The sequence below is a fragment of the Schistocerca gregaria genome, chromosome 5, assembly GCF_023897955.1.
Source record: "Schistocerca gregaria isolate iqSchGreg1 chromosome 5, iqSchGreg1.2, whole genome shotgun sequence".
NCBI lineage: Eukaryota > Metazoa > Arthropoda > Insecta > Orthoptera > Acrididae > Schistocerca > Schistocerca gregaria.
Window position 1 is genome coordinate 558,471,193 of NC_064924.1, and position 288,358 is coordinate 558,759,550.

Consider the following 288,358-nt stretch of genomic DNA (forward strand, 5'->3'; position numbering starts at 1 on the left):
AATTCATCAATCGACCACGGCATAACAGCCCGGATAATTATAATGGACATGACATTTCCGGCCGTGAAAGTCTACATTTTAGTAACAATAACAGTAACTACCGTTTGTCCATAGGGGACATCGTCAAGCTAAAACTACAAATCCATAAATTATCGTCAGACTGTAAAAACTTCCCTGAAACTGCCTCGGCCCCACTTCGCGACCGCGATGCGGCAGCCACGAGTGCTGTACTGGAACTGACCTTATTATCATGAGGCCCGCTTAGGCGGACACAATACCTTCCGCTTGCGCATGAACTGTGTGATGCATACCTGTTGGAACAAGACGCGAACCTAACTCCTGACCTTGAATTTACTAGTATAGTGCAATAAAAGAAAGGTACAGCTGAGGAAAAGGGCGTATATGTTATCCTGTGCAGAACGTACTTAGAACGACTGTCTTAACATTTATGAAGTATTCGTTGGTTATGATATGAGGAAAACATCACGAGTTTACAATGTGTGGCCTGTCTAGGATAATTTTGTGCTGAAGCACGAAGTTTAATCATCTTAAAGAACTTATGATTGGGAAGCATAATATAAAGCCAACATCGTCATTATTATGAGTAAGTCTAAAAAAAAATTTCAGACGTAAATGTTAAGTATTTACTTAGCTATGGTTTATATTATCCTCCCCCAGGATGTGTCCGATCAATTGACTCCTTCCTTCAGTCAAGTTGAACCATAAATCTCCTGTCTACCGGTTCGTCTCAGTACGTTGTCAATGGCTACTCGATCCGTCACCTAATGTTCAGCATTGTTTCGTAGCACCACATTTCAGAGGCTTCTATTCTTTTCTTGTCTGTCCATGTTTCATTCGCGTACAATGCTACACTTCATACGAATACTTTCACAAAAGACTTCCTTACACTTAAATTTACATTCAGTTCTAACAAATTCCTCTTTTTCAGAAATGCTTTTGTTTCCTACAGCCACTATATACCAGATGCACCGGTATGAAATGAGCGTTAAGATACAAATGTGTCGATAGGGAACATTTGTTGTGAACGAGCCTTAATTTTTCTTTGTTTGGTTGGCATGACATCTGTCTAAGCCGGCCAGGGTGGCCGAGCGGTTCTAGGCGCTACAGTCTGGAACCGCGCGACCGCTACGGTCGCAGGTTCGAATCCTGCCTCGGGCATCGATGTGTGTGATGTCCTTAGGTTAGTTAGGTTTAAGTAGTTCTAGGTTCTAGGGGACTGATGGCCTTAGAAGTTAAGTCCCATAGTGCTCAGAGCCATTTGAACCATTTTTCGAACATCTGTCAAAGTTATTTAGTATACATCAACTCATGGAACAAACAACATCAATGTTTTCATCGTGTTAACAATGCCGAATTTTGTACCAGAAAGTGATGATTTGTGGAAAGCATTAATTTTTTGTTTTCATTTGAAAAAAAGTGCTGCAGAGTCGCATCGAATGCTTGTCAAGGCATATGGTGATCATGCTCTATCAGAAACGACATGCAAAAGATGGTTTCAACAGTTCATAAATAATTATTTTGATGTAAGAAATGAAGAACGTGAAAGATCACCAAAGAAGTTCGAAGACGCTGAATTGCGAGCACTATTGGATGAAGATGATACTTTGAGTCAGAATCAAATGGCAGCAATCTTAAATGTTGCACAACAAACAATTTCTGGCCGTTTGAAAGCTATGGGAAAGATCAAAAAGTGTGAAAAATGGATGTCATATGAATTGAATGAAAGACAGATGGAAAACCGAAAAACCATTCGTCAAATTTTGCTTCAAAGACATGAAACAAAATCAGTTTTGCATCGAATTGTTACTGGCGATGAAAAATGGATTTATTTTAAGAATCCTAAACGAGAACAATCATGAGTTAATTCGGGACAACCATCAACATCGACTGCAAAACCAGATCGATTCGGCAAGAAGACAATGCTCTGTGTTTGGTGGGATCAGAAAGGTGTGGTGTATCATGAGCTTCTAAAACCCGGTAAAACCTTGAATATTAATATCTATAGACAGCAAATGATCAGTTTGAACTGTGCATTGATCGAAGAAAGACCAGAATGGGCCAGAAGACATGGCAAACTACTTTTTTTATACGACAATGCACCTGAAAAGCAAAACAGGTTCAGGATACAGTCAAAACACTTGGCTGGGAGCTGCTACCCCACCCACTGTATTCACCAGACTTAGTCCCTTCCATTTGTTTTCGTCAATGGGACACGCATTGGCTGAGGAACACTTCGGTTCCTACGAAGAAGTCGAAAATTGGGTGTCTGATTGGTTTGCTTCAAAAGATGAACATTTCTATTGGCGTGGTGTCCACAAATTGCCAGAAAGGTGGCCAAAATGTATAGAAAGCAATGATCAGTACTTTGAATAAAATGTTTTTACTTTTCAATTCAAAATTAGTGTTTCAATTTCACAAAAAAAAACGCTCATTTCATACCGGTACACCTGGTAGTATACATCTTCTCAAATCCCGCCAGCGTCACTCACTTTGTTGGGTAAACAGCAAAATAGTCAACTACGTTCAGTTCATTTTCTAATCTAATTTGTTCAGCATCGCCTGGTTTTATTCGCTTACATCCCATTTCCCTTGTTTTACTTTTGTTTCTGCTCATCTTATAAATCTCTTGTGAAGACATTATCCATTCCATCCAAGTGCTCTTCCCCCCTTCCACTGTCTCTGACAGAATTACGGTGTCATTTTTATTACATTCTTCTTGAAGTCTGAAGGTACTTCGCCATCTTACATGTCTTGCACACTAGGTGAAACAGTCCTAAAATGTTGAAAAGAATTAGGGGAAACACGTCTATCAGCGGTCGGTGTATTAAACCTATTTTGATACAGGCGGTACCTGTGAACTTACTGTGCGACTTGAGATCTTCGCTTTCAGTGCAGTCAGTATTTAAAATCATTCGCCATCTAATGGTGTGTTATGCATTACAGTGCCAGGTGGTCCTTCAGAAGAATGTGAGTACCGATGTCGCAGTGTTTTCTAGCGAAAATGCAACTCTAATTTTTGGCCGTTGTAGTCAACCAAGCACATGAAATGCGATGTAGTAATGCAGTGCAAGTTACAGGGCCGTTCAGTTTGATCAAAAAATGAGGAATTCTCCGTCTTGTAGCTGCAGATGCCAATGCCTCTCCATGTCTCGTTCAAAGGTTGTGGACACGCTACAGGGAGACAGATCAGTACACAAGGCTAGTTAGACAACGTGGCCGATGCATTACAGCACCATCGGAACACCGATGTCTGCGTTGCAGTTTCGTACGGATAGCACCAAAACACTGCAAGATGATCTCAGAAGGGTCACTGAAGTCACTGTGTCCGATAAGACTGTAATGGACATGTTCCGAGAAAGGACCTACGTCCCAGACGACCTGTTCGTGTACACCACGTGACCCGACAACATCTCAACATCTTGCAACTGGCCTTCAGTTCTGCTGTTCGCATGTCAACAGGCAACTTCGTCACTGGCGAAACGTGTTATTAGCTGACGAGTAAAAAAATGGCTCTGGGACTTAACATCTGAGGTCATCAGTCCCCTAGAACTTAGAACTACTTAAACCTAACTAACCTAAGGACATCACACACATCCATGGCCGAGGCAGGATTCGAACCTGCGACCGTAGCGGTCGAGCGGTTCCAGACTGAAGCGCCTAGAACCACGCGGCCAAGCCGGCCGGCCTCACAGACGAGTACAGATAACATTTGACGCAAGGTGACGGCAGTGTTCGTATGTGGAGATCGTTGGTGCGCGGCAAATGTTGTCCAGGAAATCGACATATTTCCAAGATTCCGAGACGTTGTGGAGAGACCTCCGTGTTGACAGCCATATGGATCTTGTCGTTGTCCAAGGTCACCTTACCGCCAGACAGTACACCGAACAGATCCTGCAGGACCATATGGTGGCTGCTGCATACGGTAGTAACTCTGAATTCCTTCTAATGACGGGAACTATGTGGCGGTCATCAGCAGGGATGTTTTGCGAAGCCCGGACGTTGAAGTAATGGAACGGCTGGCGGTGAGTCCCGACTTAAGCCCTCTCCTGCATATGTGGGACATGCTTGGCGGACGTGTTCATGGTCCTCCTGTTCCACCACAGACTCACCAAGAACTTTCAAGGGCTCTCATTGAGGAATGGGAAAGAATACCACAGGGCGATATCTCTGTAGACGTATACGGAGCATGCCACGTAGGTGTCAGGCCGTGATATTCGTTAATGAAGTTCTCAAAGTCCAATGAAAATCACCCAGTATGACTAGATGAATGATTATTTCCACTTTGTTTTTGACGCCTGTGGGGCATTTCAGTTCCTTCTGTGTAAACGATTGAAGATGTAATGGTGTTTTGTTGTATACTTAATTTTTGGAAGACAAAGGTATAATTTGGCAGCATATCTAGCCCTCAATTTTTGCTCAGTGGAGTGCAGGAGACGCCCAAGGTTATGCTACCCTAATGGCTTTATACACTGTATCATGGCTGGCTCTCCGAATGATCTCAGTAAGTCTGAGGGAATGTTGTCAATTCGGGAGAAAACCTAGGTCTTACAGTTCTATGTCAAATTCTGACATAGTTGCTGTCTCATCTTCCTCGAAAAACGGAACGGAGTGGTTAGGAATCGCAACACGTAACACGATGGGTTAAAAGCGGAATCGCAGCGGACTTGACGGGCGAACGCACGGAAGCCGCCAGTGGAGGTCGTTACCCTTGGGGCGGTCGTCTGCCTGTCGTCGCCGCCGGCCGCAGGTCTCGACCTCACGCCCAGATGGAGCCAGACGGGCGTCCTGCGCCATTATTCTGGCGCGAGGGTAGGTCAGTGCCGGGGGGTTCACGGGTTTCTGGGTGTCCGGCTGTGGCCGGCTGTCCTTGGGGCAGGTCGGCACCCGCGGCAGGGCCACCTGCCAAACTTTCTCCCCTCCCCCCCTTCTTCACCCAAGTGTTTGAGGCATTTCGCCCTGTCTGCTAATGGCCGGGGAGATTAATGGCGACTGCCAGGCGGCGCTTTATCCGGTGTTTTATCGCCCTCCCAGAACAAAGCGCCCACCGCCGAAATAGCGACCCGACGCCTCTCTCTCTGTGTGTTTCTCTGTTTTTGCTGCGGTGTAACACCAGTTGTAGCCACCCTCCCGAGAGTGGACGCCACAGCCAATGTCCGTTCGCAACGCCACCTGGCGTCCACACTTGAGGAATGAGATGGCCCCTAGCGCTCTTAATCTGTCCTTGGCACGGGACTCTGAAGGCTAAAAAAGTACAACGGCTAGATGGCCCTAAAATTGTGTTGATATCTTTGTTATTCTGATGCATGGTACACAATAGAGTTAATAAGTTGTCCATTTGGCCCACTGTCACTTTCGTTCCACCACCAGTACCTCCATTATCATAATCAGTCATTTCTATGACAACATGATGAGACCTCTTCAGGTAATTCATCGAGGCGTTTAAGGCATTTGCGTGCAGTTAGTGTGACCTGGAACTGTTCTGCAGATAGGTGATTCCAGCGACTTTCTAAGAAGGAGTCTGTCTTCCCCTAGATCTTCTCGGACTCCACTGCAGCACCTGATTTGTCAGTCTTTCATCGTTGTTCCTGATTCCGAGGTCTTCAGCTAATTCAGTGAACCTACCAGATCCAGGATGTCATTGAGATAGTGACGCTTCACAAGCTGTCGACTTCCTTTCTTTTTGTGAAGCTTTACATGGATCTTTCCACTGCTCACTAATTCGCTCTGAATTTTGTTCAAATTTTCAAATGTGTGTGAAATCTTTTGGAACTTAACTGCTAAGGTCATCAGTCCCTTAGCTTACACACTACTTAACCTAACTTATCCTAAGAACAAACACACACCCATGCCCGAGGAGGACTCGAACCTCCGCCAGGACCAGCCGCACAGTCCATGACTGAAGCGCTTGAGACCGCTCGGCTAGTCCCGCGCTGCTTTTGAACTTTCATGGCTGAATTATTTCAATGTCCGTGGTTCATAGCTATGGTTCAGCACTGTTGGGATGTAGACGCTGACCACAATGTCAATTTCTCCAAGTCATTTCGTTATTATTATTACAAACTGATCATGCACTGTAGAAATTGTAATGAATACTATATTTGTTATAGCTTGAACCTTCCGCACTGCATGCAAATGACGAAGGATGGTGATATTATCACAGTTCATCACGTTTGCCATTTCTCGAGTACAGTGACGTGGTTAATTGCGGATTAATGCGTTTAAACGATCTTTATTAAACCCCGAAGGTCTTACTGAACGTGGAGAGACTGATGTAAAAAAAAAAGCCTTCTTAAAACGAGAAAAACATTATGTGCAAGTGGTTGGTTGGTTGGTTTGGGTGAGGGAACTAAACAAGAGGTCATCGGTCCCATCGGATTAGGGTAGGATGGGAAAGGAAGTCGGCTGTGCGCTTTCAAAGTAACCAGTCCGGCATTTGCCTGAAGCGATTAAGGAAATCACGGAAATCCTAAATTAGGATGGCCGAACGCAGATTTTAACCGTCGTCCTCCCCAATGCGCCATTATCTGACCCCAGCACGGCGCAAATGTCTCTGGCTGCCTCTGCTACTGTCACCGCTCTACCGAACTCATACAGAAGAACATGTCGGAAATGTTCCGATTTCTCCGCTTCGCACTCCACTTCTAGCGTCCACAGCTCCACTCACTATCTCGAAGCAACAAAACGACAATATGTAAACTCAAGTAACAATAGTGAACTACAAATGGTCGTCTTAGGCGGCTTGTCCCTGTTCGCGGAGGAAAATTGGTTGTAAAGTTTCTTGCAAACTATTTCCGTACTCATATTATACTCTCTGATGTAGGAAATGTTACTATGAATTAAAGATACCGTCGTTTATACGGGAAGAGTAAATCCGCAAGTGACAACTGCTAGCCGAACACAAAACCAACTCTGAAGACAAGTGCTTCAGAGACCATTGGTAAGTTGGGGGTTGGGTTGTTTGGGGGAAGAGACCAAAAGCGTGGTCATTGGTCTCATCGGATTAGGGAAGGACGGGGAAGGAAGTCGGCCGTGCCCTTTCAAAGGAATCATCCCCGGCATTTGCCTGGAGCGATTTAGGGAAATCACGGAAAATCTAAATCAGGATGGCCGGACGCGGGATTGAACCGTCGTCCTCCCGAATGCGAGTCCAGTGTGCTAACCATTGGTAAGTACTGAAACAATTACGCACTTGTCCGCTCAAGCCCAACGACTTAGAAACCCAAAAATGGTATCGATACTTATCGAGAGAAACTATTGTGAATATTTTAATGCCAATACAAACGATTGTTTGTAGTAAATAAAATAATAAACATCATTTAAGGCTGGTATTACTTACGAGTATAGGGCTAACCATCTGCTAGGAAAGTTCTCCCGTCTCGCGGAAACCGGAGAACTGTACTCACCATTCGAAATAGAGGCCGGCGCTACCCGGCAGACAGGTGTGGGTGTGATACGTCACAAGTTGAAGAACGTGAAAGGGGAGCAGTGGTTGGGAGAGGAGTGAGACAGGGTTGTCGCCTATCCCTGATATTACTCAGTCTGTACGTTGAGTAAGCTGTGAAGAAAACCAAGAAGACATTTGAAAAGGGAACTAAAGTTCCGGGAGAAGAAATAGAAAATTAGACCTATGCCGCTTATATTGTCATTGTCTCAGAGACGGCAAAGGGCTTGGAAGAGGAGTTAACTGGAATGGATAGCGAAGTTAACTGGAATGGATAGCGTATTGAAAAGAGGTTATAAGATGAAAATCAACAAAAGCAAAACTAGGGGACGGAATGAAATTGAATTAAATCATATCATTCTGAAGGAAATATATTGGGAAATGAGACACTAAAACTAATAGTTAAGATTTACTATTGGGCAGCGAAATGGTCTAAAGTGCAGAACTACTAATAGTTAGAAAATCATTCCTGAAGAATAGGAATATATTTGTATCAAATAAAAATTTAGGCTTTTTAGGAAGTCTTTTCTGAAAGTATTTGACTACAGTGTAGCCTTACACGAAGTGAATGACAAACAGTTCACAGAAGATGGGAATAAAAGTATTTGAAATGTGCTACCAACTGAGGAGAGAAGGGTATGGCTCAGTTTCACTCAAATAGGGGGTCGGTTAATCGGACATATGCTGGGGACATGAAGAAATCGTCAGTTTGCAAAGACGGGGGCCAAAGAATGAATACAGTAAGCAGGTTCAAATGGATGTAGGCTACAGTAGCTAGCAAGATATGAAGAAGCTTACACAAAAAATGAGTTACGGGCACAGAAGAAAGTGAAACTATCGTGTCCAAATAGGCTACCTTCTTCAGAACGAGGATAAAACATTACTCCACAGCAATTGGCACAGATGACGCTATTGTGAAGTTGAGAATGTCTGATACAGAAAAAGAAAGATGAATGAGGTCAGTATAAAACGGACGAAAAGCTTAAGAAAGTTCCTACCATGCTTAGAAAAATGATAGTATGCAGAGGAATACGAACAGAAATGATTTGTACAGATGGACGGAGCACATTAGACAATATGTAAGTTAGAAATTTCTATAGACACGTCGTAAGGAAGACAGAGATTTGTTAGGGAAATAAAAGATTTGTAGCAGCGTAAGGAATAGACACATGGTCGATGAATGATTTCAAAAAATACTACAAAAGCATTGGGAAACTTAAAATAAATTTAAAAGCAATATCACATAAATATGTTTTTCGAACTGAGACTGCCCTGAAAGGAAAAGGCGGAATCATAAAAGCAACTGACTAGAAGAAAGGACAAGGAATGAGTAAGGAAATTTTTTATCTAGCTAACTATCTAATCTGCACTATTTATTTGCATGAACATATTCTTTATATTTAACCAGCAGTATTATCTATATGTTGTGTTTGCGATGACGACGTAAAGATTAATATAATAAAGAAAAAAAATTCAATTCGTTACTGAGTATGCGCTTAGCAGAATAATCTGTATACACTGACCATTAATTTTACCTGTTTGATATGCACTGGAATGTGCTGCACCTGTCTTGCAAAAAATTTAAGGAATAAAAAAAAAAACAAACAGCGTGGCGCAGGGAAATGGGAAATTTCGAAATAACGTCATTTCTATGAAAAAATTCATAAAACTAGTAATTTATTAACGAAAGTGGATGTATTCAGTATGCCATTATTCAGTATGTCTTTACAATCAAAATGTCCAAAAGTGTCTCTTTACTTTTTAAAGATGACATCAGAAAGATGTGCTCCCATTCGGCGTTCACACTCTAACAGCCTGTTATGACAACTGTGGAATGCGCGGTGTAGCAAATCTTGTGGAATGTCAGTGGTTTCGTTTTCAATGTTCTCCTTCAGTTCATGGATTGTTGCAGGACGTGTTCGGTACACCTTGCCTTTAAGATATCCCAACAGGAAGAAGTCGCACACACTAAGATCAGGGGATCTCGCAGGCCATGCAATGTCACCGTTACGTGAAATAATGCGTCTTCCAAACAATTGACGAACTGCTGCCATCGATTGTCGAGTAGTGCATGACGTGCCTCCGTCCTGGTGAAACCACATGTTTTCGACGTTAATATTAAGCTCGTACAGTCTCGGTGTAAAGAATGTTTGAAGCATTTCAACATATCGAGCGGATGTTACTGTCACTGCACTACCATCCTCACGTTCAAAAAAATAAGGGCCGATAACACCATGACATGATACAGCACACCATATTGTGGCCTTGGCGCTATGTAGTGGTCGCTGGTGAAACTCACAAGGATTGTCCTGTGCCCAATAACGAAAATTCTGTTTGTTAACGAATCCGTTCAGGTGGAAATGGGCTTCGTCTGATATCCATAAGTTACCAAGGAAATTCGTGTCCTCGTTGATTTTAGCCAATATCAGGCTACTAAACTCCATACGTGACGCTGGGTCTCGTTCATGTAAGTGTTGCACAATCTGCAACTTATAGGGATGGAAGTCTAATTCGTGCAGTATTCTTTGTAAGCTTCGTCGCTTAATCCCTAGCGAAGATGCATGCTGTCGAACAGAGCGGCGAGGACTTCTCTCGATTGCAGCACTAGCAGCTGCAATTTTCTCTGGGGTACGTGCCGTTGGAATGACACCTGGAGGTCTCTTTTTCAAGGCAGATCCTGTTTCTTCAAAATTACGCACCCACGTTGTAATCGCATGCGCAGATGGGACACGTCCATGTAGTCCAAGCTGGCAATGCTGTCGAAGTGTTCTCTGCACGGCAGTCGCACTATCACCATTTTTGTAAAACGCTCTCACAGCTACTGCACGTTCCGCATCAGTCCAATTCTGCATGATTACTAAATGCCAATGCGTTCACATCAATTGTGCAATGTTTCGAACATCTGCCGGCGCTACAGTGCCGCCAACTGTAACGTTCAAAATATCCCGTTCCCCTGGCCACCCTTTAGTTCCTATTCATTAAAAGAAAATAGCTCTGTGCAGCTGTTCATAGTGTGCAGCAATCATCCCTCCACATTTTAGCTACGGAACACGTAAGGAGTGAGAAGTGCTACTACGTACTAGCTGTCACTAGGAGTAGCAGTTTATTATTTGCCCGATGATCTTGCTATAAAAAGTGTCAGACGAGAGGGAAGCTGCATTCTGTGGAATTTCTTGGATACCAGATGGTCTGTCTAGGTCGTACGCCTCTGGAAGGCGAACAGTCCTCGAGTTAGAGATACAGGCGCGCTTTGGGCTTTCCCCTGCGCATCGACTGCCGAGTCTACTTGCCGTGTCGTAGTATACGGCGATTATTTCTGTGTCGCGCAACATAAACTAAGCAGCCCCGCGTTAATTCCTGAGCAAGTGCTCGTTCATCTGGAACCCGGGGACACGGGCCGTGTGCCGTTTACCACAGACTCCGGGGCTGCACTCACCCGTCACCAGGGTTATTCACGCCGCTGCGGGCCCGCAGCCCCCTACAGTGGCGGTGGCGGTAATGGCCGCTGCTGATGGCTCACTCAACTGCGGCAGGAGGCCGTCTGTTCACCGAGAGGAAACGCTGCCCGACGAACACTTCAGTCCTGCCGTTTACAAAATTTCTGCGACACCCCTTCCCCACCTTCCCCCTCCGTTTCCCTCCTCCCCTTCACCCCCCTCCCTCCACCACCCCCCTCTCTCTCTCTCTTTCCTTGTCACCCTCAAATACAAACCCACGTTGTTTCACTTTCAGCGTACCGTTCATATGGAATTACTACACACAATGACGTGACAGAAGTCACAGGATATCTCCTAATATTGTCTCGAACCTACTTTTTCTCGGCGTCGTGCAGAAACTCGACGTGACATGGATTCAACGAATCGTTGGTAGTCCCCTGCAGAAATGTTGAGCCATGCTGCCTCTATAACTGTCCATATTTGCGAAAGTGTTGCTGCTGCAGTATTTTGTGCACCACCTGACTTCTTAATTAAGTCCCATAATGTTTGATGGAATTCGTCTCGGGTGATGAGTGTCGCCATATTATTCGTTCGAAATGTCCAGAATCTTCTTCGAAGCAATCGCGAATAATTGTGGCCCCGTGTCATGGCACAATGTCATCCGTAAGAGTTCCATCTTTATCTGGGAACAAGAAATCCATGAATGGCTGAAAATGGCCTCCATGTAGCCGAACATAAATATTTCCAATCAACAGTCGGTTCACCTGGACCAGAGGACACAGTCCTTTCCTTGTCTACATTGTCCACACCATTATGGAGCCACCACCAGCTTTCACAGTGCCTTGTTGACAACCGTCGTCGATGGCTTCGTGGACTCTGCGTCACAGTCGAGTCGAGCCCTACCATCAGGTTTTACCAACTGAAATCGGGAGACTCATCTGACCAGGCCACGTTTTTAGAGTGGTCTAGAGTGCAACCGATATAGTCATTAGCCCAAAAGAGTTGCTGCAGGCAACGTAGTGCTGTTAGCTAAGGCGCTCAGCTGCTATAGCCTATTAACACCAAATTTCGCCGCAATCTTCTAACGGGTACGTTCGTCGTACTTCTCACATTGATTTCTGCTGTTATTTCGCGCAGCGTTGCTTATCTGTTAGCACTGGCATCTCTACGCAAATGCCGCTGACTTCGGTCGTTGAGTGAAGGCTGTGGGCCACTGTGTTGCCTGTGGTGAGAGGTAATGCCTGAAATTTGATATTCTCTGCATCCTCTTGACACTCTCTAACTCTTTCCGAAATGGAAAGTCCACTGCGTCTTTCTCCAACTACTATTACGCGTTGAAACTCTGTTCATTCAAGTCGTGCGGCCATAATCACGTCGGAAACATTCCAACACGAATCAGCTGAGTACAAACGACAGCTCTGCCAAGGCACTGCCCTTTTATACCTTGTGTACCAGATACTACCACTATCTGTACATGTGGTACATGTGCATATCACTATCCCATGACTTTTGTTACGTCAGTGTAACTGAATCACTACCTAGAAACTGTGGCAGCAGAATAGGTTTCTGCATAACAGTAAACAATAATATGTAGACACATGAAACACCTTATTGTGTGCACATGTCCTGACCTCTCTGGAGACTAACCTGTTTCTCTGATCGTAGACCCCAGGAATGCCACTGTCCACTGACTCTGAGGCTTGCATCTCGTTTATTTACGCCGGCGATTTAGCCATGTCCACCCAGTATAAGAAATTCGAAGCTGTTGAAAGACAACTTTTGTCTGCAATTGACTACATAGGAAAGTATTACTAGGTTAACAGCGTGAAGCCAACTCCAGGCAAAACAGCAGTCGGCGCTTCCCATCTCAGTAAGAAATATGCCAACTGTCTTATGGCTGGGAACTCCTCCCACTCGCAGATGTACACCTAAATACCTGATAGTTATTCTTAATAGGAGTCTGACATTCACGGAACATTGTGACCGTGTCGGAATGAAGGTCACTGAACGAAATAATATTTTTAAAAAAGCTCAAAGCGAAAGACTTGTGCTAATCGACAGGATAATATGCTTCCCCTGTGTGGTACCACTTCTGCCACTCGAAAAGAAGACCCAGGTTCTGGCCGGAATAATTCCACTCGAAATGAGGCGGATAGTAACAGTGGAACTTGAAAGGAGCAAAGTCAACACTGATGAGACACTCCCGGCTCAGGGGCATGAAACCTCTGCTGGATGTCTTCCCAGCAGAAAAAGCGTCATCTTAAGTTCCTCCCCCTTAGTGAAGCTAAAAGTCGAAAAGTGGAAGAGAGCTAAAAGTGATTGGATAGCACCAAAAGAGGGTTTACCCCCAAGAAACAGCCTGTCATGGCCAATGTGGAGATCACTTAATCGTCTTCGCGTTGGCATTGACCAACGTAAAACTGCCATGTTAAAATGGGGACTCTGCGAAAACCGAGATGTGTCCTGAGCGTGTGGTGTTGGGCAGACGATGATCCACTTCCTTCACTGTCGTGTCTGAACCATCTCCGTGGGCATCATTGTATAAGAAGATCTAGCTTCAGGAAGCCCAAAAGCAGTGCATCTTGCTGAGGCGCTAGACTTCATTTGGAAGGCTGTCGTCGACGCGCTAAAAAGAAGAAGAAGAATGTGATTGTTTCAATTAATGTCCTTAAACAAAAATTTTACCATCAGATATGGACCCTCCGTCTCTTAATATAATTTAAAAACTGCCCTGGCGACCACGCGATGTCGACCGGCCGCAGTGTAATCTTCTGCCATGTGACGTCATGTGGATGTGCTGTGGAGTAGGAAGGGGGTGGCACACCGCTCTCCCGGCCGTTGTAGACTTTGCCAGGACTTGTATTTGGTACTTCTCATTCGAGTAGCTTCACAAGTGGCACCACGAGGCTGAGTGCACACCGTTCCATACCTCCCACCAGGGAAAAATCCCTGGCCGTATCGGGAATTGAAACCCAGTCTTCCACATGGGAGTCAGCCGTGCTGGCCTCTCGTCTATGGAGGAGGCGGATCCTTAATACAATTAGTTACTTATAAAGAACACAATTATGACAGCTAAACTTGGTAAAAACAATCAGATAATAAATTAAAGAGTCCAGTTTACTTTTAGTGGTGGACTACATTTTCAGCAGTGCGATACATTTGTGCTCACAGCACAAATTATATGAACGAAGAAATGAATGCAAAGTGTTCTATTAAATGTGTAAAGAGGGTAAAATTCTACGAAGAACGCATTTTATGGTTCACCATGAAATGACACTCTACCACTGATCATAGGTTGATAGTATCTCTAAAGTGTTATCTACTAAATAATTCTGCAGCTACATCAATAGTTCTGAAAGACACCTAACCGAAGTCGATTGGAGAGGAATGAACAATTGTTTGTAAGAATCTATATGATCTCTAGTGTTCCTGCTGTCGTCATCACACGATGTTTACATGGGGGGCAGGGGACTCTTCGTATGCTCTGAAAATTTTAATAATAAACAGCAGTGTTTTAAGCTGGTCTACCTCAACGTCTCAAAGTCGCCCACTCTCCCTGCCTGTGTCTCTCAAGGTCTAAATCTACATCTACATGATTACTGTGAAATTCACACTTAAGTGCCTGGCAGAGGGTTCTTCAAACCTCCTTCACAGTATTTCTTTACCGTTCCACTCAAACAGCACGTGGGAAAAACGAACACTTAAATCTTTCTGTAAAAGCTCTTATTTCCTCTATTTTACAACGATGATCATTTCTCCCTATGTAGTTTGTAAAAGATAAAATATTTTCGCGGTCAGGGGAGAATGATTGAAATTTCGCAAAAAGATCTCGGCGCGACAAAAACTGCTTTTGTTTTAATAGCTGCGGCCCCAACTCACTCACGATATCTGTGACACTCTTTCCCATATTTCGTGATGATACAAAACGAGCTGCCCTTCTTCGGGCTTTTTCGATGTCCTCCGTGAAACCTACCTACTAAGGATCCCCTGGCACACGGCAGTACTCTAGTAGAGCAGAAGTATAGCTGCAAGGAGCCACTGGGGTCGGTTATATGCCTCTGAAAAGCAACGAATATCCCTTCTCGAAACGCAAATCACCCCAATGTGGTTCAGATGTATGGCAGTTCGTTGTACAGCAAAAGCGCGTAAATACATGGATACTGCTTATCTTATTGTAGAGCGATGTAGTAATATGTATAAAGATTCTTCAGCGAAACTTCAGAATAATATTTGTACCATTTTCTTAATTAATATTACTTCAAATCTTATTTCTTCCATAAATCATTAATACACAACACTGAGTTTATTACAGTGAATATTTAATAGCAAGCGACTGCCCACTCTGGAACATCGCAGCAGACACTGCCAGCCACTGGAGCGCTACTCCTGCCACTCCTGAGCAACCAGTGCCTACTACCGCGTGACCTAACATAAGCTCTTTTTTATTTATTGTTCCGTAGGACCACATTAAGGAAAAGTCTCCATGGTCGTGGAACGAGTCAATACATGAAATTATAACACGATTGTAGAAACAGATGAAATGAAATATAAGAAACATATTCAGTTGTAAATTGTAGAAACAGATAAAATGAAATATAAGAAACATATTCAGGCGACAAGTCGTTAGTTTAAATAAAGAAAATCAAGACTGTAACACTGGAATTTGCTTAATTTTTTAGCTCTTGCAGGAGCTCCTCGACAGAATAGATGGAGTGAGCCATGAGGAAACTCTTCAGTTTAGACTTAAGAGTTTTTTGGGATACTGCTAAGATTTTTGAGTTTTTGTGGCAGCTTATTGAAAATGGATGCAGCAGTATACTGCGCACTCCTTTCTGCACAAGAGTCAAGGAAGTGCATTCCACATGAAGACTTGATTTCTGCCTAGTATTAACTGAGTTAAAGCTGCTAACTCTTGGGAATAAGCTAATAATGCTAACAACAAACGACATTAAAGAAAATATATACTGTGAGGGCAATGTCAAAATTCCCAGACTATTGAATAGGTTTTCGAACTTACACCACGCATAGCTCGAACAGCCCGTTTTTGAGCCAAAAATACCCTTTTTGAATCAGAAGAATTACCCCAAAAAATAATACCATATGACATAAGCGTATGAAAATATGCGAAGTAGACTACTTTTCGTGTTGAAATGTCACTTATTTCAGATACTGTTCTAATAGTAAATAAAGCGGCATTTAGTTTCTGAACAAGATCCTGAACATGGGCTTTCCACAACAGCTTACTATCTATCCGAACGCCTAGGAACGTGAACTGTTCCGTCTCGCTTATAATATGCCCATTCTGTCTGATTAAAATATCAGTTCCTGTTGAATTGTGAGTTAGAAACTGTAAAAACTAAGTCTTACTGTGATTTAGCATCAAATTATTTTCCACAAGCCACGAACGTATCATTTGATAATGTTACAATATTACACACAAGATTCTTCACTACCAAGCTGGTGTCATCAGCAAACAGAAATATTTTTGAATCACCTGTAATACTAGAAGGCATATCATTTATATAAATAAGAAACAGCAGTGGCCCTAGCACCGACCCTTGGGGGACGCCCCGTTTAACAATGCCCCATTGGGACTGAACATCACTACCACTCTCAATATTGCGGAGGATTACCTTCTGCTTTCTGTTCTTAAAGTAAGAGGCGAACCAATTGTAAGCTACTCCCCTTATTCCATAATGGTCCAACTTCTGCAGTAATATTTTGTGGTCAACACAGTCAAAAGCTTATTTAACCCGTCCAAAACCTCACAGAGAAAAGAGAGTATAGCATTTTTAATTGTTAAGCCATTTCTAAAACCCAACTGTACATTTGACAGCAAATTATGTGAATTTAAATGCTCCAGTAACCTTGTATATACAACCGTCTCGATAACTTCAGCAAACACCGATGGCATAGAAATAGGTCTATAATTGTCAACATTATCCCTGTCTCCCTTTTTATAAAGTGGCTTCACTACCGAGTACTTTAATCGGTCAGGAAACCGACCACTCCTAAAGGAAAAGTTACAGATATGGCTAAGTACTGGGCTAACATACATGGAACAATACTTCAGTATTCTGCTAGATACCCCGTCATATCCATGAGAGTTCTTGGTCTTTAGTGATTTAATTATTAACTCAATCTCCCTCTTGTCAGTATCATGGAGGAGCATTTCAGGTAACAGTCTCGGAACACTTTTTTCTACGAGCGCTTTATGACTCCCTGTTAGGACTAGGTCTTTATTTAGTTCACCTGCTATATTCAGAAAGTGATTATTAAATACTGTACATATATGCGACTTATCAGTAACACAGACATTCCCACTACACACTGATTCTATATCCTCGACCTGTCTCTGCAGATCAGCCACTTCCTTTACGACTGACCATATGGTTTTAATTTTATACCGAGACTTACCTATTCTATCTGCATACCACATACTTTTTGTCTTCCTAATAACTTTTTTAAGCACCTTACTTTTGTAATGGGCTGCTGCATTTAGATTGTGACTGTTTCTAACGTTTTGATATAATTGCCACTTTGTTCTACAAGATATTCTTATCCCTTTAGTCAGCCACCCAGGCTGCCTGTTTGTGCTAGTGCCCTGTTTTGAAAGTTCTAACGGAAAGCAACTTTCAAAGAGCACGAGAAAAGTCTTGAGGAAAGCATTATATTTATCGTCTACTGTATCAGCACTATAAACATCTTGCCACTCTTCTTTCCTTGATAAGGTTTACAAAAGTCTCAACAGCAACTGGATCAGCTTTCCTAAAAAGTTAGTAATTATATTTAACATGTGTTGCAGCACAAAAATCTTTGTTGCACATATTCGTCCTCTGCCTCAGGAATATATGCCTCGCAGCTCGCTTCCACACGTACATCTTTGTAATCAATATATCGCTCTTGGAAAATACGTTACAATTTATAATGTTCAAAATTACTGAGATTACTCAAAAATTGAACGTTGGGTGTGCCCAAATAACCACACAAAACTGATCCGTTATTACTAGCAAAAGCCTATTTTATGAGATGTCAGTCATAGAAGGCGGCGACCGAAATTATTGAGATTACTCAGAAAATGAGCTTTCAACGTCCCCATATAAACACGCAAAACTCTTAAATTATTAAAAGCAAAGGCCAAGTTTATGGCGTCTACTGAACCTCCACAAAATTTATATGAAGATACAGCATCGTACAGAATATTACACTTTTACATATGACAAACATAACTAGAGACTGAATAGACATATAATTCAAAAAATGGTTCAAATGGCTCTGTGCACTATGGGGCTTAACATCTGAGGTCATCAGTCCCCTACAACTTAGAGCTACTTAAACCTAACTAACCTAAGGACATCACACACATCAATGCCCGAGGCAGGATTCGAACCTGCGACCGTAGCGGTCGCGCGGTTCCAGACTGATGTCCCTAGAACCGCTCGGCACACCGGCCGGCCACATAAATCATTTTCGTACAAAAAACACTTGAGAATCTATGCATATGACCTAGCACAAATCCTATGGCGTCACTCCTCGTTACACAGCACTGAGACACGACACTGTTTCACGATGAGCTGCGGGGTATGGACATTTCGTTTGGTCAAAAGGGTCGGAGCTGTCGATGACTGCATCCGAGGTCTATCGATGTGAGCGTCGTAGCATCCACTTACGTGCAGGTATGCTTGTCAGTTGCCAGTTGCCAGGGTGACGGGATGGAGCGCTGTGGGTCACTACTCTGCAGCGACAAGGCAGTACCAGGGGTCTCACCATAGCACGAGATAGAAAGGTTCCAGCTCGTTGTATCTAGATTCATTCAAGAGATAACGCGGGGGAGGGTCTTGCTTGCCGGCTCTACCAATTGACAGTAGACCAGATAGCACTGTGGAATTCCACGGCATTAGTTTCTGTGACGACAGTGGTTCATAATTTACTACACGCAAGCGAACTGTACTGTCATATGGAATTGGAGACAACTTATGTGATGATCCGTCCATGAGGGATTAGAAGTAGTCTTCGCTCGAACTAAGACGCCTTGGTAGAGGAAGTTTACAGCTTCTCACTCAGAGAAGAATCGTATGTTTGAGCATTAGGCTCAGTTAAGGCGAGTGCCAGTGGCTCGAGTGAGTAATTTGCATAAGAGATGTATCCCTGTAGTGGCCGACGTCTGAGGCAACTCGTTACCATACGAAGATGCAAATCGTAACGTTCCTTATGTGCTGGATTATCCTGCAAGAATTGTTGTCGGAGCTAGAAGTCGCTCCTGTACCGGACCAGCTGGCCGGTGTGTTGACAGCCGGTGGACCGGCTTACAGGACTCACGTGGGCCGCGCCTCGAGCGCCACCCCTGACCCACACTGTCTCCTGGCCTTTGGTAGTTCAGTGGCCTCCACCCGCTCCCTTCAAGCGGCCCCTACAGCAGACTGAGTGGACAGACTCGTGCGCGTGGCTGGAGCGGTTCCCGCATGCTCCATCGTGTCAGAAGTTGCACACTGTGCGACCTTTTGCCGTTGATCTCCACGGTGACCGACTGACTATATTACACTCCTGGAAATGGAAAAAAGAACACATTGACACCGGTGTGTCAGACCCACCATACTTGCTCCGGACACTGCGAGAGGGCTCTACAAGCAATGATCACACGCACGGCACAGCGGACACACCAGGAACCGCGGTGTTGGCCGTCGAATGGCGCTAGCTGCGCAGCATTTGTGCACCGCCGCCGTCAGTGTCAGCCAGTTTGCCGTGGCATACGGAGCTCCATCGCAGTCTTTAACACTGGTAGCATGCCGCGACAGCGTGGACGTGAACCGTATCTGCAGTTGACGGACTTTGAGCGAGGGCGTATAGTGGGCATGCGGGAGGCCGGGTGGACGCAGCGCCGAATTGCTCAACACGTGGGGCGTGAGGTCTCCACAGTACATCGATGTTGTCGCTAGTGGTCGGCGGAAGGTGCACGTGCCCGTCGACCTGGGACCGGACCGCAGCGACGCACGGATGCACCCCAAGACCGTAGGATCCCACGCAGTGCCGTAGGGGACCGCACCGCCACTTCCCAGCAAATTAGGGACACTGTTGCTCCTGGGGTATCGGCGAGGACCATTCGCAACCGTCTCCATGAAGCTGGGCTACGGTCCCGCACACCGTTAGGCCGTCTTCCGCTCACGCCCCAACATCGTGCAGCCCGCCTCCAGTGGTGTCGCGACAGGCGTGAATGGAGGGACGAATGTGTGTGTGTGTGTGTGTGTGTTTGAGGTTTACGGGCGCTAAACAGCGTGGTCATCAGCGCCCAAGCGCATAGAAACAGGAACACAGGCGGTGAAGGGACGAAGACGGACGCCGAACAAGGAGAACGGCTAAAAGACACAGGCCTGACGCAGTTCCAAATGCGCACATACAGAGGCAAAACAAGAGGAGAAGAAACACACTAAAAAAGGAAAGGAAACACAAGGAAAAGAGAACAGATACCGAAGTGAAACAAGGAGGTAATCGTGACTGGCGGACCTCTTACCTAAAAACTGGGTGAGCCAGTCACCCAGCAGCACATTAAAACCTTCTCCCTAAAATCCGAGGCAACAGATTGGACAGGACACAAAACCGTAAAACCTTAACCACAGTCGCTGCGTCGTCTTGCAAAATAGAGGGCAAATCCGGTGGCAAGGAAACCACCGCCCTCTGGTCAGAGAATAAAAGACAGTCAAGTAAAATGTGGCGGACAGTAATCTGGACGCCACAAGCACTGCAGATTGGGGGGTCCTCCCGCCGGAGTAAAAAACCATGCGTGAAGGGACTGTGTCCAATGCGGAGGCGAGTGAGGAGAACCTCATCCCGCCTGTATGACTGGTAGGACGTACGCCATGGTCGCGTAGTGGCCTTTACCAGACGCAGCTTATTGTCAGGAGACGTGTCGTCTTCAGCGATGAGAGTCGCTTCTGCCTTGGTGCCATTGACGGTCGTATGCGTGTTTGGCGCCGTGCAGGTGAGCGCCACAATCAGGACTGCATACGACCGAGGCACACAGGGCCAACACCCGGCATCATGGTGTGGGGAGCGATCTTCTACACTGGCCGTACACCTCTGGTGATCGTCGAGGGGACACTGAATAGTGCACGGTACATCCAAACCGTCATCGAACCCATCGTTCTACCATTCCTAGACCGGCAATGGAACTTGCTGTTCCAACAGGACAATGCACGTCCGCATGTATCCCGTGCCACCCAACGTGCTCTTGAAGGTGTAAGTCAACTACCCTGGCCTGCAAGACCTCCGGATCTGTCCCCCATTGAGCATGTTTGGGACTGGATGAAGCGTCGTCTCACGCTGTCTGCACGTCCAGCACGAACGCTGGTCCAACTGAGGCGCCAGGTGGAAATGGCATGGCAAGCCGTTCCACAGGAGTACATCCAGCATCTGTACGATCGTCTCCATGGGAGAATAGCAGCCTGCATTGCTGCGAAAGATGGATATACACTGTACTAGTGCCGACATTGTGCATGCTCTGTTGCCTGTGTCTATGTGCCTGTGGTTCTGTCAGTGTGATCATGTGATGTATCTGACCCCAGGAATGTGTCAATAAAGTTTCCCCTTCCTGGGACAATGAATTCACGGTGTTCTTATTTCAATTTCCAGGAGTGTATCTGCACAGACCTTACACATTTATATCAATACAAAATTCATACATGTTTACATCACAAGAGTTCATTTTACGTATTTACAGAACAAAAAATGAAAATCAGTCTCTACACAAACGTAGATGATGTAATTTCCTGACCAGCCGTAATTCAACATATCTTTTGGTAAATAATCCTCATAATTGTATATTACCACCGCCCTTGAGGGATTCCACTCATAAGAAGTGGCACAACCACATTTGTCCTTAAGGTACTCACAACATGAGTAGTATAAATTAATGAAACAATTTTACATGACGACCACCATCAGGTGCCCCTGTTCATAACAAATAAAATATCCACATGCTCAAAACGACTAATCTAGTATATTACTGAAAGGCAAGCCACTCAAATGATATCTGTAAGGTGGAAAGAACATGATTAATAACATTATTACTAGAGTTAGTGTGTTAATTTATAATAAACTTACAACACAGTCCACCTCTTTCCTTTAATATTATAACTTGCGCAAAGGCGGCGGTCAATACCATCTACATTATTTACACATATATCCATCTCTTGTCCCCAACTGTGATACATGACATTCCGCAACTCTCTTAAGATGTCCAGGACACCTTTTGTCTCCTGGACTACCACACCTTGATTTCCTTTTCACCTACAGCATACTAATAAAACACATGCATCCCCAAAAATTTAGTGCGACTCTTCATCTATTTAACTTGTTATAGGCATAAGCTTAATTGGAATGACAAGCTAATCCTCATCCTCTCTCTACATCAAACTATGTTACCGTACTTTGCAGAATTACCTGATGGATTTATAACAACTTTTTACCCCTCTCTTTTGGCGTGATGCCATAGTTATCATTTGCATAAAACTTCCCATACACAACTTAAAGTGAACGTCTGATGCTGCTTCTCACACACAATTTTTTGTTCTTCATCGTGTCCTTCATTTGTGTCTTCACTTGCCTCCTTCTTCTTTGTGATATAGCTCTGCAGGTGTGGGGGTGGGGGGGTGGGGGGAGGGAACACGGGCATCCTGCACTTTTGCCAAATTTATTCAAGATGGCGGATCCAAGATGGTGTCGATAGATGTAGCAACGCCACAATGGTGTCATGGCAGGAAGTTCAGATTTTGGCGGGAAAAATAGGACAGTTGGGCTACCTCCACTAACCTAACCTCCTCCCCCGCCCCCCCCCCCCAAAGAAAATGGCGAGTTAAAATTTTGTGGGAAAAAGGCCACTCAGGCTTCCTCCACTAAGCTAAGTCATCCAACCAGCACCTCTTCCTTGCAATTGGCGGAAAAGGACTCAGGTGCAGATATAAGGTAGTCAGTTTTATACTGACGTCATATACTCGTATTGTGTAAATAAGAGCCAAGTCTACCTCTCGGAAATCGTAAAGTGTTGCACAAACAGTTAATGGTCGCATTTGTTGTTATAGGAACTGTCGTGATGTCGCAACTTGTCTGCATGGAAATTCTTGCCCTAACAGGACCAGTTTACGAATATAGTCCAGAATAGCACCGAATGCATTCTTCCTGATGGTCCTAACGAGGCATCTTGTGGCACCCTTCCTGGAAATCGTGACATCCTACCTTCAACACATTTCTCAGAAAAGGTAAACGTTCTTACCACTAAAAGCCTTCATCATGTACGTGCACGCTTGCGAAAACACCGTTACTCATAAAAGCATTCTTGTTGTTTGGAAAGAGAGCACTGTCTAAGCACAGACGGGAAAACCAGAACAATTACACAAACAGAATTCGTAGAACTGTCCTGCAGACATGAATCATTCCCATCACAGGCCACCGCCGCCACGTACTCCTCGCACGCGAGACAGAATCGACTAGGAAACAGGCTACATACATATTTGATTGCTATACGTACAATTAAATGTTACAATTTTGGTCCCAATTGGATGACATTTGGCAATGAGCGGAGTATTGGAAATACCCCTGCTGACGGCTACGAGTCTGGAAATAAAAATACCTGTACCATTGTTATGTCTTGACATACTTTTCCACGTAGAAAAAAAATCTTCCATTTTGTTTGCTGCCGCAGTGTTCCACGTCAAATCCATTCCTTCCTTGCTAATGGATGTAATCATTTTCTTTGCACATGTGGGAACATACAGACACACACACACACACACACACACACACACACACACACACATTTCATGTCTCCACCTAACGGCAGGAGCCGTCTGAATGGAAAGACCGTTTGGGGTACAGGAATGTAGCTGACTCAGCCATGTCGTCCTTGAGACTGCTGAATAGTGAACCAATACTCGGTATGGTTGGACAGCTTTCATAATCATGTGTGTGTCCCATGGAAATTTCAGAAGATCTAATATGGGCAAGTGTTTGGGCTGGACCATCCACCTTTATTTGGTTGAGAAAACATCGACAGTGGTGTGTGCATCCAACAGTTGAAAGACAGGTGGGAGACACGTTTTCTGGTTCTGTAGACATGAGAAGAACCTTAGTTGACTTTGTAAATTATAGGGATGATTTGAGATCTGTTATATCACCAACATCGAGTGTAAATATCAGTTTCCTCTTTTTTTCGAGTTTTCACTTAAACATCTTCGCAAATGGGATAAGTTTCTAGTTACTCATTGGTTTAGAGCACGCTGTACCTTGCTGAAGTTTTGGGCTTCTAGAGAAGTAATTTCCAGTGTGTATCTGTGCTTGATATCGAGAAGTATCGCGTAAATGGTATAATATTCTGGCAAACCATGTGAAAATACTTGCGTTCTTATAATCCCAGAGTCTGGAGATGGATGTAGAAACCAAGCAAGTAAGCAAGCAAGTCGGGGACAGAAGCAGTGGTGCCTCTGTGCCAAGGGTGATGAACCCAGCCTTTGTACAACAGTCTTTGCGGAATACGTACGAGTATCTGGTGCAGGAAGCAGAAATGTTGATTTTGTTTGGCGCAAGATACGAATTGCGTGTTTACTACATCGATACAGTATGTAGTGATATAGAGAGGGATTGGAGATCGGTTTTACGCTGAAATACTCACTTTCTGTCGTTAGTGGCAGCGCAGTGTAATTTGAGGAAGTGTCGTCCCATATTTGATGATCGTAGACCGCTTTTGAAGTGTTAAAATATCAGTGCAATATGGCGATCTGTACAAAACAGTATTGCTGCAGATAAAAAAGGCAGACAGTGCCCCCACATCAGCAGCATCAGTAGCCTGGCTGGTAAATTTAGTAAGAGCCAATCAGAATCCTCCATTAATTCACAAGACATCCCTCATGCTGACACATAGGAGTCTCTATGGACTCGTTCTAACAATATGGGGCAAGGTATCTACAGTTGAATGCTCTTCCTCATCCGTCACTGTGGTGTTAGAACATCTCCTGCCGCTGTAGGATACCGAAAATTGCAGCCGTTTTTCTCTTCTGCAGGACGGTTCTTCGAATTCTGTTTCTTTCCCAAAAAATGGTTCAAATGGCTCTGAGCACTATGGGACTCAACTGCTGTGGTCATCAGTCCCCTAGAACGTAGAACTACTTAAACCTAACTAACCTAAGGATATCACACACATCCATGCCCGAGGCAGGATTCGAACCTGCGACCGTAGCAGTCGCACGGTTCCGGACTGCGCGCCTGGAACCGCGAGACCGCCGCTGCCGGCGTTTCTTTCCCGTCTGTGCTTAGACAGTGCTCTTTTTCCAAACAACAAGAATGTTCTTTTGATTAACCGTGCTTTCACAAGCTTGCACATACACGATGAAGGCTTTTAGCGGTGAGAATATTTACCATTTCTGAGATGCGTGTTGAAAGCAGGATGTCATGATTTCCAGGAAGGGTAGCATAGGAGGCCTCACTTGGACCACTAGGAAGAATGCATTTGGTGTTATTTTGGGCTATGTTATTGTGGACTACTTTCATAAACAGGTCCTGTTAGGGCAAGAATTTCCATGCACAGTAGCTGAGACATGACAAAACCTCCTACAACAGTAAAAGTGACCGTTTACAATTTCTGTGAAACTTTACTGTTTCAGGGGGTAAACTTGGCTCATATTTACACAGATATGTGATGTCAATATAACACTGACAAACCTTTAGCTGGGCGTGGGACAGTGAGCCACTATGCAAACATTTCTCGCTCAGCGCTGGACCTGCTACTCTAAAAGCTATGTGTCAACCACAGTAAACAAGTGTGCGGCCAGACACATCTCGGATGTGGCATGGGCTGTCCTATTAGGATCGCAAGGAAGAATGCATCCAGTCATCATTTCACCTTGGAATTCTGGAGGGAACAGTTCGCTCATACTTTGTGGTCGAATTTGTGAGCGACAGCTCGAAAGCTGTTTTACATGCAGTGAGTGATGTGCAAGGCATTATTTCAGTTGTTTAATATTTATGAGCGTGTTTATATAGTGTAATATATGTATTATTTTTGATAATTTTATGCTTAGTGAACGTGTTGGTGCATCAGTGTACTGGGTTGTTTCAGTAATTTACTAGAAGCTTGCAGGTCTCTGGGCTGTGCAACGCATTGTTTCGACAGTTTACAATTAGTGGGCCTGTTTGCAGAGCCGTTTTACACACATTGTTCCGACAATTTATGAGTTGTTTTCGTGTCTGTACATCATTGTACTACATTATTTTGGTGAATTACGAGTAGTTGGCAGGTCTGTAGGCTATTTACTGCGACTCCAAGCATGCCAGGGCGAGAGTTTTTTAGCAGCATAATAAATAAACTACAAGAAATCCATCCCTAAAGAGCTTGTTCCAACTTCCCACTGAAAGTAAATGAAGTACACTCTTTCCTCTCTCCAGCAGCTAGACACAGACTGCGTCTTTTTCACATCATTCTTTCCCCCACCATGGGATGACAGCCCCCTCTGGTGGTGGTACTACATACTAGGTCAGTTGGCCTCTGGAGACCATGGTGAACACACTAGGTGGAGATACTGGCTATGACAACTCAAATTGTTTAAATAAATACTGCATGGAAATATGTCCAGCCTATCCTACAGTCCAGCACAAGCTTAGTCCTTTTCCCACCAATTCCAAGGAAGAGGTACTGGTTGGATGACTTAGGTTAGTGGAGGTAACCGAAGTGACCTTTTTTCCCAATAAATTTTCCCACCATTTTCTTAGGCTAGTTGAGGTAGGCCAAGTGACCTTTTTCCCACAAAATTGAACTTTTCACCATTTTCTTTGGGAGGGCGGGTAGGGAGCGGCAGGAGGGGATTACGTTAGGTTAGTGGAGGTAGCCCAATTGTCCTATTTTTCCTGCTAAAATTTGAACTTCCTGCCATGACGTCATTGTAACGTTGCCCCACTACCACCGCCATCTTGAATAAATTTGGCAACAATGCAATGTGGGGTGGTGCCCCTGTTGCCCCACTACTGACCTCCATCTTCTACTACCAATAGACAAAACAGAATATTATTTTGTTATAGTTATTATGCATTTACATCTGTGATTGGCAGCTTGGTGGCTCAGAAACCACATGGACCATCTCACTCATCTGTATTTTCGATTACCTCATTACCTTGCATGTCGTTGTCTGACTGGCTCTGTGAGACCTCTGTGTAAAACCACTAAAACTTCTATGCTGTTCACAAATCCCTTGGAGATGACCAAAAATCAGCATAAACTCTCATTTAACCACAACCCATTTTGTAATGGTTCAACAGCTTCACTCACCACACCGATATACCAAACCATCAACAACTTCTGGAAATTACAGGATTAGATTTGACATCCACACCGATCATGTTACAATGACTCCTTCGAACGACAGGTTCCACTAATGTTATGTATCCTGCTTAAATTCTGCATTGCGTTTGTACCACACCTAGTGCTCCATAAAAATTAACCAGATTTCATCGTATTCATACAACATCAGATACATCAGCATTGTGTTATACCTTTTCTGAAGGCTAAACCTCTGCATCCTCTATCTAAATAACTCCTGAAAGCAACAGGCTCTAAAATTAGCTTTAGCTACTCATGACAATACATCATTTCATGCCTCATGAAAAATGTTCTTCTACACATCATCGCGAAATTCAGAATCTACCTAACTCTATACATATAGCAAAATCACTGGTTCCTCAACAAGTGAACTTGTAACCTTGAAAAGCTTGGTTGATAAAATAAGAGATCCTTGGAGGGGACGCCAAATGAAAAGCTTATACTTATGTATCTAATCTAGAACGTAATAAAAAAAATTGGAAGGTACTATTAATCAGAACTCAAGGAGAAGTTGTGATCTAAATCACAATAGAGTTATTCATTACGAACATTACAAGACAGCAAAAATGATGAAATAAACATTACACAAACATTTTTATTTAACAAACGCTTTCACTAACATGGGGTCTATGGTGTACAATGTGATCACCTGGGGATCGACACATGACACTAACCAGAACACAAATCGCTTTATCTGACTCCATACACGTGAATCCGGGTTATGGCACAGAACTACGCCAACACCAAGCATCTATACTCTACTGTTCAAAAAAGAAAAATATGGTTCGACAGACCAGGGTGCTGAGTAACATATATTAGAGCCCTACGCCACAGCAGTGACTACTTTACCGTCCTGCTGGTCAGGGCGACACACCACGATGCCTACGGCGGCTGAAGTCGTGGACGGCGCCAATCTGTTATTAATGGCGCGCGCCCGAATGCGGTCTCGCATTTAGTTAATTCGGAATGCAGGTACTTTCCTATGAGCCTCTGAAACCCTGGTGCATTCCAATGTGCAGGTGGACCCGTTTGCTGGTCTGCCAAACCAGTTTGAGTCTGTGCCACGACTGTGCTTGACAGAATTTGTCAAATGTTTAGATGAGCGACTCAAGACAAATAAGTACACCCACGCTTCACTCATTGTGAGTGTGATGATATAAGCAGTACCTCTGATGATTCAGAAGGTAACTGGCACAGGCTCTAAGTGGCACACTAGCAAAGGACGCAGGTATCACTGTTCAGGTAAGAGATCTGCAGTTCTTTACTAGCGAAGTGCCAGTGTAGGAGTGTCTTCCTCCTTTCTGCTCGGTTCCTCCTCAGCTCGCTAGCAAAAGCACAGTTACATTTTAGACTCCCCTCACTTTCGCACAAGCCAATCACGAGCTGGAGTCCAGCATTCTTAGCCGGGAGAGCGGCCTTTGCTCTGCAAACACCGATTCGACCAATCAGAGACTTTAAAGTTAACTGCGAGAAAAAGGAAAAAAAGATTCAGCTTTGGCAGCCGCTTTCCCACGCATTTGTCGTATCTTTTGCTAACAAAATGCTCAGGGCGGAAGCACAGCCCTCCATAAACAGCTTGCTATCTCCCCTGTTGCGTCCATTTCAAAGGTTCCAAAGAATGCCTATAAACTCGCTAAAAGCCTCGTGGTTTCACAAATATGTTTTGAAACAGAGTCTGGACGTCTGGGCACCAGTCGCCCTGTCCCACGGAAATTCGCAGAACGCTCACAGTTCTTTTGTCGTCTTCCTACCTCTGCTTTATTGCCGGTCTACAATGCACTGGCCAGTGCAGCGGCGACTTCTCGGCGCTAGTCTGTATACCTGGACGCGCCTGCCTCCCGTCCGGCGCCAACTAAACGTGTTTTCACAAAGAGACGGCGGAACTCGGCTTTCCGGAAATGTCTCCACACGTTCCGCAGAAAAAAAGCGCTTTGATGCGTCCACCATCGCCGCAGCTTTTACTGCAGTAGTTTAAATCGGCACCCTATTCCTTTGAATGCAGGTAAAGCTTACCGCGATTCCTTCCCTAGAGCACGCAAACAAGACCATTAACTACTGCCCACCATTTCATCATAATGTATGAAGTCAAATCGCAGTAAATATCATATTTCGTAAAAACATGAAGCGGCATAACACTGAATCACAAGCGAGAGTGCCCTGCAAACTCTCAACCTAACTCCATATACTCAATCTGAAATAGTTGTTGCTGATGCCTAAGATTTTATTCTAGTAAGAGTGTTACATTACTCAAGTGGTGTGAATGACGAAATCAGTGTGACTTTAGTGATGTGACTTCAGTGATATTAGTGTATGCAATGTACCTCATGTTCATACACCTTATGGCTCGTAAGAAATGGTGGAATATGTTCTTGTGAACAGAAAGAAAGAACAAGGGAAGGCTACTTTATAGTCATAACAGGAATAGTATACTTGTACTCTAAACACACACAGATTTATTAAACATTAAAAATCTTTGTACTCCAAGACATTCACATCTATCATTCTATGACCAGCCATGGATATTTGTTCAGTCAGATCTGAGGAAGCCCTCTAATCGATGTTCTGATGATGGTCCTGCAACTGGACTCGGTCATAATTCGAGGTGCTGTATCAGCACGATCTCCACGCCCTGTCTCACTGGCTTTATATTATTTTCATCTGCACCGATCCTATTATAGCTTTTATTGTGCCATGGGAAACTATTCCAACTGTTACAATGTGGGTGGGGATGTCTGAGATAGCCATCACTATGTGTTTATACCTGATCATTCTGCCTGTCATCAGGTGGATGTTGCTTGCCAGCTGAAATCACGAGCTCAAGTTCCTGCAGTAGGCTCTTGAAGTCGCCAGATCTTCTCTTGTTCTACCTGAAAGATTGTGTTGGAAATGCGGTTGCGTCTGCTGGTAGCAGAAGCAGATAACTTCAACAGAGCTGTACTGTGAATCCAGAAATTGATTCTTCTTCAACAGAGTTTCCAGGAACTTTATCACATTTTGTGAACCAGAACCCTCGAAATATCTCCCTTAATGATTTTCACCTCCACCATTTCTTCGACTAACTTAGACCAGTATTTACTTAAGAAAGTATCACGGAGCTGTTTGTACACCGTACGCTGTTGTGGAATTGGACGCTTTCCAACAGACCACAAATAAATTCAAAGTGTTATGTTAAAGAAAATTATGATGGAAAATATGATTAAATTGTTCAATCCAAGCTTTAGGATGGAGCGAGTTACCGTTGTTCCTAAACATTTGAAATCTATGTACTGTCAAGTAATGTTTATAGTCAAAGTGGGCCACAACCACTAACATTTCTTGACCACCGACATCCGACCATTGCCCAACGATAACCGTACTAGCATCTGTCAAGGCTGGACTCAGTTCTACTGATCCCTGCACATTGTACACTAATTTACATCCACGTAAATGGCTAATTGGTGCACAGTTATCGGGATTTTTGGGACTATTGCGACCTCGCTCACCCCTCTCCCCCTCCTCCAATACCTCACTTACTGCCGGTCTGTGTGGCCGAGCGGTTCTAGGCGCTTCAGTCTGGAACCGCGCGACCGCTACTGTAGCAGGTTCGAGTCCTGCCTCGGGCATGGATGTGTGTGATGTCCTTCGGTTAGTTAGGTTTAAGTAGTCTAAGTTCTAGGGGACTGATGACCTCAGCTCGTAAGTCCCATAGTTCTCAGAACCATTTTTGAACCTACTGCTACAGCTGACCCTAATTGCGCAGTCTCGTCCTTCTGTTGGCTGTTAAAGCTCTCTTGCCATGCCTTAAATGCCAGAAGTTGACGAGCTTTCAGAATTTCGCCTGTCAGCACTGCACAAGTTTCTGCAGTATCATGATGTATGGTCTGGATTTCGTCTCTCACTAGAGTATTGTTACTAATCTTTAATTGCTCAGTGACTGCATGCAGATGGTGTTCAATTTGTTCTGAAGTTTTTTATACTTTGCCTTCCAATTCGTTATCCATTTCCCTGTCTCTTTCGCTTGACTTGTGTCAGCCTGGCATCAGTCCACGCTATTTATTCCTGTGCACGGGCACTTGTCCCACTGTTTTACTAACGTCATTAGCCCTTTGCTATGAATTTGACAATTCACTCATGTTCGTCTTTAATTCCTGCTGCATGGCCTGAATGACAGATTTACTGGCCTCTATTTGGCATTTGACTTTTTAATCTGTTCCAGCGCAGAGGAATTCGCAGCCTCAATTTTTTTCAAATTTTGTACCCATCCTTTTTATCGCCTCCTGACTTGCGGAGCTACCGGCCAGTATCAGCCTGTATCATTGCAAAATTACTGGCTTCAGTTAGCTTTATCGAATTCTGAGTCGCTTTAAACATCTTGGGAATGTCTATAGTCTTTGATGGCATCTTCAGGTGTTAAAACATCTTTTTGTTACTAAACATGTTGGACCTCTGCCAAGTTGTCATGTGGATGCGCTGTTTTTTACGCAGATGACAACTTTAAATGAACACGTTCCATAGCAAAAATACCTAACGACTAAAGTCTATCGAAACCCGTTGTTTTAAATATAAAAAATATTTATGCGCTCTTAGTTTTAGAATGTTTTATACGTTTATTATTTAACAACTAATACTGCTACTTTAGTAGTGCAGGAAGTCTATCCGAGTAACCCAAAATTAGGTCTCCAGCATCGGCCGCTGTATAATTACTTTACGATCCGGAATCGATAGTCGCGCATTGCCTGAGCCGTGTGGAAGACGGCTGCGAGCGCAATCTTGTAACAATACGAGAAGACGAGAACGGACGTAGTCTAACGAGTCTTAAATCTGTCGCAGAATATATGCTTCAGTGCACAATATCAAGTAATGCAAGAGTTAACAGCAGCTTACTGTAGCACCAAGGAGCTCGTGACTTCACAGAGTGCCCAGCTGCTTATGCACGAGAATGAACGGCGACTAGTAAGAAATGTTTGCACCACTGTGTGTGTGCCTGTGTAGCGAGAGTGGAGAGCCAGTGTGTAATTCGGGGCTGCGGAACTTAATCACCGGCTGCTGTGGTGGCCCGCACCTGTCTCGTGGCCACCCACGCCGCCCAGAATTTATAAACTGGACCTCGCCCCTGTAATGCCGGGTTAGCAAGCACAATGCCGTCAGTAAGGACATTCTAGCTGGGCCCTAAGGCGTGATACGAAGGAGGCGTGTTCCTGGGCGTGCGATCCAGTGCTGCATTACTTGTGTCCCTGTATGACTTACGAGGCTGGACAGCGCGTATGCTCTGTGCTGGGCCCACGCACGGCTGCCCCTCTCCCAAACACGTCCTTCCAGCGTCCACAGTGCGCGTGACTCCGAGGATACGCTCAGATTCTTTACTTGACATTTTATTTGTTGCCCTAGTGGACGAGATATGTGTGCTACGATCTGTTCCTAACTACATTTCACGTTGTAAGTCAACGGTTCGAAATCGTCATATTTTACTACTTGTTCTATTACTGCAAAAGGAATCTAAATCACAAAAGAAACTGATTAGGTGAACATAGATAGATTACAATAATCAGAAAAAAGAAGATATGAGGTTATAGTGAAAAGTATTCTGTAACACATATATTGTTACACTTTGACATAGTCATCATTTAAGTCATTTTTTTTTTCAGTGATTAGATTCCCTACCCGAAGTATGACTCCTGAATGTGTCGATGTCCGGTGAACCGGCCAGTCTGTGGATGGTTTTTAGGCGGTTTTCCATCTGCGAATGCGGGCTGGTTCCCCTCATTCCGCCTCATTTACACTATGTCGGCGATTGCTGTGCAAACAAGTTCTCCACGTACGCGTACACCACCATTTCTCTACTACGCAAACATAGGGGTTACACTCGTCTGCTGTGAGACGTTTCCTGGGGGTCCACTTGGGGCCGAAACGCACAATAACCCTGGGTTCGGTGTGGGACGGCGGAGGGGTGAAGTGGACTGCGGTAGTCGTCATGGGGTTGTGGACTACTGCGGCTGCGGCGGGGACGGAGCCTCTCCGTCGTTTCTAGGTCCCCGGTTAACATACAATACAATGACTCCTGAAGATCTCCATAATACCCACCGGCGACCTCCATAACCTTTTTTGAACTCAAAACGTTTTCCAGGCACAAAATAGTTTGTATTCTTCTTAAAATAATCCAAAGCATTATTGATGAAACTCGCCAGTCGATATGTAGCAAGCGCAGTCAAACCGCGTTCGGAATAAAGGCTCTTCGACTGTCGTAATTTTATCAGTAAACTGTTGTAATATTCGTAATAAAGTTCCCTGCCGCCGTTGGATAAGCAGCTGCTGCAGCAAGTCGTATAACCCTAGCTTACTTATTTGTTAGATAGTTTAATTAATTTCTTTGCGTGTTTTTGGGTACTTGCATTGTTTAATTCATATATTTCGGGCGTATTATAGTATTTGACAGTTGTAGCATCGCGCTTTAGTGTTTACTTCGTAGATTCTTATTTAAATTGCGTGTGAGTTTCGTATAGGAGGTGCAATTTCGAGTTTTAGTTACTGTAATCGTAAATTCAGCAGATTGTAGCGCAGTCGTTAGGCATTTGTACAGGTTAGTTGATACATTCTTTGTGTGTTCCGCTTGCGTTATCTAGGCACGGACTCGTGTTTCAGTAACTGTTGTTAAACATCAATTAGAATGGACAGGGACTGCGATTGCTGTGTTCGGATGAGGGCTGACTTGGCATCCCTTCGCTCACAGCTGCAATCGGCGCTGACTTCGGTCGCGCAGCTTGAGGCTATTGCCAATGGGCACCACTGTGGGGAGCCGGACTCGGGTATCACGGGGATGTCAACCTCGTCCCGTCTGTCCCCAGATCGGTCTGCCGCTGTGGTTGCCCCGGTTGCTGCCCGCAGTGGGGCTGAGCCCTCGCCTGTGGTTGATTGGGAGGTCGTTCCAAGGCGTGGCAGGCAGCGAAAGGCGTCCCCGGAGGCTGATCAGAAAGCCTCCCCGGTGCGTCTGACAAACCGGTTTCAGGCACTGTCTCTGGCTGAGCCAGATGCAGCTGCCTGCCCTGTTTCAGAGGATCATTCTCAGCCTTCAAGGTCCGGGCTATCGCAGGGGGTGGGCTTATTGGTAGTTGGGAGCTCCAATGTTAGGCGCGTAATGGGGCCCCTTAGGGATATGGCGGCTAAGGAGGGGAAGAAATCCAGTGTGCACTCCGTGTGCATTCCGGGAGGAGTCATTCCTGATGTGGAAAGGGTCCTTCCGGATGCCATGAAGAGCACAGGGTGCAGCCAGCTGCAGGTGGTGGCACATGTCGGCACTAATGACGTGTGTCGCTTTGGATCTGAGGAAATTCTCTCTGGATTCCAGCGGCTATCTGATTTGGTGAAGGCTGCCGGTCTTGCTTACGAGATGAAGGCAGAGCTCACCATCTGCAGCATCGTTGACAGAACCGACTGCGGACCTTTGGTGCAGAGCCGGGTGGAGGGTCTGAATCAGAGGCTCAGACGGTTTTGCGACCGTATTGGCTGCAGATTCCTTGACTTACGCCATAGGGTGGTGGGGTTTCGGGTTCCGCTGAATAGGTCAGGAGTTCACTACACTCAGCTGGCGGCTACACGGGTAGCGGAGGCTGTGTGGCATGGACTGGGCGGTTTTTTAGGTTAGAAGGCCTCGGGAAAGTGCGGGATGGGCTGCAATGTCAAAGGGTGCTTGGCAATTACAGGACGTGCTTGGATCAAGGAACAGTCGGAATTATAGTTGTAAACTGTTGTAGTTGCGCTGGAAAAGTCCCTGAGCTTCAAGCGCTAATAGAAAGCACAGAAGCTGATATCGTTATAGGTACAGAAAGCTGGCTAAAGCCTGAAATAAGTTCTGCAGAAATTTTTACGAAGTCTCAGACGGTGTTCAGGAAAGATAGATTAGGCAGAATTGGTGGTGGAGTGTTGGTGTCTGTCAGTAGTGGTTTATCTTGTAGTGAAGTCGAAGTAGATACTCCGTGCGAATTGGTGTAGGTGGAGGTTATACTTAACAGCCGAATTAAGTTAATAATTGGCTCCTTCTACCGTCCCCCAGACTCCGATGATACAGTTGCGGAACAGTTCAGAGAAAGTTTGAGTCTTGTAACAAATAAATACCCCACTCATACGGTTATAGTTGGTGGGGACTTCAACCTACCCTCGGTATGTTGGCAAAAATAATTGTTCAAAACCGGTGGTAGGCAGTAAACGTCTTCCGAGATAGTGCTAAATGCATTCTCCGAAAATTATTTAGAGCAGTTAGTCCACGAACCCACGCGAATTGTAAATGGTTGCGAAAACACACTTGACCTCTTGGCCACAAACAATCCAGAGCTGATAGAGAGCATCATGACTGATACAGGGATTAGTGATCACAAGGTCATTGTAGCTAGGCTCAATACCATTTCTTCCAAACCCATCAGAAACAAACGCAAAATAATTTTATTTAAAAAAGCGGATAAAGTGCCACTAGAAGCCTTCCTAAAAGACAATTTCCATTCCTTCCGAACTGACTATGCGAATGTAGACGAGATGTGGCTCAAATTCAAAGATATAGTAGCAGCAGCAATTGAGATATTCATACCTCATAAATTGGTAAGAGATGGAACGGATCCCCCGTGGTACACAAAAAAGGTCCGAACGCTGTTGCAGAGGCAACGGAAAAAGCATGCGAAGTTCAGAAGAACGCGAAATCCTGAAGATGGGCTAAAATTTACAGACGCGCGAAATTTGGCACGTACTTCGATGCGAGATGCCTTTAATAGGTTCCACAACGAAACATTGTCTCGAAATTTGGTAGAAAATCCGAAGAAATTCTGGTCGTATGTAAAGTACACAAGCGGCAAGACGCAGTCAATACCTTCGCTGCGCAGTGCCGATGGTACTGTTATCGATGACTGTGCCGCTAAAGCGGAGTTATTGAACGCAGTTTTCCGAAATTCCTTCACCAGGGAAGACGAATGGAATATTCCAGAATTTGAAACACGAACATCTGCTAGCATGAGTTTCTTAGAAGTAGATACCTTAGGGGTTGCGAAGCAACTCAAATCGCTTGATACGGGCAAGTCTTCAGGTCCAGATTGTATACCGATTAGGTTCCTTTCAGATTACGCTGATACTATAGCTCCCTACTTAGCACTCATATACAACCGCTCGCTCACCGATAGATCTGTACCTACAGATTGGAAAATTGCGCAGGTCGCACCAGTGTTCAAGAAGGGTAGTAGGAGTAATCCATTTAACTACAGACCTATATCATTGACGTCGGTTTGCAGTAGGGTTTTGGAGCATATACTGTATTCAAACATTATGAATCACCTCGAAGGGAACGATCTATTGACACGTAATCAGCTTGGCTTCATAAAACATCGCTCTTGTGCAACGCAGCTAGCTCTTTATTCGCACGAAGTAATGGCCGCTATCGACAGGGGATCTCAAGTTGATTCCGTATTTCTAGATTTCCGGAAAGCTTTTGACACCGTTCCTCACAAGCGACTTCTAATCAAGCTGCGGAGCTATGGGGTATCGTCTCAGTTGTGCGACTGGATTCGTGATTTCCTGTCAGGAAGGTCGCAGCTCGTAGTAATAGACGGCAAATCATCGAGTAAAACTGAAGTGATATCAGGTGTTCCCCAGGGAAGCGTCCTGGGACCTCTACTGTTCCTGATCTATATAAATGACCTGGGTGACAATCTGAGCAGTTCTCTTAGGTTGTTCGCAGATTATGCTGTAATTTACCGTCTAGTAAGGTCATCCGAAGACCAGTATCAGCTGCAAAGCGATTTAGAAAAGATTGCTGTATGGAGTGTCAGGTGGCAGTTGACGCTAAATAACGAAAAGTGTGAGATGATCCACATGAGGTCGAAAAGAAATCCGTTGGAATTCGATTACTCGATAAATAGTACAATTCTCAAGGCTGTCAATTCAACTAAGTACCTGGGTGTTAAAATTACGAACAACTTCAGTTGGAAGGACCACATAGATAATATTGTCGGGAAGGCGAGCCAAAGGTTGCGTTTCATTGGCAGGACACTTAGAAGATGCAACAAGTCCACTAAAGAGACAGCTTACACTACACTCGTTCGTCCTCTGTTAGAATATTGCTGCGCGGTGTGGGATCCTTACCAGGTGGGATTGACGGAGGACATTGAGAGGGTGCAAAGAAGGGCAGCTCGTTTTGTATTATCGCGTTATAGGGGAGAGAGTGTGGCAGATATGATACACGAGTTGGGATGGAAGTCATTACAGCATAGACGTTTTTCGTCGCGGCGAGAGCTTTTTACGAAATTTCAGTCACCAACTTTCTCTTCCGAATGCGAAAATATTTTGTTGAGCCCAACCTACATAGGTAGGAATGATCATCAAAATAAAATAAGAGGAATCAGAGCTCGAACAGAAAGGTTTAGGTGTTCGTTTTTCCCGCTCGCTGTTCGGGAGTGGAATAGTAGAGAGATAGTATGATTGTGGTTCGATGAACCCTCTGCCAAGCACTTAAATGTGAATTGCAGAGTAGTCATGTAGATGTAGATGTAGATGTAGATGTACTGCTCTACAGGAAAGTTCTCGCTCGCAAATTATTCTTGGGACCGAAAGCTGGCTGAAACCCGAAGTGGAAATCTCTGAGAAATTTAGCAAGATGTGAAACGCTTATCTAAAGGATGGATTACATGTCATAGGAGGGGGAGTGTTCATTGCAGTTGAAAAAAATATACTGTTTTCTGAGGTAGATGTTGAGTTTGACAGTGAAGTTATCGCGTCGCGTAAAACAGGTGTAGGTGAAACCAAGATAATTGTTGGATGTTTTTACCGGCCACCCGATTCAGCTGCGACCGTTCCAGAGCCATTCAAAGGACGTCTACGGCCAATAGCGCATAAATACCCAGATCAGGCAATAACAGTTGGAGAAGACTTCAATCTAGCGAGTACAGACTGGGATGTTTATTGACTCATTGCGGGGAGTACAGACAGACAGTCACGCAAAATACTTCTAAACTCGTTTTCTGAAAACTGTCTTGAGAGCTAGCTCGGCAGCCCATACGCAGTGCAAATATTTTACACCTTCTAGAAGCAAATAGGCCGGACCTTATCGACAATTTCAGTGCAGAAACGGGGATTAGCGGCCGTGATGTCATTATAGTAACTATTATTACGGAAGTTAATAAATCAGTCACGAAAGCTAGGAAAGTGTTTCTGCTAAAAAGAGCAGTTAAGCAGTTATTAGCATCACACTTAGATCGTGAACTGACATCACTTTGTTCCAGTAAGATGTAGAGGAATTATGAACAAAGTTTAAGTAGACGCAAATGGTGGTCTGGAGAGTAATATGCTTAGTAAGTGGATAAAGTATGGAAAAGACCCACAATGATTTTGTAACGAAATTCATAAGATTCTGAGGAAGCAGAAGCTGTTGTACTCTCTGTTCAGAAAGGAACACACAAATGACGACAAGCGAAGATTAGTAGAGATCTGCGTCTGGGAAAAGATCTATGCGCTAAGCATACAGCACCCACCACCGTCATACCTTAGGAAAAGATCTGGCAAAGAACCCGAAAAAAATGTGGTCTAATGTAAAACAAGTATCGTTGAATCATTACCCCTACACAGTGTTACCTTGGTGATAATGCAGATTTTCAAGGATGATGGAGGTCAAGTGCGTCACTTTAAGGCTGGGGGGAGGGGAGGGGGAGCATCTTGGTTCAGAAACGACTGATTTTAATGAAACAAGCCGAGAATATTATGGACTACCTCAGTCAGTGGAATATCTGTGACCTACGAATTGTTGTTTTTACGACGTAGTAAACTCCAAATTGAGTACACACTTGCTGTCATTATAAGGTAGTCAAATCTGACATAATGAAGGGTAACAGAAAAACTGCTAACCCGTTGCAGATGGTGTGCTGTTAAGCTATCATAGTCAGTCGTGACGTAAAGAACTGTAATACTACCGTCCCTGTGCCAGGAAGGGCTGTCAACAAGGGAAGTGTCCAGTCGTCTCAGAGTGAACCAAAGCGATGTTGTTCGGACATGGAGGAGATACAGAGACAGGAAATGTCTTAGTTTTACTTTAGTTTTAGTTATGTCATGTTCCGTAGATCATTTTCCCGTTTATTTGATCGATATGATGTGGAACAAGTCAGATTACAATATAGTGCTAGTTTTAATATCGCTGAAATTTTTAGTTCTACACATACAGTGGTACAATTTTTGTTTTACCATTTCTGAAACAAACTCTTGTCCATGGAGTAGAAGGAGTTGTCCAGAAGAAATGATTTTAAGTTAGATTTAAAACTTGATCTGCTACCTGCCAAAAACCTTAAGTTGTTGAGCAAATGATCAAAGATTTTTGTTGCCTCTCTCAGGCCGCCCAAGGGCTGCTACTGCAGTGGATGACCGCAACCTACCAATTATGGCTCGTAGCAATCCCGACAGCAACATCACTGCTTTTCGTGCAGCCACTGGACTTCCTGTTTCGTCTCAAACTGTGGGCAGTAGGCTGCATGATGCACAACTTCCCTCCCGACGCCCAGGGCCAGGTCCATCTTTGCAACCATGACACCATGCAGCGTGGTACAGATGGGCCCAACAACATGTCGAATTGACCGCTCAGGATTGGCACCACGTTCTCTTCACCCGAAGAGTGTCGCATATGCCTTCAACCAGACTATCGTCGGAGACGTGTTTGGAGGCAACCCGGTCAGGCTGACGCTTTAGACACACTGTCCAGCTAGTGCGGCAAGGTGGAGGTTCCCTGCTGTTTTGGGGTAGCTTTATGTGGGGCCGACGTACGCCGCTGGTGGTCATGGAAGGCGCGGTAACGGCTGTACGAGACGTGAATGCCATCCTCCGACCGATAGTGTAACCATATCGGCAGCGTATTGGGGAGGCATTCGTCTCCATGGACGACAATTCGCGTCCCCATCGTGCACATCTTGTGAATGACTCCCTTCAGGATAACGACATTGGGCGACCATAGTGGCCAGCATGTTCTCCATACATGGACCCTATCTAACATGCCTGGGATATATTGAAAAGGGCTTTTTATGGACGATGTGACGCACCAACCACTGTGAGTGATCAACGCCGAAATGCCGTTGAGGAGTGGGACAATCTGGACCAACAGTGCCTCGATGAACTTGTGGATAGTATGCCACGACGGATACAGGCATGCAACAGTGCAAGAGGACGTGCTACTGGGTGTTAGAGGTAACGGTGTGTACAGCAATCTTGACCACCACCTCTGAAGGTCTCGCTGTATGGTGGTACAACATGCAATGTGTGGTTTCCATGAGCAATAAAAAGGTCAGAAATGATGTTTATGTTGATCTATATTCCAATTTTCTGTACAGGTTCCTGAACTCTCGGAAATGAGGTGATGCAAAACTTTTTTTTGATTTGTGTATTTGTGTATGAGTAGCATCAAACGGAAACTGTAGCGAAGCTGCTAGGTTGTATCGAGACAATATCTACATATGAGTCACCCGACATAGACCGTGTTTCCAAGACGGTCCCAACGATTAAGGGATAAAGGGGTAATGGCGCTACACTAATACCGAGCAGGTTAGTAGACTGTGCGGACCTGTGACTTGGAAGAAGTAGGTAGTACTTGGTATCATGGACGATGATCCTCGATCAGTTGCACATGAAATGCATTCCGCGCACAGTACTGAGTGTAAATTAATAAGGGGGCAACAGGTACGACCCTACCATAGAGAGAGAGAGAGAGAGAGAGTGAGGCGTTATAAGGTCTGTCGTGTCCTTTCCTGTATACTTTTCTACTCTTTCGCCGGAGATCAAGTCATCAGTACTCACGATTGTCTTGTAAGGCCCATGAAGAATGCACACGCTACGGATGTGAAGAGCCATCGCTGCAGAATTGCAGTGAACTTGCTGGTGGACATAGACAATGATTACTTAATAAGCACATGTCTGACTCTTCCCCAACCACCAGCTTCAGTATGGACACTGTTTCTGAGAGACATAGTTCCCACGTTGTTGGAAGGTACCGCAGATGTACGTCTTCGGTTTCAAGTTAGTGAAGTCTCACCTCATTTTTCACGTGTCATTCATCAACACCTTTGTTAGAAACTCCCCCATAAGGAGCCACATATTAGGAATTAAAGAAAATTTTTTTTGGTGCATATCGTTTTATTGTTTCCCAGAATACCCTCTTGTAAAATTTCTATACTTCTGCAAGCGTTCGAACCATTTCTGAAAACATCTGTTTGTACTCTGATATTGGTACTTCAAATGTGGTTTGAGAAGGACTGGGCGGTTCCTTTAAGAGAGGAAAATGATTGTCCAGGCATATTTTTTAAGAGATGTAGGAACAAAAAGAAGCTGCTCGCCAATGAATCACGTGGCTACAGACAATGATACATTCAATGTTTTTTACTAAACTGCTCTCCCGGTTCACAGTGCCCTATCACAGTCACAAGTTCCTTATATAATGGCTTCCAGGAGTAACACGAAAAACAATCATTTTCACAGCATCGAGCCATCATACAGATGCTGCATTTTTACATTTGCTGCTATACCATTACAATATGAACCCAACAGAACTGATCTGGAGCCAAGCTGCGGGATTTGGTGCGAGAAGTAGCAAGACTGTCAAGCTGACAGACGTGCTGTAACTAACGCACGCAGCTTTTCCACACGTCTCGTGACTGCCGAGCGCTGGCGGGGTATAGAACGGCTCGTCATAAAAGAAGAGCAGAAAATGCTGCGCCTGCTTGGCTGCGTCGATTCTGTTCTTGATAGGCTCGTTATCAAGTAGCAGGTGACACTTCCAGAACTGAAATGTATTTCTCGGATTAGGATAAGAAAGGAGCTAAGTGGTTTCAATACTTACCTATACGGTGAAATCCTTCAGTACCCTCATACGTTACACACAACTTATGCAGAAAAATGAGCCTGTGGTTAAGTCAGGATTTTTCATGATTCTTGTTCTTAATTACAACAGTAGGCTGGCTAAAAACGATAACGTGTTGCTGTTTTCATCTGGTTGTCTAAGGAGCGTATTGCGGGAGATTTTCAGTGTATTACTTTATTCTCCTTAAGAATTAAATGACATTCGAAGCTGTGTTGCCCCTCGGCTCGTCTCTGTGCCAGCTGACCGGCCAGTGCTGTCCAAGTTAAATAGCCGGTAAAGCTGTTGTCCAGTGTTATCACAAAGTCGAAGTGCGTGTAACGCACAACACGAAACGCACCCTTATTATCGTACTTGACAGTACTCGAGACAGCTTGGCACCAGTCCCACGTGAAACGGGAATCCAATGAGGTCCCAGCAAACGCGAGAGAGTGCGTAGTGGAATGTTTACATCAAAAAAAAGTTCAAATGTGTGTGAGATCTTATTGGACTTAACTGCTACGGTCATCAGTCCCTGATCTTACACACTACTTAACCTGAACTATCCTAAGGAGAAACACACACACCCATGCCCGAGGGAGGACTCGAATCTCCGCCGGGACCAATGTTTACATCAGGTTGATTCTTATGATGAACGGATTATAGCGCTCTCTTTAAATCTAATCTCTGTAAAATCTAAATGAGTAAAAGTGTAACCAGCATCGTCAATTCAGCAGAACTTTTGGAATCCGAATAATGGTTTATTGTGTATATTGTTATTACCGAGGTAGGGGACTGTGTTTGAGTGCTTTTCTTTCTCCTAAATTTTACAAAATTAATTCAATAGCGAAACAGGTTAGTAATGATTGACATACTATCATCTTATAGTGAGTGTTGTTGTCTGCTGCTGCCGTCACTTCTGGGTGACTGACCAGCACTAGTTGTTATTGTAACGCTTATTCCTTAAAGCGTTTATTGATAGTTCTGTCAACAGTTGGCCGGCCGGAGCGGCCGTGCGGTTCTAGGCGCTACAGTCTGGAACCGAGCGACCGCTATGGTCGCAGGTTCGAATTCTGCCTCGGGCATGGATGTGTGTGATGTCCTTAGGTTAGTTAGGTTTAATTAGTTCTAAGTTCTGGGCTACTGATGACCTCAGAAGTTAAGTCGTATAGTGCTCAGAGCCATTTTTTGTCAACAGTTGTAGTTGTTTAATAGGCGACTAATTTCGAACCCTTATAGTTTCATTTTCAAGCCCCGCCCCCTGAGGTTCCACTGACAGTGCCTGATCTTAAAAATACACACAGAGCGACAATACATGCTCTATCAATGTTAGCCGGAGGAATGCCACAATCCACGCTTCTACCAAGCCAAAATGAAACTGAGAGAACCATTGATAAAAGTTTTAAGAAATTCAAATAAAATTGGTGTTCCCTGTCAACGAAATGTTGAAACTGAAGAAAAGTATCGCTTATTGTCTTACTGACTCTCCTAATTTCTCTTATTCTACGCTGAATGGTCGTAAGTCTGGGGGACGCACTTGGTACAATGTCGGTCGTTGGCTATTGACGCCTTCGCTGTGTATTCCGTCTCCATACAGTCCTCCTAGAAATGGGCTCCTGGCTCCACACAAATCTGCGGGGCTCGCAGCAGAATGTCGATCGTCCCTTGTGTTTCTGCGGAGGCAGCGTGACGTCCGTTCGTCAGGTATCTGTAGACGTCCTTGGCGGCGGTTTATGTGTGTGGAAACATTGTCTCTTCGATATGGAGGATGTGCCGTGGACATTTTGGATCTGTGAAACCTGAAATCTTAGTAATCACCGATGTGCTATGATCCATGCGTCAAGCACAGATTATCTTGCCCCGTTTGAAGTCGGTTAAGTTGTGAATTGCTACCATGTTCAGTACATGGCCGTCTGTAACAGTGTGCTCAGATATTCGCAACGTACTCTTGATCCAGCAGCAATCCTTCATGTGACTTTGGCCACTCCATTTCTTATTCTACTTCAGCTGCTACATTTTCGAAATGCCACAGCTTCTTTTCCGAAACTTCATCTCCAGTGCCAATAGTCTCTTTCTGACTTCCTCCCGCTCAGTTACCACGAGGCACCATATGCAACAATAGTCTCAAAAATAGATTAAAACGCTATTTGCTTCGTGCTATTTTTACACTCCTGGAAACTGAAATAAGAACACCGTGAATTCATTGTCCCAGGAAAGGGAAACTTTATTGAAACATTCCTGGGGTCAGATACATCACATGATCACACTGACAGAATCACAGGCACATAGACACAGGCAACAGAGCATGCACAATGTCGGCACTAGTACAGTGTATATCCACCTTTCGCAGCAATGCAGGCTACTATTCTCCCATGGAGACGATCGTAGAGATGCTGGATGTAGTCCTGTGGAACGGCTTGCCATGCCATTTCCACCTGGCGCCTCACTTGGACCAGCGTTCGTGCTGGACGTGCAGACCACGTGAGACGACGCTTCATCCAGTCCCAAACATGCTCAATGGCGGACAGATCCGGAGATCTTGCTGGCCAGGGTAGTTGACTTACACCTTCTAGAGCACGTTGGGTGGCACGGGATACATGCGGACGTGCATTGTCCTGTTGGAACAGCGAGTTCCCTTGCCGGTCTAGGAATGGTAGAACGATGGGTTCGATGACGGTTTGGATGTACCGTGCACTATTCAGTGTCCCCTCGACGATCACCAGAGGTGTACGGCCAGTGTAGGAGATCGCTCCCCACACCATGATGCCGGGTGTTGGCCCTGTGTGCCTCGGTCGTATGCAGTCCTGATTGTGGCGCTCACCTGCACGGCGCCAAACACGCATACGACCATCATTGGCACTAAGGCAGAAGCGACTCTCATCACTGAAGACGACACGTCTCCATTCGTCCCTCCATTCACGCCTGTCGCGACACCACTGGAGGCGGGCTGCACGATGTTGGGGCGTGAGCGGAAGACGGCCTAACGGTGTGCGGGACCGTAGCCCAGCTTCATGGAGACGGTTGCGAATGGTCCTCGCCGATAACCCAGGAGCAACAGTGTCCCTAATTTGCTGGGAAGTGGCGGTGCGGTCCCCTACGGCACTGCGTAGGATCCTACGGTCTTGGCGTGCATCCGTGCGTCGCTGCGGTCCGGTCCCAGGTCGACGGGCACGTGCACCTTCCGCCGACCACTGGCGACAACATCAATGTACTGTGGAGACCTCACGCCCCACGTGTTGAGCAATTCGGCGGTTCGTCCACCCGGCCTCCCGCATGCCCACTATACGCCCTCGCTCAAAGTCCATCAACTGCAGATACGGTTCACGTCCACGCTGTCGCGGCATGCTACCAGTGTTAAAGACTGCGATGGAGCTCCGTATGCCACGGCAAACTGGCTGACACTGACGGCGGCGGTGCACAAATGCTGCGCAGCTAGCGCCATTCGACGGCCAACACGGCGGTTCCTGGTGTATCTGCTGTGCCGTGCGTGTGATCATTGCTTGTACAGCCCTCTCGCAGTGTCCAGAGCAAGTATGGTGGGTCTGACACACCGGTGTCAATGTGTTCTTTTTTCCATTTCCAGGAGTGTATAGTGCTGTTCCAGACAAAGGAGTAGAGTTGCCATATTGCTCTTTTTCTTTGCTTTACTTTTTATCTCTATTAACTGTTCGTTTGCTATTGGATGACAGCGGCAATTATTGTGACTATTAGGAAGGGCTAACCGTTTCATTTTTGCTGGCTCAGTATCTAGATGCTGGCACATTTTTAATATTGCTAGCCTCAGTTGCTGGAAGAGACCAGATCTATGGTCTGTTCATCGTAAAAACAACCCTGATGTGAGAACCGAACGCAAAACGCTTTGTCGGCTCATTCAAAAGGGAGGCCGTTGCATCAAGCCCGCATTGATGCGAACAACGACCGATAATCGTATGGAAGCTTACTTGTTTCTGTTCGACATTACACAACTGAATTTTAATAATATTTCGTTTAATCTACTTCCAATTGTTTTATTTTAACACTTCTCACAGATAGGCATTTGAAAATGCTCAAACATTGAAATCATTCAGATCAAAAGTACTAAAATAAAACATTCGAAAGCAGATGACGCCAGTCATTCATGACACCTGCAGATAATTAATAATCTCGACAAATAGTAATAAATAATAAAACTTAAAATGCCATTTAAATTTTTAAAAGTGATAAATTAATATACAATAATACTCAGATAATAATACGCTGCTTAAGGGACCAGGCGAAGACCATATTTTAGCTTAGAAACTACTAAACACGGATGAAAGTTACTTTACTGGTAGTGACGGATGTATTCTTAAAAACACAGAGAACCATCAGTTTTTCACGAGCGTATATAACTGAACGCTCCTGTACAAGGTCACAAAGCAGTATCCACTATCCGACCACTAATGTCTATATGCAGCGGTATATTTATACCGATATTATACCATGTTTTTCAACTTTACGAAAAATAACCTTTCGGCATTTCATGCTCAAAGGAGAAATTGAGAGAGTATTTACAAACCAAGCCGGCATGTACCGATCAGAACTATCGTAACGTCGTGCCAGAATAGTTCAGAGAAATGCTATTGAACACAAAATAAGAAATACAGGGTGTATTAGAAAGTATCATTTGATGTAAATAAAATCATAACTATTACTTTACTTGAGATTTGTGCGTGAACAACGTACTGTTGGAAAGAGCAAACTCTCAAGTTTTACATGGTTCCTACTAGGTAGCAGCAGTGTGTGCCCACTTGAGCTCTAGTAAAAATGGTGTCGGGCCAACGGAAAGCATTTAGTGTTCTACATTTTGCAGTGCGGGTCAGTAATATCTGTTCAGTATGACTTTCGTACTAGGTATGTTGTGGATCCTCCTACAGCACTGAGCATTAGACGATGGCACGAACAATTTCTAGAAACAGGTTGTTCGTGTAAAAGAAAATCGCCAGGCCGTCTCCGAGTGTCTGACACAACGTCGAACGCATCAACCATAGTTTCCACAAGGAGTTCGCGGAAATCCATTCGCTGTGCAGCTCGACAGCTCAACATGCCTACGACGTCCGTCTGGCTCTTGTTATGTCGACGTTTACACAGGAAACCATACAAAATTCAGCTACAGCAAGCTCTTCGTGAAGGTGACAAACAAAAAGTCTGGAGTTCTGTTATTTCGTTCTTGGCAAGATGGAGGAGGACAGTTTTCTTCTACGCTTAGTGTTTGGTGACAAGGCAACATTGTATTTAAATGTAAAGGCGAACCGTCATATTGTGAGAATATGGGGCACGAGACAACGACATGAGCCGGTCACTGTGGCCGAGCGTCTCTAGGCGCTTCAGTCGAGAACCGCGCTGCTGCTACGGTCGCAAGTTCGAATCCTGCACCGGGCATGGATGTGTGTGATGTCCTTAGGTTAGTTAGGTTTAAGTAATTCTAAGTCTAGGGGAGTGACGACCTCAGATGTTAAGTCCCATAGAGGTCACAGCCATTTGAATTTCAACCACTTGTAGTTGTACGACGTGAGAGGGAGTTTCGAGCAGTTTCACAGGAAAAGGTGTATGGTCCATTTTTCTTTGCTGAGAACACTGTTACAGGAAGCACATATCTTGATATGCTTTCTTTTCCCGCAGTTGGAGACTGATTCGAACGACTTCATTTACCGGCAGGATAGGGCATCGCCACGCTAGCATCTGGAAGTGCTGGAATTTTTAAATCGAAGGTTTATGGAACGATGGATAGGTGGCACTGGACCAAATGGTTCAGAGTTGCATTACTGTCCTGCAAGGTCAGCGGACCTGACTATACGTGAACATTTGTTGTGTGTGTGTGTGTGTGGGGGGGGGGGGGGTTATAAAAAAACTCTTATGTTTTCCTCCGTTACCGACAACAATGAATGAACTGAGACATGGCGTAGCAGCAGCTGTGTGTGAAAGCTGTAACTCAAGACATGATCGGTGCAGCGTGGGAACAATCTGAATATCGTGTTGACGTATGCCGTAAATCTCAAGGGGGGCGTATTGAACACCTATGAAAAGTATGAAAAAAATCTTTTCGAGTTTCCTTTTCATCAAGAAACAAAATCCATTGCATATACTTATTAGTTTCAGAAATATAGACGGGTCAAATCGGATGATTCTTTTTGATACACCACGTACATGATTAAGCATTTATTTGTATTAGTGAGCAAAACCATCGCTGGCCGTTTATGCTTGAGAACGTGTTAAAGTTTCATTAGCGGTCGAATAACATAAAATATCTGATGCATAATTAGGGTCTACTTGCAGTGGCGTAACAACACACGAAAACGTGTGCGCTGGCCGTTCGCCGTCCAGGTGCTTGCTCACGTCGTGATCATTCTTCAGATGAATGTAATGCGGTGAGCGTGGGGCGCGAACGCTGCACGGAGCAGCGTCTGCCCCCACGCAAAGTGACGAGACAAAGCAGCGTGGTGTCGGGATGGCTCTGTCTGTCTGGACACACTCTGCCGCCGCGTTGCGCAACCCGGCGCGGCTCTTGGTATTCCAGCTTCTGAGGGACCGCCCCTGACACGTGGGCTGCTTCTACCAGCCGCCAGTGGCCGTCCACGCCGAATGTTAACGTCTCTGCCGCAGCGTGGGAAAACACACGTGGCGCGTGCTGCTAACGCCGCCCACGTGAGCAGCAGCCAGGAACGACTTGTGAGCCGCCTGCTGGGAAAACGGCGGCGCTTCCGAGGCACAATAACGAGAAAACACCGACGACCGTGCTGTGGCTTCTGGCTTTTCTTCCTCTCGGCGTAATTAAATGAATCTATGGTTACTAACTTTACGTACCAGGTACTTCAGACGATAGCACTGTACATTTTGTTCTACAGGGTGTCCGAAAAGTCTTTCCCTGGTTACATAAATTGATAACTCAGGCTAGAAGTAAGATACAAAAATGAAACTGGTGTCTAATTGCTTACAAACTATCAAAGTTTTTTTTCACACATCAGTAAACTTCCACATGAGCACCCTTGGTAGCACGTAGCACATCTAGGCGATATTCAGTTTCCGTCCACACATTAGCCAACATCACTGGAGGGATCGATTCAATGACTGTCTTTATCCGTTGCCGCAGGGTTTCAAGATCTGGTACACGTGTTCGATAGACCTCGTCCTTGACGTAACCCCATAAAAAGAAGTCTAATGGGGTTATGTCAGGAGAGTGTGGAGGCCAAATCGTTGGCCCATCACGACCAATCCATCGCCCAGGAAAGGTCATATCGAGACAGGCACAGACGTCCAAATCCCAATGAGGCAGTGCACCGTCTTGCTGAAACAAGACATCGGGGTGATACTGAAGCAGCTGAGGAACAGCATACAGTTGCAACATGTCCAGATACACTGCGGATGTGATTGTAACCTCAGCGAAGAAGAATGGCTCGATAATTCGATCGTGGAATAGCGCGCACCAAACATTCACCTTTGGACTCCCTCTGGTGCACTCCATGACCTCGCCAGGCGGTTGTGAACCCCAAATGCGCACATTATGGCGATTCACTACTCCACTGACAAAAGAGGTCGCTTCGTCGGAAAAGGCAATTCGTCTGACATAACCATCATCGTCCTCAATACGTGATAGCATTTTGACCGCAAAGTCACATCGACGTGTACTGTCATTGGGCAACAAGGCCTGAACGATTTGCATTTTGTATGCGCGAAACAATAAACGTTTGTGTAAAATGTCATGGAGAGAGCTTTTTGGCATCTGTAATTCACGTGAGGCCCTGCGTACCGATTTCTTCGGACATCACAGAAAAGACTGCCTTACAGCTTCCACCCTGTCCGCTGAGATTCTTGGTCGACCAGACCTCGGAAGGTCAGCAACCTAAACTGTGTTCTTAAAACTCTCATACCAGGCTTTAATGCTCTTGACATCAGGTGGATTACTTCCAAATGTTGTCTGGAAGCGTCTCTGCACTGTGGTTGGTGATCGTGTCTCATGGTACCACAGGACACACTGTGCCTTCTCCTGATTGGTTAACATGGCTTCTTGGGCACTGCACGTCATCCACTACTTCGTACTGCGAACCTAAAACAGAAAAAAACTTTGATAGTTGTAAACAATTCGACACAACTTTCATATTTGTATCTTACTTTTAGCATGAGTTATCAATTTATGTAATCAGGGAAAGACATTTCGGACACCCTGTATATTTGTCATTCGCTACTCCAAGGAATTCCGGCCCGTTATAGAGTCGCCGATAAGGTAAGCCAGTACCAGGCGAGCTGGTGGTCAAGGGGTTTCCCAATCGGCAATAATTGGAAGTGACTTACAAGTTCCTGCATTTGACTTAAAAAACCAGGGCAAACTCACGAAAACTTTGTTCGGGACCACAAGCGTGGAAATGTTTTAAATTCATTTCTGGAACAACATTGCCTACTGTCTGAGACAAGCAAGCTTAGCTGCGCACTCTGGGCCTGACTTGCCTATCGTGACCGACCGACCGCCGTGCCCTCTTTTGCCAATGGCTCCATTGAATGCGCTATGGAGGGGCGTGGATTCAGCACACTGCCCTCGAGGCCGTTGTTGGCTTTCTCGGTCTTGGAGCCGCCTCTTCGCAGTCAAGTAGCTTCTCAGCTGGAAATAGGAAGATGACTGCAGCCGTTCCAGTCTTCCCAGCAAAGAAAAATCCGTGGCAGTACCCGGAATGGAACCACGATCCTCTGCTTAGCAGGCAGACACGCTAACCACTGCTCAAGAAATTTCTGTGTGTGTGTGTGTGTGTGTGTGTGTGTGTGTGTGTGTGTGTGTAACTGAGTGAGTGAGTGAGAGAGAGAGAGAGAGTAATGTGTCTGCTCTTGTTGTGGTCTTCAGTACTGAGAGTGGTTTGATGCAGTTCTCCATGCTACTCTATCCTGTGCAAGCTTCTTCATCTCCCAGTAACAATTGCAACCTACATCCTTCTGAATCTGCTTAGTGTATTCATCTCTTGGTCTCCCTCTACGATTTTTACCCTCCACGCTGCACTCCAATACTTAATTCGTGATCCCTTGTTGCCTCAGAACATGTACTACCAACCGATCCCTTCTTCTACTCAAGTTGTGCCACAAACTTCTCTTCTCCCCAATCCTATTCAATACCCCCTCATTAGTTATGTGATCTACCCATCTAATCTTCAGCATTCTTCTGTAGCACCACATCTCAAAAGCTTCTATTCTCTTCTTGTCCAAACTATTTATCGTCCATGTTTCACTTCCATACATGACTACACTCCATACAAATACTTTCAGACTAAAACTGAAACTAACAACATTAACAAATATATCTAATTAATGACGACTCCAAGCATTCGCAGATGCTCAGATGCTTCACTACAAAGTGCAACATTCCTTCTTTCTCTTTGTGTGTGTTGGTTGATTGGATGAACAGCTGTAGCTATGGCGGCTGTCTCTGTGATCCCTCCTCTTAAAAGTCTGAATTAATTATATCGCGTGTCTTTGTTCCCTAGCAGGTCACCTGATGATCTTCTATACCAAGGACTTCGTTTCTAACAGCAGGTCTTTCGTTGCCTAGTAAAGAATTGATTAAAGGTACAGCAGGTCTCTACAGAGCAATGAAAGTCAGTATCGTCTGTCAGTGCATGAACTCAGAAATGGACACATGAGAGGTGGTCCTTTCACAAGTTTCCTGACGTATCACTCACAATAAAGCAGTCGATAGACGAGCAATGGACTTGCTGTAGGACAAATCAAAATAACAAAAGCTCGGACGAATAATAATGTCTTCAGTATAAAGACCGGTACCTACAGGGATCGCAAAGTAAAATAATACGAATCGCTGTAACAAAGAGGCTAGGCATGGATCAAGGATTCCGTCACTGTAACAGCAGTCAGACAATAGAACTTACTGCGCTACATTCCGATTTGCTGCGCTGGTCTCTTGCGCTGAAACGTAACTACAGCATAGATGCAATCAGAGTAGTTTCAGCGTGCTTCGTAATTGTAAACATCTGAGTAACTGGAGAATGGTTAACAAAAGGCTGCTCCCAAGGAATGGAACACAACACTAGTCACAAACTAGAGGTAACTGTGCAGAATGGCGTGTATGTGTGAGGTTGACTATCTGGTCCAGAAATTGACATTAAATCCTCCCATATCCTTTCAATAAAAGTCCTGTAATTAACATACGGAGAACAATTCAGTAACGCTATCTGAAGCCCCCTAAAGCTATCACTCTCACAAGCAATACGTCATAAAATCCACTCTAATGTGAGGTGCTAAATATAAACATCGAGTAACTGAACGTTAATCTATTCATATGAAAACTCGATATTCATATAATACATAAATCAATTTGTAGCATACCCCCCCCCCCTTCCACAGCATTACTATAATATTCGATACCCGGCATTTGTAACCGGGTGTCGGTACTTTATGTTACGCAAAGAATAAAAACCATGACACTAAGGCACCTTTTCCTGTTATGTAATTGCACTATATAATACTATGAATGATATTTAAGCTAAATTTACGAGTAATTAAATAATATGTAAATATGTAACATAATAATCACTATTAACCATCACCATTTACTCAGAACTATAACAATCAGTATGTAATTCATTTGATTAGAAGTAGTTATAAATGTTAGCATCGTTATTACTTTCGTTAATTAACTGCATTTAGATCTCGAAAGTTCAGTTTCGAAAACGTTATTGTAAATCGATCAAAAAGCAAGAACCCAATTTAATTTCACGTAATTTCAGGTGATATGTAATTTCAAACCCAAATTTGTAAACCGGAATTAATACCATTACTAAAATAATTAATTGATCATTGTTAGCACATGTAATTAACTCCATTACTTACATTTGGATGCATATTTCAAAGTTATGAGCCATTAAAGAGGTTAAACAACTTGTGTATACATTACATATATAGCATATATTACTAATACTGCAATATTTTCCGATCGATAACTGATTTGTATTTATTAAATTAATGAAACGCATTATTGAAAAAAAATCATATTTAATTTTCAATCTTAAATTGTATAATATCTACCCTAAAAGTCACATGTAATGAACTAATATTTTATGCTGTAAGTAATCTGATGGTCAACCTTTTGTATATTTGCAACTTTTAATTGTAACTATTGATTTCACGATGGTGTAATAATTGAAGTAATGAACACTCATTGTTTGGGATATACATGAGCAAACGCGGCAGTGCAGCGTCAGTTCGCCTAGGGCTTCACTTTTGTAGTCAAATCTTTTCGGTCAGTAAGTCAGTCTGTCAGCTGTTGGATTGCCAAAGAGACTATATGTGAAATTTGATGTATTCTGCGATGACTTTGGAAAAATGTTGTCATCAACAAATAAACCTCCGTAAATTGTATGACTTCGAGTTTATTTAGAAGGAATCACCAGCTACCCGACTCAGGCAAATTACAAAATAAGTACAACAAAAATACTTTGTTATGCATCGCCCTTACTTACGTCCACTCCAGCACAGGTGCAAATATATAAGTAATTTTATTAACGCACCGGTAAATACATCATATGCATTCATAAAGTAAGGGAGATGTCATAAAGTCTGTAGTGAGTTAACAATGGTCAAATACAAAGCGACTGTGTGTTCACTGCTCACTCAGTTATCCCTCTCTTGAATAACTAGGCCCTTGTAACAGAATCCTGACTCACTCCATACTCTGTGAACTATAGATAAATTACACTAAATATAATGATTAATTACATCACTGGATATCTAACGAATAACAGGTAAACCACGTGCATCCAACAGAGCTACTGTGGATTTCAGACAGAAACTCGTCTGTGCCATGAAACTTAATGGACGACTCAGAGTTTCTCTACGCGCCAGTGCAGCGAATTGCGCCCATCGTGAGCTGAAATGGCGCCGCTGATGTGCTACTGGCTCTGCCGGAGCCAATTCCGGACATCGTCTCAAACCGACGTTCGAAACGTGGAATGAGTCCGACAAGACACAGCGGTACACTCAATCTCAGATGTCCAACTCAAGCCCACAGGGCCAAGCTCAGTCTCTCTCCGTGGAGCCTGGAGGTCGAATCGTCCTCCTCCTCCACGTACATTTGCAGGCTCTTACAGCTTCCCGCCAACGTACACCAACCGTACAAAGTTCTGAGACCGCAGCTCCAACCGCGAGCAGGCCCGTGTCTCCGAAAATCTTGCCGGACAACGAGTCTCTGAACAAATCTAATGGAGATCCGGAATCCATCCCTGAACCGTGTTTCATTTTCAAAAAATATTCTTAAGAATTTATTTTATTTACTAGCGATTCATCAAGAACATTAACACATTTAATCACACTATGTAAGAATGGAAGTAGTTGCCAAGTAACTGATGAAATCATAAGCAAATTCTTTTTTAACAAATCGTAATTTATTCACTTTAATGGTGCCTAAAGCCTCTTTTATAAAGAAACATTTAAAATTATAATCAGTAAGCACCCTCTAAATATCAAGTTGCAATTTGTTCAGAGGCAGAAAGAAACACATTTTTGACTGCATGAACTTTGAGAACCTTGCCGCTCTCTTTTGGCACGGCCGTACTTACGACCGCTCACAACAACCTTTGAAAGACTACACTGGTGCAAATCTGCCACACAGATTACTTTAAAGTTTTAACAATTCACACAAGCACACAAAGTATGCACCCCGTAGGAGGGATAGAAATGGTACAAAACACTAACATTAAAATATTAACTTTGCCACCGAAGGTGCAACTTGATTTTACTTTTAAGAAAAGTCTTACGGTGAAAGGGTGGCAACTTTATTTACTAAAATGACCATTTAAATAAAAGCCCATGAAATGCAATCTTATATAAAATTATACAATGTTGTCCAAACAAGTAAACATGCTCTACAGTACACAGATACCGCCTCTCAAGATGATAGGCAAGATCAAAAAATATTTCAGGAATTAGGCCGTTACATTCCAAGCAATAAATTCGTTAACACCAAATCCGACAAATATGACAGAGGCAGCTACTAACATACGGTATATTAATAGGGAATAACCGAACAATCCGAACCGCAGGTTGCTCTAACCAGCCCCTACTCCACAAAGGAAAAACGGACCACCCAATTCATAAACAACCACCTTCCCGCGGGTGGGCAAACGGAGAAGACTGGTGGGACGACCCCAAAACAAAACGGCTGGTGACCTCACCAAGAAAACAAGTAGAATTTAACGAGTTAATGAAACAACATATCATCCATCACTTAACTTCTAATAAACTGCGATTTCTGGAGAAGATCTGGCGCAGCACCCCCAAATCGCTCTCCCGAACCGTCCGTTCCCAGCCGCTTCAACGGACGCAGGAAGGCGCGCCGATCTCCCATCTCACGGCGTCGCAGCTCACACAGGCCAGACCGATGTCGTGGGTTGATCCCTCGCTATACGCCGCGGTCCACTGGACTCAAGTGGCGACCTCACATGCGCCGATGCTCAAGCCGGACAAGTCATCTTCTGTCCCAGTGCGCGACCGATCGACCGATCGATCCAACCGCCTTGACCACTGCCTGAACAAACTCGAGCAGACTGGCGGCCTATCGCGCAGGGTCAGATGCAGGAAGTAAGCCCCGACCGAGCGACCACTCGCTGAGTTCTCTTACTGGCGGAATGGAAGGACTGTCATTTTGCCGGCTTTAAAGGTTGATCCGAACGAAAGACATACTAGCACTCCGGACGATAGACAGACACTAGCTGCCTCACAACTGCGGACGAAAGACAGACTAGCATGCTCGGGACGAGAGACTGACCCCAGACTGACCGAATGGCGGGCTCGTAGCGCCCCTTAAATGCACGTGAACAGGCAACCTTTCCCCTTTCCCAACAGAGGGAGACACCAAAGCTTCGATTTCCACAGCCAGAAACGGAGGGCTGCGGCGCGCTCTTCAAAACAGCAATTTTTACCACGGCTCAATCCTCACTTCTAAAAAACAGGAGTTTCAGTACCATCACTTTGAACTTACAGACTCCTCTACCAGTAGCCCTTCTTGCGTTACCTCCCAACTTTATTACAGAGTTGCTGAGAATTTACACCGACAGAATTACGAGGCTAGGGCCGTTATTTCAGCTCACCATGCTCTTTGAGAAAACGGCTAATGGCAACTTGCAAAGGCGCTTTCAAAAACATCTGAATGTGGTTCTCTCTAGGGGTTAGAAAGCTGAGCAAGTCAGAATTTTGCCCTTTGGCCAGTCCCTTGCTATAAAAGTGCACAACACACCACGTAGCTCCTCACCACCTCGGCGCCAGACCGACGTTACAGAGAATTGCTCGCAGGCCGGACCGAGTTCTCCACAAAGAGCTACCTTTTTCCGTAGCTGCATACTCCTGCCTCTCCGACCCACCTCGCAAATCCACCCAGCTCTGCTTTTCCCACACACCAGAGTCTTAGGAAGACAAGCGAGCCGTCAGCAGGTAAGACAGAAAAAGGAATCACGCTTTCCAAAGTAGTACGCCCAGTCTCTGTAATTACGAGTCTTCACACAGTGAATTCCTTTGCTAGAGACCTCCTTTAATACTCTAATTAAACATGTAAATGGGAAAAACAAAACGGCTTGCGACCAGTCCTACTGTCTTACCTCTGCTGCACGATGAAACTCGCCATACCGGTCCATTTAAATAAATGTAATGCAATGGGCTGGAGAGCTGCGCTCTCAACTACGAGGGCTATTCGGAGAGTGAGGAATGATCGGTTGCGAAATGGAAACCATTGTGAAAATACGAAAAGGCTTTTCACAGACATTTAGGGCAGTGTTTCTATTATGCCCGTCGATCGCATCAAGACGACTATTCGATTGTGAGACCACTGTGAGCGAGTAAAGGTGCCTAGAAAAACAATATCTCCAGCCAAGTAGGAGGGCACGCTGAGAGGCTTCGCCTTAATGAATGCATCCCACCTAACACAACTCCCACGCATTTCCTTCTTCATGGCAATTTTCAGCCGCACTCTGCAGGGGCAGTGAAGACGCTCCTGCAGCCTTTTCGATGGGAAGAGTTCGATCACCCATAACACAGCCCTAATTGGCTCCTCCTGAGTATCGTCTCTGTTCACGTGAAACGCTGGATACTAAGACAACACTTGGGCGCAGGCTACGCGCTATAGACCAGCGTAGATAAATATCGGAAAGCACAGGCGGCTGCCTTCTATGACGATGGTGTTGGAAATTTAATATAACACCACGACAAATGTCTCAGTCGGAGCGGCGACTATGTAGAGAAGTACCTGGAAGGCGTAGATAAATGTGCTAAGAAAACAGTTTTGATTTCCACTGTGGTTTCCATTTCGCGCTCGATCGTTCCTTAATTTTCGAACAACCATCGTATTTAAAGACTCGTCGACGAACTACAGTGCACCACCGTGGTATGACAAAAGTTTCTTGTAACCAACCTAACAACAGATCCCGCTGTTCTGGACCCCTGGAGACGCCGAATTCTCGCCTTAAAGTTGCGTGGCCTGAACTGGCACAAATTCCCAGAATACTGGAGACCTTGTATGCCTCAACGAGATTCGAAATAACGGCCAAGGAACCAGATATACCTCGGCATCTTGAGCATTTTAGGCATTGAATAAACGGGAAATGCTGAAATTATACTGCTCCCTCCAATCGATGAACCTCGGTATTGTCTGTGGACTTGAGAAAATTAATTTCGTAGCGTTAATTGTGTAATTAAGATTGTTTGTTGTTGTTGTGGTCTTCAGTCCTGAGACTGGTTTGATGCAGCTCTCCATGCTACTCTATCCTGTGCAAGCTTCTTCATCTCCCAGTACCTACTGCAACCTACATCCCTCTGAATCTGCTTAGTGTATTCACTTCTTGGTCTCCCTCTACGATTTTTACCCTCCACGCTGCCCTCCAATACCAAATTGGTGATCTCTTGATGCCTCAGAACATGTCCTACCAACCGATCCCTTCTTCTTATCAAGTTGTGCCACAAACTACTCTTCTACCCAATTCTATTCAATACCTCCTCATTAGTTATGTCAACTACCCATCTAATCTTCAGCATTCTTCTGTGGCACCACATTTCGAAAGCTTCTATTCTCTTCTTGTCCAAACTATTTATCGTCTATCTTTCACTTCCATACATGGCTACGCTACATACAAATACTTTCAGAAACGGCTTCCTGACTCTTAAATATATACTTGATGTTAACAAATTTTTCTTCTTTAGAAACGCTTTCCTTGCCATTGCCAGTCTACATTTTATATCCTCTCTACTTCGATCGTCATCAGTTATTTTGCTCCCCAAATAACAAAACTCCTTTACTACTTTAAGTGTCTCATTTCCTAATCTAATTCCCTCAGCGTCATCCGACTTAATTCGACTACATTCCATTATCATCGTTTTGCTTTTGTTGATGTTCATCTTATATCCTCCTTTCAAGACACTATCCGTTCCGTTCAACTGCTCTTCCAAGTCCTTTGCTGTCTCTGACAGAATTACAAAGTTATCGGAGTACCTCAAAGTTTTTATTTCTTCTCCATGGATTTTAATACCTACTTCGAATTTTTCTTTTGTTTCCTTCACTGCTTGCTCAATATACAGATTGAATAACATCGGGGATAAGCTACAACCCTGTCTCACTCCCTTCCCAACCACTGCTTCCCTTTCATGCCCCTCGACTCTTAAAACTGCCATCTGGTTTCTGTGCGAATTGTAAATAGCCTTTCGCTCCCTGTATTTTACCCCTGCCATCTTCAGAATTTGAAAGAGAGTATTCCAGTCAACATTCTCAAAAGCTTTCTCTAAGTCTGCGAATGCTAGAAACGTAGGTTTACCTTTCCTTAATCTAGCTTCTAAGATAAGTCGTAGGGTCAGTATTGCCTCACGTGTTCCAGTATTTCTACGGAATCCAAACTGATCTTCCCCGAAGTCGACTTCTACCAGTTTTTCCATTCGTCTGTAAAGAATTCGCATTAGTATTTTGCAGCCGTGACTTATTAAACTGATAGTTCGGTAATTTTCACATCTGTCAACACCTGCTTTCTTTGGGATTGGAATTATTATATTGTTCTTGAAGTCTGAGGGTATTTTGCCTGTCTCATACACCTTGCTCACCAGATGGTAGAGGTTTGTCAGGACTGGCTCTCCCAAGGCTGTCAGTACTTCTAATGGAATGTTGTCTACTGCCGGGGCCTTGTTTCGACTTAAGTCTTTCAGTGCTCTGTCGAACTCTTCACGCAGTATCATATCTCCCATTTCATCTTCATCTACATCCTCTTCCATTTCCATAATATTGTCCTCAAGTACATGGCCCTTGTATAGACCCTCTATATACTCCTTCCACCTTTCTGCTTTCCCTTCTTTGCTTAGTACTGGGTTGCCATCTGAGCTCTTGATATTCATACACGTGGTTCTCTTTTCTACGAAGGTCTCTTTAATTTTCCTGTAGGTAGTATCTATCCTACAGCTAGTGAGATAAGCCTCTACATCGTTACATTTGTCCTCTAGCCATCCCTGCTTAGCCATTTTGCACTTCCTGTCGATCTCATTTTTGAGACGTTTGTATTCCTTTTTGACTGCTACATTTGCTGTATTTTTATATTTTCTCGTTTCATCAATTAAATGCAATATTTCTTTTGTTACCCAAGGATTTCTACTAGCCCTCGTCTTTTTACCTACTTGATACTCTGCTGCCTTCACTTCTTCATCCCTCAAAGCTACCCATTCTTCTTCAACAGTATTTCTTTCCCCCATTCCTGTCAGTTGTTCCCTTATACTCTCCCTGAAACTAAGATTGATGGCTTTTTAAGTAATTGACTTATCTGTTTGGTACAAATTTACTTGGAATTTGATGGGGAGCTCGAATCTGTGAACAGAATTAAAGGATTACTCTCTCTTCCTTTGGGGTACGGAATAGTCAGGGCAGATGCCGTGGCCTAGCCACGTGCGTTATGTGCTTGACAAAGTCACTGCGTTAGATCTTAGGTTGATTGAATTGGGGAAGGGTACCAAACAACGAAGTCATCGGTCACATCAGATTAGGGATGGATGGGGAAGAATGTCGGCCGTACCCTTTGAAAGGAACCATACCGGTATTTGGCTGAAGCGGTTTAGGGAAATCAGGGAAAACCTAAATGAGGACGGTCGGACGCGGGTTTGACCCGTCGTCCTCCCAAATGAGAGTCCAATGTTCTAACCACTACGCCACCTCGCTCGACTCGTATCTTACTCGTAGCTCCGGGGCACAGCGTGGAAGCCCTCTTACTGCAGCAGTCACAATCCGCACACTCTTCCACGACGTGCTGCGCACTGGCAAAATTGTGCGACGTCTTGCTCCGCAAATTTATTCGGAAACGTTTATTGGCGGATTTAGATTAATTATCTGCTTTTATGTTCAATAAACAGAGGCTGAATTGATCCACGAGCCAGGGCTAAATTTGTCACAACTCGATAATCAAGAATTAATGCCGTGCTCAAATCTAACTATTTTCCGAAACATTCCGAACCCCACAAAACCATGCAATAGCTCCAGCTGGTTCGTAGCAATTTCCACTAATAATCTCCACGAAGACCCAACAGGATCGTAGTTCGATGTCACGATGTGAAATTTACAGAAACTAGTTTCTAGAGGAACAAATGGAATTTATTTCCTCCTATTGCACCTCACCAAGTCCGTCTCGTTCATTAAACAACCACATCCACATCCATAAAGACTCCATGCTCTGCTACACTGTCTCTCCCTACCGAGTACAAAGGCTGACTAAACTGCAACACTCGCCTAGAAAACCGGAAAATCAAAGTGTATTCTACGCTCGCATGTGGCATACAATCGACACTTAAAATATCATCTCAAGCGCCAAGGGTCTACAATTCGCTTCCTAGACCAGAGAGGCCAGTCAGTCGATTCAAAATACTCCATTTAACTGTTTTTGATATCAATGCGCTTCACGCCACTAAACTTACAAGCAGAAGGCAGGTATGAAACTTCCTGGCAGATTAAAACTGTGTGCCGCACCGAGACTCGAGCACTTGCCCGCGAAAGGCAAAGGTCCCGAGTTCGAGTCTCGGTCCGGCACACAGTTTTATTCTGCAAGGAAGTTTCATATCAGTGCACACTCCTATGTAGAGTGAAAATTTCATTCTAGAAGGCAGGTAATTCTATTGGCTATTTCCTGTTCCCACTATTAGCGTCTCTCAGCAAAGAGAGTTTCGTGACCAACCATTTCAAAAGTTCATTTCCAACAAATGCTGAAAAACACTGGCCGTGATAGGAAGGTCACCGTCACTTAACCTATCGCAGCGGGCACCAACTTCAACTCATTCAGACAGATGATGGGAAGAGTGGCCGACCACTCAAGACATCACTGAGCCCAATTACTCCACGTTCTCGAAATCAGATTTGTCGCCCACGAGAGACAAGCCGATGAGGTCCCAAACAAAGCTAGTAATGATAAGTTATACAGGCAGCTGAAGACACAACACGGGGGGGAGTCAGGTTCCAGGATAAGTCTGACCATCGCACTACCAGAGTTGCCTATGTGTTTTATGTCATCGTTTAATTTCTTCTTAAAGTTTCGAATTACTGCAATTCCGTGTGTCACTCTATTTATGGTTCTGTAACTTTCAAATAATGGGGTAGTATGTCCTATGTCTGTATGGATGACAAGCAAATAACGAAAAATGGTTTAAGTGGCCCTAAGCACTATGGGACTTAACATCTGAGGTCATCAGTCCCCTAGACTTACAACTACTTAAACCTAACTAACCTAAGGACATGACACACATCCATGCCCGAGGCAGGATTCGAACCTGCGACCGTAGCAGCAGTGCGGTTCCGGACAGAAGCACTTAGAACCGCTCGGCCACAACTAGCAAATAACAACCAGATGTACAGAAGTTGGTGTCATAGACCCCATTTAATAAATCAGGAAGTGGGTTTAAAGGTGTAGCTGCAGGGTGCCTAAACAAATACTTTTCCTTCATTATTTTGTTCTATTCGTTTTATTTGGTGGTATATGTCAACAAATTCTTATAATGCAATTCTCTGTTCATAAAGGTTTCAGAGTATCGGTATATATTTTTGCTACAAGGGGCATGTGAAGTGGCTGGTGTATTGTTTTCCGTGATCATTACTTAATGAACTGGGAAAATTCACTCTGAGTTTTATGTTTATGTGCAACGGACGCAAATCAGTGGGTGGCTGGTAAAACAATGCGTGTGCACAGTGTCAAGTTTTCATACACTCCTGGAAATTGAAAAAGGAAAACACCGTGAATTCATTGTCCCAGGAAGGGGAAACTTTATTGACACGTTGCTGGGGTCAGATACATCACATGATCATACTGACAGAACCACAGGCACATAGACACAGGCAACAGAGCATGCACAATGTCGGCACTAGTACAGTGTATATCCACCTTTCGCAGCAATGCAGGCTGCTATTCTCCCATGGAGACGATCGTAGAGATGCTGGATGTAGTCCTGTGGAACGGCTTGCCATGCCATTTCCACCTGGCGCCTCAGTTGGACCAGCGTTCGTGCTGGACGTGCAGACCGCGTGAGACGACGCTTCATCCAGTCCCAAACATGCTCAATGGGGGACAGATCTGGAGATCTTGCTGGCCAGGGTAGTTGACTTACACCTTCTAGAGCACGTTGGGTGGCATGGGATACATGCGGACGTGCATTGTCCTGTTGGAACCCTTGCCGGTCTAGGAATGATAGAACGATGGGTTCGATGACGGTTTGGATGTACCGTGCACTATTCAGTGTCCCCTCGACGATCACCAGAGGTGTACGGCCAGTGTAGGAGATCGCTCCCCACACCATGATGCCGGGTGTTGGCCCTGTGTGCCTCGGTCGTATGCAGTCCTGATTGTGGCGCTCACCTGCACGGCGCCAGACACGCATACGACCATCATTGGTACCAAGGCAGAAGCGACTCTCATCACTGAAGACGATACGTCTCCATTCGTCCCTCCATTGACGCCTGTCGCGACACCACTGGAGGCGGGCTGCACGATGTTGGGGCGTGAGCGGAAGACGGCCTAACGGTGTGCGGGACCGTAGCCCAGCTTCATGGAGACGGTTGCGAATGGTCCTCGCCAATACCCCAGGAGCAACAGTGTCCCTAATTTGCTGGGAAGTGGCGGTGCGGTCCCCTACGGCCCTGCGTAGGATCCTACGGTCTTGGCGTGCATCCGTGCGTCGCTGCGGTCCGGTCCCAGGTCGACCGGCACGTGCACCTTCCGCCGACCACTGGCGACAACATCGATGTACTGTGGAGACCTCACGCCCCACGTGTTGAGCAATTCGGCGGTACGTCCACCCGGCCTCCCGCATGCCCACTATACGCCCTCGCTCAAAGTCCGTCAACTGCACATACGGTTCACGTCCACGCTGTCGCGGCATGCTACCAGTGTTAAAGACTGCGGTGGAGCTCCGTATGCCACGGCAAACTGGCTGACACTGACGGCGGCGGTGCACAAATGCTGCTTAGCTAGCGCCATTCGACGGCCCACACCGTGGTTCCTGGTGTGTCCGCTGTGCCGTGCGTGTGATCATTGCTTGTACAGCCCTCTCGCAGTGTCCGGAGCAAGTATGGTGGGTCTGACACACCGGTGTCAATGTGTTCTTTTTTACATTTCCAGGAGTGTATTTCAAAGACATGAACTGCTTTGTATCAACCATTGAGGAGAAACTCTTACCCTAGAGCCACGGAGTGGGGCACTGTCTGGAAGGAATGTAGACCGGCTTTGTACACACTTTAGTGCCGCGTATTTCAAATCTTGCCCTCCATGGCACTTGAGTCCTCGACATGAGGCTGACGACGACAGCTGCGACAGCACAGGAGTCCTATCACTACCTTCAACTGATACATAACAGACCTGGAGGAGACATTTTGTAAAAAGAGAAGTCTTCAAATACCAGCACTGCGCGGCGTCATCCCCCGCTGTCCTGGAACCCTGAAACAATGTGAGGCGCAAGCAGAGCTGACATTTTTGAAGATAGGTCTCTCATTCGCAAAATTAATATAATATACGTTTTTCTTTAAAATATAATATTGTTCCAGCTGAAATATTGTAATATGTTAATTTACAACAACGAAGTCATTTCAGCAATAACGACATGTAAATACAGTGTTTGCTCCACATGCTTCGCTACAGTGCTTCTGTTATTTAGTAAAATGATAGCTATACTCCCATTGATTCAGAGCATTTGTCACGCTTCGCATGTTCTGATTTTGAACCGTGGACCTTGCCGTTGGTTGGGAGGCTAGCGTGCTCAGCAGTATAGGTAGTCTTACCGTGGGTGCAACGACAACGGAAAGGTATTTGTTGAGAGGCCAGACAAACCTGTGGTTCCTGCAGCAGCCTTTTCGTTATTTGTAGTCTGGACGATTGACTGATCTGGCCTTGTAACATCAACAAAAACAGCATTGCTCGTGCTGGTACTGCGAACGGTTGAAAGCAAAGGGAAACTACATCCGTAATTTTTCCCGAGGGTATGCAGCTTTACTGTACAGTTGATGATGATGGCGTCCCCTTGGGTAGAATATTCAGGATGTAAAATAGTCCCCCATTCGTATCTACTCAGGAGGACGTCGTTATCAGGAGAAACAAAACTGGCGCTCTACGATTGGAACGTGGAATGTCAGATCCCTTAATCGCGCAGGTAGGTTAGAAAATTTAAAAAGAGAAATGGATAGGTTAAAGTTAGATATAGTGGGAATTAGCAAAGTTCGATGGCAGGAGGAACAAGACTTCTGGTCAGGTGAATACAGGGTTATAAATACAAATTCAAATAGGGTTAATGCAGGAGTAGGTTAATAATGACTAACAAAATAGGAACGTGGATAAGCTACTATGAACAGAATAGTGAACGCATTATTGTAACCAAGATAGACATGAAGCCCAAACGCCGGCCGAGGTGGCCGAGCGGTTCTAGGCCCTTCAGTCTGGAACCGCGCGACCGCTACGGTCGCAGGTTCTAATCCTACTTCGGGCATGGATGTGTGTGATGTCCTTAGGTTAGTTAGGTTTAAGTAGTTTAAGTCTAGGGGGCTGATGACCTCAGATGTTAAGTCCCATAGTGCTCACAGCCACTTGAACCATTCGAAGCCCAAACACATCACAGCAGTACAGGTTTATATGTCAACTAGTTTCGCAGATGAGGAGGAGATTGAGGAAATGTATGATGAGATAAAAAAAATTACTCAGATACTTACGGGACACCAAAATTTGATAATCATGGGGAACTGGAATTCGATAGTAGGAAAAGAAAGACAAGGAAAATTAGTAGGTGACTATGGACTGGGAGAAAGGAATGAAAGACGAAGCCGTCTGGTAGAACTTTGCACAGAGCATGATTTAATGAAATCTAACACTTGGTTTAAGAACCATAAAAGAAAGTTGTATACGTGGAAGGGGCCTGGAGGCACAGGAAGGTTTCATATTGGTTATGTAATGGTAAGACAGAGATTTCGGAACAAGGTTTTAAATTTTAAGACACTTCCAACGGCATATGTGGAGTATGACCACAATTTATTGGTGATGAACTGCAGACTATAACTGAAGAAACTGCCAAAAGGCTGGAATTTAAAAATATAGGACCTGGGGAAACAGAAAGGATCAGAGGCTGTAGAGTGTTTCAGAGGGAGCATTAGGGAACGATTGATAAGAACAGGGGAAAGGAATACAGTAGCTTTGAGAGATGAAATAGTGAAGGCAGCAGGGGATCAAGTAGGAAACAAGACGAGCGCTAGCAGAAATCCTTGGATAAACAAGAAATACTGAATTTAATAGCTGAAAGGAGAAAAAATAAAAATGCAATAAATGAGGCAGACGAAAGGGAATACAAACGACTATAAATGAGAACGACAGGAAGCGCAAAATGACTAATCAGCAATGGCTAGAGGTCAAATGTAAGGATGTAGAAGAATATACCACCAGGGGTAAGTTAGGTGCTGCACACAAGAAACATAAAGACACCCTTGGAGAAAAGACAACCACCTGTACGAACATCAAGAACTCAGATGAAAAATCAGTCGTAAGGTAAGAAGAGAAAGCACAAAGGTGGAAGGAATATGTAGAGGATCTATACAAATGAGATGTACGTGAGCACAATATTATGAAAATGGAAGAGGACTTAGATGAAGATTAGAAAGGAGGTACTGCGTGAAGAATTTGACAGATCACTGAAAGACTTCATTCGAAACAAGACACCGGGAGTAGAGAAAATTCCCTTACAACTACAGATAGTCTTGGCAGAGCCAGCCATGTCAGAACTATTCCATCCCTTGATCAAGATACATGAGACAGGTGAAGTACCCTCTGACCACAAGAAGAATATAATAATTCCAATTCTAAAAAAGCAGGTGCTTACAGGTGTGAAAATTACAGAACTATCTATTTAATAAGCCACGGTCGCTAAATACTAACACAACTCCTTTACAGAAGAACGGAAAAACTGGTAGAAGCTGACCTTGGGAGAAGATCAGTTTGGTTTCCGGAGAAATGTAGGAACACGCGAGACAATACTGGTTAAGGAAAGGCAAACCCACGTTTAAATCATTTGTAGGTTTAGAGAAAGCTTTTGACAATGTTGACCGGAATAATCCCTTTCAAATTCTAAAGGTGGCAGGGGTAAAATCCAGAGTACGAAAGGCTTTTTATAATTTGTATAGAAAGCAGATGGCACTTATAAGAGTCGAGGGGCACGAAAGAGAAGCTGTGGATGAGAAGGGAGTGAGACAGGGTTGCACGCTATCCCCAGTGTTATTCAGTCTGTATATTGAGCAAGCAGTAAAGGAAACAAAAGAAAAATTTGCAGTAGGAATGCAAGTCCAGGGAGAAGAAAAAGAAACTGTGAGGTTTGCCGACGACATTGCAATTCTGTCGGAGACAGCAAAGGACTTGGAAGAGCAGTTGAACGGAAGGAACAGTGTCTTGGAAGGAGGATATAAGATGAGCATAGAAAAATCAAAACGAGGATAGTAGAATGAAGTCGAATTAAATCAGGTGATACAGAGGGAATTAGGTTCGGGATTGAGACATTTAAAGTAGTAGATGAGTTCTGCTATTTGGGAAGCAAAGTAACTGATGATGGTTGATGTAGGGAGGATATAAAATGTAGACTGGCAATGGTAAGAAAGGCTTTTCTGTAGAAGAGAAATTTCTTAACATTGAGTACATACACTCCTGGAAACTGAAATAAGAACACCGTGAATTCATTGTCCCAGAAAGGGGAAACTTTATTGACACATTCCTGGGGTCAGATACATAACATGATCACACTGACAGAACCACAGGCACATAGACACAGGCAACAGAGCATGCACAATGTCGGCACTAGTACAGTGTATATCCACCTTTCGCAGCAATGCAGGCTGCTATTCTCCCATGGAGACGAACGTAGAGATGCTGGATGTAGTCCTGTGGAACGGCTTGCCATGCCATTTCCACCTGGCGCCTCAGTGGGACAAGCGTTCGTGCTGGACGTGCAGACCGCGTGAGACGACGCTTCATCCAGTCCCAAACATGCTCAATAGGGGACAGATCCGGAGATCTTGCTGGCCAGGGTAGTTGACTTACACCTTCTAGAGCACGTTGGGTGGCATGGGATACATGCGGACGTGCAGTGTCCTGTTGGAACAGCAAGTTCCCTTGCCGGTCTAGGAATGGTAGAACGATGGGTTCGATGACGGTTTGGATGTACCGTGCACTATTCAGTGTCCCCTCGACGATCACCAGAGGTGTACGGCCAGTGTAGGAGATCGCTCCCCACACCATGATGCCGGGTGTTGGCCCTGTGTGCCTCGGTCGTATGCAGTCCTGATTGTGGCGCTCACCTGCACGGCGCCAAACACGCATACGACCATCATTGGCACCAAGGCAGAAGCGACTCTCATCGCTGAAGACGACACGTCTCCATTCGTCCCTCCATTCACGCCTGTCGCGACACCACTGGAGGCGGGCTGCACGATGTTGGGGCGTGAGCGGAAGACGGCCTAACGGTGTGCGGGACCGTAGCCCAGCCTCATGGAGACGGTTGCGAATGGTCCTCGCCGATACCCCAGGAGCAACAGTGTCCCTAATTTGCCGGGAAGTGGCGGTACGGTCCCCTACGGCACTGTGTAGGATCCTACGGTCTTGGCGTGCATCCGTGCGTCGCTGCGGTCCGGTCCCGGGTCGACGGGCACATGCACCTTCCGCCGACCACTGGCGACAACATCGATGTACTGTGGAGACCTCACGCCCCACGTGTTGAGCAATTCGGCGGTACATTCACCCGGCCTCCCGCATGCCCACTATACGCCCTCGCTCAAAGTCCGTCAACTGCACAAACGGTTCACGTCCACGCTGTCGCGGCATGCTACCAGTGTTAAAGACTGCGATGGAGCTCCGTATGCCACGGCAAACTGGCTGACACTGACAGCGGCGGTGCACAAATGCTGCTTAGCTAGCGCCATTCGACGGCCAACACCGCGGTTCCTGGTGTGTCCGCTGTGCCGTGCGTGTGATCATTGATTGTACAGCCCTCTCGCAGTGTCCGGAGCAAGTATGGTGGGTCTGACACACCGGTGTCAATATGTTCTTTTTTCCATTTCCAGGAGTGTATTTAGACGTGAGGAAGTCCTTTCTGAAAGTATTTGTATGGGGTGTAAAGATGTATGGATGTAAAAGATGGACTATAAACAGCTTACATAGGAAGAGAAGCCTTTGAGATGTGGTGCTACAGAAGAAGCTAAAGATTAGATGGATAAATGACGTAACTAATGAGGAGGTACTGAATAGAATTTTGTGCTACAACCTGACTGGAAGAAGGGATCGGTTGGTAGGATGCATTCTGAGGCATCAAGGTATCATCAGTTTAGTACAGGACGAAAGCTTGGGAGGGGGGGGGGGGGGAGGGGGGTTAAAAGTAGTAGAAAGAGGCGAAGAGATGATTACAGCAAGTAGATTCAGAGGGATGTAGGTTGCAGTAGTTACTTGGAGATGCAGAGGCTTGCACAGGATAGAGCAGCATGGAGAGCTGCATGAAACCAGTCTAAAAAGCAGAACAACAACAACAAGAACAACACAGAGATGACGAAAGTCATAGGATAGCGGTATGCACATATAGAGATGGGGCTAGTATTGTGCACACAAGGTAAGAAGGGGAGTGCATTGGTGGAGCTGTCATTTGAACTCCGATGATTCACGCAGAAAGGTTTCGGACGTGATTGTGGCCGCACGGCGGAGATTAATAGACTTTGAACGCGGAGTGATAGTTGGAGATAGCCGCACGGAACATTCTACTTCCGGAAACGCTAGGGAAGTCAATATTCCGAGGTCCGCAATGTCAACAATGTGCCGAGAATACCGAATTCCAGGTATTATCTCACATTACGGACAACGAAATGGCTGATGGCCTTCACTTAGCAGTGGCGTTTTCGTAGAGTTGTCACTGCTAACAGACAAGAACAGTACTCGAAATAACGGCAGAAATCAAGGTGTGACAACGACGAACGTATCCGTTAAGACAGTGCGGCGAAATGTGGCGTTAATGGGCTATTGCCGCAGACGACCCACCGAATGGTTTTGCTAACAGCGCCACATAGCCTGCAGAGCCCCCGCCCCTCAGTTCATGACCATAGCGGTTGGAGCCTAGACGACTAGGAAACCGTGGTGTGGTCAGATGAGTCCCAATATCAGTTGATAAGAGCTGACGGTGTGGTTCTTGTGTGGCGTAGACCCCAAAAGCCATGGACTCAAGGCACTGTGCAAGCTGGTGGTATGTCCATAATGGTGTGGGCTGCATTTATATGAAATGGACTGGGTCTTCTGGTCTAGCTGACTCGATCGTTAACTGGAAATGCTTATCTTCAGCTCCTTGGGGACCAAACAACGATGGGATTTTTGTGGATGACAGTGCGCTATATTACTGAGCCACAACTGTTCGCTTTTGGTTTGAAGAACAATGTGGACAATCTGGGTGAGTGATTTGGGCACCGAGTTCACCGGACGTGGATCCCATCGAACATTTACGGGACATAATCGAGAGTTCAGTTCGTGAACGAAATTATACACCGACAACACTTTCGCAGGAATGGACGGCTAGTGAGGCAGCATGGGTCAACATTTCTGCAGGGGACTTCCGACGACTTGTTGAGTCCACAGCACACCCAGTTGCTGAACTGTGCCAGACAATTGGAGGTCCAACACGATACTGGGAGCGATCCCCTTACTTTTGTCACCTCAGTGTAAATAACTACACTCCTGGAAATGGAAAAAAGAACACATTGACACCGGTGCGTCAGACCCACCATACTTGCTCCGGACACTGCGAGAGGGCTGTACAAGCAATGATCACACGCACGGCACAGCGGACACACCAGGAACCGCGGTGTTGGCCGTCGAATGGCGCTAGCTGCGCAGCATTTGTGCACCGCCGCCGTCAGTGTCAGCCAGTTTGCTGTGGCATACGGAGCTCCATCGCAGTCTTTAACACTGGTAGCATGCCGCGACAGCGTGGACGTGAACCGTATGTGCAGATGACGGACTTTGAGCGAGGGCGTATAGTGGGCATGCGGGAGGCCGGGTGGACGTACCGCCGAATTGCTCAACACGTGGGGCGTGAGGTCTCCATAGTACATCGATGTTGTCGCCAGTGGTCAGCGGAAGGTGCACGTGCCCGTCGACCTGGGACCGGACCGCAGCGACGCACGGATGCACGCCAAGACCGTAGGATCCTACGCAGTGCCGTAGGGGACCGCACCGCCACTTCCTAGCAAATCAGGGACACTGTTGCTCCTGGGGTATCGGCGAGGACCATTCGCAACCGTCTCCATGAAGCTGGGCTACGGTCCCGCACACCGTTAGGCCGTCTTCCGCTCACGCCCCAACATCGTGCAGCCCGCCTCCAATGGTGTCGCGATAGGCGTGAATGGAGGGACGAATGGAGACGTGTCGTCTTCAGCGATGAGAGTCGCTTCTGCCTTGGTGCCAATGATGGTCGTATGCGTGTTTGGCGCCGTGCAGGTGAGCGCCACAATCAGGACTGCATACGACCGAGGCACACAGGGCCAACACCCGGCATCATGGTGTGGGGAGCGATCTCCTACACTGGCCGTACACCTCTGGTGATCGTCGAGGGGACACTGAATAGTGCACGGTACATCCAAACCGTCATCGAACCCATCGTTCTACCATTCCTAGACCGGCAAGGGAACTTGCTGTTCCAACAGGACAATGCACGTCCGCATGTATCCCGTGCCACCCAACGTGCTCTAGAAGGTGTAAGTCAACTACCCTGGCCAGCAAGATCTCCGGATCTGTCCCCCATTGAGCATGTTTGGGACTGGATGAAGCGTCGTCTCACGCGGTCTGCACGTCCAGCACGAACGCTGGTCCAAGTGAGGCGCCAGGTGGAAATGGCATGGCAAGCCGTTCCACAGGACTACATCCAGCATCTCTACGATCGTCTCCATGGGAGAATAGCAGCCTGCATTGCTGCGAAGGGTGGATATACACTGTACTAGTGCCGACATTGTGCATGCTCTGTTGCCTGTGTCTATGTGCGTGTGGTTCTGCCAGTGTGATCATGTGATGTATCTGACCCCAGGAATGTGTCAATAAAGTTTCCCCTTCCTGGGACAATGAATTCACGGTGGTCTTATTTCAATTTCCAGGAGTGTATTTTTCTGAAATGAGCAAATTTGCAAACTTTGATTTTGCAGCATGCACATGAAGAATCACAAATGTGCGCTATGCTGACTGGCCAAGAATCACAGTTAGCACAGACGTCTACCAACAGTCATTCTTCCCACGAATCATTTAAGACTGGAACAGGAATTGGGGAACGTGGCAGTGGTGCACAAAACTGTTGTGCCACAGAACAATACCCAAGCAAAAACTGAAAATTTGTTAAATTTCTTCACTAGCGATGCCATAAGCAAAATCGCCTGCATTAATGATCGCCACACTGCCAGCTGTGGGGAAAAGCTAAGCATTTCGAGGTAAATACAGAATCTGTTACGACACATGGGACGGGTCGAGTTCCCAAGGCCACGACCGAAGCACAATGACATACCATTAATCACAACAGAAAGATGCCGTCATGCTGGTGACAGAGGAAAGTGTCACAAGAAGGCCTAGTTACAAACGCAATAGTAACTATTCACCCACTGACACAGCAGAAAACAGCATCTGAAAGATGGAGTTACGAAAGCAGCTGGGAGAGCAGACCAAATGGGAATACTAGTAGACATTGTGTCTCTGCTTCATCCACTGGAACAGATTACACAGAAAGTGTCACGAGTACTAAACCTCTATGAATCAATGATCTCACTGTCCTGTGGAGGGGGAAGGCTACTATTTCAGACAGCCCTTTATGCGCCTAAACATCTGCAGTCAGCTATGGAGCAAGAAGTGCTACAGGAGCGACTCTGCCGTTGCAAGCTGTGGGTCATCACTGATAGGGTGCGGGGAATGCCACCAACCTTCTGGACTACTGGAGTCTCGGCCAACAGGGCCAACAAACTGTTTGCCATCCACCAACATAAGTAGGCGTCGCTCACCTCTGCAACTGATGGCGCCTGCCCCTGTCTCCTAATTGGAGGCTGTGATTCGAAATCTGCACTACAACAAATGCTTCAGGCTGGGGGGAATGGCGGGTATCCTGCGCGCATGTCGTTGCCATCGTCAACAGGAGCGCTCTGGAGATCAGCTGGCAGAGCTGGTGTCCAGCGGCGTCCAGTGAGCAGCACCAGGGAGCACGGACTGGCCGTGACGTGACGGCTGTGACACCAGGCTCCACTACAGCCAGGCAGGCGCATGTCTGCTACTGCTGACAGGGTCTGCATAAACTCAGCAGCCAGTACCCTGGGAAGACAGTTCTGTACTTCTGAACCATAAATGTGCCATCGTGGGCAATGTGTTCCTGGTGCTCTCGAATGTAAACAGATCCAAATCATATAGAAGGGAAAAAATGCATCAAACAGCTTTAGTAGGATGAAGCAAAGCAATAAATTAAACTATTTTTTTTTAAAGACTGCAGTTGTTCTGTCTTCAAAGTTTTAAATGAATTTAATAACAACAGCAAACAAATCTTTGCCACATTATCGGTGATTCTGAGCGTATCAAAGCTCACTTACATATAATTGGACGTACACTACTGGCCATTAAAGTTGCTACACCAAGAAGAAATGATAAACGGGTATTCATTGGACAAAAATATTATAGTAGAACTGACATGTGATTACATTTTCACGCAATTTGGGTGCATAGATCCTGAGAAATCAGTACCCAGAACAACCACCTCTGGCCGCAATAACGGCCATGATGCGCCTGGGCATGGAGGCAATCAGAGCTTGGATGGCGTGTACAGGTACAGCTGCTTCAACACGATACCACAATTCATCAAGACTAGTGACTAGCGTATTGTGACGAGTCAGTTGCTCGGCCACCATTAACCAGACGTTTTCAATTGGTGAGAGATGTGGACAATGTGCTGGGCAGGGCACCAGTCGAACATTTTCTGTATCCAGAAAGGCCCGTATAGGACCTGCAACATGCGGTCGTGCATTATCCTGCTGAAATGTAGGGTTTCGCAGGTATCGAATGAAGGGTAGTGCCACGAGTCGTAACACATCTGAAATGTGACGTCCACTGTGCAAAGTGCTGTCAATGGGAACAGGATGAGACTGAGACGTCTAACAAATGGCACCCCATACCATCACGCCGGGTAATACGGCAGCATGGCGATGACGAATACAAACTTCCAATGTGCGTTCACCACGATGTCGCTAAACACGGATGCGACCATCATGATGCTATAAACAGAACCTGGATTCATCCGAAAAACTGACGTTTTGCCATTCGTGCACCCAGGTTCGTCGTTGAGTACACCATCGCAGGTGCTCCTGTCTGTGATGCAGCGTCAAGGGTAGCCGCAGCCATGGTCTCCGAGCTGATAGTCGATGCTGCTGCAAACGTCGTCGAACTGTTCGTGCAGATGGTTATTGTCTTGCAAACGTGCCCATCTGTTGACTCAGGGATCGAGATGTGGCTGCACGATTCGTTACAGCCATGCGGATAAGAAGCCTGTTATCTCGACTGCTATTGATACGAGGCCGTTGGGACCCAGCACGGCGTTCCGTAATGCCCTCCTGAACCCATCGATTTCATATTCTGCTAACACTCACTGGATGTCTACGAACGCGAGCAGCAATGTCGCGATACGATAAACCGCAATCACGATAGTCTGCAATCCGACCTTTATCAAGGTCGGAAACGTTGAAAGGTCTCTGTTGCATTCCTTTCATGTTAATTTCTTAAATCTGTTGTCATTTACGGCATAAATTCCTCTTCTAAATTTACTGTGGTGTTTCTGACTATCTGGGAGGAGACTGAGCAGTGAAACCTGTTACTTTTACACATAAACAAGAACTATCTCTCACACAACTACACTTTAAAACACAGTTTATATGTAATTCATGTCACACAGTCTCATACGGTACCTACATCCGCTTTCTTTTATATACTGTATATGATAAGATACTGTCATCCCTCTTCCCTTCTGTGTCAGAGGATGGATGAGCAAATGTATTTCTAGTTGCATGCTTGATGGCAGCAGACAAGCCTGTCTGGTAGAGAACAGTAGGACCAACGTCGGAACAGGTAGCTACGCTTTCTAGAAGCAAAGAGGTTTCTATTCTTAGTATGGTGCTGTCCGTCCCTTGTCATGTTGGTATAGGAAGCTGCCTCAAACTTCCGTTTGTATCTGCTAAGCACGCTCGGCAGGGCCCAGGTCAGTCTGTCCGCGGCGAGCGTCTGAAGTGGTAAGATCTCCGGCTAAGTGTGAAGTTCAGAATATCTTCCGGTAGTTGCTTTGTCACTACTTTGCGAGTAAAGGGGAACCACGTGTTGATCAGTAACTCTAACGAAGATCATCAATCTTAAATGCGAATGTGCATGAGATTATAATGTCTGGTCTTGACAATATTTTTCAATATAGTAACTTCTCTTTATGTTCAACCCAGGTGCGGTGTACTTTGTGAGACCAGTAGCACGTGCTTATACAATTGTTTGACCCATCAGGTTAATAGTAAGACGATAGTAACCAGTTCGAGGATTTTCTTTTCTAAATTGCGTTTCGATGTAATTTATTTTAATTATCAAAATTATTGTGGAGTTACACTCTTTGTGTAAACCAAATTGACCACGTGAAGCATGTGGTGTAAGCATCAGAGTAGCCCTCAGCTATTCTTTTCGGGAAGATTTCACAGAGAGTTAGTATGAATTTAGTATACCAGTCTGTGGTAGTTTCATGAAGGACAGGATGCGCTACGAACGTAACTTCTTTGGATGAAAATTGAATCGGTTGGTCGTGGTTAATTTCCTCTTGCATATGTTTCAACGTTCTTCGTGTGTTATTTTATGAATGCAGTGTTGTATGTAGTCTCCCAATCTTGGCCCCCTATTTGATGTGTTCCGTAAGATTACAGACTCACATTTTCACAATCCTAAATAAGGCACCAGTTTAGTTATGAATTAAGTCTGATATGCTGAAATTTTAACGGAACAATGATCAATGTTTAAATAAATGTCCAAATATAAACTGATTTATTTCTTTTTATTTAAATTGTCTTATATATATATATATATATATATATATATATATATATATATATATATATATATATATATATATATATATATCACCGGTTATCGTAAGATGAGTACTAAAAGATTATAATTAATGTTAGTCTGGTTGGGAATTTGGTAAGTTAGACTGGATACCTGGTGAAACAGTTGCGCAGTAATGCAAGGTTAACTTCCTCAGATAGCTCACAGCTTTTAATTCACTTTTATGGTCTTGAATATCAGCAGCGCTTTCAGAACAAATTAATGCAACAACATTACAACGTGATGGTACGCATTTCTCCTCCTTACACGCGGCATCACAACATCGTTTCACCAGGCAACGCCGGTTAACTGCTGTTTGTGTATGAGAAATCGGTTGGAAACTTTCCTCATGTCAGCACGTTGTAGGTGTTGCCACTGGCGGAAACCTTGTGTGAATGCTCTGAAAAGCTAATCATTTGCATATGACAGCATCTTCTACCTGTCGGTTAAATTTCTGTAGCACGTCATCTTCGTGGTGTAGCAATTTTAATAGCCAATAGTGTAAGACTCTATTTTTAATTACCTTTTTGATTTTCTGCTACTTGTTTTTGTTTTTATAATGTACGAGCAGTACGAATTTATATCGAGAGCAGAAACAATGTCGACGTTTTGACTAATGTGGAGGTGCAGCAGATACTGTAGCCAGCGTCTTCCTACCTCACGTGATTAATTAGATCCTCGCTTTGTCGTTGTGCTGGATTATACCACCAAAAGCTGCATCACAGCTACCGTTTCACCTCGGCTATCTACATGCAAGCATACAGTTCTAAGAGCTCTTGTGGTTGGACGGTTGCACCTACAGGCTCCTTTGGTCCAGCGATCTATGGCGCTTAGTCGTGCCTATAAGGGAACAACGTCTATCTGGCCGCTCACGTCAGCTATATTTACACACTTCTGGTCTAAACAACTATGCTGTTTGCATAACTCCTGTATCAGGAACTGCGCGGCCAGTGTCCATAGCCAGTGACAATTTAAATAAATTGCTTTCAGTATTACCTAAGTCATTATGAAACACTGAAACAAGTATAAAGCCGAGACGATTCGACCATTTTCATAGAAGTCATCTGCAGGGCGATTACATTGCTGGATCATAGGAATAATCTTCTATATATATACCGTCTTATTTCGGTTATCCGGTGTCAACCGACATCACATTCTGGGAAGTCAAGTAATTCGAAGGCTATGGATAGGTGGTTATACGGTTGGCTTTTACCTGTGCTACTCTAGAAGGTGACTGGCAGGTAACAGTGGATCAGCAGAAAGACGTTGACGCCGCCCGACAGTCTCTGGTGGCCACTGGTTTGCGCTGCTGATCTTCAGTCTTCTGGAGCTGGTGGCCAGACAACACACACAGCTCGTTGGATTGAACGTCCCGTCAACGAGGAGATCATTAGAGACAGAGCGTAAAGTCGAACTTAGGAAGGATGGACAGAGAATTGGCCGTGCCATTTCAAAGGAACCATCCCAACATTCACCTTAAGCGATTTAGGGAGACAACTGAAAACGTAAATCTGGATGGTCGGGCCGAGTATCCATCTGACACATATCGCTTATGTTCGCCAGCCATCAGCTGCACAAAACTAGAGGTCAGTAGTATAAGCAAGTGGCCAGATGCACGACATCGCCACCATACCCCAGGGAAACGCAGTCTGTGGCTAAAAACTGACGATTCCCTGTTGCCTGCCAACCAATTGCTGGAGTTAACATAGGCCTGCTTATCTCAATGTTTCGCAACCTTTTATTACTCACCGCACAACCACACAGATCGAGATGGGGCCTAGACTCAACGCGGCGCACAAAAATGTCTGTCCCCTCAAAATCGCGCGAATCTTAATATAATTACGAATTATTATGTCGTTATGTAATAAGTTATTATTATTATTATTATTATTACTGTAAAACAGGAATAGACGCATGCATTTGTTGATGACTTATTAATTTTAATTCACCACAGAAAACAGACTTTTCTAATACGATTTTTAAAGTAAATAACTGCACTCATATCTTCAATGTGATACTTTAGACTGTTTAGCCGCGCATAGAGGCCTGATTCGTGCGGAATCGTTGACAAAGCAAACTTCATTTCTCATTTTTGCCTCTCTCTCTTTGATGTTTTAATTTGTCAACGCCGAGAAGCCCATTTCAAACTAATATGTAGTTCAAAACTGTAATAATACGTTAACTGTCATCTTGGAGGTAGAGGGGTGTTCACTGTTTTTTGACAACCAAAATGTGTCCAAAGGTACGTGGAAAAATTTTGATTTCAGTGCTCTCCGTGCTTTCAAATCTGCCAGTTTCTCATGTAAGCCCAATCCAAAATTATTGAGAAGACGTTTCGAATCCGCAAATGGTTCGCGAACCTAGTCAAAATCTTCAACAGTTCCTCCAAAATATTTTTCGAGTTCTGCTGCAAGGCCCGCCCGGTTAGCCGTGCGGTCTAGCACACTACCTTCTGGGCGGGAAGGCGTGCCGGTCCCCGGCACGAATCCGCCCGGCGGAGCAGTGTGGAGGTCCGGTGTGCCGGACAGTCTGTGGATGGTTTTTAAGGCGGTTTTCCATCTACCTCGGCGAATGCGGGCTGGTTCCCCTTAATTCCGCCTCAGTTACACTATATCGGTGATTGTTGCGCCAACACTTTCTCCACGTGCGCGTACACCGTAATTACTCTACAACGCAAACATTGGGGTTACAGTAGTCCGGTATGAGACGTTCCCGGGGAGGTCCACTTGGGGCCGAACCGCACAATAACCCTAGTTTCGTCTTGGGACGGCGGTGGGGTGAGTGGGCTGCTGTAGCCTGTTGTGGGGTTGTGAACCGCTTAGGTATAAGCCTCTCCGTCGTTTCTAGGTTCCCAGTTCCATACAATACAATTCAATTCTGCTGCAAGCGTACTGAATGTTCTTTAATTTAGTCCATCAGCACATTATCGTCAGTAAGGAGCCATACAGTTGGGAACATGTCAAGCGATCCATTCTCAATTTTCTGTGCCCACGCATTTAAGTTACAGTGTAATCTCGTTAGCGCTAACTCGCATAAGACGAACTCGCGGTTAACGCGAAAAAAATAGTGGTTCCACCAGGAATACATTAGTTCTTATGGTATGTTTTATTGGTTAACACGAATTTCGGTTAAGGCGAATTACGAACTCTGTTTCAGTTTCTAGCGTAATTAAATTTCACTGTAACTTCCGACCTTGAGTATTCCAAAGCTTAATTTTTTTCGGAAATGAATGTAGGAAATGTAGCTACAAAGCTAGTTAGACTATACTTATTGTTGACTCGTTTTTAACGTATTGTAGATCGGTAGTCGCGATTATCATCTCAAGAATCAGCGTATGCTGTACGTTATAAGACATTCAATAATGTGTGCAGCAGCATTTAGGAACGTATTCAGTGCCAGATTTGACAGTTCTGTTAGTCGTAGCCGTATTGAGTTGGAATACTGATTAAAAACTAGTTACAACCGGTACCGGAGCACGCGAAAATGGCAAAGAGGAAACAGACAGCTATAAATGTACAGTTAAAGCTTAAGATTCTAGATGAAGTGGACCGTGGTACCAAGAAAACAGCAATTGCAGAGCAGTTTGGGATACCTAAATCTACTTTATCTACCATTATTAAGAATCGAGAAAAAATTATTAATGCTGCAGCATCAGGTTCTGGAAACAAATCTAAACGACTTCGTACCGCCAAGTATGAAGACATCGAGACGTTACTTCTAGAATGGTTCAATCATATGCGTGCATCTAACATACCTTTAACTGTCCCTGTGATTCAGTCAAAATCAAATGATATGGCTAAAGATATGGGCAACGAAGACTTCCGTTGTTCTGCTGGTTGGTTGTATTGACTCCAAAAGAGACATTCAATCTCATCTGTACAAATTTGTGATGAAGCAAATAAATTTGATGAAGAAAGTGCGAACAGCTGGTTGCATGAATTCAACCGAGTGAGGGAAAAGTATGCGTCTTGTGATGTGTTTAACATGGATGAAACTGCATTTTCCTAAAATCTATTTCCAAATCACACCCTGGGGATAAAAGGTGATACGTGACACGGTGGAGCACGAAGCGAACAACGTGTGACTGTTGTACTGTGCTGTAATTCTGATGGCAGTGAGAAGTTCCGTCCCTGGGTTATCGGTAAATCCGAGAAACCACGTTGTTTTAAAAACATAAATATGGACACTTTACCTTGCATCTACTGTCACCACAACAAAGTTTGGATCGATGGCACTTTATTTCGCAAGTCGCTTCTTCGTTTCAACAGTCGAATGGTTGCTCAAAAGAGACGAGTTCTTCTTACATTGGACAGAAGTACTGCCCATAACGTTCATTATCTGAACCTATCCAACATAAAGGTTCAGTTTTTTCCGCCCAACGCCACAAGCCGCCTTGAGCCTTTGGACCAAGGCATAATCTCTTTCACAAAGAGGGCTTATCGTAAGCGACTTGTAAGAGCTGCAATTCGTGCTGCTGAAAACAATAGTGCAACCCCAAATTGGAATCTGCTTGACGCAGTAAAAGCCATCGCAGCGGCCTGGAACTCAGTATCGCCACAACACATAGGGAAGTGCTTTAACAGAGCTTGGAGACATAGCAACACTGAAGATGTCCACGAGTTAGGAGATGCCACCTCACCTGATGAATGGACAGTTCTGCAGGACGTTGCTAGCCCTGGGATTAGTTTCGAAGAATTCATTAGTGTAGACGACGATGTTGCCGTGTGTGCTTCTGTGGAATCGAATGTGCCAAAAACTGTGAACGAGGTGCAAGAAGGGCCATCAGAAGAAAGTGAAGAGGAAGAGAATACAGATAACATTCCACCTACCCGTCAGGAGATTTTTACAGCCTTGGATTGTTCAGAATTACAATTGGTTGTAAAATTACCAAATATTATCGTTCCCATGAACATCAGCGAACCATGACCAAATTTTTTCCAAGAAAGTAACGTACTTGTAATTTTTCAATCACTTTATAGTGTTATAAATGAGTGGGCAATTTAAACAGGGTAGGAGGGGGGGGGGGGGGGTACAGTAGTACTCCCCCAGAACTGACCGTGGAGAACGAGTTCGAAAATTTTCACGCGGTTTGAGGGACCACACCGCGTGGGTAATAAAGACTTAGCAAAAATGACTTCACGGTGAATGAGACAATGATCAGTTCGTAAGCTAGGATTTACTTCCCGTACTTTAAGCGAGAATCCTTTTCTCATAGAAGTGGCTCCATCTGTACAAACACGAACGCAGTCCTCTCACGTTAATTCTTGCTGACCAAATACTCATTAGTCGCGCAAAATATTTCTTCACCGGTTACTCAAAAAGAAACAAAAATTATTTGCAATTACGTTCCCGTCAACATATCTTATGTAGGAAAGAACTTGTGTGTGACCGCCAATATCGGTGGACTCGTCGATCTCAAGTGAGAACTAACGACTGCTCTTTATTTTCTCACTTACAATGTCTTCCATATCACTGGACATGTCACTAACTCGGCGGTCTATTGCGTGAAAACAGTGGGGAGATTTTGAAATTTCAGTAGCAGCTTCTGAACCAATGACTACTCATACCATGTCTTTACACGCAGATGGTAACAATGTTTCTGCTATTGTGTGTGGTTTTTTGGCATTTACGATAATTTCGGCTACCATTACTTCTTGCGGCACACGTACCGATGTAGTCATAAACTTGACTTGTTTTTTTTGTTTTGTTCCAACAACAGACGAAAATAATTTACGTCTTTATTAAACAGACGAATATTTTAACTAAACAAACACTGTTTTTGCCTTGTTTCACAATTTTATTATTAATGTTATTGCACAACCTAGGTTTTGGGTTCTAAACGTATTTTCAAGTACGTTACTTTACGTTACACCAATAATCCACAGTTGTTTCAATTAAAATAAGAGAAATACTTTGTTGAGAGGTGTCATTTCAGTTTACTGGGAACCATAGCAGCTTTACTGCGTTTTTCAACACAGACAACACGCTCGGGGATTTTGCATGTTTTTTCACCACATAAAAAAACGTTACATAAAACAAATAATTATCACTGTGTTGCCGTTAAACTACTCCCTTTCGAGCTCGATGGTTTCACTGCTTGCACTCGAGGACGGACTACACCATAGAATGAATTTACTTGTAACGGAAATAAAGTTTAATAAGACTGTAACAGAAAATACTGCCGTTGCAATAACAACACTTGCACTACTAGAGGACAGCTAAGATAAATCTTAATTGTAATGATCAAACAATACGAAGTCGAGGATGGAATAACACCAATATCGTTGAAGATTGTATTCTCTTGTTGTCTGAGGTGTCTGGGTACTTTGGCGGCGAACGCAAAGAGCAACAAAGTTAAAAGCGGCTACAAACTGGAACAGATATCAAAACAAGGCACCAAAAATATTAAGAGACGGCTGTTTTTGCTAATCCTCAGAATTTTAGGGAACAGCACGTACAGCCATCCGTACACAAAAGATGCTGTTGTACAAAGTAATCTCACCCTAGCGGCATAGCCGGTGCAGTGGTACAGGCGAGAATACAATTAACTAAAGATGAACAAAGTATAACAATATTTACATCTACATTTATGCTCCGCAAGCCATCCAACGGTGTGTGGTGGAGGGCACTTTACGTGCCACTGTCATTACCTCCCTTTCCTTCTCCAGTAGCGTGTGTTCGCGGGAAGATCGACCGACGGAAAGCCTCCGGGCGCGCTCGAATCTCTCTAATTTTACATTCGTGATCTCCTTGGGAGGTATAAGCAGGGGGAAGCAATGTATTCGATACCTCATCCAGAAACGCACCCTCTCGAAATCTGGAAAGCAAGCTACACCGCGAAGCAGAGCGCCTCTCTTGCAGAGTCTGCCACTTGAGTTTGCTAAACATCTCCGTAACGCTATCGCGCTTGCCTAATAACCCTGTGACGAAACGCGCCGCTCTTCTTTGGATCTTCTCTATCTCCTCTGTCAACCCGACCTGATACTGATCCCACACTGATGAGCAATACTCAAGCATAGGTCGAACGAGTGTTTTGTGAGCCACCTCCTTTGTTGATGGACTACATTTTCTAAGGACTCTCCCAATGAATCTCAACCTGGTACCCGCCTTACGAACAATTAATTTTATACGATCATTACACTTCAAATCGTTCCGTACGCATACTCCCAGATATTTTACAGAAGTAACTGCTATCAATGTTTGTTCCGCTATCATATAATCATACAATAAAGGATCCTTCTTTCTATGTATTCGCAATACATTACATTTGTCTATGTTAAGGGTCAGTTGCCACTCCCTACACCAAGTGCCTATCCGCTGCAGATCTTCCTGCATTCGCTACAATTTTCTAATGCTGCAACTTCTCTGTATACTACAGCATCATCCGCGAAAAGCCGCATGGGTCTTCCGACACTATCTGCTAGAAGCAATGGTCCCATAACACTCCCCTGTGGCACGCCAGACGTTACTTTAACGTCTGTAGACGTCTATCCTTTGAGAACAACATGCTGTGTTATGTTTGCTAAATACTCTTCAATCCAGCCACACAGCTGGTCTGATCTTTCGTAGGGTCTTACCTTGCTTATCAGGCGACAGTGCGCAACTGTATCGAACGTCTTCCGGAAATCAAGGAAAATGGCATTTACCTGGGAGCCTGTATCTAATGTTTTCTGGGTCTCATGAACAAATAAAGCGAGTTGGCTCTCACACGATCGCTGTTTCCGGAATCCGTGTTGATTCCTACAGAGTAGACTCTGGGTTTCCAGAAATGACACGATAAGCGAGCAAAAATCATGTTCTAAAATTCTACAACAGATCGATGTCAGAGATTAGGCCTATAGTTTTGCGCATCTGCTTGACGACCCTTCTTGAAAACTGGAACTACCTGTGCTCTTTTCCAATCATTTGGAACCTTCCGTTCGTCTAGAGATTTGCGGTACACGGCTGTTAGAAGGGGGGAAATTTCTTTCGCGTACTCTGTGTAGAATCGAATTGGTATCCCGTCATGTCCAGTGGACTTTGCTCTGTTGACTGATTTCAGATGCTTTCTTTTCCTTGGACACTTATTTCGATGTCAACCATTTTTTCGTTCGTTCGAAGATTTAGAGAAAAAACTGCAATGCGGTCTTCCTCTGTGAGACAGCTTTGGAAAAAGGTGTTTAGTATTTCAGCTTTACGCGTTTCAATGCCGTTATCATCCCAGACTGTCTGGATATGCTATTTCGATCCACTTACTGATTTAATGTAAGACCAGAACATCCTAGGATTTTCTGTCAAGTCGGTACATAGAATTTTACTTTCGAATTCGCTGAACGTTTCACGCATAGTCCTCCTTAAGCTAACTTTGACATCGTTTAGCTTCTGTTTGTCTGAGAGGTTTTGGTTGCGTTTAAATTTGCAGTGAAGCTGCAGTGAGTAAAGAAATTGTATTTAATTTCTTTGAAAATAAAAGTTACCAGCATGCCTTAAATAATTAAAGAATAATCAAGCACCTTCTTACTTAAAATCCAAGGAAATAAATTGCATTTAATTTGTTCAGAAAGCATAAAAGTTCGCATTATGGCTAAAATCTAAATATCTTAATTTCTTTCGGTAATATGCAAATTTTGCGTCACACCCTTCACTCCGTGGCGGCACACCAGTGTGCCATAGCACACCGGCTGTGGAACACTGCCCTAGCGTATAACAACAATCCCGCCGCCCCCCCCCCCCCACCCCCGCCCTCATAGTTAACAGGCATCTTGGCTCGAACTCAAAAAATGGTTCAAATGGCTCTGAGCACTATGGGACTCAACTGCTGTGGTCATTAGTCCCCTAGAACTTAGAACTACTTAAACCTAACTTACCTAAGGACATCACACACATCCATGCCCGAGGCAGGATTCGAACCTGCGACCGTAGCAGTCGCACGGCTCCGGACTGCGCGCCTAGAACCGCGAGACCACCGCGGCCGGCTTGGCTCGAACTGCTAGGCTCACTAGGATGTGATGTCATGATAACATGAATAGGACGGTAACCAGGGTGTCACAGCGTGAACGGTCAACATTCAAGGATACGACAGGAACGATCATTCGAAGTAAAAGAAGTCTAGAAATGAATACTTCAGAACTATAAGCACTTCTTCATCTTCGACACTGTGAAACAGTTTTTTGTGTACCGCAAGTTCTCTGCTTTCCATATTTGAAGAGGTGGTAGTATAGACTAAAACAAGAAAAAATGTCCAGTAAACATTGACTCTAAAGTGCTTGCCTTTAGAGCTATGAGCACATGTTCATCTTCGCTACTGTGAAACATATCTCTTATACTGAACAAGAAATCAGCTGTTAAGGTACGCAGTTTAGAGCCCCCGTTTACTCCAGTGTTTTGCTCCGAATGATCGTTCTTGTCATATCCATGAGTACTGACAATTCCTCCTCGTCGTCTTATATATAGTATAATATCCCTATATGGATCGACGTATGCAACAGTGTAAGTGTTAAATGCAGTCAAGAACATTACGTGTCACATATGTATATCATTTTTCAAAATGTGTCACAACGAGAACGTGACAAATGCTATTTATGTGAGAATAATTGGGAATAATTTTACCCATTTAGGTTGGAGAAGACCGTAGCTGTTTTCGCAGATTACACTGTAGGAAATATTGCAACCAACCACAAGTTTTTTGAAACAATTTTATTGTACCACTACTAGTTTCAGTCCCAGGCTCCATAGTCAGAACATAACAAAGTTTTTGTGGTGTATGGCTTTATTCTTATATATGCTCTATACGTTGTACTTACTTCCTGAAAATCTCTACTTTACATGTTACGAGACAGAGGTTTGATTTTCTTTTACAGTCCATACCGATCAATGAACTGAACTAAAAACAAGATGCCGGATACATTTGTCTATATAGGCAGCTGACGTAAATAAATGTGTCCGCTATTTTGTATTTAGTTCAATTCATTGATCAGGATGGATCCCAAAAGAAAGTAAAGCGTCTGTCGTATAATATATAAAGGAGAATTTTTCATGAAGTAAGTACAATATAGAGAGCATATATAAATGTAAAACTATGTAATCAAATAAGCTTCGTTAAAATTTAAGATGTAAACGTAAAATCTTTTGTAAACTGAGCTTCACAAAAACTTTCTTACATATATCTAAGGACCCAAAAGTAAAACTTTGCAAAGAAGTCAACTGTACCATCTACCGATGGGACTCGACCCGAAACTAGTAATGGAACTACAAAATCATTAGAAATTAGTGGCTGGTTGTAGTACTTTCTACCGTTTAATTGGCAATACATTGTAATTACCTGAGCAAAGAATAAACAATGCGCTGTAACCTGTGAATAGTAAATTGTGCAATAAACTCTGAGATCTTCTTGGTAAAATGTTGAACAAGAGTGGATATTGCAGTACTGCTTGTTCTCTGGACGTAGCTGAGAGGAGACGCCTAATATTAGCGCTGTTGCATATGCGCCTGAATTGTAACAGTGGTGAATAATGCAACTATTAAGCATTAGTTTTGTGATTGTTTGTGTGACAGTTGCATCCTCCACACATAAGATTTAAGCATTTTCGGAACTTACTGGAAGACTGCAGCTTCGAGAAATAACATCGCTGGCGCGCAACAGTATGACGCCATTACGGCCAGATATACTTTTCTTTAAACAGTGAGTTCCACGGAAAGTAAATTTTCAGTGTAATAATGAATTAGAGTTACTGACATAAATGAAAGCCTGTTTTCAGTTTCTTAATGAGTATTTCTGCAGTAGGCTGTGATCTGCACTTACGCAATGATAAAAATAATTTCATTAAGAATTTTGATTTTGAACACAATTAAAAGAAGGAACAATTACATTTTTTTCCATTTTTGCAGTTGCTGATGCGTCTCTCTATTACGTACGTACATTTATGTAACATATAAAAGGTCATTTTAAAAGTAAAGGAATTTGATATTTCATAATCATAGAGGGATGTATAATAGGAAAGACCCCCCACGGGACCCAGCAACTTTCTCGTCCTGTATGGGGCTCCTGCAAAGATGCTCGAAATGCCCATTTTACAAAAATTGTCATTATGATGCGTGTTAACCAAGAAAAATATTTTATTCGTAAAACTCCTATATTGTATTCAAACATAATTATGAAAATTAAAATATCGATTACTAGGCGTACGTTTATAACTACACTAATTATCCAGAGGTCACTAACGCTGTTTCGCACAGCGCCACATAGTGGATGCTCAATAATTAGATATGTGATTCCTTGCGCCTGTAGTTGATTTATTGCAGCGTGGTACTGACAGTTCTGCCGCCTTTCATCTTGGGATGTTGCAATGGCAGCCTACCTCTGGTTTAGAACTCGGTCGTTTATTTTCTTTCTCTGTCGTTCCGTTGGCCGCCGTTGCGCGGCGTGAGGCGCTGCTGACGCAGGGCTCTCACTTTGTGCGTCCGCCGGATTCGCCGCCAAGTCCGGCCGCCATTATAAGACACGCGGCGCGTGAAATTACGGCCATTGTCGGATTCACTTTTGTGTTCCGGTGGGCCGCGAGGATTCCCGCCAGTCACCCTGTGGCTCCCCCATAATGCAGCGCGCTGGGCGGTGCCTCCACAGAGTCGTGCCCGCCCGTCACGACGCAGAAACCGCCCGCATCGAAGACTCCGCGCTGAGGCGAGGACCCATTGCCTGTATTTCCCTCTCCTCTTCTGTGAAAAGTGCTGACCCAACTGCCGTCACCAACTCTGGAAGCAGACATGTGATGTGGACAAAGCACAGTTTCAGAACTGGCTGTGTTACGATTCTCTTACTTCAATGTTATTTTTACTCTTGAAAAAAACGCAAGAATAACGACATTGGGTTGGTGTATAAGTTCTTATCGTTTTCCTGCAAATGTAATAACCATGACAGATAAACATAAAAGAGACATTAGTCATCACTTATACATCCAAGCGCCAAAGAAACTGGTATAAGGATGCGTATTCAAATACAATGATGTATAAACAAGCAGAATACGGAGCTGCGGTCGCCGACGTGTATATAAGACAACAAATGTCTGGCGCAGTTGTTAGATCTGTTACTGCTGCTGCAATGGCCGCTTAGCAAGATTTAAGTGAATTTGAACTTGGTGTTATAGTTGCCGGACGAGTGATGGACACATGATCTCCGAGGTAGCAATGAAGTGGAATTTTCCTGTACGACCATTCACCATGTACCGTGAACATCGGGAATCCGGTAAAACATGAAATCTCTGACATTGCTGCCGCCGGAAAAGGATCCTGCAAGAACAGGACCAACGACGACTGAAGGGAATCGTTCAACGTGTCAGAAGTGCAACTCTTTCGCAAATTGCCGCAGACTGCAGTGCTGGGACATTAACAAGTGTCAGCATGTCAACCATTCAACGAAACATCATCGACATGCGCTTTCGGAGCCGAAGGCCCACTAGAGCACCCTTGATGACTGCACTACACAAAGCTTTATGGCTCGCCTGGGCCCGTTCGATATTGGAGTGCTGATGACTGCAAACATGTTGACTGGTCGAACGAATTCGTTTCAGATTGTATCGAGCGGATGGACGTGTACGAGTGTGGAGACAATCTCATGAATCCTTGGACCCTGCATGCCAGTAGGCCACTGTTGAAGCTGGTGGAGGATCTGTAATGGTATGGGGCGTGAGCAATTGGAGCGATAGCCCGCATCTCGCGGTCGTGCGGTAGCGTTCTCGCTTCCCACGCCCGGGTTTCCGGGTTCGATTCCCGGCGGAGTCAGGGATTTTCTCTGCCTCGTGATGGCTGAGTGTTGTGTGATGTCCTTAGGTTAGTTAAGTTTAAGTAGCTCTAAGTTCTAGGGGACTGATGACCATAGATGTTAAGTTCCATAGCGCTCAGTGCCATTTAATCTTTTTTAAATTGGAGTGATATAGCTCCCCTTCATACGTAAAGATACGACTCTGACAGGTGACATGTACGTAAGCATCCTATTTGATCAATTGCATCCTGTGCATTCCGACGGGCAATTCCAGCAGGACAATTCTACACCCCACACGTCCAGAATTGCTACAGATTGGCTCCAGGAACGCTCTTCTGAGTTTAAACATTTCCGCTGGCTACCAAACTCCTCTGACATGAACATTGTTGATCATACCTGGGATGTCTTGCAATGTGCTGTTCACAAGAGATCTCCACCCACTAGTACTCTTACGGATTTGTGGACAGTCTGTCATACACTCCTGGAAATTGAAATAAGAACACCGTGAATTCATTGTCCCAGGAAGGGGAAACTTTATTGACACATTCCTGGGGTCAGATACATCACATGATCACACTGACAGAACCACAGGCACATAGACACAGCAACAGAGCATGCACAATGTCGGCACTAGTACAGTGTATATCCACCTTTCGCAGCAATGCAGGCTGCTATTCTCCCATGGAGACGATCATAGAGATGCTGGATGTAGTCCTGTGGAATGGCTTGCCATGCCATTTCCACCTGGCGCCTCAGTTGGACCAGCGTTCGTGCTGGACGTGCAGACCGCGTGAGACGACGCTTCATCCAGTCCCAAACATGCTCAATGGGGGACAGATCCGGAGATCTTGCTGGCCAGGGTAGTTGACTTACACCTTCTAGAGCACGTTGGGTGGCACGGGATACATGCGGACGTGCATTGTCCTGTTGGCACAGCAAGTTCCCTTGCCGGTCTAGGAATGGTAGAACGATGGGTTCGATGACGGTTTGGATGTACCGTGCACTATTCAGTGTCCCCTCGACGATCACCAGAGGTGTACGGCCAGTGTAGGAGATCGCTCCCCACACCTTGATGCCGGGTGTTTGCCCTGTGTGCCTCGGTCGTATGCAGTCCTGATTGTGGCGCTCACCTGCACGGCGCCAGACACGCATACGACCATCATTGGCACCAAGGCAGAAGCGACTCTCATCGCTGAAGACGACACGTCTCCATTCGTCCCTCCATTCACGCCTGTCGCGACGCCACTGGAGGAGGGCTGCACGATGTTGGGGCGTGAGCGGAAGACGGCCTAACGGTGTGCGGGACCGTAGCCCAGCTTCATGGAGACGGTTGCGAATGGTCCTCGCCGATACCCCAGAAGCAACAGTGTCCCTAATTTGCTGGGAAGTGGCGGTGCGGTCCTCTACGGCACTGCGTAGGATCCTACGGTCTTGGCGTGCATCCGTGCGTCGATGCGGTCCGGTCCCAGGTCGAAAGGCACGTGCACCTTCCGCCGACCACTGGCGACAACATCGATGTACTGTGGAGACCTCACGCCCCACGTGCTGAGCAATTCGGCGGTACGTCCACCCGGCCTCCCGCATGCCCACTATACGCCCTCGCTCAAAGTCCGCCAACTGCACATACGGTTCACGTCCACGCTGTCGCGGCATGCTACCAGTGTTAAAGACTGCGATGGAGCTCCGTATGCCACGGCAAACTGGCTTACACTGACGGCGGCGGTGCACAAATGCTGCGCAGCCAGCGCCATTCGACGGCCAACACCGCGGTTCCTGGTATGTCCGCTGTGCCGTGCGTGTGATCATTGGTTGTACAGCCTTCTCGCAGTGTCCGGAGCAAGTATGGTGGGTCTGACACACCGGTATCAATGTGTTCTTTTTTCAATTTCCAGGAGTGTAGTTCATGGTGTCAATTCCCTACAGCATCACTTCACACATTAGTTGAGTCCATGCCACGTTGTGTTGTGGCACTTCTGCGTGCACGCTTGGGCCTTACATGATATTAGGCAGGTGTACCAGTTTCTTCGGCTCTTCAGTCTTTTTTCTGCTTCAGTATTTGCAACAATGTGCTAACGCTGGGATAACTTTTCGAATTCTCGTTTGTAGAAATTACATGGTTTAGAGGCGAAGAACTTGTCATGTTTGGAGCGCATTTTCATTGGGGAAGGCTGGCCGGAGTGGCCGAGCGGTTCTAGGATCTACAGTCTGGAACCGCGTGACCGCTACCGTCGCAGGTTCGAATCCTGCCTCGATTATGGATGTGTGTGATGTACTTAGGTCAGTTAGGTTTCAGTAGTTCTAAGTTCTAGGGGCCTAAGTCCTATAGTGCTCAGAGCCATTTGAATTTGAACCATCCGGGAAGGAAGTTCCTTGAAGATCGTACAATAGAGTTTGGTAAAGGTGAAAATCTGACTGCGCAAGATCAAATGGTGCCAGTCTAGCAGAGTGCGTGCGGGAATTGTAGTAGAGCAGAGTCACTTCACGCAGTCTTCGGGTCGTTGTTTTTGACTGTGTATGCAATACGTCTCAGTTATTGACAATAGATTCCAGCAGTCGTGGTTACACGTCGGGGAAGCAATTCACACTACACCACATCGTCGCTGTTCCATCACAAGCATAACATTATCTTTTATGGATTCGCGCAGGTCCTTGTTTGGGAGCTTCCTGCTTTGTTTGGACTCAACTGTTATTTGTTTTCCTTATGGTAGCGTAAGGACTCAGTTTCTCGTCACCAGTGATGATACAGAATAGAAATAGTCGGTGTTTCTCACAAGCCAATTCATCACGAGCAAGCACATCCATCTGCTGATTTTTGTGATCTTGGCTTAGAGCATACGATACTATCACATCCGATTTTTTAATCTTCCCCACTGTACGCAGCACAATGGCGGAATGATCACAATTCATCATATTTGCTAGTTGTCGAATATACTGTTGTGAACTCGAGAAATTATATTGTGACATCAGATACCGTGAACATTACCCACGAGGTCGCCCCACGTTGGGCGCCAAAAATGTAGTGAACTCGGGAAATTATTTTGTGACATTAGATACTGGCTGCCCCACACTGGGCGCCAAAATGGTTGTGAACTCGAGAAATTAAATGAAATCAAACATGAATGGTACAAAATTAAGTGGTTCTTGTATGAATGCAAAAGATTGGTTATATGATCAAACCACGAAACAAATGTATTTATTTTCGTGGTGTTTACACAAAACAAAACAAAATTACAAATCTCAGGGCTGATTTGGCTAGGCGTAGACACGATTCAGTTATTATGGGGATGGAGGAGGGAGCGAATCGTCTCACCATTCTTCGTAATCATTCGTCGTATACAGCTGTAAGCGGCAGGCGCTGCGTCGGTGCGGGGTGTCCAATCAGAGCTGTGCTGCACGGGTCGGCTGCACTCATCAGCGATCCCAGTTACGACCCCCGCTTAGCCTGCCCGTTGTCGGTTGCGTGGCCCAAGCTGTGCTGTCACGGTGTCGGAAGGCGGGTGTTGGCGAGCGGTGGAAGAGCATCCATGTCCTCTCACTTCCACGGTGTCTCCACGACCCTCCTCTTCTCGCCTCTCATCCAACTCTCATCTCCACTCCTCGTCGCAATATTCTTTCTTTCAGCGTTGTCATTGGCGGACCAAACTAATGTAGTCCAGCCCCGTTTCATCACCACGCCTCTCTGTGCAGGGTGCAAAGTTTCTGTCTGGCATGGGCCGGCGTGTGGCTCGTGAATCAACATCTTTCTCACGATTTCACATTCTTGAGATGGTTCCCTGCATTCCGAGGCTGTTTGGAGAGCAACTACACAACGCTTCTTTATTACCGCTCTCTCTGCGTTAGCACTGGACAGACTCATTTTGGGCTCCGTCTCAAAATCTGCCAGCGTGCGTCATTTACAAGGAATGTCCTCGCTGTCGAGAAAAACATCTTCTTAAGAATGGTGGCCTCTTTCACACACCTGCACGCGCCAATTCCCCGCGCTTTTTGTACGCTCCTCTCTGTGCCCGTGGGGTGCTGGAGGTTGTCGGCACATCCCTGCTTTCTAAGGCAGCTGAAATGACTGCCGCCAGGCCAGAAGATCTCACTTGCTTTCGCGCGTACATTCTTGGCGTTCCGTCCCAATGGCTGCAGGTGTCCGTCAGCTGCCAGCACATTTCTCGTTGTCAGACGGGCCCTTCGCGACGCCTCCCTCCTTGAGCGAGGCGAGGGCGTCCGCCCCGGCTTCCTGCTGTGTCCTTGCAGAATGACTGCACCCGGGGGCTCGTCGCAGGGTGTCGGGCTCGAACGCTCGCCGCACGTTGGAGAAAGTGGCTGCGCTCTCCCGTATTACAGTTCTGACGGGGATCATTGTCGATTAATGCGTTCAATCCATCTCATCAAAGCACGAAAGTCTTCCTGAATGTGAAGAGTCCCTAATGTCAAAACGATGCTCCTAAAAAGGAGAAACCTATTTTCTTGCCGTGCTCTGCCCAGTGGCATTATCCCCACACAGGGCGCAAATATTTCTGTCTGCCTCCGCTGCTGTCACCCCTCTACTGAACACAAACAGAAAAATATGTCGGAAATGTTCCGATTTCTCCACTTGGCACACAATTTTCTTGCGTTTGCACCTCCATGCACTATCTGGAAATGAGAACATGTAATCCCAAACAGCAATAATCGACTACAAATAAAAAACGACAAACGATAAATAAACCCATAGTAACCAGAATACCAACATGCAAAAACAAAAATGATACGACCTTATGCACTCACCTACTAAACATGAAAATTGAGTGCGAATTTAACAAAAGAGCGAATCACACGACAGCTTAGCGGAATAAGACACTTTTGCAGGGAAAGTAGTTACCTGAAAGTAAGCCATTGTGCTCTACATAAACTTATCTCCAAAGATCTCCTCAGTTAGCCCTGGAATTTTTTTCCGTCAATTATCCCTTTTTGTTAACGTAAAAAATCCCAAAGTCACACTGTGGTTTAGTACCCATGTTTAACTATAGGTCCCGCCATACTGTTAAGAGTGTACCACGTGCTATACGAGCGTTTCCTGGGGAAGCACTTTACTAACGTACAGGGTGTTACAAAAAGGTACGGCCAAACTTTCAGGAAACATTCCTCACACACAAAGAAAGAAAATTTGTTACGTGCACATGTGTCCGGAAACGCTTACTTTCCATGTTAGAGCTCATTTCATTACTTCTCTTCAAATCACATTAATCATGGAATGGAAACACACAGCAACAGAACGTACCAGCGTGACTTCAAACACTTTGTTACAGGAAATGTTCAAAATGTCCTGCGTTAGCGAGGATACATGTATCCACCCTCCGTCGCATGGAATCCCTGATGCGCCGATGCAATCCTGGAGAATGGCGTATTGTATCACAGCCGTCCACAATACGAGCACGAAGAGTCTCTACATTTGGTACCGTGGTTGCGTAGACAAGAGCTTTCAAATGCCCCCATAAATGAAAGTCAAGAGAGTTGGGGTCAGCAGAGCGTGGAGCCATGGAATTGGTCGGCCTCTACCAATCCATCGGTCACCGAATCTGTTGTTGAGAAGCGTACGAACACTTCGACTGAAATGTGCAGGAGCTCCATTGTGCATGAACCACATGTTGTGTCGTACTTGTAAAGGCACATATTCTAGCAGCAAAGGTAGAGTATCCCGTATGAAATCATGATAACGTGCTCCATTGAGCGTAGGTGGAAGAACATGAGGCCCAATCAAGACATCACCAACAATGCCTGCCCAAACGTTCACAGAAAATCTGTGTTGATGACGTGATTGCACAATTGCGTGCGGATTCTCGTCAGCCCACACATGTTGATTGTGACAATTTACAATTTTATCACGTTGGAATGAAGCCTCATCCGTAAAGAGAACATTTGCACGGAAACGAGGATTGACACATTGTTGGATGAACCATTCGCAGATGTGTACCCGCGGAGGCCAATCAGCTGCTCATTGTGCCTGCACAAGCTGTACATGGGACGGAAACAACTGGTCCTCCCGTAGCACTCTCCATACAGTGACCTGGTCAACGTTACCTTGCACAGCAGCAACTTCTCTGACGCTGACATTAGGGTTATCGTCAACTGCACGAAGAATTGCCTCGTCCATTGCAGGTGTCCTCGTCGTTCTAGGTCTTCCCCAGTCGCGAGTCATAGGCTGGAATGTTCCGTGCTCCCTAAGACGCCGATCAATTGCTTCGAACGTCTTCCTGTCGGGACACCTTCGTTCTGGAAATCTGTCTCGATACAAACGTACCGCGCCACGGCTATTGCCCCGTGCTAATCCATACATCAAATGAGCATCTGTCAACTCCACATTTGTAAACATTACACTGACTGCAAAACCACGTTCGTGATGAACACTAACCTGTTGATGCTACGTACTGATGTGCTTGGGGCTAGTACTGTAGAGCAATGAGTTGCATGTTAACAGAACTGATGATCTCAGATATTAAATCCCTTAGTGCTCAGAGCCATTTGAACCATTTGAACTTATTTTCCTTCCCAAACAGCAAAACTAATCTGCTCTTTTCTAATGTCTCTTTTCCACATTAATTCCTTCAGCATGAGCTGATTTAATTCGACTACATTTCATTACTCATGGTTCGCTTTTGTTCATTTTCATCTTATATCCTCCTTTCAGGACGCTAAATATTGCGTTCAACTGCTTTCCAAGTTCTTTGCTGTCTCTGACAGAATTAAATTCTCATTGACAAACCTCAAAATTTTTATTTCTGCTCCCCGAATTTTGATTCCTTTTCCTGATTTCTCCTTGCTTTCCTTTCCTGACTGCTCACTCTATAAGCTGAATAACAGAGGGGCTAGACTGCAACAATGTCTGGCTTCCTTCTCGAGTACTGCTTCCTTTCCTCCGGCTCTTTTAGCTGCGGTCTGATTCCTGTTCAACTTTTTGTCATCCTTCCGCTCCGTAAAGTTTAACCCTGATAGCTGCAGAATTTTAAAGAGCATCTTCCAGTAACCACTGTCACCAGCTTCCTCTCTGTCTACAGAAGCTAAAACGTAAGTTTGCCTTTCGTAATCTGTCTTCTAAGAGAAATATCAGGGTCATTACTGCCTTGCGTGTTGTTACATTACTCCAGAAACCGAACTGGTCTTCACCAAGTCTCTGTATGTTCATCACTTCAGAGATGGTTGCGGAACTCGGCTGTTCGCTACAGTCGCTAACAGTCGGCAAATGATGATTGAAGTGAGCGCTATAGCAAGAAGAAATCAGTATTTGAATGCTGTCCCCTGTTTTGACCAGAACAGGGTTAAATCTTCCCGCACGTCGGTCAGGGGCCTGAAGATGGCGTAGTAAACCGCCGAAACTGGTATCCAAATAAAATAACTCTGGAAATTAGACAGCTGAGAGGTGTTTGATTTGACATCCTGATTTTCACCGAAGCCGGCTGCTACCAGTCTCTCCGCCATACTGTAAACAAAAAAGCAACACACTTTGTACGCCGCGGTAGCAGTGTAGACACTTTTATTGTTCCAAGATGACCGATTGCATGCTACCAACATAAAGATATAAAGTGGACAGAGGGGTGACTACAATTCATATAACGGATTACATAAAATTTCACGTACTTTACAGAAATTGTAATACAATTGCCACCTCACATTACACGAAGTCAAAGCATAAAAGGCACGTATAAATGTCTTGATAAAAATTCAGTTGCACACATTGATAAATGCAAACCTTAAAATCTTCGTATTGTCCATGCATGTTAGTGGCGAACATGATTCTCACAAGCTTGCTGGACCGATGTGCGCAGCCTGTTGATACAGAGGCGGCAGATCCTCTACGAAGTTACCCATCTTCCCGCTGGATGGCGTGTGTAGTATATACTAAATAATCACATGCCCATGGTGCGGTGCACTAGAAAGGAAGGTGGAGTTTTCAGAGTGCCCGATGTAACAATTAGGAGACCACCTGACCATAAATGTAAAATTTCCAAGAACTTATGCTCCGTCTAAAAAATGTAGATCGCGGCGTACGAAGTGTGTTGCGTACGAAGTGTGTTCAGTTTCAGCCATGCTGATCGCCCAACAGCAAAGCACATGTACCTTACGTAATACATACAAAAATTTATAAACTGGTAGTTCGCTAATATTTTCATCTTTCGCCACGTGCCTTTTTTGGAATGGCTTTATATCTACATATTTCATTCTTATTTTAGCGTACTGTGAAATCGATAGTTTCTGAGAGCGAATATTGTGTTCTTATTCTGTTGGTTATGTCTTTAACTCTGTTCAGTGTATAGTATCTAACATGTCAAACTGCAAAGGAATGTTTTTTCATTTGAAAGCTAAAATTATGTGAGTCGTTCAGTATGAGAATATGGATCATAAAAATGTGCAGTTTTTATGTAAAATCTGTGACAGGGGAAATGTTACGTTGGTACTGTTGTGTACATACTTCTGGGTAGTCAGCGCGTACACAACTTTCCCACTAGAGCGCTCCCCCCTAAGCACAACAGCGCAGCACTCGTCCGTCTCCGCATTTCGAATGGCGCTGCCGTAGAGACGGACTAAATTCTGCTTCCGCCGATCCACGTATTAATATGTAACGCGGCCAATGAGACTGCTGCTAACGTAGAACCTTTTTCCTTGCGGATCACACTCGCGCATTGATACATGAACGCTTGAGGTATTATAACAAGTGTACAGACCTCCGATTAGTCAGTCTGCATTTCTCTGTACCAAGTCTGCACTTGTCTACATTTGTCTGCATCAGTCTATGGTCAAGATTCAGTCTGCGCCTAATAAGATTACCATATTCCTGTACATAGCCATGAAGATAAATTTATAGACTCTTTTGTCAAGTATCAGAGATATGTGTGAGAATAAGATTAACATACCAATACCAAAGGAACTTCAGATTGTCAATTGTAAATAGGCTCCAGAACCAAGTTAAGTAATTTTTATGTTTGTTATTATTTTAAGAAATTGTGTGTAAAAATTAATCAAGTTCTGTTTAGAGTTGGTCACCGTCAATCTGCTACTCTAAGCGTGCAAGTGGCATTTCTATCGTCTGACCTAACGGCAGAAGATAAACACGCCACGATAAGACCGCGAGACATATTGCTGACACTTGCCTACTTCGTTAGAGCGACAAGTTAAAAAATCTGATGGTGGGTGTACTGAAGGTCTTACAGTACGCACACCACCGGTACTAAACCTTCGTAAATTTTACTACTCCAATTTTATTCAAAGGAAGTAGTATATACGTTATGCATTAGTTAATTAAAATTATTAAACCTCCAATGGCAAATTGGTATGGTAAATAGGTATTAGATCTCCAGTGATACGTTGCATGCCAAATATAGAACAAAATGTTCTGTTTTTTATCCTACTGCAACCGTAAATTTTCAAGGGTCAAGTAATCTGGGGTTAATAAATAATTGCGTCCCACAATTTTTATAAACCAGGCGTTACGATCAAATATGACTGAAAATTGGCGAATGTTAATAAATTGAAAATATTTGTTCCACCTGGACATTGTTTCATTTCCGATTTTATTTGTGCTTTTCAGAAAATATGTTTGATTAAAGCCAATTGTCACAAAAGCGGACCAATAATCACATTAGTGTATGTTCGTATAAAATCAAGACTGGCGACAAGCAATTTTAGCAAGATCAGTGCATTCAGAGATTGTAGCATCACACACTGGCTTCGTACGTCACAAGGTAGGAGAGATTTCTCTGCAAATATCCTCGGGCATCGAGAAAGTGAACAGAAACAAAGTCACTTGTGCTTAACAAGAACCAATACACAGTTTGCAGATTTCGTTACTATTTACGAAACGAAGTATTTTTGAAGCATTCTCACAGGGGAAATAGTCGAGACAATTTGTACAGTTATATGGTTGTTCTAGGTCTTGGGTGCCCAATAGTGTGCACATCCATGAAATGGAAGCTGTGCTTTGATGATGCAGTTATATAGACTATCCAAAGAATATTCCTAAGTATTAAAACTCCACGTCTATAGATCCGCACAGTCGCTCCCACGGTAAGTACAATCCGGTACCACCTCGTCGAAGGACTTCAATCTCACAAATTTATAGCGACGTATATGTGGTTCTCGATTCTCGTGAAATAAAATAAATACTTGCTGTCGCTTTTCAGTGGGATTCACCGATGAAAGGAATGGTCATGCGTTGATATTCAGACGTTGCAATTATTTTCTGTGGACATTTACTTATTGGTGTTCTATCAAGGCCTTCTCACTTGACTTTCCACTGAAAATGATTTAGTGCTCAAAATTACACTATATTACTCTTCATTATTACACAGATCACGGCCATTAGACTAATTTATTTTTAGTGGACGCAATTATTTCAGTGCGCGCTGATTTCCATTATTAGCCAAATGAAGTCGACCGATTGAAAAATCTGTCATGCACGGCTACCGTTTTAACTGCGCTATGACTCTGTTCCGACTAGTGTTGTTCGATGGTCGCCTTTGTTCACAAAATATCGATGTTAGGATCTGAAATATCAATATATTAACATCGTTGCTGAAGTCTTCAAAACAAAATTCTGTAGATGTTAAACACGAAATATCGATCTTCGATGTGGAGCAAAAACTGTGACTAATTTACGGCCAACAATTTTTTTCGTCATTTAGAGGAATCTCATTCGGAATATGTCATAACGGCACCAGTGCAACACGTTTGCGACTTGTCAATTGCAATTTGCAAACTGGAGCAGAAACGGACCAATCGTCACAGTTCAGTTAGTATCTGTGAGATCACTTTTTATATGTTGAACAAAATACATTAGAAGGTCAGAATCGGATAATCGGTACTAGCTGCATAAAGCTAAAAAAAAATAAAAAAACCGCATATTTGAAGTGTAGAGCCACACCGTCAGCTTCTGAAAGACTGTTCTCAAACTCGGCATATTTTCTCTGTCGACAAAGTAATATACTAAAAAGAAAAAAGAAAACTTCCCCCAGAAATTTTTTTGAAGTCTCCAGATAAAAAGTGTGTGATACTGATTATTGCTATTCGTCTTCATACGCTCTATTCGGGAGCATACACAATCATAGAGATTTACAATTCCAGGTAAGGAAAAGAAGGACTTTATACAAATACAAACATACTACAAACATACAAAACTGAAATGAAATAGTCTTTGCCTGATACAGCATTTTCTTGTGCGTCGAATGAGTCCTCCTTGTTGGTGGAAACACTGCAACTCACACAGATGTCGTCTGTACTTCTCCTTACTCAAACAGTGTTGATCCTTGGAAGTATTCTCATTGGATTAGGTTGCCCTTAGAATTGCCAACGCTTGTTCGGCCCACGTTCTGATTGGTTGGGAAGCATTCTGGTGGCTTTACCCGTGCTTGGAGATGACTTATATTGACTGCTCACAGTACATATTTCTCTGGCTTTCTTGCTGATGCAGATGTTAACGGTGAATAGTTTTTCCGAGACTATAACCTAGGACTTGGCGGAGTACGGCCATGTGGTAGGTGTAACACATTTTCTTGGACTTTTTCCTTTTGGGATTTGAGCAACTTCCCGACGTATGTCAAGAGGAACAATGCCTGCCATGCCACACAATGTATCAGCCGGATTTGGTTTCAGGCATCGAGTAATTAGCCTCGCATTTAGGCTAAGGGCTACATCTATTTCTTTCCTGTGGACGGATTTATACCACACACGGTAGGCATATTCACCTAACGAGAGAGTGCATAAAAGAAGTACGGACGATCTGGGGTTGGTAAAAGGTTTCCAGATGGTGTTGTTTTGGGCTGGAACTTTATGTTTGGTATTAAGGCTGTGCTGCCAATAACTGAGTGATACTAGGTGTAGTAGCTTGGTGCGTTGGTTGGTAACGTTTTTGTTTTGCAATCCGGGTACTACGGGCTTGTTTATCGATTGAAATTTTTACTTGTAGTTCACTGTTGCTATCTTAGTCTACATGTTGTCATTTACAGATGGTGAGTGGATCTATGGACGCAAGAAAATGGAACAACAAATGGAGAAATCGGAACATTTACTACACATTCTTCTGTTTGAGTTCAATAGAAGGGCAACAGCAGCAGAGACCGCCAGAAACATTAATGGCTTGTATGGGGATATTTTTAATTCCTACTCCGAAGTTTTCTTTTGTTTGTCTTACAGTATATGGACCAAGCAGTAAGGGAAACAAAAGAAAAATCCGGAGTAGGAATTAAGATCCATGGAGAAGAAATAAAAACTTTGAGGTTCGCCGATGACATTTTAATTCTGTCAGAGACAGCGAAGGACCTGGAAGAGCAGCTGAACGGAATTGACAGTATCTTGAAAGGGGGATATAAGATGAACATCAACAAAAGCAAAACGAGGATAATGGAATGTAGTCGAATTAAATTGGGTGATGCTGAGGGAATTAGATTAGGAAATGAGACGCTTAAAGTAGTAAAGGAGTTTTGCTATTTGTCGAGCAAAATAACTGATGATGGCCGAAGTAGAAAGGATATAAAATGTGGACTGGCAATGGCAAGGAAAGCGTTTCTGAAGAAGAGAAATGTGTTAACATTGAGTATAGATTTAAGTGTCAGGAAGTCGTTTCTGAAAGTATTAGTATGGAGCGTAGCCATGTATGGAAGTGAAACGTGGACGCCGGTTCGAATCCTGCCTCTGGCATGGATGTGTGTTATGTCCTTGGGTTAGTTAGGTTTAAGTACTCCTACGTTTTAGGGGACTGGTGACCTCAGAAGTTAAGTCCCATAGTGCTCAGAGCCATTTGAACCATTTGAAATGTGGGCGATAAATAGTTTAGACAAGAAGAGAATAGAAGTTTTCGAAATGTGGTGCTACAGAAGAATGCTGAAGATTAGATGGGTAGATCACATAACTAATGAGGAGCTATTGAATAGAATTGGGGAGAAGAGGAGTTTGTGGCACAACTTGACTAGAAGAAGGGATCGGTTAGTAGGACATGTTCTGAGGCATCAAGGGATCACCAATTTAGTATTGGAGGGCAGCGTGGAGGGTAAGAATCGTAGAGGAAGACCAGGAGGTGAATACACTTAACAGATTCAGATGGATATAGGTTGCAGTAGGTACTGGGAGATGAAGAAGCTTGCACAGGATAGAGTAGCATGGAGAGCTGCATCAAACCAGTCTCTGGACTGAAGAGCACAACAACAACAACATGGGGATAATGCCATGGGGCAGAGCATGACATGCAAATCGTTTTCTCGTTTTAAGGAGGATTGATTAGATATTAGTGGCTTTCCACTTTCAGTAAGACCTCCAGGGTTTGATGAAGATCATTTAAACGCATTACACACACGTCACTGTACTCGAGAACTGGCAAATCTGGTATACTGTGATCATTCCACATTCGTGTGACATTTGCATGCTACAGGTCAGGTTCAAAAATCAGGTGTATGGGTACCACAAGCTCAGATCTTGTGTATGGTTACCATACGCTCTACAAACTTCAGCAGATGGCCATATGTGCATCTGTGCTTGCTCTTCGTCGATTGGCTCGTGAATACCACCGACCATTCCTATCCTGTGTCATTACTGGTGACCAGAAATGACGTCTTTTTGCTAACATAAGGAAAATAAAGAGATGGCTGAGCCCAAACAAAGCAGCAACTCTCCGTACAAGGACCTTGGCGCGTCCACAAAAGATAATGTCATGCATCTGGCGGAGCAGCGACGATGTGGTGCGCTACGAATTGCTTCCCCGAAGTGTAATCATCACTGCTGACATTTATTGTCAACAACTGAGACGTCTTACCTTCCACCATAAATATAATAGACTGGCCCTGACGTCATTTTCGTAGCTCCAACATATCTGGGCTAAAGTCACGTGAATGCTGGCAAAACATGGTTGTTTCGTGTTGCGCTCGTGGCTTTACGCAGCGTTTTGTCCGGGGAAATGGCATTACATTTCACGTGTAAGTGTTTCTATGATAGTGCAGATGCGTTTATTAAAGTCTGCTGACGTGACTTTTATATGTTTTTTTACACTTGAAATAGAGTATCACGTAAATTAAAGTGTTGAAAGTGATGCCTGTAAAGTCAGAGTCATATTAGATTTTGGAAAGTATCTGTGATAATTCGGTTACAGAAGTAAGTATAACTGTTTTTCGTTCCTACTCATAGCTTCCCTAAGGATGAAAACCGAAGGTAGATTTGGATAGAGGCCATGAAACAGAAAAACTTTAAGCCATCTGCACATACGCGCCTTTTTGTATATACAAGTGGAATTATAATAAGGTAAGAGCATCTATAGTCGGCACATGAAGAGAATTTTTTTCTACCTTCTAATACTAGTAAGTAAATGTAGGCTCCAAAATTATTTTCTGAAACTTCAAAGTCTCACCTTTCATCTAAAATATCATTTTTTAACTGATAGTTTAAACTTTTGTAAAAATAGTAGGAACTGAACCTTTGAAGTGCACCTAAAATTGATACTCTAAAACGGACGTGCTCCTAAAGTCGACAATTTTAGCATCTATAGTTAACATAATTCCCATATCCCATTTTCTTTAATAAGTGACTAGAGCTCAAAACGCGGCGAATCCAATGTTTAAAGTTTTGACAGGAGCCCACTCTTACTGTTTAAAAGAATTTTAACGACATTTTACTTTAATTGATAGTTTATACTAATTTCGTCCCGCTGCCCACCAGAGGGGCCTTCGATGTATTTGTTAGATTTGATAAATGATACTGTGAACAAGTGTAGGTCAAATGTAGTTCTGACAATTTTTCGCAAATAAAAAAGTAATTTTTGTTGGCAGCGTTTGGCAGTCAACTGAGAAATGTGGCTAAAATACGATACAAACATAGGATGGCAGACCGCTGATTTGAAATCCCGCCACGTTTTGCCACCAGTCTCATAGTTTATGTTGGAGCTGCACCAGCCCAATAACTTCAACACAGCAAGGCCAGTCTACTACTAGTATCTATGATTGAAGCGTCTTACAGACTCAATTCTAAACAACGACCAGGGGAACTGCGTGAAGTGACGCTACTTCACAATAACGCCCGCCGCATTCTACTAGATTGACAGGAAACACTATACAAGAACTGGGTTCAAATGGTTCAAATGGCTCTGAGCACTATGGGACTTAACATCTATGGTCATCAGTCCCCTAGAACTTAGAACTACTTAAACCTAACTAACCTAAGGACAGCACACAACACCCAGTCATCACGAGGCAGAGAAAATACCTGACCCCGCCGGGAATCGAACCCGGGAACCCGGGCGCGGGAAGCGAGAACGCTACCGCACGAGGAACTGGGTTGTGAAGACATTCCGTATCCTCCTTATTCACCTGATCTTACGACGCCAGATTTCACCTCTTCCTCTCTCTACATACCAACGTTCAAGGAACTTAAAAAAATGTTTCCAATGGCTCTGTGCACTATGGGATTTAACATCTGAGGTCATCAGTCCCCTAGAACTTAGGACTAATTAAACCTAACTAACCTAAGGACATCACACACACCCATGCCCGAGGCAGGATTCTAACCTGCGACCGTAGCGGTCGTGCGGCTCCAGACTGTAGCGCCTAGAACCCCTTGGCCATCCCGGCCGGCTCAAGGAACTTCCTTTCCGGATGACAATGCGCTTCGAACATGGCTCGACGAGTTCTTCGCCCCAGAACCCCGTGAGTTCTACGGTCGCGGAATCGAAAACAACAGCGTCGCGAGACTGTCGTAAATAGTGAAGTAGAATGTACTACTGGTGACTGAAGTCTCTGTTGTCTCTGTTGCGTTATGGCGAGACACTACGAACTTACGCATCAACCCAACATTTGCGTAACGCCTTTGGATTGGATTGGATTGTCTGGGGGAAGAGATCAAACAGCGAGGTCATCGGTCTCATTTGATTAGGGAAGGACGGGGAAGGAAGTCGGCAGTGCCCTTTCAAGGGAACCATCCCGGCATTTGCCTGGAGTGATTTAGGGAAATCACGGAAAACCTAAATCAGGATGGCCGGACGCGGGATTGAACCGTCGTCCTCCCGAATGCGAGTCCAGTGTGCTAACCACTGCGCCACCTCGCTCGGTGTGTAACGCATTTCACACCATTCTATAAATTCGTCATTGAACACCGATATTAAAACCATCGATTTGAGATCGGTTATTATCGGTCATCGATGTTTAGATATCGACGCCGAAATCGACATCAACACGGACGGCTTGCCAACGCCGTTCGTTCCCCGCTGCACCGGACAGCCACCTCTGACTGCGGCGGCGGTGTTTTCGCGTCGCGGGCGCCCGGTTGGCCGCGGTCATTCCCTACCGCAACACGGCGCGACCGCGCCTGCCAGGAATGGCGGCCATTCAGAAATTCCGGCCGCGTCCCGCGAGCCACACAGGATTAGCACGCGTGAGGTAACTGCCTTTGTGCCGCGGGTAAACAGCGCACTTCATTAGCGGACAAAGGCGACACGCGGAAGGCGAGGCAGCGCCGCTGACTCAGCTCTAATTGGACGGCAGCGGCGGTCGCCGACGAGAGACAGAAAGCGCGGAAAACAGCCCATCCCCGCCCTCGACAATGGCGGCCGGCCTGCCAACGGACGCTCTGTTTATCGGAGGAGCCGATGGCTGCGCCTCGACCCATTGTCTGCCGCCGTGTCGCGACCTCACTCGCCCGTGCGGCAACTCGGCCGGATCACTCGGGGCGAGGAGAGATGACAGGGGTCGCCGGTGTGCTAACCGACCGAGACGCGCGATCCCCGCGAACGCCGCTATTTACGGACTGTCCGCTCGCGGGCAACTACTTTTCTAGGCAGAGTAGCTGTCAATAGCTCATCCAGTACATCCAAAACGTGGAGCATATTTTTCGCTGATGGCCTTTGCTGTACTCGTATCTTCCACGTCATATTGTGTACTCTGCACAGTTTCAGTGGGAGAGTTAATACGAGCTACAGTACCCACTGCGAACATGAAATACGTTCTTTACAGCACGACGCAAAATAAGCAGCACTGCAGTAATGCAGATAGTACAAGTGAGACCCAAATACTGCACAGAATGGATTTAGATAACTGAAATAAAAAATAACTGTTTCTTTACTAATTGCAATTATTCAGTCTGCTATCACCTTACTTTAGTTGTAGGTTAGATGAAATGGTTTACTTGGGAAAGTAACTTGAAGGGCAGAAGCAAGTGGCAAAATAGTTTTGGAAAACAAAGCACAGATACCGTAAGGAAACTATTTTGTTCCATGTAATCTTCCAGACCAGAACGCTACAGGAATCCCAGAAACAGAAAAGAACTATGTCATAAACATGAAAAATTCAAATGAAGCCAATACAGCAGCAACAACTTGAATAACTACTGTGTGAATAACAAAATGGTCAGCACATAAGCTACACATAAGTTGAAGAGCCAAAGAAACTGGCATACCTCCCTAATATTGTGTAGGGCACCCGTGAACACACAGAAGTGCCACAACATGACATAGCATGCACTCGATTAATGTCCGAAGTTGTGCTGGAGGGCACTGACACCATGAATCCTGCAATGCTGCCCATAAATCTGTAAGAGTACGAGGGGTGGAGATCTCTTCTCAACAGCACGTTGCAAGGCAACCCAGATAAGCTCAATAATGTTCATCTCTAGGGAGTTTGTTGGCCAGCGGAAGTGTTTAAACTCGGAAGACTCTTCCTGGAGCCACTCTGTAGCAACTGTGGATGTGTGAGGTGTCACATTGTTCTTCTGGAATTGCCCAGTGCCATTGGAATGCACAATGCATATCAGTGGGAGCAGGTTATCGGACAAGATGCTTACGAAGGTGTCACCTGTCAGAGTCGTATCTAGACCTATTAGGGGTACTATATCACTCCAACTGCTCATTCCCCTCAACATTACAAAGCCTTCATCAGCACCCTGGTGATGCAATGGCAGATACAGAAAAACCTCATGAGGGGCCGCTAAAGAATTCTTGAGTTACATTTACTTTCACCATAATAAAGAATAACCAACTCACATGCAAAGTTTAAGAAAGTTTTATTTAAATTGATTATACACATATGCAAGATAATGCCATCTTATGATATGAAAAAGTTACAATTGTGGTTCTCTTCCTTAAGTGATGAATTCTATCCACCTATTCTTCATGGTAAATAGGTCAATTATATCATCAATAAGGACAATCAATATCAGACTGGGTGTTCAACAGAGCTAAGCCATTAAGTCGATCCCTATATGAGTAGTGGAACAAGGCAGTATCTGGCCCCTTTTGTTAGTGCACGTTGCCAACATCAAGAGGAAGGTATGGACTCAGGGGCAAACCTGTTAAGTGATTTTCCATGTCAGCCTATTTTCTCCTTTGATTGACAGGTGCCTAACCTATTGTCTTGCTAAGTGCTTTTCTATGTCGCTACACATAACCTATTGTCCCCCCCACACCCCCTCCCTGTATCCCCTCCACCCTCGCTGCTACAGGAACACTATCAGATTTAGGTTAACTTATTGTTCTGTTAAGTGCTTTTCCATGCCACCCCTATTTCCTTTTGATAGACAGGCACTTAACATATTGTCCCCCTACGCCTCCCCCTCCCCCCACGCTGCTACAGGTACACTTTCAGGTCTGAGTTATTGGAATAGCCCACCCTCTCACTCTTATCAATATGATTGACTACTTAATTAAATTGATCAATTAGTTAACCTCTCTGGTAGGAAAGTGCCACATCCATCTGCCATGCCCCCCTGGCAGGGAGTTCAAATTCAATTGATAACAATGCAACCACTACTAACCTAAGAAAATGGTGCTCTGCTCCATGTCACCCACACACTCCTTCCCCTTAACTACTGTACTGCTAACACCACACTGATATAAAAAAAAATCATCCAAATTAATTAAATTCGTGTTCTTCACATGTATGGGAAGTTTTTCTTAATTTGCAGCATGCTATTGGTTGGTGAATTCGATGGAATATTGTTTAAACAAAAGATCGCTAGTAAAAAAAGCAATTCCCACCACTCGATGCCTGACGCCGCTATCGCTGCTGCCGCTGCCACCATAAACCACGACCGGACGCAAGCCAGCATGAGCCATCACTGTCGCACAGCTGCAGGGGAAAGTTGCCTGCCTCTATTTTTGTGTATACAGTTAGAATTCTTCGAGTGTTATACTGACATCACAGAACTCCAAGTCACAGTCACACTGGGCCCATACTCGATGACGCATAGCCACGATGCAGGTGAAGTGCAGAGAGATGTTGCAATGCTTTCCAGAATAGCACAGGGTGCATTCCTTCCTAGCGATTGTCACTGAATTTATCCATCAAACTGCGGCTGCTACCAGTGTGGGAGCACCATCTCAAATTACACTATTTCCTGCTGAAGATGAGTACCATTAAGGAGGTGAAATTCAAGATGGAAGATAACAATATATATATAAATAAAACGATTGCATGGAATTACGCCTGTCATGCAGCACGAATTGGGTTATAGAAGAGCAAGCACTTGACTGTTACCACTTCCAAAGCTATATAGCGGACATATCTAAAATTATATCTCCTCTACCTGAAGAAAACCACAGATATAGCATATCATTAAAAAAACTGTACACTGTCACAGTGGCAGCAGGGTCGACAAAAAAGAACACAGAACTTGTGAGATAAAAATTCATTTATTTCTGCTCCAACTTAAAAGCAATTTTAAATTTTCAAAAGCAGACACAGCAGCACTTTTTTCATACATGTTCTTGAGTCGATGGAGAGAAGGACACCTGTAGATTTCAGGTCTTGAATAGCAGCAAACTTAAAGATTCGATGCATTAGTGAGATCTTCTCATTCCCCTTCATGTAAACGATGGTATCCATGTGATCGAACAATTTAAGGCCGTCAGCATATCTTTATAGGGTATGCCACGATAATACCAGCGAATTCCATGGTAGAAATGTGTTAACCACTTTGCAGTCATCCATGTCTTAGGACACTTCACGTACTTGAAAGACCTCAGTAATACAATGTTTGCATAGAATATCTCTATTATTCCAGCATATTGTGTGCATGCCATGGACACAACATCTTTAAATATGAACTGTCGACACTCTCCATCATAGAAACCTTGAGCGTCCACAATCATGTTCACACCCTGAGATGCCATTGTGAAATGCTTTAGGTACAGAGCAGTATCAATTTAGTTATACAGCTCTCTGCTGAACACCTGTGAGTGGACAGTAGTTGATCACATGGACATGTAGAACTAAAGCATACGCTTGATTTTATTTGTCTGTAACAAACATCGGTAATGTATTCCGCATAAACACACCACAGAATCTTGGTATCTTGAATTTATCTCTAACAAACTTAACAAGGTCTGTATTTGTGAGTGGTCGATCTGGTAGAACAGCTAATTAGCCTTTTTTTTATTTATGAATAGACCAAGCCCTTTCCTGTACGGTTTCAAGTATAGTCCTTTTCCGATGGAAAATGCCTCACAACAGTGTATCCAATGAGGAGCGTTTGAAGCTTTTAAAAGTCCTGAAATCAGGTACATTTCTATCACTGACATTTCGCTCATGGGAGATTTTCGAGTACCCAGCGAGCAGTCAAACATGGGCTATTAAAATCTCGAGCCATCTATAAACAATCTCGAGCCATCTATAAACACCTAGATTCATCATACTTGCGTTTCAGACTGCTAAAAGAGGCAACATACCAAATGATACCGCCGTGTTCGACAACTGCAAGTGAACTAATGCCAAAGTCTACCTCAATTCAGGATTAAACCCATATGACAATCTACATCTGCAGTGGAATCAAAATGTATACAGTCTAGCTTATGATGTGTATGCAAGGTTCAGGCTTCTTACTATGAAACTGCCAAAGGGGAGGGAGGAGGGTATCTACTCAGTCCACATAAGTTCAAAGAGCTTTCACTGATCATCACAATAGACTGCTCGAAACAGAACAGAATAATTAAGTCTGGACCTATAGATGTGCGAATTGAATTTGAATCATCCACAAATTTCCCAGAACACACTGCCGAGTATGCATTAGTTCTACATGACCGCGTGATCAACTACTGTCCACTCACAGGTGTTGTGCAGCGAGCTGTATAAATGAATAAGTACTGCTCCATACCTATAGCATTTCACAATGGTGTTTCAAGGTGTGAATATGATTGTGGACGCTCAAGGTTTCAGTGATGGGGAGTGTAGACCATCGCCTACGTGAAGGGGAATGAGAAGCTCTAGGATGCATCGAATCTTTAAGTTTGCTGCTATTCAAGACCTGCAATTCTGTGGGTGTCCTTCTCTCCATCGACTCAATAACATCTATGAAAAAAGTGTTGCTGTGTCTGCTTATGAAAATGTAAAATTACTTTTAAGTTGGACTAGAAATAAATGAATTTTTACCTCACAACTTTCGTGTCCTTTTTTCTCGACCCTGCTACTGCTGTGACAGTGTACTGTTTTTTTAACCATATGCTATGTCTGTGGTTCTCTTCAAGTAGTGGAGATATAATTTTATGTATGTCCAGTATAGCTTTGGAAGCGGATGTGGTCAAGTGCCTCCTCTTCCATAACCCAATTCGTGATGCATGACAGGCGTAATTCCATACAATCATTATATATATTTTGTTATCTTCCATCTTCAACTTCACCTCCTTAATAGCACTCATCTTCAGCAGAAAATAGTGTAATTTGAGATGGTAGCAGCCACAGTTTAACAGGTAAATTCAGTGACGGTCGCTAGGAAGAATTCACCCTGTGCTATTCTGGAGAGCATTGCAGCATCTCTAGGTGCTGGACCTGCATCATGGCTATGCATCACCATGTATGGAACCAGCGTGACCATGTCTTGGAGTTTTATGACGTCTGTATAACACTCGAAGAATTCTAACTGTATACACTGTATACAGGATAATTTAGATAAATTTTTTGTATCAATGTGCTGTTAGTGGTACTGTAGTTAATGGGGAGGAGTGTGCGAGTGGGTGACATGTAACAGAATCACAGTTTATGTGCAGACCACTACAGTAATTTACAAAATTTTTATTGAAAATGCAGTACAATAGTTTAAGGGAGTGTGTGGCAGAGAAGAATGTGTCAGAAATGGCGTTCAAAGGCATGAGTAATTCTTAAAGTGAACTGGAAAATGATGGGAGGAGTTAACTAATTACTTAATGTCATATCAGAGGCAGTACAATAGTTTAAGTGTGGTGACATGGAAAACCACTTAACAGAAAAATAGGTTAAGTGCCTACAAAGGACCACACTTTATGTTAAGACACCCAGAGTACAGTGCTGTACACTAGGTTATGACACATGTTTTCCTCATCTAATTGCTTCTTGCAAGATCTAGTTTTTTCTAAACAGCAGAGAATGATGTGCAAGAGAAATCCAACACATACAAACTGAATTTTTTTATAAATAAACAATATACCCTTTCCATATGTTCCATACATCGTCTTGAATCCTCTAAAGCAATATTTTCTTGGGTTGGTAGAGGTTGCTTTGTTGTGATTGAATTTGAACTTTCTAAACATACATGGTGGTGTCTGTTTGTTCTATATCGTGTCTCCCTACCACTTTCGCACAACGACGCTCTGAGCGTGTTTTTTAGGGAATTAACTAGTTTGAACCTGGGACCTGTTGCTGGTAAGGAGACGCCAGACCACACATGACATGTAGAATTCAGAAGAGTTCAGTGAGACTAGCGATGATATAACCAAATACTAAATGCTCTCATCGTCAGCTCCACTGCACTCCCTGTAAAAGAATCTTAATACTAACGAAATATAGTGGAAAGGGTTCAAGGCTTTCCTATTTTTAGTTAGCTGGTAAAATAAAGTCGAAAAAGCAGTTAAGTTTACCATTGGAAATTTTATTCTACTCACAAAACATCATTTATAAATTGCACTATTGATAAAAGGAAATGTTGTTATACAGGATGGTAAAACCCAAATGCGTTCAGCAAAAATGTGAACGAATATTCCCTGAATGGGTTTCCAAGTTCTACAATCGATCGAAGGATGACATATGACATATCACATCTATAATCTAGGTTTAATTTAAGTTTCACAAAAGAGAAAACTATCAAAATGGTCTACAGTGACCCTCAATTATCTTTAATTACTTATCTAACTTCTTATAAATTACAGTGGCTGACGTGGCTTCTCAATAACTATACAAAAGAAAAATCATCACGTTTCAGATCTGTTCTTCAAGTGGCAAATGTGAACACCATGAGTTTTAATTAACGATCGACACTAATATTACGCAAAAAGGGGTGTAACAGATGAGTCTTTTGCAGTTCTGAGTGAAGCCTTATGCGCTCAAAAATGCGGCATCGCATGCGTTCATTACCTTGTCAGTGTTTAGGCAGCGTCAGGGCGACAGCGGCCGGCGCAGCAGCCATCCAGCTCGCCATCTCGGAACTCACCCTCTTAACTTCTCCTTACTACAATTCACTGAAGTTGGTTTACAAAAACTATCTGGCTGTGTTTTCATCTGACCAATCAGGGTCTCAATGTTAACCTTAAGCTCTGCCTACAAAAATTCTGTCTATCCAATGAGAAACGTTATACTTTTCATGGTGGGGCAATGTTTTTAAAGTTTACAACGTAACAGACGCTAAAAAGTCTCACGCTAAAACCTGCAGCTAGTGTGGTCCTTTTAGCGTTATCGTAAGATCTATACTGTTCTTCTGGAGGGCTCTATCTTTTAACATGGGCTGGGGGGTGGTCCTTGACGTACCTGAGAGACGAAAAAGTCTCACGCTAAAACTTGCGGGTGGTAGTGGCCCTTTTTGTGTTATCATAAGATCTATACTGCATTTCTGGAAGGCTCTAGCTTCTAACATGGGCTGGGGGGTGGTCCTTGACGTACCTGAGATGCGAAAAAGTCTCACGCTAAAACGTGCGGGTGGTAGTCATACAGGTAGGCTGGCGGAGTGGGTGTCCGTCCCTTATTGTAGGGCCTTCCAGCTTAACACGGTTCTGCTCTCAGCTTCTGTCCTCATTTCTCCCCTCGGAACTGCGTCTGCCTCATGGTGGGAAGGTACGACATGCATTTAGGCATTCTTATGTTAGTCTGTGGTATTCCATTTGCTCACTCGTTACTCGTATTACTTTGCTTAATTTAATGTCACGATTTATTCGGAGCTACGTGACATACTACTGGATTTGCTTATGTCAGGGTTTTCTTGGAAGTTGTTGGATTTGCCTGACACCTTACAACTTCATGAGAGGGGGAATGGTCTGGGGCATGGCACTTTCCAACCAGAGAGATTAACTAATTAATCAATTTAATTAAGTAGTCAATCAAATTGATAATAGTGAGAGGAGGCCAATTCCAATAATCAGACCTGAAAGTGTACTTGTAGCAGCGTGGGGAGAGGTGGAGGGGGTGGGGGGGACAATATGTTGTGCCTGTCTATCAAAAGGAAATGGGGGTGACATGGAAAAGCACTTAACGGAACATTAAGTTAGATCTGATAGTGATCCTGTAGCAGTGAGGTAGAGGGGATACAGGGAGGGGGTGAGGGGGGGCAATAGGTTAAGTGCAGCGACATAGAAAAGCACTTAGAAGGAGAATAGGTCAAGTACCTGTCAATGAAAGGAGAAAATAGACTGACATGGAAAATCACTTAACAGGTTTGTCCCTGAGTCCATACCTTCCCCTTCATGCAGGCATCCTGCACTAACAAAATGCGCCAGAAACCGCCTTGTTCCACTACTCATATAGGGATCGACTTAATCGCTTAGCTCTGTTGAACACCAAATCTGATATTGATTGTCCTTGTTGATGATATAATTGACCAATTTACCATGAAGAATAGGTGCATAGAATTCAATATTTAAGGAAGAGAACCACAATTATAACTTTTTCATATCATAAGATGGCATTGTCTTGCATATGTGTGTAATCAATTTAAATAAAACTTTCTTAAACTTTGCATGTGAGTTGGTTATTCTTTATTATGGTGAAAGTAAATGTAACTCAAGAATTCTTTAGCGGCCCCTCATGAGGTTTTTCTGTATCTGCCATTGCATCACCAGGGTGCTGATGAAGGCTTTGTAATGTTGAGGGGAATGAGCAGTTGGAGTGATATAGTACCCCTAATAGGTCTAGATACGACTCTGACAGGTGACACCTTCGTAAGCATCTTGTCCGATAACCTGCTCCCACTGATATGCATTGTGCATTCCAATGGAACTGGGCAATTCCAGAAGGACAATGTGACACCTCACACATCCACAGTTGCTACAGAGTGGCTCCAGGAAGAGTCTTCCGAGTTTAAACCCCATAGAGATGAACATTATTGAGCTTATCTGGGTTGCCTTGCAACGTGCTGTTAAGAAGAGATCTCCACCCCTCATACTCTTACAGATTTAAGGGCAGCTTTGCAGGATGCATGGTGTCAGTGCCCTCCAGCACAACTTCAGACATTAATCGAGTGCATGCTATGTTGTGTTGTGGCACTTTTGCGTGTTCACGGGAGAGCTACACGATATTAGGTTCAAATGGCTCTGAGCACTATGGGACTCAACTGCTGTGGTCATTAGTCCCCTAGAAATTAGAACTACTTAAACCTAACTAACCTAAGGACATCACACACATCCATGCCCGAGGCAGGATTCGAACCTGCGACCGTAGCTGTCGCACGGTTCCGGACTGCGCACCTAGAACCACAAGACCACCGCGGCCGGCCACGATATTAGGCAGGTGTAACAGTTTCTGTGACTCTTCAGTGCATGGTTCAAATGGCTCTGAGCTCTATTGAACCTAACATCTGAGGTCATCAGTCCCCTAGAACTTAGAACTATTTAAAGCTATCTAACCTAAGGACATCACACACATCCATGCCCAAGGCAGGATTCTTCAGTGTAATATTAATTTACATTGTCCAGCCACATGAATATGACCACTGCTTGTGTTAAACGACAAAATGCAGTGTCAGTCACAGGCGGTATGTGGCGGTATGTGGGTGGTGGACACACAGAAAAAGTGAAATCTTTTCGTAAAAGAGCCGTTTATGAAAAAAAAGGGGGCTAAATTTGTAAACTGTTAGCTTTCCGCCGAGATAAATGTGGTTCCGAATGACGGCTACGGTGATGAGTATGAGCGAATAGATGTGGAAGTGTAGAGATACCGACCTCCCAGATGAAGCAAGGGGTACCAACAGTGTATGCTCTACACGACGTGAAACGTCTGAAAGTAAAAAAAGGAGGGAGCGTTAAGGTCTCGGGAATATTTTTGTGGCATTCCCTGGGTGATCAGTGTCTCCTCAACGGACCTCTGCAGGAAGCGCAAGATTCATGCACCCGTGCTAACAGCTGCTTGTTGGCGACTAAGGTTGGAATTTGCATGGGAACACCGCAACTAAACGTCCACTGGGTGCCGATGCGTGGTCTTATCAGATGAATTACTTTTTATGCTCCATTGGACAGATGGCTGTCGGTGTGTGTGGCGTGAAACATTTGAAAAGAAACAGCCTGCAAGCACGAGGGAGTGTCTAGGGAGTGTCTAGGAAGCGTTTTCTTGGCGTTCCGTGTGGGTGATCTCGTCATCCTGAAAGCCATAATGGATCAACACAAGTATGCACCTATACTTGGGAACGATGTCCACCCTTACCTGCAGTTTGTTTATCCTCAGTACGATGGCATCTACCAGCAGGACAATGCAACGTATCACACAGACCACAATCTACGGACTTGGTTAAAACGTTACCAGGATGAGTTTCCTTTCGGAGTTATATTCAAACTTAATGCTTTTTGAGTTTACACCATTTTCCAATTGAAATTCTGAGACTGACCAGGTTTCCTCCAGATTCCAGCAGATTCCAGGCACTGTGGGCTTCACCATTCAGTTCGACCTTAATGGTTTGTCTAAAAGATTTTTACCGGAAAAAAGTAAGGACTTATCCTTTTTTCGCAAAAGGATTGGTACACGAGGTTCGTGATACTCGATACAGCTATCGTTAAGTTCAGAAGGGAAATTTTACTCTGTGTAGTGGGACAGAATTATCAACCACACTGCTGTCTTTTCCTCCTTAGCGACGTAAGACAAATACGGGTATTTCTTTTTAAAACATGACTAAGCAGATTCCATCCATTATGATTTTAGCAAAAAGTTACAAAATTTTTATTTCGTTATGCTTCATGTTGAACGAGAGAGAAACGGAACAACACGGCGGCGCATGCTGCTTGGTTGGGAAGGCACCATCGGCGAGAGGGTCAGATCGACACATCTGCCCGATGTCGATTCCAATAACTAATATGGTTTTAATTGTGAAAAAGATGAGAAGTAATTAGGCGTAAAATCTATATGAATTAAAGCTTTATAATGTTCAGACTTCTTGTATAACGAAAGGTTATTTGATAGGTACCTTTCTAAACATCTACATCTACATAGAAACTCTGCAAATCACATTCAAGTGCCTGGCAGAGGGTTCATCGAACCACCTTCACAATTCTCTATTATTCCAATCTCGTATAGCGCGCGGAAAGAACGAATACCTATATCTTTCCGTACGAGCTCTCATTTCCCTTATTTTATTGTGGTGATCGTTTCTCCCTATGTAGGTCGGTGTCAACAAAATATTTTCACATTCGGAGGAGAAATTTGGTGATTGGAATTTCGTGAGAAGATTCCGCCGCAACGAAAAACACCTTTCTTTTAATGATTTCGAGCCCAAATCCTGTATCATTCCTGTGACACTCTCTCCCATATTTCGCGATAATACAAAACATGCAGCCTTTGTTTGAGCTTTATCGATGTACTCCATTAGTCCTATCTAGTAAGGATCCCACACCGGGCAGCAGTATTCTAAAAGAGATCTGTTACATTTTCTAAGTGTCCTGCCAATAAAACGCAGTCTTTGGTTAGCCTTCCCCACAACATTTTCTATGTGTTCGTTCCAATTTAAGTTGTTCTTAATTGTAATACCTAGGTATTTAGTTGAATTTACGTCTTTTAGATTAGACTGATTTATCGTGTAAACGAAGTTTAACGAGTTCCTTTTAGCACTCATGTGGATGATCTCACACTTTTCGTTATTTAGGGTCAACTGCCACTTGTCGCACCTTTTCCAATATTTCTTCTAAATCATTTTGCAGTTTGTTTTGATCTTTTGATGATTTTATTAGTCCATAAACGACAGCGCCATCCGCAAACAACCGAAGACAGCTGCTCAGATTGTCTCCCAAATCGTTTATATAGATATGGAACAGCAAGAGGCCTATAACACTACCTTGGGGAACGCCAGGAATCACTTCTGTTTTACTCGACGACTTTCCGTCAATTACTATGAAATGTGATCTCTCTGACAGGAAATCGCAAATCCCGTCACATAACTGAGACGATATTCCATAAGCACACAATTTTACTACTAGCCGCTTGTGTGGTACAGAGTCAGAAGCCTTAAGGGAAATCCAGAAATAGGGAATCGATCTGAAATCCCTTGTCAATAGCACTCAACTCTTCATGTGCATAAAGAGATAGTTGTGTTTCACAGGAAAGATGTTTTCTAAAGCCATGTTGACTGTGTGTCAATAGATCGTTTTCTTCGAGGTAATTCATAATGTTCGAATACACTACTGGCCATTAAAATTGCTAGACCAAGAAGAAATGCCGATGATGAACAGATATTCATTGGACAAATATATTATACTAGAACTGACATGTGATTACATTTTCACGAAATTTCGTTCATAGATCCTGAGAAATCAGTACCCAGAACAACCACCTCTGGCCGTAATAACGGCCTTGATACGCCTGGGCATTGAGTCAAACAGAGCTCGGATGGCATGTACAGGTGCAACTCCCCAGGCAGCTTCAACACAATACCACAGTTCATCAAGAGTAGTGACTGGCGTATTGTGATGAGCCAGTTGCTCGACCACCATTGACAAGAAATTTTCAGTTGGTGATGGATCTGAAGAATGTGCTTGGCAAGGCACCAGTCGAACATTTTTTGTATCCAGAAAGACCCGTACAGGATCTGCAACGTGCGGTCGTGCATTATCCTGCTGAAATGTAGGGTTTCGCAGGGATCGAATGAAGGGTAGAGCATCGGGTCGAAACACATCTGAAATGTAACGTCAATGCGAACAAGAGGTGACCGAGATGTGTAACCAAAGGCTCCCCGTACCATCACGCCGGGTGAAATGCTAGTATGGCGATGCCGAATATACGCCTCCAATGTGCGTTCACTGCGATGTCGCCAAACACCGATACGACCATCATGATGCTGTAAACAGAACCTGGATTCATCCGAAAAAATGACGTTTTTCTATTCGTGCACCCAGGCTCGTCGTTGAGTACACCATCGCAGGCGCTCCTGTCTGTGATGCAGCGTCAAGGGTAACCGCAGCCATGGTCTCCGAGCTGATAGTCAATGCTGCTGCAAACGTCGTCGAACTGTTCGTGCAGATGGTTGTTGTCTTGCAAACGTCCCCATCTGTTGACTCAGGGATCGGAACGTGGCTGCACGATCCGTTACAGCCATGCGGATAAGATGCCTGTCATCTCGACTGCTAGTGATACGAGGCCGTTCTGATCTAGCACTGCGTTCCGTATTTCGCTCCTTAACCCACCGATTCCGTATTCTGCCAACAGTCATTGGATCTCGACCAACGCGAGCAGGCAATATCGAGATACGTTAAACCGCAATCTCGATAGGCTTCAGTCTGACCTCTGTCAAAGTCGGAAACGCAATGGTACTCATTTTTCCTCCTTACACGAGGCATCACAACGTTTCACCAGGCAACGCCGGTCAACTGCTGGTTGTGTATGAGAAATCGGTTGGAATGTTTCCTCATGTTAGCAAGTTGTAGGTGTCGCCACCGGCGCCAACCTTGTGTGAATGCTCTGAAAAGCTAATCATTTGCATATGACAGCATCTTCTGCGTGTCGGTTAATTTTCGCGTCTGTAGCATGTCATCTTCATGGTGTAGCAATTTTAATGGCCAGTAGTGTATGCTGCAAAATCCACTCAACGTTTAGGATGTCGATTATAAATCGCGCGGTGTGTCGTGGCGGAGAGACATAATACGGATCTGATGGCGGCCACTGTTGCGGGAGAGGGACGTCACGGATGGACGCGGGTGATGGCACAGATGCCGGTGCCGGCGGACGCGCCGCCCAAGGCTGGGAAAGGCGGCACAGATCAGTCCGCCGCCAATTAATCGGCAGGCGGCGCGGCGCCGGCCTTGGGGCGTCGCCGTATTCGCCCGTCTGTCTGTCGGTCCATCTCTCTTCCTCTCTCCCTCCAGATGCGGCTGCTGCGATGCTCTGCCTCGGTTTCGCCCCGGGCACCCAACCGTGTCAAGGCTGCCTTCGTTCCACATCCCGTCGCTCGCTCGTCCCTCTCGGACGAACAGACGGACAGACAGCTCTCTGCCCTCTGGCCGACGTACTCGTAGCTGCCTATCACACTGCGCGATCACTTCACCTATCTCCTCAAAACAAAAACACAACGTCATCCGTTACTTACGAGGAGCGTGTAATTACAATCGGCGTAAGGCGCAACGGAACACTGTCAGACTGCGACCACCCGTTAGAATGTTACTTTTACATACTTAACTTAATTCTCACGTAAATGGATTACACTGCGTGGCACATTTTTTCGAGCCAAATGCTACGTGGACGTAAGGTTTCCTTTTTTTTAAATCTTTCAAATGGCTCTGAGCACTATGGGAATTAACTTCTGAGGCCATCAGTCCCCTAGAACTTAGAACTGCTTAAACCTAACTAACCTAAGGACATCACACACATCCATGCCCGAGGCAGGATTCGAACCTGCGACCGTAGCGGTCACGCGGTTCCAGACTGAAGCGCCTAGAACCGCACGGCCACAACGGCCGGCCCTTTTTTTTTTTTTAAAAAAAAACGGCAATTAAAATATTATTTTATAGTCCGAATAGTTTCCGACCTGCTCGACTAACTTAACGCGCTGAGACAGACCTTCTAACACAGGGAGGTGAGCGAGACCGTAACGTATCCATCGGCATGTTTACAACCGTTGGTCTGATACAACGGCCGGCCCTAGTATAGTTTTAGGAAGTTTCCCAAGCTCGTTTACGAAAATTGAAAGCTGATTGTGTATTCCACAACCTACACTCAGCATAGAATGTGTAATACGAGGGTTGGGGTTGCTTGTTTAGGGAAGGAGACCAGACAGCGAGGTCATCGGTCTCATCGGATTAGGGAAGGACGGGGAAGGATGTCGGCCGTGCCCTTTCAAAGGAACCATCCCGGCATTTGCCTAGACCAACTTAGGGAAATCACGGAAAACCTAAATCAGGATGGCCGGACGTGGGATTGAACCGTCGTCCTCCCGCATGCGAGTCCAGAATGCTAACCACTGTGCCATCTCACTCGGTAATACGAGGGTTGTCCAGAAAGTAAGTTCTGTCGGTCGCGAAATGGAAACCACTAGGAAAATCCGGTAAAGCTTTACACAGATGTGTTGGGCAGTGTCTCTAGTAAGTCCGTTGATCGTGTCGCGTCGCTCTTTCCACTTGTGAGTGAACAGTGAGCACGTAAAGATGCCTAGGGAATAGCGTCTGCCGCCTGGTTAGAGATTTCGCCTGTGTGATGCAGCCCACATAACACAACTGCCGGGCAGTTCCTTCTTCATGTCAATTCTCGGCCGCACCCTGCAGGGGCAATGAAGACGTTCCTGCAGCGTTTCCGGTGAGCAGTGTTTGATCACTCATAATACAGTCCGTAATTGGCTCCCCCTGAGTCTCATCTCTGTTCACAAGAAACGCTGTCTATGGAGACAAAATTTTTCCACAGACAAAGAGCTGCAGACCAGTGCAGCACAGGTAGGTGGAACGCGTACCTAATTGTTGCAAATAAAACGTTTCTGGTTTTCACTGTGGTTTTCGTTTCGCGACCGATCGGAACTTACTTTCTGGACAACCCTCGTATTTGCGCACATCTGCCGTACAGCACGATTAGCCGCTTCTCTGCTGCACATACCGGTAACTCAGAATCAGTCTGAGAAGCTTGTAAGGGCGTCGCAGGAGAGGGTGTGTTGTGAAATAACTGTTAAAAAAGAAATCGGTACACCGTGCTGTTTCCGAGTTAATTTGCATTGAAGTTAGCCAATGAGGACGCTGTGTGCGTAGATTCAAACACCCACCGGGACGGTGTCACCAAATGTGTTCTTCGTTTGTCTTCCCAAGACCGAACAAGATAGTCATACGAAAAAACAGGGACATGGGGCGGTAGTAAGCATGGAACCTGAGCCAAAGAGTCAGGAGCAGAACACGGCAAGTGCCATAAGCCGATTTCCCAGAAACTTCGCTCAGTGGAAGAGGGGTCAAAATAAGCGAAGACGTGTCTTGGCCGGCGGCGGTGGCCGAGCGGTTCTAGGCGCTACAGTCTGGAACCGCGCGACCGCTACGGTCGCAGGTTCGAATCCTGCCTCGGGCATGGGTGTGTGTGCTGTCCTTAGGTAGTTAGGTTTAAGTACTTCCAAGTTCTAGGGGACTGATGACGTCAGACGTTAAGTCCCATAGTGCTCAGAGCCATTTTGAACGTGTCTTGGCTTACCCGTAGACATTATACCGTTTCCGAGGAAACGACGATCGAAGTTTTCGAGATACTTTAAGTAACTTTTAGCGAGTAAGCAGTCCAAACGAAGCGGTGCCACAGTGGCTAGCATCGCGGTTTGACACCTTTGCGACCCGTGTTCGAAACCAGATTACTGTTTTTATTTTTATTTTTGTTTTTGATTTATCTACCCATGTCTGTAGAAGCTAACTAAACGAATATTTTACTGTGTATAATGGAATATCATTGTGCTTATTCATCTAATAATTGGATGCCTGGTGAGTGAATTCAAAAAGGAGAAAAAAGACAACAATAAATTAATGTAAAAACCAACTTAAATTGTGACATTCGTGTAGTATTCATAATCATTTGTGAGCGCCAGTTTTCGGAAAGGAGATCCGTTATGCGCGGTTTGTCTAGAGGTATTGCCAACACCTGAAATCTTCGGCAATGTTAAACACTTTTCTTTGCAGAGTGTGATTTATACGAAAAATGTCGCTGTGGCAAACCTGCCTTCAGGCGATGTTCGTACTGTTCGTAATTGCTACGCTTCGAATGTTTCTTCGTGCGGTATCATTCAAGCGTATGCACCAAATCTCCCTGCAGAATAAACATAAGAGTAAAATATAAGAATTGATACAATTAAGAACTGATGCAAGAATGAAATATAAGAATATGAAAATTTAAAAAGATTGTGAAAATGCCGTACACATACATATTATATAATAAATTTATGACACTTATGTGAAATCCAGATGTAATTTTACAATTAATACAACGCCCTTGTGTCCTCTAACTTGATAAGGGACATGGAAAGACAAACGAAAAAATAAAATTAAATAAATTAAAAATAATGACCAAACTTCGAACACGGGACGCAAAACTGACATACTGGGACGCAAGTCACTTCACCAGCAGTTGGGCCGAGTTAACCGCGCGCTAAAAGACATGTAAAGTAAAGAGATTTCGCTGGCGTAGAGCCACAGTCAGACAAAACTTTTTAAAAGGGTAAATCGCCATTTGACTGCGAATTCTTAGTTTTATCTTTTTTAATACGCGGCCATCGGTTTTTATGTCCGCCTCCGCTAACTGAGTGGCAGCCGGCACGGTAGCTCAGCGTGTTCGGTCAGAGGGTTAGCTGCCCTCTGTAATAAAAAAACTGAGTTAATGGATCAACAACGAACTTAAACGGATGTCTTACGACGTCCGCCCCGAGCAAATGCAACGAACAAAAGCGAACAAAATGAGATTAAAAAAAAAAAAAAGTTGTCAGCGCGACAGACTGTCAATCCTCAGGGCCCGGGGATCAATTCCCGGCTGGGTCGGAGATTTTCTCCGCTCAGGGACTGAGTGTTGTGTTGTCCTGATCATCATCATTTCATCCCCATCGACGCGCAAGTCACCGAAGTGGCGTCAAATCGAAAGACTTGCACCAGGCGAGCGGTCTACCCGACGGGAGGTCCTCGTCACACGACATTATTATTATTATCTACTTTTATGCCATTATCAAGTACAATGCTAAAATTTATTAGACCATTATCATTTGTTAAGGCCTGTCTTATGAGATATGACTCTAACAAGTTTTAGCATTGTACTTGGTAAAAGCATAAAAGCCGACGTACTTAGTCAAATGGCGCTTTACTCTTCGGAAAAGCATCCGAATTACGTCGAACTCTTACCCGGTCATTTTCTCAGAAACGATCCAGTAACTAAGAGTAAGACGAGACACTTGTTCGTTTATTTTGGCTCTTCTTCCACTGAACAAAGTTTCTGGGAAACCGGGTTATGGTATTTGCCGTCTTCTGCTCGTGAACAATATCGTCCGCTGTCATCTACGCTTTGAGAACAGCTGACACTATTTGCATCTGGATGGGGCCCATGGGATTTGTGTGTGCGACGGCCTGATTGGATAATTTCAATGCTAATTAACTTCGAAACGACGCAAAGTATCGAATTTTGTTCTTGACAATTATTTCTCAGCACAACCTATCCTGCAATATCCTTACAAGGTGTTCAGACTGATAATCTGGGTCTGACCTCTGAAATCGACTACAGCGGCAAGCATATACAGGGTGTTACAAAAAGGCAAGGCCAAACTTTCAGGAAACATTCCTCACACACAAAGAAAGAAAAGATGTTATGTGGACATGTGTCCGGAAACGCTTAATTTCCATGTTGGAGCTCATTTTAGTTTCTTCAGTATGTACTGTACTTCCTCGTTTCATCGCCAGTTGGCCCAATTGAAGGAAGGTAATGTTGACTTCGGTGCTTGTGTTGACATGCGACTCATTGCTCTACAGTACTAGCATCAAGCACATCAGTACGTAGCATCAACAGGCTACTGTTCATCACGAACGTGGCTTTGCAGTCAGTGCAATGTTTACAAATGTGGAGTTGGCAGAAGCCCATTTGATGTATGGATTAGTACGAAGCAGTAGCCGTGGCGCGGTACGTTTGTATCGAGACAGATTTCCAGAACGAAAGTGTCCCGACAGGAAGACGTTCGAAGCAATTGATCGGCGTCTTAGGGAGCACGGAACATTCCAGGCTTTGACTCGCGACTGGGGAAGACCTAGAACGACGAGGACACCTGCAATGGACGAGGCAATTCTTCGTGCAGTTGACGATAACCCTAATGTTAGAGTCAGACAAGTTGCTGCTGTACAAGGTAACGTTGACCACGTCACTGTATGGTGAGTGCTACGGGAGAGCCAGTTGTTTCCGTACCGTGTACAGCGTGTGCAGGCACTATCAGCAGCTGATTCGCCTCCACGGGTACACTTCTGCGAATGGTTCATCCAACAATGTGTCAATCCTCATTTCAGTGCAAATGTTCTCTTTACGGATGAGGCTTCATTCCAACGTGGTCAAATTGTAAATGTTCATAATCAACATGTGTGGGCTGGCGAGAATCCGCACGCAATTGTGCAATCTCGTCATCAACACAGATTTTCTGTGAACGTTTGGGCAGGCATTGTTGGTGACGTCTTGATTGGGCCCCGTGTTCTTCCACCTACGCTCAATGGAGCACGTTAGCGTGATTTCATAGGGGATACTCTACCTGTTCTGCTAGAAAATGTGCCTTTACAAATACGACACAACATGTGGTTCATGCACGATGGAGCTCCTGCACATTTCAGTCGAAGTGTTCGTACGCTTCTCAACAACAGATTCGGTGACCGACGGATTGGTAGAGGCGGACCAATTCCATGGCCTCCACGCTCTCCTGACTTTCATTTATGGGGGCATTTGAAAGCTCTTGTCTACGCAACCCCGGTACCAAATGTAGAGACTCTTCGTGCTCGTATTGTGGACGGCTGTGATACAATACGCCATTCTCCAGGATTGCATGAGCGCATCAGGGATTCCATGCGACGGAGGGTGGATACATGTATCCTCGCTAACGCAGGACATTTTGAACATTTCCTGTAACAAAGTGTTTGAAGTCACGCTGGTACGTTCTGTTGCTGTGTGTTTCCATTCCATGATAAATGTAATTTGAAGAGAAGTAATAAAATGACACATGTCCACATAACATATTTTCTTTCTTTGTGTGTGAGGAATGTTTCCTGTAAGTTTGGCCGTACCGTTTTGTAACACCCTGTATACGATCCAATGACGTTAATGAGACCACCACCTATTTTCGTCCTCAGCGTGCAATAATCACTCATAGATAGCAGGTGGCGGCAGTAGCAGTGGAGGGTATGAAAAGTGTGATGAGGCGATGCAGAAAAGAGTGCAGTCATTGTTGATATGTGGGAACGGAGTGATTTATCTGACATCCAAAAACGCATGACCACTGCCTTTCGGGCCAAAGGTGGTAGCATTTCGGAAACGGCTATGGTTGTAAACTGTTAGCGTACTGCGGATACCGTCCACGGCAAAATGACGCTCTTCAAAACGGCGCCGAAGCAACTGTGGTGCACCAAGGGCCGTAGATGACAGCACTGAATGACGGCTGCGGAGATGTGTACGGGTGAATAGACGCGCAACCTTTGAGCAACTGATTGCCCAGATGAACAAAGGGGCTACCAACATTGTTCCCTTAACGAATATTGCTGCGTACTGGCCTGCGAAGTAGGTGCCGAGGTCTTGCTCCCGTGATGAATGCTGTTCACCGTCGAGGAAGAATAGAATTTGCACGCCAGCAGCGCAAATGGAGGTCGACTGAGTGGCGACAGGTGGCGTATTCAGCTGAATCACGTTTTATGCTCCACCGGCCGGACGGACGTTTTCGGTGACGGTCTTGCAACAATATTCGAAAAGGTCCAAGGCATAGGAGGGAGCGTTATGGTCTAGGACAGGGCCGGCCAGAAATTATGCACGCGTGCGGTGCTCCTGCACATGTGCAACTTCCGGGTCACATCCTGCACGCCGCAGCCGTCAGCGTTCATGTAGTGCATGTTTTTACCCACAGACGTCGCTTTATCCACTTGCTGGGATACTCTGTACCGGTGCATTCTAGTGCTCTTTCCACATATTGTATGCCAACCATGGGAAGGTATTTCGCGTATTAAACATTTAAAATACTGTCACAGTCCACTCATAGAGACATCTACTTTTATGTTAACAGTTTAACCCAGTAAGACAAGTAATACAGTTAACAACCGTGGGTTTTTATTAAGGCAGCTTAACTGACGGCACGTAAATACGAGAAATGTTTTTTACCTAGTATTTAAGAAAGAGAGCACTTAGCCACTTCCAACGAGCCTTATTCATGATTTCAAATAACATTAAACTAATGCGAGGTTTCCTATAACCAATTCTCGGTGCCCTCAGTTATACCCCCATAATCTCTGTCTTACTGACCTCTCGATGATCGCCGGTTTGAGTGTCCGAGCGGTTCTAGGCGCTACAGTCAGGAACTGCGCGACCGCTACGGTCGCAGGTTGGAATCCTGCCTTGGGCATGGATGTGTGTGATGTCCTTAGCTTAGTTAGGATTAAGTAGTTCTAAGTTCTAGGGGACTGATGACTACAGATGTTAAGTCCCGTAGTGCTCAGAGCCATTTGAACCATTTGAACCTCTTGATGATCACCTGTTATTTCAACACCATTATTGCTACATCTTTCATCAGCTCCGTCTGAAATCTGCATAATAATCGACAATTAGACCAATGTTACGTTTTATCGACTTCGGCTGAGCGCAGCCCTTCACACATTAAAAAAGACCCTAAATGTAAGTATACATTGCAACAATCGGTTTAATGACCAACTTTTATGATAATTATGTAACATGGAGCAGAATGATACACTAATGCACAGTTAGTAAACAATAATTTTTAATTATGAAACGAATAAATCCAAACACGTTTATCACTGGTCATGAGAAATGATAATCGAGTTGATGTGTCTCGTCCATTTTCTTAAGGACATTTACTTTTGCTTGCCGTTCTTCACTCTTGAGTACATTACACTCGTCTTTATGATATGTATTGTAGTGTCTTTCAATTGAAAACGTACGCTGGCCGCCTATTGTTCAGCGGCACAGCAAACACTGTGAGTTTTCGCCAACGGCTACAAAAAGAATTGCAGTTCCCAGTCATTTTTAAACGACTGAGAACATAGATTTCCCGTCCTTTGCTTTTTCACAGTACCTGCCATTTCTCAGTGCTTCTCTGTTAAGGTTACGGTCACCAGGGGTAAACGAGACTGGGTATGTTGCGCTCTTGCTTGTACCACATAAACAGGGAAGTGGAGCCGCCGCCGTTCATTTAGGTCACATGTCTAATAACAGATGTCGCTGTCGCACACGTGCGAACATGTGGAGCACTTCCGCACGTCTGCTCACTGTGCAGCGTTTGGCCGGCCCTGGTCTAGGGCAATGTTTTCGTGGCATTCCCTAGGTGATATTGTCATTATTTACTACTGACTCTATTCACAACACATTCTGCAGTCAGATTTCATATATCGCGCTGAATATACCTCCAAAATTACGGCCGCGCGGTCTAATGCACCTTGCCACGGTTCGCGCGGCTTTCCCCGTCGGAGGTTTGAGTCCTGCCTCGGGAATGTGTGTGTGTGTGTTGTCCTTAGCGTAAGTTATATTAGGTAATATGTAAGCCTAAGGACCGATGATCTCAGCACTTTCGTCCCACACGAACTTACCACAAATTTCCAGTTTGCAAAATTATGTGGTACGACCATAATTCAAGAGAAATGACGTCATAAAACTTGAGATGCGTGAAAAACCAGATTTTGTTTAAAACGGAGATCAAATTACCCTGTCTGTATTGACCAAGTGTTTGATAATGAGAGCGCTTAGCGAGTTCCAACAAAGTTTAAACACAATTCGAAATAGCTAGCCGGAGCGGGCGTGCGGTTCTGGGCGCTACAGTCTGGAACCGCGTGACCGCTATGGTCGCAGGTTCGAATCCTGCTTCGTGCATGGATGTGTGTGATGTTCTTAGGTTAGTTAGGTTTAAGTAGTTCTAAGTTCTAGGGGACTGATGACCTCAGCAGTTGAGTCCCATAGCGCTCAGAGCAATTTTTTGAACCACAATTCGAAACCTTTTCCAAACTTCACTCCCTTAAATGCTAACGTCACACATTTAACACTATAACCCTTCTGAATGGTAATCAGTAACTTGAAGCTGTTTTATGGATGGGACGTAGCGTTTTAAAAGGATCGTGGGATTACTTGGTGTGATCTGAATGGCGAATGCAGTGAACTGAAACAATCAAGTAATCGTGTTGAGTTCACTCGAGTGAATTCTCTTGCACGCTGTACGTAAGACAGTATCTCTTCCAGGGCGTCGTCGGCACACATGGGCTGTCCTCTGCTGTTTACTACAGGCATAAACTCTCACTTGTAATTTTCTCGTATTGCCCGCGCTCACGACTGAGTCCGAGGGCACGGCTTGGTCCTCTAAGCGTCGGCCTACCGGCAGTTAATACTCTCCCGCTATGGAACGGTAATGTCATCACGCTCTGTCGCTTGCTTTCCTTCACCTCAGAAGCCACAACGCCAGAACCTAAATTCCAGACTCGGAGAATTTGAACCCATGTATGTACTACTGACTGTATTACAGTAATTATGCTAAAATTAAAAACAAAATGTCCCTACTGTCAAGAGTATTCAAAAGTTGCGTAATTTTTAGTGGATGTATTTTATTTAGGCATTGAACGAAAGTCAGCGGACTACTGGTCCACTAAAGTATCAATTTTAGAACTTACCCGTACTTGAACTGAATATGTGAATACTAAATCAACTGTTTCTCACCCAGAAGTGATTCACTCTGAATAGTGGTACGGTGCCCTGGACACAGCTCGAAGATCTTGCTGCCACTGGCTTTGGCAGCGACAGCTGATGGCATCGCCAGGAATTCTTTTCTTGCGCTGTCGATGTCAATACGTCATAAAACTTGAGCTGCATGAAACACCAGATTTTGTTTAAAACGGAGCCTAAATTACACTCTCTGTATTTACCAAGTGTTTGATAATGAGAGCGCTTAGCGAGTTCCAACGAAGTTTAAACAGAATTCGAAACCTTTTCCAAACTTCACTCCCTTAAATGCTAACGTCACACATTTAACACACTAACCCATCAGTAACTTGGATGGGACGTAGCGTCTTACAAGGATTGTGGGATTACTTGGTGTGAACTGAATGGCGAATGCAGTGTTCACTCGAGTGAATTCTCTTGCACGCTGTGCTACAGGAGAATGCTGAAGATTAGATGGGTAGATCACATATCTAATGACGAGGTATTGAATAGAATTGGGGAGAAGAGGAGTTTGTGGCACAACTTGACAAGAAGAAGGACCGGTTGGTAGGACATGTTCTGAGGCATCAAGGGATCACCAGTTTAGTATTGGAGGGCAGCGTGGAGGGTAAAAATCGTAGAGGGAGACCAAGAGATGAATACACTAAGCAGATTTAGAAGGAAGTAGGTTGCAGTGTGCAGTAAGTACTGGAAGATGAAGAAGCTTGCACAGGATAGAGTAGCATGGAGAGCTGCATCAAACCAGTCTTAGGACTGAAGACCACAACAACAACAACAATCAATACGAAACAGACCCTCTTAGCAGTTTTGGAGACTGGAAAACATTTTGTTGTTCTTGGGGAACACGGGAGTAATGTTTGTGGCAAGTAACAAATAACTTAAATTTCTAGACTCATTATGTTGGTGCCTTTGTACAGCTTCCGGTCAATACAGAAACAGTATCAGTCGAATAACGTAATAAGGCAAGTGGAGATTGTTTTAATCAAATGTTTGTGCATGAATGTTTGGTAGCAAAAACTGTCTCAGTACCAGCCACGATTAACGACGAAATCACTCAAATCAGTCTCGGTCAGCGTCGTTAAGGTTCTCACTTATGCCATAATGCGTTAGCGTGAACACTACTCACTTACCGTTTGTTGCTGAAACTTCACGACTTAACGCCTTTTCACAAGATTAAGAAAGTTTTCTACTCACGTTTGCAAGAATTACTGCGCTATCATCACTTTGTGTATCGATGTTTGGTAAAAAAAATGAATCAAGTTTATGCCCCAACGTCCAACACTCATCGAGCCCCTCCCCAACTCACGAGAGGCTCTTTCACAGCTCCATATGGCGTCTGCCTGTTGATATTCATTTTAGGAACCCTGGCTCACTTCTGCAACTTTCCTTCAATATATTTCGTTCCATATTGTTCGGAATTATCTTTAGTCACACACACCTGCCCTAATTTTACCGTATCCTTCTAATTTTCTTTTTGGTTTGATTCTATTAAGCCCTTTTTATAATGTCTATAGACTTAAAATTAAAATTTTGTGTCATCCTTCTCGGCGCTTCCACCAATGAGCGAGCTTGCTAGAATTGTGTTCTCCCGTTTGGGCGTCACGCTGTCATACTGACGCCACGACAAGCACTGGAGTCTGTGCCGCGATACTGTGCAATCATTTGTCAGTGACATAAAATTCACAAAAATTTTCTTCCCCTCTCAAATGAAGCAAGATCTTTACAGTAAGAAATGAAAATTTGTTCCTAATCGGAACAAGATCTGGTTTTCCTGCTTTCCGTGAGTAATTTGCTGTGTTGTCCGAACAAGACGCCACCAGGACAAAAGCACCACAGATGCAAAGATGCGAGTTGGTGCCAGTGCCATAGGGAATTTCACCAACGCCACGGGCCGCGCTGAGGATGAAGATATCGACTTCGCCTCGGCCTATTGCCGGTCGAGTACAATCCGCCAATGATCGGACGACAACGCACAGAAGCCTACTCGGAAGATAGAAGAGCAGCTCTTGCCCACTTCTTTATAGATCATCATCCAGGGCTTAGACAGGGAACATCGCTTAGTGAACTCTTAGAAGTGAACAGACGGTTGTTGTAAATTGCATTTGCTATGCACTGTGAAGTTACCTACGATTGTTTGCACTTAGCGATTGAGAGCTCTTTTTGTGTTGTATTGCAATCAGTGTTGCCGACTCCAGTACTCAACTAGTGCCGGCCGCGGTGACAGAGCGGTTCTCGGCGCTACAGTCTGGAACCGCGCGACCGCTACGGTCGCAGATTCGAATCCTGCCTCGGGCATGGATGTGTGTGATGTCCTTCGGTTAGTTAGGTTTAAGTAGTTCTAAGTTCTAGACGACTGATGACCTCAGAAGTTAAGTCCCATAGTGCTCAGAGCCATTTGAACTCAACTAATCACAGAGATAAGTGAACCTTTTTAACTCATTTGTGTGACTTCGTTACTAATTTGTTGGAGTGTTGTAGAACCTTCGTTCACCTATCCGGTTATCTGACCCTGGAGCATAGCTGTGTAACAGTGGCAGGGAGAAATTGTCTTTGCGGTGTACTGCACCAGAAGCCGTTTCACGAAGACGGTCTCCTCAGCAGTAGCGACGAGGCCTTCACAAAACTGGCGACGAGGCTTCACAAAACACTTTCTTCAAAGAATGTTATCTTCTTCACAGGAGTACTAAGAAATCCTTTAAATATCCGGTTGCATGATAAATTACACAAATGTAAAGACTTTGATTCAGCTAAATACCTAGGGATTACAATTATGAGCAACTTCTGTTGGGACCATCACATAATGTTGTTTGATTGGCAGAGCGCTTAGAAAATGCAAGAAATCCACTAAAGTGGCCGCCTAAACTACGCTTGTCCATTCTCATGCGGAGGATTGCTGTGCAGTATGGCCTGCTTGCCAGATGTGCTTGATGGAGGACATCAGTAAAGATCAAAGAAGACATCTAGTTTTTTACTATTGTGAAACAGGGGAGGCAGTATCATGGATATGATAGGCAAGTTTGGGTAGCCATCATAAAAATGAAGGTGATTATCGTTACAACTTGAGCTTTCACGGAATTTCCATCACCAACTTTTTCTCCCGAATGAGAAGATATTTTGTCGACACACACATAAGAAAAAGTGACCATCGCAATAAAGCAAGACGAATCAGAGCTTTCACAGATGAATCTAGGTGTTCACATTCCCCGTGTGCTTACGTGTGGATTGCAGAGTATTCATGCAGTTGTAGAACCATTAGTCTATTTGACCACACTTCCAGGCTTGATTCAGACTTTCATTCGCATTTTCGTTTCGACCTATCATTTCTGAACACTAAAACCAGAGGTTCTCCCGCAAAGTACGTGGTAATAGCATTACTGGACACCTGAAAATGGGACCGGGATGGAAGGGGATAATTTGGGGAGGATTTTGACTCCCGAAAGCTGCGTGTATATGCACGCGCCTATCTTCCGGGTCGCCCTCAAGCTGTGTGAAAACGAATGTACACTCTACTGTAGAATATTCACACCCAAAACTACGGAGCGTCTGCGAGGGGTTGTTTATGTCTCAATTTCTGACACTGCCCTAAACTACCATTTTTCACCACAGCCAAAAACAACTCCTTAAAGATATTCAAGCAAGCAACGAGCAACAGATACACCGTTTTACCACATGCATATTATATAACACATACACAATTCCAATTAACGAGCAAGTAAATTTTCAGTCCAAGGTTGCACGAAAAAATGTAATTGAATCCCTTTATAAACTCAAATAAAGAAGTTATAATTTGCAGAATAAGCTTCAATATTCAATGTAGACCTCAACATAACACTCCCAACAGCAAAGTAACATCTCATTTTTCCACTCAAAATGCAAAAATATCATTTCAGCTCAAAATTAAATTAATGTTCACTCGACGAGACCAGAAAATATTACACTGCACTATAATAAATATTACACAGCACTATAATAAATATTACACAGCACTATAATTTTCCCCACAGTAATTATAATTCTTCTAATACGACTGTTCATACAAGACCAACACTGTAAATCCTTAAGCCGTTCCATCTTCATTTGTATTACACTTCTACAAAACACCCACGTATACCCTGAATTCCACTTAAATTGGCAAAGAAATTTGAACATATATTCACAGAATCTTCAACAGATATCTGATCAGTACCAGTTCCTTTTCCACCAAAACCACGTAAAAGTTACTAATACCAATATATCTCAAGAAGACAGTGAAGGAATCATTAGAGTGTATTAGTTTTGTTCATGTTTACTGTTGTTATCAGAGCTGGTAGGGTACATACGGAGTGTGGACAGCGTTGAATTGGCACTGAGTAGGAGATGCAGCGTACTCGTGTGAGAGCACAGAGTTTGAAAACGGCCCACTTCGGGTAGCTGCGGTCGAATTGTACGCTGTCAAGATTTTTGGGGCATTCTGATGTGATAGTGGACAAATTTTGTACTACATGAAAATTGAAAGGTGCAAGCACGTCGTTAAGATGCCAGTCGACCAGTCCGACCATCACAAGGGAGGAGCGCTGGGTTGTGCACCCAGCACATTCTAACCACTTCACATCTGTGCCTGCCATCCAAGGACAAGTAATGGACTCCCTGCAACATTCTGTATCATCCCACACCACTGGTGGGAGATCACAGTACAAACAACTGCATATGGAGTGATGCTGTCACCAGGAAGTACTGACTACTGATGAATGGTGCCATGTTGTGTTCAGCAAAGAATCACCAGAGAATATGGTGGAGACTTGGTGGGCGCTCCCAATGTTTTAGAGAGGCATAGCGATGTTACTAAGGGTGTCATGGTGTGGGGCACTATGTATGACCTCAGATCACAGGTGGCTATGACTGAAGGAGCTCTGATGGCTTAATGGCCCGTCACGAACATCTTGCATCCTCATCTTCTAGCATTCATACGATATTATCGTAGAGCCAGTTTTCAACAGGACAATGCTCGTCCACACGTTTCATATGAATATGTGTGGGACATGCTGGGAAGTCAACTCTGCCCATGGCCATTGCCCAGGGTATCATGACCAGTTAAGACACTTGAACTGGAACTTGTTTAAAGAGCAGCTTTGTGAAATCGTTCGTAATCGAATCAGTGCATGCATCTAGTCCAGAGGGCGTGGAGGTTCATGCTGATAATTGGGCTCAAGCTGCCAGGTTCTTTGTAAATGTGACTTTATTTTGTAATCACTACAGTGACATCACATACCCTGTCAACGAATGAAGTTTCATTTCGTTTCCTCATCTGCTTCTGGATGCTTTACGTTTTTTGTCAGACAATCTACCCTGCCAGAAAAATATTAGTACTACTGGAAAGACGATGTTGATTTTGATCCGATGATGCTATATGCCACCTGGCAGATAGTAGATGGTTTCAACATCGTCCTCCAAAACAGCATAGTAGCGTAGCTGCCAGAGCGCCATCTGTATCTACCCTTCAATAGGAAATGCTCACAGCTAGAAGGCGCAGTGTTGTGCAAACATGTGAAGCAAGAAGGCAATCATGCCACGGAGATGCACTCGTACTTCCTATAGGCAACTGACCGAGTTTGAAAGGATCAACTTGTGGCCTTCTGAGTAGTGGGATGGTCCTGGAAAAATGCCATACTGATTGGACGTGCTGCATCAGTCGTGCAAAGAGGCTGGTGTTAGTGATAACGTGAACATTCTCACACCCATATAAGAGGTTGCCCGTCAGGGTAGTTGTAACGTAAGAGCAGCAGTGGTGGATCGTACAGCTAACACAGCACAGATAAGAGGGCTTGTGAGAGCAAATGTTTCAACACGAACTGTTGCAAACCGTTTATTAGCAGTGTGATTACGGGCACGCACGCTTTTGGCCCGCCTCCACTGACACTACAGGATGGTCGTACACGGCTCGGTAGGTGTCGTCAGAGAATCACTTAGAAATGGAATTGCGCTCCATGGTCTTCAGGGCTGAAAGCAGGTTCTGCCTGCACGCAAGTGCTGGTCGTAGACCTACAGAGTGCTACCTCGCAGAGTGCATATGTCCAAGAGACACTGTCCCCAACCCAGGCCTTACAGTCCGCAGTGTGATAAACCACAGCACTCGTTCACATTTGTTGTTTTTGAAGGGTACGCTAAACAGCGCTCGGAACGTGTTAGATCCGTTCTTTCGCTGATCTTGTGACAAGAAGGTGATGTGTTGCTCCCGCAGGACAATGCTGGCCCACACACTAACCGTGAAACTCAACGTGTTCCGCAAGACGTGTAGCAACTCCCCTGGCATGTCTCTAGTTCAGCACATGTTGGATGCGATGGGACAAGAAGTGACTCGTGCTACTCCTCATCCAACAACTCTTACACAACCACGTGACCAGGTGGACAGTATTCGCCAACTGGATGCCAGAAATAGTTCCTGCACAGCTGCCCGTAGAGCCTACACCACGTACTAATACGTGTGTTTCAGCTTGAGCAGATACCTGGTACGGCCGGCCAGGGTGGCCGAGCGGTTCTAGGCGCTACAGTCTTGAACCGCGTGACCGCTACGGTCGCAGGTTCAAATTAGTTAGGTTTAAGTAGTTCTAAGTTCTAGGGGACTGATGACCTCAGAAGTTAAGTCTCATAGTGCTCAGTGCCATTTTTTTGATACCTGTTACCTCAGAACCGCTTGTGCTATTGATTTGTAAATGTAATCATTTCATGTAGGCCTACTCCAATTGCACTGTTGCAGCAGTAAATCATGAGTGAATTGGAAACCTCTCAAATGGTGTACTATTTTATTTTCCGGCAGTGTATATAACCACCTCCGACACACACACACACACACACAAAGCTAACTTCTACAGTTACGATTTAAAGGCTTACAGAAATTACCCACTTCCGACACACACACACACACACACACACACACACACAAAGCTAACTTCTACAGTTACGATTTAAAGGTTTACAGGAATTACCCACTTCCGACACACACACACACACATACACACACACACACACACACACACACACACACACACACACACACACACAAAGCTAACTTCTACAGTTACGATTTAAAGGTTTACAGGAATTCCCAGAGAAGCATAAACTGCGAGGAGCTCTCCGTGGTGAGATACTGTCGCGTCCTGTCTGTGTTCCGGCAGCCGCTAGAAAGCCTGCTGTTCGGGGCACGACCCATGACCCCTCGCGGCAGATGTGCGAATGCTGTGCTGGATTTTACGGGAGAGGTGCGCATTCTTCTGGTGGAGAAAGAGAGAGACCGGGAGAGAGAGAGAAAGAGCGTTGTTGCCTGTGCGACCGGTCCGCCCTAATCCGATGTGACAAATAGTGCGGTGACTTCGACGCCGGGGCGTTACGTTACGTTACGTTAGGCTAACGGGCGGCCAAAATATGAGGCTGGTTCGCCCAGCGGGGTGCAGGGGGTCTGGCGCGTGGCGATAAGTCAGGCCGGCCGGGCCAGAAGGGCCCCGCTCGGTCCGGGCATCGCGACCCGCTGAAATATTCGCCGGCTCCGCGGAGATGCGCCGTAACGAAGATTAATGCCGTGGCACGCGGCCGACCAGTCCCTGCGCCGCAGCTGGCCGACTACCGGATACGGCGAACCTCCGCGGAGTTGCCTAACGCCTAGCGTCTGTTTCACCTCAACACCTACTGACCGCTCCATGAAAACCCAGTGCGCTCCAGGGAAGCACCCACTTTCCGTAATCTCTGGCGTTCCATTTATGGCACAATCTCCCTCTGACCATCCAATAAAGGCAATGGGAAACTGTTTCACGACAAGAATAAAAGTGGGACGGAATCAGATACCACACTACTCGCCATTAAATTTGCTACACCAAGAAGAAATGCAGATGATGAACGGGTATTCATTGGACAAATATACTAGAACTGACATGTGATCACATTTTCACGCAATTTGGGTGCATAGATCCTAAGAAATCAGTACCCAGAACAACCACCTCTTGCCGTAATAACGGCCATGATATGCCTGGGCATTGAGTCAAACAGAGCTTGGATGGCGTGTATACCTACAGCTGCCCATGCAGCTTCAACACGATACCACAGTTCATCAAGAGTAGTGACTGGCGTATTGTGACAAGCCAGTTGCTCGGCCATCATTGACCAGACGTTTTCAATTGGTGAGAGATCTGGAGAACGTGCTGGCCAGGGCAGCAGTCGAACATTTTCTGTATCCACATAGGCCCGTACAGGACCTGCAACAGGCGGTCGTGCATTATCCTGCTGAAATTTAGGGTTTCGCAGGTTTCGAATGAAGGGTAGAGCCACATCTGAAATGTAACGTCCACTGTTCAAAGTGCCGTCAATGCGAACAAGAGGTGACCCAGACGTCTAACCAATGGCACCCTATACCGTCACGCCTGATAAACGCCAGTATGGCGATGACGAATACACGCTTCCAATGTGCGTTCACCGCGATGTCGCCAAACACGGATGCGACCATCATGATGCTGTAAACAGAACCTGGATTCATAGGAAAAAATGACGTTTTGCCATTCGTGCACTCAGGTTCGTCGTTCAGTACACCATCGCATGCGCCCGTGTCTATGATGCACCGACAAGGGTTACCGCAGCCACGGTCTCCGAGCTGATAGTCCATGCTGCTGCAAACGTCGTCGAAATGTTCGTACAGACGGTTGTTGTCTTGCAAACGTCCCCATCTGTTGACTCAGGGATCGAGGCGTGGCTGCACGATCCGTTACAGCCACGCGGATAAGAAGCCTGTCATCTCGACTGCTATTGGTACGAGGCCGTTGGGATCCAGCACGGCGTTCCGTATTACTCTCCTGAACCAACCGATTCCATATTTTGCTAACAGTCATTGGATCTCGACCAACGTGGGCAAGAATGTCGCGATACGATAAACCGCAATCGCGATAGGCTACAATCCGACCTTTATCAAAGTCGGAAACGTGATGGTACGCATTTCTCCTCCTTACACGAGGCATCATAACAACGTTTCACCAGGCAACGTCGGTCAACTGCTGTTTGTGTATGGAATCGGTTGGAAACTTTCCTCATGTCAGCACGTTGTAGATGTTGCCACCGGCGCCAACCCTGTGTAAATGCTCTGAAAAGCTAATCATTTGCATATCACCGCATCTTCTTCCTATCGGTTAAATTTCGCGTCTGTAGCACGTCATCTTCGTGGTGTAGTAATTTTAATGACCAGTAGTGTAATACTAAGATTCTCACACTGTTTAGTATCTTCTGGTTTGAAGTGAGGAATACTTGGACTGCGGACGCAGGAATAACAACGCTGCGCAATTCGGCCGTCGGCCAGAGACGGACGATCCGTTTAACATCTACAGGATTAGGGAATGCACTGCTACTCTTTTTAATCAACCTTATGCTTACCAACGATTACACTATGTGATCAAAAGTATCCGGACACTCCCAGAAACATACGTCTTTCATATTAGGTGCATTGTGCTGCCACCTACTGCCAGGTACTCCACATCGGCGGCCTCAGTAGTCATTAGACATCGTGAGAGAGCAGAATGGGGTGCTCCGCGGAACTCACGGACTTCGAACGTGGTCGGGTGACTGGGTGTCCCTTGTGTTATACGTCTGTACGCGAGATTTCCACAATCCTAGACATCCATAGGTCCACTGTTTCCGATGTGATAGTGAAGTGGAAATGTGAATGGACACGTGCACCACAAAAGCGTACGGGCCGACCTCGTCCGTTGACTTCAGAGACAACAGTTGGAGAGGGTCGTAATGAGCAGACCAGTCACACAGGAATTCCAGATTGCGTCAGGATCCACTGTAAGTACTATGACAGTTAGGCGGGAGGTGAGAAAACTTGCAGTCGAGCAGCTGCTCATAAATCATACATCACGCTGGTAAATGCCAAACGATGCCTCGCTTGGTGTAAGGAGTGGCGATTGAACAGTGGAAAAAAGTTGTGTGGATTCATGAATCACGGTACACAATGTGGCAATCCGGTGCAAGGGCATGGGTATGGCGAATGACCGGTGACTGTCATCTGTCAGCGTTTGTAGTCCCAACAGTAAAATTCGGAGGCTGTGGTGTTATGATGTGGTCGTGTTTTTCATGGAGGGCGTTTGCGCCCCTTGTTGTTTCACTTGGCACCGGTTTCAGGCACTGTCTCTGGCTGAGCCAGATGCAGCTGCCTGCCCTGTTTCAGAGGATCATTCTCAGCCTTCAAGGTCCGGGCAATCGCAGAGGTTGGGCTTACTGGTAGTTGGGAGCTCCAATGTTAGGCGCGTAATGGGGCCCCTTAGGGATATGGCGGCTAAGGAGGGGAAGAAATCCAGTGTGCACTCCGTGTGCATTCCGGGAGGAGTCATTCCTGATGTGGAAAGGGTCCTTCCGGATGCCATGAAGAGCACAGGGTGCAGCCAGCTGCAGGTGGTGGCACATGTCGGCACTAATGACGTGTGTCGCTTTGGATCTGAGGAAATTCTCTCTGGATTCCAGCGGCTATCTGATTTGGTGAAGGCTGCCGGTCTTGCTTACGAGATGAAGGCAGAGCTCACCATCTGCAGCATCGTTGACAGAACCGACTGCGGACCTTTGGTGCAGAGCCGGGTGGAGGGTCTGAATCAGAGGCTCAGACGGTTTTGCGACCGTATTGGCTGCAGATTCCTTGACTTGCGCCATAGGGTGGTGGGGTTTCGGGTTCCGCTGAATATGTCAGGAGTTCACTACACTCAGCTGGCGGCTACACGGGTAGCGGAGGCTGTGTGGCGTGGACTGGGCGGTTTATTAGGTTAGAAGGCCTCGGGAAAGTGTGGGATGGGCTGCAATGTCAAAGGGTGCTTGGCAATTACAGGACGTGCTTGGATCAAGGAACAGTCGGAATTATAGTTGTAAACTGTTGTAGTTGCGCTGGAAAAGTCCCTGAGCTTCAAGCGCTAATAGAAAGCACAGAAGCTGATATCGTTATAGGTACAGAAAGCTGGCTAAAGCCTGAAATAAGTTCTGCAGAAATTTTTACGAAGTCTCAGACGGTGTTCAGGAAAGATAGATTAGGCAGAATTGGTGGTGGAGTGTTGGTGTATGTCAGTAGTGGTTTATCTTGTGGTGAAGTCGAAGTAGATACTCTGTGCGAATTGGTGTGGGTGGAGGTTATACTTAACAGCCGAATTAAGTTAATAATTGGCTCCTTCTACCGACCCCCAGACTCCGATGATACAGTTGCGGAACAGTTCAGAGAAAGTTTGAGTCTCGTAACAAATAAATACCCCACTCAAACGGTTATAGTTGGTGGGGACTTCAACCTACCCTCGGTATGTTGGCAAAAATACCTGTTCAAAACCGGTGGTAGGTACAAAACGTCTTCCGAGATTGTCCTAAATGCATTCTCCGAAAATTATTTAGAGCAGTTAGTCCACGAACCCACGCGAATTGTAAATGGTTGCGAAAACACACTTGACCTCTTGGCCACAAACAATCCAGAGCTGATAGAGAGCATCATGACTGATACAGGGATTAGTGATCACAAGGTCATTGTAGCTAGGCTCAATACCATTTCTTCCAAATCCATCAGAAAAAAACGCAAAATAATTTTATTTAAAAAAGCGGATAAAGTGCCACTAGAAGCCTTCCTAAAAGACAATTTCCATTCCTTCCGAACTGATTATGCGAATGTAGACGAGATGTGGCTCAAATTCAAAGATATAGTAGCAACAGCAATTGAGATATTCATACCTCATAAATTGGTAAGAGATGGAACGGATCCCCCGTGGTACACAAAAAAGGTCCGAACGCTGTTGCAGAGGCAACGGAAAAAGCATGCGAAGTTCAGAAGAACGCGAAATCCTGAAGATGGGCTAAAATTTACAGACGCGCGAAATTTGGCACGTACTTCGATGCGAGATGCCTTTAATAGGTTCCACAAGGAAACATTGTCTCGAAATTTGGTAGAAAATCCGAAGAAATTCTGGTCGTATGTAAAGTACACAAGCGGCAAGACGCAGTCAATACCTTCGCTGCGCAGTGCCGATGGTACTGTTATCGACGACTGCGCCGCTAAAGCGGAGTTATTGAACGCAGTTTTCCGAAATTCCTTCACCAGGGAAGACGAATGGAATATTCCAGAATTTGAAACACGAACATCTGCTAGCATGAGTTTCTTAGAAGTAGATACCTTAGGGGTTGCGAAGCAACTCAAATCGCTTGATACGGGCAAGTCTTCAGGTCCAGATTGAATACCGATTAGGTTCCTTTCAGATTACGCTGATACTATAGCTCCCTACTTAGCACTCATATACAACCGCTCGCTCACCGATAGATCTGTACCTACAGATTGGAAAATTGCGCAGGTCGCACCAGTGTTCAAGAAGGGTAGTAGGAGTAATCCATTTAACTACAGACCTATATCATTGACGTCGGTTTGCAGTAGGGTTTTGGAGCATATACTGTATTCAAACATTATGAATCACCTCGAAGGGAACGATCTATTGACACGTAATCAGCAAGGCTTCAGAAAACATCGCTCTTGTGCAACGCAGCTAGCTCTTTATTCGCACGAAGTAATGGCCGCTATCGACAGGGGATCTCAAGTTGATTCCGTATTTCTAGATTTCCGGAAAGCTTTTGACACCGTTCCTCACAAGCGACTTCTAATCAAGCTGCGGAGCTATGGGGTATCGTCTCAGTTGTGCGACTGGATTCGTGATTTCCTGTCAGGAAGGTCGCAGTTCGTAGTAATAGACGGCAAATCATCGAGTAAAACTGAAGTGATATCAGGTGTTCCCCAGGGAAGCGTCCTGGGACCTCTACTGTTCCTGATCTGTATAAATGACCTGGGTGACAATCTGAGCAGTTCTCTTAGGTTGTTCGCAGATGATGCTGTAATTTACCGTCTAGTAAGGTCATCCGAAGACCAGTATCAGCTGCAAAGCGATTTAGAAAAGATTGCTGTATGGTGTGTCAGGTGGCAGTTGACGCTAAATAACGAAAAGTGTGAGATAATCCACATGAGTTCCAAAAGAAATCCGTTGGAATTCGATTACTCGATAAATAGTACAATTCTCAAGGCTGTCAATTCAACTAAGTACCTGGGTGTTAAAATTACAAACAACTTCAGTTGGAAGGACCACATAGATAATATTGTCGGGAAGGCGAGCCAAAGGTTGCGTTTCATTGGCAGGACACTTAGAAGATGCAACAAGTCCACTAAAGAGACAGCTTACACTACACTCGTTCGTCCTCTGTTAGAATATTGCTGCGCGGTGTGGGATCCTTACCAGGTGGGATTGACGGAGGACATCGAGATGGTGCAAAGAAGGGCAGCTCGTTTTGTATTATCGCGTTATAGGGGAGAGAGTGTGGCAGATATGATACACGAGTTGGGATGGAAGTCATTACAGCATAGACGTTTTTCGTCGCGGCGAGACCTTTTTACGAAATTTCAGTCACCAACTTTCTCTTATGAATGCGAAAATATTTTGTTGAGCCCAACCTACATAGGTAGGAATGATCATCAAAATAAAATAAGAGAAATCAGAGCTCGAACAGAAAGGTTTAGGTGTTCGTTTTTCCCGCTCGCTGTTCGGGAGTGGAATAGTAGAGAGATAGTATGATTGTGGTTCGATGAACCCTCTGCCAAGCACTTAAATGTGAATTGCAGAGTAGTCATGTAGATGTAGTCATGTAGTAGTAGTCATAAGCCTTCTATATACTCCTTCCACCTTTCTGCCTTCCCTTCTTTGCTTAGAACTGGGCTGCCATCTGAGCTCTTTATATTCATACACGTGGTTCTCTTCTCTCCAAAGGTCTCTTTAATTTTCCTGTAGGCAGTATCTATCTTACCCCTAGTGAGATAAGCTTCTACATCCTTACATTTGTCCTCTAGCCATCCCTGTTTAGCCATTTTGCACTTCCTGTCGATCTCATTTTTGAGACGTTTGTATTCCTTTTTGCCTGCTTCATTTACTGCATTTTTATATTTTCTCCTTTCATCAATTAAATTCAATATTTCGTCTGTTACCCAAGGATTTCTAGCAGCCCTCGTCTTTGTACCTACTTTATCCTCTGCTGCCTTCACTACTACATCCCTCACAGCTACCCATTCTTCTTCTACTGTGTTTCTTTCCCCTATTCCTGTCAATTGTTTCCTTATGCTCTCTCTGAAACTCTGTACAACCTCTGGTTCTTTCAGTTTATCCAGGTCCCATCTCCTTAATTTCTCACATTTTTGCAGTTTCTTCAGTTTTAATCTACAGGTCATAACCAATAGATTGTGGTCAGAGTCCACATCTGCCCCTGGAAATGTCTTACAACTTAAAACCTGGTTCCTAAATCTCTGTCTTACCATTATATAATCTATCTGATACCTTTTAGTATCTCCAGGGTTCTTCCACGTATACAACCTTCTTTCATGATTCTTAAACCAAGTGTTAGCTATGATTAAGTTGTGCTCTGTGCAAAATTCTACCAGGCGGCTTCCTCTTTCATTTCTTAGCCCCAATCCATATTCACCTACTATGTTTCCTTCTCTCCCTTTTCCTACACTCGAATTCCAGTCACCCATTACTATTAAATTTTCGTCTCCCTTCACTATCTGAATAATTTCTTTTATTTCATCGTATATTTCTTCAATTTCTTCATCATCTGCAGAGCTAGTTGGCATATAAACTTGTACTACTGTAGTAGGTGTGGGCTTCGTTTCTATCTTGGCCACAATAATGCGTTCACTATGCTGTTTGTAGTAGCTTACCCGCATTCCTATTTTCCTATTCATTATTAAACCTACTCCTGCATTACCCCTATTTGATTTTGTGTTTATAACCCTGTAGTCACCTGACCAGAAGTCTTGTTCCTCCTGCCACCGAACCTCACTAATTCCCACTATATCTAACTTTAACCTATCCATTTCCCTTTTTAAATTTTCTAACCTACCTGCCTGATTAAGGGATCTGACATTCCACGCTCCGATCCGTAGAATGCCAGTTTTCTTTCTCCTGATAACGACATCCTCCTGAGTAGTCTCCGCCCGGAGATCCGAATGGGGGACTATTTTACCTCCGGAATATTTTACCCAAGAGGATGCCATCATCATTTAATCATACAGTAAAGCTGCATGTCCTCGGGAAAAATTACGGCTGTAGTTTCCCCTTGCTTTCAGCCGTTCGCAGTACCAGCACAGCAAGGCCGTTTTGGTTAATGTTGCAAGGCCAAATCAGTCAATCATCCAGACTGTTGCCCCTGCAACTACTGAAAAGGCTGCTGCCCCTCTTCAGGAACCACACGTTTGTCTGGCCTCTCAACAGATACCCCTCCGTTGTGGTTGCACCAACGGTACGGCCATCTGTATCGCTGAGGCACGCAAGCCTCCCCACCAACGGCAAGGTCCATGGTTCATGGGGGGAGGTTACGTGGAGTAAAGCGCGATAAATCAAAATTAATTCTTTTCGACTGACCAAGGCGTAATGCGAAGTTGCGAGAAGAATTCTACAATACACAGCACATGAAACCCTTGTGAAAACTTTGCCAACGTGATGCAACAAATTAATCAGTGGCCTAACACAAGACAGAGGGGGCGCAATATCACCGAATTCTGTGTGGTTAGGAGGCGTCGTTGTGCGGATGTCGGCTGGCCTCGTGGTGCTGCAAGGGTGCGCTTGTCTATTCACTCCTAGCTATCTTGTTCAGCACATAGCTGAACGAAAACTTTCTATCTCCAAGCTCAATCGTTCAGTTTGCTAAGTCCTAAACTGCAGAGATGTTCACTGTCTCTCTCAGGCAAGCTGAGTAAAGAGCACCACGTCCACACTCTAGGCAACTTTTATGGAGACTTCTGCCAGATCGCTTTTCGCCTCGGTTTCCTCTCCAGCAAAATCACTTACGCCAATTGCAGTGCAAGTCGTTTTAGTTATGTGTCACTTCCCAGTGCTGAACAATACCTGCTCTGGGAAATGAACGAATTCCCACAAAATTTCCTTTCTCTCAACTTCTGCTATTTAGCTTCTCCCAGGCGACCCATCAAAATTAGCATCTGTATAAAACACCAATTTTTCCGAAATTCTGACTCCCAGGAGAGTACTTCAAATTCCTCGGTCCTATGTTCCCATCGGAAGCCGGCGTATTTCATTCTGTCGCTCTTCACCTGATTTACTTCAGACTCTGTGGACCGTGAATTCAGTGTGAAGTTGCTGTAGTCATGAACACGTATATTTCGGCCTCTGTTGACCGCTCCACCGTAGCTTTTCTCGGCTTTCTCCCAGGTTTAACTGAAAACAGGATGACGGACATTTATCAACAGGCGTACAAGTTCTCTGTCTGCTTCCCGGTACACCAGCATGGGGTCAACCACCCACTCACTGTCATTCATCTTAAGGCAGCTGGAGCCCACGCCCCGTTACCGCTTTCTCGGAGTTTGAGACTCCATAAGCTGCCTATTGTCGCTTCCCTTCGCTGCTCCCCAGCCACTCACTGCCACCTGGACGCAGTCAACTCTTAACACTCCCCTGGGATAAACTAGCCTCCAGTAAATCTACGTGTTTCCACTAAGTTTTCATGTCGCGTGAATTACTTTAAAACCATCACCCAACATTAATTATTCCATTATGTCCACACTATACCCTCTACAAGATGCATTGTGTCTTGTCAGTAATTTTTGTTCAGCCCTACTGTTCGCTCAACGTGAGTTCGGTGATCTTTAATGACTTCATGTAAGGGGTATAGTTCTTGCCATCTTACAAAGTTAACAGCCAGATGTCCAATGGAGCATAAATGTGATTCATCAGCTGTGGCCACTGAGTGGACGTCCATCTGCGGTATGGCGTGCAAATCCCAGTCTTCGTCGTCGATGAACAGCAGTCAGCAAGGGTACACGGACTAGGCGCCGACTGCGGAGGCCCATACGGAGCAACGTCCGCTGAACAGTCGTTGAGGAGGCTGTTGGTATCTCTTTGGATCATCTTGGCGGTCAGCTGCTCAACATCTGCCTGCTTGGATATCACATGCACTAATTCACGGGAATTCATGTTCCCTTACAACGATGGAGCTTTTACGGGTGACAATGCGTCAGGTTACCGAGCCATAGTTGTTCGCGATTGGTCTGAAGAATGTTCTGGACAGTTCGAGTGAAACAGCCCAACATGAGTCACATCGAACATTTATGGTACATAATCTAAAGATCAGTTCATTCACAAAATCCTGCACGGGCATCACTTTCGTAATAATGGCCGGCTAAAGAAGCAGCATGGCTCAATAGTTGTGCAGGGGACTCCCACCGACTTGTTGAGTCGAAGCCATGTCGAGCTGCTGGATTACACTGTGCAAAAGGAGGTCCGTCACGATACGAGAAGTCATCCCATGACTTGCGTCACCTGAGTCATGACTTGCGACACCTAAGTGTATTATAATTGTTTCTGGTCATTTCCTTCGCAACACACCTACGGCACGTTCCTCTGGTTTCAGTGCTTCTGTTGTCCTTTCCTGCTGCTGTGGGTAAAACAGTTTCTGCACGTATTTATGCAGGAGTAAAACCCAAGGCGTGGATCAGGAGTGATGGCTGCTGGTTCAGATGCAGCCCGTATGGGCGTGGTAACGCCCCATGGGCGTAATTACAACAGCAGTAACCTGATACGGTAGGTCGCGACTCGCGCGGCTGACGAGACACCGATCATGCCCGCCGACGTATCGCTCATTTTCTCCGGGCCATTTATTTCTAATGGCCGGCGCGCGGCTCACAGCTGTCCACTATATCGACAATGGCGGGCTATAAACTGTGCGCCCAATTAACGTAACAAGCGCGGGTATCGATGCGGCGACCCGTCGCGAATAAGACGCGGTCGCCAGCCGCCGCCGCCGGGTCGGATTTACGTCGGCGGGCAGTGTTTCGGTCAGCGTCGTGAAGGCTGCTTTCGAAAGCCGCCTTATGACGCTGTCGGGCGCTTTCGCCAGCTAAGTTACTGCGCACGAACGTATGATGAATCAATTAGACCATCCGGCTGGCATAAACGCGTCGTCGTGCTGCGGCGCCTGCGTTTGATCTCGCCCGCGGACTCGGCGGCGAAAGCGCGCTCTGCCCCTCGCCCGCACGCGCCGGCCGGCGTTTGTTTTGCGGTCTTCAGTCGTAAACGTCTGCGACTCCAGCGGGCAGCCGAACGGCGCTTTCATACGCGTTCCCAGGCCGTAGCTTTAAATTCACTGTTCCGGTGATCCGTAAATCTCGCAGAGAGAGAGAAATGGTGGAGCTTAGACGCGGGGCAATGGTAAGAAGATGCGAGGCAGAACGCTTCTTAACTCGGCGTCTCCATTTCAGTCGCACGCAAATCTTAATATACTGTGCCCACGTTACATGCATGGTCTGCAACTCACCAAACAGTATAAGATGAAGGTACTTCGTACAATCGTAGATCACCCCTCCTCGTTCCCCTCAACAACTAGAGTTGCGTGATATTTCTGTCTGTGTAACTTCATATGAGGGCTAATTTCTTTTATTTTTGTTAAGAAGTAACAAAATTAAATAGTCAGGCCTTAACTGTAGGTTCTTTAATAGCTGTGGGAGATGGCATAATGTAGATACAACAGATGAAACATTAAACTTCCTGGCAGATTAAGGCTGGGTGCCGGGCCGAGATTCGAACTCGGTACCTTTGCCTTTCGCGAGCAAGTGCTCTACCAACTGACCTACCCAAGCCCAACTCACGCCCCGTCCTCACAGGTTTACTTCTTGCAGTACCTCCTCTCCTACCTTCCATACTTTGCAGTTCTCCTGCGAACCTTGCAGAACTAGCACTCCTGAAAGAAAGCACTCCTCTTTCAGGAGTGCTAGTTCTGCAAGGTTCGCAGAGGAGCTTCTGTAAAGTTTGGAAGGTAGGAGACGAGATACTGGCAGAAGTAAAGCTGTGAGTACCGGGCGTGAGCCTTACTTGCGTAGCTCACTTAGTAGAGCACTTGCCTGCGAAGGGCGAAGGTCCCGAGTTCGAGGCTTGGCCCAGCACACAGTTTAACCTGCCAGGAAGTTTCAAATCAGCGCACACTCCGCTGCAGAGTGAAAATCTCATTCTGGAGATGAAATATTAGTTATCACTTAACTTGATATCATCCTTTGCCACAGGAGTGGTTGATAATTTGCAGCTGTCATTGACTGTTAAAGCTTTACTTTATGCATTGTTTACCAAACTCATCTCGTGAAATACAGTGTTTTAAAAAATGGTTCAAATGGCTCTGGGCACTACGAGACTTAACATCAGAGGTCATCAGTCCCTTAGAACTTAGAACTACTTAAAGGTAACTAACCTAAGGACATCACATACATCCATGCCCGAGGCAGGATTCGAACCTGCAACCGTAGCAGGCGCTCGGTTCCGGACTGTAGCTCCTAGAACCGCTCGGTCACTCTGACCAGCTACAACGGAAGCAGTAAAATCGTTTTTTGGCTGTATCAAATGTTACTCATCTAAGCCTAGCTTTTACAAGTTTAAGAGAAGAACGTTATCTTTCCTTCAAAGACTCCCATGTAAGATTCATGAACATATGCATTACGTAAATGTACTGACACTACCTATCGGGTCGAACCCTAACTCACACAGCAATTATGTAGCTACTGAACGAGAGGTAAACACTGTAAGTCATATATAATAATACTGAAATAAAAGCCTAAATTTCACTAATACTCAATATTTAGTCTACAGTATAACACTGTCCTTCTTCGTATTTATGACCATGCACTACTCACTTAAGTCTGCCGGCCGAAGTGGCCGTGCCGTTCTAGGCGCTGCAGTCTGGAACCAAGCGCTCGCTACGGTCGCAGGTTCGAATCCTGCCTCGGGCATGAATGTATGTGATGTAAGTTCTAGGCGACTGATCACCTCAGAAGTTAAGTCGCATAGTGCTCAGAGCCATTTGAACCATTTTTTTTGTTTGTTAAGCTTTTGGGAAGATGCTCAGAGTCATTTGAACCATTTAAGTCCTTTCTTACGGCACAGTTTCATTTTGTTACAGCATGATTGCATAATATTGCTGAAAGAATATGTGACATGCACTGTCTATTCTTGAATACGTATCCCATTGTTCTCATCTTGTGAGGTGAGAGGTTCCTCTTATTCTGGACGTCATTTTACTTTCTAAATTTTACATTTTATTGAGACATGGAAGCTAGCTGGCTCCCTTAAGTGGCACTGCAGAATACGAGGGAGTCAGAGAGAAGCTGTTTCCTACGCAGGCATCGGTAACGCATGTATCGTACGACTCGGTAGTGAGTCAGTGTAGTGAGGGAATGTAAGCGAGCCATAAGAACGAAACTTGCCCTGAGATCTGTACGACAGGGGGCCCATCAATACTCAGGCGCGAAATCTAAAACTTTTCTTTAAGAAGTAATTATTACTAGAGTCCACCCTAGGCGTAACAGATGCTAGGAGGAACCTAATTGTAGTTAAACCTTCAGTACTACAGTATCACTTGTTAAAGCTTCGATACTACTCTATCACAATACAGTAGACCCATTGCATACGAAAACAGAAGTATTCAGCTGTCAATCACATACAAACAGCTAACAAATTTTAAAAAGTGTGCTCGAGATCTTTGCTGCGGGTGAGTGTAGTCAATCGGCGATAGTTTGTAATTTCAGTCCGTTCTCCGCACTAGTTGTCTTAAACATGGTCTCGATTTTTAGACAAATACAGAGATATGTAAACAGACAGAATACAGCGCTGTGGTCGGCAACGTCTATATAAGACAACAAGTGTCTGGCGCCGTTATTAGGTCGTTTACTGCTGCTACAAATGCAGGTTATTTGTGCTGTGCTGTGTTTTTTCAGCTATTTAATCATATATGTTTTATAGTGTTCGTTAGTAAACGCACCGTAATGGCATTCCAGGGTTTATTTCAAATAGATTAGCTGCTCACACTCCCAAATTATAGCCGTACAGGTCACCTTCTCGTATCTCCACACGAATCTAATGTACTACAAAAACTGCTTTAAGGAACTACATCAACGAAAGGTCCAGAGTGAAAAGGTAGGAGACAGTCCTATGGAAATTGGAAATTTGTGGTAAGGTCTTACGGGACCAAACTGCTGAGGTCATCGGTCCCTAAGCCTACACACTACTTAATCTAACTTAAGCTAACTTACTATATGGATAACACACACATCCATGCCCGAGGGAGGAAAGTCCTATGAGCCGGTTCGTTAAGGTAATCCAGGAAACGGTTAATTTAAGTTCTGCAGTCTCGGGTATGAAGGAACGACCGTTTGTAGTGTACGTCACCTATACTCCTTTCTAAAAATTGCAGTTACAGTGGGAAACATTTATGGAGGTTTGGTACCAAAAGGAGATCTTGAAAAGTGTGTCTCCATGAACGAAGTAACGTTTTCCCGACCGTGCTAGTAATGTGCCATGTTTAACCTGCATGAGCTTTATCTTGGCTGAGTGCATCACTCCCACAATGGTGACATTACTGTAAATTTTTGTCATGATATTTGTGGGAAGATGCTTAAGTTAAACAAGAAATACATAATTATACTCCTTTTTACACATTATTATTAATCATTTAGGATCTCAGTACTAACTGTTACTCTACCGAGTGAAGTGCCGCTGTGGCTGGCACAATGGACTCACATTCGGGAGGACGACGGTTCAAACCCGCGTCCGGCCATCCTGATTTAGGTTTCCTGTTATATCCCTAAATCACTTCAGGTAAATGCCGGGATGATTCCTTTGAAAGCGCACGGTCGATTTCCTTCCCGATCCTTCCCTAATCCGATGGGACCGATGACCTCGCTATTTCATCTCCTCCTCAAGACCAACCAACCAACCAACAGATTGTTAATATACAGATACAGTACCGATTGCATCATCTTTGTCAGCCATGTTAGACACTGGTGTGAACATTGCAAAGAACCCAGTACTTTGCTTAAAATTGACGCGTGAGACTTGTGCCTCTCTGGCACCATTGATACGATTTTTGTGGTCGTATATCTCTGTCAGTTCTGTGCACACATTCCCGCTGTCGCCTCTCCGCCCTGTCTCTCTCTTCCGTCGCTTTCTGGCCGTCGCCGCGAACGATTGCTACAGGCTGATGTCACTTTAGCACGGTGCAATAAGAATTAAAAAGAAAGCTACTGGTATGTACAAAAAAGGAAATATATGACACTCATTGTTTAGATGTTTCTGGTTCGATACAAATCTGCATATCTCATCCTTTACCGTGCACTAGTGGGCTATAAAACGGTAATAAAAACGATTTAACACGGAAACAACACGTTGAATCGGTGACGCTCTTCGTGTGTTGTTCGGAAGTTCATTGCAATGTTCCTTCAGACATGCATGTCTGTCCGAAAGAACAGGCACTGCGGCAACTAAACCTGTTACGAAACACACGAAATGTATTCGAAGATACAAATATTGACAACCATCAGCTGTATAACGGATTAACGACAATTGTAGTTTTCCATCACAGTGTACTTAGGGTAGCTTATAAGCGTAGAAGGGTCTTGTCAGAATTGAGCAGTGTGCACTCTTCACAGTGGACAGATGGAGCCTGAGACACTGGTCTCTGATGGCTCCAGAGTTATGAGTTTACCTCAGGGTGTCGTCGACCCTTCCCCCCCCCCCCCCCTCCTCCTATTTTTTCTCCTTAACTTACAATTGGTTTTAGAGCTTGCGAAACAGGAAACTTGCTTTTACATTTCGTTTTACTGCATCCATTGTGTTAGAGAAGAGTTATGCTCCCTCCCTGCCCATGCTGGGAAGACACGTCTGTAAGCATACTGGAGTCTTAAAAAATGCGGACACGGACGCATCCACCACCCATGTCTAAAGTGTTTTCCTTGTATTAGAGGACACCGATCACTCTCTCTCTCTCTCTCTCTCTCTCTCTCTCTCCGCTCTGGGAAGACAACTCCGTCGGCAGATTGCAATCTTGAAGAAATGAAGACACGGAATGCAAAAATGCCACCTACCGCCATCTTCTAATGTGTTTTCCTTTGTTTTAGCTCCAAGCCATATTGTGGAAATATTATAGCATTCAGAGAGGGCAATACCTATTGGTCAATATGTTATGAAATCAGAGGGGCGGCTCTCGCGTCCTTCAACTCTAGTAAGAGACTCTGTTTTGGAGACAAAGCAGATCAAACAGTCGTCTAATTCACCCCATGTGACTGAGGGAAAACTACTGACTTGGCTTACGGTCGTTGGCAAGTTCTTCTTGGTGCTGCACAACTGCAGAATCACCTTTTCCCTTAGCATTCAGCCACGAAGACAGATTCATGTTTGACCTTGAAAGTTTAAAGATAGGTTTCACATTTGGAATGGACACATACCGTCGTCCTCATTAATGTAAATTTTAAAAGTGATTTTTCCATACTTTTTTCGGCATGGCACAGGATTAGTCATTTTCGCCACCAAGCACGTCAATATAAACGCACCCATCATGCAGAACGTGAGCCGTTCCATCACACCAGCAGTCGCACTCTCGACAACACAGCACACGTGCTCGATACGGCTCCGGCAGTTTAGAAATCTCGACGTCGGCTCCTTGCTGAGCTCCGATCGTGATTCAGTTGATCTTTACGCTTGCACGCAGACTTCAATTTTATAATGCACATTCATTGTTGATTAGGAGAGGCTTATTCCTTCGTGAATGAGCAGTAGGAAAACTGTTAGGTCACATTCCATTTCCCTCGTCGTCAACAAATTAATTAAGTTCATTTTTTAATAAATATTTCTTATCAGCATTGTTGCTGAACCATATTCAACGTGCTTCTTTTGTTAAAAATAAGTGAAGTGCATTAAATGTACTACCTACCTTTTAAGTCCTCCCCCCATGAACCATGGACCTTGCCGTTGGTTTGGAGGCTTGCGTCCCTCAGCGATACAGATGGCCGTACCGTAGGTGCAACCACAACGGAGGGGTATCTGTTGAGAGGCCAGACAAACGTGTGGTTCCTGAAGAGGGGCAGCAGCCTTTTCAGTAGTTGCAGGGGCAACAGTCTGGATGATTGACTGATCTGGCCTTGCAACATTAACCAAAACGGCCTTGCTGTGCTGGTACTGCGAACGGCTGAAAGCAAGGGGAAACTACAGCCGTAATTTTTCCCGAGGACATGCAGCTTTACTGTATGATTAAATGATGATGGCATCCTCTTGGGTAAAATATTCCGGAGGTAAAATAGTCCCCCATTCGGATCTCCGGGCGGGGACTACTCAGGAGGATGTCGTTATCAGGAGAAAGAAAACTAGCGTTCTACGGATCGGAGCGTGGAATGTCAGATCCCTTAATCGGGCAGGTAGGTTAGAAAATTTAAAAAGGGAAATGGATAGGTTAAAGTTAGATATAGTGGGAATTAGTGAGGTTCGGTGGCAGGAGGAACAAGACTTCTGGTCAGGTGACTACAGGGTTATAAACACAAAATCAAATAGGGGTAATGCAGGAGTAGGTTTAATAATGAATAGGAAAATAGGAATGCGGGTAAGCTACTAAAAAACAGCATAGTGAACGCATTATTGTGGCCAAGATAGATACGAAGCCCACACCTACTACAGTAGTACAAGTTTATATGCCAACTAGCTCTGCAGATGATGAAGAAATTGAAGAAATGTTCGATGAAATAAAAGAAATTATTCAGATAGTGAAGGGAGACGAAAATTTAATACTAATGGGTGACTGGAATTCGAGTGTAGGAAAAGGGAGAGAAGGAAACATAGTAGGTGAATATGGATTGGGGCTAAGAAATGAAAGAGGAAGCCGCCTAGTAGAATTTTGCACAGAGCGCAACTTAATCATAGCTAACACTTGGTTTAAGAATCATGAAAGAAGGTTGTATACGTGGAAGAACCCTGGAGATACTAAAAGGTATCAGATAGATTATATAATGGTAAGACAGAGATTTAGGAACCAGGTTTTAAGTTGTAAGACATTTCCAGGGGCAGATGTGGACTCTGACCACAATCTATTGGTTATGACCTGTAGATTAAAACTGAAGAAACTGCAAAAATGTGGGAAATTAAGGAGATGGGACCTGGATAAACTGAAAGAACCAGAGGTTGTACAGAGTTTCAGAGAGAGCATAAGGGATCAATTGACAGGAATAGGGGAAAGAAATACAGTAGAAGAAGAATGGGTAGCTCTGAGGGATGTAGTAGTGAAGGCAGCAGAGGATAAAGTTGGTACAAAGACGAGGGCTGCTAGAAATCCTTGGGTAACAGAAGAAATATTGAATTTAATTGATGAAAGGAGAAAATATAAAAATGCAGTAAAAGAAGCAGGCAAAAAGGAATACAAACGTCTCAAAAATGAGATCGAAAGGAAGTGCAAAATGGCTAAACAGGGATGGCTAGAGGACAAATGTAAGGATGTAGAAGCTTATCTCACTAGGGGTAAGATAGATACTGCCTACAGGAAAATTAAAGAGACCTTTGGAGAGAAGAGAACCACGTGTACGAATATCAAGAGCTCAGATGGCAGCCCAGTTCTAAGCAAAGAAGGGAAGGCAGAAAGGTGGAAGGAGTATATAGAAGGTTTATACAAGGGCGATGTACTTGAGGACAATATTATGGAAATAGAAATGTAGATGAAGACGAAATGGGAGATACGATACTGCGTGAAGAGTTTGACAGAGCACTGAAAGACCTGAGTCGAAACAAGGCCCCCGGAGTAGACAACATTCCATTAGAACTACTGACGGCCTTGGGAGAGCCAGTCATGACAAAAGAAAAGGCAATCCTACGTTTCTAGCATTTGTAGACTTAGAGAAAGCTTTTGACAATGTTGACTGGAATACTCTTTATCAAATTCTAAAGGTGGCAGGGGTAAAATACAGGGAGCGAAAGGCTATTTACAATTTGTACAGAAACCAGATGGCAGTAATAAGAGTCGAGGGGCATGAAAGGGAAGCAGTGGTTGGGAAAGGAGTGAGACAGGGTTGTAGCCTCTCCCCGATGTTATTCAATCTGTATATTGAGCAAGCAGCAAAGGAAACAAAAGAAAAATTTGGAGTAGGTATTAAAATTCATGGAGACGAAGTAAAAACTTTGAGGTTCGCCGATGACATTGTAATTCTGTCAGAGACGGCAAAGGACTTGAAAGAGCAGTTGAACGGAATGGACAGTGTCTTGAAAGGAGGATATAAGATGAACATTAACAAAGGCAAAACGAGGATAATGGAATGTAGTCAAATTAAATCGGGTGATGCTGAGGGAATTAGATTAGGAAATGAGACTCTTAAAGTAGTAAAGGAGTTTTGCTATTTAGGAAGTAAAATAACTGATGATGGTCGAAGTAGAGAGGATATAAAATGTAGACTGGCAATGGCAAGGAAAGCATTTCTGAAGAAGAGAAATTTGTTAACATCGAATATAGATTTATGTATCAGGAAGTCGTTTCTGAAAGTATTTGTTTGGAGTGTAGCCATGTATGGAAGTGAAACATGGACGATAACTAGTTTGGACAAGAAGAGAATAGAAGCTTTCGAAATGTGGTGCTACAGAAGAATACTGAAGATAAGGTGGATAGATCACTTAACTAATGAGGAGGTATTGAATAGGATTGGGGAGAAGAGAAGTTTGTGGCACAACTTGACTAGAAGAAGGGATCGGTTGGTAGGACATGTTTTGAGGCATCAAGGGATCACAAATTTAGCATTGGAGGGCAGCGTGGAGGGTAAAAATCGTAGAGGGAGACCGAGAGATGAGCACACTAAGCAGATTCAGAAGGATGTATGTTGCAGTAGGTACTGGGAGATGAAGCAGCTTGCACAGGATAGAGTAGCATGGAGAGCTGCATCAAACCAGTCTCAGGACTGAAGACAACAACAACAACAACAACAACCTTTTAAGTTACTAGTACCAGGCATAGTTTGTATCTGTATTCGAGTCTTAAGGTTGAGAGAGCCACTGATTGAATTTTGGTCGGATGCGCAATTTTTCATTAAGTTTGTTGAAAGAGATTACTCATATGTCAAGATTGCCAGCATTGTGTTGAATGTCACAGGGCTAATTCGTTTCTCGAATTATTTAATATCCGTTGCGTGGTTTTGTTAGGGATGTAACTTAATGAGACTAATATCGTGTCTCACCTACAATCTCACTATTTGAAAAATCGTGAATAAACAAATACTCGAATTGGGTCTTCCACACAGGTGCTCCATTATTATTCAGGGTGACGATTATCGAACTATATGAAATAAAATCGTCATAACCTCTGGACGGTAAGCGTGAGGATGTTCAAACTGCACGGCTGGCCACGGGACATGATGGGAATTAGAATGGTTTGGTTTAGCGACGATGCCCACTTTCATATGGATGGCTTCGTCAGTAAGCAAACCTGGCGGATTTGGGGGGACTGAGGATCCGAACTTCGCGATTGAAAAGTCTCTTCACCCTCGACAGGTGACTGACTGACGGAATTGTCGGTATGATATTCCATGAAGGTTTAGGAAGACGATTTCATCCCCATTACCGAAAGTGACCCTGACTTCGACAATATGTGGTTCATGTAAGACGGAGATCGACTCCATCGAGGGAGGTGAGTGCTTGATGTCCTGGAGGAACTCTTTGGGGACCGCATTCTGGCTCTGGGGTACCCAGGGACCACTGGTCTCAGCCTTAATTGGCCGCTGTATTCTCCGGATGTGAACAAATGCGGCTCTTTTTTGTGGGGCTATATTAAATTCAAGGTGTACTGCAATAACCCCAAAACCATTGCTCAGCTGAGAACAGCCATTCAGGAGGTCAAGGACAGCATCGATGTTCCGACACTTCAGCGGGTCATGCAGAACGTCGCTATTGATCTGCGCTACATCATCTCCAATGATGGCAGGCATATCGAACATATTATAACCTAAATCCGAATATCTATTGTGAGTTTTACATGTTGAATAAGATGTGTGCACGCCATAGTTTGTAACTAATTTACGTTTTACATTCACACAGTTAAATAATTGTAATCCTGTATTTATCTACCAAAACCGGGCAAGCGAGTTTCAATTAAATGTCTCCCCTGTAGAGGAATATGCTTAATTGATGTACGAGTGTAGGTTGTAGACACATGATTGATGACATATGGAAGCTTGAAAAGAAATTAGAATTATATATTAATACCTTCAGCTGCTGACGGGTGTTGATACATATCATCGGGGACAGGTGAAAATGTGTGCCCTGACCAGGACTCGAGCCCGGGATCTCCTGCATACACGGCAGACGCTCTAGCCATCTGAGCCACAGAGGGCAGAGACGATAATGCAGGGACTATCTCGCGCACACCTCCCGCGAGACCCATATTCTCACCTTATATGTCCACACACTACATTTGTAGTGTCCCTACACAACACACTCATTACTCTTGGAAGAGTTCGGGTAATATGTGAGCATCCGCACAGGAGAAGGAGGTCATGGCCGGTACTGCCAGAACTATATACTTATATTGATATGGTGTCTGTTCTTTCGGACATCCATATAAGTATATGGAAGATTGAGTCTGACCGTGAAGCGTGCTTGGGTACCCTACCGGTAAGGCGAACGCTCGTGTAAGCGGCAAATCCGGCTTCGAGTTCTGGGCCGGCACAAATTTTCAACTGCGTCACTCTATTATACAGCTGAAGGTTGTCCATATTCGCAACTACGAATAAATTTCATTTATTGACAACTTTAACAAAGGGACCATAGAGATACGGATTTCTCTTCTCCTTTCTTTCTACGAGTTTTGTACACTATGCGGCTTCTCTAGCATCCAAATTTCCATCTCCTTCTGTGCTGCCAGTTTCTTCTTACGTGGCCCTGTCCTGCATCGCACGCCTCGCTCCATCGTTCCAGTTTATCCCGGGTCTTCCTTTTCTCCTGTGTCGTGGAGATCTACACTGCCATATTTTAGAGGTCTATCTTTCCTGTGGTATTCTTCTAAGGTATTCATACCATGTTAGCCGTTTATTTTCAATTGTGTCTACAATATGTCTGGTAACTCCGATCTGTTCTCTTAGAGCATCATTTCTTATTTTGCATCTTCTTGTTTCTTCACAACTTTGTCTCCAAAATTACATTTACATTGCCTCTAATTTCTTCTCGTTAACCTCGTTTCGTATATCCTTTTCTAATCTTTTTACGTCGTTTTATTAGAAACAATGGAGTATAACTGTTTCATTGTCACCTTTCCCTTTCCTATTCTGTGGTTTATTTCCTCGTTGCTTCCACCTTTATCCGAGTGAACTGTGCCTAAATACTTATATGAACGGCCACACACAATCCATAACAAGGTCCCTTTCTATACCTCCGACAACCTAGTTTTCAGTCTTTGTGAAGTTAATTTTCGTGCTCCAATCCTCATATTCATTATTAATCTATCTTAACACATAAGTCACCTCGTCTTCCTCGCCGAAGAAGATCCGAGCCGCTGAAGTGGCGGAACATCGGTGCTGTCGACAATCTCCTCAATGGCTGTCTTCAGCTCAGCAACAGTTTTGGTGTTATTGATGTACACCTTGTCTTTAATATAGCCCCACAAAAAGGAGTCGCATGTCTTCCGATCTGGAGAACGTGGCGGGCAATCGACGCCCATGCAAGTGGCCTGTGGGCGAAATTTAGGGAGAACAGGATGTGATCACCTACTCTAATTCTCGTATTTTTACACTTTCTTTTCAAGCTTTTCAGTGCTTCGTTTAAAAACATTTTAAAGAGGGTAGGCGCTAAGCAGCGTCCTTGTCTCAGTCCTTTGCTAACCTTCAATTTCTAAGATGTAACTACCCTATTTTAACACGACAAGTAATATCTGAATACAGATTTTTGATGGCTTGTACAAAACATTTCTGGATGCTCTGGTTTTGGTTTCAGATCCTAGAAAAAAATGCACTGCCATAGGCATTCTGAAAATCTATAAAACCTATGTGTGTCCCAAGTTATGTGCCAGTCTCTTGTCCGTCACCTGTCTAAATGTGCAGATATCTGCCATCTTTTGTAACCTCGGAGAATTGTCTCATTTCTTCCGCTACTGAATCGTTAACATATTTGAAGTCAAGTAATTCGTTATTCTCCTCTTTACTTGTTTTCACCACCTTCATCTTCACACCTCTCTCCGCAAATAGTTTTCCGTAATGTGTTGTCGTTCCTTTCAACAGTTATTCTAAGAACTGCTATGTAGTCTGCCGTACTTATTTGCTATTCCCATGGAACTTTTATTCGTTTTTTGCAGTTTCCTTTCATTTGCTTCAAGTTCTTCTTCCTACAAGTTGAATAGCAATAGGGATGGGCTGCAAATCTTGTCAGCCTCCGCTGACTTGCAGCGTAAAGAGGCCCGCTCTCTGGCTTCTGGTTTGGTTTGCACATTCGGCTGGTGGAAATGAACGAAACTCAGTGCCTAGCTTCTTCAGTCAGTCGCATTTATGCCTCATCACCTAATATGCTGCAGTCAGTCGATCAACCGGAAATGGTCTAAGATAGAAATTATTGATTACTTGACGAGGAATGATGGAGCACCGAAAACGGTTACACGATAAATCAGTCTAATCTAACAGCCGTAAATTCAACTAAATACCTAGGTATTACAATTACGAACAACTTAAATTGGAAGGAACACATGGAAAATGTGTTGGGGAAGGCTAACCAAAGACTGCGTTTTATTGGCCAGGACAGAAAATGTAACAGATCTACTAAGGAGACTGCGTACACTACACTTGTCCGTCCTCTTTTAGAATACTGCTGCGCAATGTGGGATCCTTAACAGATAGGACTGACGGAGTACATCGAAAAGGTTCAAAGAAGGGCAGGACGTTTTGTATTATCACGAAATATGAGAGAGAGTGTCACGGAAATGATACAGCATTTGGGCTGGATATCATTAAAAGAAAGGCGCTTTTCGTTGCTACGGAATCTTCTCACGAAATTCCAACTTTCTCCTCAGAATGCGAAAATATTTTTTTGACACCGACCTACAAAGGCAGAAACGATCACCACGATAAAATAAGGGAAATCAGAGCTCGTACAGAAAAATAAAGGTGTTCGTTCTTCTTCTTGGAATAACAGAGAATTGTGAAGGTGGTTCGATAAACCCTGTGCCAGGAACTTAAATGTGATTTGCAGAGTATCAATGTAGATGCAGATGTAGATGTAGAGGAATATATGAGTTGTTAGAGAGTAACGAGAACGCCGCGAACGCACAGTGTGGACCACATCATGAGAGATACGGCATCTGTGACCAGTCATGGCGGTATCGGTGGTATATTATCGTCAATTAAAAAAAGAATCATGGTTTTTCTCAGTGCCAGTGACAGTGATAGTTGTCATGGACGACGAACTGGGTCAGACCATCATCTTAGCATAAAAGAAGTCTGTCCTTGTACAATGCCGACAGGCCAAATTTCCCCGATCCACGCTTGACTATCCAATAGAGAGCGTGGCAGGAGAGTTATGTCTCGGTTGTAGGAGGCAGCCAGAGTGTCGTTGGGGAGACACTCGTTTTCTCCGGTCCCAGGCGTCCGCGAAGCCCGACGTTGCCTTCGGATGCACACAACCTCTCTGGTATCTGCAGTTCGGAACTGGGGCTGCACAGAAGTGCTGCCGCTTCGTCTGCGGACTGCTCACTAATGACGTTGTCGCGTCTGGAGCCTTGTGCTGTTACTGCAGGCTCGCGAGTGCGGACAGATGGCCATGCGAGGTGTCCCTCCAGACTGGCGCACACTCCAGCGGCGTCTCAGTCCGCCGATCCAGTCCAGCGCTGGCGGGCGTCTTATCTGGCAGAGTTACGGCGTCGTGCCCCACTAATAGCGGCCGATGCTAATGGGGCCATCTAATGGCCGAGCAGGGCACTAACGATGCCTGTGTGTGTGTGTGTGTGTGTGTGTGTGTGTGTGTGTGTGTGTGTGTGTGTCGCTCAGGTTAGGCCACAGCGCCTGACCTTCTTGCCCTACGCGATTCCGCCAGCAGACAAACGAAACGGAACAGTCTTCCATGTGAATGGACGTCTGTTCCGACGCTGCTGCTCTTCACTGAGAACGGCAGTACAGTACCAACGTGATAGTCCCTTATATTTCTCCGAAATGTCAGTCTATTTGAACAAGAAACATAACACAAACACTTCCAGGTGTACGCAGGGTGGATAAAAATGTGGAAACACCACAAAACAACCCATTGCTATGCCTAAAAGGTGTGTGGAATCCGTTGGCGCACAAGACAACTTTCAGTCGTCCCGGTATGGATAACTGCAGATTCTGTATGGTTTTCAACAGAATCTTATACTAATATTCCTCCAGAATAATGACAGAGAACGATGATCAGGTGCCCTTCTCTCCAAAGTAGACCACAAAGGCACCGCAACATTGTGATCTGGTGACTGTGGCAGCCAGGGAAAGTACGACAAAGCATCATCGTGCTCACAAAACCAATCCTCGACTTTTAGATCTGTGTGAACAGGAGCCTCTCGCCTTGGAACACAGCATCACCGTCCGGGAACAAACATTGTTTTATGGGATGGAAGAGCAGCCGAAATGACCACACAATTTTTGGCACTAATGTCACCTTGCAAAGTAACCATGGAATATCACGATATGGCTGCCCAGCTCATCGCCTAAATCTCGCCCTATTTCATGCTTGGGGCGTAAATTCGACAAGAAGTAGGAAACAGTGTGAAACGAGACTTATTCAGCCAAATGAAATTCCTCAATTGCTCAGCAGCACGTTGTATCGCTTCGGCACCACGTTTTCCTGCTAGGGGCACTTCCATACTGCTGAGTGGTTTTGGGATTCCAGCTCGCTCTCCAATTCCCTCCTTTTGGGGCCCCCTTCGTGGTCTTTTGGTGCCGACAGGGTTTGCAAGTGCGACATTCAGTTCTGCAGTGACTTTTGCAGCTGTCATTCTCTTACTTTCCGTCACAATCCACTTCAGTGACCGTCTTTCAAAATCACTCAAAACACTTTTTAGCCCGCTTTGTGTCTTAACGGCTTATGTTTTCTGGCTTTAGTTGCATACGGCATAAATGTTCGATACGGTGCCTCTTGAAACACCAGATCACTTCGGGTCCATTGGTTACAGAAGCAGACATCTTATGAGCACCAGCAATTCCCCTTTTTCGGATGAACTGAGCTCCGACATAGTAGACTCACAGCTACACAAAACACTGTTCTGAAGATGATTGATACTTGCAATATGTACCGGTCATAACACACATGTCGTTCATGGTCAAATAGAACAGTGAAACCCTAAAACTAGGATAGCATCTGCATTTATATTCAAGCGTATATTTCTCTCTATACTTCCATATTTTTGTCCACTCCCTATACCTACAGAACGGATCAACAACAGCACCTGATGGTTATGCAACCGGTGTCTCGTAGGCACACGTCTAAACAACAGCCGTAAACGGTAATTCACAACGATATCAACGTTAGCACATCCTTTTACAACTGGTCTCACCATTCATCATATGGCATATGGCGAACTGGTGATATTTTTTACCCTAGCTCTAATAGGATCATAATGCCCTTCCTTACATGTAGCCAAACATTCTTCCTGTTTTACATAATATTAATTATTGCGTACACTACACAGTGTGAGTCACTAACTATTTCCACCAAGAATCACTACGGAAGTATGATAGGAGCTGAAAAGTTCGTGGGACAAAAGTTGCATGGACAACAGGGGCCTAATAGGACGTTGGTTTCTTGTTACTAGGTGGGGTCGCTTAGACGTACGAAGGTCAACTTTTTTTTTTAAGTGGAATGCTATAGTTTTGTACTTATTTTCTGATAGCGTCAATCGAGACGAATCCTATGATGTGTAACAATAAGGTCTATTAAGGTCAGTGAAGGTCACAAAGGTGGCATGAACGTCTATTTACAGAAGTTGTTCGAGGTGATGACCAGTGGTATCAATGCAGTGCTGCAATCTTCTTATCATGGATTGAGTGGTATTCCTTATCTTATCGGCACTTGTCGAACCACATGCTCTGACAATTCTCTCTCGCATATCTTCAGGTGTTGTTGGAACGTCTTTACAACCAATGTCTTTTACGAATCTCCACAATAAAAAATCCAGAGGCGTCAAGTCTGGTGAACGAGCCGGCCACGATACATCTCCTACGTGTTCCAATACAACGATTTGGGAATTCTCTCTGCAACTTATTTCTAGCAATCAGAGAAAAATTTGCCGGATACCCATCGTGTTGATACCACATTCTGTTCCTTGTTTCCAGAGGTATTTCTTCCAATAACATACCTAATGTTTCTTGCAGGAATGAAATAGGGATATAGAATTCTGTCCTCCTGAATCCCAAACCGTACATTCACTGACCATGGTTTTTGGTGTGCAAACTGCCGCAGCTAACATGGATTTTCAGTTGCTCAATAATGCGTGTTGTGCAAATTGACATTTCCATGGCTCGTGAATGTAGCCACGTCAGTAAGTAAAATAAAGTTAATAAATGGGTAGTCCCTCTGAATCCAAAGTTGAGTCCATCGGCAGAATTCAATGCGACGCATGCAATCCGTACCAGTTAATTCTTGGTGGATACTTATATGGTAAAGGTAATATTTATGGTGATGCAGAACACGAACAACACTACTCTGGCTCATGCCAGATTCCCTTGCTATTTGACGCTAACTAACCAACGATCTTGAGCCTGAAACACACCAAAAGTCTTTCAATTGTTAAATACTACTTCGACAAGCACACAGAATTAAACCTGAATCCGTACAAATAATAAAAATGTATGTATGTTCCACATCTCCTCCTAAGCCAGTGGACAGATATAAACCAGGTTAGGTACAGATATCATTTACTGTCTGGAAAGACTCATTGCGGGGAGAAGAAGGAACACCTACCAAAAGGGTGGTGGGAAAAAAAGCAGTGTAGCCCACGACGAGAGAATAGCCTACTTTAGTCGTCCAGTATGTTAGAATGAGAGCGCTTGGAGACTTGCTACAAACTTTATACATAATTTCAAACATTAGCACAACTTTTTTTCACTGACGACCCCCAACAAATAATGAAAGGAAGAAACTTCTTCGCTGAGTAAATTTTCGTTGTTCATGCATTAAAACTGCCACATGAAGCGAGGCGCTTTATTACTTCTTTACTACTAATTCTATTCGCAGCAAATTTCTAAGACGGTATCCAAATATTCCGCTGAATGTACACAGGAAATATACATCGTTGTACGACACGTAGCTCAGGAGATAAGACGCCATAAACACTGAGATGCGTGGGAAACTGCCGCATCATACATGAATTTTTAATTTATTACCTTTTTACTACTTTGTTCGCATTTCGTAGATAGCAGGCACATATAAGACTGAATGTGCTTGCAAAAGTATGTCATTATACAGCACATATTTGAGGAGACACGACGTCGTAAACATTAATCTTCGTGAAAATGAAACTTTAGGGCGCAGTTCGCTAGACATAAAGGTGAAATATGTGTACAAATACGGGTGAACTATGTTCAATATGGGTGAAATATATTTTACATGTACGTATGAGAACAAAGCCACGGGTAAAAAGTTCATTCTAAAATCTTGGAGCGATTTCAACCTAATTTGGAGCACATAGTCAGTTACAACCTCGAAAGAAGTGCTGTAGGGGTGAGAACCACCAGCCTCCATCCAATTAATCCTTCCACCCACTCTCTCCCTCTCACTTTCTCTTTCTTTTCCTCTTCCTCTCCCTCACCCTTTGTCTCTAGCCTTTCATTTCTATCTGTGAATCCCAACCAATATCTTTATTTGTGTATAATTCTACCACTCTAGCCAACATAATTAGCGTATTAAAGAATGTAACATGTCACCTGATTATATAAACAGGTATTAAGTTTAAGCTATATTAAGGTGATAAAAACGGATTTATATACCACCTGAAACAGTTATTCCAAAGCATGTATTCAACACCACAAAACAAACATCTCCAAAACCTTGCCCTACACTTACACACTACTTAATGTAACATAAACTGACTTACACTAAGGACAACACACACACCCATGCAGAGGGAGGATTCGAACCTCCGACAGAGGGCTTGGAGAGGGAGGGGGGTGGGGGCGAGCTGTGCGAACCGTGGCAAGGCACCTCGGACCGCTTTGTGATAATGTTTCTTTTCTGCTAATGATCCTTGCACCTAATTATTTCCAGACGCCATATTTGTTTACAAATTATGACCGTATGGGTGTGATGTGTTACGACAGTAAAAGGAACCTACGATCACTGGACGTACGGTATTTTACTTATTTTATTTTTACCGTCTCAAAAATGAGATCAACAGGAAGTGCAAAATAGCTAAGCAGGCATGGCTAGAGGACAAATGTAAGGATGTAGAGGCTTATCTCACTAGGGGTAAGACAGATACTGCCTACAGGAAAATTAAAGAGACCTTTGGAGAAAAGAGAACCACTTGCATGAATATCAAGAGCTCAGATGGAAGCCCAGTTCTAAGCAAAGAAGGGAAAGCAGAAAGGTTGAAGGAGTTTATAAAGGGTCTATACAAGGGCGGTGTTCTTGAGGACAATATTATATAAATGGAAGAGAATGTAGACGAAGATGAAATAGGAGATACGATACTGCGTGAAGAGTTTGACAGAACGCTGAAAGACCTAAGTCGAAACAAGGCCCCGGGAGTAGACAACATTCCATTAGAACTACTGACAGCCTTGGGAGAGCCAGTCCTGACAAAACGTCAGGTGAGCAAGATGTATGAGACAGGCAAAATACCCTCAGACTTCAAAAAGAATCCAATAATCCCAATCCCACAGAAAGCAGGTGTTGACAGATGTGAAAATTACCGAACTATCAGAGTAATAAGCCACGGCTGCAAAATACTAACACGAATTCTTTACAGACGAATGGAAAAACTGGTAGAATCTGACCTCGGGGATGATCAGTTTGGATTCCGTAGAAATGTTGGAACACGTGAGGCAGTACTGACTCTACGAATTATGTTAGAAAATAGATTACGGAAAGGCTAACATACGTATGTAGCATTTGTAGACTTGGAGAAAGCTTTTGACAGTGTTGACTGGAACACTCTTTTTCGAATTCTGAAGGTGGCAGGGGTAGAATACAGGGAGCGAAAGGCTATTTACAATTTGTGCAGGAACCAGATGACAGTTATAAGCGTCGAGGGACATGAAAGGGAAGCAGTGGTTGGGAAGAGAGTGAGACAGGGTTGTAGCCTCTCCCCGATGTTATTCAATCTGTATATTGAGCAAGCAGTAAAGGAAACAAAAGAAAAATTCGGAGTAGGTATTAAAATCCATGGAGATGAAATAAAAAAACTTTGAGGTTCGCCGATCACGTTGTAATTCTGTCAGAGACAGCAAAGGACCTGGAAGAGCAGATGAACGGAATGGGCTGTGTCTTGAAAGGAGGATATAATATCAACATCAATAAAAGCAAAACGAGAATAATGGAATGTAGTCGAATTAAGTCGGGTGATGCTGAGGGAATTAGATTAGGAAATGAGACACTTAGAGTAGTAAATGAGTTTTGCTATTTGGGGAGAAAAATAAATGATGATGGTCGAAGTAGAGAGGATATAAAATGTAGACAGGCAATGGCAAGGAAAGCGTTTCTGAAGAAGAGAAATTTGTTAACATCGAGTATAGACTTAAGTGTCAGGAAATCGTTTCTGAAAGTATTTGTATGGAGTGTAGCTATGTATGGAAGTGAAACATGGACGATAAATAGTTTGGACAAGAAGAGAATAGAAGATTTTGAAATGTGGTGCTACAGAAGAATGCTGAAGTTTAGATGGGTATATCACATAACTAACGGGGAGGTATTGACTAGAATCGCGGAGAAGAGAAATTTGTGGCACAACTTGACTATAAGGAGGGATAGGTTGGTAGGGCATATTCTGAGGTATCAAGGGATCACCAATTTAGTATTGGTGGGTAGCGTGAAGGGTAAAAATCGTAGAGGGAGACCAAGAGATGAATACATTAAACAGACTCAGAAGGATGTAGGTTGCAGTAGGTACTGGAGATGAAGAATCTTGCACAGGATATAATAGCGTGGAGAGCTACATCAAACTGGTCTCTGGACTGAAGACCACAATAACAACATATTTTTACCGTTAGATATATGTTTAGTCTTTTGTCAAAAGTAACCCAAATCCATGTTCTGAAATAGTGTTCTGTTGCTCCACTAGACAGGACCACAAGTTCCTCGAAAGATCATAACACAACACACACACACACACACACACACACACACACACACACACACACACACACACACAGTCATACTAACAAATGTATATCTACCTAATTGTGAAGGTTTAAAACTTTGAAACGCGTCGTGGAGATAAATAAACAATGGCTGGTAACAGTAAACTTGTTATTTCATTCAGTGTCGATAACAGTCACGGTAAAGCCTAACCAAAAATGTTCGCGTTTAAAGTTATCCTACGCAGTCATTGTACTGTTTTGACTGCTGATAACACTTTGGAATTCACGAGTGATTCCTTCCGCTGGTCGCATGCGATTTTTTACACCTGCCTTCTGCTATGCTCAGCAGTCCCTGTCTGTTGATATAAGAATTCTGACTGGATGGTGTACGTTCTGTGGTCAGTTCCGCTTTACGTAGGGGTGTCCACAATCTGTTGACCAGATACTGTAGCCACCACGTACGTGAAAATTAAGGTAACCTTTGAAGTGAAGAGAAGCAGCTGTATGAATATAAATAAATTAGATAGGAAGCCAGTTAGTCAATATCAAATTTAATTTTATGGGTTACAAAGATTTTGTGATTTTAGATTTCTGGCTTGTAGCCTTATACTGAGGTGAAATGTGGACGATAAACAGAACAGATAGGGGTGGAATATAAGTTTTTGATACGTGATTTTATAGAAGGCAATTCCTGGGGCATCAGGGGGTACTTAATTTTGTAATGAAGGGAGGTTGAGGGAATAAATTCGTAGAGGGAGTCCACGGACTTGATAAAGTGAACAGGTTCCAGTGGGTGTTGGTTGCAGTAGTTATTCAGAGATGAAGAGACTTCCGCCGTATAGATTAGCATCCAGAGCTGCATCAAAAAGGGCGGGCCGGGGTGCCCGAGCGGCTCTAGGCGCTACAGTCTGGAACCGCGCGACCGCTACGGCGCCCTGCCTCGGGCATGGATGTGTGTGATCTCCTTAGGTTATTTAGGTTTATGTAGTTCTAAGTTCTAGGGGACTGATGACCTCAGCAGTCAAGTCCCATAGTGCTCAGAGCCATTTGAACCATTTTTGCATCAAAAAGGTTTTCGAACTAAAGGTCTCAGAAACGCTAAAGGAGGTTCATGAGATAACTAAAGCAAGGAAAACATAAAACATCAGAACCAAGCTGCTGCTCGCGAATAATGCTTACATGACAAACGATGCCTACCAGTAGCGGAAATTTGTCTTCAAGTGGAGGAGAAGTATATGAAACTGCCTGCTGCCCACGACATTGAGTAGATGTGAAACGAAAGCCGTGCTACACCCAAAGAAGTGTGCTGATGGTGAAAATTAAGAATGGGAGTTAAGCATGTAACGGAGAGGAGAGATGCCAGAACGAGTCGACGTGGGGAGAAATGAATGAGAAACCTCAAGGACGGGCAGGTTAGTTGAATATCGGACAAGGAAACAACACAAAAATGAGAATTTGTACCGACGTCGGAGTGGTACTCACGCAGAGACGAAAGGACGAAGCAAGATAGAAGAATGACAGAAAACATGCTGCAAGATCAAGCCTAAAATAAAATTTCTCTAAGATGACGATCCCTAACTGCCTTTTGTTAATGATCTGAGCACTCTGGAATCTGTTGATTGCTAGTCATCAGTTTGGACTGAGATGACAGAAGTCACGGGGTACCTCCTAATATCGTGTCGGATCTCCTTTTGTGCGGAGGAGTGTAGCAACTCGACGTGGCATGGACTCAACCATTTGCTGAAAGTCCCCTGCAGCAATTTTGATTCATGCTGCCTCAAATAGCAGTGAATAACTCCGAAAGTGTTGCCGCCGCAGGGTTTTGTGCACGAACTGATCTCTCGATTATGTCCCATAAATGATGGATGGGATTCACGTGGGGCGATCTGGGTGGCCAAATCATTCGTTCGAATTGTCCAGACATGGCGCATTGCAATCCATAAACATTCCATCGTTATTTGGGAACATGAAGTCCATTAATGGTTGCGAATGGTCTCCAAGTAGCCGAACATAACCATATCCAGTGAATGATCGGATCACTTGGACCAGTCCACACCATTATGCAGCCACCACCAGCTTGCACAGTGCCCTGTCGACAACTTGGATCCATGGCTTCGTGGGGTCGGCGCCACATTCGACCCCTACCACCACCAGCTCTTATAACTGAAGACGGGACTTGACAGACCAGACCACGATTTTCTGGTCGCCTTATGTCCAACCGATTTTGTCAGTTAGCCCAGGAGCGGCGCGTTAGACCGTGTCATACTGTTAACAAAGATGCTCGCGTCGTTCGTCTGCTGCCAGAGCCCATTAACGCCAAAATTTACCGTACTGTCATAACGGGTGCATTCGTAGCACGTTTCCCAATGATATGAGAGGTTCTTTCAAGCAGTGTTGCTTGTCTGTTAGCATTGACAACTCTAGGCAAAGACAGCCGCTCTTGGTCGTTAAGTACAGGCCGTCGACCACTGCGTTGTCGTGGGAGGTGATACCCGAAATTTGCTATTGTCGGCACACTTTGGACACTCTGTGTCTCGGAATATTGAATTCCATAACGATTTCCGAAATGGAATGTCCCATGTGTCTAGCTCCAACTACCTTTCCGCGTTCAAGATCTGCTAATTCCCGTCGTGTGACCATAACCAAGTCGGGAACCTTCTCACATGAACCATAGGATTGCAAATGACAGCTCCACCAATGCACCTTTCATACCTTGTATACGCGATACTAGTGCCATCTGTACATGTACATATCGCTATCCTATGACTTTTGTCACTTCATTGTGTAATTGGGTGTGGTGTATTCTCGGAGTGATGCACGTCCACCAATCAGGCCGGCAACGCAAGCGCTTGGTTTTTACTACTCTGAGAAATTAAATAAAGAAACAAGTCATATCTTCTCGTTGATATCAGTTATATTACCTTCACTCTTATGGCGACCCTTCAGTGGTGCCACGTGTTAATGTGTCTGGTTCTCAGGAACTTGTTTTTGCGGCTCAGTCCGTTGCGTCACAGAGGTTGAACAAGGTGTCAGATCTGCAAAGAAGTCCATGTGGCGGAGTACCTGAAGCCAGAAAAGGAAACATTGTGAACGTGGCACACAAATAAATAAGCTACCGAAGCATTTTTTCCAAGTATATAGACCTTCGCCAGTCGTATACCGATCCTCTGGTCTGTCGAGATAGATATCGTTTCCGTCCTCGTTTCTCACAAAATTCTTTAACTATTTGGCACGTAAGGCTGCCGTCTTTAACGATCTGCAACACCGGGAGGAGCAGCTCCTCTGAAGTTATTTCTGATCGACCCTTGCCTACCCCAAGCGGCAGACAATTGCGCCGTCTCCGTCGCTTTTTCAAGGTTTCCCAAATGCCGACGAGGCCGTTGGTGTCACCAGAGCGGGGGGGCGTTGGCTGCCCTGACCTAGGGTACTCCTGGGCTGACGTCAGCAACTTGTGTGCTCCTCCCAGCATGCGGCGGTCGCCGGCTGCCAACAATTCGAGATATTCCCTGCACGATCGGCATTGCTCATGTTCCACGAAACTGCTGTGCAGACAATGCCGAGTGTTGCTTGGCACGTTACCAGCTTAACAAGCTCGAAATAAAGTGGCGATTCCACATACTTGTGCCGGCAGTGTTTACCCGTTTACTGCGTCCAGAAATTCTGTTAAGTCTCCCACTTACACATTATTCTATACGGTATCCATAGCACTAAATAAAATGCGAAGGAAAATCATTGTATTTTACTTTTAATCGTATGGTGAACGCGTTTATACATGTTAACATATCACCAGATTTTGTACGAAGTCTTGAACTGTAGCACTCCGTCTTCAGGCCACAAGTGGCCCATCGGGACCATCCGACAGCCGTGTCATCATCAGCTGAGGATGCGGATAGGAGGGGCGTATGGTCAGCACACCGCTCTCCCGGATGTTACGATGGTTTTATTGACCGGAGCCGCTACTATTCGGTCGAGTAGCTCCTCAATTGGCATCACGAGGCTGAGTCCACCACGAAAAATGGCAACAGCGCATCGCGGCCTGGATGGTCACCTATCCAAGTGCCGGCCACACCCGACAGCTCTTAACTTACACGGGAACCGGTGTACCGACTACGGCAAGGCCGTTGCCCTTGAACTGTAGCTGTTTGGTATAGATGTACCGTGTACAGCACGGTTTATGTTGATGATGCTGATGATGAAAGTGCTGAGGGAAGAACATGTAATGCTACCACCGACCATCTTTAATGGCAATCAATGCTAATGGTATACCTCTGCGAGGAATTTTTGAAAGTTGTGACCGTGAGATAACTGGGAATCGTTTCCGAAACAGTCGAGTAGAGTAAAGAAAATAGTAAACGGTGGGTCAGGAACGATCATTCTCCAAGCACAAAAGCAAGTTGCAACATTACATATTAAAACCGGTGGCCAGCCTAATTAGGCACTGTTGTGTCAAACAAAATGATAAAACAGATGGCAGTGTTAATGCTAACCTAACCTTCCTTGAAACACTCTAAACTCTTTCCTCATATCTGTTCATATTACAACACGGTAATCTAACCTTGCAGATAAATGCGTTACTAACAAACAAATGGCCAATGAAAAAGTAAGAGTAACATATGCCTCTCAATAACACGTACCCTAAATAAACTAGGTGCAACAGTTTATAAAACCAATCACCGACACACATGAAACTAGTAGTAATACCGAACAGGAATAAGCTTGTAATGATTCTGAATTTAAATCAGGGTGTGTACTAAGGACCATACTCTTACTTCATTGCTTAGTAAAGGGTCTCTATGCCGGTGCATTAACCAACTTGCATTAGAATAGATAACACAGTAAATAGTTCTTTCTTAAGCTAGGTTTGCCGCTCGGGTTGGCCGAGCGGTTCTAGGCGCTACAGTCTGGAGCCGCGCGACCGTTACGGTCGCAGGTTCGATTGCTGCCTCGGGCATGGATGTATGTGATGTCCTTAGGTTAGTTAGTTTTAAGTAGTTCTACGTTCTAAGGGACTGATGACCTGAGATGTTAAGTCCCTTAGTGCCCAGAGCCATTTCAATTTTAAACTCGGTTTGAACAGCTAAACAGAATGTAAATCTAACTACACTGGCTCTGAAGGAGCCTTTGCATTGCTTCATTAACTAACTAGCCTAGTACATCAGGGCCCTACTTTCATGGTCTGAAGAACCATGCTCGTTAACAAAACTACAGCAATATGTATGAGAAATGGTAAGTATTCTTATCATTAATTAGTAATTAAGTAAAGCGCAACAAACTCTTTAAATAACAAATGTGCTTTCATAAGCAGTATTTTGATCTAATCAAAAAGATAACTGACTGTGCCACCGACAACACGACATTAAATTCAAGTTCAACCACTTTCTCATAATAAATTAGGACACTCAGAATTAAATTCACTAGGATAGGATTGCTGTCCAGGTTTATGATTTGGGATAATTACGGGTGTAAGATAGAGTTTTTTGCAACACCACGGTTATTATTATAAAATCAACCAAATGTCACAAATGCCTGGTACATTTACAGAGTGCCGTATATAAGTAGTTTAGTTGAAGGTTGGTGGTCTTAATTTTCAGTGGCTGTTAACCTAGCAGCGATGCAATCGTGGCAATACTGTTGGCCTCGCTCTGTTACTTATCTTCTTGGCGTCGAAAATATATTTTTGTAGGGCTGAAAAACACGACATAATAATGGTATCACCAAATGCAGCATCCGAGGCCCATAAACACTGTCCAGAAGTTCTTCTGGCCTCAAAATTCCAAAAATATGAGTCACAATTATCCGCTACTACTAGCCGAGATGTTAGCCACAGCACTGCTCAGCCCAGACTCCTAACCTGCCACAAACGACGAGTTGCCACTTGCGCGCCAACCATATCTTTTCCATTTCCGTAGCTGCGGGGTTCCCCACATCTTTTACATTCAACCCTATGTTCCCTAACTATGCACCAAGTCATTTACAGTACATTAAATAGCAATCACTTCAGTAGTTATTTAAATTGACAAAAAATAAAATGAACAATATCGTTCAAAGGTTCACATAACTGAAATATGTATACAAAGTCAAACAATGTCAATGATAGATACAACATCCTACAGAAGATGCTGGCGGAGATGATGGGTGCGAAACGCATTGAAACGTTGCGACAAGACGACGCCACCACTCGGCTGATAACCCGAGAAGAATTCACCAGGTCGAAAATAGGTGTTACAAACATACTGTCTGGAAAAAGAGTGAAGGAGGCTGAAAGAGAACAGGAAGCGAAATGAAACTTCAAGCGTTGAGAGGCTAAGTGATGTTACCTTAGTGATTACAATATCAGTGTACAGAGAACCTGGGAGTACGAGCCCAGTCAACACTACGACGTCGCGCCCTCTCTAGCCTGGATGCATGTGCTGATGCGGTTGTAAAGGGCGTCATAAAGTCTTTGTGTCCTCTCCTCAGACAAGCTGGGCCACAAGTGCTTTAGATGGTCCTTGATATCCCGGACTCTGACACTGGCGCAGAGTTTGCATCCGAAATGGTCCCACACATGTCCTACCGGGGTCAGATCTGGGGCTCCTGAACGACATGGGAATACCTCAGTGTCACACAAATATGAGAGAGACAAGTCATGTGTGAACCTGTTGAAAAGTGGCACCACGATGCCGTCGCATGACGCATGAGAGCGCAGCAGCGCTTGACGTAGCGTTGCACCGCCAGAGTTCCATGAGCCAGTACCAGCCGCAAGCTGGAGTCTTACGCGATGGCTCCCCACACCACCACGCCAGGGCTAACAATGTTGTGCCTCTCCAAAACATTAGAACAATGACCTTCGCCAGGTCGTCGCCGTACTCGCCCACTACAGTCATTTGGGGGTTTTTCACTTCATTTATTGCGTATTTCAAAACCTGCTGTCTGTTTCAAAAATGAGGTCGTACAATTTACAGTTTTACGTGTTACAGTACATTGTTAAATATTTCTAACAAAATTTGTTTTTAGCAATAAAACACGACTAACAATAATGAGTTAATTGTATAAAATAAACATAATTTGAGGAAAAGAAAGCGGAAACAGTTTATTGAAGAAGAAGCTAACAAATGATAGGAGAAGTTTTTAGTAGAAAAAGGTGTCCCACTACCAGGCTGTTCCAGGTGGGAGGACATCGAAACAACTTCGAGCTAGTCCCACATGGAGCACCAATTGGCTTAGATATAAGTACAAATTGTATTGAATCATGATGTTTACGAATTTTGATTGTGTATAATAAATTAACATATATTTCTCATATTAGTTTTACTGTTATAGTGCAGTTTCTAGTAATGTACACTCCTGGAAATTGAAATAAGAACACCGTGAATTCATTGTCCCAGGAAGGGGAAACTTTATTGACACATTCCTGGGGTCAGATACATCACATGATCACACTGACAGAACCACAGGCACATAGACACAGGCAACAGAGCATGCACAATGTCGGCACTAGTACAGTGTATATCCACCTTTCGCAGCAATGCAGGCTGCTATTCTCCCATGGAGACGATCGTAGAGATCCTGGTTGTAGTCCTGTTGAACGGCTTGACATGCCATTTCCACCTGGCGCCTCAGTTGGACCAGCGTTCGTGCTGGACGTGCAGACCGCGTGAGACGACGCTTCATCCAGTCCCAAACATGCTCAATGGGGGACAGATCCGGAGATCTTGCTGGCCAGGGTAGTTGACTTACACCTTCTAGAGCACGTTGCGTGGCACGGGATACATGCGGACGTGCATTGTCCTGTTGGAACAGCAAGTTCCCTTGCCGGTCTAGGAATGATAGAACGATGGGTTCGATGACGGTTTGGATGTACCGTGCACTATTCAGTGTCCCCTCGACGATCACCAGAGGTGTACGGCCAGTGTAGGAGATCGCTCCCCACACCATGATGCCGGGTGTTGGCCCTGTGTGCCTCGGTCGTATGCAGCTAGCGCCATTCGACGGCCAACACCGCGGTTCCTGGTGTGTCCGCAGTGCCGTGCATGTGATCATTGCTTGTTTAGCCCTCTCGCAGTGTCCGGAGCAAGTATGGTGGGTCTGACACACCGGCGTCAATGTGTTCTTTTTTCCATTTCCAGGAGTGTATTATGGAAAACGATCTATTACGGGAAATTTACAGCTTGATGGGGTTTGGCAGTACTATGACATTTTTGGGGTTGCGCAGAACTGTTATTCGTCGCTGAACGCAATACGACTCCATTCGTCAACGATTCACGCATCCTGGTCAGGGGACCTCTCCAGACGCTGTTTTTTGTTGTGTTGTGGAGTTGACGGCAGCCTACAACATCTTATCCACAACTCATCCCATTAATTTATTACCCTTTTCATTCTTTTTTGTTTTAATCCGATTTGCACAACTAATAAATTACAGTCAGAGTTCACATCACCACCCGGACGTGTTTTACAGTTTAAACTCTGGTTTGCAAATGTCTTACCACTGCATAATCTATTTGAAACCTTTCTGTCTCTCGTGGTCGCTCCCACGTATATTATTCTCTTGTAGGTCTCTTAAAGCGAATGTCTGAAATGACATTCCTTTCCTCTCCTTTGTATACTACTTTTTCCGCTATCGAGCTGCGTTCTTCCTTGAGTTAACGTAACCGTTCCTTGAGTTAAAATTTCATCTCCTGTCACGTACTGAATAGTTTCTTTTCTAATCATAAATTTTACTTATTTTGGTCCAGGTTCGGTGTATGTGTGGCCTTGATAATACAATCGCTGTGCTTTTCATAGTAATCTAATCCCACAACTGCACCTACTTATGCGTGTCTCATACTTGACTTCTTGTTGATAAACCTTAACTTGTGAAGCCATAACTCTGGTCTTCTTGCCACCACATTTCAGTTACTTCTAATACGTGTAACTTCAAACCAACTGCTTGTCTTTTTAACTTCTGCAATCTTACGACGCGATTAGACTGAAGCTTAAGAGATTAGTCAGGAAGAATCAATGCGCAAATAACTGCCATCCGGAAGTACTAAGGAATGACGAGATACGCATGAAGTTCTCTAAGGCTATAGATACGCCAATAAGGAATAGCTCAGTAGGGACTACAGGTGAAGAGGAATGGACATCTCTAAAAAGGGCAACCACAGAATTTGGAAAGAAAAACATAGGTACAAAGAAGGCAATTGCGAAGAAACCATGGGTAACACAAGAAATAGTTCAGTTGATCGACTAAAGAAGGAGCTACAAAAATTATCAGGAAAATTCAGGAATACAGAAATACAAGTCCCTGACGAATGAAATAACCAGAAAGTGCAGGGAAGCTAAGACGAAACGGCTGCAGGAAAAATTTGAACAATTCGAAAAAGAAATGATTGTTAGAAGGATTGACTCAGTATACAAGAAAGTCAAAATGACCTTCGGTGAATTAAAAGCAAGGGTGGTAACATTGAGAGCGCAACGGGAATCACGCTGTTAAATGCAGCGGAGAGAGCGGTTACGTGCAATGAGTACACCCAGTCATCACGAGGCAGAGAAAATCCCTGACCCCACCGGGAATCGAACCCGGAAATCCTGGCGCGGGAAAGTGCCGAATGATATTGTTGGCTGGAACATGAGAGTTAGAAGCATCCGCCTGATTGCAGAGTTCTCAACTTTCATGTTCTTAACTGGTTTCTGTCGATTTTGTAGGATATTTGTCTGTTTCTGCACGTCATCTACATTCTTCTTATCTGGTCTTTTCGTCACTTACGAGATCGTAATTTACCCCACCTTTTAGATGGCTTTTTCTCGGATCACGAATGCATTGAAGGTAGCTTCATTCTATTACAAATCACTACGTCAGAACTTTTTCTCCGGTATCTTATCTTCTGTGAAATCATACTAAATTCCATCCTGTGCCTCTTTAATGTGTTGCTATTCTTTTGTGTATTCCACAGCGCGGAAACGTATCAAAGATTTACTTTTTAGAAACCCCGTCTTTCTCCCCCGTTAGGATGCAGATATTTTAAATTTGGCTCAAAAGGGCCTACAATAATCCTCTGTAGTTATGCTGAAGCGTGGAGCCCTGCGACGTCATCCTAGGGATCGGCGACTATCCAGGCAGCAAGGTGTCGACACGTGCGGAGAAAAGATCCACAGTTCAGAAACTCGCGTGTATTGTAGGGTGGGTGAACGATATCGCATTGGCACTAAATTGCACCAGAATTCTGCCTAGCACTACTATGGACGCGACACACGAATGCTGTCACACCTCCCCTTCCCACATCTCACCCCTTCTCTTGACGTCTCTGTGACGGATGCTGAATCGAGGAATCACGTGTTTTTCTTATGAACGGCCGAGGAAAATATTTCAGATGCATCGCTGTTTAGAGTCGACACGAAAAGGCTTCGTGAGTTGACATTAAGAGCGTCAATGAAGCCATCTCTTTTTTTGGGACAAATGTCAAATCAAATATCTTTCAGTCATGTAAATTTCCAAATTGTTATTTCATTGGGCTACCAGTTAAGACGATATATTACGCCCTCTTCAGCCCCAAGACCGACGTGTAGTAAGATTTCAACCTCGCTTCCGGTTAATATAGGGCCAGCATACAAAGATAGGTATTTGTAGATTTTTGATAGAGCGGTCAGTTCGAACATGATCTGCCGACTTCCTTTTGGAGTTCATTTAAAAGCATTTCACATCCAAAACCGAGAGGTTGCAGTGGGACGGTCAACAGAAAGAATTCGCGAAGTGAAAATACCAACCTGTAAGGAGAGAGAATAATTCTGCAATCAGGCGGCTGCTTCTAACTCTCATGTTGCAGCCAACAATATCATTCGGCACTTTCCCGCGCCAAGATTTCCGGGTTCGATTCCAGGTGGGGTCAGGGATTTTCTCTGCCTCGTGATGACTGGGTGTTGTGTGATGTCCTTAGCTTAGTTATGTTTAAGTAGTTCTAAGTTCTAGGGGACTGATGACCATAGATATTAAGTTCCGTAGTGCTCAGAGCCATTTGAACCATTCGGCACTGGAGTACGTCCAAACATTCTCGTCAACGTTTCAATGAATTGCGTAGCACAACAAACAAGGTCGGAATTGCTCTGAACTACGTGATTCCTGAAGATCCCATGTCCTGCTATTTATTCAGTCTTCATAAAAGATGATAGCTGCGACATAACAGAAGAGGAAAACGAATAACGAAATAGCACATGATGTGACACCTAGACTTGTTTAATTTGGCAACTGTATGAACAGTGCGTGAGGGAAAATTATAGCAGAGACCAAATGATGAAATACAGAGTATCAGGCAAATTGATTATAGCAAGTATATTGACAGAAATGGATAGTGTTGCACCATGAATCCCTTGACTAGACGCTAGCAAACCGATACTTCGCTATTTTCATATCTGCGAGATATGTGGATTATAATTTCATTCTTTTCCGAGTTTATTTTCAGTAATATGAGTACAGAAAATGTTGGTACTGCAGATGAAGAGTAGTGTGAGTATATGATGGCTGTTGGGGTGACTTTAGCGATACTGGAAGTCGCAACACAGCGTGCCCGGCGGACGTGCCCGTTCAGCGTATCGCATTGAGAATAGCGGAAGCATTGGTAGAAGGGTCATGGGACCATCGTAGCGACAATCGCACAGAAAACTGCTGTAGTCCAATAACTGCAGAAAGACTGGTGCCGAGATGGACTGAGGACAACAGCGTGAAGCGGGATTGAGATATCGCGTCGCCACGCTTCGTTTATCGCTGACATCGTACCTCAAACAACAGACACTATATCATGGTGAGGTGACACAGTCGTATGGGACGTTGCGCGGCGTTCTGTGGCTTCTGGGAACGAGTCTCTCTTCTGTTTGTGGCGGTCAGATCGATGTTAACGTTTTCGTAAACAACCATGTGAAAGGTGATAGGAAGCACTTCTCCAACTCCTGTAATGACATATGACGTGTGGCTGTGTTAGAGGTGACAACAAAGTTACGAATTTGAATTTTAATGGTCTTGATCACAATAAAATGTAATAACAACTAGATGGTAGACGGTTGACTAACAATCATCCTCACGTATCATAGTTGGTAACTAAGTACAATTTAGCCATAAGAACATCGTTACTAACAAGGGGACCATCAGACCTTTCAATTATGTATTTTGGTGTGCCTTAGATATGTTGTTGAGGAACCTGTCCCGAGTATTTGGCTAGCTGCTTTTCATGCGACGGCCTCTAGTTTTCGAGAAAATGATGTGAAAATTTTAGGCTTACCTGTTATATCCGTAAAGCCGTCGGCACAAGGGCCGTGCATTCGAACGTTGAGCGTTTAACGTGTCGAGTTTCTGATGTGATAGCTTCGGAAAACCACGCCGATGAGTCTTCCCGAACGTGTAGAGCAATGTCTAGCACGTCAGATATTCTGAACGTGCGTCTGAACGTAGACCAAAGAGATGTCAGAACACCACCTACGGCGCACGCACGACCGCCCCTCTTCAGTACAGAGTCGCAAGACGCCGTATTGGCTTTCAGTAAAACACATGTGTATTAAGCCTCTGTAACTCGATCTTCATTCAAGATGGTTGCGGGACCTCGGCTGTTCAATGTAAATATCAAATCAATACACCTTCAGCAGTCTAATTTTTCAGTTTTATTCTATTTGAGCAAGCAGTTTCAGCGTTACATTACGTCATACTCAAGCTCCTTGACTGAATTGTAGGAAGAATCCCAGCTCTTGTACAGTCGAAATACGGGCAAGCGTTCAGTCACTGGTATCCGTAGATTTCTTCTTAACACAGCGATCGTTTAAACAAGGTTAGTCATTCCATTGGCAACACAATTTGCTGTAACTGCCCCAGGAAAGGTATTGCATTACGTTTTCTCATGTATGCAAGAACCATTAGAAGAAATTTGGTCGGAATTAAAAAAAAACGATGATGAGGTGGTTCATAAACTTAAAAACGTAATTGTGACCTGCACAAAATTACGGAAATTCGCAAAAGTGCTGCATGAAGAGCTCTTCAAATATGTTATTTTACCTTACGTTGGACAAGGAAAATTTCTTTACATTATTGATTCATCGAGAGGGCAGACTGATCAGACATTTTATGTTCAAATCTTTTTTAGGTGAAAGACAAGCACACGTGCAGCAAAAAAATTATCGCACCCAAATGCACTCCACTACATCAACCTTTGATGTTTATTTTTACAGGCAGGTTAAATATTTTAAGAAAAAATTGAAAATGCTCTCGACTTGCTAAAAAGTAGCCTTACAGAGAGACCGATCCTAGGGAAAATTCCATAGCAATACATTCTTTAATTCTGCATCAGTTTAGAACACCTGCTATCACAGAAAAGGCCAACTACGCCTGATTCGCATCGAAATTGATCGAAAAAAGAACAGTCTTTTTGAGTCCGAACTAACTGTGCGTTCCGGTAACGCTTTTGAAAAATCCGTGCACCTGCAAGGCAGTAGCTATCGTTAAATGTGCGTGGTACGCTAAGAATTTGTGTTTCAGTTGATCTGGTGACAAATATCATCCGGTAGTGTGTTCCAGCACAGTGAGAGATGCAAGCAAGCGACAGCGAGAAAGACGATTCCATGACCCATACTGTAACAAACTGCACATACGTTTGAACAAAAGTTTGCATGTAATGATTGGGTTTTCAGTGAAATTACTACGGTGAAAGTGACTATTTGTGAATAATCTTGCATGATATATTCTGTTCAATGATATTATGTACGATAAAATTGAAACAATTTTAAATTGTAAATTTGTGGTAAGCTCTTATGGTACCAAACTGCTAAGGTCATCGGTAGCTAAGCTTACACACTACTTAATCTTAGACTTAACTTAGACTAACTTACGCTAAGGACGATACACACACCCATACCAGAGGGAGGATTTGAACCTCTGACGGGCGAAGCCGCGCGGACCGTGACCAGACGCCTCAGACCTCTCGGCTCCCCCGCGCGGCGAAATTGAAACAAAAAGTACGGGAGCAGGATATGAAACCGTACCGTCAGTATTGCAGCCGTTAACCATAACCACTGCTCTACGCCAGCTTAGTCAAAACAGTGATAATGTTACGGGTACCGGTGGTACGCACAAGACTTCAACATCGATATTGTCGGAAAGTAGGGGCCGTTGCAGAAAAAGTCACTAGTTAGGTACTCAGGACAAGTCCCTCGACAGACTCATCAAAATTTATGACTAACGGGTCTAATGGTCCCCTCGCAAACGAAAATTGTCAGTATCTAAAGACTGTCGAAGCTTTACCGTTAGTGTGTAAAACCAGGAGTTTCCTTATTTGTTTTTACGTTGACAGTCATGCTTTGACCAACCTTTTGATATTGACGACTTGAACTTAGTAACGATGCTGCTGTGTTTGCACCCTGCACTTAGGTGCCCATTATAATATCTGAGGACAGTTGTCAGTCAACCGAAAACGAATATAATCGATTTGTTATTATATTTTATTGCGATCAACCCAGTTAAAGTTAATAATAAGTGGTCTCTGCGTCCCTCACCTACAATATCAGGTCTTACAAGTACAGTTCTGGTGATTGTTGAAGGGAAGCTGAACGCTCGATCGTATGTCTTAAGAAATGTAAACCATATTGTCCTGTGCTTAGTGAGCAAGTTACCAAATGGCATATTCTAGCAGCATAATACAAGATGTCACACTGCAGTTCACAGTTCAAATACCTTGAAGAACGAAGGATTCTTGACTGCCATGTCCTGTCCCGTGATTTGTCATCCGTATGGCATCATTTGGGATGTGATGGGAAGATGAGTACTTTCACACCATCCTCCAGCCACGATTCTTGATGAACTGACACACTATATACTGAGGGACAAAAATCGTGGGCCCTCTCCTAGTATCGTGTCGAACTTCCTTTTTCTGGCGTAGTGCAGCAGCTCAGCGTAGCGTGGCTCTACAAATCGTTGGCAGTCCCCTGCAGAAATACTGAGCCATGCTGCCTCTATAGCCGTCCATAATTCTGAAATTGTTGCCTGTGCAGTGTTTTCTGCGCGAACTGACCTCTCGATAACGTCCCATAAATTTCCGATGGAATTCGTGGCGGGTGATCTCGATGGCCAAATCATTCGCCCGAACTGTCCAGAACGTTCTTGAAACCAATCGTGAACAGTTATGGCCCAATGACAATTCCGTCTTCTTTTGAGAAGATGAAGTCCGCAGGTGGTCTCCAATTACACACACACACACACACACACACACACACACACACACACACTCACTCACTGGCCATATCGGACTCGAGAGTCCATTACCGCAGCAACGTATTTTCGCCATCTGTCCCTGTCTTGCGCTATTTCCTTCCATTCACCTTCAATACCTAGGTACCTCAAATCAGCCTTCACATTGTCCTCCCTTCTAGGCCTCGCTCTCCCCACAGGACGTTTTCCCTCTAAGTGCCCTACCAGTACTCTGCGTGCTGCCGCAGCCTACGTGATTTAATAATACTGATTATGTCAGGGCTTGAATAAAGTTTGTGAACCTCTTCGTTATGCAGTTTTCGCCACTCTCCGCTAATGTCATCCTTTTTGCTCCGAAAAGTTTCCTCAAAATTTTGTTTTCAAATACTCGAAACGGCTTTTCATTTTGCACAGTGAGAGACCAAGTCACACACCCATACACCATAACTGGTAGAATAACCGTTTTGTATATTCTAATCTTTAAATTCCTAGACAATATCCGTGATGAATGTAATCTATTCAGTGGGAAGTAGCACGCATTTCCCGCCCGTAATCTCTTCTTCAGTTCGGATTCAATCTCATTTCTCGAAGTGATGTCCACGCCTAGATACTTAATGTGTTCACTTTTTCAAACTACATGTCTCCAACTCTTTAACCTTTCCTGATCTTCTGCTATTGACATTCTAGTAATAACCAGGTACTTAGTTTTGTCTTCACTAGTCGTTAGACCTACATCTTAACTAGCCTTGATTAACGCATTCGCATTTGCTGTTACAGATTCTTTCCTATCGCTAATGATGTTTAGATCATCTGCATACCCTAATATCTTAATATTTCCATGTAACTGCGCACCCTCTGATTTATCTGCTTCCATTCGTACAGTATACTCTAGGGCTAAATTAAAAAGCAGCGGAGACAGGGCATCTCCCTGCTTAAGTCCGTTCTTTATTACAAATTCTTCTGACTCCAATTTCCCCACGCGTACTCTACCTTTTGTGTTTGTCAAACTCGCTTCTATAAGTCTAACATACTTCTTTGGTATTCCAAGTTCCAAAAGAATTCTGTACAATTTTGATTGCCAATACTGAATCATATGCTTTTGTAAAATCTATGAAAAGTTTATGAACTGGTTCATCGTATTCCCATTTCTTTTCCAAAATTTGACGCAGGGTGAATATTTGGTCTATAGTTGATCTGTTCCTCCGAAAGCCAGCTTGGTAATCCCCCACAATTTCATCTGCATATGGTGTAAGCCTGCTTAGCACAATATTCGAAAAAATTTTGGAACATACTGGTAATAGCGATATCCCTCTATAATTACTACAATCCATTTTGTCGCCCTTCTTAAAAATTGGAATCAGAATCGACTCCCGCCACTCTTCAGGTATCATCTCCAATTAGCGGAGCATAACTATTTCCAGTTAGTGATCGGTTCAGTTTGGCCAGAGGACCCAGTCAGTTCCATGTAAACACAGCCCACACCATAATGGAGCCACCACCAGCTTGCACAGTGCTTGTTGACAACTTGGGTCTATAGCTGCAAGGTGTCTGCACCATACTCTGACCCTACCGTCAGCTCTTACCAACTGGACTTAGGACGCGTCTGACCGCGCCACGGTTTTCCAGTAGTCTAAGGTCCCACTGATTTGGTCACTTAGCCCACGAGAGGCGCTGTAGGCGATGTCGTGCTGTTAGCAAAGGCACTGACGTCAGTGTGTGCTGCCTAATTAGAACCAAATTTCGCAGCACTCTTCTAACTGATACGTTCGTCTTACGTGCCACATTGATTAGTGCTGTTATTTCAGACAGCGTTGCTTGTATTTTAGCACTAACTCTACACATACGTCGCTGCTCTCGGTCGTTAAGTGAAGCTCTTCGGCCACTGCGTTGTCCTTTGTGAGTGGTAATGCCTGAAATTTGGTATTCTCGCAAAACTCTTGTTACTGTGGCACTCGGTATTTTTCATTCCCTAACGATTTCCGAAATGGAATGTCCTATGCCTCTAGATCCCACTACCGTTCCGCGTTGAGATCTCTTAATTTCCGTCGTGTGGCCTTAATCACGCCGGAAACCTTTCCACGTGAAACACCTGAGTACAAATGGCATCTCCGTCAAAGCACTGCAATTTTATACCTTGTTTTCACGATACTACCGCATCTGCATATGTGCATATCGCTATCGTACGACTTTTGCCACCTCAATGTGTGATTCAGACACTGCAAGAAATTCCTAAAGATGACATTCGGAGGCTTATGCTTCCATGTCACAACAAGTACAAGACTGCGTACCCACGGAGTATCGCCTCAGTTGTGCGGCTGGATTCGTGACTTACTGTCAGAAAGGTCACAGTTCGTAGTAATAGACGGAAAGTCGTCGAGTAAAACGGAAGTAATATCCGGCGTTCCCCAAGGAAGTGTTATAGGCCCTCTATTGTTCCTGATCTATATTAACGACGTAGGAGACAATCTGAGTAGCCGTCCTAGATTGTTTGCAGATGATTCTGTCATTTACCGTCTTATAAAGTCATCAGATGATCAAAACGACTTGCAAAATGCTTTATATAAGAGAGCTGTATGGTGGCAATTCACTCTGAATAAAGAAAAGTGTGAAGTTATTCACATGAGTACTAAAAGAAATCAGCAAAACTTCGATTACGCTGTAAGTGACACAAATCTGAGCGATGTAAATTCAACTAAATACTTAGGGATTACAATTACAAATAATCTAAATTGGAACAATCTCATAGATAATATTGTGGGTAGAGCAAACCAAAGACTGCGATTCACTGGCAGAACACTTGGAAGGTGCAACACGTCTACCAAAGAGACTGCTTACACTACGTTTGTCCGCCCTGTTCTGGAGTACTGCTGTGCGGTGTTGGACCCGCATCAGGTGGGACTGACAGATGACATCGAAAAAGTACAAAGAAGGGCAGCTCGTTTTGTATTATCGCGAAATAGGGGAGATAGTGTCTCAGACATGATACGTGGATTGGAGTGGCAATCATTAAAACAAAGGCGTTTCTCGTTGCGACGGGATCTTCTCATTAAAGTTCAATCACCAGTTTTCTCCTCCGATTGCGAAAACATTGTGTTGGCACCCACCTACATAGGGAGCAATGATCATCACGATAAAGTAAGAGAAATCAGGGCTCGCACGGAAAAATTTAAGTGCTCGTTTTTCCCACGTGCCGTTCGAGAGTGGAACGGTAGATAAGTGGTTTATTGAACCCTCTGCCAGGCACTTTATTGTGAATAGCAGAGTAATCACGTAGATGTAGATGTATTACTTCCTGTGGGGGTCGCAACTTATACTGATGTCGATGATGAACATCGTCCGAATAGAATAAAAATTCAATCATTTAATACCCATAATGCGATGAAAAGCTCCACAAAGTTTGAAAGTATCAGACAGTGCTTGAAGAACTAACACTTTCCATCTCCATCAGTGTAGTTAGAGACGAAGAGATCGGAACGAAGCAGAGAGTCTAATGGACTGAAAAGCCACAAGTACAAAAGAAAACTTGCCGAGAGTGGCAGACAGATGAAGCAAGTCTTCGATATCGACCCTTCCACATTTTGACGACGTCTGAAAGTCGCCAAGTTGTCGTCTCTTAGGGATACCAGGACAAGGACGGTAAAGGGCCACTTCCCTGAGCGGCTGTGCTCTTAGTGGAGCCGTGTTAGGCGGCAACACGGAGTGTCAGCTGGCACGCCCCGCCCAGAGTAAAGCGATCACCACGCGCGGACGGATTTACGGCTCTGGAATTAGACGCGCGCCTCCCGTCGAGGACTCACGCATGCCCGCCTAACGCATTGTTCGCACGTGGATCGTCCGCTATCCGGCGCCCCGAAATAAAAGGACCTTCGGAGGGGGGGAGGGGGGGGAGGGGGGGAGGGAGCCACTCCGACACGCCGTCAGTTCCGCGTGTCACAGAGGCTTAGCAAACTTCACACCTCCCGCCGGTGCTGAAGGAATTTTGTCGGCGCACACCTGCGTCCTGCTCGCTAGCTTCTGTGACACCAGTTTTAGCTGCCAATTTACGACACTCCTGAATTTATAACGAATGACAAATGGCTCTTGCTTTATTCCGTAATCCATAAAATGTTGTTCCTCTTTTCGGTTCCTTTATCTTGTGTGTGTAGCGACTGAAACAGTTCCGCGCCTGCTGATTAGAATAACTTAATTAAACCAATATTTAAACTTCGAAAAATGGAAAGTAAGTTTTATTTGCTGTATACTTTTCCTGATGCACACAGATGAATACCCTGAAGATACGTTCCTACAAGCCAATCGCACAGCATGGAAAAAATCTGAACATTCAATTTTTTCTTAAGGTTACGGTAGTTGAATTCTTGGAAGGTGCAGAACTGTGAGTTTGAACTGGGTGTTGTCATTTCTCTCGCTGTAATTACATATGGGCCTAATTGCCCTTCTCGTCAATTTTATCAACTGTACACACGAATGGGAAACTTCAGTGTCAAAATGTAAGAAAGTGAGGGAAAACCATTACATAGTTACATTACTCTCATGGTTATGATGGAGTGTCTAACAGAATATTAAGGTACTGTGCTGCACATGTTAGCCCTGTATTTAGCCATATTTGTAATTTTTCCTTTAGGAATGGTCAGTTTCCTGAGCGATTAAAGTACTCAGTAGTAAAGCCGCTTTATAAAAAGGGAGAAAGGGATAATGTAGATAATTTTAGACCTATTTCTATGCCATAAGTGTTTGCAAAAGTTATCGAAAAGGTTGTGTATGTAAGATTAACTGATCATTTTATATCACATGATTTGCTATCAAATGTACAGTTCGGCTTTAGAAGTCGTTTGACAACTGAAAATGCCATATTCTCTTTTCTCTGTGAGGTACTGGATGGGCTAAGCAAAAAGTTTCGAACGCTTGGCGTATTTTTTGATTTAACAAAGGCATTTGGCAATGTTGATCTCACAATATTGCTTCAGAAGTTGGACCGTTACAGAATAAGGGGAGTAGCTCACAGTTGGTTCACCTCTTACTTTAGCAACAGGCAGCAAAAGGTCATTATTCACAATGTTGATAATGTCTGTGATGTGGGATCTGAGTGGGGTACTGTCAAGTGGGGGATGCCACAGGGATCAGTGTTGGGGCCGCTCCTGTTCCTTATTTATATAAGTGATATGCCCTCTAGTATTATGGGTAACTCTAAAATATTTCTGTTTGCTGATGACACTAGCTTGGTAACAAAGGATGTTGCGTGCAACATTGACTCGGTTTCAAGTAGTGCAGTACATGACCTTGTAGAAAATAAGCTAACGTTAAATCAGAGTAAGACAAAGTTTTTAAAGTTTGTAAGACACAATTCAACAAAACCTGACGTTTTAATCTCACAGAACGGGCATATGATTAGTGAAACTGAACAGTTAAAATTTCTAGATGTTCAGATAGATAGTAAGCTGTCGTGGAAGCCCACTTTCAGGATCTTGTTTAAAGACTTAACACTGCCATTTTCACTATTCGAACGGTATCAAAAGTGAGTGATACTTCGACACGTAAATTAGTCTACTTTGCTTATTTTCATTCACTTAGGTCGTGTGGTATTATGTTTCGGGGTAACTCTTCCCATTCTAGGAGGATATTTTTGGCTCACAAACGGGCGGTTCGGGCAATAAGTGGTGTGAGTTCACGAACGTCTTGTCGACCTCTGTTGACGAGTCTGGGTATTTTGATATTGGCCTCTCAATATGTATATTCCTTATTAACGTTTCTTGTTACCAATATTAGTTTATTTCCAAGAATAAGCAGCCTTCACTCGGTTAATACTCGGCAGAAATCAAACCTCCATTTGGATCGGAATTCTTTAACTCTTGTGCAAAAAGGTGTGCAGTATACTGCTGCATCCATTTTCAATAAGCTGCCACTCGAATTCAAAAATCTTAGCAGTAATCCACTCGCTTTCAAATCAAAACTGAAAAGTTTCCTCATGGGTCACTCCTTCTATTCTGTCGAGGAGTTCCTTGAAAAATTAAGCTGATTCTTATTGTATTGATAATAGCGTTTACCTTAAACTTATGGACTGACTCTTTTTCAGGTTCATGAACGTTTATTTTTATCTGTTATTACTTTTATGTTGTAATTTCATGTACTGACACGTTCCATGACCTTGGAGATTTGGTCCTCAATTGGTCCTACGGAACTAGACGCGTAAATAAATAAATAAATAAATACAAATCATTTTATTAATAGGAATGCAGTTTTATTTCACACCGTCTGTGACGTCTGAGCGGAAAAGTTTTGCAAAAGTCTTATAAGTTCGGAATTAAAATGAAAAATTACGCAAAGATCTAAGTGCTACGTTCCACTTCCATGGGAACACTGCTTACACACGGAATCATCTCAAATATTTCTGAGTGGTAACAAAGCACACACTATTGACGTTACTGACGAATAATAAAACTCAAGAAAATCGAGCATGCCTAACAGGTCCCTCTCTTTTTCAGCGCTTAGTTTGTTGGTCAATGGACGACGAGGAATATTTCCTAGTATGGGAATATCATTCACTAAAACCCCAAAATTAAACGACATTTTGTTTGGTGCGGCCCGCCGTGGGTACCTCTGCTGTGGCAACCTCTTCGTCTCAGAGTACCACTCGCACCCTACGTTCTCAGTATACAGCCAAATTGTGATTATTTCAGTTCACATAGCATTGGGACGGTTCTTTCTGAGCAACATCCGTCCTTTGTTACGTACGGCTTTCTTTGAATTTTTAGCTTAGTATTGTTCAGTATGTTTCTAGTCTTGCCTTTTCATCATAATGCACTGGACACAAAACACTCAACTCGAAAATAATAGAAATCAAGTGCTACTGCTTCTTACTTGTAGGAGAGCTGGTGGGAAACAAATTATTACATGTTTACTACCATGGTCTGACACGCCCGCCACATTTCTTCAGGTCACGCACGATCAAAGGAACTTACAAACTGCTAAATCTAGAGGCGGTATTTTGAAATATGCTCATACCTCTGATAGCTCTAACCTATCTCAAATTACTAGCCATGGTCCGTTCGATGGTTTACAGGAAACAAACTAAAATATTCAATTTCGGTACTTCCAGCGTTTCCCATTTCGATGCTTCAAAACGATAAACTACCACGGTCACCTTTTGGGAACCATATAGTTTTAGATCCGTCAGTTGGCATCAGAGTCTTTGTAGTAGTGCTGAGTAGCTCAGCAACATCGAGGACAGTTCAGCTGACTTAAATGACACAGCAGGATCGGAACACTGCGTTCAGTTTCTTGTGTACAGGTGAATGAACTATAAATCGGATAGTAAATTGAGCACAGGTGTATCATGGATTTTCAGCAGCGTTAATTTTGGAATTGTTTTCGTAATTTCGTCAAATGATGAGATCATACAGTAAAATTGTAAATTACAGTAGCTCAAAAATGTTCATTCCATCACTTAGTATCAATGAATATTCTTCTATGACATGTTTTAAAATGATACGTTTTTTGGGATCATCTCTGATACGAAAAATATTTTAATATTTCAATTATTGCATCATCTTTTTTTTAGATATGGCAATTAGAAAATTCTACACACTAGCTGAGCTACGAGATATGGTAAACAATTTTCTCATCCAAGATTATGGTGATGGAGATAAAATAGAGATTGTTGGAGTTCCCTCTGACAGTTTGGATGTTGTTTCTGACGCTGAAGAATTCGATCTTGACATATTGGAAGACACTTATCCTGATGATGTTCACGGTAGGCTGGAAGTTGATTCAAGTGCAATTCCAGTTGCTGATACCGGTATAACACCTCTGAGTGAAAACGATCCTAATACTTAGGTGCCCAAACGGTCAAAGAAGAGTGATTTGAAAACGAAAAAGTTAGTTTCTGTTTGACATAAAGTTCAGCTCTATTACGAAAAGACTTTTGGGCATAATGACGATATCAAGAGTGCTATGGAACAAGTAATTTCTTTCAAAAATCGGTGATAGAAGTGTTCGAAACGCTATCTGATGCAGAAATAATTAATTTTATTTTCAAAGAAAGTGTCAAATACGCTGTAGAAAATAACAGACGTAGATTTACGGCTTCAGTAGACTGTCTTCGCTAATTTTTAGGCTTTTTCATGCCCTGCACGTTGATATTCCTTGTCACAGACAAATGTACTAGTCCGAAAATGAAGACTTGCATTAGAAGTGTCAGAAGACTTTTCTCCAGAAACAAACAAAAACTTGCATTACAGCGACAATGCTAATGTGACTAATAATAATATGGCAGCGCGAAATTTCAAGATACGCTCACTCATTGACAAAAAGAATAAAATCCATATGAAGTTTGGCGTTTGTCCCAAAAATATGAGCATTGACGAGTAGATGGTCAGACACTATGGCAATAATTATTTCAAACAATTTATTAGGGGTAAACCCATAGGGTTTGGATTCAAGCATTGGACAATGTACTGCACCGAAACAGGATACTGCCTTCATACAGTTATGTACACTGGGAAAAGGAACGATGGCAATGAGGTGAAAGATTTGGCTGCATCAGTCGTAAGGAATAACATATCTGTGCTCAAAAATCCTTTTAATCACAATTTTTATTTTGACAATTTTTTCGCTAGTTTCTATCTAATGAAAACCTTAAAAGACCGGAACGTAGCAACAACAGGAACATTTCGATTCGACTAGATAAATAACTGTGCTATCAAAACGGATAGTGAACTCAAAAGAAAACCTCGTGGAGCAATAACTACAGATCTGACGTCAAAAGTGAAATATTCTGTGTTGCAAGGAAATATAGTAAATATGTACGAGTTTTATCAAAACATTAAGGAACATGTGCGCACAGCAAAGTACTGGTCCAGACTGGAGAAAAAAACAAGGAAAAATACTGCAGCGTCCGTAGAATAAAGTCATGGGTCGAGTAGACAAACTTGATTGGTACATAAATAAATAGAGAATAAAAACCCGTGGAAAGATAAGGTATTTTCCAATACTCAGAAACATAACTGATACTATAGTAGTGATGCTTATGTATTATACTGGCATGCTTATAGTCATATACCTTTTTGGACTTTAGGAGGCAAATACCTAGAGGCAACCTGCAAACAGAGTCTATTTCTAACCCTAACAGTCTCAGAAAAGCATCACTGCAGAAAAGGGCTCAGAAACGTGTTCCAGAGATAGTGACAAAGAGTCCTTTGGGACAGTATTTAGACAGAACGTGCGAAGGAAAACAAAGAAGATGTGCAATATACAAGAGGAATGTAAGAAAACAATGTAGCAAAGGTAACGTTGGCTTACATATGGAATGTATGGAACAGTGGCATCAGTAAATTTTTTTACAGACATAAATGTAAAACATGTATTCAAACGAAATGCAATGTAGTTATTTCCAGATATTTAAAGACAAACGGAACTGCTACAATATTATCACAAACAAAATATATTCCGATTAACTTATTCATTTTATGTTCATGGCATCTGTCACGATGCCCGTTTGGGACTTTTTGGAAAAACTGTTAAGTTTTGATAAGAGTATTCCATAGACAAAACTGGAATGTCAGGTCCCAAATCTCTTATGAAGATGAACAGAATTTCACAGGAATTTTAAGAAAAAAAGTTAACTGCTACTAAGAGGTCTGCGTCCTTAGTTTACGATCTGCAGTTCTTTCAGCCTATCAGGGAACTACTTTTTTCTTCTCGTTGGCGTCTTGCAACAACTATTAATATGTTTCCGAGGTCGTCGGTGGCGTTAAACAAATTGCCGATGTTACTCATAAGGTAGAGTCAAATGAAAACGAGATGCAGATGGAAACAAAGTAAGTAAACTGTCTATAATTTCAAAATTAATCGCCATAACTGTTAGTACATTTGTCCCACTGTGAGACAACACAGTGAATGTGTTCATGGGAAAATGTTTACGGTCGCTTACGGTATCATGACTGTACAGAGATGTGCATTTCTTCATCCAAAGCAAATCGACTTTACGAATACCCTTCTTCGGGGCTCCAAACCTGCGAAACTCGCATGGGGAGGGATTGGGACAGTATGGAGATGTGTAAGGGCTTCCCCTCGAAACTTCTGCAGTATTATCGAAAAACCTTGGCAATATGTTGGCGGGCATTATCATCCAACAGAATGACGCCGTCCGTCAACAGTCCCTGGCGTTTGGACTTCATGACGCGCTACAATCCACATGGACACTTGGCAAAAATTGAAGCGCGCCGTCAAGGTTAAACGCCCAGAAATGCTCTATTGCAGCATGACGCCCGCCTACATGTTGCTTTGCCAATGGTACCAAAGTTTCGCTTACAGCCCCGACCGCCGCTAATGCGATTTCCATAGTTTTCGAGTCGGAAGAAAGAAACTCGTGGTGCCGATTTGCGTCGGACGAAGAAGTGCACGCCTGAGTAGACCCATCGTTTCGTAGGCTAACGCAAACTTTTTTCTGTGAAGGCATTAATCGTCTTGTCTCACAGTGGGATAAACTTATTAATAATTACGGCGATTACTTTTGAAATTATAAACAGTTCACTTACTTTTTCCATCTGTCTCTTCTTCATTTGAATGCCATTAATAGACACAGCAGAGCAGGGTTTTGGCAGAAAATGTAACACAAGTAAATAACTACAAAACACCTATGTCATTTCGAGAGACACCTTCACTCTATAATGTTTTTATTTGTTTATCTGGCAAACCTTGTTGAAAACTTTTGGAACTAATAGCAGTAATATCTTCTCATAAACAACCACACGTCCGTGTACAACAGATTTCAAATTTTTTGTCAAAAAATTACATGGATACGTTACAGCCTCCTATTGCAAAAAACTATCACTGATGAAACCAAAGTTTCAGGCAAGATTAGAAAGTTCTGCTTGTGGGTCTCCATTGACTGGAGAAGGTCACTGTAGCTGTGGCCGAAACGTTGGTTTCATCTTTTGTCAGTTATTTACAGTATTTTGCGGTGCCGTACCCAAATACCTTCATGTAATTTTCAGACATCTACACTGTCTTTTGCTTGCTTCAATTTTTAAGGTTTCTAGTATGTTTTTGGGATTCAGTGAAAGTGGTGTGAGCTCTATTTTCATTCGATGTGCCAGCCTTCATATTTTCCACCGGATATTTTTTAAATAGAAATCTTTAATAGTCGTCGATATGTTACGCCGCAGAGATTCTGAGTACAAGCAATGTGATCTTTGGTTGCGAGCAGAATTGTCGTTGCCAGTAGCATTAAGTGAGACGTAAATGAGTGCGACAGGTATTTGTTGCGGTGCTGAGCGGTCTGGAAATAACTAGCAGAATAACCGAGACGCAAGTGCAGAGGACGTTGCATTTTGGAAGTGTGACTTAAAAAGATTTTCAGGTAATGTTGTCCCTGCTCTGCTTGTTCGCGCGTAGTTTATCAAACGTTAGAGAAAGACGAAAACTCAGCAATTTTCTCGTTATTGTTTCGGGTCGGTTCGTTTGATTGTCCAGAGGTGATTAAACAAAGTTATCTGGTGACATGGCTTGCACTCAGAGTTTCACCATTCCCTTACCATTTCAGTAACGTCAAATTAAATATTTTTTAATAAGACGTGATTTTTGTAAAAATATTTAATTGCTAAGGGACCAGAGTTTCGCAATGCAATTTTTGAATGCTAGCCTCCTTTTCAGTCATTAAGAAGTCGAGTTTTGACCACCGTCACCTCACTAAGCTTTATTTTGTGATTGTGTGTCGCCGCATTGAAGTACAGCATGATGTACCTAGCATAGCTGCTTCTTCTTGCATAGTACTGAGTACTGGGCAAAGCTTCTTTCCTTTAACTGGTTTGTTGCTGCGCTGTTTTTTCTTTTTTTTACCGTTTTCGAGCAGTAATATTAGGGTCAAATCATTTAGAGTTAAGCTTTGTGTTTCAAAATTATTATCAGTTAGTTTATGTAAAGTTTAGTTCAAATTTCATTTCTTTATAAGACATTCCTATTCTTACAGTGCAATGTTACATTCGCGTGTGCATAATTTGATGTTTAGAATTTTGCTTAGTCAGTTTGCTTGTATTAATTTACAGGGCATTTTAATAGAAGCATTTTGCGCAATTAGTCTTTCAAAATTCGTTTTGTATTTTTATGTAGAACTTTTATTCTGAGAGTTTTGTGTGCTGTACTGTGACGTCACTCATTGTAGTACTGTTCACTGCGCTACGTAATATAGAATTTCACACCACAGTTCATTTTGATTACAGTTTTGGGTCTGATTATTTTGGTAAAAGTTAATTCAGATACATTTATATACTATCAGATTGATTTGGCGAATGTTATGAGGTAGTGAGTATGTAAACATTCCACTTGCATTGTTCAAGTTAACATTCAGCACAGACACACGCGGAAGCTATAAGAACAGGAAACCAGTACCAACCTGCTACAACATAAATAACAGTTACAAATAGCTGCGTTGCTATATACTTCTTTTTTCATCAACTAAATCCGATATCCTGCACAATATCCAATGATTTCTACTTTGTCTTGTCTTTTTGCCTATTTGATTTGCCTTGCCTTCACTATTTCATCTCTCGAAGCTACACTTTTGTCTTCTGTTGTACTCCTTTCCTCTGTTTCAGTCACTCGTTGCCCGAACAGCACCGCAATCGTTGCAACTATGTCATGCCAGCACGAATGACTCTTTTAGTTGCTTAATCACCATGGGCGAGTCCTGGATCTTTCACTATGGCCTGCGCGCAACTACACAGAATTCTGTATACTCATGTTCTTTCTGGCGGGTAACGAGCATCCTGGGCCGACCTTAAACAACCCTGTACTTTGCCTATAGTTTTGTATATCACATTGATATTCCGTTTTCCCAAAATGTTTCCTAAACGGTCTGTGACGTTCTTAATAAACTGAAACAAGACCTTGGATTTCGCAGACGGCAGTACGCTTCTGCGACTTCATCTCAATGTCCGCAACGCGCTTCGTAAGCCCGGGAACAGGTCCTTATTCTTTAAGAAAGCGGTGGTGAGATATTACATTTTCTCTCGCAATAAAAAATGAAAAACGTTCGTAATTGTAGGATAGTGCTGGATATTTCAGTGTCAAAACTAGACTGAAGGTTCTAAATCATTCGGCCTATGCGCTTTATGTCTATGACGGGGAGGTGGAATAGCTGTAGCACACAGTATATATTTACGTCGGGATTCTTACGGGCAAGCAGAAGCAAGCAGATACGTCTTTATTCATTTCCTTCTACCTCCTTCCCCCTCTCCCCCCGCCCCCCCTCACGTTTCACTATAATGCCCTCAAATAAATTATGCTACGAGAACCCTTCTCCTTTTAACACGCTTGCCAACTTTCTGAGGCTAGAAGGAAATAGTCTCTCTTAAGTTTCGGTGCCAGGCTTTTTCAAATCCGGTAACGTCTTACGTGGAACTTTTTTCTATCTTTCCATTCGTCTTTCTGCAGCCTTTATCTTTGTTTATCGTACGTTCAACACATGCCTTCAAGTTTTTCTTCGGAACCATTCACGAACTGTAGACAGCAGCAAACCCCGTGGCACACATGTTACGGACTATTGTGAATTATTTTCCAAAGTGGCTCCTTTGTCGTCGGCGCGCTGGGTCAGTGTTTGTTACGATACAGGAAGCAAAGAAAAAAGGATCTAACATACAGCTGTCACTGAAGTCCCTATGGTGACAGAACAATACATTAACGACTAACGTTTCCGGTTTCCAGTATCAAGTGGATAGTAGCACATACGATGTCAGCTACAATTACGTTAATCGTTGTCACAGTATGGTATTATTAACTGAATATTTATTTGTTTTGATACACAAGTGTTAATGTCTCATGGTTATTGGTGTACTTCTCTACTCTGAGCTGGGTAATTTGTATTGTGTAACTGATAAAACTATGAAGATAGATTGAAATATGTGCCACGGATTCCATGTTGGAATCCACTTGATAACTGGATGCACTGCCGAAAACGTCAGTGCGGTTAGATAAATGTGAATAATTTGCAACTCTGGTTTCCTTGGAAATATTTATTTATTCCTTAATTTTTAATTAGCGAGATTAAGTCCTTCAGATGTTTTGTTAAATCTGACCAGGTACCCTCAGAAAGTAGGAAGTAATATAACAGTTTAAGTTTCCGTCCGTGACGAGGTCATTAGAGATGAAGTACAATCTTGGATTGGAAAAGGGTAGGGAAGGAGATTGGCAGTTTCATTTTCAAAGGATCCATGCTTTAAGCGGTTAAGGGCAGCCGCAGAAAACCTAAATCTGAATGATAGGGTGAAGAACAGAACCCAGGTTCTTGTGAATGAGAATTCACTGTCCTAGCCTCGTGCAGTAACCTCATCACAATATTGCTCATTATAGTGTATGGATAGGGAAAGAGTTAAAGGTAATTATAACATATAAAACATTAGTACTAATGAACTTGGTAAACTGGTTTAAGAACGTTTGAAGAGTCCACATTATTTACACATTAATCCAATTATTTGATATGGTTATTAACTCAAAGCAAGTTATGTCATTTTTTATTTGTTCGCTGCTCATTATTTATTTGTTCGACGGGATCTGAATAATTACTGCAATATATTTTTTGTGAAAGTAGGTATGTTCTATTCTGCACTCCAATATACCATATTAATTCCCCACTCTTTTGCCCAAAAAACTATTTTTCAACATAATCTCTGTTCAGTGTGACGGCGTTAAGTCGTCGGCATAGCACCACTATGTTGGTCGACGTCGAAGCCGAAATCTGGGTGCACCAGTAACCTCGCGTCGTCGACGTACTCTCGGTGCACAGTGCATCGTTCATTGGGCCAAAGCTTTGGAAGTCGGAAGGTGCGGGATCCGGGCTGTAGGGAGGATGCGGTAGCACAGTCCAGTGACGCTTTGTGAGCTGCTTTCGTTTGTGCAGACTTGTGTGAGGCCTTGCGTTGTCGTGGTGAAGGAACAGTTCGTCTGCATTTTTGTGGCGACGAACAAGCTGAAGTCGTTTTTTCAGTTTCCTGAGCGTAGCACAATACACGTCTGAGTTTATCGTTACACGAGGGAGGGCGTCAGACAAAATAACCCCTTGAGAGACCCAGAAGACCGTCGCCAAGATTTTACCGGATGAGGATGCAGCTGTGGCTTTGAACGTTTTTGTTTCTGAGAGGTGATAGGCGCCACTTCATGGATTGCCGTTTTGTTTCTGGTTCCAATCGGTGTACCCATGTTTCATCGCTTGCTACGATGTTCGACAGAAACTTGTCACGATCAGCCTCGTAACTCGCAAAAATTTCGCGTAGATGGCCCTTCGTTGCTCTTTACAGCCTTCTGTTAGGCTGCAACGAATGTAGCGGCCCACTCCTTTGAGTAGAGCAACTGGTGGACGGGTGTGCCACCACCATCAATAGAGACGTCCAGCTGAAGAGTGAGGTGTTTGATTGTGATCCTTCGATCACCTTGAATGAGAGTGCCCACACTTTCCAACATAGCAAGTGTCATGCGGCCGGCCAGCACCCCGGAGATCGGACAGGTTTGCGCGACCTCGTTGCGATGATGACAGACGCGTTGCTCAACAGCTCACCGTGCTTTTGTTCACTGTCAGGTCTCCATAGACATTCTGCAAGCGCTTATAAATATCTGTGATGCTCTGGTTTTCCGTCAAAACTACACTACTGGCCGTTAAAATTGCTGCACCACGAAGATAACGTACAACAGATGCGAAATTAAACCGACAGGAAAAAGATGCTGTGATATGCAAATGATTAGCTTTTCAGAGCATTCACACCTACAACGTGCTGAAAGAGGAAAGTTTCCAACCGATTTCTCATACACAAACAGCAGTTGACCGGCGTTGCCTGGTAAAACGTTGTTGTGATGCCTCGTGTAAGGAGGAGAAATGCGTACCATCACGTTTCCGACTTTGATAAAGGTCGGATTGTAGCCTATCGCAATTGCGGTTTATCGAATCACGACATTGCCGCTCTCGTTGGTCGAGATCCAATGAGTGTTAGCAGAATATGGAATCGGTGGGTACAGGGGGATAATACGGAACGCCGTGCTGGATCCCAACGGCCTCGTATCACCAGCAGTCGAGATGACAGGCATCTTTCCGCATGGTTGTAAGGGACGATGCAGCCACGTCTCGATCCCCCAGACAACAGATGGGGACGTTTGCAAGACAACAACCATCTGCACAAACAGTTCGACGACGTTTGCAGCAGCATGGATTATCAGCTCGGAGACCATGGCTGCGGCTACCCTTGACGCTGCATCACAGACAGGAGCACCTGCGGAGGTGTACTCAACGACGAACCTGAGTGCACGAATGGCAAATGTCATTTTTTTCTGATGAATCCAGGTTCTGTTTACAGCATCATGATGGCCGCATTCGTGTTTGGTGACACGCGGTGAACGCACATTGGAAGCGTGTATTCGTCATCGCCATACTGGCGTATCAGCCGACGGGATGGTATGGGGTGCCATTGGTCACACGTCCGGTTCACCTCTTGTTCGCATTGACGGCACTTTGAACAGTGGACGTTACATTTCAGATGTGTTAGGACCCGTGGGTCTACCCTTCATTCGATGCCTGCGAAACCCTACATTTCAGCAGGATAATGCACGACCGCATGCTGCAGGTCCTGTACGGGCCTTTCTGGATACATTAAATGTTCGACTGCTGCCCTGGCCAGCACATTCTCCAGATCTCTCACCAATGGAAAACGTCTGGTCAATGGTGGCCGAGCAACTGGCTCTTCACAATACGCCAGTCAGTACACTTGATGAACTGTGGTATCGTTTTGAAGCTGCATGGGCAGCTTTACCTGTACACGCCATCCTAGCTCTGTTTGACTCAATGCCCAGACGTATCAAGACTGTTATTACGGCTAGAGGTGGTTGTTCTGGGTACTGATTTCTTAGGATCTATGCACCCAAATTGCGTAAAAATGTAATCACAAGTCAGTCCTAGTATAATATGTTTGTCCAATGAATACTCGTTTATCATCTGCATTTCTTCTTGGTGTTGTTGTTGTGGTCTTCAGTCCTGAGACTGGTTTGGTGCAGCTCTCCATGCTACTCTATCTTGTGCAAGCTTCTTCATCTCCCAGTACCTACTGCAACCTACATCCTTCTGAATCTGCTTAGTGTAGTCATCTCTTGGTCTCCCTCTACGATTTTTACCCTCCACGCTGCCCTCTAATACTAAATTGGTGATCCCTTGGTGCCTCAGAACATGTCCTACCAACCGATCCCTTCTTCTTGTCAATTTGTGCCACAAACTTCTCTTCTCTCCAATCCTATTCAATACTTCCTCATTAGTGATCTACCCATCTAATCTTCAGCATTCTTATGTAGCACCACATTTTGAAAGCTTCTATTCTCTTCTTGTCCAAACTAGTTATCGTCCATGTTTCACTTCCATACATGGCTACACTCCATACAAATACTTTCAGAAATGACTTCCTGACACTTAAATCTATACTCGATGTTAACAAACTTCTCTTCTTCAGTAACGCTTTCCTTGCCATTGCCAGTCTACATTTTATATCCTCTCTACTTCGAGCATCATCAGTTACTTTGCTCCCCAAATAGCCAAACTCCTTTACTACTTTAATTGTCTCATTTCCTAATCTAATTCCCTCAGCCTCACCCGACTTTATTCGACTACATTCCATTATCCTCGTTTTGCTTTTGTTGATGTTCATCTTATAACCTCCTTTCAAGACACTGTCCATTCCGTTTAACTGCTCTTCCAAGTCCTTTGCTGTCTCTGACAGAATCACAATGTCATCGGCGAACCTCAACATTTTTATTTCTTCTCCATGGATTTTAATACCTACTCCAAATTTTTCTTTTGTTTCCTTCACTGCTTGTTCAATATACAGATTGAATAACATCGGAGAGAGACTGCAACCCTGTCTCACTCCCTTCCCAACCACTGCTTCCCTTTTATGTCCCTCGACTCTTATAACTACCATCTGGTTTCTGTACAAATTGTAAATAGCCTTTCGCTCCCTGTATTTTACCCCTGCTACCTTCAGAATTTGAAAGAGTGTATTCCAATCAACATTGTCAAAAGCTTTCTCTAAGTCTACAAATGCTAGAAACGTAGGTTTGCCCTTCCTTAATCTAGCTTCTAAGATAAGTCGTAGGGACAGTATTGCCTCACGTGTTCCAACATTTCTACGGAATCCAAACTGATCTTCACCGAGGTTGGCTTCTACTAGTTTTTCCATTCGTCTGTAAGGAATTCGCGTTAGTATTTTGCAGCTGTGACTTATTAAACTGACAGTTCGGTAATTTTCACATCTGCCAACACCTGCTTTCTTTGGGATGGGAATTATTATATTCTTCTTGAAGTCTGAGGGTATTTCGCCTGTCTCATACATCTTGCTCACCAGATGGTAAAGTTTTGTCAGGACTGGCTCTCCCAAGGCCGTCAGTAGTTCTAATGGAATGTTGTCTACTCCCGGGGCCTTGTTTCGACTTAGGTCTTTCAGTGTTCTGTCAAACTCTTCACGCAGTATCGTATCTCCCATTTCATCTTCATCTACATTCTCTTCCATTTCCATAATGTTGTCCTCAAGTACATCGCCCTTGTATAGACCCTCTATATACTCCTTCCACCTTTCTGCTTTCCCTTCTTTGCTTAGAACTGGGTTTCCATCTGCGCTCTTGATATTCATACAAGTGGTTCTCCTTTCTCCAAAGGTCTCTTTAATTTTCCTGTAGGCAGTATCTATCCTACCCCTAGTGAGATAAGCCTCTACATCCTTACATTTGTACTCTATCCATCCCTGTTTAGCCATTTTGCACTTCCTGTCGATCTCATTTTTGAGACTTTTGTATTCCTTTTTGCCTGCTTCATTTACTGCATTTTTATATTTTCTCCTTTCATCAATTAAATTCAATATTTCTTCTGTTACCCAAAGATTTCTACTAGATTTCATCTTTTTACCTATTTGATCCTCTGCTGCCTTCACTACTTCATCCCTCAAAGCTACCCATTCTTCTTCTACCGTATTTCTTTCCCCCATTCCTGTCAATTGCTCCCTTATGCTCTCCCTGAAACTCTGTACAACCTCTGGTTCTTTTAGTTTATCCAGGTCCCATCTCCTTAAATTCCCACCTTTTTGCAGTTTCTTTAGTTTTAATCTACAGCTCATAACCAATAGATTGTGGTCAGAGTCCACATCTGCCCCTGGAAATATCTTACAATTTAAAACCTGGTTCCTAAATCTCTGTCTTACCATTACATAATCTATCTGAAACCTGTCAGTATCTCCAGGCTTCTTCCATGTATACAGCCTGCTTTTATGGTTCTTGAACCAAGTGTTAGCTATGATTAAGTTGTGGTCTGTGCAAAATTCTACCAGGCGGCTTTCTCTTTCATTTCTTTGCCCCAGTCCATATTCACCTACTACGTTTCCTTCTCTTCCTTTTCGTACTACCGAATTCCAGTCACCCATGACTATTAAATTTTCGTCACCCTTCACTATCTGAATAATTTCTTCTATTTGATCATACATTTCTTCAATTTCTTCGTCATCTGCAGAGCTAGTTGGCATATAAACTTGTACTACTGTAGTAGGCATGGGTTTCGTGTCTATCTTGGCCACAATAATGCGTTCACTATGCATTTTGTAGTAGCTTACCCGCATTCCTATTTTCCTATTCATTATTAAACCTACTCCTGCATTACCCCTATTTGATTTTGTGTTTATAAACCTGTAGTCACCTGACCAAAAGTCTTGTTCCTCTGCCACCGCACTTCACTAATTCCCACTATATCTAACTTCAACCTATCCATTTCCCTTTTTAAATTTTCTAACCTGCCTGCCCGATTAAGGGATCTGACATTCCACGCTCTGATCCGTAGAACGCCAGTTTTCTTTCTAGCAATTTTAATGGCCAGTAGTGTATATGATAGCTCTGTGCTTGGAACGCACCTCCGTAAGAGATGTCATTTTGAAGGCTACGTATAGCTTTGGGAACTTCTTGAAACTATAGCGGCTGAAGTGGAAATATTCCACTATGTTCGACAACAAATTCAGCATTTTTCTCCCGAAACTGATTAAGCAGAAAATAGTGTTGCATTGTATACCGAGGGACCCTCGTACTCGTAGCAAGTGCTTCTTCTTTCTCTTCAGCTTCAGCTGTTTCAGAACCTGTTGCACCCTCGTTCGGTGCAGTGCACTCGGCAAATCAATGCTTCGATGACGTCAGTAGCTGACCTCGATCGAGAGGGCGGGTGAAATATCTCATTTCTGACGGGAAATGTGTCCCCATTCCGGAATTAAAGTGGCCGACTAGCAAGGGCCGAGTGTCAGGTGAGACGGCGAGTACAGATTTATACTCTCATTTCCAAGTCGCAGCGCGGGGCTTGTTCTCGGCGGCACTCGAATTCCCGCAGGTGTACGGACCGCGAGGCGCCCGCGGTACGTACACGGCCGGCCGGCGCAGAACACGCCAGCCGACACGCCGTCGGCGCCGCGACGACAGCCGAGTAAATCTCACGGCGCGACGGCCGCGAGAGCGGGGCCGGGAAAAGCACCCGGCGCTGCTCCGTCTGCCCCACCCGTTTGTCATCAACAAGACGGAATTTCGTGTATGAGGGGCTTTCTGTCATCGGCAGGACAAATTCATTCAGTCACTGTGAAAGCTGTGCGTCGAAATCACTCACAGTTTTGTTTTCTGTAACATGCAAACTGCTCTTTAAAACGTTCCACACATAGGAGGGCGAATCAGAAAGTCTATGCCAATGAGATTCGTAGAGATAATTACAAAAATATGCTGCTCGAAATAATCACATGACCAAAAAATAATTAATCTAGAGTAAAGAAATTACGGGAATACATTTGCCTAGGCACCATATTTAAGTGATTAAAATTGCAAGATCACAGATTAACGTAGCCGCGAGATAAGCTATTGCAAATGTGACATGCTGCTACTCTGATAACCAGCGTAACGGCCAGAATGTTGAATGCGAGCAATCAAAAGTGCCTGCGCTGTTTCGTACAGGTGCGGGATGTCAGTTTCTGAGATGGAGTCCCATGCCTGCAGCACTTGCTAAGTAAATACAGGTGCGGTTAAGGGGGGTAGGACGTCAAATGGGCCGACTTGGAGCAGGAGAGGCATCACACGACATTTTCATAACCAGTGTCTATACTTTTACCAATAAATTCATAAAACTTTGTCTGTGTTACCAGGAAGGATTCAGGATTCAAACTCATTGCAGTGGAAATTCGAAAACTTAACGAAATAAACTTTTTTACGTGTCAATTTTCATCATCTTTTGACTCGCTAATGGCAGCATTTGTTGCTATAGGTACACTTTTCTTCATAAGTTAGAGAGATTCATCGATGAATTTTGCACGGCACACATACCATACGTACAGGTAAATGAAACTCTAGAATTAATTTAATTTATGAAAAAAACGAATGAGCTGTTGTATTTTAAACTTCATGTTTAGAAAGAACACAAATTTTATAGTTAATTACCTCAATTTTTACCACAGTTTTTAATAGATTTTGAAAATCCTAGAGTTTCATACACCTTTAAGTATGGTTTGTAAGCTGTGCAAAATTTATCGAAGAATCTCTCTTACTTATGAAGAAAAGTGTACCTATAGCGACAAATGCAGTCATTAGTAAGTGAAGAAAGTGATGAAATTTCACATGTAAAAAAATTATTTCTTTATGTTTTCGAACTTCCACTGCTATAAGTGTGAATTCTGAATCGTTCCTGGTCATGCTGACATAGTTTTATGAATTTATTTGTAAAAGTATAGACAGTGGAAATTAAAATGTCCTGTGGTGCCTCTCTTGCTTCTAGTCGGCCCGTTTGACGTCCTACCCCCCTAATGCTGCTGGCGGATGAAGCTGGAGTTTCCGAGGATGTCAACTACAGGGTGTTTCAAAAATGACCGGTATATTTGAAACGGCAATAAAAACTAAACGAGCAACGATAGAAATACACCGTTTGTTGCAATATGCATGGGACAACAGTACATTTTCAGGCGGACAAACTTTCGAAATTACAGTAGTTACAATTTTCAACAACAGATGGCGCTGCAAGTGATGTGAAAGATATAGAAGACAACGCAGTCTGTGGGTGCGCCATTCTGTACGTCGTCTTTCTGCTGTAAGCGTGTGCTGTTCACAACGTGAAAGTGTGTTGTGGACAACATGGTTTATTCCTTAGAACAGAGGATTTTTCTGGTGTTGGAATTCCACCGCCTAGAACACAGTGTTGTTGCAACAAGACGAAGTTTTCAACGGAGGTTTAATGTAACCAAAGGACCGAAAAGCGATACAATAAAGGATCTGTTTGAAAAATTTCAACGGACTGGGAACGTGACGGATGAACGTGCTGGAAAGGTAGGGCGACCGCATACGGCAACCACAGAGGGCAACGCGCAGCTAGTGCAGCAGGTGATCCAACAGCGGCCTCGGATTTCCGTTCGCCGTGTTGCAGCTGTGGTCCAAATGACGCCAACGTCCACGTATCGTCTCATGCGCCAGAGTTTACACCTCTATCCATACAAAATTCAAACGCGGCAACCCCTCAACGCCGCTACCATTGCTGCACGAGAGACATTCGCTAACGATATAGTGCACAGGATTGATGACGGCCATATGCATGTGGGCAGCATTTGGTTTACTGACGAAGCTTATTTTTACCTGGACGGCTTCGTCAATAAACAGAACTGGCGCATATGGAGAACCGAAAAGCCCCATGTTGCAGTCCCATCGTCCCTGCATCCTCAAAAAGTACTGGTCTGGGCCGCCATTTCTTCCAAAGGAATCATTGGCCCATTTTTCAGATCCGAAACGATTACTGCATCACACTATCTGGACATTCTTCGTGAATTTGTGGCGGTACAAACTGCCTTAGACGACACTGCGAACACCTCGTGGTTTATGCAAGATGGTGCCCGGCCACGTCGCACGGCCGACGTCTTTAATTTCCTAAATGAATATTTCGATGGTCGTGTGATTGCTTTGGGCTATCCGAAACATACAGGAGGTGGCGTGGATTGGCCTTCCTATTCGCCAGACATGAACCCCTGCGACTTCTTTCTGTGGGGACACTTGAAAGACCAGGTGTACCACCAGAATCCAGAAACAATTGAACAGCTGAAGCAGTACATCTCATCTGCATGTGAAGCCATTCCGCCAGACACGTTGTCAAAGGTTTCGGGTAATTTCATTCAGAGACTACGCCATATTATTGCTACGCATGGTGGATATGTGGAAAATATCGTACTATAGAGTTTCCCAGACCGCAGCGCCATCTGTTGTTGACAATTGTAACTACTGTAATTTCGAAAGTTTGTCTGCCTGAAAATGTACTGTTGTCCCAAGCATATTGCAACAAACGGTGTATTTCTATCGCTGCTCGTTTAGTTTGTATTGCCGTTTCAAATATATCGGTCATTTTTGAAACAGCCTGTATGTTCTCAATTGAAGACAGATCTGGTGATCGAGCAGGACAAGACAACATGTCGACCATCTGTTGAATATGTTGGGCAACAACAGCAGTATGTGGGCGAGCGTTATCCTGTTGTAAAACACCCTCTTGAATATTGTTCTTGAATGCCATCACAGCAGGTCGGATCACAAGACTGACGCACAAATTTGCACTCAGGTTGCGCGGGATAAGCACTAGATTGTTCCTTCTGCCATACGAAGTGGCACCTCAGACCATAACTCCAACTATAGCTCGAGTGTTTCTAGCACGCAAACAGGTCGGTTGCAGGTCCCCAGGCAGCCTCCTTCTACCCAACACACGCCATCACTGGAACCGAAGCAAAACCATTTTTCATCAGAAAACACAGAAATCTCCGTCCTGCCCTCCGATGAGATCTCGCCTGCATCATTGAAATCGCAACTGGCGATGATTCGGTGTCAGTGGAATGCACGCTAAAGGGCGTCTGACTCGGACCAGTAACCGATTTGTAACAGTTCGTTGTGTCGCTGTGGCACCAAATGCTGCTCAGATTGCTGCTGCCCTAGAGCCATATGCCAAACACGATGGTCTTCTCCCTCGGTAGTGACAGGTGGCCGTCCGGAGCCTGATCTTCTAGACTGTAAATTCCCGTACCACCACTGCCAGCAGTCACGTGAAGTTGCTAAATTCCTGACAAGGCTTTCTACAATATCACAGAAGGAACGTTCAGCTTCTCGTAGCCGTATTACCCGATCCCGTTCAAACTCTGAGTCGTTGGTAATGGTGTCTTTCTCGCTTTAAAGGCATTCTCGATTAACATCAAGTCACCACATCATATATCAAATGTAACTAATGCTCAAGGCCGTTAGAGCATGTATTTAAGGCGAACCTGATTTGCATCCTCATAGTGGCACTACTAGCCCCACCTTTATGCGCCTGTACAAAATGTCAAGAGACATCATCTTTCAGATGTAGAAGCAGGTGTTGCGATTTTATATTCCGTCAGTGAATATTAAGTGTTGAACGTACCTTACCCTGTTCTTCTTCATGGTCCCCTCACTGGTTCAAACATTTCTTCCGTCTGGGCACTAAATTTTAGAGGCATTTACAGTACAATTCGTCTGACTGGCTGTGGAACCATATCACTGTCGTGCTGGCAACGTCTTCAGCGGACCGAAAGCGTAGAAATCACCAGAGGTGAGGTCCAAACTGTATGGAGGGTGGTCCAGTAGACTCCCCCACTGAAATGACCGGACGCTGTCGGCAGTTACGATTGCCAAACGTAGCCTCGCATGGCGGAGGGCAACCACAACGTCCACGCCGAGAATCCCTCCGTGCTTCTTCCTGATGACACCCGGCATATGTGACAGTGCATAACAATAACTGTAGGTAATGATAGTAGGACCTAGTGGCAAGAAATCCAACAGGAGTGGTCCACAGATATCCCAGAACAGCGTTAGCATCATTTTCTCAACAGACGACACTGAACAGAATCTTTTTTGTCTCAGGTGAATCTGGATGATTCCGTACCATGTTTTGCTCCTTCGATTCTGCTGCCAGCTGCAGTATCCACGTTTCATTGGCAGTAACAATGCAGTCCAGAGAACTGTCACCCTCCTCAGCGTACCACTACAAACGCGTCAGTGAAGAAATCAAATAATTCCCTTCCAACATGTCATCCAGCTGGATAGCTACCCACCAACATGAAGGCTTCCATTACCCTAAGGACCCGTCAATGATGTGATAAACACTCCCACAATTTTTGTAACAAAACACGTTGCAATTTGCTTTTTTATAACTGTTATTTTATAGTCTGTGTCAGAATGTCAACAATATTATTACAAGAATAGACAGTTACTCACCATAAAGGCGACACGTTGGTTTGGAGACAGGCACGACGAAAAGACTTTTCATTGTGACTATCTACATCTCAGGGTGTCATGTTCATAGTGAGTAGCAACCCATCTTTTTAATAATGTTGATGTAAATTTACGATTCTCTTTCCCTTATTTGTAATAATCTATAACCCGTTGTTATTTTCTTTAGCCTGAAGACTATTATGACGCAGCTCTTCATGCTAGTCTATCTTTTGATAATAATGTGACCAGGATCCCTGTAGCTTGGTCTTGTCTCCCTCTACAAAAATTTTATGCCCAACGTTTTCCCTCCAATACCAAATCAATTCTTCAGGATGTGTCCTATCAACAAATCCTTCCTTTAAGATAAATTCTGGCAAAGAGTTTTTCCTTCTCCCTCTCATTCAATTCAGTATCTTTTCATTAGCTGTCCGACCTGCCACTTATTCTCCTGCAACACCACATTTTAAAAGCTTCTTCTTTTTTCTTGTCTGTTAAGTTCATCGTCCATGTTTCATTTTTGTATATGGCCATAGTCCAGACAAAAACTGTACGATAACAAACTTTTTAATGTCAGTTTAGCTCTAAGAGCTAAATAGATTATATACTTGAACAAAATAATCACAGGCCATCTACAATGGGATTATTATTACCACGTTTGGATCTTGAAAGATGGCTTGCCACTCTCTTACTTTGACTACATTGTTGGTCACATTAATATTCATATTTTAGGTCATGATCTTCGTGTTCCCCAGTGCTATATTTGGTATGTGTGCCTTGTAACTTTTTTACATGAGGAAATTGTGGGCAGAATGTTCACATAACTGCATGTGTAGCCTGTAGAGAACATATATCTGAGGGCCATAGTGGAGGCAACAGAGAACAGGGAGAAAGATGGATTGTGGGCCATAAATGTTGTGTCCATAGACCTGGTTGTGTGAATGATTCAGAGAAGCAGTGTTTTGTGTCCCGCCTGTTAGGCGTACTGGAGAAGGTAGACATGAGGTGAAGGCGACGGCATGTCCGCTGTATATAGAAGGTAGAGAAGAGGGGATGGAACCTTGGGGCACACCGGCAGAGGGGTAGAAGGTGTAGGAATCCGTGTTATGGATGGTGACATAGGAAAGACGTTGGGAAAGGAAGGACCTGATCAGGCAGACGTAGTAGATAGGACATTTGACATTAAAAATTTTTGCTCAAATGTGCCAGTACTTGCAACCTTAGACATATTAAAAAAGATGTACGTTCATTCAAAAAAGACTTATCTGATGAGCAAATCACCGATCTTATGAATTTAATACGTATTGTAGTTAAATACAATTATTTTGAGTTTAATGGAAAACTGTATCAACAACTAGATGGCCTTGCAACGGCGAACCCGTTAGCAGGAATCCTTGCAGATGTATTAATTAATTCCTTAGAAGTAAAATTTTTCAGTAATTTCTCACCATCAGCTGTAGGCATTCTTTCGTACGCTAGATACGTCGACGACATCTTGATCATTTACAAAGGGCCTAACGACGGTACTGATCGACTTTTGCATATCTTTAACGAGTTTCTCGAAAACATTTCTTGCACTTGTGAACGTGAAACCGAGTTCCGGCAGTTAAAATTTCTAAACAAAATTAACTTCAGTATCTTCCATGAAGAAACCAGTTCTGATCAAATTATACCTTTCACTTCAGTACATCCGCATTCTCACAAGAAGACCTATTTTCATTTAGCTATTCATAGAGCCACCTCCACCCCCTTTCTAGTGAAAATCTCAATTCTGAAATCAATCTGATTAAAATTATTGCAGTCAATAATGGCTTTGACACTTTCATAGTAGATAATATTTTTAGTAGTAAAACCAATAAGAGAATCGCCACCCTGGGTCTTTCTAATAATGAACCTAATGAAAAGAATAATTCTTCTCTATACCATTTCTGGGTCCAGTTTCTTACAGATGTATGCTTCAAAATAAGTATAACTATAAAGTAGTCTTCTCCGCTGATAATTCTTTAAAAAGTAACATCATACGTAACTTGAAACCTACGCTTTCCCCTTTGCAAAATTCTGGTGTTTAGAAAATTATTTGCGGCTACTGTCCCGCCTATTACGTAGGGCAAACAGGCCGAGCTATTTCGATAAGATTCAAGTAACACCTTCTAGGCAAAAAAGGCAACGATGTTCAAAGTTCAACTTGCGCTGACCGACTGTTAATAAGAGGGCACAATCAAAAAAAAAAAAAAAAAAAAAAAAAAAAAAAATGTAAAAGACGTCCAGATCTTGCACTCGAAGAAAAAAGGCTTTTGGCTTAACATCTAAGAAAAGCTAGAAAGTTTTAAACACCTATCTCTGAAGGACGGTCTCATTCGTAACGAATAGTTGCAATTACGCAACAAAAACTTTTTTCGAGGTATAGAGTCGCTAATTAAAATTGTCTGAATGGAGATACTCTTCTCAATGTAGTCTCTTAAACATCGTTTTCCCTTCCATTTTCATGTTTTCTCTGTACGTTACTCGAACTGTATTCTCTTTTGGAAAAAGACTGTTACGCTATGTTGTAACTTTCATACACTGTTCCTGTTTGTTACCTGTAATGTTTAGGATTTGTCTTTGCAATGCCTCATTTGCTCTTAAGTTGTCTGTAATTCTATTACTTTTTGCTAGATGGCGCGAATCTGTTTTCACGTCCACCTCATGGCTGCCTCGGGCTGCTAGCCGTTTGGTCTGACACTAGCGGCTTTGTTGATCCCGCTCTTGGCCCTAAGCGACCTTGCGACTGCCATTGTGTTTGCAATGGAATATTTTATCCAGTTGACAAACATGTTATATTGTCACATTTTAGGTTTTATTCCTGTGACAATTTTTATTTGACGAGAGCACTTTTTCTCAGACATTTTTACCTATTGCGTGGTTACATGTAAGTACATTCTGTTGTACGTAATCTATTCAAGTAATCCTATAAAGTGTATTGAATTTCAAGACATATTAAATTTTGGAGGTAATCCAAGTAAATTTTTTTCTCTGATGAAGATGGCCCTAGTCCAGTCGAAACCATGGTCAATTTGACAAAGATTTTGTGCAACCGATGTGGCTATATAAACAGCCAGTAACAAAATAACGTACGGTTCATAATGGTTCAAATGGCTCTGAGCACTATGGGACTTAATTGCTGAGGTCATCAGTTCCCTAGAACTTAAAACTACTTAAACCTAACTAACGTAAGGACATCACACACATCCATGCCCGAGGCAGGATTGGAACATTCGACCGTAGCGGTCGCGCGGTTCCAGACTGTAGTGCCTAGAACCTCTCGGCCACCCCAGCCGGCAAGTGACCTACAGTTGCTGGATCTCAGTCAATGAAAATGTTTAAAATTTCACACAAAGGTTTTTTAAAGGTTTACTTATCTTTGAGACTTGTTAAATAATAAAGTCTGCAACGCTCCATGTAAATAAAACAAAAAAGGCTCTCACTTTACCGTACATAGAAAATGCAATTTACATCTTTCTGTTTGCAGACAACAGCTGCCTGTTTGCAGGCAGAGTTCCCTGTTTACGTCAGCCGTGGGCGCTGATGTATAATCCAGTGGGCGAAAGTTGCTGTTCCATTCTCCAAGAAGGCTTCTGTCCGTTGTTGTCCAGTCATTGGCGGATTGTACTCGGCCGGCAATTGACCGAGGTGAAGTCGATATCTTCATGCTGGGCGCCGCCCGTGGCGCTGGTGGAACTCGCTCAGGCGGCCAGTCTCTGTGGCACTGGCAGCAGCTCGTATCTTTGCGCCTGTGGTGCCTTTGTCCTGGCTGTGTCTTGTTCGGATGACACAGCAGATTTTGCTTTACGAAAGGTAAAGGCACTAAAGAGGCAATTCTGACATTGCGGTTGGTAATGGAAGCAAGACTAAAGAAAAATCAAGACATGTTCATATGAATTCGACCTGAAAAAAGCGTTCGACAATGTAAAATGGTGCAAACTGTTCGAAATTCTGAGAAACAATGGGTGAACTGTAGGGAGAGACGGGTAGTATACAATATGTATAACAGCCAAGAGGGAAGAATAAATGTGAGGGACCAAGAACGAAGTTCAAAAATGGTTCAAATGGCTCTAAGCACTATGGGACTTAACATCTGAGGTCATCAGTGCCCTCGACTTCGAATTACTTGAAACTAACTAACCTTCCGAGGCAGGATTCGAACCTGCGACAGCAACAGCATTGTAGTTCCGGACTGAAGCGCCTAGAACCGTTCGGTCTCAGGGGCCGGCTGACCAAGAACGAAGTGCTCGATTTAGAAAGGGTGTAAGACAGGGATGTAGCCTATCGGCTCTACTGTTCAATCTGTACATGGAAGAAGCAATGACGGAAATAAAAGGAACTTTCAGGAGCAGAATTAAAATTCAAAGTGAAAGTATATCAACGATACGATTCGCTGATGACATTGCTATCCTGAGTGAAAGTGAAGAATAATTACATGATCTGCTGAATGGAGTGAACAGTCTCACGACTGAGACTAAATCGAAAAAAGACGAAAGTAATGAGAAGCACTAGAAATGAGAACAGCGAGAAACTTAACATCACAATTGATGCTCACGAAGTAGATGACGTTAAGGAACTCTACTACCTAGGCAGCAAAATCACCAACCGTGGACAAAGCAAGGACCTGTCAAAAGCAGACTAGCTCTGGCAGAAAGGGCATTCTTGGCCAACAGAATCCTACTAGTATCCAACATAGGCCTTAATTTGAGGAAGAAATTTCTGAGAATGTACGTTTGGAGCACGGCATTGCATGGCAGTGAAAGATGGACTGTGGGAAAACCGGAACAGAAGGGAATCGAATGAAGGAATGAGGAAGTTCTCCGCAGGATCGGAGAGGAAAGGAGTATGTGGCAAACATCGACAAGGAGAAGGGACAGGATGATAGGATATCTGTTAAGACATTAGGGAATGACTTCCATGGTCCTAGAGGGAGCTGTAGAGGGCAAAAACTGTAGAGGAAGACAGGGACTGGAATACGTCAAGCAAATAACTGAGGGCACAGATTGCAAGTGTTACTCTGTGATGAAGACAATGGCACAGGAGAAGAATTCTTGGTGGGCCGCATCAAACCAGTAAGATGGTTCAAATGGCTCTGAGCACTATGGGACTCAACTGCTGTGGTCATCAGTCCCCTAGAACTTAGAACTGTTTAAACCTAACTAACCTAAGGACATCACACACATCCATGCCCGAGGCAGGATTCGAACCTGCGTCCGTAGCAGTCGCACGGTTCCGGACTGCGCGCCTAGAACCGCGAGACCACCGCGGACGGCACCAGTAAGAAGACAAATGACTAAAAAAAATGGTTTTACTCACGTTCACGGTTATTGATCAGTGTATTCAGAGTAATAAGTTGTGTAAACTGAAATGCATGGGAAAATGGCACCTTCATACAAATAAGTAGCGTTGTGTTTGCGGTATCGGCCGCCATCGGTCGGCAGCAGTTTTAAAATACGAGGTCCGCCATTCGCGCCACAAGGGCGCTTCCACGACTCTTGCGCCGCTGCCAATGATTTGCAAGCGTCTCCCCTCCCGAGCTCCAGCGGCGGTTCTACTTAAGTCAAAACGTCGATGCACAGAGCCCCATTTCGTGTGTTTGCCATTTCATAACATTTACAGATTTTCATAGCAATCAGGGCTCGTCACCTACGGAATGGTCATTGTATTGAAGACTGAATTGTAAACCCTTGTACTTGTACACGTTCCAATATTTAAATCTACTGTTAACAACTGACGCTGCAACTACAGCAAACAAAGTTATGTATTGCTTTTACTAATTGATATTAGATGTAGAATAAATTAATATCAGAATTCTCTGTCCGCGATCGCATCTGTTCAAAAAAATGGTTCAAATGGCTCTAAGGAATATAGGACTTAACATCTCAGGTCATCAGTCCCCTAGGCTTGGAACTACATAAACCTAACTAACATAAGGACATCACACACATCCAATCCTGAGGCAGGATTCGAACCTTCGACCGTAGCAGCCGCGTGGTTCCGAACTGAAGCGCCTAGAACCGCTCGGCCACCTCGGCCGACCCGCATCTGTTCCTCACTCCTGTAGCCACTAAAGATCACAAAGCTTGCTACAGTGCTGTGCAGATAGATCCTGCAATGGACGCGTTAGAGTCCTAAAACTAAAAAAACAAAGGCCGTTAAGGACTTCTTTGTATGCTTTTTATGCAAATATCTTGTCTAAAGTTAGAGAAACTTAACGATTTTGATGGCGTTACTTTTTCTCCTCATGCTTGAGCGAAAAAAATCAGGTGTGGACTAGAGTGCGAACACTAAAATCCTACCCGTCCTGTCATAGTTGTCAAGGATACAGTACTGCTACGAAGCATTTATGGGGGTGGGCGCAGGGGAGGGGGGCAAAAAGAACTGCAAAAGCAAGCAAAGCTCCTCATTGTTCCCCTAATGGGCCAATAGGTGCCGACCGACCGTCGTGTCATCTTCTTCCAGTGGGGTCAATAGATCCAGTACGGAGGACAGTGGGATCTGTACAAGGCTCTCCCCGATGTTCTAGGCTTTCCTGAACGAGCAGCAGCTACTTCTCACCCAAGTAGATGGTCAGCTGGCGTTACGAAGCTGAGTGCACCACATTCCAGTCCTCCCATAAAGAAAAATCTCTGACAGTAACGGGAATCGAACTAGGTCCTACACTGTAAACGCAGAGCTACGGAGGCAAATTGTACAAAAGGTAGACAAGAAAAAATTTCATGTTCCTTCAGGTAGGCAACCCAGCTTACAACACCGACACTTAGGGTTGATGATGATGGTTGGGTTGCCTCTCTTAAAGAACATGAAGTATTTTCTGGGCCAACTTTATTTTGACCTCCCTGTGTAATAATCGATAATCAGTGGTGGAAGGCACTCGCAGTTATTCGATAAAAAGTTGAAAACACTAAATAATACAATGCACCCTGACGGAAAAAAGTCGCTGCACCAAAAAAATAATTAATGTATAACAATGAAATTTTGGGAATACATTCCTTTAGTAAGGTATTTAAGTGATTAACGTTACAAGAGCACAGGTTTATGAAATCGCGAGATATGCCATTGCAAATGTGAAATGCTGATGCATTAATAAGCGGTGCAACAGCCAGAACGTTAAATGCAAGCATGCAAACGCTCATGCATTGTGTTGCACAGATGCCGGATATCAGTTTGTGGGAGGGAGTTCCACGAATATTCCACTTGGTCGGTCAACATAGCGACCGTTAGTGCTGTGTTGTGGATGACGCTGGAGTTGTCATCCGATGATGTCCCTATGTGCTCCACTGTAGACAGATCTGGTGATCGAGCAGGGCAAGCCAGCGTGTCAGCACTCTGTAGATCATGTTGGGTTACTGCACTGGCATGTGGCCGTGCGTTAACCTGTTGGAAAACACCCCCCGCCACCACTCCCCCCTAAATGTTGGTCGCGAATGTCAGCACAATAGGTCGAATCACCAGACTGACGTACAACTTTTTACTCAGCGGGCGCAGGTTAATCATTGAAGTGCTCCTGCTGTCATACGAAATCGCAACCCTGACTGTACCTCCAGGTACGGGGTAGTTGCAGGCCCTCAACTGGCCTACTGCTAACCAACATACGGTCGTCACTGGCTCCGAGTCAGAGCCAGCTTTCATCGGAAAACACAACGGACCTCCACCCTTCCCTCCAATGCTCTCTCAATTGGCACCACTTAAATTGCAGATGGCCGTGGTATGGGGGCAGTGGACTGCTGCCTCTATAGGGCGTCTGGCTCGGACCTTTCCTTGAAGTAATCGATTTGAACAGTTCATTGTGTCACTGTGGTACCAACTGCTGCTTAAATTGCTCATGCATATGCAGCACGATGCGCCAGACCCATACGGCGAAAACGATGACCTTCCCTTTCGGCAGTGCCACATGCCTGCCCGGAGCCCAGTCTTCTTGCAATAGTAGATTCTCGTGACCACCACTGTCAGCAAAAGTCTACAATGGCTACGTTTCTGCCCAGTTTTTCTGCAGTATCACGGAAGGAACACCCAACTTCTCACAGCCCTGTCACACAACCTCGTTGAAACTCAGTGAGTATTGATAATGGCGTATTTGTCGCATTTAAGGCGTTCTTGACTAACATCAACTCACAACGTCCAGGCTCAAAGGTAACTAAAGCTCATGAACGTTACACTCGTATGCGAGTGGTGCAAAATCTGAATATACATTATCTTTCAGATGTAGAAACTCGCCTACCAACTTTCGTTAACGTCGCATAGCTCCTTCTTGGTTTTGCGGTTCTTTTTTTCTGTCAGTGTATTTTGGAGTCAGTTTTTAACATTCAGGAATGAGCAAGATTTTCTCTATCTTAATTTATCACAGTCTGATCTTGTAAAAATGCTGTCTCGGACAAGACAGGATAGTGTCTCAAGTATCCTCCGTCCTCAGCTAAGTTCTAAGGTGGAACCTGCCTGACACTTCCTGTCTGGACCATTATACATAAGCGTCACCTTTCTTTCCCTAGTGTAATGCTGATCTTTTGCACAGTCTTTCCGCCAAATCACATTTGGCGTGATTGCAGCTAAATTTATCACGGGTGATGGACTTCACCAACACAATTCATAAGGGAGTCGAACCAAATATATTGTCCTCGTGAAACATATGCACACACGCCGTAAGGTGGCTTGTGGAGTGTAGATGTAGATGTAGATAAATCACACCAACTGAATAACAGTAATAGCAATGAAAAGGCGGCAGAGAGAGCTTACATAGTCAAACACAAATACAAGAATCAGTCCGGCAGAAATTGCAATATAACTGAAAAAATGTTCAAATGTGTGTGAAATCTTATGGGACGTAACTGCTAAGGTCATCAGTCCCTAAGCTTACACACTACTTAACCTAAATTATTCTAAGGACAAACACACACACACACCCATGCCCGAGGGACGACTCGAACCTCCGCCGGAACCAGCCGTCATATGACTAAATAAAACACGGTTTACTAGTAACGAGAAGTATTAGATTATGAGGTGAAGAAGTGACAGACAATGAGAAGTAACGATACAGTGGCAGAAGAATATTCTGTCGTCATCTGAGCGTGGTTAATTTCGAGACTGGCTGATGGTCGTGCGTTCGCGCAACCATCGTTAAATTGCCCAGTGGGTTATCGCAACTCGCAAGAAGTAAGTGAACGAAATAATTGCTCGTCGAAGTAGCTGCGTTCCTCATTCATCTGAAGCTCTCGCACTCAGCGAAATCTGCCAATACTGCGCATAAATCGCAGCTGCACGTGGTCTGGTGACAGACTACGGAAGTGTGTATTGTCTTCAGAAACCCAGCTGAAAAGGGAAGGTGACTTTCGTCACTGGTCCTAATTTAAGAATCCTATCCCGAGAAAAACGAAAAACGGTCGACTGACTAACATGGAAGTACTTTTAGAGTCCCATCTACAACGGCGCTTTTGTATGAAGTTCTAAAGGATCTGCTCTACAATGTTAGGTTTTTAGGCTTTAGTAGCTCCTGCCGCCAGTTTTTCCCTTCAGGAATATCCCTGCGCGTGGAGACGTGCTCTACTAAGAAAGGCTTCATTTTAAGGGAAGTCGCCACGACGGCAATGATTTGCAGCTAATTATGGCAGTACTTACTGAGCCGCAAAAATAGTGGGAAATACCACTATAACTGAAGAACAATTTATAGTGATCTCACTCTCGACTCGATAACATTCATAAAATTAATTTCAAAATTTTAGTAGTTAATAAATAATAATGATTTGCTATTAATTATTAGGTCTGATCACATCTTCTACTTATTTCTTTGTATAATACAATTTTAGCATGCTGTCCCCACCTCCCGAGAGAGAGCCATCACACACGTTCTGTATGGAGTCTAACGCATTCTGACACTAATTGTGGGCTCTTGTTCAGTAAAATTAATTTAATGGTTGTTAAGTGCGGTGAAGTGTACCTGAGTGTGTGCTAGCATGGATTTTGAACACGACAGAATGACTGGTCTCCATCCAATGAGTTTGTCAGACCCTGATGTTTCGGCTCGTAGAGGTGATGCACGCAAGGATGGGGTTGTACGCGAAGACAAGGGGGATCACAGCACAAGATGACTGCCTTATTGTCTGCCTGGTTGTAACAGACCGTACAGCTTTATGCACATTATCATTTCTGGCTGGGTGTCGTCTGCAACGGACTGGACATCGGTTTCCACTGTCCAGAAATCACGATCGCGTCAGACCGCAATAGACTCGTGTATACCATCTCTGCGTTCTGAATTTTTGTTTGAGTTCCTCTTCGGTGTGTTCTGTAGTCATGGATGCATGTGCGTTAGACGCCAGCATTATAATCTAAATGCTTTAATTTGCATTGCTGAGCTGCATAGTGAACAAAAGGCAAATACGACATTTTGGGGATACAAAACGTAATATTGTCTCATACATATTTAGAGAGATCTGTCGAGAAACTGCTACGTCGCGAAGGTTCTAGAACTAGTTTTACCGCCCCTAATACAAACAAAACCGCGTGACATTTGTCAGCAGGACAGCATCCAGGCAGATGTCAAGAGGAATGTGCAGGACCTCTTCGAAGAATTGGTACTACACCCTCCCTATGTTATGTTTTTACCCCACACATGGCCCATCAAAAATGCCTTTTATGTAGTTGCCCGGCAACTCGTTTGTCACCGTCTTGAAGCAACCACAAGTAATGTTTTATGGACATTCATTTTGGAGGGAGGCGCTCCACTGAGGTGTCTATTTTTCAGTTCTTGAGGACTTCACACCTTGTATCAGAAATCATTAACAAATCCCAATTGCCAGTCATTTCAGTGTATATTGTCACGCACGACAATGACGAACTCAGAGGAGTTTTAGAATGGTACCTTAAGGACAAAGAAAGGACAGGAACACGTTTCGAAAAACATCATCCAACGTCGCTAAAGATCGAATTTAAGAAGCCAAAGCCCTCTGCAGGTATTCCTCTTCGACAACAATCGAGAGCTATTACAATGACATAACGCAAGCTGAACTCCTGTACACGGCCTGTCACCATTAATTCAGGACATTACATAGAGTACGTCCAACATGTCCTAGCCTATGACAGAAAAACTGCGTCAGCATAGAAACTGACATTATTTTGATATCGACTGGGCGTCCTAGCAGTATGTTCCAACCATCATACACTCCTGGAAATGGAAAAAAGAACACATTGACACCTGTGTGTCAGACCCACCATACTTGTTCCGGACACTGCGAGAGGGCTGTACAAGCAACGATCACACGCACGGCACAGCGGACACACCAGGAACCGCGGTGTTGGCCGTCGAATGGCGCTAGCTGCGCAGCATTTGTGCACCGCCGCCGTCAGTGTCAGCCAGTTTGCCGTGGCATACGGAGCTCCATCGCAGTCTTTAACAATGGTAGCATGCCGCGACAGCGTGGACGTGAACCGTATGTGCAGTTGACGGACTTTGAGCGAGGGCGTATAGTGGGCATGCGGGAGGCCGGGTGGACGTACCGCCGAATTGCTCAACACGTGCGGCTTGAGGTCTCCACAGTACATCGATGTTGTCGCCAGTGGTCGGCGGAAGGTGCACGTGCCCGTCGACCTGGGACCGGACCGCAGCGACGCCCGGATGCACGCCAAGACCGTAGGATCCTACGCAGTGCCGTAGGGGACCACACCGCCATTTCCCAGCAAATTAGGGACACTGTTGCTCCTGGGGTATCGGCGAGGACCATTCGCAACCGTCTCCATGAAGCTGGGCTACGGTCCCGCACACCGTTAGGCCGTTTTCCGCTCACGCCCCAACATCGTGCAGCCCGCCTCCAGTGGTGGCGCGACAGGCGTGAATGGAGGGACGAATGGAGACGTGTCGTCTTCAGCGATGAGAGTCGCTTCTGCCTTGGTGCCAATGATGGTCGTATGCGTGTTTGGCGCCGTGCAGGTGAGCGCCACAATCAGGACTGCATACGACCGAGGCACACAGGGCCAACACCCGGCATCATGGTGTGGGGAGCGATCTCCTACACTGGCCGTACACCTCTGGTGATCGTCGAGGGGACACTGAATAGTGCACGGTACATCCAAACCGTCATCGAAGCCATCGTTCTACCATTCCTAGACCGGCAAGGAAACTTGCTGTTCCAACAGGACAATGCACGTCCGCATGTATCCCGTGCCACCCAACATGCTCTAAAAGGTGTAAGTCAACTACCCTGACCAGCAAGATCTCCGGATCTGTCCCCCATTGAGCATGTTTGGGACTGGATGAAGTGTCGTCTCACGCGGTCTGCACGTGCAGCACGAACGCTGGTCCAATTGAGGCGCCAGGTGGAAATGGCATGGCAAGCCGTTCCACAGGACTACATCCAGCATCTCTACGATCGTCTCCATGGGAGAATAGCAGCCTGCATTGCTGCGAAAGGTGGATATACACTGTACTAGTGCCGACATTGTGCATGCTCTGTTGCCTGTGTCTATGTGCATGTGGTTCTATCAGTGTGATCATGTGATGTATCTGACCCCAGCAATATGTCAATAAAGTTTCCCCTTCCTGGGACAATGAATTCACGGTGTTCGTATTTCAATTTCCAGGAGTGTAATTCCAACTATGCTCCATGTCGTTAGACGACGTTTTTGGTCGTGCGCTTCTGTTCTCAATATGCTCCTTAAAACATCATCTACATTTCGTCGAAGTCTGTCAGTTTATTTTTGCTACATATCCTTCCTTCTGTTGCAAATTTCACGAATATTAGTGTGTTTCCGAATCGTCAGTTCTCGAAGTTAGTGAACTGCGCCACCCATGATTGTGCAAATGGATAACGAGAACCTGCGTAAGTAGCGATTGGACAAGCCTTTCACAACATAAGGGTGAAAAAGTATGATACCTTACTTTCCAAGTTGGGTTGCACGATTCTGAATGGATAACTGCTAATGCTTTGCTCGCTTGCATAGTGCAACGAAGGATGTTGCTGGTAACTTCCAGTTAGTGAGGTACACATTGGAACTGGATTACGACTCGTAATAACAGCAGGGACCGCCTTTAAAACCTGGTAATAAGGGTGTTAAGAACCGCAATTCGTTTCACTTCTCACTGACTAGCTTCGAACGCGAGTTTGTAGCGAATGGTAGTGCAAGGGCGTTCGTATAAATGGAAGTGAATTGGACAGCATGTATCATCCTCACTCGTTAGAAATGTCTGGATGCAATTTAAAGTCCTCATTATCACTATAGTTGGCCAGTGGTGGCGGAAGCTGTTAGGTGGTAGGCTTTGTTTAACTGCTGTTGCAGCGATCACCAGTACCTCGTTACTGCGCTATAGAGGCCGCTGAGTCAAATGAAACGACACTGCTTTACGCTGAAAAAGAAAGAAGGAAAAAATCGTATCATTCTGGAAACAATGTGTGTAAGAACACTTTCCACACAATTAACGAGTGAAATGGCTGTTGGCTCATTTTGCTTACTTCACAACTGAGGGGATGTTAAGGTTTGTGTGACGCGGCGTACAGTTCTGAAACAGGAAATTTCGTACACTTCAGAAATAAAAATAAATAAATAAATAACAAAAAATAAAAATACGAAGTTTGCTCTAGGTATGAGTGCATTTAATTTTTATATAGATGAAATATTTACAAGCACAGCCCATTCCATGTTGGGATTCCCTATGGCCTACTCCCAACCTGCTGTGATGTTTGTCTGAGGAGAACGGCGATTCTTAATGGGCAAACAGCTCACTCTATTCCTGGCAACAGAGCATTAATCATAATAACAATAAAAGCGCGGCCTCTTTCCTGCATTTTACTGTTAATTCGAGGGTAACGTAAAAAGTTCTCAGCTCTATATGTAAATGGTAGTGACATAAACAAATTGTTTTATGTTTTTTTGCATCCTAATAAAGCAATTCAAGTGGAAACTTGATCTGTGCGATTAGTTTGTTTAGCTATTTTTAAAAGTGGCAAGTTTTGTGTATTTAGTTGTAATTGATAAATTAAAATGCTTTTTCGGCATAAAATTCTTTGGATCGCACGAGTTCCTGCCGACAGAATTTCAAAGTTAGATATGGTTCCAACGAAAGCTATTTCTTCTTCTTCAGCTGTTAAGGAATGGACGGAAGAATTCCAGTGGGGTCTTACTGGATTTCTGTTAAGACCCACGGAGAGGTTAGGAATTCTGTGAAAGTGTGAGAGGAAGACTTATTTTTGCAACAACATCCACCAAACTGAAGAAAAGGTGTTATCGTTCTCTGCAAAGGGTAAATTGCAGCCGTTCACAGAGGGAAAATATTTCTTAATGGTTACGAACTACTCGCTGATAATATACACAATTTGTTCCTCTAAACTAATAAAAGAATAATGATGCAGATCGTGGTACAAGTTTCGAAACTTGTAGGTTAATCAGGTTACTCTAATATCACAAGGTACCTCATTACTCGGCAGTTTTGCCTGATGTACGAAACTTAAGGACGAATATACACTCCTGGAAATTGAAATAAGAACACCGTGAATTCATTGTCCCAGGAAGGGGAAACTTTATTGACACATTCCTGGGGTCAGATACATCACATGATCACTCTGACAGAAACACAGGCACATAGACACAGGCAACAGAGCATGCACAATGTCGGCACTAGTACAGTGTATATCCACCTTTCGCAGCAATGCAGGCTGCTATTCTCCCATGGAGACGATCGTAGAGATGCTGGATGTAGTCCTGTGGAACGGCTTGCCATGCCATTTCCACCTGGCGCCTCAGTTGGACCAGCGTTCGTGCTGGACGTGCAGACCGCGTGAGACGACGCTTCATCCAGTCCCAAACATGCTCAATGGGGGACAGATCCGGAGATCTTGCTGGCCAGGGTAGTTGACTTACACCTTCTAGAGCACGTTGGGTGGCACGGGATACGTGCGGACGTACATTGTCCTGTTGGAACAGCAAGTTCCGTTGCCGGTCTAGGAGTGGTAGAACGATGGGTTCGATGACGGTTTGGATGTACCGTGCACTATTCAGTGTCCCCTCGACGATCACCAGAGGTGTACGGCCAGTGTAGGAGATCGCTCCCCACACCATGATGCCGGGTGTTGGCCCTGTGTGCCTCGGTCGTATGCAGTCCTGATTGTGGCGCTCACCTGCACGGCGCCAAACACGCATACGACCATCATTGGCACCAAGGCAGAAGCGACTCTCATCGCTGAAGACGACACGTCTCCATTCGTCCCTCCATTCACGCCTGTCGCGCCACCACTGGAGGCGGGCTGCACGATGTTGGGGCGTGAGCGGAAGACGGCCTAACGGTGTGCGGGACCGTAGCCCAGCTTCATGGAGACCGTTGCGAATGGTCCTCGCCGATACCCCAGGAGCAACAGTGTCCCTAATTTGCTGGGAAGTGGCGGTGCGGTCCCCTACGGCACTGCGTAGGATCCTACGGTCTTGGCGTGCATCCGTGCGTCGCTGCGGTCCGGTCCCAGGTCGACGGGCACGTGCACCTTCCGCCGACCACTGGCGACAACATCGATGTACTGTGGAGACCTCACGCCCCACGTGTTGAGCAATTTGGCGGTACGTCCACCCGGCCTCCCGCATGCCCACTATACGCCGTCGCTCAAAGTCCGTCAACTGCACATACGGTTCACGTCCACGCTGTCGCGGCATGCTACCAGTGTTAAAGACTGCGATGGAGCTCCGTATGCCACGGCAAACTGGCTGACACTGACGGTGGCGGTGCACAAATGCTGCGCAGCTAGCGCCATTCGACGGCCAACACCGCGGTTCCTGGTGTGTCCGCTGTGCCGTGCGTGTGATCATTGCTTGTACAGCCCTCTCGCAGTGTCCGGAGCAAGTATGGTGGGTCTGACACACCGGTGTCAATGTGTTCTTTTTTCCATTTCCAGGAGTGTAGCTCCCGCATCATGTGTGACTGTGTAACGGGACACCCTGCTCTAGGATTACTTTTCCTCAACGTTAGTTGTCTATACCAGTATTATTTTTCGAATTTGGGCAGCTCAATATTATCTGAGTTGCTTTTTTGAAAACTTTCATATAATTTTACACACAGTACGTTATATTTCAAGCTAAAATTTATGAAAGAGAATTACGTTTTAGTGTCGATGCTATACGCGAGAAGTACTAGTTCTGAATGTACAGTTAAAATAATTTTTTTTAGAAACGTTTAAAATTACGAATTATTTGGGCACCTAAAATTTCTTTTATCGGTTACGAAATCCTGTAGTGTTTACTATGTTTATTTCTGGACTCATTTATGAAATAACAATCGAAATTCATAATGTAACGAAAACTAGAAGGAACTCATTCTGTAAGAAAAATTGTAAACCCTTTGGAATATTGTTATTTCCGCTGAGTGTGTGGGTCGTAAGCTCGCGTCTTATGTGGTCGAACGTATTTTTGTGTAATAGATGCGAACAATGTAATTTCGGCTTTGTTAATGTGAAAATTAAAAATACTGTATGATAAACTGAAATGTGAGAAAACATATTTACGGAAAAATTCTGCAACAGCAATCTTCAATTTATTCATTTCAAACCAACAGTGAGGACCTGATGTTAGATTTTTAGCTTCCAGGATCAGACCCCTATACAAGAAGAACTGGTGCCATCTCAACATGACAAGCTAAGTGAACGTGAAAGTTTATTGTAATCTTCGCTCCTCACAAATCTTAATAAAAGACGTGGACTGGGCATTCCTTAATGTGGACAATAGATGGAAGAGGGAAGGAGAGGGGGAGATTACAGCTGCCAAGTAACCTAGCTTGATGAACCTTGGACCACACATAGAGAGAGCTGTTACAGTATAGTACAGAAGGTAAATGAAAGAAATATGCAGTGAGACGAACAATAATGACATTTTTATTCAAAGACACTAATTACACTGAATCCACCGCGATTTATGATGGTCCCTAAGACAAAAGGCGGCACATGGTTCTTAATAGGGTGTGTGATCGCCACGGACGGCAGTGGATGGTTTGCAACGCGTGTTCCCACCTCCCGCCACCTGAGCGTACGTAATGCACCCAGGAGCGGTGTTCAACGTGATGATCCGGTTTATGGCGTGGGGAGGTATAGTGTTACATGGGCATACTGATGTCCAGATCTTCCAATACGATACACACGTCGGTCAACGTTATTGTGACACTGTACTCCTTCCACACGTGCGTCTTTTCCGGGGTACATTCGGTGCATTGGGGGGACGTATTGCAGCGCGTCCAATGGCACCAACGTATCTCTAGCAGCTGTCAGTCGCGCTTGTGGAGGAACGGAACGATCTGCCACGAGAACTTCTTACGAACCATGTGCCCAGCATGTGAGCACGTTACAGAGCTTGCGTTGCAGTCCACAGTGATCAAACATTTTATTAGGAACCAAGTCCTGCCTTCTGTAATGTCCAAGGGACCAGCATACTCCGCGGCGACTTCAAAGTAATTATGACTTTAAATGTGTCATTTCTGTTCGTCTCATTGCGTATTTTTTTCAGTTACATCCTGGGCTATACTGTAGCAGTTCTTTCTATATATGGTCCAAGTTTTAGCGAGCGATGCTACTAGTCACTGACACATTTTGGGGAAGTTACTTTCTTCCTTAAACTTTGCACAGTGAATATTCATCAGAGGTTTCAGTGGGTTTTGCTGTGTCGTCCGAACAAGACACAGCAAGGGCAAAATCACCACAGGAGCAAAGATCCGAGCTGCTGCCAGTGCCATAGAGACCCGCCACTTGCGCGAGTTCCACCAGAGCCACGGGCGGCGCTGTGGGTGAAGATATCGACTGCCAATTGCCGGCCGTGTACAATCTGCCAATGACCGGACGACAACGGACAAAAGCCTACTCGGGAGACAGAAGAGCACCTGTCGTCCACCTGGTTATACATCATCGTCCAGGGCTGACTTAGACAGGGAACGTATAGTGAAATCTTAGTAGTGAATAGACTGTTGCTGTAAATTGGAATTGCTGTATACTGTGACGTTTATCTACGATTATTTTCACTTAGCCATTGAGGGCCTTTTTCCCGTTGCATACTTTACTATTCAACTAGTCACAAACGTAACTAAACCTTTTAACTCATGTGTGAACCAAAAGCACTCCGTCTTCTGGCCACAAGTGGCCCATGGGGACCATCCGACCTTTTTTAAAAAGAGATGGGGCCCATCGACGCTCGCACCAACGTGGTAACCAAACCAAAAGTTCTACTGTCACCTCCGTCAACATGTTAGTTATCTAATAGGTGTACCACAGGATGCTGGGCTGTGATGTTATCCGTGCGTCTGGGTAAGACTACTCATTAACACGGTTCAAATGGTTCAAATGGCTCTGAGCACTATGGGACTTAACATCTGAGGTCATCAGTCTCCTAGAACTTAGACCTACTTAAACCTAACTAACCTAAAGACATCACACACAGCCATGCCCGAGGCAGGATTCGAACCTGCGACCGTAGCGGTCTTGCGTGGTTCCAAACTGAAGCGCCTAGAACCACTCAGCCACACCGGCCGGCCATTAACACGGTCCATCAGGTGATAGTGGACGAAACGCGAATGAGGGTAGCAATTTGAAGAGCAGAGGGAAAAAAGTGCCAAGGCTCGTGCTGTGGGAAAAAAACCTCTGTGACAGTGGGATGGGTAGTAAGAGCAGTAGTGTGTTAGTAGCTACGATAGTTCATGCAAGGTGGGGTTTGTTAGTATGGGTATTATGCATCATTACCGTGGCAAGCGATGGCGATGTATCCGAGTTTGGTGCAGCCGCTGCTTTCCTGGAACAATCAAGATCGTTATGTAGTAGTGGGAGATCGGCCGTAGATCATCTCACTGTATGGGGTGTGTGTGGAGCTTGTCTACATGTGATGTACGGTACGGCTTCCCTGCGTGGTACCAGTTATTCGGCAAGTGTGTTCCAACTGGATGTCCAGTAATGGCGTCTGATTAACCTGGGCTCACCTGTACCGTTGTGTTTGCGTGTACTTGGCGGTAGATGTTAGGTCCTTACAAGTATGTCTTTTGGTCTTTTATGTTTCCATCTATGGTTGTGGTCGTAGTTAACCAGAATCAGAATAAATGAGTACTGCGAATGTCTGGAGTTTCTGTATAGTCTTGTGGTGAGTTTTTGGATTACCTCAGTGAGAGTCTCAAGTCGGTATTCCCGGTGAAGGTCCGCGATGCGTGTGTATCGTGGAGCATCGCTTGTGATTTTGAGTACTTTGTTTTGTATGATCGGGGACGGCGGAAGCATGTGGGCGCAGCGTATCCCCAGACAGGGGCTGCGTACGTCATGAGGGGTGGAATAAATGTCATGTACATGAACCTCGACACCCTTCTGTTCAGTATGCTACGCCTGTCGAGCATAGGGTAGGGCTGTTTGAGTCCCGCGCTTGCTCGGTTGGTCATGTGTTGTATGTGGTCCCCCCAGAGTAATTTCCGGTCCAGCCAGACACCGAGGTATTTGACTTTCTCGCGGAAACGTATTGGGCGTGCATGTAGAGTTATTGGTCTGCAGTATCTGTGTTTGCGCAGTTGCTTCGGCCTTCTAGTGAACAGAACGGCTTCGCACTTGTCGACGTTTACTCTAACACGCCATTTCTCCAACCAAGGCTCAGCCATTCTGAGTGCGGTCTGTAAGCGTGACGTAATGTTTGATGGTTTCCAATCTTGCGGGAGGATGGCTGTGTCATCCGAGTTGATTGCCATCGTTGTGTTGTGTGTGGTTGGGAGATTGTTTATGTAGAAGTTAAACAGTAGGGACCCTAGGATGCTTCCCTGGGGTACTCCCGCGTGTATACCGTGTCGTGTTGATTGTTTTCCGTACACGTCAGTGTTGAAACTCCTGTCTGTGAGGTATGAGTGTATGAGACGCACCTGCCCGTCGGGGAATCCCGCGTCGCTGAGTTTTCGAATGAGGCCGTTGTGCCATAGACGGTCAAAAGCCTTTTCGATGTCCAGGAAACCGTCCCTGTTGCTTTGTTTGTGTTGAAGCATGTGTTATATGTTCAGCGACCAGTAAGAGTCGTGTGTTGTGGAGTGGTGATTCCTGAAGCCGAATTGCTCTGATCTCAGGATTTCATTTGTTACGCAGTGCCTAGTGATGCATTTGAGAATCACCTTCTCCACAATCTTGCTGAACTAGCTCAGAAGGCAGATGGGTCGGTAATTTTGTGGGAGGCTGTGGTCTCTCCCCGGCTTCGTGAACATCAGGACCTTGGCCGTCTTCCAAAAGGCGGGGAAGTGATGGTGTTTTAGTATTGACATTTGTTATGTGTGTTAGGTATCCAGTGGTTTTATCCGTGAACTCCTGTAGGACACGGTCTGGAATGCCATCACGTCCAGGGGCTTTCCTAGAAGCGAAATGCATTATAGCCCAGGAGACTTCTGCTGTACTGGCATGTCGAATGTCGTCGCGCGATGGTTGGGCTAGAATGCATGTAACCTCTTGGTCAGTAGCAAGTGTGAACACTGGATCTGATGGTACCAGGTTCGGTGTGAATGACGCTGCGAGTGTGCGGGCCATTAGTTCTGCTTTCTCTTCCGTGGAGTATGCAGGTCCGTCAGGCCCTTGTAGTGTTAGGGTGTACATTTTCTCTGTGGTGAAGTGTCGGGATAGTTGCCACACGCCAGGTCGCGTGGTGTCCAACCCTTCGAGTTTTTGGTCCCACTGTTGTGTTCTGTGTCCAACCACCGTGTCATCATCTGCTGAGGATGCGGATAGGAGTGGCGTGTGGTCAGCACACCGCTCTCCCGGTCGTTACGATGGTTTTCTGTGACCGGAGCCGCTACTATTCGGTCGAGTAGCTTGTCAGTTGAGATCATGAGGCTAAGTGCACCCCGAAAAACGGCAACAGCGCATGGCGGCCCGGATGGTCACCCATCCAAGTGCCGGCCACACCCGACAGCGCTTAATTTCGGTGATCTGACGGGAACCGGTGTATCCACTGCGGCAAGGCCGCTGCCCATTTGTGTGACCTTGTTACTAATTTGTTGGAGCGTTGTAGGACCTTCGTTCTGCTACTCTGTTACCGGACTCTGGGGTATAGCTATGTAATAGTGGCAGGGAGTAATTGTCTTAGCGGTGTTCTGCACCAGGAGCCGTTTCTCGAATTCACAAACTCGGCCTGCCGTAATAGCCGTGGCGGCTCGGTCACCCCAGCAGTAGTGACGCGGCCTTTAAAAAACTGGCCACAAGACTTTCCAAAGGTTCAGCCATCGCTGAACTCGATAGGCGAACTGAGCAACAATGCTAAACTAGTAAGTGCCAGGACACAAGCCCGACTGTTCCACTGGAAACTTGGGAGTTGAATTGCCACCTAACACAGAGTGTTTGACGGACAATGCTAACAGGAATCCCTGAAACGTTACTATATTAGTGGTGACCCCATCTTATTATGTGATTTCTTGGCTACGCCTTGTGGAGTCCTCAAGCAAGGTGACGCAGGCGCCAAGTCACTGACATCTAGATGTAGATTTTTCATGTGTCTATTAGTAGTACATCTAGAGCAACTCTAGTGCAGTTTGACCTATGACCGTCAGGTAGCCTATATGCAGGGACAAGGGACTCGCCTACAAGCAGGCACAAACAACGATGTCACAAGCCACACCCCTTATATCTAGCATGAGGCAAGCCACACCTCCCTTATCTATCACATGATATGCCACGCCACATCACATCCCATCCCATCTCCTCCCCTACTCACCCCTCCCCTCCCCTCCCCTCCCCTCCCCTCTTCTCCCCTTCCCTCCCCGCCCCCAACAAAAATCCTAGAGGGCAGAACTAATACATTCGTGCTCGTGAGCAGTTAAAACAAATTTTAAATTTCAAGAAAATGGAACTAGCCCAGTAATGGTTTGTAATCCTTCTCTTCCCCTCTCCTCATCCTTCGCCTCCACCACTTCTCTCCTCCAACCACACTCCAGTTCTTTACACTCCACTAAAATAAAACAACCAATCACGTTTTCGTTCCCCGGTCACCCATCGTGGCTGTGCTCTAAAAGTATGCAAACGATCTGAATTTTTGAACCATGCTCAAAAGTATCTGAGCAACCTCAATCATTTGTTAAAAACTACTTCTACAGTATTTCGACATCTAAAATCATCAGCATATCAGCATAACACCCTCACATGCACCATGAACACACACACACACACACACACACACACACACACACACACACACACACCGACACACACACCGACACACATGGACGCGCATGTACACACGCACGCATAAAAAATACGCGACCTCCATCTGAACGGCATAAAATTGTGCCAGGCTAAAGAAATATTGTCAGATTTTTTTTTTAATCTTCACTATAAAAAATTGTCATGGACTGACTCATTAGTCACTTCTGTAAATAGTTCTACAATGTTACAAGTGATGTTCCATAACCTGTTTATGGCAGGAGAAGATACTATATTACTATAAAATATAATCAGAGTTATTAACAGTCTAATACTGGCTATTATTCACATTTAAAAGAGAGGTAGTGGAAGTTAAGCACAAATGAACTATCAAGGAGAGCAGCAATACTTACCTATCAGAGCTATAGTTGCCAGGCCTCTTTAAAACTATTTCCTATCATCAACTACTAAATAACACCAACATCTAAAAATACTGTGTAATGTAAGAAAACTACACACGCCGTACTCAAACACCGTTTAAGAAAAAAAGGTAGAAGGTGTTTTTACTGCGCTATATCATTCAAACTGCAATCCACAAGGACAATGTCTATTTTGTCTTGATACATAATGATCAAAGATGGTGATAGAGATGAAACATCACCAAAGACAATACTGCAAGAAGGCAGAGTCAACGTTTCGAAAATAAAATGATTTGTAAGAAATAAACTGATTTATCAGAGTACACGCAGTTTGCACACAAGTATAACTGCACGTCTCGAAATTTCGAATTTGGTAACAAAACAAAATTGTATTACTTGTAAGATTTCGAGCGCAAAACGTACTTTGCAATCGGAATAGTACTACAAATTAAGCACTTCCACATCTAAATTGTGTGTATAAAATATTAAATTTCAACAGCTCACTAGTCACTGCGGAAATATGTTAGTGGATGGCCATAGTTTCTAGTTCGAGCAAAAACAACACGCATTATCACTTCGACTGATCTAATTTCCAACCTGAAGTTCGAGAATTAGCAAGGCAACAAGTTTTATTCCTACATCTGTACCTCATCCGATATTAAAGACAATAAAGCATTTAGGATATCAACTTCAGTTTGCAGCTGGGAAATTATCATCTTCTACTACTGTTACACAAGGGAAACTAATGGGGAAAACTCTATTTCTTCCATTCATATTCATCCTGTAATATATTGTAATATTGTTGCCTCATTAATTTAAGTGTTAAAGAGAGAGACAGAAAGATGAAACCGTTTTTTTTTTTTTTTTTTTTTTTTTTGAGACGTCACTATATGACCACAGAGTATTACCTGCAAGATACATTCTCAATTATCTGTTGGATTTTTTCCAATCTCTGTCTTCTTATCACAACACATATCATTTAAAGCAGATACCCCTACCGAACATGACATTTCGGCATTAGAGATAAGATTACGTCCCAGAAATTAACATTGTACCATTCCTGTAACTTGCATTCTGTGTTAAATAATAATGCTGTTTGGATTATTTCCTCTTTATTTCGGCAGCATAGTGCAAAACCCTGCATTTCTGTAGAATTGAAGTACGTTTTCTATAATTTTTTGGCTCTAAATTAGTTGGAAGTAGTCATATCGGTGAGCGATGATCACGTGCCATAAGCCTGTTATCGTTTTCTCATTTCAACATATCCAAGTCGCACCTGCAGCCGATGTTCTAAACGAAATCCGTTTGTGATTATTGTTACTCTGCAAGACTATCTCTTTGCATTATTGATTAGCGACAACACGGTTTCTCATCACCAAACTCGCTGCTTTCCGGCGACGACTGCTTGGCCTGAAGCAAATTCTTGCACGAGAATGAAAGTAAACTCATATGAGTAAAAATAATTTTACGCCATAAGAAAAGCCTACCAAAGCTAATACTTTCTAGCCAGTTTTATGATTACATCTTTTCTTTTCTTATTGGCAATGCAAAGTACCCTTCCTTCGAGAGCATTTTACTTTCATGAACAAATTTAAAATAACAAAACCCATACAGGGGAATAAAGGTGACACATTGCACTCTACAGTTTCTACCCTCCACAGTTCCATTTAGTACCATAGAAGTAAGTCCTTGATGTCTTAACACAAGTCCTATCATCCGGTCCCTCCTTCTTGTCAGTATTTTCCACATGTTCCTTTCTTCACCGATTCTGTGAGGAGCTTCCTCATCCCTCACGTTATCAGACCAGCCAATTTTCAAGATTTTTCTGTAGCACCACATCTCGAACGCTTCGATTCTGCTTTGTTATGGCTGTGCCACTGTCCATGATTCATTGTCATACCACCGTTCTTTCTCAGAAATTCGTTCCTGAAATTAAGGCCTATGTTTGATACTAATAGAATCCTTTTGGCCAGGAATTGCCTGTTTGCAAATGCTAGTCTGCTTTTTGCATAGAGGTATAAACCAAAGAGATGATGTCAGATTCTGGTGGATATCAGATACTGGAGGATGTCAGCTAATGGATCACAAAACTGTATTGTATCACACTTAAATTTTCTGCTGACCATGATTCTCCACAATGAATCTCCAATGAGCATCGTTCTTTATTAACCATCATTCTTCACTGACGATCGCCATTAAATTTCATTTCACTTGTGTGCAAACAACATCAAAAAATTACGTACCTTGTCTGTCATTTTCCACTGACCATCATTCTCAACCCAGCAATATGCAGGGGAAACTGGTGATCAGATATTTCCACTACTAATGGGATGGCTAGAGGACAAATGTAAGGATTTAGAGGCTAATCTCACTAGGGGTAAGACAGATACTGGCTGGAAGGAGTATATAGAGGGTCTATACAAGAGCGATGTACTTGAGGACAATATTATGGAAATGGAAGAGGATGTAGGTGAAGATGAAATGGGAGATATGACACTGCGAGAAGAGTTTGACAGAGCACTGAAAGACCTGAGTCGAAACAAGGCCCCGGGAGTAGACAACATTCCATTAGAACTACTGACAGCCTTGGGAGAGCCAGTCCTGACAAAACTCTACCATCTGGTGAACAAGATGTATGAGGCAGGCAAAATACCCTCAGATTTCAAGAAGAACATAATAATTCCAATCGCAAAGAAAGCAGGTGTTGACAGATGTGAAAATTACCGAACTATCAGTTTACTAAGTCACGGGTGCAAAATACTAACGCGAATTCCTTACAAACGAGTGGAAAAAGTGGTAGAAGCCGACCTCGGGGAAGATCAGTTTGGATTCCGTAGAAATGTTGGAACACGTGAAGCAATACTGACCTTACGACTTATCTTAGAAGAAAGATCACGGAAAAGCAAACGTACGTTTCTAGCATTTGTAGACTTAGAGAAAGCTTTTGACAATGTTGACTGGAATACTCTCTTTCAAATTCTAAAGGTGGCAGGGGTAAAATACAGGGAGCGAAAGACTATTTACAATTCGTACAGAAACCAGATGGCAGTTATAAAAGTCGAGGGGCATGAAAACGAAGCAGTGGTTGGGAAGGGATTGAGACAGGGTTGTAGCCTGTCCACGATGTTATTCAATCTGTATATTGAGCAAGCAGTAAAGGAAACAAAAGAAAAATTCGGAGTAGGTATTAAAATCCAGGGAGAAGAAATAAAAACTTTGAGGTTAGCCGATGACACTGTAATTCTGTCAGAGATAGCAAAGGACTTGGAAGAGAAGTTGAACGGAATGGACAGTGTCTTGAAAGAAGGATATAAGATGAACATCAACAAAAGCAAAACGAGGGTAATGGAATGTAGTCGAATTAAGTCGGGTGATGCTGAGGGAATTAGATTAGGAAATGAGACACGTAAAGTAGTAAATAAGCTTCACTATTTGGGGAGAAAAATAAATGATGATGGTCGAAGTGGAGAGGATATAAAATGTAGACTGGCAATGGCAAGGAAAGCATTTCTGAAGAAGAGAAATTTGTTAATATCGAGTATAGATTTAAATGTCAGGAAGTCGTTTCTGAAAGTATTTGTATGGAGTGTAGCCATGTATGGAAGTGAAACATGGATGATAAATAGTCTAGACAAGAACAAAATAGAAACTTTCGAAATGTGGTGCTACAGAAGAATGCCGGAGATTAGATGGGTAGATCACATAACAAATGGGGAGGTATTGAACAGAATTGGAGAGAAGAGAAACTTACGGCGCAATTTGACTGGAAGAAGGGATCGGCTGGTAGGGCATACTCTGAGGCTGAAGGTATCACCAACTTAGTATTGGAGGGCAGCGTAGAGGGTAAAAATCGTAGAGGGAGACCAAGAGATGAATAAACTAAGCAGATTCAGATTCAGAAGGATGTAGTTTGCAGTAAGTACTGGGAGATGAAGAAGCTTGCACAGGATAGAGTAGCATGGAGTGCTGCATCAAACCAGTCTCAGGGCTGAAGACCACAACAACAAACAAATGGTGCAACTGACAGATTTTAACAGTCACTCGATCATTCGACTGTTTTTTCGTTAGCTGGTTCTTGCAGCCGAACGAAACAATTTGTCTCTGTGGCACATCAGGTAAATGTATTTTTTTCACTCACCATCCACGTTTGAGTAGTTCCACACATACTGCACTTGTTAACAACAAGAGTCAGAACCAAACTTTGGAAACAGAAAGGACCTTCAAAAGTAATATTTCCACATATAAACTGTCTACACATCTTATTAAAGTGCGTGCAGCTCACTTAATTGGCACTAATGAAGTAAATTATAGGTTAGACGACCATAATTCGATCTCAGTACCACATATTTAAATCTTCTAAACAAATAAAAACTGGTTGCAAAACACATATTAACAAAATTAACAATATTATTTCCAGATCATGAACTCATCTGACATCAAAGCCAGTCAGACATTTTAGTGACCCCATGGTAAGATATTTATTTCATATTGGTGTTCAAATCGTTGTCATCTTCTTCTGTTACACAGTGGAAACTTAAAGTGAAAACTGTATTCCGTTCATGTCATCTGTAATATATCATAATGTTGCTGCCTCATTAAAATAAGAAATGCAGAGAGAGAGAGAGAGAGAGAGAGAGAGAGAGAGATTTTGCAGAGGTGTATAAATCAAAGAGACTTGGTAGTTACTGGAGGATAATGTATTTCTTTTATTCTTCTGTAATATATTATGTTTTTGCCTGGACGTTTACTGTCGTGTATAAATCAGAGATATGATGTCAGGTAGAGGATAGCGTTCCTTTCAATCTCTCTATAATGCGTTATACTGTTGTCCCCTGAAAGTTATATATGGTATATAAAGCAGAGAGATGATGTCAGCTACTGGTACTGGGGAAAACTTTATTTCTTTCATTACCTTCGTAATATGCTGTAATGTTGCTGCCTGAAAATTTACAGAAGTTTATAGATCAGCGAGATAATCTCAGATACTGGGGAAAGCTGTATACCTTTTCGTTCCCCGTGTCATATAATATAACGTTGTTGCCTCACTGTAGCAAGCACAAGAGAGAAGGAGAGAGAGAGGGAAGGAGTGAGAGGAGGGGGGGGGGGGGGGGAGAGAGAGAAAAGGGGGGTTATTCATCATCATCGTCACGGTTGTTACCTTTTCAGGCATGCACTATGACATCGATCATCAAAATGTTTGGCGTCAATGCCTTCAGTGCAGTAGGACCCGAATTAGATTCCTGGTACCTCCTCAAATTTTTCTATGGAAAGGAGATCTGGAACAGAATTTCCATTCAGCCTCGTTAAGCCAAATAAGAACAATGTAAGCGAAGATATTTGCCTTATTTATTGTGTCGTGCAGCCAAAGCTAGTTGGTGTTGGCTAGAATTAGGAACAACGTTCTGTTTCGATTGAATTATATGCTGCACAGATTTCTGAACTTACGCAAATAATATGCATTGCCTTCGATCATTAATGTTCAATCTGTTAATGGACAACTGATTTGTACCCATTTCGATTGAAATATGTGCCCGTACTCGGTATCGAGGGCATACATTTTTCATCAGAGACTAACAAATTCTATAATAGGTTCACCACTCGTTTCGTCTTCCATTAATACAAAAAAATGGCTCTGATCACTATGGGACTTAACATCTCAGGTCATCAGTCCCCTAGAACTTAGAACTCACGAAAGGACATCACACACATCCATGCTCGAGGCAGGATTCGCACCTGCGGCCGTAGCGGTCGCGCGGTTCCAGACTGAAGCACCTAGAACCGCTCGGCCACACCGGCCGGCTCATTAATACAACTTCTTTTTACTCACCATCAGAATATAATGTCCGTTAGTTACAGGGAACGTGAATTACCGAACCACTTGTGGACATCACTCTAAAATCCTCGTAAATATATTAAATTTTTGATGTGATGAATTAAGCTATTCTGCATAACATAGTTTTACATAGCTTTCTGGAAACCTTTTCAGTATACATCCATGGTGAAAGTCTACAAGAAAATGTCAACAACTGATGGATGTCAGCTAAATATGGTGTCAGCTACCGGGCATTGCTTTCATTCCCTCTGTAATATGTTATAATGGTATTGCCTCACTAAAGTAAGCAGTATGGGTAAAGAAGAAATTTACAAACGATAATGATGTGGCCTCACAAATGTGAGAAGAAATTTAATGATGACGCAGTACAGTAGATGAGGCAGATGTGGAAATATCTGACCACCATTAACATTACACTTCGTACCAGTGGGTGGAGGAGACAGTGGTCAAATAAATTACGGTGTTGGGATGATACTCAGTGTAAAAGGTGGAGAATGGTGGTCATTGGGAGATGATCGCCAGTAGAGAATAATGGTTAGTAGAGAATGGTGGTTAGCAGACAATAACAGTCAACGTACACATTTATTTGATGTTGCGTGCACACGTGTGAGATGAAATTTAGTGATGAGGCAGTACAGTAGATGAGGCAGATGTGAAAAATAATGACGGGAACAATCGAATGACAACAATCAATTCTATGACCTATTGGAAAACAGTTTATTCATTCAGTTACAGTTTTATCTATCGGTTGAATTAACCACTCATTCCTTTCAAGCACTTTATAGTAGCAACAGAATGAAGACAGTATCGGCAGCCAGTTGTGTATTTAATCACTCATGCTCATAAATTAAGGATAATTGCAGAACGTGGTGCCACACAACGTGGCACTACACAAAACTGGCACTAATAATATAGATACACAGGGAACACACACGACGCAGATCTATAAGTCCACGGTATTGGTGATAAGTTGTGAAAACCGTCCCGAAACACATGTGCTTCAAAACGCCACTGTTTCCTGCTCTTGTACCCCGACATCACTAGGGGATATGATTACCATGCACACGTTGACAGGCCGCACAACGGGTTGGCATACTCTGCATCAGATGGTCGAGCAGCTGCTGGGATATAGCCTCCCATTCTTGCATCAGTGCCTGGCGGAGCTCCTGAAGTGTTGTAGGGGTTTTAAGACGTGCAGCGATACGTCGACTGAGAGCAATCAAGACGTGCTCGATGGGATTTGGGTCTGGAGAACAGGCAGGCCACTCCATTCACCTGATATCTTCTGTTTCAAGGTACTCCTCCATGATGGCAGTTCGGTGGGGCCGTCCGTTATCCTCCATAAGGAGGAAGGTGGGATCCACTGCAACCCTGTCATCCTGGCGGACATTCTGGTGCAAAATGACGTCCCGACACACCTGACCTGTTACGTTCCTCTGTCAAAGACATGCAGAGGTGTATGTGCACCAACTACATTCCCACCCCATACCATCAAACCACGAACTTCATACAGGTCCTTTCAAGGACATTAAGGGTTTGGTATCTGGTTCCTGGTTCATGCCAGATGAAAACCAGGCGAGAATCACTGTTCAGACTATATCTAGACTCGTCCGTGAACATAGCCTGCGACCCTTTTCCAATGAGTACTGTGTTCTTGATACCAGGCTTTATGGGCTCTCCTGTGACCAGGGGTCAGTGGAATGCACCTCACAGGTCTCCGGGCGAATAAACCATGAATGTTCAATTGTCTATAGACTGTGTGTATGCAGACAACTGTTCCAGTGGCTGCAGTAAGGTCCCGAGAAAGGCTACCTGCAGTACTCCGTGGCCATCTGCGGGCACTAATGGTGAGAAATCGGTCTTCTTGTGGTGTTGTACACTGTGGACGTCCCGTACTGTAGCGCCTGGACACGTTTCAGATCTGCTGGAATCGTTGCCATAACCTTGAGACCACACTTTGTGGCACACGGAGGGCCTGTGCTACGACCAGCTGTGTTGGGCTCTGAGCACTATGGGACTTAACATCTGAGGTCATCAGTCCCCTAGAACTTTGAACTAATTAAACCTAACTAAGGACATCACAGCCATCCATGCCCGAGGCTGGATTCGAACCTGCGACCGTAGTGGTCTCGCAGTTTCAGACTGAAGCGCCTAGAACCGCTCGGCCACAGCGGCTGGCTGCTGTGTCTGACCAGACTCCAGACGCCCTAGTATTCTACCCCTCAAACGTCTTCAATATGTGTTCTTTGAGCCATTTTCAACACACCGTCACCATTAGCACATCTGAAAACGTCTGCACATTTACTCGCTGCACCATACTCTGACGTGCACCAACACAACTCTGCGTATGTGGACTGCTGCCAGCGCCACCGTGCGACGACCGCAGGTCAAATGCACCGCATGGTCATACCCCGAGGTGATTTAAACCCGCAAACCGCCCACAGTGTATCAGCATTATCCTTAATTTATTAGCATGAGTGTATATTGGTTGGATTATTCTTCATTCATTTCTTTCTAGTGGAAGAAGTGTGTGGGAGGACCCATATGGAAAGAGTCAGCGCAGTCTGATGTAGTTGTGCATATTGAATGAATTATTTATTCTTTATTTTCAATTGAAACAATCCTGGAGTTTTTCTGTGGGTTGAACTATGTATTAGTTGTTTGAGCTGAAACCATTCTTTAGTGTTTCAGTTCACTCAGCTATAAATTCATACTTCCAAGTGAAACCAGTCTGTAGTAGTTTCGTTAGATGAACTGAACCAGTGGTGTACAGATGGGGTACACAAACCACCATAGGTTAGGCCTACCACGATGGGTACTTAAAGATATTTCAGGAGGTACATCAAAGTTAAAATAAATATTATACATGTTCATTTTAATATGTGCGGTTCTATGCCTCACAATCAGATTGAAATTTCAACATCCTCCACCTATTTAGACGTCATTGTAACACTTATAGAACAAAATAACTTGGAAATATGTAATTTGAGGATGCACTGTTATTTCTCACCAAGAGTAGACCTAAATAATAACATTCTTGTAGCATACATTATGTGCCTGCTTAGGGTCGTATTTTCCCTAACGTGTATATTTTGCCTGGTCAGGCTAGTAGCGATCTTTTAGGCCAAACTTGTCTTCTGTAAATATTTAGGCATGAAAAAAGAATAAGGTTCACAATCATGTTTCAGTCAGCAGTTTGATGAGTGTGTGTATTTGCACATGCACACATGCTCCTCTGTGTGTTTGCGTGTGTGTAAAATAACAATGTGATACTTGATGTGAACATCGCCATTGGTTTGCTGCTGACATGTCTTTGTGGACATGTTTTAACATTTTGGCTCTTACAAGCATCATACAACAATCTGTAAGTGTGAAATAATTTGTTTGAGGCCCCACTGAGCCTAACACCAAATGTGCTATGCAGATCGAATGTTATAATCAAGTAGGAACATAACAAACAGTCTTGTATCAGTTTGAATATGACTGACAATCAAGCTAGATTTCAGCTGTGGTATAGCCACCATCAGTGCTTGGCACGACATTTACTGAAATGCATGTCTCATCAAAATTGGTGCGCTGCATGTTGACGGCAAGTCTAAACCTAAAATTCTTATATGACCATAAAATTGTTATATATAAGAGATGTAAAAATCCTGCATGGTTGAGCTTGTGATATAATTTAAAAAATAAGGATTTTAGGGTCAGGCTTGGAGTCATAATCCAGCATATCAGTTTTAATGGGGCACACATTCCAAAAACTCTCACACTAAATACTGATGATGACTATGCTATAGGTGAAATGTAGCTAGATCTGCAATAAAATAAAGAATGATATTCAACTATTTGCATTGTTCATTCCTCATTATAATTATTTCGCAATCATTGAGCACTGCGATAATGGAATCAAAACTGATGAAATTCGAAGTATGAACGCTGCCTTCTGTTTGTGACAGGCAACAGGTGTGTGAAGCAGCAGATGATTTTTTCTTCCATTTTGAACTTTTGTGGGATGGTATCTGAAGCAACACCTTCATATTTGTAATTCGTAAATTACCACAATGATTGTCTTACAGATTCTGATGAAATTAACAGATGTGACTTGCGATTTTTCGTAATGTGGAATGAAAACATAGCGAGAAATATTTCCTTTAATCTGGCCCTAGTTTTGATAGTTGAGTCAAATCATTCAGATACTTTTGAGCTTGGTGAAAAAATTCTGAATGTTTGTATAGTTTTGAGCACGTTCTAGATTGCTGTCCTTTGGGGCTCCACTGTCATTGGCTGTTTCATTTTAGTGAATCGTAAAGTACAGGGATTTGATCTGAACAGTTGGTAGACAGCGGGAGTCTGGGCTACAGACCACAACTACTCGGCTTTTTGCCATCTTGTGTTTTGATTGGCTGAAGAGAAGAGGATGGGGAGAGGAGGGACACGGTGTCTCGTATGACATATGAGAGAGGCACAGCTTGCCATGTAACAGATAAGAGAGACATGACTTCTGATGCCATGGGTTTGCTCCTGCATGTGGGCCAGCTCCTGTGTGTACGGAGACCAATTAGCAAAGGTCAAACTTCAGCAGTATCGATCTCTAGATATATTGCTTTCCTTAATCAATTGAGGCGAATTGAAATCTTGCATAACAGCACATCACGAAAATGTGATGCCGTCAGACTACAAAGAAATTTTCTTGAAATTTGTGGTAAGATCTTATGGGACCAAACTGCTCAGGTCATCAGTCCCTATGTCAGACTACAGTTAACTGATGCGTAGAACTACTTAATCTTGTCGAAATAGAAAATTTTGTCTACCGAGGTTGCGTAATAGCTAATGCATTGAAATCATAGTCGGCAGAACGTTGTTTCAAGGAAGTGTGATAAATGGACCACTGTGAGGCTGTTTTTAGGTGTTTCGGTCCCATACAGCGTGGTAACTTAGAAAATTGTTACGAAATGCGGGAGAGCTTAAATAGGACTGTACTTAGTGAAAACTTTAGCAGCTGAGGAGAAACGTGCACAAATGGCGTTTGGAATTTGCAAAAGTACCTGCTATAGTGAGAGCATGATCGGGTCTCACCCATTGAATTCAGTTATAATAGTCAACAACATTCGAGTATCTGTGAATATGCGTGTGAATAGATCTGAGACGATCACACAAATCTAGCCACGAAGAAGGAAAATGCTGGACAGAATTATCGGGAGAACCCTACGGACGTGGAATTCGTCAGAAAATTCTAGACAGTGACGATAACGCTGCTGATTATTGTTCGGTTCTCAATATCAGGGTCTCCATCACCCTTACAAAAAAGAAAGTTAAAAGAATTCCATAAAAGTTTGAGCATGAGTTAAACCGAACCCGTTCATTAAAACTCAAGATCACAGTCTCACATATACAGATACACGAAAGTCAATTCAGTAATCAATTCTAAAAAAGTCAATTGAAAGAGGAAATATGCAGTGAAATATGCGTAATAATACAACATAAATCGTGACTGGCTGGCCACCGGGCTAAAAAGGATGAGCCAGCAAGTTTGTAATAAACTGAAACCTCTCGTACTTGGGGACTCTGTAACACCTGATGTGAATAAAAGAAAAATCCAGAACAGAACAATACTCAGAATTACTGTGTGCGTACATAAAACTACATTAGCAGAAACAACCACAAGTAAATATGATAGCAACAATTCAGACGATAAGTGAGCCAGAACCCATGCAACCAATACGAAAAAAATTCACTGTACCGTAACGGTTGCTAGAGACTGCTATTCCAGTTTTTTACTTCGCCTGCGAACTATCGACTGACACACAGCGCCGAGGGTAAACGACTGCGTATGTCTGTTTTGCGTCGTGTGCTCGCGCTTGCGATTAACTTGGCGGTTAACTGACCGTTCCGGCACACTGTGTCAAAGACCAACAACCATTGCCTGAAGTGTTACGTCTGTGTCTCTCCGCCCCCTCGTGACGTTTGACTTGTCCCTCAAGAGATGATAACTTTGTCTCTTACATTAAGGGATGAATGGTGGAAGTGATTGCAGACCAGTAATACTCTGGTTAGCCATGACTGAAAGTTTCTGCTGGCAGAAACGCCGTGATGGGTACGGTGTCAAAACAGGAACCGTTTCCTTACATCTACATTCAATTCATGACATAAATGGAAGTGCACCGAAGAAAGCATGATGCGGTAAATTATCACCTTCTCTAAAATTCTGCCAGTTATCAACAATTTTTTGTCTTCCATTTGGCGTCTTTTTTCCGGATAGAATTGTTGCTTCGGGTCAATCAAGAGATGTGCTCTCGGTTTGGTGAGATTTCAAATTCATTTCCTTAGTGTGCTGTAAAGATGCTGTTATATGGGTTCAGCAAGCACACTTTGTCTTACAGTCGAGTCGTTTATCATTCCTTGCTTAACTTTCTCATAAGAATTGTCTGTCTTTTATTGAAGACAAATAATCTGTAGCTTTTGCCAAGTTATAGCTGATAATTTCACCACTTAGATTTGGGTGACCACCTGTTTTGAAAATCATTAATCTTACTGCCCTGTACAGTTTCTTTATGTAAGCCGATAATATTCTACTAAGTGAACCCGTTCAGAAAATAAATCATTATTATAGTTTTAGGGACTTTTTCTGCCTTGGTGGTCGAACTCAGGTGTGGCAAATGTGTTCAGTAGTACTTCCATGCCGTTCTTCAAAAGTGCTGAGTTTTATATTCTTTCCCTCTCTTTTATAACTATCCGCGTCCAGTTGGCTTACGTCGGGGTTTAGCTCTGAACTAAGGGCTGGACTTTAACCTTAAGCGAGATACTGGGATGGGGGCCCTCAACTCCGATGCGGCGCGTCCCAGTGTCTGATGGGGAATGCTTCTCTGAATATACAGGAAACGTGTAGCTCAAAATGGTTCAAATGGCTCTGAGCACTATGGGACTTAACATCTGTGGTCATCAGTCCCCTAGAACTTAGAACTACTTAAACCTAACTAACCTAAGGACATCACACACATCCATGCCCGAGGCAGGATTCGAACCTGCGACCGCAGCAGTCACGCGGTTTCGGACTGAGCGCCTAGAACCGCTAGACCACCGCGGCCGACGAAACATGTAGCTAAGGCTTGGCCAAATAAGAGCTGCGTATCAATTGAGCAAGAAAAGGCATCACTGAACGGCCTCGATGGCGGAAGAGGAACATTGCTAACAGCAAACAGGGAGTTAGAAATGGCTTTACGGCTAACAACCGTAGTTCTAACATCGCAGGGAGGTACTTGTATTCTCAAACGTACTGCGAAGTAACAGTAAGCGTGATGGAAACACTTTTACAAAGAACTAACCGACCATCCCTTTCTGTGACGTACACAGGCCTTCGGATTCTGGGCAGCTGCACCAGGGAAAAAAAAGTTAATACACTAGTCCAGTGGTTTCCAACAGGTGGTCCGCGGACCCCCAGGGGTCCGTGAGCTATGCTAGAGGGGTCCGTAAGATGTTATTAGAATTTTAAAAAAATCTTAAATATTTTTCGTATGATAACAGATTTTTCGTTTTGGCCGCTCAATATTTTTTAAATAATGAATATGTCAATGTTTTTTCTAAGTACCAAAAATAGAAAACGTATAAAAAGATTCTTCATTTGGATTTTTTGGGCACTTGAAACTGTGATTTGACAAGGTTCCAATCATGCTCGATGAGGGGGTCCTCGAGAAATTTTTTTTGGGAACCCCTGCACTAGTTAATGTGACCAGGTCTAATTTACGAGCAAAAAAGCGTCACTTTGCAACAGTCAACACACAAACTCTATTTAAATCTGGGAAATTGTAACGACCTCCAGGAGAGATGGAAGAACAGAACATTCTGTTACTTGCGTTACGGAAGACAAGATTCAGAGATTCTAACACCTTTACTTAGAGGTATTTGGGTAAATATGGGCATATGATCGGAGCAAATCTACAGCTTTCGGCACAGTGTTCTGTGTTCACAAACAAATAATTGAGTCCATAACAGACTTCACCTCCCATTCTGATAGTTTCTCTTCTCTAATATTCAAACATGCAAACAAAAGGTAGAACTTATGCAAAGCCCATGCACCCATAAGTGAAGACAGCAGAAGAAACCCTGAAAAGGTAAACGCGTTCTGGTACCATATGGAGAACGAAATAAAAAGTACCCCAATTGTCAAAATTCTAATGTGCGGTTTCAGTGGACAAGTTGGGATTGAACGGCGACTTTAGAATATTGCTGGCAACAACGCCGCCCACAATTGAACAAAAATGACAGAAAAGTTGCTGACTCGTGAGACACCTTTGACCTTCAATTTATGTCTCAGGAAAAAGAAAAACTTCCTCGAGAAGATCTTTCTGAATCCACGTAAAAGTTGAACTTCTTCCATTAAATAAGAAAAAAATCTGCCTCAGAATAAAGTTATAATGATCAACCACGAGCTAAAGCGAAACACAGCTAATTTTCAAGAGTTGTTACAGCAAAGAAAAACTCAAACCTTGCAGGATATCCGAAAAGAATATGGCAGATACTGCAATCTTAGAAAGGAGGCGTAAACACTCACGGTGGATTGAAGACGTGTTAAAGCTGTCGACCAAAGAGTGACGGCCTATAAAACACGGTACTGTGACAAAGCAAAATCTTAGAGTACAAAGAAGTGCGAAAACACACTCCAAAAAGCCTCCGTGAAGCCAAAAATCCCAAAATCATGAAAGAAATCGAAAGCATTCAGTCAGAATTCAAAAGAAAATAGCAGGTACTTTTACAGGACCTTCACACACCATGTAAATGGCTATTAACTACCTAGTTTGAGCTTCAACAGAAACGATCGAAATATGGCAGTAGATAATAAAGAAAACTGTGAGATCCTAGACAAGTAGTTCGTGACACTCCTTCGGTCTGCAGAGCCCTGCAAAAATGACCAACAGTCATTCTAGAATAAAGAAACAAAAATTCGGCTCCTTCTACTTCTGACTAACTTCGAAAGATTATCGCGGAACTGCAGAATAGCAAAGCCTCTGGGAAATTCCGAATCACAAAGGAAATGTTTCAAGGGAGAGAACAAATCACCATTAAAGCCTTAAGTCAAGAGAAGGAACAGATCTGGGAAACTGGAGTAATACCTGGTGAATGAAAAGCAGAGTGGAGTCAACTTTCATAGAAAAAGGGTGACAGAACTGATGCCAAAAATCATCGTGGCATTTCTATAGTATCTCACTCGTATAAGGCCCTTTCCAAAGCACTGCACGATAGACTGGTCGAGCACGAAGATAAACAACTTGGCCAACATCAAGATGGACACAGATAAGAGAGTCATTTGTCGAGTAGATTTGCAGCCTGAAAGCGACATTGGAAAATTACGTCTCTAACAACCTGGCAATGGTCTTCGGTCGACCGGAAAGTATTGTTTACATCTTAATAGAATTTGGAGTGGATATAAAAGAATGGAAATCATCAAGCAAACTCTAATATTGACACATTCACAAGTAAATTCACGGGAGAGTTCTTCAATGAGTTTTTAATTAAAACCGGAGTCCGACAGGTTACTGGACTGTCCCCAGTATTCTTCAATTGCGCATCAGAGAACGTTATCCGAGAATAGAAAAGGAATTGAACACAAAAGAGCTACTGAACAAAGTTCACATTGTAGGATCAGAGAGCCTTGCCTTCATTTATGACCTGGTGATTCTGTTAAGAAACGCGAAAACATCTGTGTGAGAGGTAAACATGGTGAGCGAACAAGCATAAAAAGCTGTCCTAAAAATTTCTTTTGAGGAAACTAAGCACGCAACCAACATCCGAACAGCACCTCATTACCTAACAACAGAGAATGGTAAAACAGGAAAAGTGCACGGTTTCAAATACTTTTGGTGAGATAGTGCAGATGAAAACGAGCAAGTAAGGAGTCAACGACAGCATGCGAGAGAAGATGGTTGATGATTTCCGTAAGACGTGTGTCTTGTATAAGAGAAAAGCAATCTCAGGGAAAACTAAACTCGAGCACTATAACACAGTGATCAAAACGGAACATCTGTACGCAAGTGAATGCCTCAGAATGAGAGGAAAGGCTGAACTGAGAGGACCCAAGAAGTATGAGTGGAAGATCCATCGCAAGGTAATGGGTCCTAGGATAATAGGACTGTATAGATTTCGAGGAAGGGAAGAGTTATATGGGGATAGTGAACCTTTCATGGAATTAGTAAGTTCTATAGACATCTATACAGGGTATAAGCAACCTGAATAACCAAGCAGATTTTTTAATATATCTGAAAATGGTTCAAAGAAGTAAGGAAGGACTTCAAGAGCACTGAAGCGAATAGGGACATCTGTTACGCTGATCAATACTTTTAAGGGCTTTCACGATGAACAAAAGCAGAATACTGACTGGATAGAAAAAAAGGCAGAGGCTGGGGGGAGAATGCAAGGCTCTTGGCCTGCAGAAAAGCCCTTTTTTTGAATTGTGGGCAATCGCAGCGAAATGTCCACATTTTTAAACGAAGACAAAGAACACCGCTCTTGCTGTAAAAAGTTTTCTTTATTAAAACCAAAAAATTAGGCATATCCTCAGGTGATGCAAATTTTGTCTACAACATTATTTTACGCTGTCCCGAGCCTCTACCCGTCCTTCACGTCACTGACAAATTAAAACCCACTGGGAGAAACGCTACTAGCGGGTTTCTGAATTTCTGCATGCGCAGTGACCAGCTTACACGGAAAATTCAGAATTCCGAAGTCAGCACAATCTATAAATCATTGACGTCACAGACAAACTCGCGTCGTGGTTGGTAGTTGATTTACAGGCAGGCACGAAAGGCCCGAGCTCTTCGAGTAGTCGATTTTGACCAGGAAGTCGCTCGCGTAAGAAGGCGTTACAGACAGTCATATCCTGCACATCATTTGCAAATAAAGTCGGGATGAGGTAAATGATAGTTTCACTATAAGCACTCTTCCTCATACACCGTGAGGATGCTTGAGGAGACTTCCATGTTTTATCCTTACCTGAAATGACCGAAGTATTTACATTTATTTAGCACTCATACGTAAATATATTTCACTCTGGTAATGCTCCACAGCCGAGCGGAGTGGCCGCGCGGTTTGAGGCCCCATGTCACGGATTGCGTGGATTCTCCCGCCGGAGGTTCGAGTCCTAGCTCGCGCATGTGTGTGTGTGTTGTTCTTAGCATAAGATAGTTTAAGCTAGTTTAAGTAGTGTGTAAGTCTAGGAACCGATGACCTCAGCAATTTGGTCCCTTAGGAATTCACACACATTGAACATTGAATGCTCCACAACTGCTAAATGTGTAAGGAAATTGGGTATACATCCTAATACCTAATGTCCTTCTTTGCCCTCTGTTCTTTCCATCTCCCCCTCTACCGTCTCTATATCCAACTGCTACCAATCCCCCCCCCCCCCCCCCCCCGCCGCTTCTTTGTCCATCTGCTCTTCCCTCCTTCCTCCGCCTTGTTTATTGTTTATTGTTATTGCAAATTCGTATTCCGCATTGCTGTTTTAATCATAACACCATATTTTCGTGGCGCAATGACTGTTGCATCAGAAGCAGGCGCATAAGAAGGGAAGTTTATGCGGATGCACGGCAGAAATTTTATTGATCAGAACACACCTTTTTTTTATTTTCTGATGGAACCGACTGCGAGGAAGAGAACAAATTTTACATCGATGTGGATACAATTAAAAAAATCAACGAGGAAGAATATACACTGCCAAAAAAATCGGAAAATAAGAAAGATTTGTGCAACATAAACGAAAGTTGGTAGGCGTGTCTCTACATCTGAAAGATAATGTCTATTCAAATTTAGCATCAGAGTGGCACCACTGTAGGAATGAAAGCCGAGTTTCCTTTAAATACACGCTGTAACGGTCGTGAGCGTTAGTTACCTTTGAAACTGGACGTGGTGAGTTGATGACAGTAATGAATGCTTTTAAGACGATAAAAACACCATTATTAACATCTCACTGAGTTTGAGCGACGTCGTGTAATGGTGATACGTGAAGCTCGATGTTCCTTTTGGATATTTCAGGAAGATTTGTCAGGAATGTAGCCACTGTGCATGAATGCTGGCAGCGGTGGTCACGAGAATGTACGGTTGCAAGAAGACCGGGCTGCGGACGGCCACATGGCACTGCCGAGAGGGAAGACCACCGTGTTAGGCGTGTGGCTCTGCTACGTCGTACTCCATCCGCAGCAGGTATTTGGGCAACAGTTAGCACCACAGTGGCACAACGAACTGTTACATAACGCTTACTTCAAAGACAGCCCCGAGACAGACGCCCTACATCGTGCATTCCACTGATATCTACATACACTATGTGATCAAAAGTATCCGGACACTTGGCTGAAAATGAGTTTCAAGTTCGTGGCACCCTCAGTCGGTAGTGCTGGAATTTAATATGGTTTTGGTTGGCCCAACCTTAGCCTTGATGACACCTTCCTGTCTCGCATACATTCAATCAGGTGCTGGAAGGTTTCTTGGGGAATAGCAGTCCATTCTTCACGGTGTGCTACGCTGAGGTGTCGTATCGAGGTCGGTCGGTGAGACCTGGCATGAAGTCGGTCTTCTATAGGATTCAGGTCAGTACTATGTGCGGGCCAGTCCATTACAGGGATATTATTGTCGTGTAACAACTCCGCCACAGGGAACGCATTATGACCAGGTGCTCAATCGTGTTGAAAGATGCGATCACCATCCCTGAATTGCTCTTCAACAGTGGAAAGCAAGAAGGAGCTGAAAACATCAATGTAGGCCTGTGCTGTGATAGTGTCACGCAAAACAACAATGGATGCAAGCCCCCTCCATGGAAAACACGACCACACCGTAACACCACCGCCTCCGAATTTTACTGTTGACACTGCACACGTTGTCAGATGACGTTCACCGGGCACTCACCATTCCCACACCCTGCCATCGGATCGCCTCATTGTGTACCGTGATTCGTCACTCCGCACAACATTTTTCCACTGTTCAATCGTCCAATTTTTACGCTCCTTATACCAAGCGAGGCGTTGTTTGGCATTTTCCGGCGTGATGTGTGGTTTATGAGCAGCCGCTCGACCATGACATCCAGGTTTCTGACCTCCCGCCTAATTGTCATAGTACTTGCAGTGGATCCTGATGCAGTTTGGAATTCCTGTGTGATGATCAGGATAGACGTCTGCCTATTACACATTACGACGACCCTCTTCAACTGTCGGGGGTCAACCTCGAGGTCGGCCTGTACGGTTTTGTGCTGTACATGCCCTTCACGAATCCGCTTCACTATCACATCGGAAACAGGGACTTAGGGATGTGGAAATCTCCGGTACAGATGTGTGACACAAGTGGCACCCAGTCATCTGACCACGTTCAAAGTCCGTAAGTTCCGCTGCTGAGTTATGCTCTTTCTGATGTCTGATGACTACTGAGGTCGCTGGGAGTACCTGGCAGTAGGTGGCACCACAATGCGTCTAAATATGAAAAACGTATGTTTTTGTGGGTGTTCGGATACATTTGATCTCGTAGTGTAGCTACTCCTCAAGCCAACGTACTGCGCGTGGCAGAATGTACCCTGCGCCACTAGTAGTTATTCCTGTTCTGTTTCACTAGGAAACAGAGCGAGGGAAAAACGACTGTCTGTATCCTTCTATTTGAGCCCTAATTTCACGTACCTTATCAACATGACCCTTACGCGCAGTATATGTGAGCGGTAGCAGAAACGCTCGGCAGTCAGATTCGAATGCCGGTTCTTTAAATTTACTCAGCAGTGTTCCTCAAAATGAACGTCGCCTTCCTTCCAGGTATTCCCATTCGAGTTCCCGAAATTTCTCCGTAACACTTGTTTGTTGTTCGAACCTGCCAGTAACAAATCTAGCAGCGTGCTTCAGAACTGGTTCGACGTCTTGTCTCTAATGAACAATCGCCATCGAGAACAGCATACTGGGTTCTGTTAATTAAGAAGTCTTCAAGGCACTCACGTGTCTGTGAACCTATAACTTTACTCCCGTTCCTTTTGTTAACGGCGTGCAATGGGACACCGTGTCAAATGCTTTTCGGAAACGCATAAATATGGAATCTGCCTGTTGTTCTTCATCCATAGTTCATAGTATATCATTTGAGAAAAGGAAAAGCTAAGTTTCACACGAGCGATGCTTTATAAAACCGTACTTATTCGAAGACATAAGCTTCTCGGTCTCAAGGAAATTTATTATATTCGAACTGAGACTGTGTTAAACGATTCTGCAGCAAACACAAGTTAGGGATATTTTTCTGTCATTTTGCGGTGAGTTCTTTTACCCTTCTAATATACAGGAGCCACCTGCCGTTCTGCCCAGTCGCTTAGGACTTCGTGATGGACGGGAGTTTCGCAATAAATGCTAGATAGGTAAGGGTCCAGTGACGTAGTAAAACCGGCTTGGAATTCCATCCGTACCTGGTGATTTACTTGCATTAAAATCTTTCAATTGTTTCTCTGCGCCACGAATGCTTATTACTATATAGTCCATACGAGAGTCTGTCGGATGTTCAAATGACTGTATGTTTGTAACATCCTCCTACGTGAAAGATTTCTTCAAACCACAGCTGTTGGTGACTTCATCGGCGTCAGGCGATACCTCATTGGCGGGCAGCGTGGAGGTATGTCGTGTATTATGGTGGGAACTGGTTCTGTCTCGGTGCCAGTGATGGTCGTGCGTTGATTACGAGGAGACGAGTTGACAGACTGCAAACAACCCGTCTGCGTGCTAGACATAGTGGATCCACACCTGAAGTTATGGTCTGGGGTGGGATTTTGTCTGACAACAGGAGTACTCTTGTGGTTGTCGCACTGACATTGAATAGAAAATTGTACGTCAGTATGGTGATTCGCCGAGTTGTGCAGCCATTCATGAACGGCATTCTAGAGGGTGTTTTCCAACAGGATAACGCTTGCCCACGTATCACTGTTTCTAACCTGACATGCTCTACAGAGAGACGACGTGTTGTCTTGGCCTGCTCGATCACCAAATCTGTCTCCGATCATGTGGGACACCATCGGACGACAACTCCAGCGTCATTCACAAACAGTATTAACCGTCCCTGTACTGACCGATGATGTACAACAACAACAAAAAAAACCTAAATCCCACAAGCTGACATCTAGCACCTGTACAACACAATGCATGCACGTCTGCATGCTTTCATTAACATTTGGGCTGTTAGACTGGTTATTAATGTACCAGCGTTTCACTTTTGTAATGGCATATCTCCTCTCGCCTTAATCTGTGATCTTCCAATGTTAATCACTTAAATATGTTACCTAGGCAAATGTATTCCTGAAATTTCGTTACTCTGTATTAATTATTCCTTGGTGCTGCGATCTTTTGCTGACACTGTATGTAGCAGAAACAGTTTGTCTGACGGTGAGAAAAAAACAAAACCGCACATTTTCACAGCGGATTTTCTTTTTTTAGTCTCGGTATTAACTGAATATCTGTACATTGTTGTATAAAATGTATATAGCCCATGTCCAGTCGAGAGTCTGTTACATATCGTGTAAAAGTTTGAAGTACATCTGTCAAGAACTTTTAGAGAATTGGGCAACAACATTTCCCCTCCATGTATTACATGTATATTCATATATATGTAGTTTATGTCCGTCCGAATGTTCATTAGAGTATCGAGTAAAAATCTGAAATAAATCGGTCAAGAAATTCTCGACATTTTTAGTATCAAAATTTCACCTTTATATATTACATATACGTTTATATATTACAAATATACAGTACACGTCCGTCCGAATATTCGTTAACTATAGTGCAATAATTTGAAGTAAGTCGGTGAAGAACTTTTCGACATTTTTGGTAATAAGGTTTCCTTTTATGTTTTACATATATATTTTTATACTGTATAAATTAGAAAAATATATTGCCATCTCCATCTGAATCTCCATTAAAGTATTCTGTAAAAATTTGAAGTAAATTGGTGAAGAAATTTCCGAGATTTTTGGTAACAGCTTTTCCCATTTGTATGTTACATATATTTTTACATATGTTAAGGAAATATATTTCCTATATTTGTCTAAGTGTTTATTAGGATATTGTGTAAAACTCTGAAGTAAACTTTAACGATAAAAAAAGAAATGTTTATTATTATGTAAAAAAGAGGATGGATGAAAATGGGGGAGAAATGGCTTTAAATATTTATGTTATTTACTCTTTCAGTACGAACTTTGTTTAGAACCCCTTATTTACGTGTGGTAATAAAAATTCACTTAGAATTAAGCACATTTAAAATTTCGTGAACCTTAGCAACCCTCTCATGCTGATAAAATTCAAACTAACTGATTAATAACATTTATTTGAAACTTATTTAAATTAAATTTTTTTACGTATTTCGGCCTTGGCACACATTTTCTAGATGCAGTGGATTTTTAAGTAATTACCGGATTTTTTTCCCGGCGTTAGCTATGGAACACAAGACTGTCTCTGTTAGCATAAAATGGTTAAATATTGCCAAGTCGACCTGAACGTTAAATTATCATTGACAAAAAACACTTCACTATACGTTTACGTTATTTGGTTTAGTAATGGATAGAACCAACAGATTAACAACTTCAACGTTAATTATCCAGCCGGCCGCGGTGGTCTAGCAGTTCAGGCGCTCAGTCCGGAACCGCGCGACTGCTACGGTCGCAGGTTCGAATCCTGCCTCGGGCATGGATGTGTGTGATGTCCTTAGATTAGTTAGGTTTAAGTAGTTCTAAGTTCTAGGGGACTGATGACCACAGATGTTAAGTCCCATAGTGCTCAGAGCCAGCCAATTATCCGCCTATGAATGCACAAATGTAAAACCAGTAATAAATTCAGTCAGCCTCAGGATCGCTGTAAAACAAAAATATTTCGTAACTCTCTGCTAATTTTACCTGCTCCCGATTTACGGGTTTGGTTAACTTTATGGTGGAACAATTTTTTAAATGTGCCGCCGTTGCAGATCGTTCGGTCGCGGCACAGCCTAGCAACACCAACGATAATCGTTAAAAGTGCTGAAAATTCTTTAAAGAAATGTTATAGATGACATGGGCAAGCTAATTTACATTAGTAATACACAATTTTGATAAATTATAATGTATTTAGACCATAACAATAACTGAAATTACACACCTGTACAATTTCTCCTCTAATGGCGGCTAAAGATATACAGACAAACGAAGTCTACTCATTCGTATAATGCTTCGTCACAGGTTCCTCTCTCTCTCTCTCAGCTCTAGAGGAAGACGACAAAGAATCACATTATGTAGTGCTTTTTATATTATTGCTGATTGTGAATGTCTCTTTGTAATCTTACATTATTTTCCTCTGTGGCTATATTTTACATTTTTTCATCGCAGATATTAACATATTTCGTAATTACATTATAAGTATATAAATATTACAATCATAAATAAATCGAGAATATTATTACAGAAAATATTACAATAATAACCAACGTCCTTTACACAAAATTAAATAACATTTTTGTTAAACAATTACAGTACATTCGAATTGCTTCATAGCAGCGTACATAGTATAATTAAATGTCATTTCATTTTATTAATAGTGTGTGTGCTGCCAGGGAACGTTACAAAACCGATCAAGATGTTTCGAGATTTTTTGGAACTTTTCCCCTTTATATATTACATACATACTTAAATATCAAAAATATACAGCCCACGTCCGTCCAAAAGCTCAATACACTACCATGCAAAAATTTGAGGCAAATGAATCACGAATTTTTCAAGGTTTTTGGTAACAATGTTAAACTACGACTTTTCATTATATAGTATTACAGACTGTGTCCATCGTTAAATAATTTATGAAGCGCAAACCCACGATCTTCATTCCTAGACAAATATCTGAGAGAGAAGGTAAAGCAGAGTTAATCATGTCGTAGATGTCTAAGTCGCAACGGATAGTGTGCGATCTCGGAGCGGAGAATGCAGAAAACGAGAATAAAACGTTTCCGTATTTACACTGGGCACAGCATCATTATGACCGTGTTGAAGCAAAGGAGTGCCAGAGGAACGATATGTGGTCTCCCGTTACAGCAGGGCATCAAACTTTTATCACCGCATTTCCGAGACTGTTCCGGTATTATAAAGTTAACTGAATTACCGCTCAAGAGCGTTACAGACATTAAATGCTGACATTCTCCTCTGTTACTGAGAGTAATTTTCCGTCATGCTGACGCGATTTACGTAATTATTCTGAAGAAGTAAGAGGATTTTGCGATGCACTAGAATCAAAGGGAGAGATTTAGTAACCGACGCTGTACTTTTACGTACACATAAATAAATCACAATTCAAAGTGAATATAGCGTTATAGGCTCCTGTAACTACGTAGTGCATATCGACAGATCGATAAGAAATATAGATAGCGTTAAAGAAAGTTCAAAGTTTCGATAGTTGTGCAAGGCAGATGATTAGAAGCCGACGCATGCGCATTGATACATAGGTGGAAATATTAGCGGTAAAGCAACCTTTCGCCTAAGTGGCAAGGTTAACAGACTCAGCATTCCAATATGAGGTGCAAAAAAATCTTCGTGAATAGCTGAACATCAGCGTCATTCGCCGGAAGTTAATGCGTTCTGTGCTATTGTACCTTCCATTTTTCATCACTGGGCTAAATGTTTCAACCAACGTTTACCATTATGTGCGTGAACAAAGACTGTCGCCACAGCTTGATACTCATTCCTTAGATTACATCTTGTAGCAAGACGAAGCTCCCCCACGAAGCGATAAGGAAGTTCGCACGTTTTTAAATCAACATCTTCTACTACGTTAGATCGGTCGTTCTGGACATAACGACGTTGATTTATGCTATTGGCCCCTAGATCTCCGGCCTTGACACACATGGTTTTTTTCATCGTGTGGTTGTGTGAAAGATATTGCGTATCAGCCTCTTCTGTCGAAAACAATTCCAGGAATCAAAAACCTATTTCTAATGCGCTCTTGTGGATATCTGTTTATTTGCTTGAGAATCTGTGACGTGAATTAATTATCACCGTCAAATGTTGCCAATGTCACCAAAGACAGTCGTGTAGAATACGAAGAGTGTTGTATCTCGGAACACTTATCAGACCTTCGCTGGTAGTCACGCCTTTAATATATGTTTAAAATATTTTCTTGTTCTATTTTTAAATGACAGTTTTCGCTTTTCAGATATGTCCGAAAGAACAGACACCACATGTGTATAATTCAGGCGAGGCTGACCAATAATCACTTCAGTACAGGTGCACACAGCGCTCGAACTCTTGCGGGAATCAGCGAGATGCCGCGAGTAATTAGGATAAAGGGCCAGGGGCACAACATCAGTAGTGTATAGATAAGCTGAGAATTTCGATCTAACAGGGGTGGTGCTAGGATAGTCCATGTAGCTGTACTGGCCAATGTGTCTGGATGGCGTAGTGGTTAGTGCATCTGTCTCGTAAGCAGAAGACCCGGGTTCGAATCCCAGTCTGACACACAAATTCTCAATTCTCCCACTGGCATTGCCGGCACGTTAACTCAGCAAGTTCGGTCAGAGAGTTAGCTGCCCTCTGTAACAAAAATACTGAATTAATGGATCAACGACGAACTGAAACGGATGTCTTGCGACGTCCGCCCCGAGCAGATATAACGAACAAAATGAGATTAAAAAAAAAACTGGCATTTAATTTCATTAATTCTTTCCTGTCATAAGTTCCTTTAGTTCTTATTTTATCATACTTCGTCCCTTAAGGGGACATTCGAGTAGCATTAGCATTTGATTTCATGGTTCTAAATTTCGTGTACTGGAGAGCATTTTATTCATGGAATATTTCAGGATACACATTTGCATATAATCCGATTTAGATTTCACTACTGACATCATTTTCAAAAATTTTTGCGGTGATGTATTCGAAATTAGTATCCCGCCTGTGCAATAATAACGTCCTCAATAAATCTCAGTTTTGGTTTCAGGAGAGGTGCTCTGCCGAGTATGCTATTTACTCATTCACTCACTTAATTTTATAAGCATTAAATAACAAAATAGCACTGGTTGGTATTTTCGGCCCTCTACCTAAAGCTTTTAATTATTAGAACCACAATATCCTCCTAGATAAACTGAGGTTTTATGGCAATGACAGCACAGCCAGCCAGTGGATAAAGTCATATCTAATCAAAAGAATGGAGAAGGTTGTACTTAGTGAGATTATTCTGAGGGGGGAAGAATCACATATGGGGCTTCCCAAGGATCAGTCTTAGTTCTGCAACTGTTTCTCATTGGTGTAAACGAACTCCTGTCTAACATACCACAAGGAGAATTAATTCATTTTGAGGATGACAATAGTAATCGATTTAAGCATACGTACAGCAACCGAAGAAATGGCAAACAATGTGGTCTCACTCTCTATTTTAAAAAGACGCAACATATTCAGTTCTGCACATCTAGAGGTACTATGCTAGTGATAATGGTAACACATGTTGAGGAAATAATAAATATGGCGGAAACTTCGAAACTATTAGGTGTCCAAGTTGATATGAACTTAAACTGGAAAAACCACATTTTTGAACTCCTAAAACAACTCATTTCAGCCACATCGGCACTTAGATTCATTGCATATCTTGGGGAGAGACAATTCAAATGGTTCAAATGGCTCTGAGCACTATGGGACTTAACATCTGAGGTCATCAGTTCCCTAGAACTTACAACTACTTAAACCTAACTATTCTAAGGACATCACACCCATCCAAGCCCGAGGCAGGATTCGAACCTGCGACCGTAGCGGTCGCATGTTTCCAGACTGAAGTGCCTAGAACCGCTCGGCCACACCGGCCGGTAGAGACAATTCAGTAAGCTGACATGTCTTGCGTATCTGCATTCAATAAAGTCATAGGGAATAATGTTCTGGAGTAACTGATCTTTAAGAAAGAAAGAAAATGTTAAGTGCTCAAAAACGTACTATAAGAGTAAATGTGTGGTGCTCACCAACGATCATCTTGCTTGCAGACATCTGTTTAAAGACCTGTGTACTCTGGCTGTTGCTGCAAGGTATATATTTATTCCCTCGTGAAGTTTGTTGTAAATAATTCCCTGCAGTTGAAAAGGAACAATGATGTACATAATTACAATATCAGAAGAATAAAGGACACTAATTATTCCACATGAAGGTAGTCTTTAGCACAAAACGGGGTGCACAATGCTCCAACCAAAATTTTTGACCACTGGCCCAGTGATGCAAAGTGTCTGACAGACAGCGAAGTAAATTTCGAAAACAAACTGTAAAAGGTTCTCCTTGACAACTTCATTTCGGCAGAAGAATTTCTGTTATTGTAACGTGTAAAAGGAATTGTTAACTCATAGCTGTATATTTATTTTAAAAAAACTTAAATGACCAGCATGTACATTAAAAATTTGTGATGTGCGTATGAAATAACTAGTTTCACATCATTACGATTTATTCTGCAAATGATCCATGAGACATGACACTAACTGAGTAACAACTACTGTATCGAAGAAAGAACAAACAAATTAAAATCTATGCCGTCAAATAGTGTAAAAACCATCATAGCTTTCTGTTGTCAAGTTGTGATATATATTGCATTGTCAATAATAAAATATATCAAACACGGACAGTGTTCTTTTCAGTGTAGCCAGAAACAGTCTGAAAAGCATGTAAGGTTGTTGATGGATAGGTTGCGCTGAGAAATAATTGTTAAGAAAAAAATGTGATACGTTGCACCGTCTCCAAGTTAATTAACAATGAAGTTACCCAATCAGGCCGTTGCGCGCGCAAATTCAAGCGACTCGCCACAGACGGTGTCGCCAGACGTGTGCTTCGTATGGTTTCCTAAAACCGAAAAAGAGAGCGACACAGAAATTGGTCCTAAGATGGTAGTAAGGATCAAACTCGAATCAAAGGCTGAGCAGCTACCATCTACGTTATGAAAATAACTGACACATTGCATTTGGCGGGCTGCTTGAATCCGTGCGCTCAACGGCATGGTTGACTAACAGCAATCTGATTAACTCGGAAACGGTGAATCCGCGCTCGCAACGCCATGAATAGCTAAGTTCAATGTAACTAACTCGGAAACAGTGCAAGGTAACGAATTTTTTCTTAACAATTATCTGTCAGCACAATCTACCCTGCAACACCCTTACGAGCTTTTCAGACTGTTCCTGACCTCCCTGTGTAGGCTGGTTCCAGCACTGTTGAACACAGGCACACATCGCTTCACTGCCATGACATGCAGTGGTCGTGGGTCTCAAAACTGGGTGGTACCAGTTCTTCGTCTTTTGCTATGCTCCAAAACAAAAATGTGCTCTTTGAAGGGCATGATGAATAGTTTGAGCTGCAAGCTACCTGGCAAGGCCATTACAGTTCGGTGCAAGTTTAGAGCATTTCTGTTTGCCTCTATACGGCATTCTATAAAATGATATTGCAGCACAACGAGTTCGGTTAAAAACCTGTTGGTACACCTAATTATGCATCTTGACCTCCGTAATTGACAGTTTATCGGGCTGGACAGGCCAGTTTAGATGCAGCTTTAAGGAAATGACAAGCTCGTTCTACAGCTCCGCCTCATAAACACATCACGAAAACTCGCCAAGACACAGAAAGACATTGAACAAAATTTTCACTATTCTATACTTCTTTCTCTCTTTCTCTTAGGATATCTGGCGATTGTGGTGACAGAAACAACATATAGATCCTCTTAGAATTCCTCCTATGAAACTGTCTCGCATCTGCTTCCCAGTGATTTGTCGCCAAAATAGTGTAACCGAACAAAAATGGATTTTTCTACTTGTGTAAGCGCAGTACATCACTTCCCTAGAGACAACAGCATTATCCGCAGACTGTCTTACGGAGTTTTCAAGTCATTTTTATTACTGATGTTGCAGCCCCTGTAAATAACGACTTTTTCAGTTCTGATCTACTACTAATTCCTGAATACTGTCTCAAAGCTGGTCTGATATTGCGCGATTGAGTATGTTACACACTAGACAATAGTGTGGAGCTGTAGTGAATGCTTGCAGAAATCAAGGAACGTGACATCAGCCTGGGAGACATCGTCTACGTCCGTGTGGCTCTCACACACGTACAGAACGTACTGAGTTTCGTAAGACTACGGTTCGCGACGTCTTAGTTGTTTTCTTTTCTTTTGCAAAAAGGTCATAATACACTAGCATGAAACTTGTTTCATTAATCTACATTAGACTTATGTTGCATCACAGGTCTGTTACTAAATACTTCAGTGCGACTACTTTTCTGGAAGGCGGCAGGAACGACCTGCAAGTTTTCGAATCACATGAAACGCCCGTTGCTCTGGTGACATGTGGTGGTGGTTGAAATGGCTCTGAGCACTATGGGACTCAACATCGGAGGTCATCAGTCCCCTAGAACGTAGAAGTACTTAAACCTAACTACCCAACTACATCAATGCCCGAGGCAGGATTCGAACCTGCAACCGTAGTAGCAGCGCGGTTCTGGACTAAAGCGCCTGGAACCGCTCGGTCACAGAGGTCGGCCCACGTAAACAGGTTTCCAACGTATTTATGGCCGCACGAGGAGAATTGACGAACTTTGCACTCGGAATGGGACTTGGAACTAGAAGCATGGGACCTTCTATTTCGAAAACCTTGGGGAATTCAGAATTCCGAGATCCAAGAGTGTGTGCCGAGAAAACTAAATTTCAGTCATTACGTCTCACCATGGAAACAGCAGTGGCCAATGGCCTTCACTTAACGATCGAGTGCTGCGGCTTTTGCGTAGGCTTGTCAGCGCTAAAAAACAAGCAGTACTGCGTAAAATAAACGCAGAAATCAGTGTGGGACGAACGACGAACGTACCCGTTAGGACAGTACGGCTAAGTTTGGCGTTAATGGTCTATGGCAGCAGACAGTCGACGAGAGTGCCTTTACTAGCCGCACGACATCGCCTGCAGCGTCTCTCCCGGGTTCGTTACAATGTCCGTTGGACTCTTGACGACTGGAAAACCGTGGCCTGGTCAGATCAGTCACAGTTTCAGTTGTTAAGAGGTGATGGTAGGATTCGAATGTGGAGCAGACCCCACGAAACTAAGGACCCAGATTATTACAAGGTACTGTGCAAAGCTGATGATGGCTCCATGATGGGGTGACCTGTGGGTACATGGAATGTACTAGATCCTCTGATCCACATCTACATCTACATCCATACGCCGCAAGCCTTCCAACGGTGTGTGGCGGAGGCCACTTTACGTGCAACTGTCATTACCTCCCTTTTCTGTTCCAGTCGCGTATGGTTCGCGGGAAGAACGACTGTCTGTAAGCCTCCGTGCGCGCTCGAATCTCTCTAATTTTACATTCGTGATCTCCACGGGAGGTATAAGTAGGGGGAAGCAGTATATTCGATACTTGATCCAGAAACGCTCTCTCTCGAAACCTGGACAGCAAGCTACACCGCGATGCAGAGCGCCACTCTTGCAGAGTCTGCCACTTGAGTTTGCTAAACATCTCCGTAACGCTATCACGGTTACCAAATAACCCTGTGACGAAACGCGCCGCTCCTCTTTAGATCTTCTCTATCTCCTCCGTCAACCCGATCTGGTAAGGATCCCACATTGATGAGCAATACCCAAGTATAGGTCGGACGAGTGTTTTGTAAGCCACCTCCTTTGTTGATGGACTACATTTTCTAAGGACTCTCCCAATGAATCTCAACCTGGTACCCGCCTTACCAACAATGAATTTTATATGATCATTCCACTTCAAATCGTTCCGTACGCATACTCCCAGATATTTAACAGAAGTAACTGCTACCAGTGTTTGTTCCGCTATCATATAATCATACAATAAAGGATCCTTCTTTCTATGTATTCGCAATACATTACATTTGTCTATGTTAAGGGTCAGTTGACACTCCCTACACCAAGTGCCTATCCGCTGCAGATCGTCCTGCATTTCGCTACAATTTTCTAATGCTACAACTTCTCTGTATACTACAGCATCATCCGCGAAAAGCCGCATGGAACTTCCGACACTATCTACTAGGTCATTTATATATATTGTGAAAAGCAATGGTCCCATAACACTCCCATGTGGCACGCCAGAGGTTACTTTAACGTCTGTAGACGTCTCTCCATTGATAACTACATGCTGTGTTCTGTTTGCTAAAAACTCTTCAATCCAGCCACACAGCTGGTCTGATATTCCGTAGGCTCTTACTTTGTTTATCAGGCGACAGTGCGGAACTGTATCGATCGCCTTCCGGAAGTCAAGGATACTAGCATCTACCTGGGAGCCTGTATCTAATATTTTCTGGGTCTGGTGAACAAATAAAGCGAGTTGGGTCTCACACGATCGCTGTTTCTGGAATCCATGTTGATTCCTATAGAGTAGATTCTGGTTTCCAAAAACGACACGATACTCGAGCAAAAAACATGTTCTAAAATTCTACAACAGATCGACGTCAGAGATATAGGGCTATAGTTTTGCGCATCTGCTCGACGAGCCTTCTTGAAGACTGGGACTACCTGTGCTCTTTTCCAATCATTTGGAACCTTCCGTTCATCTAGAGACTTGCGGTACACGGCTGTTAGAAGGGGGGCAAGTTCTTTCGCGTACTCTGTGTAGAATCGAATTGGTATTCCGTCAGGTCCAGTGGACTTTCCTCTATTGAGTGATTTCAGTTGCTTTTCTATTCCCTGCACACTTATTTCGATGTCAGCCATTTTCTCGTTTGTGCGAGGATTTAGAGAAGGAACTGCAGTGCGATCTTCCTCTGTGAAACAGCTTTGGAAAAAGGTGTTTAGTATTTCAGCTTTACGCGTGTCATCCTCTGTTTCAAAGCCATCATCATCCCAGACTGTCTGGATATGCTGTTTCGAGCCACTTACTGATTCAACGTAAGACCAGAACTTCCTAGGATTTTCTGTCAAGACGGTACATAGAATTTTACTTTCGAATTCACTGAACGCTTCACGCATAGCCCTCCTTACGCTAACTTTGACATCGTTTAGGTTCTGTTTGTCTGAGAGGTTTTGGCTGCGTTTAAACTTGGAGTGAAGCTCTCTTTGCTTCCGCAGTAGTTTTCTAACTTTGTTGTTGAACCACGGTGGGTTTTTCCCGTCCCTCACAGTTTTACTCGGCACGTACCTGTCTAAAACGCATTTTACAATTGCCTTAAACTTTTTCCATAAACACTCAACATTGTCAGTGTCGGAACAGAAATTACTTCCATATTCAGGGATGCTGCAACGGCCTTATGATCACTGATTCCCTGTTCTGCACTTACAGAGTCGAAAAGTTCGGGTCTGTTTGTTGTCAGTAGGTCCAAGATGTTGTCTCCACGAGTCGGTTCTCTGTTTAATTGCTCGAGGTAATTTTCGGATAGTACACTCAGTATAATGTCACTCGATACTCTGTCCCTACCACCCGTCCTAAACATCTGAGTGTCCCAGTCTATATCTGGCAAATTGAAATCTCCACCTAAGACTATAATATGCTGAGAAAATGTATGTAAAATGTATTCCAAATTTTCTCGCAGCTGTTCTGCCACTAATGCTGCTGAGTTGGGAGGTCGGTAAAAGGAGCCAATTATTAACGTAGCTCGGTTGTTGAGTGTAACCTCCACCCATAATATTTCACAGGAACTATCCACTTCTACTTCACTACAGGATAATCTACTACTAACAGCGACAAACACGCCACCACCGGTTGCACCCAATCTATCCTTTCTAAACACCATCCATGTCTTTGTAAAAAATTCGGCTGAATTTATCTCTGGCTTCAGCCAGCTTTCTGTACCTATAACGGTTTCAGCTTCGGTGCTTTCTATCAGCACTTGATGTTCCGGTACTTTGCGAATGCAGCTTCGACAGTTTACAATTACAATACCGGTTGCTGCTTGGTCCCCGCATGTCCTGACTTTGCTCCACACCCTTTGAGGCTGTTGCCCTTTCTGTACTTTCCCGAGGCCATCTAACCTACAAAACCGCCCAGTCCACGCCACACAGCCCCTGCTACCCGTGTAGCCGCTTGCTGCATGTAGTGGACTCCTGACCTATCCAGCGGAACCCGAAACCCCACCACCCTATGGCGCAAGTCGAGGAATCTGCAGCCCACAAGGTCGCAGAACCGCCTCAGCCTCTGATTGAGACCCTCCACTCGGCTCTGTACCAAAGGTCCGCAGTCAGTCCTGTCGACGATGCTGCAGATGGTGAGCTCTGCTTTCATCCCGCTAGCGAGACTGGCAGTCTTCACCAAATCAGATAGCCGCCGGAAGCCAGAGAGGATTTCCTCCGATCTATAGCGAACACACATCATTGGAGCCGACATGAGCGACCACCTGCAGATGGGTGCACCCTGTACCCTTCATGGCAACAGGAAGGACCCTTTCCACATCTGGAATGACTCCCCCCGGTATGCACACGGAGTGCACATTGGTTTTCTTCCCCTCTCTTGCTGCCATATCTCTAAGGGGCCCCATTACGCGCCTGACATTGGAGCTCCCAACCACCAGTAAGCCCACCCTCTGCGACTGCCCGGATTTTGCAGACTGAGGGTCAACCTCTGGAAAAGGACAAGCAGACATCTCCTGCCGAACATCAGTATCAGCCGGAGACAGAGCCTGAAACCGGTTCATCAGACAAACTGGAGAGGCCTTCTGTTCAGCCCTCCGGAAGTCTTTCGCACCCTGCCACACCTCGAGACGACCTCCCACCCTACCACAGGTGAGGGATCAGCCTCAATGTGGGCTGTATCCCGGGCAGCCACAGTCGTAGTCCGATCGGGGGATGCGTGGGACGAGCTGGCCGTCCCCGACAAATCCCCATCCGGACCCCCTCAGTGATGCCCAATGGCAACAGCCTCAAGCTGTGTGACCGTAGCCAACACAGCCTGAAGCTGGGAGCGAAGGGATGCCAACTCAGCCTGCATCCGAACACAGCAGTTGCAGTCCCTATCCACGCTAAAAACTGTTGTGCAAAGAACGTCTGAACTAATCTACAGAGGGCACAAAGAAAACGACACAAAATTTAAACGGTTATTAAAACACAAGACTGCCTAGTAAATGCTGTAATGCTGTTACTTGCGCACTGTTGACACACTGCTTGGCGGCGGAAGGAGACTACGCGATTTTACACTATTCAGGTACTAAAACGCGATGCTACAACTCTCAAGTACTATAATACGCCCAAAATTTATGAATTGAACAATGCAAGTACCAAAATACGCAAAGAAATTAAGAATTAAACTATGTAACAAATGAGTGAACTAGGAGTATACCACTTGCTGCTGCAGCTGCTTATCCAACGGCGGCAGGGAGCAAACTGACTGACCAACCGACACTGGCCGTTCAAAGCAAAACAGAAGACAGACGACTACGCGAATTTACACTATTCAGGTACTAAAATGCGATGCTACAACTCAAGTACTATAATACTCCCGAAATTTATGAATTAAACAATTCAGGTACCGAAAAGACGCAAATAAATTAAGAATTAAACTATGTAACAAGTGAGTGAGCTAGGAGTATACGATTTGCTGCTGCAGCTGCTTATCCAACGGCGGCAGGGAGCACACTCGAACTGATTCGATCATTGACTAGAAATGGCTATGTCTGACTACACTCATACTCATAAATTAAGGATAATTGCAGAATGTGGTGCAACACAACGTGGAACTACACAAAACTGGCGCTAATAGCATAGACACAGAGAACACACACGACGCAGATCTGTAAGTCCACGGTATTGGTGATAAGTTGAGAAAACGTCCCAAAACACACTTACTACAAAACTCCACTGTTTCCTGCGTATGTACCCAGACATAAATGTGGGATATGATCACCACCCAAAAGAAAACAGGCCGCACAATGGGTTGGCATACTCTGAATCAGGTGGTCGAGCAGCTGTTGGGGTATAGCCTCACATTCTTGCACCAGTGCTTGTCGGAGCTCCTAATGTGCCGTAGGGGTTTGAAGACGTGCACTGATGCGTCGACCGAGAGCATCCCGGACTTACTCGATGGGGTTCAGGTCTGGAGAACAGGCAGGCCACTCCATTCGCCTGATATGTTCTGTTTCAAGGTACTCCTCCACGGTGGCAGCTCGGTGGGGCCGTGCGTTATCATCCATCAGGAGTAAGGTGGCCACTGCGCCCCTGAAAAGGCGTACATACTGATGTAAAATGACGTCCCGATACACCTGACCTGTTACAGTTCCTCTGTCGAAGACATGCAGGGATGTACGTGCACCAATCATAATCTCACCCCTCGCCATCAAGCCACGACCTCCACACAGGTCCCTTTCAAGGACATTAGGGGTTAGTATCTGGTTCCTGGTTCATGCCAGAAGAAAACCTGGCGAGAATCACTGTTCAGACTATACCTGGACTCGTCCGTGAACGTAATGTGGGACCACTGTTCCAATGAGCATGTACTGTGTTCTTGACACCTGACTTTACGGGCTCTCCTGTGAGTAAGGGCCAGTGGAATGCACCTTGCAGGTCTCCGGGCGAGTAAATGATTTCTGTTCAGTCGTCTGTAGACTGTGTGTCTGGGGACAACAGTTCCATTGGCTGTGATAAGGTCCCGAGCAAGACTACCTGCAGTACTCCGTGGCCGTCTGCGGTGTTCTTGTATTGTTACATCCTGTGGAGGTCCCGTACTGTAGCGCCTGGATACATTTCTTGTCTGCTGGAATCGTTGCCATAATCTTGAGATCACACTTTGTGGCACACGGACGGCCCGTTGTACGAGCTGCTGTGTTTGGCCAGCCTGAAGTCTCCCTAGTATTCTACCCCTCATAACGTCATCAATATGTATTCTCTGAACCATTTTCAACACACAGTTACCATTAGCACGTCTGATTATGTCTGCACACGTACTATCTGCACCGTACTCTGACATGCACCCACACAGCTCAGCATATGTGGACTGCTGCCAGCGCCATCGTGCACGACCGCAGGTCAAATGCATCGCATGGTCATACCCCGAGGTGATTTAAACCCGCATACCGGCCACCAGAGCCTTGTTTCACCATGTATGAGCATTATACTTAATTTATGAGCATATGTGTACTTGGAGACCGTTTGCAAGCATTCGTGGATACATTTTCCTAAAGAACGGTGGAATTATTGTGGATGACAATGCGCCAAGTGACTGGTCCACAACTATTCTTGATTGGTTTGATGAACATTCTGAACAATTAGAGCTACTGAATTGGCCACCCAGATCACCCGACATGAATCCCGTCGAACATTTATGGGACATAACCGAGAGGTCAGTTCGTGCACAAAACGGCTATAGAGCCACCATGGCTCAGTACTCCTGATCTTGCACTGGACTTCCAAGGACTTGTTGAGGCCATGACACGACGAGTTGCTGCACTACGCTGGGAAGAAGGGGTCCGACATGATATTAGGAGGTATCCCACGACTTCAGTCACGGTGGCGTAATTGAAGTGTAGCTTATCACAGACCTGCTATGTGGATATTATTACTGTTGGCAGTGAAACTTGGCTAATATTCTAATGCGTTAATGCAGAATCGATTTATGTTGGAAAAAATTAGTTTTAATTTTGGTCATCAGGTGCAAAACTGGCTCTGTGAATGCAAGAAAGACATATGGAAATATTTCCTTATGAAATGGATTATGACAGGGACGCGTTCGGAGAAGGTCAAATAAAAGAGAAAGGCACAATGTTGATATTACTATCAACCACTGCTGCACAGTTTGTTCAGTATGAACACCGGAAACATCGAGGAGATGCTGTTCAGTGCCACATCTGCACCTGGTAGCTCAAATCGGTTCCACATTAACGCATCAGAAAATCTACTAAGTTTCTCTGCCGTACGATAATTGCAGCCCACACTGCCCCACTGCGAGCAGCTGCAATTTAATTATAATTACCCGGTACGAGGGCGTGCTGAAAGTATTGCCTCCGAATTTTTTATGTGAAAACTCTAAGAGCTTTCCGAATAAAATAAACGTTATTAACTTTGTACATATTATTTTTCGTGTTTCCATATTTGCAAATCTCTGCCGCTGGAGGGTTCTCAAGTGTAGCGTGTAACATGGCCGTATGTAACGAACCTATGTCGGCTTGTGAGAAACAGCGCGCAGTAATCGAGTTTCGAATTCAAAGAGTTCCTCCACACATGGAGCGCCCTCTCCTTCAGCACAGCAATGCCAGACCATGCACGAGCGCTGCGACATCTTCAACAATCTGACTCCTTGGATTCACTATCATCGATCATCCTCCACACAGTCCCAGCTTGGCGCCATCGGATTTTCATCTGTATCCAAAACCTAAAGAACATCTTCGAGCAAGCAGAGGTGAGGCTGAGTCTCCGTCAACAGACAGACATTCTACAGTGAGGGGATCAACAGACTGGCCGGTCGTTTAGAGACGTGCGTATGTTGGGAAATAAATACTCGTATGTGAACATGGAGAATAATGGTGTAGATTTTAATAACGTTTGTTTTATTCAAAAAACTTCAATAGTTTTCACTTAATAAATTCGGAGGGACATTACTTTTCACCATGCCCTCGTAATTTTTGGAAAGATTTTTCTGCCTTCTCTCCGTTATCTTCTGTTGCAGTACAATTAGTCACTCAGCGAACGTACAGGTGATCTTTTTTGGTGCTCTTATGTGAGACCAAAACTACTGATTTTCGAAAGATCGCTAAGCAAACCATTCCTTTCAAATTCATGCTCGCTGTGGACTCCTTTCGTTCATCTGCCTCCGATCAGATTTTGCTTGTAATCAAGGCATTGACTGCTTTTAAACGTGCGTTGAAGCTGTCTTTGCTTTCCCTTGCAAATTCCTAACGCGGTTATTCATCCACTGCGGGTCTTTCCTGTACGTGACAACATTTTCCAACTGGTGCATGTGAATAGGGTATTCTTCATGTAAATTCACACTCAAACCAGTGCGAAATGAATGGCAGGGGGTGCGTCCTAATGTATCAGTTATTAGGGTTTCTAACTATTACATTTGCGTACAGATCACGAAAGAATGACTACTCAGTCTTCAGAGAGCATTGCAGCTAATCCGATCTTGTTCTCACATTCTCTACGGGTAGAGTTGTAGGTTCTTCGCTTTGCTGTAATTCTTGAAACTTTGTAAGAAGGCTTTCGCGGGAACAAGACTTCTACATGCTATCTGTTGGGAGTGCGTAGAGAGCACGTAAAGATGTTTTGAACGATAGACTCTGCCACCATGTGTGAAGTGCGTGTTGTCATTCGCTTGCTTCATGCTGAGGAGTTCCGTCTGATTTGCATGCAGCATCCCTCATAACGTAACTGTCATGAGTGACAGCAAAACGTGGCAGTGGTGCAGCAACTTCGAAGCAGAACTTACAGAGAGGCGTTCAGGGAAAAAAGAGAGTGTCAACCGAAGATGATGTTCAACGAGTGTATCAGCGATTTCAGAAAATCTGTCTACGAAGGTCGATTTAGAACAAACGAAGAGGAATGTTGTCATCAGTCATTGTCTTTCTTCATGACAGTGCTTGGCCACACACTGGAACTGCAATAAAGATGCGGCGCCATGCAGCGTTTCCGATTTGGCTCTCTCTGATTTTCATCTCTGTGCTCACAGGAAACACTGGATATGAGGGCTGCATTTTGGCACAGACAACGGGCTGCAAACCAGCGAAGAGAATTGAAGAAAGCACAGGCAGCTGCCTTCTATGATGATGGTACTGGAAAGCTGGCATCACACTGTTATAAATGTCGGAGTCGGAATGTTGACTATGTAGAGAAGTAGCTGCAAAGTGTAACTAAAAGATGCAGTTAAAGCAATTTTGATTTATACTGTGGTTTTCATTTCAGGACCGACCAGACCTTCACACACACAAAAAAAAAGAATACTCATTCGGAGAAGTGATACCAGCGCTTGTGGGAAGTTAGCGCAAAATTGAGGGATCGCTACATCTACATCTACATCTACATCTACATCTACGTGATTACTCTGCGATTCACATTTAAGTTCTTGGCAGATGGTTCATCGAACCAGAATCATACTATCTCTCTACCATTCCACTCCCTAACAGCGCACGCGAAAAACGAACACCTAAACCTTTCTGTTCGAGCTCTGATATCTCTTATTTTATTTTGATGATCATTCCTACCTATGGAGGTTGGGCTCAACAAAATATTTTCGCATTCGGAAGAGAAAGTTGGTGACTGAAAATTCGTAAATACACTCCTGGAAATTGAAATAAGAACACCGTGAATTCATTGTCCCAGGAAGGCGAAACTTTATTGACACATTCCTGGGGTCAGATACATCACATGATCACACTGACAGAACCACAGGCACATAGACACAGGCAACAGAGCATGCACAATGTCGGCACTAGTACAGTGTATATCCACCTTTCGCAGCAATGCAGGCTGCTATTCTCCCATGGAGACGATCGTAGAGATGCTGGATGTAGTCCTGTGGAACGGCTTGCCATGCCATTTCCACCTGTCGTCTCAGTTGGACCAGCGATCGTGTTGGACGTGCAGAAGCGACTCTCATCGCTGAAGACGACACGTCTCCATTCGCCCCTCCATTCACGCCTGTCGCGACACCACTGGAGGCGGGCTGCACGATGTTGGGGCGTGAGCGGAAGACGGCCTAACGGTGTGCGGGACCGTAGCCCAGCTTCATGGAGACGGTTGCGAATGGTCCTCGCCGATACCCCAGGAGCAACAGTGTCCCTAATTTGCTGGGAAGTGGCGGTGCGGTCCCCTACGGCACTGCGTAGGATCCTACGGTCTTGGCGTGCATCCGTGCGTCGCTGCCGACCGGTCCCAGGTCGACGGGCACGTGCACCTTCCGCCGACCACTGGCGACAACATCGATGTACTGTGAAGACCTCACGCCCCACGTGTTGAGCAATTTGGCGGTACGTCTACCCGGCCTCCCGCATGCCCACTATACGCCCTCGCTCAAAGTCCGTCAACTGCACATATGGTTCACGTCCACGCTGTCGCGGCATGCTACCAGTGTTAAAGACTGCGATGGAGCTCCGTATGCTACGGCAAACTGGCTGACACTGACGGCGGCGGTGCACAAATGCTGCGCAGCTAGCGCCATTCGACGGCCAACACCGCGGTTCCTGGTGTGTCCGCTGTGCCGTGTGTGTGATCAATGCTTGTACAGCCCTCTCGCAGTGTCCGGAGCAAGTATGGTGGGTCTGACACACCGGTGTCAATGTGTTCTTTTTTCCATTTCCAGGAGTGTAGATCTCTTCGCGAGGAAAAACCTCTTTGCTTTAATGACTTCCATCCCAACTCGCGTATCATGTCTGCCGCACTCTCTCCCCTATTACGTGATAATACAAAACGAGCTACCCTTTTTTGCGCCCTTTCGATGTTCTCCGTCAATCCCACCTGGCAAAGATCCCACACCGCGCAGCAATATTCTAACAGAGGACGAACGAGTGTAGTGTAAGGTGTCTCTTTGGTGGACTCGTTGCATCTTCTACGTGTCCTGCCAATGAAAAGGAACCCTTGGCTCGCCTTCCCCACAATATTATCTATGTGGTCTTTCCAACTGAAGTTGTTCGTAATTTGAACACCCAGGTGCTTAGTTGAATTGACAGCCTTGAGAATTGTACTATTTATCGAGTAATCGAATTCCAACGGATTTCTTTCGGAACTCATGTGGATCACCTCACAATTTTTGTTATTTAGCGTCAACTGCCACCTGCCACACCATACAGCAATCTTTTCTAAATCGCTTTGCAACTGATACTGGTCGGATGACCTTACTAGACGGTAAATTACAGCATCATCTGCGAACAGCCTAAGAGAACTGCTCAGATTGTCACCCAGGTCATTTATACAGATTAGGAACAGCAGAGGTCCCAGGACGCGTCCCTGGGGAACACCTGATATCACCTCAGTTTTATTCGATGGTTTGCCGTCTATTACTACGAACTGCGACCTTCCTGACGGGAAATCACGAATCCAGTCGCACAACTGAGACGATACCCCATAGGCCCGCAGCTTGATTAGAAGTCGCTTGTGAGGAACGGTGTCAGAAGCTTTCCGGAAATCTAGAAATACGGAATCAACTTGAGATCACCTGTCGATAGCGGCCATTACTTCGTGCGAATAAAGAGCTAGCTGCGTTGCACAAGAACGATGTTTTCTGAACCCATGCTTATTACGTATCAATAGATCGTTCCCTTCGAGGTGATTCATAGTGTTTGAATACAGTATATGCTCCAAAAGTTCATGAGGTGTCGAAAGAGGGATAAACGGGACCGGAGCTGTATCGCGATCAGTGAGGTGAGAGAACGGTTTACAAAGCAAACACAGGCTGAATTACCCTTAATAACACCCAGAACAGCCATCTGCGGCAGCGACACGTGAGAACCAGGCGGAGCACAGACGGCCTTTCACTGTGTGGAGCAACAGGTGAGGCCGGAGGGCGGAGGGCGGTAGGGTGGCCGGTGAAGGGCTGCGGGGCGAGGGCAAGGTCCGTCCGACTCCTCCGCGGCGCTCGTGACGGCTGGAGAGCGGAAGCGGCCTCCAGGGCGAGAGCGAGCGCCGGTCGATGCGGCCGGCGATAGCGCGGAGCCGCGGCCGACCTCCCTGTTTACTCGGCGCAGACCACCTCGGGATTCCCCCTGCGCAGCCACCCATCACTTTCTTGGCAAAACTGTCTGTAGAGCAACTTCGATCCGCTACAGAAATCAGCAAGCTCTCGATTATCCCGTTTCCGGATTATGTTTGCATTGCTCGGCGATTTTTGGAAAACGATGAACCACAAGCATAAAGTATTCCGTTATTATTACACTACCGGACATTAAATTTGCTACACCAAGAAGAAATGCAGATGATAAACGGCTATTCATTGGACAAATATATTATACTAGAACTGACAAGTGATTACATTTTCACGCAATTTGGATGCATAGATCCTGAGAAATCAGTACCCAGAACAACCACCTCTGGCCATAATAACGGCCTTGATACACCTGGGCCTTGAGTCAAACGGAGCTTGGATAGCGTCTAGAGGTACAGCTGCCCACGCAGCTTCAACACGATACCACAGTTCATCAAGAGTAGTGACTGGCGTATTGTGACGAGCCAGTTGCTCGGCCACCATTGATCAGACGTTTTCAATTGGTGAGAGATCTGGAGAATGTGCTGTCCAGGGAAGCAGTCGAACATTATCTGTATCCAGAAAGGCACGTACAGGACCTGCAACATGCGGTTGTGCATTATCCTGCTGAAATGTAGGGTTTCGCAGGGATCGAATGAAGGGTAGAGCCAAGAGTCGTAACACATCAGAAATGTAACGTCCACTGTTCAAAGTGCCGTCAATGCGAACAAGAGGTGACCAAGACGTGTAACCAATGGCACCCCTTCCATCACGCCGGGTCACACGCCAGTATGGCGAAGACGAATACATGCTTCCAATGTGCGTTCATCGCGTTGTCGTCAAACACGGATGTGACCATCATGATGCTGTAAAAAGAACCTGGATTCATCCGAAAAAATGACATTTTGCCATTCGTGCATCCAGGTTCGTCGTTGAGTACACAATCTCAGGCGCTCCTGTTTGTGATGCAGCGTCAAGGGTAACCGCAGCCATGGTCTCCCAGCTGATAGTCCATGCTGCTGCAAACGTCGTCGAACTGTTCCTGCAGATGGTTGTTGTCTTGCAAACGTCCCCATCTGTTGACTCTGGGATCGAGACGTGGCTGCACTATCCGTTACAGCCATGCGCAGAAGATGCCTGTCATCTCGACTGCTAGTGATACGAGGCCTTTGGAATCCAGCACGGTGTTCCGTAGTACCCTCTTGAACCCACCGATTTCATATGCTGCTAACAGTCATTGGATCTCGACCAACGCGAGCAGCAATGTCGCGATACGATAAACAGCAATCGCGATAGTCTACAATCCGACTTTTATAGAACTCGGAAACGTGATGGTACGCATTTCCCCTCCTTACAAGTGGCATCACAACAAAGTTTCACCACGTAACGCCGGTCAACTGCTGTTTGTGTACGATAAATCGGTTGGAAACTTTCCTTATGTCAGCACGTTGTAGGAGTCGCCACTGGAGCCAGCCTTGTGTGAATGCTCTGAAAAGCTAATCATTTCCGTATCACAGCATCTTCTTCCTGTCGGTTAAATTTCACGTCTGTAGCACGTCATCTTCGTAGTGTAGCAGTTTTAATGGCCAGTAGTGTAAAAAGAATATTTCCATTTAAAATTCAGGTTGTCTACGCCAAAGTTCCCAATTTCTTGACACGGTTTAAAAAAGCAAATCTTTGTATATTTCAAGTGTGACTTGTCCGTTGGGCGAAGAAGGGCCTGAAGTTGCTGCCTACTTTTGCAACTTTCGTGCATTTTCATCGTTTCATTGTGGTCTGTCCAAGCGAAAATGACGTGGGTCGAAGAGAAGGAACGAGCCGAGCTTTGATCCGGAGAAATAACTCCGGAAAGGCAAAGGCAGTTTCGTTCTGGTTACAAGACAGTAGAACCAGACGCTAAGGGAAGACGCATGGTACAGGCAGTTTCTGGGCACTGCCAGCATTCTGAAGCGGCATGCCAGGGGTCGGTATGTCTCTGAAGAACAGCTTGAGGGTGTCCACCAAGAGTTCCAACAAACCCCATGCAAATGAGTTCATCAGATTTGGCAGGAAGTTCAGGTGCCACCTTCAACTCTTCGTAAGGTCCTCGAAGAGCTTTCGCGTCTGTATTCATTAAATGTACAAATTCTGCAGGCCATAAAGCCTGATGAAAAACAACGGTACGGATTTTCATGCGATAATCTTAATCGAATGGCCCGCAATCCTGCTTCCTTGTCTAGTGCATGTTTCCTGAGGACTCCATATTCCATGTCTCTCGACCTATGAATAAGCATAATTTTCGCATTCGGACTGGTGAGGGGTGGAGGGGGGGAGAACCGTAGAATCCATACGGTGTCAGGGGAAAGGGAAAAGGTGCGAGATAGACCGAAAGTGAACCTTTGGTGCCGCGCGGTTAGAGGCACCATGTCACGGACTGCACGGCCCCTGCCGCTGGAGGTTCGAGTCGTCGCTCGGGCATGGGTGTGTGTGTTGTTAGTTTAAGTAGTGAGTAAGTCTAGGGACTAATGACCTCAGTTTGTCCCTTAGGAATTCACACATTTCTTTGAACTTTTGGTGTGGCCTCATCTGCGACTAGATAATTGGAGCGTTCTTCTTTGTCACGGGAACGACGTACCTAGACACGTCCGTGATGTTTGTCTTTCCGGGACCCATGACTTGGCCTCCACGTTTTCCTGACATCATACCACTCGATTTTTCTTTTCTGGAGCTACGTGAAGGGCAAGGCCTACGCCACTGCAGTGTGGGACCTTCAAGACCGGTAGATGCAATAATCACAATTTTAAAAAAAATTGGACGAGAATGATACTGAAGACATGAATATTCAGATTTTGTAGACTCTGAATTTGACACCTACGTAACCGCAGAGCAAGATCTAGAAAATCATGTTTCGATTATTCGGCTTGTGGAAGTCATCAGTAGCATTCCTCTGGACGCATTACAGAGGCCCTGGATGCATTTTGAATACAGAATAGACATTTTTCGCGATACCGCAGATTTTCAAGAGGCAGCGTTTTTATTTTATCTGGTAATTTTTTAATTACTTAATTTGACATAGAACGTATTTTCGAGAAGGAAATATGCTTATTTAGTTTTTTTAATGTTAGAAGCAAATTTGAAACAGGTTATTTCAGTGTAAACTCCCTGTGCACGTGACCCACGTTTTACCGTCGCAAGATGTGAGACGTTCCCTTCCTCTGTGCGTCGGAGCTTCCATGACGACGCTCGACGTCGCACCAGCGGTCGTGGTCTGTAGCTACAGACCACGACCGCTGACCACGTGCTGCGCGCGATCGATAGGCGACGTACTGCTGCGCGGGTTTAATCGGAAACGTTTGATGGCGGAACTGGTTTATTTGTTTGCACTGTTACACTACGAAATCAATATAAACAAGGGCCGCCAGACACTTTTTGACCCGCGAGACAGTGTTATATTTCACAGTGCCATGTCAATAATTAAAAGCCCTGTAGCTACTTTGAGAAAGATTCCGGTATTCGACTACTGAACTGGAATACGGTCACCGTCAACAGCTGACTATAGTACACTTAGCGGCAAGTGTTAACAGCTTGTTGAAGGTGACCTGTGTGTGAAACTGTCAGCAGTGAACATATTCCGTTCCACTGGTCTCTACTGAATACACAGCCAACCATCGTCCAACATTCCCCCAGAGGAAGATGTGCTTCAGCTGAAGACATTCTTATGTAACAGCGAACCTTTTCATTTTCCTTATAGGCAGGAACAAGGAAGCTGCAGTGAACTTGTGTCCATAAAGACTGATTAAAATGATAATTGCAACCCGTACTTTCTCTTTCAGGAAACAAACTTACTTTTAATTTCGTAATCCATCATGAGAGATGCAAGGTTACATTCAGGCACCTTAAATTTAATAAATGGTTCAAATGGCTGTGTGCACTATTGGACTTAACTTCTGAGGTCATTAGTCCCCTAGAACTTAGAACTAGTTAAACCTAACTAACCTAAGGACATTACACACATCCATGCCCGAGGCAGGATTCGAACCTGCGACCGTACCCGTCGCGCCGTTCCAGACTGTAGCGCCTAGAACTGCTCGGTCACTGCGGCCGGCTAGATTTAATAGATTTTGTTCGGCTGGAATAGTTTTTGTATCCTCCCACATACTTGTTAGATCAGCGTGAAGTTTAAACAACAGTCCAAACAGGTTGCTTGAATTCTAGAATGTTCCGTCCACAAAGAATGATTGACAGCTTAAACATGATTTTTCCTTTTCGCTGGCAATCACTAGTGGTCTTTAATTCAGTCCTCTGTTCTCATCTGCAAGTAAAAATTTGCTACCCACGTCCATCAGCATACGGTTTCCTTGATAGAATATTCCTTCGGCATCAATTGGTTCTTGAGCACGTCACATATATTTTCACCTAATGCGATGCAGCAGTTGTTTCGCACTTCTATGTGACGGTAACGATGTTACTCACTCGTAGCCTCGACTGAACATCTGCCCTACTTCTTCAGCGTAAATTGATGAACCTGCAGCATACTTTTTGTACTTACAAAATATTTTCGGACTTCTTTTTCTTCTTCATCTGGGATACAACCACGGCCACCTTCGCCTAAAAGTATGGTATTTTTAGTGGATAGTCTTCCTTTGAACTTATTCTTTCTATAGTTTAAACAACGTCTTCTTTGTTGGTATAGCCCACAAAATATTGATCCTTGTTGTTATCAGTAAAGGTTTCGCTTTGGTGGTCCCGGTGACCTCCAGACCCACGACACTGAAAACACGTATCACTACTTGCCAGACCTCAGCTGCAATACTGAATTCTGAAAGAAAGCCACGCACCACAGCCGGTCTAGTCTGTCGATAAACCGTCCCGCGGGTAGGGCTCTTAGAGCAAGAAGTGGACTTTACGAGTAGTAAGTAGCAGGTAGCGGCTGACAGGCCGGTGAATCCTACTTCTGGAAAAGTACTACCTGAAGTGTGGGCTGTGTCAGTTCGTTTAAATTATATCCTAATTACGAATCTTAATTGCTCTAATCGCCTTGTTTGGCAATCGGACTCGAAAAAACGGGAAACGATCGCGTCCAGTAGCGTGCAGTATCTGTAGCAATTGAACTACTGAACGCTCTCTATACTAGACAGAGCTTGCACACTACCCCATGATAAATTATAAATGAATAAATAGTTACTGAAAACTGAAAGTAGGGGAAACCTTACTGACTTTACACGAACTGCCTTTGAGGTGACGAAGACGGAAAATAGTTAACTAAGATGATCACTTTACGTGGATCTATGTCTAGAGGTCACTTATATATACTCACACCCAAATAAATGCTTTAAATGTAAGACATGGTATGGACACTAATCATAGAAATATCATATTAACTACCATGCAAAGTACAGAAGATGCTTAGTTTACTGCGATGGCAGATATTTTTACTGTACCAAAGCTGAAATTATTTAAATCACTTCTCAACGTCATGCAACAAATTACACCTTATGTTTAAGCTATCCCTTGAGTCTAATTCTGAATATACAGAGTATTATTTCGTCACACTTACAACTGGGACTTAACCTAACGTAAAAGCCACCAGAATGCTTTTAACAAGAACGATAAAAGTTTCACATTACCTTGCAGTGCAGTTTTCTTAAATTCAGCATTAGCAACACGTAACATTTTTAAGAGTATCTAGCCGCTTCATAATCTACTTATTAGCTTCATTTAAGAAACTGGCAAATATTTATATTCAGATTTCTGCAAATCTTTATGACTGCAGAACGTAACCAAAAAAATGGTTCAAATGGCTCTGAGCACTATGTGACTAAACTTCTGAGGTCATTAGTCCCCTAGAACTTAGAACTAGTTAAACCTAACTAACCTAAGGACATCACACACATCCATGCCCGAGGCAGTATTCGAACCTGCGACCGTAGCAGTCACGCTCTTCCGGACTGAGCGCCTCGAACCGCTAGACCACCGCGGCCGGCAGAACGTAACCACTTTAACGCACATACTCAATGGAAAAAGGAAACATTCCCTATTTACACGAATAATAACATTGTAAAAGCGTTTGGTTTAGAATACTCAAATAATTATTACTTAACTTGAAAAGCAGAACAGAGCGTGGGTTTCAAAACACTAATATTGCTCCACTGTATGGAGTCCAAATTACACAAAATGACATACAAAGTCTTTCACCTGTGTGGTGAGCTATATCCAAGCTTCCGACGAAAATGATACTACAAAATGCACTTAGCGGCTGATATTTCTGTGGCTCTGAATAATACTGCTTCCTCCTTTGTAGTAATAGCCAGTAGCATGTATCTTAAACTTTTACAGAGCCCACAACTCCACGGAATATCTCCCCATACATTTTGTAATAAATCAGAGGCCGCGTCTTCTTAGATAATTACACTATTTATTTAGCTGCTCATCTTGCATGGTCGTCCGAGGCTCTCATTGATAATTAACTCAGTTAACACCACACAGATACATTACGTCTTCACGCCAAAAGGTCTGAATTAGGACCCTACATATTGCACTGTTCTGGAACTAGTTACTGAAAAAGGCGAGGTGTAGAAGCGCCAATATACACTCCTGGAAATGGAAAAAAGAACACATTGACACCGGTGTGTCAGACCCACCATACTTGCTCCGGACACTGCGAGAGGGCTGTACAAGCAATGATCACACGCACGGCACAGCGGGCACACCAGGAACGCGGTGTTGGCCGTCGAATGGCGCTAGCTGCGCAGCATTTGTGCACCGCCGCCGTCAGTGTCAGCCAGTTTGCCGTAGCATACGGAGCTCCATCGCAGTCTTTAACACTGGTAGCATGCCGCGACAGCGTGGACGTGAACCGTATGTGCAGTTGACGGACTTTGAGCGAGGGCGTATAGTGGGCATGCGGGAGGCCGGGTGGACGTACCGCCGAATTGCTCAACACGTGGGGCGTGAGGTCTCCACAGTACATCGATGTTGTCGCCAGTGGTCGGCGGAAGGTGCACGTGCCCGTCGACCTGGGACCGGACCGCAGCGACGCACGGATGCACGCCAAGACCGTAGGATCCTAGGCAGTGCCGTAGGGGACCGCACCGCTACTTCCCAGCAAATTAGGGACACTGTTGCTCCTGGGGTATCGGCGAGGACCATTCGCAACCGTCTCCATGAAGCTGGGCTACGGTCCCGCACACCGTTAGGCCGTCTTCCGCTCACGCCCCAACATCGTGCAGCCCGCCTCCAGTGGTGTCGCGACAGGCGTGAATGGAGGGACGAATGGAGACGTGTCGTCTTCAGCGATGAGAGTCGCTTCTGCCTTGGTGCCAATGATGGTCGTATGCGTGTTTGGCGCCGTGCAGGTGAGCGCCACAATCAGGACTGCATACGACCGAGGCACACAGGGCCAACACCCGGCATCATGGTGTGGGGAGCGATCTCCTACACTGACCGTACACCTCTGGTGATCGTCGAGGGGACACTGAATAGTGCACGGTACATCCAAACAGTCATCGAACCCATCGTTCTACCATTCCTAGACCGGCAAGGAAACTTGCTGTTCCAACAGGACAATGCACGTCCGCATGTATCCCGTGCCACCCAACGTGCTCTAGAAGGTGTAAGTCAACTACCCTGGCCAGCAAGATCTCCGGATCTGTCCCCCATTGAGCATGTTTGGGACTGGATGAAGCGTCGTCTCACGCGGTCTGCACGTCCAGCACGAACGCTGGTCCAACTGAGGCGCCAGGTGGAAATGGCATGGCAAGCCGTTCCACAGGACTACATCCAGCATCTCTACGATCGTCTCCATGGGAGAATAGCAGCCTGCATTGCTGCGAAAGGTGGATATACACTGTACTAGTGCCGACATTGTGCATGCTCTGTTGCCTGTGTCTATGTGCGTGTGGTTCTGTCAGTGAGATCATGTGATCTATCTGACCCCAGGAATGTGTCAATAAAGTTTCCCCTTCCTGGGACAATGAATTCACGGTGTTCTTATTTCAATTTCCAGGAGTTTATTCTCGGGGATTCCCTGCAGATTGTTACTAATACTGAAGTCACGTCTCTGTGCATTGAGAAATACATAACGTTACACTATTCTTAAAAACGTAATCCTTTTTGAAAAATAAATAAATCAATGTACATTTGCATATTTCACAAATATGGTTTATAAAGGTCAACAGCATCATTAGTTGAAACTTGAACCACAAGGTGGAAGCACATTTCAGTGACTTTCTATGTTACCGTCACTCCACAACATTATGATTAGAACTCTCCTTGGTGTTGTAGTGCGCCGTTGTATAAAATACCTTGATTATAAAATTAAAACCGACGTTTCGGACGTATTACAAGGGCCTTCCTGAGGGCAAGAATGGTTTCATGTAGGAAAATTGACACTACTTATTGTACCCGAACGGTGTCAAAACATCATACTTTTGAAACTTTATTTGCACTAGAATATAGTGGGATACTCATGACGAAAGGCTAGTCATGACGAAAGCGTTGACGAATGGGTAGGAACGAAGCTATTCGTCGACTGTCCGGCTTGCCAATGCTTGGCGTCAGTTTGGAAGTCACCGCTTGGCTTCTGGTGGGCGCGTCTTCTTCTTGTTGTGTGCGGAAACGCACTGACAGTTCCCATACAGCTGTTTGCTTACGCTGTCGCGTCCATGACCGATGAGGGGACGTCTGTCCCGTGAGGGCTTGCAGCTCATTGGATAGGAATAGCGGGCAGCCAGGACCCCGGAAGTTCGTAGCCGTCCTCTCTGTTGATGTCGTCAGTTCGCTTAATAAAGTCGATCGCCTCCCGTATTTAGCGCTGGTGTATCCACGACACTTTCGCCACTTCATCGGCTTGCTGGAATATGGTGGGTTTTCCTCAGTCACGGTGGTGTCCCGCTATCGCCGATTTATTACGGCGAGCTAATCACACATAGTGTTCATGTTCTGCTAGTTGCATGCTGACGGGTCTCCCAGTCTCCCCCACGTAGACAGCTCCTCAATCACAACGTGTTTCATACATTCGTGCAGTATTTAGTTTGTTGACTGCAACGTTGGTGGAACCTATCGTGTTGTGAATGCTGTAGCTGTTCCGGAAAATCAACCTGAAAGCCCGTCGTCGGAGGACGTTGGCTAGCCGTTCACTGACGTCCTTCACATATCGTAAGTGCACTAGCGGAAGCTTCTGTTCCTTGCCCTCTTCTCTTGTTTCATTTCGGTTGGCCTTGGTCGCCTTTCTTATAACGACGTTGCCATAACAGTTGGCGTGAAACGTGTTGTATAGCTCCCTCGATTCTTCCTTGATGTTATTAGTGTCAGTTATCTGGTAGGCACTTATCTGGTACTACATGTCGAAGCAGAAAAGATAAGACAAGAAACCGCCAGAATACTACAATGAACAAAACTACCAAGACACAAAATTACAGACCATAAAAGAGCTCAGGTACAACAAGGATATTACGGTATTACATGCGCACAAAAGAAAGTCTGCTGTTTTGATGGGCACCTCTGAATACGAAAAGAAAGCGTATGAACTACTGGGCGACTTCATTTACAGGGAACTAAGGAGTGGCCCGACGGTGAGGACAGTCAAGAGAACGAAGGCCCTCTTGAAGGACTCGAGGATTGATGCTGACACAACCAAGAGGCTAAGCACCAAAGTTCTCGTGCCTCCTAGAATTAATCGAAGACCTAATTGGAATAACAAGGGTTACACAACTGACGCCTGTAGGTAATAGAATCGACTCACCTACTTATTACGTAGCGAAACGTGTGGCATCTAAATTGCGCCGTCTTGCGGGACAAACAGACTCGTATGTGAAGAATTCTTCCCACTTTGTACAGCTAATTATGGAGGAACGGATACAGCACCTGGTATTATGGTTAGCTTCGATGTGAAGTCTCTCTTTATCAACACACCTATAGAGGAGATGATACGCATCATACATGAGGGGATCCCAGATGATGTATGTGATTTGGTGCACTTATGCCTATCAAAACGTACTTTACGTGGTGAGGAAAATACTACGAGCAATTAGATGAAGCGGAAGTGGACCCCCCCCTCCCCTCTCCCCAGTCGCTGCGGAGATCTTCATCGAAGCTTTAGAGCAAACGCCCCGTTATTGGCTGCCATATGTAGCCCACATTCGTAATGTGGCCATACGGGAAGGTGGAGTTGGCAAGTTCACAGCCTGCAGAAGAACATACAGTTCAGCCACGAAACTGAAGAGGAGTGTTTCCATTTTTGGACATGGAAGTATATAGAATTACAAATGGTACGCTGGGACACAAAGTGTACAAGAAGCCAACCTGCACAAATCTTAGCACACTGACGTCGCATTCGGAACGACGACGGTTCGAATTCGGGTCCGGCGATCCTGATTTAGGTTTTCCATGATTCCGTAAATCGCTTCAGGAAAATGCCGAGACGGTTCCTTTGAAGAAGGCCACGGCCAATTTTCTTCTCCACCCTTCTCGAATCCGAGCTTGTGCTCCGTCTCTAACGACCTCGTTGTCGATGGGACGTTAACCACTGGCCTCTTCTTCCTCCCAACACAGATCAGTACCTGTACGTGACAAAGCCACCACCACCCAGCTCAGGCGTATTCAGTTCTGCACACGTTAACTGCCCGTACATGCCACATTAATGACACTACACACATCAAGGATGAATTGTGGGAGCTAAAGTACACATTTCGCGCCATCATCGTTTATGGCAACGTCGTTATAACAAAGGCGGCCAAGGCCAACAGAAAGGAAACAAGAGAAGAGGGCAAGGAACAGAAGCTTCCGCTAGTGCACTTAAGATATGTGATGGACATCAGTGAACTGCTAGGCAACGTCCTCCTCCGACGAGATTTCAAACCGATTTACCGCAGTAGCCACAGATTTCATAACATGATAGATTCCGACAAGGATGCAGTCAACAAACTAAATACTGCAGGAGTATATGAACTACGTTGTGTGTGCGGAATTGACTGTATAGGGGAGACTGGGAGACCAGTTAGCACACGAGTAGCAGAAGAACGCTATCTGTGATCACCGCAGCATAATCAGTTGACGGTAGCGGAACAACACCGTGACTGTGGACAGGCTGTGTCGTCCCAGGAAGCCCGTGTCCTGGCGAAAGAGTCGTGGACGCGCCAACGAAATATTCGAGAGGTGACTGCAGTCTGACGACATCAACAGAGAGGACGGCTACGAACATCCGGCTTCCTGGCTGCCGGCTATCCCTGCCCATCGGGCTGCGGGCGGTGGCAGAAACTCTCACTAGTGACGGACACGAAAGACTAAGCAGACAGGTGTAGGGAAACTGTCAGTGCACATCCGGGCACACCAGGAAGAAAACGTGCCCAGCAGAAGCGATGCGTGGATTTGCAGACTGTCACCAATCACTGACAAGCCGACTAGACAACGAACAGTTTCGTTCCTACACAGCCGCCTCCCTGCCTTCATGAAGAGGAGGAGGAGATTAGTGTTTAACGTCCCGTCGACAACGAAGTCATTAGAGACGGAGCCCAAGCTCGGATTAGGGAAGGATATGGAAGGAAATCGGCCGTGCTCTTTCGAAGGAACCATCCCGGCATTTGCCTAAAGCGATTTAGAGAAATCACGGAAAACCTAAATCAGGATAGCCGGACGCGGGTTTTAATCGTCGTCCTTCCGAATGCGAGTCCAATGTGCTAACCACTGCGCCCCCTCGCTCGGTTTTCCTTTTTGCTTTATTTGGTTTCGATTCCCCCCAGAAGGGGGTGGGCTCGCAGCAACTTAGTTTGCCGCTTTCAGCCTACAGAATTTGTTTTAAAAAGATGAAGATAATAACTAATAAAAACAGGCGATAAAATCAGAGACTTAAATGGTAATCGTGGAACTTAAAACATTGGGCAAATGGTTGATGATGCTAATAAAATACACATGAAGCAGACAGGTGAAATAATAGACAGATAATTAAAAAACACGGCGACAGTTTGGTTTCTGTTTGGAAGAGATATAAAGTTCGCATCCATCGACAGCATGATTTCTGTTCGCAACACTTTCGACGAACAACACTGAACATTCACTTGAACACTGCACTAAAAATTTGGCACAAATATGGCATACCACAACCGAGGGCAGACGGGGGGAACCTGGACAGATGATGGGAAAGAAAAGAGGGAAGGGGAAGAAAAACGAAGGGGGGAGAGGGGAAAGGAGCTGATGGAGGATGAGGACCCAAAAGGGGGGGAGGGGATGCAGACGCGACAGGGAGTGGGGAAAGGCAGAGGAGGGGAATACAAAAGGACTCGTGGCTTGGGGGCGGGGGGGGGGGGGGGGTCGCTCAGTTTCCTTCATGATTAGCGTATTTTATTCTAGGGTCAATAAAGTTTCAAAAGTATGACGTATTCATACCGTTTACCTACAGCAAACAGAAGCACCTTTTCTCCACGAAAACCAGTCTTGCCATGAGGAAGACCGTTCTAAAAGTTTGAAACTTTGATTTGAAGTTTATTATCAATGTATTTTGCACAATGATACGGTAAAGCATCCATAAGAATTTTAATCATCATTACATCGCTAAAGAAGCCTACGTAGTTATGTCCATAACTCAGTTCTCATTACATCCGCTAGATGGCATATGCGTATAGTTAGGGGTGCTCGGTGTCCTGCCTCCTTACTCATGACAGCAGCCAAGTGCTTAAGCGATGCCAGCTGTTACGATGCAGTGTTATTAGGGAAAAATTTATGGTTATAATGATACTTGTATCGTTAGAATTGCCTTCAGACCCTTGAAAATGTCAACACATTCCAGCTGACATTCCGTGAAGGTGTGACAAACTCGAATCTGAGCTTGGCGCTCAGGTTGCCCCGCCGTAATACAGAGGAGTATTAATGAAGTGCTGACTGTACCCGTGTACGCTCGATGCTCGCAGCACAAGAACACATGTGGATGGTACTAAAAGATGTGGGGATCAACATCTCTCCAGAATGATTCCAACACCTCGTAGAGCGCATGCTACAATGTGTGACTCTAGTTTTGAGGGCTCCGCTATTAAAATCACATCCAATTTCTTCCAATGGCTTTTGGTCACTAAGAGTGGAATATTAAAGTTTCTGGTAGGAAAAATACACATGGCAGTACTCTGGAACTGATTGAAGTATGCAAATAATGTATTTTCCTAACGGTTGGAGTTGAGCTTTATTAGCTTAGAAACATCCATTGAAGCTGTGCATGTTCAAAAAAGCACCGATTATAAAACGAGCAGGAGCCCTCAGATTCGGATCAGAGCAAGCTTGTTGGGATCCAGAGCACGAAGTCCAATGTCGCAGAAACTGGAAACAACGAAGGTTCTATCTTTCTGGGTACTAATACTGCTCACGAGCCCCCAGCTTCTGCTTCCTCCAGGCAGATTCTGAAAACGTACGGCCCCACACAGTTGTTAAGCTCTTCTTCGTTAGTAGATAATTAAGGACAATTCTGGTTAAAAGCATGTCACTGATGATGTTATCGATGAATCATTGGGCTTCCCCACCGTACTCTTCACCATCTGACAAAGGGCAACTGCTCTATGTATAAAATATTGGGAATTTCAAATTAAAAAATTAGAGCGGTTTTCCCTGCTCCAGTGCAAATAGGACTTGTCCTAAGTGCAAATTGGCAGGACATTAAAAAAATGTTGGAAATCAGGATGGCGATCTTTGGATATTGCTCTATGACGTCAGAAGACCTGGGCTCCTGGTCCTGGCTCCATTAGGTCAGGATCCAGGATGACTGACTTGGAATACTGCGACAGGCTCTATGATGTCAGGATGTAAGGCCTAGGACACCTGGCACGGCTCACCGCTGCGGCCAGCCGACACAGCTACCAGGCACGCTATTCCCATTACTGTTTACGTAAATTGTGCTTACAGTCAATAGTGTTGATCATATATCAGTGGAAATGGAGGACGAAAATGAGAACGTTAGTATGTTCACATCGCAGAGACACTGAAATAGCTACACATAGTACTATTGCGTGTGTGTTTTCTCATGTGTATTATATATGAAAGAAAACAAGGATGGAGCAAGACATTTAATTATTGACCAGTTTCCACCAGTTTTTCTGGTCTTCCTCAGAATAGCTTTTTTTTTTGTCATCAATTCTACAGTTTGTGCCCTCTACAGCTCCCTCTAGTACCATGGAAGTCATTCCCCCATGTCTTAGCAGATGTCCTATCATCCTGTCCCTTCTCCTTATCAGTGTTTTCCACATATTCCTTTCCTCTCCGATTCTGCGTAGAACCTCCTCATTCCTTACCTTATCAGTCCACCTAATTTTCAACATTCGTCTATAGCACCACATCTCAAATGCTTCGATTCTCTTTTGTTCCGGTTTTCCCACAGTCCATGTTTCACTACCATACAATGCTGTACTCCAGACGTACATCTTCAGAAATTTCTTCCTCAAATTAAGGCCGGTATTTGATATTAGTAGACTTCTCGTGGCCAGAAATGCCTTTTTTTGCCATAGCGAGTCTGCTTTTGATGTCTTACTTGCTCCGTCAGTCATTGGTTATTTTACTGCCAAGGTAGCAGAATTCCTTAACTTCATTGACTTCGTGACCATCAATCCTGATGTTAAGTTTCTCGCTGTTCTCATTTCTAGTATTTCTCATTACCTTCGTCTTTCTCCGATTTACTCTCAAACCATACTGTTTACCCATTAGACTTTCATTCCGTTCAGCAGATCATTTAATTCTTCTTCACTTTCACTCAGAATAGCAATGTCATCAGTTAATCGTATCATTGATATCCTTTCACCTTGTATTTTAATTCCACTCCTGAACCTTTCTTTTATTTCCATCATTGCTTCCTCGATGTACAGATTGAAGAGTAGGGGCGAAAGGCTACAGCCTTGTCTTACACCCTTCTTAATACGAGCACTTCGTTCTTGATCGTCCACTCTTATTATTCCCTCTTGGTTGTTGTACCCGTCTCTCCCTATAGCTTACCCCTTCTTTTTTCAGTATCTCGAACAGCTTGCAACATTTTATATTGTCGAACGCTTTTTCCAGGTCGACAAATCCTGTGAACGTGTCTTGATTTTTCTTTAGTCTTGCTTCCATTATTAGCCGTAACGTCAGAATTGCCTCTCTCGTGCCTTTACGTTTCCTAAAGCCAAACTGATCATCACCTAGAGCATTTTCAATTTTCTTTTCGATTCTTCTATGTATTATTCTTGTAAGCAGCTTCGATGCATGAGCAGGTAAGCTCCTGCGTTAAAAGGTTAATTACTGACAAGGGCCAGCTGGAGTGGGCGAGCGCTTCTAGGCGCTTCAGTCTGGAACCGCGCGACCGCTACGGTTGCAGTATCGAATCCTGCCTTGGTCATGGATGTGTGTGATGTCCTTAAGTTAGTTAGGTTTAAGTAGTTCTAGGATCTAGGGGACTGATGGCCTCAGATGTTAAGTCCCCTTAGCGCTCAGAGCAATTTGAACCATTTTTGAAGGAAAACGGATGACTAAACTTCAAGAACTACAACTACTTCTGCATGAAAATAAACTACAAGTAATACGTTTTTTTCTTACAAAAGCATGTGTCCCACATATTGGGCTACTTCTTTTTTAACATGATATGTTTGTACAGACACAGAAACAAACAATAAGCTGAAAACAAATTGCACACAATATGTAGCTTTACAAAAAATATGTTTAACATGTGCGACATTTTTGTTATTGGCAAAATGACCAAAGAAAATATTTCAGAAGTACCAATGCTCAGAATTGACACGGAATGGTCTCAGGAGGTGGCATGAAGGGCGTCAATGAAACCATCCTCTGCATTAGGGCTTTCATTTACACACATCTAGAGATCGAAAAGGAGAGTTTCGCAGTACGATGTCAGTACAACGACGTTCTTGACAACCTTAGACGCTACTAACATACCTGGCCGAGCGGTTCTAGGTGGGTTCTAGGCGCTACAGTCTGGAACCGCGCGACCGCTACGGTCGCAGGTTCGAATCCTGCCTCGAACATGGATGTGTGCAATGTCCTTACGTTACTTAGGTTTAAGTATTTCTAAGTTCTAGGGGACTGATGACCTCAGAAGTTAAGTCCCATAGTGCTCAGAGCTATTTCAACCATTTACTAACATACACCATACACCCCCCCCCCCCCCCCCCCCCCCGGACGAGTCAACCTTCTCCTAGGACACTGTGGGGCTCCGACCACGTTGAACGTGATCTTACGCCTTTGGAGCTCAGTGTGACCGCAATTTTTGTTCTAGAATGCATAGTGGAAGCACTAGGCACCATTCAAAAACATTTGATGAAATATGAACGTGATCCGAGGCAGCACAGGGTCTTTATGCTTTTTCAGGCCTCCTGTTTCATGCGATCCTATGACATGATCATAGGAATAATATTACAAAGGGTCCTTCTAAGATCCCCCAATCTTTTTTACTGCAATGGGAGACAATTATGGGGGTCAAGAAGTGACCCTTTAACTATGGTGCGCAGTATATTTTAATTCAGGCATTTACCTGCATAAAACTGCTGTGCGGTTACGGGGTGCGTTAACATAGAGCACGGAATGCGCCGCTGAATCAGCTCCCTCTTTCGTGACGGTAGCTCTACAACTTGCGTCTGTGACCTGTGGTTAAGACGGAAACTTTGCTCGATTCGACCCACCTCTTTGTGCCTTGCTTTCACTTTATTTTCAGTTTCCTCCTGCACTATTTATAGTTGGGAAGTATCATCTACTAGCATCACCGTTTCACAGCTGACAGTATAGTTTGCACCGACAGCCAAGTTCCATTGCTGTACATATCGTTCCCAGACACGTCTTCACAGGTCATCGGGGCTCAGTTAGAAGCGGTACTCATCACTGAAGACAATTCTGCTGCAGTTAACGAGATTCGAGATCCAAGATGTATCTGGAGATTCTACGGACAGCAGTGGGATAGCAACCTCACCATCGCCTGGCATACAGCCTTACAACCAGGAGTGATGGTGCCATTTTCTTCATAACAGGACCCATTTGGTTGTCATCCGAGGCACCCTTAGAGCACAGCGGTTGGTCTAAGATATTCGACACCTCGTTTTGTTGCCTTTCATGGAAAGTCATTCTGGGCTTACAACATCTTCACGATAATACCCGCCTGCACACGGCGAGAGTGTCTTCTGCTTTTTTCCGTGGCTGAAAATCCTACCTTGGCCAGAAAGGTTGCCAGATACAGAGCGACAGAGGCCGTGTGACTAGGGCCTCCCGTGGGGTAGACCATTCGCGTGGTGCAAGTGTTTCGAGTTGGCGCCACTTCGGCGACTTGCGTGTCGATAGGGATGAAATGATAATGACAAGGACAACACAACGCTCAGTCCCTGAGCGAAGAAAATCTCGGACCCAGCCGGAAATCGAAAGCGGGCCGTTAGGTATGACATTTCTACCACGCTGACCACTCAGCTACCAGGGGCGGACAAGTTCTCAGCTACCTGCTGAGAACGTTTGGAGCCCTATAGTTAGGGTCCTCCAATCAGGTCGGGATTTTGACGATGTAATGCACCAACTGGACAGAATTTGGCATGATTTCCCTCAGGAGGACAGTCAAGAATTCTATCAATCAATGCGAGGCCGACTAATAGCTTGCGTAAATCCCAGAAGTCGACCATCGCGTTATTGACTTGCTCAATTTGTGAAGCTATTTCTAATCATTTTTTGTCTGTACGTGTACATCACATTGCGGATTTCCGTCCCATTCGTATAATTCCTTTATGGTGAGTGGTTTTCTTTGTCTTGGAGTGTATTTAGTAGCCATAACTACG

At 44.2% G+C, this 288,358-nt stretch overlaps 1 protein-coding gene and 1 pseudogene across 1 annotated transcript; one reads left to right on the top strand and one right to left on the bottom strand.

The window, feature by feature from the left end:
• Positions 1-79,189: 79,189 nt before the first annotated feature.
• LOC126273408 (tigger transposable element-derived protein 4-like) lies at positions 79,190-189,267 on the top strand. The gene is made up of 2 exons (XM_049976958.1): positions 79,190-79,541; positions 188,993-189,267. Exons 1-2 carry the CDS (start codon positions 79,190-79,192, stop codon positions 189,265-189,267), a joined length of 627 nt encoding a protein of 208 aa, XP_049832915.1.
• Positions 189,268-227,529: 38,262 nt separating this feature from the next.
• LOC126274552 (5S ribosomal RNA) lies at positions 227,530-227,647 on the bottom strand (annotated as a pseudogene).
• Positions 227,648-288,358: the final 60,711 nt, after the last annotated feature.

What these genes read in the sequence shown, in the direction of transcription:
- LOC126273408 (XM_049976958.1), top strand. Translation starts at nt 79,190, where the DNA reads ATGGCAAAGAGGAAACAGACAGCTATAAATGTACAGTTAAAGCTTAAG. An exon ending in AGACTTCCGTTGTTCTGCTG is followed by an intron (nt 79,542 to 188,992) that starts GTTGGTTGTATT and finishes TCTTTTTTTTAG; the next exon opens with ATATGGCAATTAGAAAATTC.